The 269610-nt window shown below is 41.3% G+C and overlaps 2 protein-coding genes, 1 long non-coding RNA gene and 1 pseudogene across 11 annotated transcripts; 1 reads left to right on the top strand and 3 right to left on the bottom strand.

Annotated features, from left to right (window-relative positions):
• Window positions 1–27257: 27257 nt before the first annotated feature.
• LOC148025478 (uncharacterized) lies at window positions 27258–183086 on the bottom strand. 4 transcript variants are annotated; one of them, XM_087692630.1, is made up of 16 exons: window positions 182870–183086; window positions 181762–182741; window positions 167329–167379; window positions 136045–136101; window positions 135736–135840; window positions 118192–118293; window positions 95843–95968; window positions 95637–95738; window positions 94880–94963; window positions 94655–94792; window positions 94226–94411; window positions 75789–75881; window positions 69676–69759; window positions 31113–31187; window positions 27673–27885; window positions 27258–27395 (listed from the first exon to the last, which is right to left on the bottom strand). In XM_087692630.1, exons 1-16 carry the CDS (start codon window positions 182967–182969, stop codon window positions 27297–27299), a joined length of 2595 nt encoding a protein of 864 aa, XP_087548756.1. In that variant the 5' UTR covers window positions 182970–183086; the 3' UTR covers window positions 27258–27296. The 4 variants fall into 4 exon arrangements, with proteins under 4 accessions (XP_087548756.1, XP_087548755.1, XP_087548757.1 ...); XM_087692629.1 differs by having other exon boundaries at window positions 31113–31211; window positions 118192–118290; XM_087692631.1 differs by having other exon boundaries at window positions 94226–94405; window positions 118192–118290.
• Window positions 27287–117810, top strand: LOC148025479 (uncharacterized). 4 transcript variants are annotated; one of them, XR_015693101.1, is made up of 6 exons: window positions 27822–29143; window positions 29388–32037; window positions 32128–32250; window positions 69681–70053; window positions 70176–70298; window positions 116418–117810. It is a non-coding gene; the product is annotated as an uncharacterized LOC148025479 (long non-coding RNA). The 4 variants fall into 4 exon arrangements; XR_015693102.1 differs by having other exon boundaries at window positions 29388–29535; window positions 69681–70298; XR_015693103.1 differs by having other exon boundaries at window positions 69955–70298.
• Window positions 85022–86502, bottom strand: LOC148025480 (uncharacterized; annotated as a pseudogene).
• Window positions 183087–222462: 39376 nt separating the features above from the next.
• SQN (peptidyl-prolyl cis-trans isomerase / cyclophilin-40 (CYP40) / rotamase) lies at window positions 222463–240927 on the bottom strand. 3 transcript variants are annotated; one of them, XM_087692628.1, is made up of 10 exons: window positions 240770–240927; window positions 239972–240162; window positions 239169–239669; window positions 238989–239076; window positions 238828–238880; window positions 238628–238732; window positions 223673–223748; window positions 223543–223580; window positions 223400–223452; window positions 222463–223272 (listed from the first exon to the last, which is right to left on the bottom strand). In XM_087692628.1, coding segments are annotated over exons 2-10 (1086 nt in total). In that variant the 5' UTR covers window positions 240143–240162; window positions 240770–240927; the 3' UTR covers window positions 222463–223271. The 3 variants fall into 3 exon arrangements, with proteins under 3 accessions (XP_087548754.1, XP_087548753.1, XP_087548752.1); XM_087692627.1 differs by lacking the exons at window positions 222463–223272; window positions 223400–223452; window positions 223543–223580; window positions 223673–223748 and adding an exon at window positions 223771–224285 and having other exon boundaries at window positions 240719–240922; XM_087692626.1 differs by lacking the exons at window positions 222463–223272; window positions 223400–223452; window positions 223543–223580; window positions 223673–223748 and adding an exon at window positions 223773–224285.
• Between the last annotated feature and the right edge of the window lie 28683 nt (window positions 240928–269610).

Genomic DNA, 269610 nt, shown 5'->3' with positions numbered 1-269610 from the left:
TTAAAAAAGGGAGGGGGAAAGAGGGAGAGATTACACATAATAGAGAGTTTAATTAAAAAAGGGGAGATTTAGGAAAGGACGTAGCTTCGAGAAGCCCTCTAAAAGTTCAACTTACAATAAAAAAATATAGTGGGATGTGTGGATGTGTGTGTGTGTATGATTATATGCAATAGATAACATGATACTTATATTACGTAGCACAAGATTTGGAAAAATAGTAATATAAGCAAGATTTAGAAAAATAAAAAAACATAAATAAGTGTCATATAAATACTAACATGTATACAAAAGTCTATATACATATATGTGCATCTATAGATTTATTTATATATAGATGTATATGCACAAATAAAATAAAATGTAACATGTGTGCATGTTGCTTTGTTACCATATATAAAATAGCATATAACAAAATCATATAAGTGTACAAGTATATAGCAAAACCATAGATAAAAAAACAAGCAATATGAACATAGAATTACACATTGATATATAAAAGAGCTTATACAAAACAAAAAAGAAGAAGTAAATATATATTTGTATGTGCAAGTAAGCATAGCGAGAGGATAACTAACACAATATAGATATTATATAGAGTACCCATTCTCATCTTCACTTTAGTGTATAGCAAAGATCGAGATAATATAATCATTGGCCATATCAAATAATTTTTTTTAAAGTGATAAATAATCTAAAAATCTTAATTTCTTTAAAGAGATCAAGACATACATGGATATAAGTTGAGTATACAAAAAAAATTTAAAACGAAAAAGGTAATGTCTACTCTTGTCAATGGCTTAATGCTTATCCCATATCATTCAACCTACATTCATATTTCAAAAAACATTAAGAAAACTTATTTAGATTACAAATATATATATCAAAGAAATAAGTTGAAAACATATTTTACCTTATAATATCTCCAAAAATATGTCTACTCGTCTTTGCACCTTATCTCCACATCTCTATTGTGTCTAAGAAATCAAAATCTCCCACCAAAGGATGTTCTATAAACATTCTCAAATAGTCCTTACATTCAAGTAACTTCGTAGCTTTGATTCGATCAAATTTCATAGCAAAGGACCTTCTATAAATATTCTCAAACAATCCTTACATTCAAGTAATTTAGTAGCTTTGATTTGATCAAACTTTGTTTGCTAAAACCTCTCTCACAAGAGGTTGTACTACAACATTGTAATAATGCAATGTTAGCCAATCTCAACAACATAGGATATTTCTCTCTCATTGCGATATACGGTTGTAACATCCACAAAATCACTTTGACAAACTCTACTTCACATGCCTAATCTATCAAAGACATCGGATAGAAAATATAAATTATACATGAACTCTAAGTTTGCTTATATATAATTTTCTAATTTAGTATATGCTAATATTGCCTCATAGGAATCACACACTTTTTTTATAAAAACAATTTGTTTGCTAAGCCATCTTACCTTGTGAATATGACTTAAATATAAAACCACACAATTGAACTTTTCTTGTAAATTCTCTAATGCTTTAGTTCTACAAACACTTTTTGAGAAAATAGAAGCAATTGAATTCATGCACGAATCAATGCTTTGTGCAATTTCAAAAATTTTGACTATATCATATTAAAAACATAAGCTCGTTCTATAGGCAATACAATGAATATTTATCATGAATGGATTATCCCTTTTCAACCTAGTAGATAACCTGGTTTGGCAAACTATCATTACAAAGGCACCATCAGAGCCAAAACAAACCATTTTCGAAATATCTAGCCACATTTTGACATGAAATCAATACATGTATCATATAAACAAGATGCAGTGCCATTTTCTAGTTATATTAACACTAGAAACATGGTGGCAAGTTCATAATTATCTGAAAAAGAAACATATACAATCATATTTTGCCTATTTCCTATATTTATAGATTCATCTAACATTAAACTAAAAAAAGGAGACAATTTAATCTTAGCAATTTGAGCCTTGAATATAGATTCACTAATATAGTGTATAAACATGACACATGCCTTAACATTTCTATACATCTTAGTAGGAATGCATTCACAATCAAGGACCTCAAGTAATTTTAAACAATGTTCATAAGTGCAAAAGGATAAGTCATGCTTTGCTAGTTGACATTCAGCTATCAAATAGAACTTCACATGTATGATCTGTTTTTTCTTTTCTTTTCTTTAATGTATTAGTTATTAATATTTTTTTGGCATCACAGAGAATTAGTTTTCGCATGATCAGTTAATGCACTATTTTGTATATTTGTTGAACCACATTTGCCAAATTTGTTTTTGCATTTTGGATCTTGTTTACAAAATGTGTACAATATTCTAGCTAATTCATGATCAAAGTATGCCTGATTGAAAGTTCTAGTCCATACTTCATTCCAATCTGCCTTGGCCTTTTGATGAAGCTAATCTTTTTCTTTAAATTCATCATTTATTGAATCAACTACTTCATTATTACAAACAGTAGATATATGGTTCTTGGTTACCTTTCTATGCTTAGATCCATATACCTCATTTTCCTTTGATTGCACTTTAATAAAGCCACAGGTACCAAGCAATGAAGATTATGCAAAGTTTGACATAGTGAATTTTGTTTTCCAATAACACAAAAAAAAAAATAGAAGCCTAATGTAAAATTAGCAAATGTGTAGTACAATGAATTATAGAAAATTAGGATTTTGAAGAGTTGTTGCTTAGAAACAATCAATATACAAGACATCACAATACACTATAAAGTAGCACGTAGACACATGAATATTACAAGTTCATAAATGCTATCTTATTTGTAAAATTTTAAACTTTAATATATTTTTAAATTTATCTCTCTATTCTTTTTACCCTCCCCTTCTCTCTCTTTCCCCTCCTTTTTTTCTCTCCCTCACTCTCAAAAATCATCTATTTTTATAAAAACAACACCATTCACGCACGCACGCACACATGCACACACACACACACACACACACACACACTCTCTCTCTCTCTCTCTCTCTCTCTCTCTCTCTCTCTCTCTCTCTCTCTCTCTCTCTCTCTCTCTCTCTCTCTCTCTCTCTCTCTCTCTCTCTCTCTTTGTGGAGTTTGGAGTCTATTGCTATTTATGCATTAATTCATTTGCAATGTATGATGGATTGCTCATATCAGCTATAGGAGCTATAGGTACCTACCTCTCAAGCCTCTAAAGTCCATGTTGATTCATTGCTTGAGCTACATTCTCCTGCCACCCCCTCTCTCTCTGCACTGTAAATGAGCAAATATGATTAATTAGTGGAGCATATGCAACAACACAACACATCTCTCTCTCTCTCTCTCTCTCTCTCTCTCTCTCTCTCTCTCTCTCTCTATGCGTTCACCATTCACGCACACACACACACACACTCTCTCTCTCTATGTGCACTGTGAATCAGCTGAGCTGGCTTAAGCTGTTGCATACACATCTACTACAAGCACCTCTCTCTCTCTCTCTCTCTCTCTCTCTCTCTCTCTCTCTCTCTCTCTCTCTCTCTCTCTCTCTCTCTCTCTCCCCCCCAACTAGTCGTGGAAGATTGCAATCTACTCTTATTTAGAATTTCAACTGGGAAGAATGGATAGAATGAGTATGACATACCTGGAGGTTTCGAGTTGAGGCTTGACTCTCCAAGATTGCAGCTTGTTGATTCAGTCTCCCATCTTGCTATTGTGAGTCCCAAAAGCTTGATTCAATCTCTTAGAGTGCCTACATGAGTCCAAAAAGCTTAAAGGTTGCTGAATGAATAGCATTCGAAGAACTTGAGTTGGATGAAGGTCAACCCAAGAAGCTTGAAGGTTTTGTATTTTTGAAGATAACGATTTAGAAGTTTAAACTTTCAAACTTAAGGAACTCAATTCTAGAAGAGTTAGAGCCATGAACATTACATATTAAATTCTCTTCCATGTCACATGTGTATTAATAGGTATATTAAGTCATATTTATGAATCTTGCCTCTTGACAAATATATATTCAAAATTTAAAGGACCCTTTCCTATGCATGCCTTGAAAATCAAGGTTTAATGACAAGTAAATCTTTAAAAAAAGGATAGATTTTGGCACAACCCTTTAATAAAGACTAGCCATCAAAATTCATCCTTTAGATAAAAGGACCAATGAAAATCCACTTCCTTTTTTTCTCATTTTAACCTTGACAAAGTACACTAAAGGGATGGTTTTTCATGGACACACTGGTTAGGACTTGGGTTACATGTCTTGTCTTGTTTGTCACTCCAAGCGAGATTTTTTGAGCAAAAGAAAAACCAAGTGAAACCCACAAAATTGTATGTGAAATGACATCATCTAATGGTTGCTATAATGAAGCGTCTGAGTAGATTACGCTTGAGCTCTAAAGGCTCTCAAGAAGATTGAGGATATTTATAATCAAATTGGACAATCCTATTGGTAAGAGCAAAAAGCTTTATGTTTACATTGTGCTTCGCAAGGAGTTGGAGGTCTTTGTCAATGACCTGTGTGTCCATTCGACCTGGATTGAACACCTAGACAAACTCCGCACGGTCTTTGAACGATGTCGCTTATATCACCTCTCCCTGAACCCCTTGAAATGTCAGTTTTGGGTGAAGCATGGATGCATCTTAGGACACATGGTGTCGAAGAACGGCATTGCCACAGACTTCTCGAAGGTCAGGGTTATCGTTGACCTTCCACCCCCAAGTAATTACAAGGGAGTTCAATGCTTCTTAGGTCACACAGGATACTATCGGCGGTTTGTACTGAACTACGCGTTGATCGCTAGGCCATTGTACGTCCAGAATAGCCCATCGGGCAATGCGATCATAGCATCAATTTGTTTTCAAGATGCCATCTTTTCTTGAATTAGAGAAGCTTAATACTCTCTAAAACACTACATTAGGGAGTTTTGGAATTTTCATATACTTTGGGAATTTATCGGATGGTCAATATTTGGTCACATGGTCAAATTGTCATCCCCTTCCTTGAAGGTGAAATTTTTTCTAGATATTATATAGATGATAGTACCAAGTTCCATCTTCAAAAAAGGGATTAAGATTTAACCACATGGTCAAATCTTTATTTCTAATTTGAGAGTGGAACTTGGGAGATTCCCCAAACTCTCTAATAATAGTATACTCATACGTTACTTATTATTGAGCATGGGCATGTTGTTTTGTCCTAGGAAGCTTGAGAATGGACATTCACACTTTTTTTAGGCAAACTAAGCATTCTAACTCTCTTGGACACATTTTTGCACAAACTTTGCAACTGGATACAGTGGCAGGCCATGAGCTCTATTTCCTCTTGGATGGATTCAGTGGATACAACCAAGTCCAAATCACAAAAGAAGACCAATCCAAAACAACCTTCACAACATTATGGGGAACCTATGTTTACATAGTGATGCCGTTTGGGCTCTATAACGCTCTTGCTACTTTTCAACGAGTGATGATGGTTGCCTTCCAAAACCATTTACATGATTTCATAGAGGTGTATCTTGATGACTTCTATGTCTATAGCCTAATCTATGAGCATTGGGGACACCTAGAATAGTTTTTCGACAGATGTCGAGAGTATGGGATTTCTCTCAACCCCAAAAAATATGTATTTGTTGTCTCATCAGGATTTCTTCTAGGTTACATTGTCTCTGCACAAGGGATAGCAATAGATCTTGTTAAGATTGAGGAGATTGCTGCCTTGATAGCACCAACTAACATTAAGCAATTGAGGGGATTCCTTAGCCATGTGGGCTATTACAGAAGATTCATTGCACACTTTGCGATGAAGGCAACTCCTTTGTATAAACTTTTGAGAAAAGATGCTGACTTTACATGGACCAATGGTTGTGATGAGGCATTTAATACCTTGAAGTAGTGTTTGATTGAAGCACCCATTCTGCAATCTCCTAATTGGACGAAGGATTTCCACGTGCACACCGATGCATCAGTTGAAGGCCTAGGTGTAGTCGTATGCCATAAGGGTCCCTTTAAGTTAGATCAACCAATCTATTATGCAAGCTGGAAAGTAACCGACAAAGAGTTTGAGTGTATAGCAATGGTGTTTGCTTTGGAGAAAATTCGACATTATCTGATGTTGACGCATTTCAAATTCTATGTGAACCATGAAGCCATGTTCTTCCTGATGAACAAGGCCGATGTGAAGGGAAGAATGATGAGATGGCTCCTTGTGTTTCAAGAGTTTGACTTTGAAGTGGTTACCAAACTTGGTCGCTCTCATGTCGTCCTGGCTGATCACCTTTCGCAAATTCCTCAAAGTGATGATGAAGAAGAGCAACATGATCCAGACCTTCCTGATGCTTCCTTATTTCTAGTCAAAACAGTTACCTCATGATACGTAGACATAGCCAACCTTCTAGCAACCCAACAATAACCCCCTTGGTATCTCAAGTCATGAGAGGAAGAGGCTTCTGTTGGAATTATCCCCCTACACCCTATTAGGAGGTGCTATGTACAAGAAAGGCAAGGATGAAGTCTTATGAAGATGTGTTGCAGGGGAAGAGATTGGCATAGTATTGAAAGCATACCATAACTAGCCCTGTGGTGGACACTTTGTAGGAGAAGCGATAGCTAGAAAGGCCGTACTTGCAGGATATTGGTGGCCAATCCTCTATAAGGATGCCTATGATTACTGCAAACGTTGTGATGCCTGTCAATGAATGGAAAAGCCTACCAAATCTAGTGCCATGCCCTTGCAACCCATTCTTCCCCTAAAGCCGTTTGAGAAGTAGGGGATTGATTTTATGGGCCCCATTGATCCACCAACCAGAAGGAGGCAGAATAAATACATCTTGGTCTCTATATAGACTACATAACAAAGTGGTGTGAAGCTAAAGCTTTGAAGCGGGACGATGGTAATAGTGTGGCCTTGTTCCTGTACGAGAACATCATCACCCATTTTGGTAGTCCCCTAGAGCTTGTCAATGATCGAGGTACCCACTTCCTTAATAAGATCATGGAAAAGGTGACCGAACTATACAAGATTCATCACCATAAGTCCACCCCCTATTACCCCAGAGCCAAATTTACCAATTGCATCCTCTGCTCAATTATAACAAGAACAATAGCGCACATCATCGTGATTGGGATGATCGACTTATAAAGGCCCTTTGGGTGTACAAAACCTCCCATAAGGCAACTATAGGACAAACTCCTTTCTAGTTGGTGTATGGAATAGAAGTCGTCTTTCCTGTTGAACTCGATCTACCCTCTCTACATGTGGCCATCAAAGAATGCTCGAGTCCCTGCAATGTTGTCTCTTGCACTTGGAGTGTCTCGATGAGATCTGCAGGATGAACCTACAGTGCATGGAAGCCACACAAGCTTGCAGAAAGGTCTATCATGACATCTTCATCAAGCAGAAAGAGATCAAGGAAGGCGACTTAGTCCTCGCTTATGATTATTGCTTTGGTAAGTTTCCATGCAAGCCTCAACAATGTTGGATGGGTCCTTATAAGGTACTTGCCGTCAATCCAAATGGCTCAGTCCAAGTCCAGATAGTCAATGCTTCAAATGATCCCTTCCTTATTAATGGCTATCACCTCAAGAAGTATTATCCCCCATGGGGATCCTAACAATCACTGTCAATAGCTTCCTCATTCTTTGCACAATGGTCAAGATGACTTTACCTAATGCTCTTGATAACCCTCTTGCTGATCATGATGATATGGTTTCGTTCTGATAGCCCCTCTCGCAGCCACCTTCCCCTCCCCCTTGGTTTCCTTTCCGTCTGATGCAATAGAGGTTGTTGGGGATAAAGGCGCCTTCGCCTAGCCACCCGTGTATTACTACACTGACAGTACCCACCACTGCACACTGCAGGTGGCGAGCGCCCGTCACAGTCACTTATTCTTTATTCTTTTAGTGGCAGTTTGAATAAAGGAAGGCTCGGCAACACATTGTGGTTGTTGGAGTTTCCACTTTTGAGTCTTTCTCTCTCTTGGCTCTTGCTCTCCATCTACCATAGCTCTCACCGCCAAGCTTCTTCCTCCTGGGTTCCACTTCCCTTTCAACTGGTATCAGAGCAAAGGCATTGGAGCTTGCCTGGCATTCTCTTCAGCCCAGATTTGAAGAGCTTCAATCTGAGCTTCAATGGTAGCCATGGCACCTTCATTTGCAGGTATGTTTTGATCTCATGCCTCCTCTCTCTAAGCTTCCGGACCTTCATCGGCTTCTTCTCGGCCTGCATTGGAGCCCCCTCGATATTGCCAAGTGCCCCCGACGACTATTGAAGACCCCCAGCCCCCATGAACAGCCAACGCAAATTTCAACGCATTTTTAGGGGGCTGGGCTGACCTGCTCCTAGCATTTCCATGCTCTTCCTCGGCTTCCAGGCACTCTTGGTAACCTTCCCTATCATTGTTTGACTCCTCGGCATTAGTGCTTGGCTCTCGGTGATCGATTCGAGTGCTTCCCCCTTCAACTCTTGCTGTATACACAGTCCTAGGGGTGTCAAAATAGGGCAGCACTTGACATTTACTATTTGATGCTTCTTGGCATTGCCCATTTGATGTGTATTGATGCTTGGTGATGCCTAGATGTTATGGGATGCTATGTCTATGCTTTGGGACTGATTTGGAGTAGATTTGAGCACCGTTTGAGCTTCATTCAATAGTAAATTGCTTGATGTAATACATTGGGCTGAAGCTAATTTACTTGGTTCATGGATATGGGGTGCTTACCGGAGGTTTGAATGATCATACCGATGTATTTGGAGGTTGTCAAATGCTTCTTCTTGGTTCCAGAATGCTTTTGAGCTTGGATTAGGCTCCGACTTGGTTGTTCTTCAATGGCATTTGGCTTCAGTTGGCATGCTTTGGACCGGTCTATGCCTATTGTCATTGCTTGACATTTAGGCTTCTTGCATTTATACTTTGGTCAGATATGGATGCCACTTGGTTTGCGCATGCTTAATAGTTACTTGGAGCTTCGTCTTTAGATGTATTTGAGCATTTTGGATCTACTAGGCATTACATCTGGTTGTTAGTTACATGCTCTTTGAATGATTTCAGGCTTATGCTTTATAGCTCTGAGATAGCTTGGGATTTATGATCCGGATATACCCTACTGGGTTTTGGCATGTCTGATGCTATGTATTCAATGTATTCGAGTGTCGCTTGCTCTCTTTTCATCTAACTTTACTTCCAGTGGGAGCCTCTTGGTATATTCGGATGTAAACAAAGTCTTATGTACACTTGAGCTTGAGCTTGTGGGACAGTTATATACATTTGCTCTCTTGAGAGATTTATGTCTACAGTTAGTCTGTAGTGGGCTGATTTGATATGCCTATTGGGGCAGGCACCTATCTCTATCACAGATTTGTCAGCTTTATATGCATCTTAGATGGTTGTGCATTGAGCTTCTTGCTTTATCAGTCGTGCTTGTGCTTGGTCTCTTCTCTTACCTCGAGACCCATTACATGCATGACTTCTAGACCTATGAGATGTCTCTTTCCTGATTGGTTTGATAGTTCTCAATACCTTCTTGCCCCTTGACACTCATTGTTGGATGTATCTTGCTACCTGGCAGTTGCAGTGACATATGTATCAATGATTGCTTCATTTTGGGACAATTTTACATACTGCTGTCGTTTATTAGAGCAATCTGAAATCTGTAAATTTTAAGCACTTCTATGAGGGTAATGCTTATTATTTGATGTTATATTGGTCATATTTGGTGGGGATAGGTGCTTCTCTTGGTGAAATCCACTCTTTCAACCAGTTTTAGCAGTGATTTTAGTGCATTTTCTACTAATTATAGCAACCTGCAATTTTGATTTTTTCCATTGATTTGGGACAGTATGGCTTGTCATCTGAAAGACACAGCTCTCTTTAACATTGCCAAGTTAGATGGTACCAACTATGGGTATTGGAAGTCCCAAATATGGAAGGTTTTGGTGCAGAAGTTGCAGATTAAACCCTTGTATTTCAAGGGTGTTGAGCCTAAGGATATGGATGATGATGTTTGGATGGAATTTGATGAGCTATGCAAGTCTACCATTATTTTGTCACTCTCAAAAGAGGTCCATCATAATGTTGTTGAAGATGAGAATCAGAGTGCATGGGATTTATGGGAGAAGATTCAAGAGCTCTATGCGCAACAGAGTCCTACATCACAGATGTATTGGCTGAAGCAATTAATGGACCTTCGCATGAAGGAGGGGACCTCCCTTTCATCTCATTTCAGTTAGTTTCATGCTATCATGAAGAGTATGTTGTCACGGGGTATTGAGTTTAAAGACAACTTGCACTTGTTATTTCTGGTTGACAACTTGCCTAAATCATGGAATGTCTTCCGTACTACCATATGCACGAACAAGCTTGATTGACTAAAAATCAAAGATGTTGAGAGTGCTTTATTGACTGAGGAAATCAACAGGAGAAACAATTATGCTTCCCGCTCTTCACATGCATTGACCGTTAGAGGTGGCAGACATGGCATGCATGATAATGATCATAAGGGCAGGGACTCTCAAAAGTCCAGGTCCAAGTCACGTGGTTGCAGTAAGTCTTGTGGATGAAAGTCTAATCTTACCTGTCATTATTGTGGGAAAGCAGGACATATTAGGCCGTAGTGCCATAAATGTGCAATGATAAGTGCAAGGAAAGGAAAAAGAAAAAGCGCAGGAAAAGTCTTTTGAGCGCAGTATTGTATCTGCAAATTCTAGTGTGAAGATAGAAGAGGTTAATGTCATGTAGGCCACCGATTTAGATGATGATTACATACTTGCTGCTTCTTCATGTGATTCCTTACAGGCTTCTGAGATACATTCTATGTATGCACAGTACTAGCTCTTGGATTCGGGTGTGTTCTTTCATGTGACACCCTGTAGAGATTGGTTTCATGCCTATTGTACCATGTCTGGTTCTCTCTATCTTGGTGATGATAGGTCTCTTGACATTGTGGGCATTGGAGATGTTAGGCTGTAGTTTCCTTCTGGCAGTTCTTTTGTTTTGCATGATGTATGCCATGTACCTGCATTGACTCACAGCCTTATGTCAACTGGACAGCTTGATGATGTAGGGTACTTTGTGTCATTTGGAGACTCTGCATGGAAGATTACTTGTAGCAGGCTTATGCTTGCAAGAGGTGCCAAGTCCGGCAGCCTCTATCCCTTGCTTGTATCTAGAGCTACATTGGATCATGTTTTTTATGTGGGTTCTATTCCCCATGTATTCCTTTGGCATGCTCGTTTGGGGCATATGTCTCTTAAAGGAAGGAAAATGCTCCGTACTTTGCAATATCTTTCGCCTTTTGACTCTTTGCATTTTGATTCTTGTGATCATTGTTTGTATGGCAGGCTGACTAGAAATACACATAAAAAGTCTGGTAAGAAACGCATGGGTGAGCCCTTGGCTCTTGTGCACTCAGATGTATGTGGGCCCATACCATGTCACTCACTTGGTGGGGCAAAGTACTTTGTTACTTTTATAGATGATTACTCATATAAGGTTTGGGCTTATCCCATAAAGAGAAAATATGATGTCTTGGACACATTTTAGCAATGGCTTGCATTGGCAGAGAACTAGTCTGGGAAAAGGCTAAAATGCCTAAGGTCAGATAATGGGGGTGAGTATATATCACGTGCTTTTGAGCAGTTTTGTGATGAGCGGGGTATTAAGAGTCAATTGACCACCCCTTACACCCCTCCCCAGAATGGTATGGCTAAACGCATGAATAGGACCATTCAAGAAAGGGTCCGTAGCATGCTTAGCCAGGCTGGCTTATTGCAACACTTTTGGGCTGAGACAGTTACTACTACAGTGCATCTCATTAACAGGTCGCCTAGCAGTGGCATTGACTTTCAGGTTGTAGAGGAGGTCTAGGCAGGCAAGCCCCCCTCTTATGATCATTTGCATGTCTTTGGATGTGAGGCATTCTGCCATGTGCCCAAGGACAAATGCAATAAGTTGGATCCTAAAAGTGTCAAATGCATTTTATGCAAGAGAGATGGGTTACTATCTATGGGATCCGCAGGCGCAAAAAGTGATCCGCAGCCATGATGTCATCTTTCGTAAGGACAAAATGCATATGCAGCTTGAGAAAGTGGTTGAGGTACACAGAGTTATCTTTCAGGAGGAGCCACTTGCTCCCATTTAGCCCACTCCATGACCAGCTAGACAACGTGCGGCATGACCTGATGCTCATGGCCCATATGCTAGACATGCTGATGTTAGACATGATGTTGATCAAGCAGCAGAGCCTGGGTTGAGGTGTTCTACTAGAGATAGACGACCTTTTGACCGTTTTGCCCCCTCTATGGATTATGTACTTGTTACAGATGCAGGAGAGCCTCTCACTTATGATGAGGCTATGCATAGGGGTGATTGTCACTCATGGGAGAGGGCTATGCAGTCTTAGCTTGACTCATTGCATAAGAATCAGACTTGGGATTTGGTTTTCTTGCCTTAGGGTAAAAAGGCTTTGCCATGCAAGTGGGTGTACAAGCTGAAAAGTACCCTGGACACCCCAAGCTGGCAAACAAGGCTCGATTGGTTGCTAAGGGTTTTAAGTAGGAGCATGGTGTTGACCTTGATGAAGTCTTTTCTGTTGTGGCCAAAATGACCATCCTACGCTTAGTCTTGGCCTTGGTTGCACAACTTGACTTGGACTTGTACCAGATAGATGTCAAGATGGCTTTTTTACATGGGGACTTGCATGATGAGATTTACATGGAGCAGCCTAAGGTAGTTACCATTGAGATTGAGAGTATCCCACTCCTTTTCTATATTCTCCCAAACTCTAAAGAGAGTGGCACCGAGATTCTTTTGGAATGAATGCTTAAGTTCTTAACCGATTGCAATGTTAACTATGTTGATAAGCACATCCATCTATAGTTAGCAAATGCATGTGTAATCACAACCTTCGGTTTCAAAGAGGTGTGATCTAAGCCTACTCAGATCACCTCCACATCCTAGTTTGATCCAACTACTAAAACCACAACGCTTCTGATCCATCTCTTAGATAACCAAGCCTACAAAAGTTACATGTCAAGTCCACTACTTAGAGGAAGTGGTTGGCAAATCAAAAGCTCCTCCCGCTACTCTTCGTAGCATAAGCTAGGAAAACAAGAGTGAAGACACACTCATTGGCATAGCCAATTCTATCGTAATGCACACATAATAACTCAATTGGTTCTAAATGCCCTTCTCAAAGAGTAGGTATATCATGATGATTGCCATATGCTTTGGTTGCTAAAATCATAGATGTGTGTACATATAGATATTCGTTGTATGCAAACCATTGCAACCACTCCAACCCCAAAACTCCAATAAACTAACCCCCTAATAACTATGCCCCATTGAACCTTCAAGCAATATTCTCACCCAAGAAAAAGGACCCCCTTGGCTACTCCTTCTCCACTTATTACTATCCCAATCAACACACCCTCTAAATCCTCCAAATTGGACATCACTATTGTTGGCACAACCTCATTTGTCATGCCAACTTACCCCCATAAGGGGATATCCTTTTTGACCTAGACCAAGTTCCCCCATATCAAGTGAGCAAATACTGACCATCTCCACTGATCAAATTGAAGAAATCCCATCAATGCCAGTCAATGTGTTAAATGGTTGAAGATTTATCCACCCAAGCAAGGAAGTTCAAATTTGAATGTTTTCTACACATCCACTCCATATTCAACACCTTTGTCAAACTGTTCACTATGATGGATGCCCAATCTATATTGGATGAGTTTCCTTATCTATGATATGCATTGGTGGGGCCAATATATCTCCAACCTTTTATTCATTTCCATACTTTGTATAGATGAAATCATAGTAGTACTTTGTTTCATCCATCCTTTCCAACCATTGTAAATTTGTTTCTATGGGCAAAAACCTTTGGGAAGGGATGGATTGTAAGAAGTTGGAAGAAGATATATTTTAGTATGGAATTATTAATAATACCTTGTCACATGGACACGAGTATAAAAGGGGTGAGGCATGCAAATGTTCAGATCTTTGGAATATTAATACATTTAATGTCTCTTATCTCGTCTTCTTGTTCATAGCTTCTATGGCTTCTCTCTCTTCTTTCCTAACTTTTAGTATTTCTCTCTCCTCTATTCTTCTCTCTCTCACCTCTCAGACATTGGGTTAGCTCATGCTGCTTTGATCATGTTCACTTCCCAGTGGCGCCTTACTTGGGAGGAGCAAGAAAATCTCTATAGGAGCCTTGGAAGGTCTTAATAAGGAGCTTTACATTCATCGAGAGGCTCCACCACCTCTATAATACAACAACTTGTTTTGTCAAAAGATGGCATGCCATTCGCTATGAAGCAGCTACTATATGGAGGAAGGAAATTGCTAAAAGTAATAAAGACTAGACTAAGAGACCAACTCTAATAGGACCCAAAAGTCAAGGCTCTCAAAAGACCTTCAAAGACCACAACCAAGTAACTATCAATTGTGAAACAAAGGTAAATGATGGGTAAGGCTCATCAATTTAGGTTGTGCAGACCCAATTCTTCAAATTTGATAAGAAATATAAAGTTGCATGATTTAAATTTTTTATTGAAAATAGCTCATGAGAAACTCCTTTCTATAGATGGTATCTATAGAAGTACCATTTCTTTTAGCCACAACATAGCCAATGCCAATTAGAGATACACAAATGAAGACATTGTTGTTCTCTACCTAGTAGAGATAGGAGCTAAGATTGGAGGCAGCCATATGGGGAGTAGGCCACCTCAAGTTTTGAGTTCTCACCAATTTGGAGAATCTGGTTAAGAAATAGTCTCAAAGGATACATTAGAGCTACTTCCACTCACATACACTTTTTAAAAAATGAGCAGATGGCTAGCTTCGACTTCACTCCAAAGCTAGTAAAAGAGACATTGGCATTAAAAGAGAATCAGGAAACTATGCCAAAACATAGAAGACTCCTCAAGTTTCTCAAAGGTAGGATGAAAGTTTAATAGTCAAAATTGATGGAACTACAATGGAAGTAGTGGCCAATGAAGGAGTCCTTCTAAGAGCTATAACATATGAAGAGTTGAGGGTGATAACATAGCTTTTCCATCACCTCTTTATCCACAATAAAACCTTGAACAACCCAACTAAGATACCTAAGTACCTCCTAGAAGACATATTGATGACAATGAACCTGGTTAAGTAAGACTTGAATACCCTATGGCTAGAGCATGCCACAAAAAGCTTACGGCATCCTAAAGATATTCAGTTTACATCTCAAACATTACAGGAATTGAAAGTTGGTGCAGAAGGGTTTCTTTTGCCTGCTGAGAGAAACTGTTTTATGCAGATGTTGGCTAGGCATGGGAAGGCATTTGCATTTCAACCAAGTGAAATAGGTTGTGTGGATCCAAATGTTGTCTCTCCTATGGTCATATTTACTGTGCCACATGTATCGTGGAACTTGAGGCCTATTCCAGTGCCTAAAGCTTACTTGCCAAAGCTGATGGATTTGCTAAATGAAAAGATTTGAATGAAGATCTTGGAGCCTTCTTCAACCCCGTACTCAAATCATTGGTTTACTGTGCCCAAAAAGAATGGGGCTTTGAGATTTATTCAAGACATGCAACCAGTCAATAAAGTGACCATAAGAAATGTGGGTGCAGGTCATGTGGTTGATGAATTTGCAGAGGCTTTTGGAGGCAGAGCAATCTATTCTTTGGGTGATCTTTACTAGGGTTATGATCAGTTTCAGCTTGCAATTGAAAGTAGGGATATCACAACATGAAGACTCATTTGGGGTTAGTACGGATGTGTACTCTCCCACAGGGTGCAACAAACTCAGTGGCACACATGACAAATGCTATGAATAGGGTACTCATGGATTTTATACCACAATTGACTATGCCCTTCTTGGATGATGTTCCAATCAAAGGGTGTGCATCAGTGGATGAAAAGAATGAAGAGATGGATGCTCATGGATGCAGACAGTTTGTTGCAGATCATATTGTGGATTGTGAGAGGATTTTGACACGTCTAGAAAATGTGCATTTAACTCTTTTTGGACAAAAGTCTGTCTTTGGAGTTGAAGAGGTTTTGATTGTTGGGCATATGTGTGGGCCTTATGGTTGAAGGCCATCACCAGCAAAAATAGATGGGATTGATAGAATGTGAGATGTATGCACGAATGTATTAGAGCTGCGTAGATTCTTGGGTGCATGTGTGTTCTATTTGATATGGATTCCTCACTTTGTACATGTAGCCGATGTTCTTTATCAGCTTCTAAGGAAAGGTCAAAAATATCATTGGGAAAGGAAGCATCAGAAAGCAATGAAGAAATTGAAGCAACTCTTAAAATCTGCTCCTACGTTGAGAAAGGCTGACTATTCACATGGAAATCCTATCATTATTACTGTTGATACAAGCCCAATCGGGATTGGATGGGCAATTGGGCAAGATGATGAGGAAGGGCAAAGATATGCAATTTGCTTTGGTGCAAAAGTATTGAGACTGAACGACATAGAAGATATCCACAGGTAAAAAGACAATTATGAGGAATTGTGACAGCCCTTAAATGTGATAAGGAGTATTTTATGGGTGCTCATGTAGTCATTGAGACTGATTGTTTGCCGGTATTGGGTATGATTACTAGTTGTGCTACCCCAGACATTGCTATGCTCCGGTGGATTGCATACATCAAATCTTTGAACCCTGAATTTCAACATATTGTAGGAAGAGATAACCCAGTGGCAGACATGTTATCTCGAGCACGCTATGAGAATGAAGATGGGATGATGGATGAGGAGGAAGAAAATGACTTTCTTATGGCTGAAAATGATGTTGCAAGAGCGAATTTAGCAATGCAAGGTGTTGCTATAGCATTAACAGAAGCTTGGACAACAAACAGAATACACTTTAGATGTTTTGCATATTGTGTAGAAGTGTTTCTGGGAGACAAATATGTAAGAGAGTGACTAAGAATTGGTCAATATCTCAGTACATTAACGAAGAGAGATGAATGGTCAGATGAGGAGTTTAAGAAGATCAAGAGGAAAGCCTATGGATTTTTCTTAAAAGATGGATACTTGTGGAAACATGCTAAAAATAAACAGGGTATGCCATTGCGAGTTTTGGGTGACAAAGCTTCACAAGTAAAAGTAATGCAAGAATTTCATGAAAGCTTGTGGGTCAGTCGTAGAGGTGTTTGAGGTACTTTTACAAAGATCAAAGAAAGATATTGGTGGCAAGGTATGTATAAGGATGTCGCTCACTTCATGGAAACATGTACGACATGTCAAATGTATTCAATTGTGAGACATCGGGATGGATTGCAACCCACATATCCATTGTCTCTTCATTTTAAGTGGGTAGTGGATTTGGTCACAATGCCTACAGGGCTTTGGCAAATGAGGTATCTTGTGCTTGCTCGTAAAGACTTGACTAATCAAGTGGAATGGAGAGCTCTACATACTAAGATGACAAATGCCGTATGTACTTTTCTCTTAGAAGAGATCTTTTGTTGATATGGCTGTGTGGAAAAATTACAGCAGATAGGGGTGAGCTGGATGTAGATGAAGCTCATGATTTCTTTATACGGTTGGGGATAAAGCTTGCTTTAACTTCAGCCTATAACCCTGAAGGAAATGGAAAAAGTGAAAGAGGTCATTCACCTATTGTGAAGGCATTGGCAAAAGCATGTGGAGAGAAGGTAAAAGAGTGGCCTCGATTGATTCCTTATGCTTTGTGGGCTGACAGAACAACTCATAGTGCTATTACAGGATATATGCATGTAGAATTGATGTATGGTCAAAAACCTATCATGCTGCTAGAAGAGATGACAGTCACATGGAGTGTGTTACGTTGGGAGGAGGAGTTGAATCGAGAGGAGTTGTTGGCCTTACGCATGAGACAGTTGGAAAGAAAGTCAGAAGGCATAGAGGCAACAACTGCAAAGTTAAGGGCAGCAAGGATACAGAACAAGAAACGGTTTGACAAAAGACATAGACTGAGACCAAGAACCATACAAGATGGGGATTGGGTATTGGTTTATGATAGCAGTTTAGATAACCAGCATAGTGCCATGCATAAAGTTTCCAAAAGATGGTTTGGGCCCTATGAGGTAAGACAGGTGTTTGATAATGCTACTTATGCATTAAATGAGATGGATGGGACAGCCATAAAACTTCCGGTAGCAGGGAAAAGAATCAAATTATTCAAAAGGCGGGAATCTACTGTCTATGAGTTGCCAGAATTGGAAGAAAATAGTGGCCATGATATAGGGGCTAGCCAGGAAGATATGGAAGATGAAGAAAATAGTGGCCAAGAAGATATGGAAGATGAAGAAGTAAAGGATATGGTTGTAGAGGATGAGGACTCAAAATCCGGTGACAACTAGGATTTTAGCACATACTGAAGGATGTGCAGGTTCAAAGGGGGTGGATGCCGTGATGTTATGAGGACATAGTGTGAAAAAGTATGGAATGTATCATCATTCGACTTCTCTATTGATCTAGAGAGTCAATGTGATCTAAGCCATTAGTACTACTGTGAGTTGCATGGATTATTCGAAAATACTAGATTTTTGGATAATTTTAGTCTGTTTTTGATATTATTTATTGTAAAAATTTGAAAAAGTTAGAAAAAGCTTCTAGATTAGGATGGCATGCAAAAAAGCTAGTTGCTTTTTTAGTCAATTAGGAGATTTTTCATAAAAAAGACAGATTGATGAAAGCGCGTGCGTCGCAATCTCTGTAAACAAGCTGAAAACTGCAAATTGAACTGAAGGAAGAAGGAGTGATCTAGGAGATTCGTGACTAGGTGTTTTGGGGTTTTACCCCCCCTTCGGAGCCAACGGAGCCATCAGATTTGGGTTTCGGATAGCAGAGAAAGAGCTGATTTTTCTGATCCACGTTTTTGGTCTACGAAGGAGCTCCAGGAGAAGTAATGCTTGGAGATTGCTTTTGAGTAGTGAAAAGATTCTAGGTTCTTTCAATACATATTGATTCAATTCATTGTGATTTATTTTTGTCGTGTTTACCACTTGGGTATTCTCTATCTTCTCTTCCATCTCCTATCTCTACTTCCTTTTACTTTTGATCCTCGGTGGATTCGACCTTTCGACAAAAACCCCTCCGACACCGCTCACATACTTGGTATGTGCATTAGACACGACAGGCATTAGGGACTCCTCTACTTGTCACAGAGGGAGTACATTCATAAAGTCCTTGAGCGCTTTCGCATGCAGGACGTAAAGCCTATTGGCTGTCCATTGCCTTCTTGTGTGAAGGTATCATAGACTGATTGTCCGCCGCAGACAGATGAGCAGAGGGTCGAGATGGCCAAGATTCCCTATGCATCCGCAGTGGGCAGTCTTATGTATGCCATGATAGCCACTCGCCAGATATTGCCTTTGCAGTTGGTGTTGTGGCACACTATATGGCTACACCTGGCAAGAAGCATTGGGATGCCGTGAAGGGTATCATGAGGTACCTGAAGGGCACTGTAGATATGTGCATATGCTATGGCAGCCAGGATACACGAGTCGTGGGGTACACTGACTCTGATTATGCAGGACATGCAGATAGTAGGAAGTCCACTTCTGCCTATGTATTCACCTATGTTGGAGGTGTTGTTTCTTGGATGTCCAGGGTGCAGAAATGCACGGCCCTTTCTACTACAGAGGCCGAGTATGTTGCAGCCCACTGAGGCTTGCAAGGAGGCCATTTAGTTGGGTTGTTTGGTTGCTGACCTTGGTATTGATGCTATCCCTTCATTGCATTCGAATTCTATGAGTGCTATTCAGTTAGCCAAGAATCCGATCTTCCATGCGAAGACAAAACACATTGAGGTGAGGTATCACTTCATATGTGGGGTTGTTGAGGACAAGTCTATTGATCTTGTCAAGATCTCGACTGACCAAAATCGTGCAAATCTGTTCACGAAAAGCCTCTCTATAGAGCGCTTTGCCATCCTCAGGAGGTTGATGGATGTGGGATGAGATGACGTCTTTCCTCATCATGTTGTACATGTGTACATGTTGTACTGTCTTTTTCTTTTTCTTTTCACTCCTCACTAGGGTAGATTCACCTTTAAGTGGGAGGTTGTTGGGGGTAAAGGCGTCTCCGCCTAGCCGCCCGTGTATTACTACACTGACAGTCATCGCCACTGCATACTGCAGGTGGAAGGCGCCCGTCACTGTCACTTTATTCTTTATTCGTTTAGTGACAGTTTGAATAAAGGAAGGCCCGGTCACACATTGTGACTATTGGAGTTCCCATTTCTTGTCTCTCTCTTTCTTGCTCTTGCTCTTGCTCTTGCTCTCCTGCCATAGCTCTCGAGTGCAAGCTTCGATCCTTCTCACCTTTTAGGAAGTAGGGGGAGGTATTTGAAATTGAGGCCTAGAAAATATGGCAAGGACTACCAAAATGGTGATACTCTCTTTTGGAAGATAATAAGGTGGAATGGAAAGTCTTCATCTATTCTCAAAAGGAGAAGTGGACATATTCACTTTTTTGTCCCTACCTAAGAAGGCATGGCCAAGATTATCAGGAAAAGGAACATGGGAGGCATAATTTCCCAAAGATCCCCAATATTAAAGCAATCCATGTTGACTGAACTTACCTATTCTAGCTTATGGATTTGATCCCCTCCTTTGCACATTTCATGATAGAGTTTGCTAAATGCCCAGACCCCTCCTTCATCACTAGTTGCAACTACCTCCGCCTTCTCATCAGGCTTCTCCATCAACTAGTAATCCATTATGAAGATGGGATACCCCCACTTTTTTTCAATATCAATGCTAGAATTGATCAAGTAGCAATGACTCGTCCTCACTTTTGTGCCCTGTTATTGCCAACCTATTATGTTCAGTTATACTAGAGGACATGAATAGCAAATTCACCATGCGTTCACACTTATTTTCATGGAGACATCATTACATATATGGGAGCATGCTAAGGAGTATCTTCTCAGCGATGGTTGTCTTGAGTGCACACTGGGATCCATACCAAGTGATCTTTTTCTCTTTGGTACCTTGTAAATTATTGTGCATTTATTTATTCAAAAGAAAAGAAAAGAAAAGTACATCCACATTCATTGCACTTAAGGAAAAACCCTATCCCCTTCCCCACGTCACAACCGTAGGGTGCATCAAGGGCGAGGACATTTCAAGCTTGCTTGGATGACCCATCACCTTGAGGAGAGCACCATGCCAAACTCTTCCACCAACTGGGTCCTCAAGTGTGGGACAACATTCCAAGTCTACTTGGATTCGACCTAGCTCCCAATTGCACATGCATGATGCACCCAGTAGATGAGTAGTTAGACACACCCTCCCAAGGAGAGCACAAGTGACAAAGAGGTACCATGAAGCTCCTAAAAAACCACCACCATCGGTGGCTCGCACCCATCATGACACTTCCATAAGCTATCATCACTTCTTCCTTCTTTTCAAGTTAACTCCAATACTCTCAATTTCTTTTACCATGCCACCCACATCTTTTTGGCCACACCACTTAATCAAGCCTTGGCATTTTCCTCATCAGACCTCTTAGAGCCTCTCACAGCAACCACACCATACAGTTATTGAAAGTACCATGAGACTAACACTCAGCTAGGAGGGGAATAGATGTTAACAAAAAGATAGAGAGCCAACAAGAAGAAAGACAAGAAGATCGGGCAATGCAAAGAAAACCAAGTCATATAAATTTTGATACAAATTTTGAAATACATTAGTTAGTTTTTACAAATTTTGGATAACATTAATTGTTTTTGTAACACTTTGTGTTGTTAATTTATGAGAGAAGGGGTCTCTCTTGTATAAATTGTACTGGAAGCTGCTATTCCATGTCAAGTTTATTCTTTTGATAAGGCAAGAGCTTACTTGCATATAAACAAGACCATGAGCGGGTGGAAAAGGCCACAAAAGGGCCAAGATGCCCAAGAAGGGATGGGTACACCCTAAGCCTAATATTTGTATATTTAAAGAATGAAAATAAATAGAAGAGGCTATTCTTGTGTGTGCCAACTTGGTGTACTTGCCTTTGAAGAAAAAGTCCTTGAGCACAAGGAGGTCTACACAACCATGATTTAGGCCCTACAAGCTCAACCAACAAAGAGTGATAGAGTATCCCATCCCCCTTGAGCTCTTACCCTAGGAAGAGGAAGAAAATCCCAAGGAGACAGTACATAAATATCATGAGAAGCAGGAGGCCAACCCTACTATGAAGTTTGGCTTCAAGAAGGTGAATGAGAAGAGCAGATTCAGGAAGCCATTTCCCTTGTGCACTATACAATTGCTCATGCAAACAACTGAAAACATTGATGCAAAGATACTTGGTCCCCTAGATGTAGAAGCTTATCAAAAGTCTTGTAGGATTTAGGGAAGTAGAGGGAGGTATTTGAAATTGAGGCCTAGAAAATATGGCAAGGACTGCCAAAATGGTGATACCCACTTTTGGAAGACAATAAGATGTCATGGGAAGTCTTCATCTATTCTCAAAAGGAGAAGTGGACATATTCACTTTTTGTCCCTATCTAAGAAGGCATGGCCATGATTATTAGGAAAAGGAACATGGGAGGCATAATTTCCCAAAGATCCCCAATATTAGAGCAATCTATGTCGATAGAACTTACCTATTCTAGCTTATGGATTTGATCCCCTCCTTTGCACATTTCATGATAGAGTTTGCTAAATGCTCAGACCCCTCCATCACTAGTTGCCACTACCTCTACCTTCTCATCAGGCTTCTCCATCAACTAGTAACCCATTATGAAGATGGGCTACCCCCACTTTTTTTCAATATCAATGCTAGAATTGATCAAGTAGCAATGACTCGTCCTCACTTTTGTGCCCTATTATTGCCAGCCTATTATGTTTAGTTATACTAGAGGACATGAATAGCAAATTCACCATGCGTTCACATTTATTTTCGTGGAGACATCATTACATCTATGGGAGCATGCCAAGGAGTATCTTCTCAACGACGGTTGTCTCGAGTGCACATTGGGATCCATACCAAGTGATATTTTTCTCTTTGGTACCTTGTCAATTATTGTGTATTTATTTATTCAAAAGAAAAGAAAAGAAAAGCACATCCACATTCATTGCACTTAGGGAAAACCCCTATCCCCTCCCCACGTCACAACCGTAGGGTGCATCAAGGGCGAGGACATTTCAAGCTTGCTTGGATGACCCATCACCTTGAGGAGAGCACCATGCCAAACTCTTCCACCAACTGGGTCCTCAAGTGTGGGACAACATTCTAAGTCTACTTGGATTCGACCTAGCTCCCAATTGCACATGCATGATGCACCCAGTAGATGAGTAGTTAGACACACCCTCCCAAGGAGAGCACAAGTGACAAAGAGGTACCATGAAGCTCCTAAAAAACCACCACCATCGGTGGCTCACACCCATCATGACACTTCCATAAGCTATCATCACTTCTTCCTTCTTTTCAAGTTAACTCCAATACTCTCAATTTCTTTTACCATGCCACCCACATCTTTTTGGCCACACCACTTAATCAAGCCTTGGCATTTTCCTCATCAGACCTCTTAGAGCCTCTCATAGCAACCACACCATATAGTTACTGAAAGTACCATGAGACTAACACTCAGCTAGGAGGGGAATAGATGTTAACAAAAAGATAGAGAGCCAACAAGAAGAAAGACAAGAAGATCGGGCAATGCAAAGAAAACCAAGTCATATAAATTTTGATACAAATTTTGAAATACATTAGTTAGTTTTTACAAATTTTGGATAACATTAATTGTTTTGGTAACACTTTGTGCAGTTATTTTATGAGAGAAGGGCTCTCGCTTGTACAAATTGTACTAGAAGCTGCTATTTCATGTTAAGTTTATTCTTTCAACAAGGCAAGAGCTTACTTGCATATAAATACGACCATGAGCGGTTGGAAAAGGCCACAAAAGGGCCAAGATGCCCAAGGGGGGTGGAAACACCCTAACCCTAATATTTGTATATTTAAAGAATGAAAATAAATAGAAGAGGCTATTCTTGTGTGTGCCAACTTGGTGTACTTGCCGTGTTATTTCCATGTGTATGAGAAAGAGAGAGAGAGTATTTTATTATCGTCCATGGAAGACCAAATTATGACCCATGGGACCTTTCCAGATATACAATGATTTTCCTCCCCCATGGTAGGAAAGGATAGCTACGGTGAAACAACGATCTATGCAGCGTGGTTCTCCTGAAAGCATAACATGCGAGTTATGAGAGCCCCTAACTTCGATATAGGAGTAGTGGTAAAAAATTGGTGAAGTGGCCCCTGTAAAGGGATATCAGAGAGAGAGAGAGAGAGAGAGAGAGAGAGAGAAAGAAAGTTATATTAACGTCTTTTAAAGACCAAAACTGGCCTATGAGACAAACTGTGATACAACTGATGAGGTCCAGCAATCCAAAATAAAAGTGCTGAATGAAAAGCTAAAAATTGGAAACTGAAAATACGGTGCTGTGAGTGTGAGATGTGTCGTGTATGTGTATGTGCCTATGTAGCTCTGGTACTCCAGATAATGGCTACAAAAGGGGAAAAAATGTCGGTTGTGATAGGGGAACAACTGTCGGCCGTGATAAAGTGGTGCGATGTGTATATGTAACAGATGCAGGGAGATATACTATCATGGGATGTAGTAGCAGTTGTCGAAGTCGCTAATAGCAGGTGATCCCTCTTGGATGCAGGATGTGGTACATCGGGGGTGGAGAAAGAGCAAACTGGAGGTCTGAGATCCAATGTGTCGAGTGTCGTCAGATCTCAGTCTGCTGTCGATGTAGATCAAGAATCCTCCGGATCTCCTGTCGGTGTGGCCGTGGGGTCCGAAACCCACCGATCCTCGTGCGGCGTCGGGTACGCTGGTCCTCAGCCTGCTGTAGTGTGAGCCCGGAGGTCTGACTGGAGGCTGGTACAGTAGCTCTCACTCTGTCTGTCTGAAAGAACTGTGTAATAGTCATCTGGGTGGGCCCCTCTCTGACTGGGACCCGCTATGTGCTCTGCTCTCTGATGTGCCATGCCTCTCCCAGAAAACGGCCAAATGGTCTCTGATCCATATCAGTCATACATCCTTGAAGTGAGCTGCTCAATGTGAGAGAGAGAGAGAGAGAGAGTGTGTGTGTGTGTGTGTGTGTGTGAGTGAGGGACCAAGCAAGTGAAGCTCTTTATCTCCTCTCCACACTCTCTCTTGCCAAATCTATGATTGTCTCATGGATGTGGAGGTAATAGAGGGTCAAGGATCAAAGAGCACTTGTGTGGATCGTGGAGTTTGCTAAGTGCGACCGTTGTGACTTGGAGTGCATTGTAAGCTCACTACAAGCGAATCATATGTTCGTAAATTGTGCAAGAGGCTAGGCGAGAGATAGTCATTGTACTTCGTGGATCGAATCTCTTGAAAAAATAAGAGATAGTCCAACATCCAATGATTGAGCTTGTGAAACACAATAGTAGATATGTCAAAAATGTTAAAAGTTGTAAAAAATCATGATGGGTGAAACATCAATCTCAACAAGGCATATAATAGAAATATGTTACGTTTGCTGAAAGTTGTAAAAAATCATTAAAATGGGTGAAACTCCAATCCTAGCAAGACATAAAAAGAGGATTATGTTGCTCAAATTTTTCTAAACTAGAACACACTAACCATGATTTTTGGATATGCAAAAGCATTGTTGTAAATGACAAAAATAATAAAGTCTTGACTAGTGAGAAATATAGTAACCGTCTTTAGACATAATTGTGCCATTCTATTCAACTTTTTTTTAGGTAAATGATCTATCTAGTGCTTTCTCTCTCTCCCTCTCTCTCTCTATGACTATACATTACATCATGCTTATGTCAGACTTACATTTCTATTGACATGACTAGATCTGACCATAGAATTTTTAGATTTCTTTCACCTTGCATCATTCCTTTGTAGAAGGATTCCATAATTTGTCTTACTTTGTCATACTTGTACTCTATGACAAGTTAACACTCCATTCCTCCTTTGTGCTTTGGTCTGAAAGGCTAAAGTGGCATATCAAAGATGCTAAGCTGTGTGTGTGTGTGTGTGTTTCTATTTGTTTATTTGTTTGTATGCTTGTCTCTCCCCTCCCCCCCGGCTCAAGGGTAATTGTATTAGTTACTGGAAAAGTACGAGTCACAAATGGACTAAATGGATTGTAGAGGAGTTGAAGAAACTATCATATGCGATGGGATGAAATCATTTACAGAAAGAATGCCTACATGTTACACAATGTCTAGCTATGAGTGAATAGGACATCTCAGACAAGCAATATGTCACACAAGCATGAGAATAAAAAATGAAGGCATTCCGAGTATTCTAGTTATGCCAAAAAACCTAGAACTACAAAAAGTGAAACACAATCTTCATATGTAGTTGCACATGATTTAAAAATTTCAGCTTGCCAAATACTCAATAATGGGGATGCATGATAGTCCAGCAGATGGTACCAAATCTCATACAAGAGGTATTTGATCTTTCTCACCATGGGGCAAGAGAGAAACCAATGGTGATGTGTCTCCACACGTAGTGTAGAAGTAACATGAACTATTAGATATGTGTCTAGAAAGCATAGAAGCAACATGTAGGCTACCCATCAACATTTGCCAATTAGTACTTTGCATTTCAAGGGAGCTTTGTTGATCCACCCCTCCATTACCATTGCTTTCCAACATATCATGCCCTTACTTGGTAGCCACTTATGATTCTTAATAAGCAAATGATAAATTTGATTAACCAAGGCATACTCCAAATGCCGTTATCCCTTAAGTCTCTAATATTGCTAGGGACTATCCAGAAGCAATTTAGAGAAGGGCTACCGATTACACAAGGGCATACTCTAAATCATCAAAGCTCTTGTCTACATGACATTGTTAACCCTTTATTTCCCTCCCTCCATGCATGTGGTGGGACCATAGTTAATATTTGGCCCTTGTTTCTTTCCCTCATCAATGGGTTTTGAAGTAAATTCCTTGGAGTATTCAATTTAAAAAGATTAGAATTAAATCACATTCTCGGATTTATGAAGAAAGCAATGTCATGCTAGCTCTTCTTAACTAGATGACTCTAAACAACATTGCCTGACCATTTGCTTTATCAAATCAAATCAAAAGTAATTTAAGGATGGATCAAGTTTGTTGTTATATTACAAGAAAGTCCCCCAACTTGGGACTTTTACAATTGGCAACGCATTTAGAACTACTCTAAAGAATAGAGATATTCAGTCTCATGTAGTAAGCCCGCTTCGGACGTTTTGATAAATATAGTGGATCGACACCAATCAAATAATAGACTCATCTGACAGTCCAGAATTCTCAATCGTTGAAAGGTTTGGATCTTCAGTATCCTTCAAAACAGCTCCCTCATGCGTATTCCTGCGACCTCCTGTGACACCTCCCTTGAGCAGTCTGCAGCACAAAAGGCCTTGGTATCGTGTATTGCCTCATAGGCAAGGAGTATGCCTGTGTACCATAATAACATATGACTTTTGAAGTAAGCTTCATGTTCTAACCCAATTTACATTTTTATGGTTATGCACTATGTTTTTCCAAAGTCACAGTCCACAAATATACCCAGCTTCCACCCGGAACTGGCAATAACAACCGAGTTTTCTGCCTGGAAGGACTTAAAATGCAAGCAAGCTGATAATTATCAATTTATTGACACTGAGACACTGCACATATATCGCCTGGATTCACTTTGCAATTGGAAATATATAGTGGTCGGTATAACACCTACATGAGAGAAAAACACTTTTCTTTCTAGCTCTTCTTGCTCCCTTTTCATCTGCTTGGCAATGCATTGGAGTTCTAGGTGCCTTTCCAGACCTTTTATGGTGGCTGAAGCAGTTTCTTTTGGTGGGGAGGGGTTTACACAGGGCTTGAAAGTGCATTCCTTTAATTCCTCCAACTCCCTTTGAGTTCGAGACTCTTGCTCATAATTGGCTTTCTCCTGCACAAAGTTTCTCATTAGTCACTACTTTTTCCCGAATAAACTGATGCTTTACAAAGTTCAAATGGCAGCTTCGCTACAATACAAAGATTCTGAGGCAGCATTCCTTTAGATTGCTTCTGCAGTATTTTAGCTTCTCATACCTCAGATGGCTTCTGTAGTACCTCAGATTCTCATGCACGCCTTCAGGCATGACAATTCACAATCGTTTTCATGCCTACTCTAGTAGCTATCATTCTTTCAGATGGCTTCTGGGACCAGTGGCTACACAGACGAGGTGGTTTAGACAAACAAAATTTCTGTTTCTAGAACAAGGTATACAAAGCAAAAATGTACTGCTAGGTCATACAAATGACATGGGTCACAAATCACTTTTCAAAAAGGAAGGCCCTAGGCTGGTGTGATGCTTATGAGAATGTTCCCTACATGTGTGTCTGTCACCAAGATGGGGTTTTCCAAGCTTAGGATTAACATCTGATGTAAATCTAGTTCTTTGAGTAGGTAAGAATTGCATAAGTTGTGCACAACATGGGCAGGTCCATCGGTGGCAGAGGGTCAATAGTTGGAGCCAAAGATGTGTTACTTACTCAGGCTGAGTTCAGACAAGCAGCAGTAGAGATATGTCAAAGGGGCGTACTTTTGACGTGGCATCCCACAAATGGTTGAGACTTCCCTCCTCTTTCGGCCGGACCCACCCTCTTTCTACTGACCCCTCCCCCCCGGAAGAGCCTTGGCACTAAGAAAAAACCTTTTTATCTTCTTGTGGCACACTGTGCCTCCGGCTTCACTGTTCACACAAAGGAGGTGGAAGGTTGGTCATGTTTTGCAGTGCTGCTGCCTCCGTCTGAACCCAGCCTCAATGTGCAAGTAGAAAGTGCACATCTAAATAATTTGGGGCTTTTCTGACCTTAGTGCCAAAAGGTTCCTACAGATTATTACATTTGGCTAGATGGCCGGAGTTTGGACCTAGGACATATATGAACCATTTTATGTGAAAAATATGCTTTTTAGGAAAAGACGTGAGTGAAAAGCTGTTATTGCAGTTTATTGCATCAGTTGGGGCAGTTGGAGGATGCAGCGAGAGCATCTGACAAGAGGGCAACTGCTTTCTGGGTAGTTGTGGCAAGGCAGCAACTGTGGCTATTTTGCACGCATGGTCAGCATCTTATCTTTCTTCTCCTGCAGTTTGTTGCACAGGACAGGCTGTGTCTCTTTTTGGTGCGCAAGGGACTACTGGACAACATTGTGCAAGGTTCAGGTGAGGTGTCTCACACCAGTGACAGCTTGAAGCTTCTCCGTTCAGTGTAGACTCTCTGTCTAGTTCTGTGTACAGGCTGTGTGCAGCACTTTCTCCGTCGGGCATGGATTTTGCTATAGCAAGTGGTCTTGGTCTGCATGCAAGTGGTTTTTGAGAAAATTATGCAGAAATTGAAGTTTTATGGCAGATTTTGGTCAGTTCTGAAGATTGGTAATACAGTTGGTGATATTGGTGTGATTTACAGAGGAGGCAAGGTTGGACTGATCTTTGAACATCAAGAACAAGTTTCTGGTTAGAGATTGCTCTTGGATGAAACTTAGGGTTGAAGGACGGAATCGGCTACTTTTTACTCAGCTTGAAAGCTCTAGTAATCATAACGAAATCTTGAAAGGGTGCCAAGCTTTACAACCGATCTGTGCCTTTTGTCTGTGGGCAGGAGCATTCTAGCTCCCCCTTGTATGAAGTGACTTATTACTGTAATTGTGGTTTAGTTAAGTGCTTTTGCAAGCTGAGTTAATTATTGCCCTTTGCAGGTGTGAAGACCAGTTTCATTGTCCCATTGTTAGAACGACACCATATTCTTTAAGGAGGTGACCTTCTGGTTGTCACTAGTGCAAGCAGTTAAATGAGATTTCAGCAAATCCGTTCAGCAATGATGTCTCAGAGCTATGATTTGTACAATGATTTGATGTCATCCAAGCAAGAGAAATCACAAGATGTTGATCATGCTTTGGATGGACAGCTATTGGATTGACATATGCATATGAATGTTTTAGAGTCTCATTAGCTAGAGAAGGTTGAAGATGAAGGGAATGCATTATTTAAAGCACAATCGGTCAATCAATATAACTGATAGGTTTTACTTAGCTCTTAGGTGTGGTTGTGGGACTTTTACTCGACTTTTGAAGAGTCTTGAAATTTTTGAATTGCTAGATCTTTCCTTGCAGACTCAAGGGAAGAGAGAGGGTTAGGGTTCACATGCAAGGGAACTGAGCATGGTTCAAGGACAACCCATAGGTCCTATGCCAAACTAATGGATAGCCACCTATTATGTATGTTAGATATGCTCAATACCCCACCCTCATAAGGTGCTACCAATGATCCATGGTGCTCAAAGTTGTGAAGCCCCTATTATGAGGAGACACAATGTGAGGGCCCGGATGTTGGTTGGATTCTAATGTATGTTAGATGAGGTGAGATCTAGGTGATCTTTGTAGGTCTAGCCTTTGAGTTAGATAGAGAAGTTAAGTTGGTAGCAACTTGAGGCACACTTCATCGAATTGCCGGATATTGATCATATCTAATAGGCATAACAGGTGGCACAAGTAAGCTTCCACATGAAAGATTTGGTTTCATTTGGATTTGCAGTGTTAAAGGAGATGCATGAGCAAGGTATGTTTGCTCACCTACTCGTAGTGATTGAAGTGAAGGAACTATAGGAAGCTTGTATGATAAGTGAGCAACAAAGAAAGGCATTCCCACAAGAAAGAAAGAATATAGTAAAGGCTCCTCTAGAATTGGTGTATGTTGACTTGTGCAGTAAGAGGCATACAAAAGCCTTGGGGGGATCTTATTATTTCATGTTGATCGTCAATGGTGTATACTTAAGGGCAAGGGATTGCCTAACCAGTTTTGGGTCGAAGTTGTTAATATTGCAGTTTACATTCTCAACCGGAGCTACACAAAGATTCTCAAGGGGAAAACACATCATGAGGCCTAAAATCACAACAAAGACATGGGTCCACATACACCAACTTATGTATATATATACTGATGTGACACGATGTGCTAGGGTGAAATATTTTTTCAGAAACAGTTCTAGTCACATTGGTTTGATATTGGAATATGGAATTTGTTTTTGTCATAGAACTTACAGCTAGGTGATGGTAATATATAAATACTAACTGATGCAATAAACTGAATTGCTTGATGTGACCATTCAGAAATCAAGTACCAACTTGGTAAGTACCTTGCGCAGTTGTCTCCGCTGTAATATTAGACTTTGAAGCTGGCTACTATTGGTCTTTCGATTAGTTGAATTCACCTGCAGTAAACAGATTTTACTGCACTTTGATGAGCGCAGTATGATATGTTTGAGCACAGTATGATATGTTTCAAGGATACATAATTGAAGTTTTTGATCAGTGTCAACATGGCCACTGATTTGGAGACTACCAATGCAGTAGTAAAAAGTAGGAAGAGAGAAAAAGATAAATGGTTGCATCTCTACCTCTATGCTCTGTGAAATGGTGAGCAGATATATAACACATTTCATGCTTCTATTTAACCTAATAAAATCCATGTCAAGATTTTCAGATAGAAGAATCTGCTAGTGTTATTCTTTGTTCCTCAATAATTGAATGCTTTAAATGCCTTAAATACACAAAAAGAAGTGCTTAGAGTGCCATCTTCTCCCATTGTCTCCTTTTGCTACTCTATACTTTCCATTTTTAACTCTATTTCCATAACTCATCCACTATATTCCACCTACTCCTTTGGCTAGTCTATATTTCTATTTTAACCGTACTTGCATAACATTCTCTATATCTCATTGGATAGTGTCATAAGAGTTCATGTTCACAGATATGTAAAGCCTACATAACCAGTGAAAGTAAATAGTATCAATGAGATAATGTTGCCCAAATATATTCAAGGACTATCTACAATGGTTTACCCACCCCTTCAAAGCCTCTGAGTAACTGTATTTACAGTCAGAATCACTAAGTAACAGTCATACTCTCTGAGTATCTGCCATTTAGGCCTGAAATCATGCTCTCACAAACTGAAATTGATATTTTTGCAAAAGAAGGCAAGAGAGATTTGTCTCCAGGGAACATAAAATATATGTTGAATAGTCAGCACATGAACAGCTATGATTAAGCTTTGATTGTTGGGTAAGTTCCAGCTTGCATGAAGACATTTCATAGAATCAACTGAAATGTCATGTTTAGAAACTCCTCAATATTGTTTTGGGATTTTTTCAGATACTGTGCATGGTGTTGAGGAATTGAATGCTTGGAAGCAGCTACCCTTTCATCTTCATTTCAGGGCCCATGGTCCAGCTCATCGAGCTTCCACTCATCAAGCTCCTGTCAGACAATGCAGAGGTAAAAAAACCAGGCTTTCCCTCTCAGATCGACCACTCTCATCCTCCTACAAGGTAAGTTTAGGAAGAGCTGACCATAGTTCTCTTTGCCAAGAACAATTTGCCATCCTCTTGTAATGTAAAGAAAGTTTTTGTGAGTGTTTGGGAAAAAACAGACCAACAAATTGAAGTGATGTGTCCACCAGCTGAGAGAGTTGTATCACCCATGACCCAACTGGTCTCCTGGGAAGCCTGCTATGGGACTCTACAAACTCCATTGAAATAGCTGTATTAACCGACCGACCAAGCCCCTCATGGCACCCATCATTTGAACAGGGAGAATGTTCTGAAATGATCTCACAAATTACATGAGACTAGGCGATTCAGAAAGGTCAAGATGACTATTTGAGCAACCATCCTGCTCGTGCTGCTAACCACTGCCATCCAGCTGGTCTGCCCCTCTTCTCAGTCCTCACCTCCCTCACCTCTTGCCAGGCCCTTTGCTGCCCCTCAACATCAAACTCCTTGCCTTAGTCTCACGTTCCCAGCCCCGCCCTACTGGTTCTTGCCACTCCTACAATTTATTCTCACTATTGGGGAGGCCAATTGTAGTTGCAAGTGTGGTCATCGATGCCTCCTCAGACACCTTTACCACACAAGAGGGTGGAAGTGAAAGGTAGAGCTCTAGTAGAAGTATACAAGCAGAAGCAAGAGCAAATGTAAAAGCTATGGTGGATAGGGCAAGCGAGCAAGAGAGAGAGATACCATATATGGGAACTCCAATGGTCACAATGTGTGACCAGCCTTCCCTTATTCAATAGTCATTTAAAGAATAAAGATTGAAGTGACAATGATAGGGGCTTGCCACCTGCAATGTATATGTGTATAAGTACAGTGTATAGTGAGTAAATGTGGATAGCTAGGCATAGACGCCTTTATCCCTAACAACTCCCATTGCAAATGCTATGTTAGGACGAGTGGCTATCACGGCATACATCAAATTGTCTATTACGAATGCATGCAAAACCTTGGCCACCTCGGCCCTCTCATCATTTCACTATAGACAATCGGCTTGACCAACCTTTACATGAGAAGGTAAAGAACAGTCCTGTATATGGAATCACTCAATGCTTGACGTAAGTGCCTTAAGTAGGGATACTTCATTTGAGATTGCCTCGAGTGGGAAGCCTTAGGAAAGAAAGTAATCCTTTTGGGACAAGTAGAAAAGTCCCTTAGAGCGATTGCGCGTAATGCACATACCAAGTATGTGTGAGGCTTGTCCCATGTCCTTTACCTCAAAGCTTTTCTTGAGTTGAGCCTTCAGAGCATTCAACTCAGCATGAGTACTCCTAGCTATAAGCATATCATCAACATAGAGTACCAAGATAATAAAGCTGACATCACGGGTCTTCTTTGTATATAAACATGGATCCATATCATTATAGAAATACCCTTGCCAATGCACAAAAGCATCAAACTTATAATATCACTCCCTAGGTGCTTGCTTAAGCCCATAAAGACTCTTTTCCAATTTGCATACTAGGTATTCCTTGCATTTCTCTGCAAAGCCCTTAGATTGTTGTATATAAATCTTATCATGCAAGTCTCCTTATAAGAAAGCTATCTTCATATCCATCTCATAAAGATCCAAATCCAACTGAGCAACCAAGGTTAATAGCAACAAGCGTAGGGTATTCATCTTGACTATAGGAAAAAAGACTTCATCGAAGTCAACACTACACTCGTGCTTAAAATTCTTTGCAACCAATCTAGCCTTATGTGCTAGCTTGTGGTGATTAGGGGTACTCTTCAACTTGTACCCCCACTTGCATGGCAATGTACGTTTCCTATTAGGCAAGGAACTATGAAACCAACCTTCCTTCTTGGAATAGGTGGTGATAACCTGATTTAAGAGTTAACTACAGTAATAAATAAATGCACATAAAATGAAATACACACTTTACCATAACATTCTTGGACAATAGACAGTCTATTGGCCCCAAAATTGGCGCCCCTTGTGGTATTTCTTTAGCTTTCATTCAATTGGAAGGAGTACAACTTAAGATTCTTAAATCTTCTCTTGCTAACCAATTGCTCTTGCTGTCATAAATGACCAGCAAGCCTTTTGGGTCATTTGCCCCTTGATTCACCCAAGACTTCTTCTCCAATTTGACCCTTGGCTGGCCAAATGCTGCCCCAAATCAATTCGGGATGGGCTAGCTCTTGAAATCCCTTGATAATCTTCAATTATTTCAGTTCCTTGAGCCTTCAATCTCTGGCACGGATCCCAAGGTGGCTGCTAAACCCTAATTTCTATAGTAAATTAGGGTTTACTGTAGAAATTATAGATCAACCCACAAAAAATGGCTGAGATCTCCTTCGAATGGCTAAGAATTGCTGAGAATGGTTGAGTATAGGCTGAAGGAGATGAGGGAATGTTGTAGAGAGAGAAAATTTTGAGACTTTTCGCGAAGGATTGATCAAAATCTGTTGCTGCCTTACTGTACCAATCCCAAATGGATGCACCAACAACAATAGGAGCATCAGAGACTATGATCTTCAGGAGAAAGTGCATTAGTAACAATTGCCAGCTTCCCAAGGTCAAGAATATGCAATCTCCATCACCAAATGGTCTCCAATGGCTAGGAAATGGCCCCAAAAGCTGGCAGCCACAGTCCAACACCTCTTTCCAACAACTCCAAAATGAAAAAACGAGATTTTCCTCTCCTTTCAGCCCTATTTAGCCTTTCCTCCACTTGCATGGGAAAGTTTTGCCAAGTGGCAGCTTTCTTAATCCATTTTCAGCAATTTTCAGCCATTTAATTAATTTTCAGAATTAATTAATTCTAAAAATTAATTTAGCCCTTAATCCCTGCCCAGAAAATTGACCTTGCCCATCCAAAAATTAATTGGCTAGGCCATTTGCAACCTAAAGTGGTCCCATGCATTAATTGACCCTTGGACAAGCATTAATCCATTAATTAATGCCTAATCCCTAGTGTCACCAACTGACACTTAATGGCCAATTAATGGTCCTAGGGACAAACTGACACCAAAGTTCACCTAGAATCTAACAAGTGTAACTTGTTACAACTTTTGCCTTTGACACCCATCTTTTTCACAGGGTCCTTCGGCCTTTAACTGTGAAAAAGTAGCTTGCATCTCACATGTGCATCTTTTCATTGCACATTTGATTAATCCTTTAATCAAATGTCAATTAAACATAAGCAAAACATAAAATTTTCACGTCCTCGTGACAAACCATCCCCTTGAAATCCTTGCAATCGTCCTCGATTGCACTGTAATGTGTCAAAGCAAACAATATTGCATTGGAATTTTCACAAGGCATCATAGTCAATACAACATTGGCCACTGTTGGCTAACTATCTCTTATGCCCACGATTTACCGAAAATTTCCAGCCAACATAAAGCTCAACAATAGTCCAGAACTGTTACAAGAAACTCATCGGATGCATCCCAAACTGTTGTTTCTCAACAGTGCTGACTACACCACCATAGTAAAGCATAAACCAAGCCGGAACCGTGGCTGAATTGTCAATGGCATTCAATACACATGCTGCTGTCCATAGAACCGGCTGAATACCATTGAAAGTAATGATCATACACTGAAAACCAGCACTCAGTAATCAGTTTCTAATGATCATAACCTGATGCAAATCTACAGTTTCAAAGCTGTAGTGAAAACCATACCCATTTATATACATACCACAATGACTAGTACACTGAATAGTGACCTCATGGCAGACATACTGTCAGCACAGTACCTTGGATGAATGCTGAATACATCCGAGATCCACTATACACGGGAGCAGCCCATTCCCGGAGGAGTGGAAGTGCTACCTCCCCCTTGAGTATCAGGTGGTACTCTGGACCCTTACCCTATTGAACCTGAAAGAGCCCGATCCAAAGTCGGCTCTAACTGAAAGGCATCACGGTAAAGCTGCAACAACTGAGGATGGTTTGCCAAGTCATCCTCTTCCATCCATTTAGCATCCATTGGTGAACAGTTGTGAAACTTCACCTAATAGCTTATGGAAGCTTTACCTTTGACCTTTTCTCTTTATGTACCAAATTTGCTCAGATACCAATATTTTATTCAGCTCCTCTTTATTCGACTGAATTTCAGCAGATACATCCTTCTGGTGCGTAGATCGGACGCTGTACGCTTGCGTAGTGAATGCAGGAAGGTCCCCAAGAACAATAGAACTCTACTTTTTGCACAAATTACAAGGTAAAAAGCATGAACGACAAGAGCAAGAGACCAATTGGGTGCAATCTCCCCCCATGCCTTGTGTGAGCGCTCCACAAAGCATGTATTTTTTTGTATTATTCATCTTCAAGCTCAAATAATAGCCCAAATTACAAAATAGCAAGCTTTTAGCTTTTGAGCTTGCTTTAACACAAAATAGGAATAAAGCTAATGGACGGTGCCCAAAGAGTCTGGCACGCCCAATACAATGTCCAAGTAGAAATAACATAATTGTGCACCCATGCGCATACAAAATAATAATAATTATCAAACGCCTCAATAAATAGGCGTGACAAAATAAAGGCGTCATGCCTAAGGTATGCGCCCATCAAAATATAATCCATAAGTCGAATACTCGCTATCCTCCAATGCTTTCCTCCACCACTGCTACTATCTCTACACATCAACTGAAGCATTTACAATCGTTAGTAAAATAATATAATTAAACCGACAAAAGTGAATACCTAGCAGTCTCCAGCTACATAAATAAATCAATTGGTTAGAAACAAATCCTAACCTTAATTTATTACGAGTGCGCACTCTAAACTCATAAATGTTTATTAATTTAATATGCATTTTGCGGAATCACCCGCAATGGAATCACACATGTACACATTAAATTAATGAAACGCCCGAAAAGGACACGCGTCCCCATCAACTTCTCGCACAAAGAATCCACTTTGTGTATGAGCCCCGGTCATCAAAGTTTACGGAATCCACCGTAAAACCTCACGGAATCCACCGTGAAATATGCCTCCTGGCATCATAGGCACATCACCATAAAAAGGCCTCAACAAGCTCACATTAAAGGCATAGTGTATTCGCTAGTGTAGAGGTAATTTCCATGATAGCCAGCATTAAACGGAGCATTTGCATGACCAACACTTATTCCTTGAGCCCCAAAAGCACGACGGGGTACCGATGCTTGCCCATATGCGTGATTTTGCACACCAAGCATCATACCAATGTCGCCATATATCGGATTATGCATTCCATGAGCCATACCGAAGTACATTGGTTTATGCAAGCTATGCATTGGTTGCTGAAAGTTATGGGGAGGTATGCCATACATTCCCACATTTGGTCGCTCATCCACCATAGCATAAAAAATTGTGCTACCACCAAAGTAAGCTGGCTGCCCTAAATTCTCATGCAAACCTTGCTGTCCAAAAACCATAGGATTAGTATTTACATCATGAACTTGCACTTGCATTTCTTGCCCAACTGGGACTAACTGCTTTTCACCATGAGCATCTTTAGGAGCATCTTGAGAAGGCTTTGGCTTGTTCTTCGGTGCATCTTGCTGTCCCGAAGTTCTAGAAGAGGATTTTATCTTCTTGCTCTTGTTGTCCTTTGTAGGAGTGTTCAAAAACTGAGTAAATTGAGGATCTTTTGCCAATTCAGCAAAGATATTGGCTGCTGCTCTCATTCGATTCTTGAATGCATCATCAAATTTCATTTCCCCTTGCTGATCATCATCGTCTTTCTGCATTGAGGGTCCAACATCTTGGCCTTCAGCCACATTTTCAGCATGTGGTTCATGATTCGTGTCTTGTCTAAGATCAGGCATTGCATTTCCTTCTTTCCCATGTGAATGTACATCATGAGAGGCATCATTATTGCTTGATTGCATCCCACTATATGAAGACATCTTGCTGTAATTTCTCAGTTGAGCACAAAGATCAACACTAGCACAAAGCTTTGGCTTGCAATCAGTTGCCTCGGGCCCACCAAATCAAAAGATTTGATATGTCCCGGCAATGGAACTATGAAACCAACCTTCCTTCTTTGAATGGGTGGTGATAACCTGATTTAAGAGTTAACTACAACAATAAATAAATGCACATAAAATGAAATACATACTTTACCATAACATTCTTGGACAGTAGACACCCTGTTGGCCCCAAAGTTGGCGCCCTTTGCGATATTTCTTTAGCTTTCATTCAATTGGAAGGAGTACAACTTGAGATTCTTCAATCTCCTCTTGCTAACCACTTGCTCTTGCTGTCATAAATGACCAACAAGCCTTTTGGGTCATTTGCCCCTTGATTCACCCAAGACTTATTTTCCAATTTGACCCTTGGTTGGCCAAATGCTGCCCCAAATCAATTCGGGATGGGCTGGCTCGTGAAACCCCTTGATAATCTTCAATTATCAGCTGCTGATTTCATTCCCTTGAGCCTTCAATCTTTGGCACGGATCCCAAGGTGACTGCTAAACCCTAATTTCTGCTGTAAATTAGAGTTTACTGTAGAAAGTACAGATCATCCCACCAAAACTGGCTGAGATATCCTCCGAATGGCTAAGAATTGCTGAGAATGGTTGAGCATAGGCTGAAGGAGATGAGAGAATGCTGTAGAGAGAGAAAAATTTGAGATTTTTCGCGAAGAACTGATCAAAATCTATTGCTGCCGTGCTGTACTAGTCCCAAACGGATACACCAACAACAATAGGAGCATCAGAGACTGTGATCTTCAGGAGAAAGTGCATCAACAGCAATTGCTAGCTTCCCAAGGTCAAGAATATGCAATCTCCATCACCAAAATGGTCTTCAATGGTGGCTGGGAAATGGCTCCAATAGCTGGCAGCCACAGTCCAACACTTCATTCCAACAACTCCAAAATGAAAAAACGAGATTTCTCTCTCCCTTCAGCCCTATTTAGCCTTTCCTCCACTTGCATGGGAAAGTTTTGCCAAGTGGCAGCTTTCTTAATCCATTTTTAGCAATTTCTAGGCATTTAATTAATTTTTAGAATTAATTAATTCTAAAAATTAATTCAAGCCTTAATCCATGCCCAGAAAATTGACATTGCCTATCCAAAATTAATTGGCTAGGCCATTTGCAACCCAAAGTGGTCCCATGCATTAATTGACCCTTGGACAAGCATTAATCCATTATTTAATGCCTAGTCCCTAGTGTCACCACTGACACTTAATGGCCAATTACTGGTCCTAGAGACAAACTAACATCAAAGTTCACCTAGAATCTGACAAGTGTAACTTGTTACAACTTTTGCCTTTGACAACCCATCTTTTTCACAGGGTCCTTCGGCCTTCAACTGTGAGAAAGTAGCTTGCACCTCACAGGTGCATGTTTTAATTGCACATTTGATTAATCCTTTAATTAAATGCCAATTAAACATAAGCAAAGCATAAAATTTTCTTGTCCTCATGACAGACCATCCCCTCGAAATCCTTGCAATCGTCCTCGATTGCACTGTAATGTGTCAAAGCAAACAATATTGCATTGGAATTTTCACAAGGCATCATAGTCAACACAACATTGGCTACTGCTGGCTAACTATCTCATATGCCCACGATTTGCTGAAAATCTCCAGCCAACATAAAGCTCAACAATAGTCCAGAACTGTTGCCAGAAACTCATCGGATGTATCCCAAACTGTTTTTTCTCAACAGTGCTGACTAGACCACCATAGTAAAGCATAAACTGAGCCGAAACCGTGGCTGAATTATCAATGGCATTCAATACACATGCTGCTGTCCATAGAACCAGCTGAATACCACTGAAACTAATGATCATACACTGAAAACCAGCACTCGGTAATCATCAGTCTCTCATGATCATAACCTGATGCAAATGTACAATTTCAGAGCTGTAGTGAAAACCATATCCATCTGCATACATACCACAGTGACTAGTACACTGAATAGTGACCTCATGGTAGACATACTGTCAGCACAGTACCTTGGATGCATGTTGAATACATCTGAGATCCACTATACACGAGAGCAGTCCATTCTTGGAGAAGTGGAAGTGCTATCTCCCCCTTGAGTATCAGGTGGTACTCTGGACCCTTGCCCTATTGAACCTGAAAGTGCCCGATCTAAAGTCGGCTCTAACTGAAAGGCATTACGGTAAAGCTGCAACAACTGAGGATGGTTTGCCAAGTCATCCTCTTCTATCCGTTTAGCATCCATTAGTGAACAGTTGTGAAACTTCACCCAATAGCTTATGGAAGCTTTGCCTTTGACCTTTTCTCTTTATGTGCCAAAATCTGCTCAGATACTAATATCTTATTCAGCTCCTTTTCATTGGACTGAATTTCAATAGATACATCCTTAGGCACATCACCATAAAAAGGCCTCAACAAGCTCACATGAAGGCATAGTGTATCTGCTAGTGTAGAGGCAATTTCCATGATAGTCAGCATTAAACGGAGCATTTGCATGACCAGCACTTATTCCTTGAGCCCCAAAAGCACGATGGGATACCGATACTTGCCCATATGTGTGATCTTGCACACCAGGCATCATACTGATGCCGCCATATATTGGATTATGCATTCCATGAGCCATACCTGAGTACATTGGGTTATGCAAGCCATGCATTGGTTACTGAAAGTTATGGGGAGGTGTGCCATACATTCCCACATTTGGTCGCTCACCCACCATAGCATGAAAAATTGTGCTACCACCAAAGTAAGCTGGCTGCTCTAAATTCTCATGCAAACCTTGCTGTCCAAAAACCATAGGATTAGCATTTACATCATGAACTTGCATTTGCATTTCTTGCCCGACTCGCACCAACTGCTTTTCACCATGAGCATCTTTAGGAGCATCTTGAGAAGGCTCTGGCTTGTTCTTCGGTGCATCTTGCTGTCCCGAAGTTCTAGAAGAGGATTTTCTCTTCTTGCCCTTGTTGTCCTTTGTAAGAGTGTTCAAAAACCAAGTAAATTGAGGATCTTTTGCCAATTCAGCAAAGATATTGGTTGCTGCTCTCATTCGATTCTTGAATGCATCATCAAATTCCATTTCCCCTTGCTGATCATCATCGTCTTTTTGCATTGAGGGTCCAACATCTTGGCCTTCAGCCTCATTTTCAGCATGTGGTCCATGATTCGTGTCTTGTCTAAGATCAGGCATTGCATTTCCTTCTTTCCCATGTGAATGTACATCATGAGAGTCATCATTATTGCTTGATTGCATTCCACTATATGAAGACATCTTGCTGTAATTTCTCAGCTTAGCAGAAAGATCAACACTAGCACAAAGCTTTGGCTTGCAATCAGTTGCCTCGGGCCCACCAAATCAAGAGATTTGATATGTCCCAGCAATGGAACCATGAAACCAGCCTTCCTTCTTCGAATGGGTGGTGATAACCTGATTTAAGAGTTAACTACAACAATAAATAAATGCACATAAAATGAAATACATACTTTACCATAACATTCTTGGACAGTAGACACCCTGTTGGCCCCAAAATTGGCGCCCTTTGCGATATTTCTTTAGCTTTCATTCAATTGGAAGGAGTACAACTTGAGATTCTTCAATCTCCTCTTGCTAACCACTTGCTCTTGCTATCATAAATGACCAACAAGCCTTTTGGGTCATTTGCCCCTTGATTCACCCAAGACTTATTTTCCAATTTGACCCTTGGTTGGCCAAATGCTACCCCGAATCAATTCGGGATGGGCTGGCTTCTCCTGAAATCCCTTGATAATCTTCAATTATTAGCTGCTGATTTCAGTCCCTTGAGCCTTCAATCTCTGGCATGGATCCCAAGGTGGCTGCTAAACCCTAATTTCTGTTGTAATTTAGGGTTTACTACAGAAAGTACAGATCAGCCCACCAAAAATGACTGAGATCTCCTCCAAATGGCTAAGAATTGCTGAGAATGGCTGAGCATAGGTTGAAGGAGATGAGAGAATGTTGTACAGAGAGAAAATTTTGAGATTTGTCGCGAAGAACTGATGAAAATCTATTGCTGCCCTGCTGTACCAGTCCCAAACGGATGCACCAACAACAATAGGAGCGTCAGAGATTGTGATATTTAGGAGAAAGTGCATCAGCAGCAATTGCCAGCTTTCCAAGGTCAAGAATATGCAATCTCCATTACCAAAATGGTCTCCAATGGCTGGGAAATGGCTCCAATAGCTGGCAGCCACAGTCCAACACCTCATTTCAACAACTCCAAAATGAAAAAACGAGATTTCCGTCTCCCTTCAGCCCTATTTAGCCTTTCCCCCACTTGCATGGGAAAGTTTTGCCAAGTGGTAGCTTTCTTAATCCGTTTTTAGCAATTTCCAGCCATTTAATTAATTTTTAGAATTAATTAATTCTGAAAATTAATTCAGGCCTTAATCCATGCCCAGAAAATTGACCTTGCCCATCCAAAAATTAATTGGCTAGGCCATTTGTAACCCGAAGTGATCCCATGCATTAATTGACCCTTGGACAAGCATTAATCCATTAATTAATGCCTAGTCCCTAGTGTCACCACTGACACTTAATGGCCAATTAATGGTCCCAGGGGCAAACTGACACCAAAGTTCATCTAGAATCTAACAAGTGTAACTTGTTACAACTTTTGCCTTTGATATCCATCTTTTTCACAGGGTCCTTTGGCCTTCAACTGTGAGAAAGTAGCTTGCACCTCACATGTGCATCTTTTTATTGCACATTTGATTAATCCTTTAATCAAATGTCAACTAAACATAAGCAAAGCATCAAATTTTCATGTCCTCGTGACAGAAACTACGTCCCATGTATGGTTCTTTTGGAGCAAATTAAACTCAGATTATATAGCTCTCTCCTAAGAATGAGAATAATCTCTATGCATAGCCTCTTCAGATAAGTGGCTCCATAGAGTCTGTCACCACCATGATATAATTTGTATAGGGCTCATAGCGATTAGGAGAGTGTAAAGCACTAATAGAGTGCCTCAAAGCGAGCTATGGGATTTGTATGCAATGTCCTCTCTATTTAATAGCATGATCTTGCACAAGTGGCGGATCCTAGGCCACTATATCATCAATTGCAGGCCTTCTAGTTGGCTATATTGTGACAAGAGGCTCCTTTTGAAAGACCACCCTGCATATCTCAACTACTTGCTCAGGCTGCTTATGCATCTTCTTCTCATGGAAAATCACATCATAGCTCTGGATAACCTTGCGAGATTGCGGATCCCAAAGGTGATAGCCCATCTCACCTATATCCCCATATCCACCAACTTATTATACTTGTCTTTGGGAATATGGTAGAAAGCCTCACATCCAAAGACCCGCAAATGAGCATATGCTGCAGGTTTCCCAAACTATACCTTCTCTGCAACCTAACAATTAAGAGCATTGCATGGGGATCTATTAATGAGATGTACGATAGTAGTAACTGTCTCAGCCCAAAAGTACTATGTTAAGCTTGCATGACTAACTATATAACGGGCTCTTTCTTAAATAGTATTGTTCATGTACTCTATAATATCATTTTGAGATGGGGTATATGGGGTGGTCACCCCCATTGTTAGACCTTAGGTATTTCAGCCTATACCCAAACTAGTTTTTAACAAGAGTAACAAAGTGCTGAAATGTAGCCAAAATATTTGATTTCTGTGTAATAGGGTAAGCCTAGACCTTACATGAACAATCATAAATAAATGTCACAAAGTACTTCGTACCACCCAATGATTGAAAAGGCATGGGACCACATATATTAGAATGCATAAGAGCCAGAGGCTCACCCATGTGCGTAGGGCCAGACTTCTTTATGTGAGTTACGAGTCTTCCGGCCATAAAAACAATGATCACATGAATGCAAATGTGAGTAATCAAGATATAGAAGTTACTGCAAACGAGTCAAGACTTTCATTTCTTTCAAAGATATCTGCCCAAGACAACAATGCCATAAAGATACATTGGTAAATCGGTCACAACCAATACATGGTTAACAGACTTGGATATAAACAAAGAATAGAGGCTGTTAGCCTTGACATCTTGAGCAAAAACAAGGCGACCATGGGTAATCTTCCATGTAGAATCACCAAAAGAGACATGATACCATGCATCATGCAACTGTCTAGTAGAGAGTAGGCTTTTGGTAAAAGCCGATACATGACGTACATTATGCAAAATAACAGAGTTGCTTGAAGTAAACTGTAGCCTAATATCCCCAATGCCAATGATATCCAATGCAGTGTCATTTCCTAGTCTCATAGAATCTCTAATTTTGCTATCAGTATGAAACCAATCACGATGCGGGGTGACATAGAAAGAAGCCCTGGAGTCAAGCAGCCAATACTGAGAGTAAGTGCATGAAGCATCGGTCAACTAAGTAGCATCAAGAGATGAAGCGACTAAGATATAGTTATCATCAGACTTAGATTGCATTACATTTATCTCGTCAATCCTTATGCTAGACTTACTAGGGATATGCTGCAATTATCAAACTTTGCATTATCCCACGATTTTTACTTACCTTTCTCATTGCCTGGCCTAACATGACCTTGCTACCCACAATAATGACATGTCAAACAAGACTTACATTCATGGAACTTGCTATGAGATTGCCCATGAGACTGAGACTTACCCCTGTTGGACTGGGAGTCTCTACTACGGTTATTATTGGCAGTGCCATCGTTTCTGCCTCTAATAGTCAATGCATGAAAAATGCAGACTGCATCAATGTTCTTCTTGTTAACCTCTTCGATTAGTAGTGAACTCTCTACATCACTACATATAAAACCATCCTCAAGGTGATGAGCATCCATAGTAGTACGAAAGATATCTCATGACTCAGGCAGTGTAAACTCATTCAAATGAGTAGTCATAGCCATACTCTCCTTCATGTAAAGATCCACAAGTTTCTTTAACCTAACTAAGATGTAGGACTTGGTCATAAAGATCACAAATCTTTTTCCATAATGCATAAGTACTACCTTAAGTGTCAATGACATTAGAATACATGCTTTGATAATGACAAAATAATAGTAGATTTGCATAGCCCATCAAGTGTTTTGCCAATCCTCTACATCATAAAGCTCTAGCTTTATGCTCTTTAACTTCAATGCCTCTTCTGCACCAAGACTTGCCATATTTGTGTCTTTCAATATTGAAAGTTATTACCATTAAGGTTTTCAATGTTGAAAATAGCACTATCTGTTGATGAGTCTGTCATAATGATTGCAAATTTTTGCAAATGTCACGGAGACATGAAAATTTGAGATGCTTTAATCTTGTTGATAACATTTGATTAAGTTACTAATCATATGTGCAAGGTGGTTTTAGCATGTGATGCACATGGTAGCTCTTTCATAGTAGCAAGTCAAGGACCTCAAGGATATAGTGGGTGTCAAAGGTAAAAGTTGTGACAAGTTATGCTAGTTGGGCTTTGGTGGTTAGTTGGTGGTAGTTTTAACTCTACAATAGTTATTTTTTTTCAGTAAGTGTTAGTGGTGATACTAGGGACTAGCATTAAGTAATTAATTAATGTCAGTCTAAGGGTCAAACGAGGTTGGGGATTACTCCAAGTTGTAAATGGCTTAGCTAATTTAATTATGGATGGGCACATTCAATTTTGGGCAAGGTCAAAATGGTTAAAATTTATTTTTAAAATTATTTACTTCTAAAAATTAATTTAATGACTGGATAATGATGAAAATTGAGTTTACAAGATTGCTAGTTGGCAAAAATACCCATGCAAACTGAGAAAAGAGAGAGAAGGTTGCCGGTCCATTTTTTGAGCAAAAAACAAGAGATTACAACAGGTGGCAACTATCTAAAGCCATCAATAGACAGGCTACAATAGGAGAAGGCCCATCAAGGACTAGTGACATCACTAGCTTATGCGCTAATTGCATCTACAACAAGGGACTTTTGGATCAGCTAAAGAGATTGTGGAGTCTCAGCTTGTACCCAATCCATTAGTCAATAAAATTAAAGAAATACTAAAAGAGGGGCCAATAGGGTGTCTATTGTCCAAGAATTTTAAGGTAAATTATACATTTTCAGCTTATGTTTATTTATTGATTGTTGTAATTAAGTGCTTGATTAGGAATTACTACTTTATCCGAGGAGGAATGCTAGTTTCATGAGTCCATTGCTAGGACACTACTCAATCTCTTGATTTGGTGGGCCTAAGGCACTTGGTTGCAAGCGAAAGCTTTCTGCTAGTTTTGTTTTTGTGCTCAACTAAGAAATTATAGCAAGATGTCTCAATATAGTGAGATGGACATTCACATGGGAAAGAAGGAAATGCAATGTCTCATCTTGGACAAGGCTCAAACTATGTACAACAAGCTATAGGTATTGCTATTGGACAATATGCACGGCCTTCAAGGCATAATGAGGCCGATGACTAGCAAAGTGAAGAGGAATTTGATAGCTAGTTTAAGAAACCGATGAGGATAGTAGCAAATCTCTTTGGTGAATTGGCAAAAGATCGTTGATTCACCTGATTTTTGAATGCTCCAAAGAAGGACAAGGGCAAAAAGACCTTCGAGATAGCAAGGTGCATTGAAAGGTAATGCCAAAGGCTTCTCTTGAAGCTCCCAAAGGTGCCAATGAAGCAAAATAGTTGGTATCTACATGGCAAGGAATGTAAATGCAAGGCCAACATGGAAGTGCTAATCCAATGGATTTTGGATAGCCAGGCATGCATACTATGATGGGGCAGTTGTAACCAGCCTTCCTTCCGTGGATAGGTGGTAAATCCCTGATTACAACTTAATATTAATACAAATCTGAAAATACAAATTTACCTACTGATCTTGGACAATGCACACCCAATTGGCCCCAAAATTGGTGTCCCTTTTGATATTTCTTTAGCTTTATTGAAGAAGAAGTTGATTACAATGGGATTCTCCCAATTCCTTTCGGTATTCCAACTCCCCTTGTTCAAAATCACCAACAAGTCTTTAATCTGATTTGCCCCTTGATTCGGGCACTTGATTGGCCTTCACCCGCTTTGATGGAGATGGAAAATGCCCCAAATTTAATTATTTGCTGGTCCCTCCACTTGAATAGGCTAAAAACAGCTTCAACCTTGTTCAATCCAAGTATTGGAGCTTCCAATTTCTGGCACGATTCTTGAGGTTGCTGCTAAACCCTAATTTCTACTGCATATTAGGGTTTACAGCAAAGAAATCTGAAATTTCTCAGCCTCCAAGGGTCCAAATGCTAAGATCTTCAGAGCAAGGTTGTGAAATGGCTGGGAGATAAGAGGGAAAGCTGTAGAGAGAGAAAATTCAGAGTTTTGTCGCGAAGAATGATTGAAAATCAGTCAAATGCAGCTGCTGCCCTGCCACAACAGCTTGTAGATGCAAAGAGCTAAAGAAAATCAATCATTTACAGCTGCTGCCCTGTAGATGCTGCCTTCTACTGTTGATTGGTCTTCTTCTGCCCTTGGCAGCCTCAAAAGATCCTCCAATGGCTGCAAATCAGACCAGCAGCCTCCCCTCTCTCTTCCTTGCAGGCTAAATTCATAGAAATGCTTCTCTTCAACCTCTAAAGACGTTTTTCAATCTTGCATGGGTATTTTTGACAAGTGGCAGTCTTCCCAAAGGGTTTTTCTAGCATTTTTCATAATTAAATATTAATTTTCAGTCTTTAAATGTTGAAAATTAATCTAATAATTATTTCGGTGCCTTGAAAAATAATTTGACTGGCCAATAATTAAATTGGCTAGGCAACTTCCATTCTTGAGTATCTCTACGCCATCTTTGACCATCAGATTAGCATTAGGTACCATTAAACGCCACTTCTCCGGTGTCACCAACAACCGACACTTATGGCCAAATTGATGACCTAGGCTAACAACTGGCACTAGATACCACCAAGTGCCTATGCGATATAACTTATAACAACTTTTGCCTTTAACATCCCGTAATTTCTTCGGGTCCTAGGCTTGTAAATCTACTTTAACCCCAGTTACATCTCACATGTGCAACATTTACTTAATCATGTGATTAAGAATTAATCCACATGTTAAGTGAGGTTTCAAAAATACATGTCCTCATGACAGCCCTTCCCCTTGAAATCCTTGCAATTGTCCTCAATTGCATTGCCAAATGCATCAAAAGCAAAGTACTACACTGGAATTTCCATAGGGCATCATAGTCAACACAACATTGCCCATTGCTGTTCAACCATTCCATATGCCCAACATATGCTGAAAATTACCAGCCAACATAACATAACATAAGACTCACAAAGATTCTCAAAAACATTGCCAGATTATCATGTGACATGTCTATTACTCATGAGCTCAACTCATCTGGCAAAACCAAGCCATAGTATAGCGAAAACCAAGCATAAACCATGGCTAAAACATCAATGGCATCATAACATATGCTGTTGTCCATGAAACTAGATGTAAACCATTGAAAACTGAGCATAATCTGATCATAACCTGATCACTTGTTGAACTGATCACAAACTGTTGCAAATGTGATCCCAAACTGATCACAAACTCATTGCAAAAACTGATTAGCAATCAGTGCAAAAATTGATGCACAATTGATCTAAAAAGTGACCATAAACGGTTCTCAAGCTGATAAAAAATTGAGCTGAAATTGATCAGAATTTTGTCTCAAAATTGAGGTAAAATTCATGCTAAATTGATCATAAGCCGATGCAAAAGTATAGTTCTAGTGCCCGGGTGAAACTCATACTCATTTGTATACATCTCACAATGACTAGTACACTAAGTAGTGATCTCATGGCATGCATGCTGAATACATCCGAGATTCACTATATACGAGAGCTGTCCATAATTGGAGGCGTGGAAGTGCTACCTCCCCCTTGAGCACCAGGCAATACTCCGGACCCTTGCTCTACTGAACTTGATTGAGCCCAAACTAAAGTCGGCTCTAACTGAAAGGCATCTAGGTAAAGCTGCAACAACTGAGGATGGTCTGCCAAGTCATCCTCTTCCATCCATTTGGCATCCATTGGTGAATAATTCTAAAATTTCACCAAGTATCTCCTGTAAACTTTACCCTTGACCTTTCTTTCCTTATGTGCCGAAATTTGCTCAGGTACCAAAATCTCATCTAGCTCCTCAACCTCAAACTGAATTTCCGTAGACATCCTTTGGCACATCACTATGAAAAGGTCTCAACAAACTGACATGAAAGGCATTGTGTATCCGCCAATGTGGAGGTAATTTCAGCCGATATACCACATCCCTGATATTCTCCAACACCTGGAAGGGCCCACAGTATCTCATAGTCAACTTCAGATACAATCTTTCTCTTCCTTTCATCTTTTTCAGCCTTGCCTTTTCAAAACACAGTAATACATAATTACCCTCTGCGAACTGCAAAGTATATCTGTGGCGATCAACTGCCCTCTTTTGCTTTTCTTGCGATCTCTGAAGTGCATATTTTATCTTTGCATAGGCTACATCCAAGTTTTCCACATAACGATGAGCCTCAAAGATCTTATCCTTAGTTTGTAGAATAGGTGGTACCTTCTTGCCACCCTCAACCATCTCAAATGGAGCTTTGCCCGTAGAACTATGCACTGTGTTGTTCTAAGCAAACTCAACCAAGGGCAAATACTGCTCCCACTGTGTCTTGTGGTCTGAAACATAGCATCTCAAAAGATCTAACACTGGAATTTGCTTCCTCAGACTGACCATCTGTCTGCGGATGGAAGGATGATGAGAATTTTAGCGTGGTATCCATATTCTCAAACAAGCCCTTCCAAAATAAACTGGTCATCCAGGGGTCTCGATCACTAATGATCGACTCTGGCATACCATAATACTTAAAGATGTGCTGCAAAAACAATCGTGCCATATGATCAGCCTTTATTTTCTTCCTCACCGGAATGAAATGGACTTGTTTGCTAAATCTACAAATGATAGTCCATATTCGATAATTCCCTGTAGGTGTCTTAGGAAGCTAAAAAATAAAGTCCATTGCAATGCTCTGCCAAGGCCTGTTTGGAATAGGAAGGGCTGCAATAAACCCGGCATCTTTTGCCTATCGTGCTTTACCTTCTGACATATGATGCATGTCTTAACTTTGCCTATCATGCTTTACCTTCTGACATATGATGCATGTCTTAACAAACTGTTCTACATCATGCCTCAAAGCTGGCCAATAAAAGAAATGCTCCACTGCCTTGACCGTGGCATCAATACCTTAGTGTTCTACATACGGAGGAATATGACTTTCAGCGATAACTCTAGGCCTTAATTGGTTTGTGACACATAGTCGTCCATGCATCATCAGAAATCCATCTCTTAGCACAAAGTGTTCATGTCTTTGGTCATTGCAAAGTTGATCATAAGTATTAGCAAAGTCCGAATCAACAACATATTGCTCTTTCATGGCATCCAACTCAGTGTGATAAACCATGCTGACGACTGAAATTTGTGGCTTACGTGACAGTGCATCAGCCACAACATTCTTTTTACCATCAATATGTACAATCCGAAAATAAAACATAGAGAGAAAATTTGCCCATCTCATATGTTTCTCTGACAACTTTGTCTGCGTCAGAAAGTACCTCAAAGTTTGATGGTCTATCTGTACTGTAAAATCAACTGCCAACAAATAATGTTTCCACGTAGATAGTGCATGAATTACAGCCAAGAGCTCTTTCTCATAGACTTGCAAATTCTTTTCTGCACCGTGGAGAATTCGGCTCTCATAAGCCACAACTCGGCCATCCTGCATAAGAACATCCCCAATGTTGTTACCACATGCATTACATTGAACTATGAATGACTTCCTTAGATCGGGCAACACAAGCACAGGATCTGAAGTTATCTTTTCCTTCAAATTTTCAAATGCTGAAATTTCCACTGCCATCCATCTAAATGGCACATCCTTCTTCTGCAAGGTATGCAATGGAGATGCAATTTCAGCAAACCCGCATACATACTTCCTGTAGTAAGAACATAAACCCAAGAAGCTGTGGATCTCATGCACATTCCTCAAAGGTAGCCATGATCGTATTGCTTCAACCTTTGCAAGGTTCATGCAAATACCATCAACCAATATAATATGCTCCAAAAAGTGGATTTCATGCAAGAAGAATTCACTTTTCTTGTCATTGATAATCAGCCTATGGTCACACAGTTCATTGAACACAATATCCAAGTGTTTTCTATGCTCCGCCTTGTTCTTTGAATAGATAATCATGTCATCAAAGAAAGCGCCCACAAATCCTCTATGTGGCTTGAAGATAGGATCCATCATCCGATTAAAAGTGACAGGAGCATTCATAAGTCCAAAAGGCATAACAAGAAACTCATACAATCCAAAAGATGTCTTAAAAGCTGTCTTAGGCACATCTTCTGGTCTAATGCGTATCTGATGATATCCACTTTTCAAATCTATACGGCTAAATATGGCTGCTCCTTGCAATCTATCCATAACATCATCGATCCGAGGAATCAGAAAGCGATTCTTTATTGTGATCTTGTTCATAGCACGATAATCAATGCACATACGCCATGAACCATTCTTTTTCTGCACCAAAAGTACTGGAGAACAAAAAGGAGATAAGCTGGGCTGAATCAACCCTTTTTCTAACAGCTCATTTGGCTAACTCAAAATCTCCTCCTGTTGGGCTGCACTGACTCTGTAGGGTGGCTTATTAGGTGGGCTACTTCTAGGGATAAGATCTATGCCATGGCCTTTTAGGCGGTAGCTGCCCTGGAAGTGACTAAGAGAAGCAATCAACATATATTTTCAAAAATGATATGAGATCCTTCTCTAACTTAGACATGTTCCCAACATTCTTACTATAATCTTTATCCTTAGTAAAAACCAAGTACGTTGAAAGATGATTTTCCATTACTTTAGAAATGGCAACTACAGATACAACAAGGATAGATTCACATTTCAACTTTACATAAGTGTGAATACCTTTCCCTTATGTTGAATAGTGATCTTTTTTGCACGAGAATCAATCATTGCATGCATACGGTGACACCATGGCATACCAAGCAATACATCACACCCTCAAGTGGAGCAATGAAGAACTCTTCGCTGTCCACATATCCTTGTATATGCAACTGAAGCTTTCCAATGATGGGCTCTGCGTGGCCTTTACATGCCATTCCAACTTCCCCTATGGATCCCATCTCATCTTCCCTGATGCCTAGATGGGCCGCCATGTCAACAGAGATGAAGTTGGCTTGTGCACCATTATCAAAGAAAATCAATGCATGTTGATCCCTAATTTTGCCCCATGCTCTGCACAACTCAATAGCATTATCATTGGGCTGATCATTAACAACATCGGGCACCAATCCCAGTGATGTTTTAGGCTTCTTTCCTTTAGAATCTCCCTAATTGTCTGATTTTCCAGCTTGCTGCCTATTGGGACAATCCCTTGCCATGTGTCCCTCCTATTCACAAATAAAACATTTATTTGCAGCCATCAATTCCCTACGTTGTGCCAATGTTTTCGAGCCCTTTCTTTGTTGTTTTGGCCTCTTTTCAACCTGATTTTCAGATCTTCCCCTTTTCTCAGCCTTAAACAACTTTTTATTCAGCTTCTTCCCACTCTCTAGGAAGCCCGAATCCTTCCTACGCAGCAAAGCATCGGCTGTAGCAACAGTCTCTATAAGCTGAGACATGCTAGACACGGTGGATTTAATACAAAAATCCTCGATTCCTTTGGGCAGCCCACAAACATATTTTTCCACTTGCTCATGAAGGGGTATGAGGCGATAAGAAGTAATAGGCAGCAATGGATCCCAAAACTTCTTATTATATTGCTCCAAATTCTTACATTCCTTAGCATCCAGCTTATTCCAAGCTGCCATGATGTCCACCTCAAAGGTACTTGTCAACCAATTTGCTGCAAACATTTGCTTGAATGTACCCACGTTGACGGTGCTCTACCTTGCATCAAAAGAGTGGACCACCACTCTAATGCATTCCCTTTCAAGAAAGTGGTTGCCTTTCGAATCTTTGAGGACTCCATGAAGTTTCCCCCTGAATAGGTTGCATCAAACTATTGAATGAAAGTCAGAGCTTTCAGCCTATCTTGTACACCGCTGAAGGACTCAAACTTCACTTCTTTTCCACCCTCATCATAGTCTTTTGCTGCCCCTTTGGGTGTCAAGTTGTCATACACTGGCTGTTGCAAAAAGGGTGCATTTGCTGAATTTACATAAAAACAACGCCAAACGGAGCATTTGCATGACCAACATTCATTCCTTGAGCCCCATAAGCATTCGGGGGTGCAAATGCAGTATCAAACATGCTACTTTGTGCCCCAGGCATCAAGTCAATGCTGCCATACATAGGGTTTTGTATATTTCCAACCATATCCAAATACATTGGGCCTTGCACTCCATGCATTGGAAACTGCATACCATAGGGATTTGTGCTTGACATCCCCGTATGCAGTCCTTGTCCAACCATAGCATGAAAAATCGTGCTTCCACCAAAATATCCTGGCTGCCCCATCATAGTGTGCACGCCTGGCTGTCCAAGATCCATTGGATTGGCACTTTCGTGAGCCTTGCATTTGCATTCCTTGCCCCGTAGAGGTACCAATTGTTTTATTTCATTAGCATCTTTGGGAGCTTCAAATGAAGGGTTTGGTATTCTCTTCGATGCATCTTGCTGTTCCGAAGGTGTAGAGGACTTCTTCTTCTTCTTGCCTTTGTTGTCCTTCTTTGGAGCATTAAAAAAATGGGTAAATTAAGGATCCTTTGCCAATTCAGTAAAGAGATTTGCTGTTATCCTCATTCGATTCTTGAACTGGTCATTAAATTCCTCCACTTTGCTGATCATTAGCCTCCTTCTGCCTTGAAGGGCGTGCATCTTGCCTAACAACAACATTTTCAGCTTGCTGTCCATGGTCTCAGCCTTGTCCAAGGTCAGTCATTGCATTTCCTTCATTCCCATGTGAATGTTCATACCCAGAGGCATCATCATTGCTCGAATCCATCTCACTGTATGAAGACATATTGCTGCAATTTCTCAGCTGAGAGTAAAAATCAGCACTAGCACAAAGCTTTGGCTTGCAATCAGGTACCTCGGACCCACCAAATCAAGGGATTGAGTGGTATCTCGGCAATGGAACCATGTAGCCAACCTTCCTTCCGTGGATGGGTGGTAAATCCCTGATTACAACTTAATTACAACAACAAACAATTAATGCAAATCTGAAAACATAAATTTACCTATTGATCTTGGACAATGCATACCCAATTGGCCCCAAAATTGGTGCCCCTTTTGGTATTTCTTTAGCTTTATTGAAGAAGAAGTTGATTACAATGGGATTCTCCCAATCCCTTTCAGTATTCCAACTCCCCTTGCTGTTCAAATTCACCAGCAAGTCTTTAATCTGATTTACCCCTTGATTCGGGCACTTGATTGGCCTTCACCCGCTTTGATGGAGATGGAAAATTTCCCAAATTCAATTATTTGTTGGTCCCTCCACTTGAATAGGCTAAAAACAGCTTCAGCCCTGTTCAATCCAAGTATTGGAGCTTCCAATTTCTGGCACGATTCTCGAGGCTACTGCTAAACCCTAATTTCTGCTACATATTAGGGTTTACAGCAAAGAAATTTGAAATTTCTCAGCATCCAAGGGTCCAAATGCCGAGATCTTCAGAGCAAGGTTGTGAAATGGCTGGGAGATGAGAGGGGAAGCTGTAGAGAGAGAAAATTCAGAGTTTTGTCGCGAAGAATGATTGAAAATTAGTCAAATGCAGCTAATGCCCTGCCACAATAGCTTGTAGATGCAAAGAACTGAAGAAAATAAATCATTTACAGCTGTTGCCCTGTCTCAACAGCCTGTAGATGCTACCTCCTGCTGTTGATTGGTCTTTTCCTGCCCTTGGCAGCCTCAGAAGGTCCTCCAATGGCTGCAAATCAGACCAGCCGCCTCCGTTCCCTCTCTCTTATAGGCTGAATTTATAAAAATGCTTCTCTTCAGCCTCTAAAAACGTTTTTCAATCTTGCATGGGTATTTTTGATAAATGATAGCCTTCCAAAAGGATTTTTTCAGCAATTTTTCATAATTAAATATTAATTTTCAGTCTTTAAATACTGAAAATTAATCTAATAATTATTTCGGTGCCCTAAAAAATAATCTGACTGGCCAATAATTAAATTGGCTAGGCAACTTCCATTCCCGAGTGTCTCTATGCTATCTTTGACCATTAGATTGGCGTTAGGTACCATTAAATGCCACTTCTCTAGTGTCACCAACTGACACTTATGGCCAAATGGATGACCTAGACCAACAACTAGCACCAGATACCACCAAGTACTTGTGTGGCATAACTTATAGCAACTTTTGCCTTTGACATCCCATGATTTCTTCGGGTCCTGGGCTTGTAAATTTACTTTAATCCTAGTTGCACCTCACATGTGTAACATTTACGTAATCATGTGATTAAGAATTAATCCACATGTTAAGTGAGATTTCAAAAATACATGTCCTCATGATAATAGCCAAGATACTTTGGTAGTAGCATGATTTTTCATGCTATGGTTGGATATGGACCGCATACAAGAATGAATGGCACAAATCCCTATTGTATGTAGTAGCCAATGCATGGTGTACAAGGCTCAATGTATTCAAGTATGGATAGAAATGTGCAAAACTCTATAAATGGCAGCGTCGGCTTGATGCCTGGACACAAAGTTGGATGTTTGGTAATGCATTTGCATCCCTCAATGTTTATGGGTCTCAAGAAATGAATGCTAGTTATGCAAATGCTCCATTTGGTATTGATTTTGATGTAAATTCAGCAAATGCACCCTTTTTGCAGTAGCCAAAGTATGACAACTTGACACCCAAAGGGGTAGTAAAAGACTATGACGAGGGTGGAAAAGCTGTGAATTTTGAGTCTTTTAGTGATGCCCAAGATAGGCTAAAAGCTTTGACTTTCATTCAACAATCTGATATAGTCTATTTAGGGGAAAACTTCATCGAATCCTCAAAGATTCGAAAGATGGCCACTTTGTTGAAGGGGAATGCATTGTAGTGGTGGTCCACACTCTTGATGCAAGGTAGAGCATCGTCAACAGGGGTACAATTCAAGAAAATATTTGCATCAAATTGGTTGACAAGTATCTTTGAGGTAGACATCATGATAACTTGGAGCAAGCTTGACAAGTACCTTTGAGGTAGATATCATGACAACTTGGAGCAAGCTTGGAGTGCATTGTTGCCCATTACTTCTTATCGCCCTGTATCCCTTCATGAGCAAGTGGAAAAACATATTTGTGGATTGCTTAAAGGAGTTAGGGAATTTTGCATAAAATCCACTATGTCTAGCATGTCTTAGCTCATAGAGACTGTTGCTACAGTAGTTACTTTGTTGCGTGGTAAGGATTCAGGTTTCTTAGAGAATGGGGAGAAGCTGAATAAAAAGTCATTTTAAGATTGAGAAAAGGGACAAATTTAAAAATCATCCTGAAAGGAGGCCAAAATAGCAAAGAAAGGGCTTGAAAACATTCGCATAGTGTACGGAATTGATAGCTGCTAATAAATGCTTCATTTATGAACTCGAGGTTCACATTGTAAGGGACTGTCCCAATACGAAGCAAGCTGGAAAATAATCACGGAGACTCTAAGGGAAAGAAGCCTAAAATATCAGTGGGATTGGTACTTGATGTTGTTAGTAATCAACCCAATGATGATGCTACTGAGTTGTGCAGAGCATGGGGCAAAATTAGGGGATCAATGTGCTTTGATATTCTTTGATAATGGTGCATGAGCCTAGTTCATCTCTGCAAACATAGCAATACGTTCAGGCATCACAGAGGATGAGATGGGATCCATGGGGAAAGTTGGAATGGCATGTAAAGGTCATGTAGAGCCCGTCACACCGCTCATTGGAAAACTTCGGCTACCTGTACAAGGATATGTGGACAGTGAAGAGTTCTTCATTGCTCCACTTGAGGGTTGTTATTTATTGCTTGGTATACTATGATGTCACCGTATGCATGTAGTGATTCACGTGCACTATTTAGCATAAGAAAAAGACACTCACACTTGATGTAAAGTTGAAAGGGAAATTTGTTCCTTTTGTATCTATAGTTGCTATTTTTAAAATAATGAAAAATCATCTTTCAACGTACTTGGTTTTTACTAAGGATAAATATGATAGTGAGGATGTTGAGAATATGTCTAAGTTAGAGAAGTATTGCATGCCATTTTTGAAAATATAAACTGATTGTTTTCTCAGTCACTTCTAGGGTAGCTACGGCACACGAAAGGCCTGAAGATCATGGCAAAAATCTTATGCCCACCTAATAAGCCACCCTACGAAGTCAGTCCAGACCAATAGGAGTAGATTATGAGTCAGGTGAATGAGCTGTTAAAAAAATGGCTGATTCAACCTAGCTCATCTTCTTTTTGTTCTCTAGTGCTTTTGATACAGAAAAATGATGGTTCATGGTGTACGTGCATTGACTATCAGTCTTTGAACAAAATCATGATAAAGAATCAGCTTTCGGTCCCTTGGATTGATGATGTTATGGATAGATTATAGGGGGGCAGTCATATTCAGTTGTATAGATTTAAAAAGTGGGTATCATCAGATGTGCATAAGACCGGAGGATGTGCCTAAGATAGCTTTCAGGACATCTTTTGGGTTGTATGAGTTTCTTGTCATGCCTTTGGACTTACAGATCCTCTTGTCACTTTCAATCAGACGATGGCTTGCATTTTCAGGCTAAATGGAGCATTTGCGGATACTTTCTTTGATGACATGATTGTCTATTCAAAGAATGAGGCAGAGCATAGAAAGCATTTGGACATTGTTTTCAATGAGCTACGAAAGCATAGACTAGTCATCAATGATAGAAAAAGTGAATTCTTTTTGAGTGAATTCTTTTTGCATGAGATCCACTTCTTGGGACACAAGATCCACTTCTTGGGACACATTGTATTGGCTGATGGTATATGTATGGACCTTGCAAAGATTGAGGCCATATGCCCATGGCCACCTTTGACAAATGTTCATGGGATTCCCAACTTTTTAGGTTTGTGTTTTTACTACAAGAAGTATGTATGCAAGCTTGCTGAAATTGCATCTCCATTGCATGCTTTGCAAAAGAAAAATGTACCATTTAGATGGACAATAGTGAAAATTTCAGCACTTGAAAGTTGAAGGAAAAGATGACTTGAGATCTTGTGCTTGTGTTGGCCGCTCTAAGGAAGTCATTTGTGGTTCAGTGTGATGCACGTGGTAACAATATTGGGATTGTTTTTATGCTGCAGAATGGTAGAGTTGTGGCTTACGAGAGCCAAATTCTCCACAATGCAGAGAAGAATTTGCAGATCTATGGAAAAGAGCTCTTGGCTGTAATTCATGCATTGTCTATGTGGAAATATTACTTATTGTTGGTAGACTGATTTTGCAGTGGAGACAAACCATTAGACTTTGAGGTACTTTCTGACATAGACAGTTGTCAGAGAAACATATGAGATGGGCAAATTTTCTTTGAACATTTCATTTTCAAATTGTACATATTGATGGTACAAGAATGTTCTGGTTGATATATTGCTATGTAAGCCACAAATTTCAGTTGTCAGCATGATTTATCACATTGAGTTGGTTGCCATTAAGGAACTATATGTTGTTGATTTGGATTTTGCCAATATATATGATCCAACTTTGGAATGGCTAGAGACATGAGCACTTTGTGCTTAGAGATGGATTTTTGTTGATGGATGGATAACTATGTCTCACAAAGCAATTGGAGGTCTAGAGTTACCAGTGAAAGCCATGCTCCTCCATTTGCAAGACACAGATATTGATACCATAGTCACAATAGTGGAGCATTTTTTTTATTGGTCAGCTTTGAGGCATGATATAGAGCTGTTTGTCATTATGATATGCATTGTATGTCAGAAGATAAAGCATGATAGGCTAAAGATGTCGGGCTTGTTGCAGCCCTTGCCTATTCCAAATAGGCCCTGGTAGAGCATTGCAATGGATTTTATTTTTGAGCTTTCTAGGATGCCTATAGGGAATGATGGAATATGGACTATCATTTGTAGATTTAGCAAACAGGCCCATTTCGTTCTAGTGAGGAAGAAAATAAAGGTTGATCATAAGGCATGATTATTTTTTTGCAACACATCTTTAAGTTTTATGGTATGCGAGAGTCGATCATCAGTGATTGAGACCCTCAGATGACCGATTTGTTTCGGAAACGATTGTTTAAGAATATGGTACCATAGTAAAATTCTCATCATCCTTCCATCCATAGGTAAATGGTCAGTTTGAGGAAGCAAATTTCACAGTGTTGGATCTTTTGAGATGCTATGTTTTAGACCACAAGACACAATGGGAACAATATTTGCCATTAGTTGAGTTTGTTTATAACAACACGCTGTATAGTTACATTGGCAAAGCTCCATTTGAGGTGGTTGAGGGTTGCAAGAAGATACCACTTATCTTGTAGACTAAGGATAAGATCTTTGAGACTGATCATTACGTGGAAAACTTGGATGCAACATATGCAAAGATAAAGTATGCACTTTTGAGATCAAAAGAAAAGCAAAAGAAGGCAGCTGATCGCCATAGACGTGCTTTGCAGTTTGCAGAGGGCAATAATATATTGTTGTATTTTGAAAAGGTAAGGCAAAAAAAGATGAAAGGAAGAGAGAGCTTGTATCCAAAGTTAAGAACAAGATCCTATTGGCCCTTCCAGGTGTTGGAAAAGATTAGTGATGTGGTATATCAGCTGAAATTACCTCCACATTGGCGGATACACAATGCCTTTCATGTTAGTTTGTTGAGCCCTTTTTATGGTGATGTGCCAAAGGATGTATCTGCAAAAATTCAGCCTTAGGTTGAGGATTTGGATGAGATCTTGGTACTTGAGCAGATTTTAGCACATAAGGAAAGAAAGGTCATTAGAGGTAAAGTTCCAAGGAGAGATTTGGTAAAGTTTTAAAATTATTCACCAATGGATGCAAAATGGATGAAAGAGGATGACTTGGCAGACCATCCTCAGTTGTTGTAGCTTTACCTAGATGCCATTTAGTTAGAGCTGACTTTGGTTTGGACTCAATCAAGTTCCGTAGAGCAGGGGTCCAAAGCACTGCTTGATAGTCAAGGAGGAGGTAGCACTTCCAGTCCACCAGTTGTGGACAGCTCTTGAATGTAGTGAATCTCGGATGTATTCAACATGCATCCAAGGTATTGTGTTGATAGTATATCTACCACGGGGTCACTACACAGTGTACTGGTCACTGTGAGATGTATGCAAATGAGTATGAGTTTCACCCGAGCATTGTAACTATACTTTTGCATCAGTTTAGGATTAGTTTGACATGAGTTTTTGCCTCAATTTTGAAACAAAATTCTGGTTAGTTTTAGTTGAGTTTTGATTAGTTTTGAGGACAGTTTATGGTTACTCTTGGAATCAATTTTGCATCGCTTACAAATCAGTTTGTGCTCAGTTCTCAGATCATCAAGCGATCAGTCAATGATCAGACTTAGTTTTCAATGGTCTACAGTTGGTTTCATGGATAGTAGCATGTTAATGAATGCCATTGACAATTCCAGCCATGGTTTACGCTGAGAATATGCTTTACTATGCTTATGAAGTCAAAACAATCGAGAAACATGAGTTATGGATGCATCCAATGGGTTTATAACAACAATTTTGGACTGTTTCTTAGTTTTATTTGATGTTTATACTGGCTAAAATTTTTTAGCAGGTTTGTGGCAACAGTAACCAATGTTGTGACCGTGATTATTGATTCCTTCTATAAATTCCAATGCAATATGCTTTTCCTTTGGCACAATGCCGTGCAATTGAGGATGATTGCGGGGATTTCAAGGGGATTGTTTGTCACGGGGATGTAAAATTTTGAGATGTTTTAATCTTGCATATAAAATTTAATTAAGTCACTAATCAAATGTGCAAGTTTGTTTAGCACATGTGATGCACATGGCAGTTATTTCATGGTAATAAGTCAAGGACCTCGAGGATGCAGTGGGTGTCAAAGGCAAAAGTTGTGACAAGTTATGCTAGCTGGGTTTGGTAGTTAGTTGGTGGCAGTTTTGACCTACAATAGTTGCTTGGCCAATAAGTGTTCATGGTGACACTAGGGACCAGCATTAATAAATTAACTAATGCTAGTCGCTAAGGGTCAACAAAGGTTGGGAACTACTCCAGGTTGCAAATGGCCTTGTTAATTTAATTATGGATGGGTACATTTAATTCTGGGTAGGGTCAGAATAACTGAAATTAACTTTCAAAATTATTTAATTTTAAAAATTAATTTAGTGACCAGATAATGCTGAAAATTGGGTTTAGAAGGTTGCTACTTCGCAAAAATACCCATTCAAACTGAGAAAATATTTTTGGGGCTTGGTCTCAACTATTTAAATTAGTTTTCAGCCTAGTGAAGGAGAGAAAGAAGGTTACCAGTCCATCTTCTGAGTAGAAAACAATAGATTGCAGCATAGCAGCAGGTGACAGCCATTCAAATTGAGAAAACATTTTTTGGGCTTGGTCTCAGCTATTTAAATTAGTTTTCAGCTAGTAAAGGAGATTGGAGGGTTTCTCCATGAGAAATCTTTGAATTCTCTCTTTGTGGCATTCTCTCATCTCCTTTAGTCAATTCTTAGAATATCTCAACTTATCTCAACTATGTGGAGCAGATCTTAGCCGGATTTGGTGGACAACAAAGGAAATTCTATGAAAATGCATGGATCTTGAGCATGGCTACAACTATGGAGGTTAGAAAGTGATGGCTAGAATCATTTCAACATGGACAAATGATACTAACTGTTACTTGAGTGAATTAGGTTTCAAGATTGAATGCTTGGACTCATAAACACAATCTCAAGTAGGACATGACAATGACATAGAGTGTAGTACAAAGTACGGTAGCATTTCTTTAAAAGATGGACCAAGTACATACTTTTACAGCTTTTCAGCTTCTCCACTATCCTCACTGTGCATATGGGATTCAGGACATCTCTTCTAGGAGCATACATAATTTGTTATTTCTCAACACCCCCCCTCAAATGATGAGTCCCTACACTTGCTGGCTTTTGCCTCCCCTACGTGATAACATGGCCCGGGAGACTAGCTCATAGGCAACCTAGTCAAGTTAAAGCTTGAGACTTTACATATTTAGTAAGGGTTTTTACAAAGAAAATCCACTATGGGAACAAATTCCTTAGAACAATTTGTTAGAGTTGTTGATGGTAGTGGAAGCATCGTCTTCTTCTTCTTCATTCATGAATTGACTTTGGTGGTGGTCATTCTGCATTTGCTATACTCTTTTCTTGTGAAAACATTCATTGGCAACATGGCTAGTCTTACCACAATAATGACATGTCATCCGACTTTTGTTGTCGGTGTTGAATCCTCGACCTCTTCCTTTGGGTCCAACAACTCCTTTGGTGTATAAGAGATTTTCCCTTGATGATGTAATACCATCTTTTGCATTCTTGTTCTTCTGTTTGTTCTCTTCATCAAGAAGAGAGTGCTCAATATCTTTAAGTGAGAGACTGGGAATATTGCTTAGTGTTGAAACAAGTTTCTCATATGGTTCATGATTAACACTGGCAAGTAGCACTGCTATTGTCTCATCTTCATCAAGGTTCTTTTTCAGAGTTGCAAGCTAAGTTTTAAGGCTCTTGAACTTATTAATGTGCACAATCATAGAGGAACTTTCTTTTACATCCAATTTATAAAATTGCATGAGTAATTTTGCCTTTGAGTTCTTTGCTTGGGTGCCAAATATTATGTCAAGTTCTTCCCATGCCTTCTTTACATCCCTGATGCCAGAAATGTGGTGTAATGCATCATCTGATAGACCCCAGGCAATAATACCTAGAGCTTTGTTGTTCATCTTCTTCCATGCCTTTGTTTTCAAAAGATACTATTGATGTTGAGTCTCCTTGTTGAGCTAGATATTGTTGACTTGATTCTTTCAAATCTTCAAAAAATCGTCAAAGACTTGTTCTTCTTGTTGATTAATCAGTGGCATTGAGTAGATGAGAGTTGCAAGGGGTCCCTTGAGCCTTCCAACTAGCAAAGATAAGCAAATGAAGTGAGAAATGAAGCTTAGTTAATTTTGGCTATGGTGGACTGTGATTAGGGTTCTTAGCCTGACTGGTTTTTCCCTTCTGGCAATGCGACCTGTGGACCATCTGACCCGAGACTTTACCTAAAAGTAGCCTAGACCATGGGCTACAAAAGCCCTGACGTTGCAAGAGTAATGGCGGCGGCCTTCATCAACACGAACTGTACGACCACTATTAGGCGCAGATCAGGGCAGATTGACGAATTCCTACAATGTTGCTCAAACACAAGACCAATGTCCTCGTGTGATGCAACAAGAACTTGCGCAGGGAGTCAGGGAAGAGATCCCTAGAAGGGTGTTAGTGAAGATATGGCTTAGTTTATTCTCCCTTAGTCCTCCAACAGAGATCAGTACAGGCTAGCTATGGCAGACTAAAGGAATAGAGAGAATGAAAAAGGGAGTAAGAGATGAAGTCATGTGTTTGAACTAAGTTTGCCAGAGGTTTTGAGAGACTAAGAGAGCAGTGAGGAGAGTTAGCCTATGCTCACCATGGCTCTGATACCATGTGAAAATGCATGGATCTTAAGCATGGTTGCAGCTATGGAGGTTGGAAAGTGATGACTAGAATCATTGCAACATGGACAAATGATACTAACTGTTACTTGAGTGAATTAGGTTTCAAGATTGAATACTTGGACTCATAAACACAATCTCAAGTAGGACATGACAATGACATAGAGTGTAGTACAAAGTACGGTAGCATTTTTTTGAAAGATTAACCAAGTGCATGCTTTTATACCTTTTCAGCTTCTCCACTATCCTCACTGTGCATATGGGATTTAGGACATCTCTTCCAGGAGCATACATCATTTGTTATTTCTCAACAAATTCTACTGTACACCCTAAAATTTTGCAAAAATTAGGGTTTAGTAGCCAACTCGGGATGTGTGCCATCAATAGAAGGTATCATACACTGAAATCAACACATGTAATTTGTGGTATTGTCAAGGATTTCAGATACCAATCCATCCATTGCGAATTTGGAGCAACATTTGTCTTTTTGGTGTCCAATTAGAGCAAGTCATGGGTAAAATTCAAGGGGCAATATGCCCATTTTGTGTGGTAATCGCATCTATAGCAAGGGGCTTTTGGATCAACCAAGGAGATTGTGGAATCTCAGCTTGTAGCCAATCCATAAGTCAATAAAGTCAAAGAAATATTGAAAGGGGTGCCAATTTTGGAGTCCATGGGGTGTCTCCTACCCAATAATTTTAAGGTAAATTGTGCATTTTCAGGTTTGTATTTATTTATTGATTGTTGTAATTAAGTGCTTGATCAGGAATTACCATCCTATCCAAGAAGAAAAGCTGGTTTCAACAAATGACAAAAGTACCGGCTGCTGTAAATTCAGCAAAACAGCCTCAAAATTGATCCCAAAGGACGGGCAAAAGGGTGGAAACAAATGAGGGTATACCTATCCATAAACTGCAATCAATAGAGTGCCAAAACAAATTGTCTACTCTCTAAAAGAATGCTGAAAACTGTAATTACAGCAATGCTGAAATAAAGACAGCAGTATATGTCAATCTAACACTCGAAAAATAGCCAAGAAAGTAAGCTCCCACTGGTAGGGATATCCGAGTAGCAAATTGAGATACATAGAATGCAACTAGCAATGAAGCAACCGAGTACCAACAGCTATCAAAGCATATAGAGGTATCGGGCATTCAATGTTGAATAGCAAATCAGTCCACAAGAGGTAGTGTCTACAAGAACAATGTATGTATACATCAACTGAGCATATACATGAACCAAGAGTCACTATCTCAAAGAACCAAGCTCTGCCAAGTACACGTATCTCCCACTGGAAGTGAATCCGGATTACAAAGTGAGCAACCAATGCTCAAGACAATACGTCAAAGCATTCGAGAAGCCCAAGTGCATCACAAATACATCCGAGAGTATAAGTGTCCAATGAAGCTTCAATACCCGTAAATGAGTAAGCATGTAAGCTCAAAGCAACTGACCAAAGCCCAAGTATATCAGATGTAGCTTAAATCCAAGTGCTTAAGTATATCATAACCATATCCATGCTCATACATCAATGCTGGACATCACCATAGACAGGTAGCATATCCGAAATACCATGCAAGCATAATAAACATTCAAAGCATGAAGCTCATTGTAATATGCTTGTTGCCCAAACTGTTATTATAACAATAAACACTTCAATGATTGAGCTAATCAAGCTCTAATCAGCCCTAAAGTCTTTCTAGAGCATCAATGGATCATCCGGGCATTGCAAATATTCTCTATAAGCATTAGTAGAGCATAAACCAAACAAATGCTTGTTGTCCAAACCAAAACTGTTCTATTTTGTGTTAAATAGAGAATTGAAAACTACACAGAATCAACGCTTTTGAGTGCTCAAATCTGTAGCTCTTGTTGTGCTCTTCGTTTCTAGCTATAGGACATCTAAATTTGATATCGTTTGCAAAAGTTATGACTAAAATACGAAAGTGCTATCAAGCTGCCATAGCTATCCATGACTTCCACAACATACCTATATCCACTCAAAATGGATAGAAAGGTTGCTTCTCAGCTCAATAAGCACTCAACAAGGCTCAGCTTAGCCTTGGGAAGCTGTTGAATAAGCCAAGAGCAAGCTAGAATAAGCCGGGAAAAGGAAAGACTCAATGCATATCTCAAGAGAAAGAAATAGTGGCTGCTATGAAACCTTGAGCTAAAGGTTCTTCGTGAGCTGAAGCAAATGATCGATGAAGCTCCTCAAGTCTAAGCTCTAATACGTGTCATGAGGACATGTATTTTTGAAACCTCACTTAACATGTGGATTAATTTTTAATCACATGGTTAAGAAAATGTTGCACATGTGAGGTGTAACTAGGATTAAAGTAAATTTACGAGTCTAGGACCCGAGGAAATCACGGGATATCAAAGGAAAAAGTTGCTATAAGTTATGCCACACAGGTACTTTGTGGTATCTGGTGCGAGTTGTTGGTCTAGGTCATTCATTTGGCCATAAGTGTCAGTTGGAGACACTAGAGAAGTGGCGTTTAATGGTACATTACGCCAATCTAATGATCAAAGATGGCGCAAAGACACTCGGGAATGAAAGTTGCCTAGCCAATTTAATTATTGACCAATCAGATTATTTTTCAGGGCACCAAAATAATTATTAGATTAATTTTCACTATTTAAAGACTGAAATTTAATATTTAATTATGGATAATGTTGGAAAAACCATTTAGGAAGGTTGCCACTTGTCAAAAATGCCCATGCAAGACTGAAAAACGTCTTTAGAGGTTGGAGAGAGGCATTTTTAGCTTATTTAGCCTGCTAGAGAGAGAGAGGAGATGCTGCTGGTTTGATTTGCAGCCATTGGAGGACCTTCTAAGGTAGCCAGGGGTTGGAAAAGGCCAATCAATAGCAGGTGATAGCATCTACAGGTTGTTGAGACAGGGCAACAACAGTAAATGACTGATTTTCTTCAGTTCTTTGCATCTACAAGCTGTTGAGACAGGGCAGTAGTAGTAAATGACAGATTTTCTTCAGTTCTTCGCGAAGAAACTCTAAATTTTCTCTCTCTACAGCTTTCTCTCTCATCTCCCAGCCATTTCATAGCCTTGCTCTGAAGATCTCAGCATTTGGATCCTTGGAGGTTGAGAAATTTCAAATTTCTCTGCTCTAAACCCCAATTTACAGCAGAAATTAGGATTTAGCAGCACCCTTGGAAGCATGCCAGAAATAGAAAGCTCCAAGACTTGGATTTTTCAGGGCTGAAGGTGAATTTCAGCTAAATTCAGGTGGAGGACTAGCCAGCCATTGAATTTGGGGCATTTCCATCGTCTATGAAGTGGGTGAAGGTCAATTAAGTGCTCGAATCAAGGGGCAAAATAGATTGAAGACTTGCTGGTCACATTAGACAACAAGGGGAGTTTGGATTGCGAAGGGGATCGGGAGAATCCCATTGTTAATCAACTTTTTCTTCAATTAAGCTAAAGAAATATCCAAAGGGGCACCAATTTTGGGGCCAATTGGGTGTGCATTGTTGAGGATTAGTAGGTAAATTTGTATTTTCAGATTTGCATTAATTGTTTGCTGCTGTAATTAAGTTGTAATCAGGGATTTACCACCCATCCACAGAAGGAAGGTTGGTTACATACGAGTTGAAAGGTAGAGCTTGAGTGGAAGCACACGAGCATAGAGCAAAAGCAAAAGCTATGGCGGATGGAGCAAGAGAGTAAGAGAGAGAGACACCATATATGGAAACTCCAACGATCACAATGCATGACCGGCCTTCCTTTATTTAATAGTTATTGAAAGAATAAAGGATGAAGTGACAGTGATGGATGTCCGCCACTACAATGTACAAGTATGCGGGTATAGTGTATAGTGAGTAAATGTGGGTGGCTAGGCATAGGTGCCTTTACCCCCAACAAGGAGAATAACCATGGATAGAGGAAAGCAAGGCCTAGCTTTCCTTGACCTCCCTTAGAGGAGAATTCATCATTCGTGTCATAGAACTTGCTTGACTCATACCTCACTTGGCTACACATTTGAAAGTGGCAGCTTTGGGTTTGAGAGGATTGAGCCTCGGATAAACTAGATTGGAACCTAGGAGAGTGGAGTTAGCTTACTTCTTCAAACTCGTAGACAGTGGTGAGTTTCTTTGCTTACATAGTCTTGATCGGCAGACATTGGTGTAGGATGATATGAATTGGCCCCCACCCAAAACCAACATTGCAGAAAGCACATCATCATAAGCCTATGGAACAGCTTGGCAACCAAGGAAGGTCTTGAACTTTCTTTGGTTGGTGGCCAATGGAGGTCTAGCAGATAGTTGACTTGTTTAGATGTAAACTTGTACTTACAGTGTATTTTTTGTTCCAAGTAATATACTTAGCCACATTTTATTTTGCAAAAAAGAAGGGAAATATTCTCCACATCTTGATAAGCATCCCTTGAATTCCCTTCAGCAAATCACCTTATTAAAAGAATCCTTCAATTTTCCAAAAGCAAACCAAAGGAAGTATTAGACTAAGCAATGCAATTATGCAACACAAGAAACTGAAAAGCACCAATATAGACCAATATACAAGTTGACCAATAGGGCTTCGCTAGCCAAGAAGAGGTGGGTGGTGCTCTAGTAGGCCAACTTTTGTTGGATAAAGTCTAGTACTAGGGCAAGCAAAGTTTCCAAATCTGTGAGAAAACCAATCGAGTTGTGCAAGTTGATCTTTGCTCTTGGTGCAGTATCGAATTGCCTCAAGCTATTATTTTTGAAAATTTTGATTTTGATTTTGATTTTCAAAAATTTTGGGATTAAAATCCCCCTTGATGTCGATCTCAAGGATTATGTGGTCGATGTTGAGTGCTATTGATGGCATCACCAAGCACTGGACTCTTGGCACATCAATTTGTTTCCAAATGGCAAATGTGAGCTCTTGGTGTTGAAGGGGAGCACTCAATTGGTCTTCAATAAATTTTGTTGATGAAATTTGGTCAATTTTGATTAAAGCTTGACACATTAATAAATTAAATTTTTAACGAAAACCTTATCTTTCTTGGGAGTGTATGACAGGCCCAGGTGTGGTCAATGTGGGGAGCAAGATGGCATGACAACCGTTTCAGGGAGCTCATGTCAACAGGAGAGACATGTTAGATAAGCAATAGGTAGATTGACATATGGAATGAACCACGTGGCACTGCTCAGGTTTGGTGACAACAGAAGGATCGACGTATAGAAAAGCGACGACCTTGCGTTTCAAGAGTCGTTAGATGAAGCGGGACAAGGCTGGTGGCAAAGTGGACTGAGGCTTCTCCTCCTCCTTCATCATCACACAGGCCAAACTGCAGGCTTAAGTAGGACAGGGCTGGCAGCAAAGTGGATTGAGGGGTCTCCTCTCCTTTTTCTTCTTCTTCTTCCTCTTCTCCTCGTAGCACAAGCAGTGGTGCAAAGAGACAGGCAGTGCACAGTCGTCAATCAGCAGGGCAGTCTTGGATTCTTCGGCTCTGATACCAGCAAGCTATGGTGGATGAAACTCTATTTGAGAGAGAGAGAGAGAGAGAGAGAGAGAGAGAGAGAGGGTGGGTGTTATGACCAATCGCCATGCCCTAGGTAGAGAGAGAACTCTTACACGTACACAAACTGAAAGGAAGGGTAGATAATAAAAAGTGATATGAAAGTACAAGTGATAAGGTCTGAATATATAGGCAAAGTTGTGCAGCTAACCCTTTCACCCTTATTTAATGCTAAGTGGTATACATATACATATATGTGTATATATCTCCCTCACTATAGAAACTTTTGTTTCTCTACCTGGACCCACTTAAACGAATCTACTATCACATTTGTTAGATTTATTTTGCTTATTGATGTCGATTCTTTAAACTTGGAATTCGATGTCACAAAATTAAGATGAGATACCTCAGGTCGGAATGGACACTTCTGCTGAAATTCATTTTGTGCTGCTTGCTCAAGTGCCTCCTTCACCTTCCGACCCTTCTCATTCTAAAAGATAAGTATATAATTCAATGTTTCCATGTTATGTACATATTAGAAGAAAGAAACCACATAAACCTTCCATCTTAATATTATGGTTTTTAATTTGGAAGCACAATGACAATTGTCAGTATAAGAGCATATCATGATTGCAATCACGGGGTTATGGAGCCCCTTAAGCACAATTTGACTTGTTTATTCCAGGTATGAAATTAAATTCGCAAATGAAAGCAAGTCATAATCGGAGGAGTTTTAAGATTATGGAAGCCGTATCATGCCAAATAACTTCTTCAGTATGTGAAGGTAAAAAATCTTGTGGTCCAAGACTTGAAAAAGAGTCTCATTCCACTTGTGCTGCTTTTTCTGTGTGATCGAATGAGGATACAACTGACATCGTCCCCAATTTGTACATTTCATGCATGGAGCCCAAAAGCCACTGTTATCAAGCCTTCCAAAAGTCGCCCCTCCACCAACCCCAATCCCCTTTCCCCCCCCTTTTTTGGTTTGGGCTACAGCTCTCAATCGCAATTTGTAGACTAAAAAACAAGGCAAGTAATTCATTACGAGTTATTTACATTGGTTTTCTGAGAAGTGTTCATAGAAGCTGAGATCCTTTCTTTTAGAGACTTCCAGCATGCCTGTGTTCTGATGCACAAAAATATTCTCTCCAAAACCAAAATTACATCTATGACAAGCTGAATCTGCTTAACAGATCGATTTCCCTCAGTGTGGGTACAGTATCATGTAGAACTAACAAATTTTTTTAAATCCTGTCTTAGACTGAGGGCTACTTTCTAATTTTGCCGCCATCTGCCATCATTCTTAGAGCAAAATTATCTTAGTTTGACTGAATATTTGGACCTACGAACATTTATAAGTATAATTGTCACAGTGCAACCATGAAAATGTCAACAAGAAGACAAAGAAGAAAAGTAGTAATATTAGTAGAAGCAGTAGTAGTGGTAGCAGTCCAGTGGTAATGGTAGTAGGGTTGGTGATGGATGGTGGTGGTGATCATAGTGGTTGTGCTGGTGGTAATCATGTTGATGGTCATAATGGTGGTAATGATGGTCATGGTGGTGGTGATGGTAAGTGGTAATTGTCATCTGCAGCAGTATTAGCAACAGTAATAGTGACATCAGAAGGAGCAGTAGACTTTCAACTTCGACCAATAAAAACTTCCATCTTTTTCATCTCACTTCTTTTATGTAACTTGCAACCTTTTGATTATTTTTGAGGAATTCAATTAATGAGAAAAATCCCACCATTGGAAAGATGTTCACGTCATGTAGATTAAAGTGGCATGCCAGGAAAGCACTAGAAAGCTGTGACCGTCTGTGCATTTAATTATGCATGTATGGGGTCTAATGGAATCCTAATTTTAGTGGCTCTAATATCCCATGTCTCAATAAAGGCTTCTCTCCTCCTCATTTGCTCAAGAGTCACCCTCCAGGCTCTCCCATCTCCCTTGAAGAGTATGAACAATCATAGCCTGAGACGTCTTGGAAGTCAATGGCATGACTGGACCTTGCAGTCCAAATGTACTAGACAATGATACTAGCAATCAACTCCCAGTTGTGATGGTACCCATGAGTCCACTATGTCTGAGTAATATGGTGTGGGAATCCTGCTCAAGTTCTAGTCAATGATGAGAAATGAATGGTCCCCTGAATATCATTGTATCCACATGTTGGGCCTCTGTCTGTAATCCAAGCTACTAGTCCCCAGGCAAGTACCATAGTCTCATCTAGATCATGAAAAGCCATCCTAAGGACTTTCCTCCACACCTTTTAAGCACTAGGACATTGATGATTTGCTATGTATCATCTATAAGAGCATGATGATCTATGGTCTCTCAATCTACAGTGATAGGTATGTAGCTAGGTTGGGGTTCCAAATGGGCATGCCATACATCAAGGCTACTGTGACGAATGTGTCAAATAGCCACCTCTGTGTGCCAAGCTCATGCAAGTGTGCCTGACGGCATTGTCTCTCCAACATGGCCAATGCCACATATCCTTGTGTAAGTCAGTCTCTCGTTGCTTGTGCCATGGTAAATGTCCTAGCCCCTAGGTAGACATATGAGTCCATGACCTCCATGTGTTCGGCTTCTAGTTGAAGGACTGATCTCCTCATTAGGGCTGATGTGTGGAAACTCAGGATCTTGGTTATCCCAAGATTAATTGTTAATCCACTCACTCTGTAGAAGTCATGCAGGGCATGGAGATGTTGCTACAGGCCCTCCTGTGACTCAGAGACCAAGACAATATTGTCAGTGTAAAACATGATAGAGACTAGTGTATCTACACTGTCCATCCCATCTCCTCCTCTCCTAGTGTGATGGGGTCCTCGATCTCATCAATGTAGTGCTTGAAGAGTATAGGGGAGAGGGGGCATCCATGCTTCCCTTTGATGGTGCTAGAGATCTTGTCTCAGAATTCTCCTGGGCATCTGACTTGGCCCACCACCCTCTTGTACAGTGCATAGATACCCCAAATCATGTCTGATGGGATCCCCAACATTTGCATCCTTTGTAGTAATCAGTCTCATGGGATTGTATCAAAGAATTTATGGAAATCCACAAAGTAGCAGTAGAGTCTCTTCTCCTTGGCCTTTGCCTACTCAATCATGGTTCTCAAGGTGAAGATGTGGTCAAGTATAAAGAAATCCATTGGAATCCAGCCTGTCCCACAACTCTTCGACTCCCTCTCTCGGCATAGGCATTGAGCTCTGCCTCCATGCTACTCCATATATCTTGGCAAGCATGTGGCCCACCATGATGGTCTCATAATTCCGTGGATCTCCAAACTTGTGGATAGACACTATAGTATGCATGGTCTAGTGTCCACTCATCTTGAAAGCCTTCCGCTAGGGCCCTGTTAAACATGAAATCAAGAAGGGGAGCCAAAATATCCATTGCATGAATGAAGTGCTTACCCTGTATACCTATGTGATCCATCGATCATCCATGTTGCAAGTGCTCTATTACTCTCTTAACCATGTTATGTGAAGAAAGAGGATGTGGTGGGGTGGGGCTTTTGGGGAATGAAGGATTGGTGGTTGGTGTGGTATGTCATATAGCCTTCTTCCAAACTAGTGAAACTGCAACCCTAGCCCAATCATAGAGGAAATTCTTCAAGAACAGTGTACCCTCCATTTCTTGTTTATGTATAAACAGCATGGTATTTGGGCAAAAACTAGTATTATTACATGGTTCATATCATAGAAACATGAAACAGGAACGAGAACAATGAAGGGGACCCCAAACCTAGGGAATGGGGACGTGGGAACAGGAATGGCATTTTAAAAATTAAAATTCATGAATTTTTTTTAATATTTCACTCATAATCCATGTGGACTCTGGAGTGTTAAAATCAAGGTATATAATCCACAAGGACAAATCATTTTAAGTTTTAACTTTAAGATATCATGCATCATTCTAAAACTAATCATTAGAAATTGAATTACAACTTCCAAGGCTCAAGAAGTAAAGCTATTCAATTATAAAATGCATAATATATATGCCATAAATGATAAAACAATGAACAATGAACTAAACTTTAAAGTCTAAGCTGAAAGAACATGCCTATGGTCCCATTGCCAAAAAACTTAAAAAATTACAAACATGAAGTCTAATCTTTGAAAGAACATGCTCATTGCCCCAAAAAAGACTACAAATATAAAGTCTAATCTCTAGACTGAAGCAAAATGCGGCATGCCAAAATAGCCCAAAGGGCAACTGCAAGATTGCACATACAAATATAATGTCGGCATGGCACAACAGCCCAAGTGTCACACAGTCATCAATGGTCATAATATCATATACAATGTACATGTGTCATGTATCATGAGACTCATGATAAGCTACACCTGAAGTGCCAGCCTCATCATCATGTGTACCATGAACTGTTGCATCTCCCTCAACATCAGCATGTGTCTCCTCTTTTTGCTACATCTCCCCCTCTGTGAATGGATCGGGCTTTGTTGTCATACTGTTACATAACATCCTCAAATCAGCACTAACGAATACTAGATCGTTTGCCCTCTCCACACCAAGATGGTTCCTCTTCTTTGAAGCAATGTGAGCGTATATACTCCACAATTGCTTCAAACAAGAGGAGCTAATTCACTGACTCAAAATATGGATGGCTATTTGCTGCAACTCAGGACCATCTGAACCATAGTCCTCCCACCACAAAGCTGCCCCAATCTTCGAGTGATCCTCCTGTGCATCCCCACAAGCAAAAAAATCCCAAAAGGTCATGTAACATGAAAGATGGTCTCTGATCTTTTGTCTAGTACCATGATCAGGCACTAGACAAGACAATATAAGTCTCCATACATCCATAACCTCAGTGTCAATCTCTTGACCCTTACCCTAGAACTTACGATCCACAAAAAATGCAGCTGCATGCATGGGTGAGCTATAGGAGTTCCACCTCGTCACAACTAAATGGCATATCTTCTTATATGCCTCATATTTTGGTGCCAACTCCTGCAGCTTTTCATTCAGTCTATCCATAGCCTCATATACCTTGCCAATGCAAGGTTGCATAGTATCCATAGCCCTCAATAAATGCACAATAGGTGATACCATAGCATCTATCCGCAAAAGTGGAGTTATTTGCTTTCTCCAACCATAGGATACCTGTAGGAGTATCTGTTAATATTGATGAGGTGAACTCATCAGTAAGAAATAACTACCTCAAGGCACCACTACATTCTCTTAATCTGCCTACCATCAAGAAGTTAAAGGCAAATCTGGTATCAGAGTATTTTAAAAGTGTCTTCTTGGATTGCAAAGAGAACTACTGGCAAAGAAACTGGTGATTCAAAACAAAGCTAACCATTTGAGCTCCTTGCTCTATGACAAGTGTAATCCATGGTAGGTTACCAATATCCTTTAGTAGGTTGTTCAAGCAATGAGCCATACAATATGAAACTGTGATATGCGGATAATATCCCTGGATAATAGCACCTGCTGCCCTATTTGCGGGCTATCTATCTGCAACAAATCCCACAATATTCTCCGGGTCAATAAGCTCATTATCTATAATCCACTCTGCTGCAGGTACATCTGCTGACTTTCCTATCCCCGATGCATCATGTGAAGATATGAAATACATTTTCCCATGAGAATAAGCAACCATACCATGAATGGATCACTTGCGTGTATCACTCCAATCATCAACAATCAAGAAAACTCCATTTTTAGCCCACAGGCTCTTTCTAGTCAGTGTTGCTTGCTCATCAAGGCGCTTTTTCTTGTCGAGCAAAGTGGTGCGTAAGGTCTTTCATGATGGAGATACATACGAAGGGCCACCATACTCACCAATCTTCTTGCACATCAATTTAAAATACTTTGACATGGCTGCACGAAATTGAATGTGGTCATGATTAAAAAAAACGTAACACTGATGTATCCACCTCTTTCTTCTTCTTGGGATCCCAACTAGCATCAAGTGTGCTCTGTCTACATGCAATATGTGGCGTTGTTGATGCCATGGCCGATGCAATGCCTGCAATAGGTATGGAGGTATCACTTCTTGATATTGACCTTGCTCTAGGGCCGTTCCGGCTGTTTCCTGTTTCTATGGTTCATATGGAAGCATGATCCGGTCACGTCATTGATTTAGAGGACACATCAACAGCAAGGACCCTTGCTAGCATCTGCACAAAGATAATCCATATGCTTTGAGGGAGATGGAGAAATATGTGATGGCTTCGAACGCATGAGTAGGAGAGATGCTTCTCTCGCTTACATGAGACTCCGGTGGCATCATAGACCTTCCGACTGGCTTTTCAACAGCCATTGCATTAGTCTCTCTCTTGTAGTGTATGATATATCATTGCATTTACAGGGCTTGTACAGTATTTTACCTTGGTCCGTTTTAACTGAGGTTGTTATTAATACAATTTCTCTTTTCTTGTGGAAAACAAAAAATGCTATTGGCCAAAAACTAGTGCTTTGAAGTCTATATTGAGTGAGCTTCAAAATATACAAGCTGTGTAATATGCATAATCTTCAATGAACTTACCCTATACAGATGATCTATTGAAGTATGACCAGCTAAAATGCGTGAGAATTGATCAATCTCTGGTTGGAATTGAAATTGTGAGTAATATGCCTCCTGTAAAATTAAGACAATCCCACCACACATCATTAGCCATAATGCAAACACAAAATCACTCAAGTACAGCAAGCCAACAACAAGGTGAAGATCTGTGACTTTAAAAGAACAATGTGGCAAAACCTAACTAATGACCTTTTATTTTCCCTATGGCACGAGTAGTGATATAGGTGCAACCATGATAATGGAAGAATGAAAATTGCACACCTAGAAAATGCTGGTGATAGAACCATGCTTTACAATACTTGTGATATGATCACCCTCCCAAAGAACTCAATGTAAGGAAGAAATTTAAACTTACCAATGCTAGGAGAAAGATAATCTACAAAAATCAAAATCATGAAACTTAGGTATCAGCTATTAATTCCCTTGACCTTTAATGATACAAGTTATAAGGTAGGTTCCTTCATAGTGCATGTTAATATATTATGGAATTAAAGGTAAGCTGACACTGTGATAAATTCTCCCTGCTGTATTATCTTGGACATCAAAATCTCTGGATCAATTAGTGCAGCATATTTGACTCATCCTATGGAAGAAATAAGGAGATCATCTTGGTCAAAGTTGGGTGTCCTAGAGCATGTCCCTACTCTAAAATGCACAGGTGTGGGGCTGCTCTTTTAGATGTTAGGAAAGGCATGGTGGCTCCTCTATCAGCTTCTTGGACTGTACTTTGGGTGTTAGCACATCTGGGCAGATATTGAAAAAGCTTTTACTCAGGAGGTGGGAATTTCTCATGGCAATATGCGGCTTATGCCATCTTTGTAGCATGTTTTGAGTGCCACTTGAAGACTTAAATATCCAAATTCAGTTTCGCTATTGCTGTTGATTGCATCATGGCAGGAATTGTTGCCTTTTACTTGTTGGCTTGTTGTTCACCATATTTTTTCTTTCCCTGCACAGTTTTCTCTTTCCAATAGACTTGGCTATGGACCACCCTTCCCTCACATTCATCCATCCTCTCTCTTTCCTCTCCCATTTTCTCTCCAACAAACCTCACCTTCCTTTCTGCCCATTCATCTATTCTCTCTCCTCTCTTTTATGACATTCATCCACTCTCTCTCTCTCTCTAGAGCGACAGTGTGCACACACACAGTTCCAGGAGCCCTGTACCAAATTGTGGCTTTGACACTTTAGTTAGGCCCACACTACTCTATGGAGCAGCCATTTGGGGCCCAAGCCTTTATCATACTAGACGGATGCCTCTCATGGATTGTAATGAACCTGAAGCACAACATTATGATGGCTGGGAACATATGGAGAGACCGCTAGTCATGATGATAGCACGTATGATAAGGGCAAAAGCATCAGTACCACAAGAGATCATCTGAGCAGAGTTGGGTGCAACACCCATGGTAGTGGAGGCACTATTCCGGGCAATCACTTTTCTCTAGAGGATATGGCAGCTACCTAAAGACCGATACCCTAGGCTAGCTTTGGAGTCTTCATAACAGCTTGCAAGAGAGGGAGATGGACAGTGTTGGTATGCACATATGAGCACGTCGTTGAACTTGCATGGCATGAATATAGACAGATTGCCATCATTTGAATGTAGCCTTGATTTTCCCACTTTGAGTCTCACCCATTCAGAGTTGAATAGAGTGATCAAAGCAGACATCACTAAAATAGAGACAGAGAGGACTTGGTCCAAGCCCCCTTTCCCATTAGGCACGAAGATGGCACAATACCAGTGTCACTTCTTGCAGCTTTTCCATGATGGTCTCATAGTGAGACCGAGATATATGGATGCTCAACTCTCTCATGGGCTTCGAGTTGCTATTGGACAGATCTGCACCTCATCACATTAGCTAATGATTGAGACAGGTCGATGGAGTCATGTTGCGACAAATGAGAGGATATGCCAGCTTTGTGGATGGGAGCCAGGAATGGAGGAACACTACATTTGTAGATGTATTGTATACTATGGTATCCTAGGCTGCTACCATTGCCTATTTAAGGAGGGCTTTGGACCACCGAGACATGTGATGGACTTTGAGGACTAGAGATGTCAAGGTCTTTTCTTATTGGAGCTCCAACGGCACAGAGTAGCATTGTTACGGGATCGGAGTCAATCCCAACCACGTCCACCCCTCTAGCCGAGTAGTTACAGACTTTTTCAGTATAGCTAACCCCCCGGCCAGTGCCACCTTAGACACTACATCTCCTATTGACAGGCACCATCGAGGAACATCATCAGGTGGAATCACAGTAGACAGAGCTACAGTGTTATGCAGAGCACGATGCCTTAGGGTGTAACTACTCGACAACATAGGTATGCTCATATGCAACACATTCGCACCACCATTGCTCGCTACGGACAAAGATTACCATGCCGACTTAGTCCGAGATAGCTGGTAGAGTTTTGGTGGATTCCATAGATTGATAGGCAAATACTATATACTCTTTTCTTATTTTCATTTCTCATTTTAGATTATCATGTAGATCTAGACATAATTTTGTTTTTTCTTCTCTAATGAGAGATGATGATACTAGTTGTATTGGTTATGGTCTCATAGTCCATCTTGGTCTTCTAGAGACGTTAATAGATCTTTCTTTCTTTCTTTCTTTCTCCCCCCCAAACAACTAACTCCCAAGGATCCGCAGCCCCCTAAAGAGCAACAACAAGAACAATGCGCCTGTGACTCTCCAACCCAACTGGCTTTTGAGGCCCAACCTTTTTGCAGTGCTAAAAGACTTCTTTGACGATGGTGTACTAGAGACATTGGCAACAAAGGCCTAGGCCTATGTGGCAAAATCTCATCAACACTCTTGAGCTTCTGTGTCTGTCTAGTCCCGGGGTGCCTCTTGCACACTCATCCTTTTGTGTTTGTTGAATCCAATGTACCTAGTGCATATATGATGGCCTAGAGCCACCCTACACTTTGTAATCTTGTTATCTTGTACCTTTTTTGTAATTAATATAAATTTGTCAGATGGGAGAGGATCGAGGTGCAGCTGAAGTGCAGTAGACAGTGTGAGAGTGAGAGACAGAGTTGAGCACGATACCCAATGCAATAGTACTGAATAGAGTGTTAGCTGAAAGTACAAATGATAACCCTTATACCTTAGGGTTATAAGGGGCTGTTCACACCCGAACACAGTAAGTGCCCGTAAGTGTGTACCACAAGCACATACAAAATAGTACACATAATCTGGGGGAAAAAACCTCTCCTACCGAGAGTAAAAAGTGCCCCAGTGTCCTAGTGATCACCCGCACACTCCCATATGAGCGTAGGCGTAAGTAAGGCGTGTGAGATACCCAACAAACCCCCCTGGAGTGAAGAGTGATCAAGTGTACAAGGATCATCCGCCACCAAAGGGCGTCAAATTCAAAGCATCGCGAAATGCTTCAAATTTGTCTCGTGGAAGAGCTTTGGTGAAGATGTCTGCCACATTGCTGGTGGTAGGACAGTAGACAAGGCTGATATCACCTGCATGTAGCCTCTCTTTGACAAAGTGGTAGTGAATCTCTATGTGTTTCGTGCGAGCATGAAACACAGGGTTCCGTGCCACTGCAATGGCACTCTGACTGTCAGTATATAAAGGAGTAGGCTCCGTAACAGATACATCCAAATCAGCAAGTAAGCGTCTAAGCCATACGCACTCAACTGCAGTAGTGAAGGCTGCCTTGTACTCAGCTTCACATGACGACGTGGCAACAATGGATTGTTTCTTGCTAAGCCAAGAAATGCATGACGAGCCAAGAAAGAAACAATTGCCACTAGTGGAGTGACGAGTATCAAAATCACCAGCCCAATCAGAGTCACTGTAAGCATGTAACTGCAGTGGTCCCCCCTTGGCATAAAGCAATCCAAGAGCTCTAGTACCCTGCAAGTAACGAAACACACGCTTCACAGCTTGCCAATGCGACATACGAGGCTGATGCATGTACCTGCTCAAAACTAAAACGGCAAACTGTATGTCTGGCCGAGTGTGGCATAGATAGATGAGACATCCCACTGCTGGAGCATAAGTATGGATATCAAACAAATCACTGTCATCATGTAATGACAGTTTGAGCCCAGGTTCCATGGGTGTACAAACTGGCTTGCAATCCTGTAAGCCAAACTTCTCAAGAAGTTGCCCAATGTACCTTGACTGACATAATCCAATGCCTCTAGCATCATGTACAAACTGGATGCCCAAGTAATAGTGCAAAATACCCAAGTTAGACATGTCAAAAGTTTGCTGTAAATTATTTTTGAATGCTGAAATCTGATCAGCATGTGTTCCAGTGAGCAAAAGGTCATCTACATATAGACACAAAATCAGCATGGATCCCCCTTCTTTATGTACATAAAGGGTAGACTCAGATGGGCTGTTTACAAACCCCTGACTAAGCAAGAAAGCATCTATCTTTGCGTACCAAGCTCGTGGAGCTTGTTTCAAACCATATAGAGCTTTTTTCAACTTGCATACTAAATTTTCTGAGCCTTCAACTGCAAAACCAATGGGCTGCTGTACATACACTTCTTCCTGAAGTTCCCCATGTAAGAATGCAGTCTTTATATCCAGCTGATGCACTTTCCAACCAAAATGTGCAGCCAAGGCAATCATAGACCGAATGGTCGTCATACGGGAGGTAGGAGCAAAGGTCTCCTCATAGTCAATGCCCTTTTTCTGTGCGTAGCCTTTAGCTACCAGCCGTGCCTTGTACTTATCTATGGATCCATCTGCATTCCTTTTCAATTTGTAGACCCATTTCGTACCAATGGCACGCTTGCCAACTGGCAAAGACACCAAATCCCAAGTATGATTCTTATGAATAGAATCCAATTCAGCTTGCATGGCTGCCATCCAATGCACACTATGTCGTGCATCCTCAAAACATTCAGGCTCCTCATTATCATGAGTACATGCTGCCATAACAAACTCCATGGAATGTGCTGAATCATGCAGTCGAGTTTGCCTTCGAGTACGACCAGCCAAGGGTGTTTCCAAATGACTATCTCTCATAGTCTGCGTGTACCATCTAGGCACCTGTCTTGCTTCCTGACTGTGTACAAGTTCCTGCTGAATTTCAGTTTCAGCAATGTGCTGATTTACTGCATGTTCCATAGGAGCAGCTGGCTGAACATTAGGTTCATTTGCTGAAGTACCAGCTGAATCACCAAATGTGATGGGCAGCAGCCCTTCAAAGACATCACGGGCAGCCTGATATGTATCAAAACCAGCCAAGGATAATTCTGATTTTTCATCAAATACAACATCCCTGCTGACAAAAACCTTCTTGGTCACGGGATCATAGAGTCTGTAGCCTTTGCTTTCGCTGCTATATCCCATAAAGATGCATTTTACAGCCTTGTTGTCCAACTTCTTTCGAAGTACCTGTGGAATATGGGCATATGCAAGACACCCAAAAGTACGGAAGTGGCCAACAGAAGGTTTGCGGCTGTGCCAAGCCTCAAAAGGTGTGACGGTTTTCAAGGCCTTGGTAGGGCATCTGTTCAAAATGTGGCAAGCGCACATGACGGCTTCCATCCAAAAACTATGAGGCAAACTCTTTGCCTTCAGCATACATCTGGCCATCTCCATGAGTGACCGATTTTTCCTCTCTGCTACCCCATTCTGCTGTGGAGTATATGCAGTAGTGTACTGATGGATAATGCCCTTCTGCTGCAAATAAGAATTCAGCATAGAGGACATGTATTCCCCCCCTCGGTCCGAACGGAGAGTCTTAATCTTGCAACCAGACTGAGTTTCCACAAGTGCACTGAAAGCCAAAAATGCATCATACACTTCTGACTTCTTTTTCAAGCAGTAGACCCAGCAAAAACGTGTAAAGTCATCAATAAATGTTACAAAATAGTAACAACCACCCAATGACTGTGTCTGCATGGGCCCACAAACATCCGAATGCACAAGCTGCAATCTGACTGTTGCTCTAAAAGCAACATCACGGGGAAAAGAGAAACGATGCATTTTCCCCAAAATGCAACCCTCGCATAAATGCTCAGGAGGTCTCTCCAAGAGAGATAATCCATCCAACATCTGAGTACGCTGTAATAGCATCAAGCTGCCATAGTTTACATGCCCCAAACGAGCATGCCATAACTCTGCCTCTAACATAGCAGGAGTAAGAGTGGATGTCAAATATGCAGACTGATCTACCGAAAGAGCATCCAACTCATATAACCCATGACACAGAGAACCTGTCAAGACCAATGTCATGTGTTCCTTGTCACGGACCATGCAACGGTCATCATCAAAGGTGACTTGCAAACCACAACGTGCCATAGAAGAAATGGAAAGCAGATTCTTCTTAATGCCAGGCACATACAAAGCATCCTGTAGGCGGAGAATAGAGCCATCAATGGCTGTAAGCTGAATCTCCCCAATACCACGAACAGGGTATGATGCATTATTAGCACACTGAACAGACTTCCCAACGGGAGGTGCACCAAGAGAAGCAAACAAATCTCTACGAGATGTGATATGCCGTGAAGCACCACTGTCAAAGAACCAAGTGTCAGCATCCTCTGTAGAGCTAAATGCTCTATCAGCCCAAGAGACATCATAACTGCAAGTGTAAAAACAATAGTCCCTGGCTGCAACAAAGGACGCGGACTCGCTAGCAGTGGAAGGAGCTGCAGAAACAGACATCCCTGACTCCTTCTTCTTCTCTTTGGCGATGCGCTTCCTGCACTCAGTGATATAGTGGCCAGGCTTCTTGCAGTAATGGCATTTTCCTTTCTTGGCTTGCGTGCCCCCCTGTTTCTGACTTGTCTGTGAAGTGCTACTACTACCAGAACTCTGTGAAGCATTTTTCCCTTGGCTGTTTTTACCCTTCTGCCTTGACATAAAAGCCTGCTCAGAGGCTATACCATCCACACCACTGTTCCGTCTAGTTTGCTCCTCCTCTAGAAGCAAACTGACAAGCTGAATGAAAGTGATGGGCTCTTTCGAAATCCTCATAGTGAGGTTCAAGGCAGTATGAAAAGCCAAGTAAGAGGGAGGCAGTGAATTCAATGTCGTAGAAATCAGCTGCGCATCTGAGTAGTACTCATCCACATTCATGAGTTGCTCCCGCAAGTCCTGAATTTTGTTGAGATGATCCTGCATAGAATCACCCTCATTCATCTTTAGAGTCTCTAGCTCTTTCTTCAAGAAAGAGATGCGAGTCTCATTCTTTCCTGCAAACATCTGCTCCAATGTCAACCAAGCTTCTTGTGAAGAAGCTGCTGAACGAATATGAGGAATGATAGAACGCTGAACTGCCAATGCAATTAGCGACATAGCCTGTGCATCCCGTGTATCCCAAGCTTTCTGAGCTGCAGTTCTTGGGGGAAGTGGCTGAGCGGGCTGAGGTGGAGGGGGCTGAGGTTGCCCTCTTGCACGTCCTCCTGGAGGAGGAGTAGCGGGAGCCATAACTCCCGGTCGTGCTTCCTCTCCACTGACATAATCCCACAAATTTTTGGCCACTAATACATTCTTCATCATGAAAGACCAAAGGGAATAATTGTTCCCATCCAATCGGTCTTCCTTGGACACATAGGTGAATACATCTCCTCCCTGATTTGCCATTATTTCCCAAAAGGCAATAGAGCAATGTCAATGCAGTACGGGCTGGAAATCTGCAAATTTCCAGAAATTGCAGCAAACACAAGTCTGCAATTAATGTGCAAAGGGTACTCTGTCAAAAAAAAAAACTGTCACTGATGCACGCTTCCCAAGGTGCAATTAGTGCTCAGCAGCACTAAAACATCAAAAGCCCCAAAATTTTCTGCCCAAAATTTCTGTCACAAATGTCTGTTACAAAAGCCCCAAAATGTGCATTCAATGTGTCACAGACTGACACAGCACGTTTCCCAATGCTGAAAACTGAACCTGCTGTTCAGCACGTTTCCCAATGCTGAACCTGAACCTGTTGCACGAACTCCTGTGTAAAAGAAAAGTGCAGAATGTTACCTCTGCGTGTTGACGACGGGCACGATTCCCGAGGTAATGATTGCTGGGTACAGTCGGACTGACGCACAGGTACAGGGTACAGGATGGCGCGTCAGGACACAGGCGGCACGTCAGGGCACTGGTGGTGTGTCAGGAGACAGGTGGCGGGACAGGGTACCAGTGGCGGGACAGGGCGTCAGATGGCGGGACAGGGCGTCAGCTGGCAAGGACGTGACAGGGCGGCGTCAGGAGGCGGCGTCAGGTGGCGCGTTAGGTGGCGACGGCGTCTACAAGTACAGGAGGCGCGTCAGGTGGAGCTTCTCGCAGACAGGGCGGCGCTGGTCACGAACTGGCACACGCAGGAGCAGGGCTCGTGACAGACAAGGCGGCTTCAGCTCCAGGTCCAGGCGGCACAGGCAGCTGGTGGCGCTGTCTGACGAGCTGGCGCTAGGGCACAGAGGCGCCAATCTGGCGGGGCTCCTGGCGGCGCTGCTACAGGAAGGAGATGGGCTGACTGACGAGTCTGCACAGGGCAGATAGATGCAGGCCCAAACCTGAGCTGACTAGCGACGGCGGCTGAGTCCTCGGGAGCTGTGCAGAATCCTCGGGAGTTGTGCAGAGCTGCTGACCAGCTCTGATACCAAATGTCAGATGGGAGAGGATCGAGGTGCAGCTGAAGTGCAGTAGACAGTGTGAGAGTGAGAGACAGAGTTGAGCACGATACCCAATGCAATAGTACTGAATAGAGTGTTAGCTGAAAGTACAAATGATAACCCTTATACCTTAGGGTTATAAGGGGCTGTTCACACCCGAACACAGTAAGTGCCCGTAAGTGTGTACCGCAAGCACATACAAAATAGTACACATAATCTGGGGGAAAAAACCTCTCCTACCGAGAGTAAAAAGTGCCCCAGTGTCCTAGTGATCACCCGCACACTCCCATATGAGCGTAGGCGTAAGTAAGGCGTGTGAGATACCCAACAAAATTAGCCATTTGGGAAAGGTGGCGGGGGGGGAGAGAGAGAGAGAGAGAAAAGAAGAAGAAAGAAGAAAGTTATATTAACGTCTACAACAGGCCAAGTTGGCCTATGAGACCAAAATGTTGCATACAAAATGTCTAGGAGATTTCAAAAGTCCCAGTGAAGCTAACATTTATGCTATGTTGAACTAAATTGAGTAGGTACAAAATGATATCTAGACTAGATACAATCTAGAGGTACTCCCAATGCGGTGTGGAACTACTCCTGGAGTGTTCATCCTGGGATGTCCCGCATGGGTCGGTCTAACATGGAGAGACTAAAGCGGCGGGGCAGGGTCCTCCGATGGCGGCGTAGTATCCCTTGTATCTTCGACATGTGTCTTCTGCGGGGACGGGGGCCGGCGGGGCGTGGGAGCCGGGCTTTGCCTCTCGCTGTGGCTATTTCTAAGGTGGTCCCCCGGGGTCGGGAGGCCGGTTGGGATGGTGAGGGCTCAGTGGTGGGGAGGGTAGCTGGTATTTGGTAGAATTCGTTGAGTGTGCATTGGTTGGTGGCTCCTTGTCTTTGCTCCATGGTTCGTAGGAGGTGGTCTCTGTGGCGTCGTATTTCCAGTAGAAAGAGCCCCAGGCATCTCTGGTCTTTGAATTCCATCACCTTGGAGAGTGGTCCGAATCCTTCGCTGAATAGGCAGTGGAAGTGTCCCCGGATTTCGTAGTACACTAGGCATCTACAGATATAGTGTTCCTCTGTCTCTGGCTCGAGATGGCAGAGTTGACAGATTCGGTCTTTTGGGGGGAGGGGATTGGCCCCGTATCTGCTTGTTTCGACCCGTAGTTGGTGTAAGGACGTGCAGATCTGTCCGATGGCACTTCTGGTCCCGTGAGACAGGTGTGTGTCCATGTAGCTTGGGCGGGTGATGAAGCCATCCAGGGAGATGTGCAGGAAGTGCTCTCGGTAGAAAGCCTTCTTGGTTCCTAGTTTTGACATGGGGTCACCCATGTCCTGGCTGTGTCTGTCTGGATGATATCCATTCTGATGATGCGATTCACCTCCTCTCGGTTGAGCTCCAAGTGTGGGCAGTCTAGGCTGTATTGTAGTAGGGGGAGGTGGTCCATGTGCAGGCCATGGATCCGTAGCCAGGTCTTTGTTCGGGCATACCAGCACTCAGTATCCCCTTGTGTTGCTAGCTGTTTGGATGACTCCAGGGCGAGTCTAGGGTACCGGTGCCGGGGCAGGTCCCATATTCGGTGCAAGAAGGTCACGGTCTGGAAGAGGGCCTCAGTCACAAGGGGCGGTGCCCCCAACTCTGCGTGGATGATCTCGTGTGTTACGGAGGGCTTGCTTCGAATCATCTGTGAGATCATAAGTATTAAGGGTCTCTCCATCTGCTCCCATCCCTCATAGGTAGCCTCCTCCTTAGGCAGTGGATGATCCTGTGGGGCCCTCCGCGTGTGGTAGAGACTGGACCCCCATATGGGAGCCCTGTATAGAAGGGCTGGTGTGACCAAGGTGTCAAAAAGCCAGAGCTTTGTCCGGGGTTCCTGGAACTGTATGCGGGCACATTGGTTCTCCATTGACCCGAGGGCTGCATAGCCTCGGGTTAGTCTATCTTCTGCTGCTTTTCTCAGGGTAAATCTCGGTCCAGAGAATGTAATCCCTAGATAGACGTATCTTTGGACCACGTCCACGGTCTCTCTGCCGTATGTGAAGGGGGGTACCGACCATCGGAGCCATTGGGTTGATGCGTTGAACACCATGACCTTGGTTTTCCCTAGGTTCACAGTTAGGTCTTTGTCTTGGCAGAAGGCCTGTAGTGCGTCTATTTGGCGCTGTAGCCCTTCGGGTGTGTTGGAGATGAGGACTATGTCGTCCGCATATAGTAAGATGGGTATCAGTGTCCCGCCCAGGCTCGATCCCTCCTCGCCCAATCTATCTATGTACTCTGAGATCTCATCAATGTAGAGGCTTTGTTTGTGCCTGGGATCAAGAAGAATTTGCTATCTATTTTTTCTTTGGCACGTTGTGGTTTGCAGGTCACATTTGATGATGACCGTTGTATGGTTAGAGATAAAGAACCCATGACTTTGGTCTTGACAGGATCTTTGTGTCATGGTTTATATGAGTTGGATGCTCTTTCAGTAGATTAGTCGGCATACTTGACATCCACTCTTACTTCTGCTATGATACAGGCGGAGTTATGGCATGTTCGTTTGGGGCATGTAAACTTTGGCAGCTTGATGCTTTTGTAGCGTACTCAGATGCTGGATGGCTTACCTCTCTTGGAGAGACCTCCTGAGCACTTATGCGAGGGATGCATTTTGGGAAAAATGCATCGTTTCTCATTTCCCCGTGATGTTGCTTTCAGAGCAACAACCAGATTGCAATTGGTGCATTCAGATGTTTGTGGGTCTATGCAAACAATGTCATTGGGCGGTTGTTATTATTTTGTGATATTCATTGATGACTTTACACGTTTTTGCTCGGTCTACTGTTTGAAAAAAAAGTCAGAAGTGTATGATGCATTTTTGGCTTTCAGTGCACTTGTTGAAAATCAATCTGGATGCAAAATTAAGACTCTCCGTTCGGACGAGGGGGGGAATACATGTCCTCTATGCTGAATTTTTTTTTGAAGCAGAAAGGCATAGTCCATCAGTACACTACTGCCTATACTCCCCAGTAGAATGGGGTAGCAGAGAGGAAGAATCGGTCACTCATGGAGATGGCCAGATGTATGCTGAAGGCAAAGAGCTTGCCTCTAGTTTTTGGATGGAAGCAGTCATGTGTGCTTGCCATGTTTTGAATAGATGCCCTACCAAAGCCTTGAAGACCATCACACCTTTTGAGGCTTGGAACAGCCGTAAACCTTCTGTTGGCCACGTCCGTACCGTTGGGTGTCTTGCCTATGCCCATATTCCACGGGTACTTAGAAAAAAGTTGGACAACAAGGCTGTTAAGTGCATTTTCATGGATATAGCAGTGAGAGCAAAGGCTACAGACTCTATGATCCCGTTACAAAGAAGATTTTTGTTAGGAGGGATGTTGTTTTTGATGAAAAATCAGAATTATCCTTGGCTGGTTTGGACACATATCAGGCTGCCCGTGATGTTTTGGAAGGGCTGCTGCCCATTAGTTTTGGTGATTCAGCTGGAGCTTCAGAAAATGAACCTAATGTTCAGCCAGCTGCTCCTATGGAAAGTGCAGAAATTCAGCCATTGGCTGATCGGAATATTCAGCATAATGCTGAAACAGAAATTCAGCAAGAGCTTGCACACAGTCAGGAAGCTAGACAGTTACCTAGATGGTATTTGCAGACTATGCAAGATAGTCCTTTGGATACACCCATGGCTGGTTGTACTAGAAGGCAAACTCGTTTGCATGATTCAGCACATACCATGGAGTTTGTTATGGCAGCAAGTACTTTTGATAATGAAGAGCCTGAATGTTTTGAGGATGCACAACATAGTGTGCATTGGATGGCAGCAATGCAAGCTAAATTAGATTCTATCACTAAGAATCAAACTTGGGATTTGGTGTCTTTGCCATTTGGGAAGAAAGCCATTGGAACGAAATGGGTCTACAAACTGAAAAGGAAAGCAGATGGATCCATTGATAAATACAAGGCACGGCTTGCAGCTAAAGGCTACGCACAGAAAAATGGCATTGACTATGAGGAGACATTTGCTCCTACTTCCCGTATGACGACCATCAGGTCTATGATTGCTTTGGCTGCACATTATGGTTGGACAGTGCATCAGTTGGATATCAAGACTGCATTTTTACATGGGGAACTTCAGGAGGAAGTTTATGTACAGCAGCCCATTGGTTTTGCAGTTGAAGGCTCAGAACATTTGGTATGCAAGCTCAAAAAGGCACTATATGGTTTGAAACAAGCTCCTAGAGCTTGGTATGCAAAAATAGATGCTTTCTTGCTTGGTCAGGGGTTTCTAAACAGCTCATCTGAGTCTACCCTTTACGTATGTAAAGAAGGGGGATCTATGCTGATTATATGTCTTTATGTTGATGACCTTTGGCTCACTTGAACACATGCTGATCAGATTTCAGCATTCAAACAAAATTTGCAGCAAACTTTTGACATGTCTGACTTGGGAATTTTGCATTACTACTTGGGCATCCAGTTCATACATGATGCTCGAGGTATTGGGCTATCACAGTCAAGGTATATTGGGCAGCTTCTTGAGAAGTTTGGCTTACAGGATTGCAAGCCAATTTGTACCCCCATGGAACCTGGACTGAAACTGTCATTACATGATGACAGTGATTTGTTTGATATACATACATATGCTCCTGCAGTTGGATGTCTTATCTACCTATGCAACACTAGGCCGGACATACAGTTTGCAGTTTTAGCTTTGAGCAGGTATATGCATCAGCCACGTATGTCACATTGGCAAGCTGTCAAGTGTGTTTTTCGTTACTTGCAGGGTACTAGATCTCTTGGGTTGCTTTATGCCAAAGGGGGATCACTGCAGTTACATGCTTACAGTGGTTCTGATTGGGCTGGTGACTATGATACACGTCACTCCACAAGTGGCAATTGTTTCTTTCTTGGCTCTTCTTGCATTTCTTGGCTTAGCAAGAAACAATCCACTGTTGCCACATCGTCATGTGAAGCTGAATACAAGGCAGCTTTCACTACCACAGTTGAATGCGTATGGCTTAGACGCTTGCTAGTTGATCTAGATGTACTATTACGGAGCCTACTCCTTTGTTCACTGACAGTCAGAGTGCCATTGCAGTGGCACGGAACCTAGTGTTTCATGCCCGTACGAAACACATTGAGATCCATTATCACTTTGTCAGAGAGAGGCTACATTCAGGAGATATCAGCCTTGTCTATTGTCCTACCACCAGTAATGTGGCAGACATCTTCACCAAAGCTCTTCCTTGTGACAAATTTGAAGCATTTCACGATGCTTTAAATTTGATATCCTTTGGTGGTGGACGATCCTTGTACTCTTGATCACTCTTCACTCCAGGGGGGTTTGTTGGGTATTTGACTCACGCCTCACTTACGCCTACGCTCATATGGGAGTGTCGGTGATTAGTAGGACACTGGGGCACTTTTTACTCTCGGTAGGAGAGGTTTTTTCCCCCAGACTTATAGTCTTATTTTCATATGTGCTTATGTGCTTTATGTTACACACTTATGGGCACTTACCGTGTTCGGGTGTGAACACTCCCTACAACCCTAAGGTTTAAGGGTTGTATTTTGTACTTTCATTCCACACTCTTTTAGTCTATTCTATTGGGTGTTGTGCTTCACTCTGTCTCTTACACTCTCACACTATCTACCGCACTCAGCTGCACCTCGATCCTCTCACCCCCTCATCCTCTCATCCCCTCACAAATCTCAAGGCTGGTCTCTTCATGTGCGGGTCAAAGTGACTCAATCTAATGATTAGTATGGCCTCATATTTTTTACCCTTGCTTCCTTGGACTAAGAAGTCTCTTTTGGAATTGGTGCAACCCATCCACTTTATGCTATGGAAAAAGAAAGACAATCATTTGGGTCAAGTGTGGATATCTCGACAGCATATTACTACTCCAAAACGGTCGGGAGGAGCTGCTCTATTGAATGTTAATCTTTATATCTCTTGCAAGACCTTTGTTTGCAAAGTCATCCTTTGGTTGATGTTGCAGAATTCTTTATCGAGGAGACTAGCATCTCCCATGGTCACATGGTTATCCCGGCATCTTGGTGGCATGTGTTCAATTCTACGTGACCTCTTAAAATGTCACAATCATTTCTCCTAACCCATTTGATTGCCTCTTGGCAAGAGATTCTTTAGTTTATAGTCTGGTGTCCTCCTAATCTCCAAAAGGAGGCTAATTCCTTACATGCAAAAGTGTTGGCCACTTCTAAGTTGCTTGATTGGCTAGACAAAGAATTCTAGAGAGAGATTTTAAATTGGATGGCCAAATTGGGGCTGTAAACAGTACAGGATGCTATCATTCCTAGGTAGTCCCGTCTCTATTCTTTCCGTCGCGTGTGCCACTACTTTCGGGTGCCTAGAGGCTATAGTCAGATTTGGTCAATCCTATAAGATTGGTTTCAGAGCTATTATCCATTGCTTGCTTTTCAATCTACTTCACCTTGGCAGGATTGGATGTTTGTGAAACTTGATTTTTTAAAAAGGTCAGCTAATCAGATCTACCATAAGATGATAGAGGACAAGGGATGGGTCAGTAAGAAAGGTAATAAAGTTTGGTATGCTTGGAAAAGCAGAAAAAAGTGGGAGATAGATTTCTTTAGTTGTGGAGTCCAAGATTCCTTATCAAGGGACAGATTTCTTCAAAAGTGGTGGGACAGATTTCTTCAATTATGGAGGTCCAAGATTCCTTACCAAGGGAAAGTTTTTGTATGGAGGTTTCTTATCAGTGGTCTTCCTACTAGGGATGTCTTGCAAGCCCACAAGATCTCACAGGGACATTGAATCTTTTGCTCTACTAGTGATGAGACATCAATTCATCTCTTCATTTCTTGCCTTTGCCCTCTGACAAAACAAATTTGGATCTTTATTTCCCATGTGTGGACCTTCATGTGACTGGGCAGCAGATGTCCATCCATTCTTGGGTATTGAGCAAGTTGCCTTCCTCGTCCACTTTGCAATCAGATCATCCATGCCTCTTCCACTTTCTTAGATGGACACCTCTTTGGCACATTTGGCATACCCATGATGCCTTTATTTTTTATTTGGCCTCAAGTATCAATGGTCATGTGGCTTGTGTTTGAGGATAATTCTTATGGGGGCAAATCTCTTCTATGATTTCAACAGACCTAGTCCTCCCTAATGTGGCTACTCCTTTGCTGGATATAGTTCACTCTACTCTGATTGTGCTATATGCATGATTTTTTTTTTTTTGCTATGTTTTGGTAGCCTTTTCGCTTGGCTTGTGATTCATAGGATTTGCATGTAGTAGGTTGTTTTGATAGCCTGATGGCTTCATTACAATTGTTTCTATTACTATTTGGTTGGCTTGAAGGCCTGATGTAAGTATTTCCATACATCAATATACACTTATTCATGAAAAAAAGAGAGATTGATTGATTGATTGCAAGTTAAGTTGAATAAGTGGTGACTAGAAGGTCTTCAATTCAACTTTTACATTCCATGTGGTCATTCAGTATAGGTATAGAAAAAGGGAGATTTGAATCCAAGTCAATGGGTTAATAAAATAAGTGGCTTACCACTAGGGTGGCTAGATGACGACTCATTTGATGCTCTCCCTATTGGATAAGTTGGCGACTAATGGTGAAATCATTTGTTTGGCTCTTCCCAATGGGGCTAAGTTTCTAGGGCACTCTCTTGTAGAGATGATTCATTTATGTTTCTCAAGGTTGAGAAGTTTAATCTATATAAATCAATGGCCATTTGGAGATTGTTCGGTCTAGCCTCAAGCCTCAATATCAATGCACAAAAGTCCATTCTCATTAGTTGTATATAGAGATACATGCACGGTTTGGGTTGGCAAGATGGGATTGTTTCTTAGGGTGAAATCACTAGACACTTGGGATATTTCATTGCAATGAATGTGGCCCCTTAGGCATTTCTCAATTGGAGGCCTCACGAACTCATGGCATGTTTATATATTGGAAATATCAAGGACTGGCCTCTATACATGTGCCTCAAAGTTGCATAGATGGTGATAATAAGTATGATTTCCTATTTCTTGCCTTCGCTTTCTTGGACACAAAAGTCATTCAAAGAATTGGTGCAGCCCATCCATTTTATGCTATGGATAAGGCATGGATATTGTTTGCGCCAGGTATGGACCTATTGGCAACATGTTACCATGCCAACGTGCTTGAGCGGTGCTGCCTTGTTGGATGTTAAGATTCATATTATAGCTTTGCAATTGGCCTTGTTATAGTCCTTATGTGACCAATAGAATTCTTGGGTTGACATTGCTATGGCTTTCATTGAGTAAATTGACATCTCATGTGGCTGCACTAAAATCAAGCCTCTTGCTGGCATGTCCTTAATTTGACCCAACAAATCAAAATGCCATGGTCTTTTCTTCTTTCGTAGGTGATTGTTCCATGATAGAAGATCCTTTGCTTCACTAAGCATCCTCCTAACTCTAGAAAGGAGACTCATTGCAAGATGAGCTCTTGTTCATGTCCAAGTTCCTTGACTGGCTTGATAAGCACCTAAAATTGAAAGTTTAATAGGATGTCATGACTACGTTTGAGGACTATATGAGATGCTATCATTCTTTGTCAGTCTCTTGGGTTTATTCTGTAGCATGTATCCACTAATACTTTTGAGTTCCTCAAGGTTAATAGGCTGATTTGATCAAGCTTGGAGGAAAAATTTTGGTGCCATTCCCCTTTGCTTGTAATACACCCTTCATCCCCATGATTGCACTGAGCTTTTGTGTGCCCAGATGATTTCTTGAAATGATTAGCCAATCACGTCTATCATAAGATGGTTAAGGATAAGAGATGGGTGATTGAGAAAGTAAATAAATTTTGGTGTTCTTGGGATAATAAAGCTAAGTGGCATGATCGGTTGCTTCGATTGTGGAGGTCTTAAGCTTCCCTACGAGGGGAAAGTTGTTATAAAGAGGCTTCTTGTTAGGGGTCTCCACATAGGGGATATCCTATGCCATTGCAACATCTCTAGTGCTAGATGTATCTTTTGTAATATGTGATGAGCCTCCAACTCATCTTTGTATTTCTTACCCAATTGCTTGACAGGGCTGAGGTTTCATTTCCCAAGTATGGACTTCAGTGACACATCGGTGTACAATCGTATGTTCTTGGGTTTCGGGCAAGATGCCGTCCACAGTCACCAGAGCATACCCATCTTCTTTCATTTTTTGTGTCGGATTGGTCCTTTGCACACCTTGCAGACACACAATGCATTTATTTTTGATTCCGACTTAGGTATCCTTGACCATGTGAGCTGTATTCGAGGATTGTTATTGTGGCAAGTTAGTTCTATGGTTTCTGCTATTGTGATCCTCAAAGAGGTGGTTGCCTCATGGTTTCTGCTGGTATGATCCTCAAAGGGGTGGGTGCTCCATGGTCAATGAGGTGGCTACTCCATGGATGGATGTCATTTGCACCACCCAGGTTGTGCCCACTTCATGATCCCCTCCTATTATTGTAGCCTTGTATCTTTTGTAGCCTTTTGACTCCATGTGCTGTTTCTACTTGTCTTTGAGTCTGCTTGGTTGGCCTGAAGGCCCTTTGTAAATATTTCAATTCATTATTTAAAACTTTTTCACAAACCAAAAAAAACGTAAAACGTGGTGTTCTTTCACTCAGCCAAGACAAAAGCTGAAAAGAAAAATTAAAATACATCTTTGGAATAACCAAAACAGCAGTTAAAAGAATAATCAAAAGATACACAACGACAACTAGAGAAAATCTACAAGCAGATTCAATGATTCTTGTGATGATAAAATAGACAAGAGTCCAGAAGCAACTAGTTTGTCACAACAATATGTTACCGCAATTCTTTCTCGAGCATGCCAGAGCTGTTCTTTATCTCTGTACGCCAGCCTTTCAAATCTTTCAACAGGAGTCTCTTGCAAAAGATCGTGACTATAAGACTGCCTCAAAATTATTGCAGAATTACCGATATCAGGACGAAATGTCAAATCAGGAGTTGTTTCTTGCTTCTTTGACTTCTGCAGCTTTATCATAGGTTGAAGAAAAGACGTTTCAAAAAATCTTTACCACCAGAAAACATATCATAAATCATGACTCACAAAATAAAGAAAACGTACAGTTTCTGTTGGTTAAAATATTCAGACAGAGGTCTACACCACAGACAATAATATCACTAATAAATGCCTTATTACTTACCTATTTGGACAACTCTTGGCATTTTATAAGACTGTTCGTTCTAAGAATCAGGTACGGCAAGAGAATTTTACCTTCTTGTCCTCCATGGTTTGAAGATACTGTTTCTGCCTTTCTAAAAACCCAACAGAACAGCCTCCAAACTGTCTGGAAGATGCAATGATATAGTCCGTGTTTTTATTAATTTCTGGAGCAAAAGTGCTTTTGTTTTTCTGCACAAGCACAAATGTCATACAACAATGAGATGGTGGAAAGCATTGATATTACTAGATAGAATGCTGTTTGTCTAAGGGTTGCACCTCAGGATCAAGTTTGCAATCAGGATGAACAGAGCGTTGCATTGAAGTTAAGCGCTCAGCCACGTGAATTGTCTCTAGCCCTTTCTGTGGCAATTCATAAAAGATATGTTTGTCATCCCAGTCTTCAAATAAATTGTCTGTGCAATTACCTTATGAACAAAAGTCTAAAAATGCCAAGAATGTCTACATACGCATTGTCAGACAAAGCAAGTTGGACAACAAAACCTTTCTACATGCACATTGTCAGATAAATAAAGTTGGCAATGAATTGGCCAGAACATATTTTAACAAGGCCAGACTATGATTCAACAATGACAAAACCAAGACTAGATTTGCTAAGCTACACATTGCAAACTAGAATGTTGGAGAATTTGCCAATCATGTTATAAACTGATGGCAAAAAAAACGTGCAGACAAACACAAAAAGTTTTTTGAAACAGTTATTATTGAATGTCAGATCAGTCAGCAGAAATCTAGCAGCTATGTGCGATCGTACAAATCCAGCAGCAACCTCTCTAGGTTTCTGGATCACAGAGTTATACAGACTGAGGCAGTGAAATGCTAAACAAGCTGGTATATACTGCAACTAGAGTTTGTGGAGACTCATGCAAATAAAACAACAAAAGCTGGTTGCTACTTTATTCAGAAACTGTGACAATTTCATATCAAGGCAATTGCATGAATGTGAAAGATGAAGGTGAGAGATTAAGACCACACATAGATACTTTTAAGCCATCTCTGGCATTCTGAGGCAAACCTGTTTGCACAGTTGTATTGACTTTGGATTTATCTCAGGTTTGAAGGTTAGCCCTAGATCATTTCGTAATTGTGCATTTGCAATTTTTTCAAATTTCTGCCTCTATTAACACACAGCATGGCAAATTCTCAGAGCTATTGAAAAACAGAAAAATCATCTACAAAAAGAAATCCTGAATGTTATCATAATGCCAGTACATGTGATACCTGAAGCTCCTGAAATCTCTCTTGGATAGGTTGATAAGTAATTTTATCAAAAAATTGAGACCTCCAGTTTACCCTTGGCCAAAAGGAGCAGTTATCAACTTCTTCTTTCTCATAAGCTTTCCTAGCCTGCAAAAACAAAAAGCCACTCAAAAATAAACCAACAGAAAAAAGAAAGAAAGGAGTATGAAGAAGGTTTCTTGATTGGGGCTGCTGGTTTCTTGGTTACGTTTCAATAATCTAAAGGTGCAAAGCAGCATGGAAACTGATTGCATAATTCTATAGAGATGAATTAACAGTAAGAATCAGCTCACAATGTCAGAATCAGTTACTACCATTCAACTGATTTTAATGGGAAGGAAGCTAGTGATACATCAATGCTAGTTAAAAATTTTATTCTATGTAAGGGCAGATTGTTCTATCCACATAGTAAAGGAAAGATGCTGCTTATCCTTTAGGAGTGATGACTGCCATAGGCACCTTCTTGTATATGCATGTTAAGTATACCCCTTAGCTGGTACATTCTGTTAAGGCACACAACATGTCCTTTTGGGTCAATGTCAGACTCAAAAGATGAAGAAGACTAGAGGAAAGCAGTCCGATACTAAATGAGCACGAGATTCATTTCACCTCCCAGCCTTGCCTAGTTCATTGCTGGCCACACTCATCGTGATCCGATTGCCAGCTGTCAAACCTTGGTGAGTCCTACTATTCTTGGACTCTCTTTAATTCTAGGCTCCCCTAAACCCCGTTCGGGCGCCCAAGACCCCGGACGGTCATGCCTCGTGCATGTTTCCCTTAATTTACCTTATAAATATAACATTTCCTTCCCCTTAGGAATCGGTTTCGTCCTCGAAAACGATACTTGGAAGGTCTAACTGTAAATTGGGAAACCTTTTCTTTAAAGTACTTGCTCCCATGTTGAGCTTTCTTCTGAACAATCTTTCCACTTAACCAAACATTCTTGATAAATAGTATTTCTTGTTCGTCTATTACGAACATTTAATATTCTTTCTGGTTCATGTGGATTAGATTGGTCATTTAATAGCTCCTCAATGTTATAATTTAAGATTAGATTATCCAAATCACCCAGCTTCTTCCTTAACTTACTTACATGAAAAACTGGATGTATTTTACTACCAGCAGGTAGTTGGAGCTTGTAAGCCAGTTCTCCCACCTTTTTAAGTATTATCAAAGGACCACAATACCTCGGTGAAAGCTTTGGACATTGTCCCGTTTTCATGGTTTTGGTTTGTTCAGGCACCTTAAGATAGACCAATTCTCCTTCTTCAAAGGAGATGTCTCTTCGGTGAGGATTTGCATATGCTCTAGCTCGATTTTGAGCTTTTTTAATATTTTCTTGAGCAAATTTTAACATACTATTCATATCCTCCAAAAAATCCTTGACTGCCTGAACCTTTTCCTGTATGCAGGAGCTCTGGGCTGAAACCCGTACATTAACATAAATGGACTATATCCAGTGGAAGAGTGCTTGGCACTATTATATGCAAACTCTGCTATCGGTAGATACTCTTCCCAATTAGTTTGCCTTTTACTTACATATGCCCTAAGCATATTTTCAAGGATTTGGTTAACCCTTTCAGTTTGCCCATCAGTTTGCGGGTGATCCGCCATACTCATGCTAAGTTTAGTATCCAACTTCCTAAATACCGCATGCCAAAATTGACTATCAAATTTTCTATCCCGATCAGAAACTATATTTGCCGGAAGGCCATACAATCGGTATATGTTCTCTACGAACAATCTAGCCAATTCCGGTGTTTTAACATCAGTTGAAGTTGGAATGAACCTAGCCATTTTGGTTAACCTATCCACAATCACCCACACAGAGTCGTGCCTCCTCTGTGTTCTGGGTAAAGCAACAATAAAATCCATGGAGATACTCTCCCATTTTCCTGAAGGAATCTCTAGTGGATGGAGAAGTCCTCCCATTTTCAATCTTTCAGCTTTATTAACCTGGCATTTATTACATTTGACCACATAGTCAAGGACGTCCTTATTCATTCTAGGCCAATAGAACTGCCTTTTAATAAGACTATAAGTCTTATTAACTCCTGGATGTCCCGCGCTAGGGGTATCATGACACTCAAAGAGTATCTGGCGCCTAATTTCTGTATCTTTCGGGACACATACCCTACCCTTGTAGAGTAAATAACCATTATCAATGGTAAAATTCTTCCACTTGAATCCGGTTTGAGCAACCCCTGATGCTCCATTTCCTTGTTGAACATCCTCAGATATTCCTTCCTCAGTAGAAGCACTTTCATTTGGATCCCCATTTTTTATTGCTTCCCATATGTTGAAATATGCCAGATCAACCTGGCATTTCCCTTTTAAAGATTCAAGCAAGTTGGAAGTGAACTGAGTAAAACTCAATTCATTAATGATGGGCATTCTGCTGAGTGCATCAACTACTATATTATACTTTCCTTTTCTATATCTTATCTCATAGTCCAACTCTGGAGGAGTTCGGCCCATCTGGCTTTACGCCTATGTAAATCCGGTTGATCATTAAGCCACTTAATGCTTTCATGATCCGATAAAATCAAAAGTTTGGCACCGTACAAATAGTGCCTCCATTTCTTCATTGCATGTACTATTGCATATAGCTTCCTCTCATAAACAAAATAATTCTGTTTTGCACGGTCTAATTTCTTGCTTTCAAAAGCAACTGGTCGACCTTCTTGTAATAAGACCGCGCCTATCACCTTATCACTGGCATCAGCTTCAACCACAAATGGTTTATTGGGATCCACAATTAATAGTACTAGAGCTGTAGCAATAGCTACCTTAAGTTTTTGAAAACTTTCATTTTGGTATGTTCCCCAATTAAAACTTTTTCCTTTCCCTTTAAGTTGGTCTATCATTGGAACAGCTATTTTGGCATAATCTCGTATGAATCTACGATAAAATCCAGATAAACCTAGGAAGATCTGCAGCTCTTCCAGGTTCCTTGGAGATGGCCATTCAATAATTGCCCTTACTTTTTCTGGATCCATGTTGATTCCCTCTTTCGAGATAATATGCCCCAAATATTTGACCTCTTGTTCAAAGAATTCACATTTAGTTTTCTTCGCATAAAGGGAATGTGTTCTTAATAGTTGGTATACTAATTGTAAGTGTTCCAAATGTTATTCTCTTAATTTACTAAAGATCAAGATATCATCCAAGAAGACTACTACAAAATGTCCTAGATAGGGCCGTAAAACACTATTCATGAGCTTCATAAAGGTAGCTGGTGCATTAGTGAGGCCAAAAGGCATCACCAAAAAATCATAATGTCCGTATCTAGTACGAAATGCTGTCTTGGGAACATCTTGTGCCTTAATTCTTACTTGGTGATAGCCTGATCTTAAATCTATCTTTGTGAAGAATTTTGCCCCTTGTAATTGATCAAAAAGATCTTCCATTCTGGGCATAGGAAATTTATTCTTCACGGTTATTTTATTAAGTGCTCTATAGTCAACACAAAGTCGCATAGAAACATCTTTTTTCTTTACTAATAAAATTGGTGAAGCCCAAGGTGAATTACTGGGTTGTATAAACCCTTTATCAAGGTAATCCTTAATTTGTCTTTCAACTTCTTGGTGCTGTGTTTCACTTAACTTATATGGTGGTTTAGAAATAGGGTGTGTATCCTTATTTGTGTCAATTGGGTGATTAATATCACCCCTATCTGGTGGAAGGCCACTAGGTAAATCAGAAGGAAACACATCTTTAAATTCATCTAACAAACTACTTAATTCATTATTTACATTCAACTCACAAACATAAGAAAATTGTTGCTTTATATTACAGAAAGTAAAAGTGTTATGTACAGGAAGAGACCATAACATATATACCTCACAAGCTTCCTTCTTTATCAGCTTCTGAACCTCAGTGTAACATAACAACCTCTTTCCAGCTATCAATCCATGCACTCTAACTAAATCATGTGGCCCAAAGGTGGGCTGCCGCATAGAAGTTGACATACAACACTTGTGTTGTACATCCATGTGCAAGACCTCTAAAGATTTATACCTTTCATGCCCCTTTAATTCTAAGGTTTGCACTACATGGATTTATTTTTCTTTTCCCTTGCCCTTGTCCTTATCATTTCCTTTGTCTTCCCCCTTTTTCTTTTGAGGGCAATTCCAAGCAGCATGGTTAGGGGATAGGCAATTGAAACACAACTTTTCTTTTTTGGCCTTATCAAAGTCATCAGGACTTAACTTTGGCCTCACATATTGTTTCTTTTCAAAAGGTTATTTTTTACCCTTTAAAAACGGCATTTTCCTTTTAAATTTGCTCACAAATTTTGAGGTTTCCAATTCCTTAGACTTGGGCTCCATATTAGTGAGACTAGTGAGTGTACCTGGACGCATACTATCTTCATTGATTAATGCAAATTTAATTGCCTCTTCCAGTGTCTTAGGTGAACTCCTTTTTACTTCCTTTTTACAGGCTTTATCTAGTCCCCTAATGAATCCTCTTGTCTTTTGAAATTGATCTATTCCTTCCAATTTCAGGATTATCTCACGATATTCCTCCAGATATGTCAGCAGAGGTCTTCCCCTTTGTCTGACATAATCCCAATCTTCCCAATTTCTTTCCATTTCATTTTCAGGAAGGAATTCTTTCAAAAAGACGGATTCAAATTGAGCCCAAGTTTCAGGTATTTTATTTGCCTCCTTTAAAGTTCGCCACCATTTATATGCTTTGGGCCACAAAGTAAAACTAGCCTCCAGTGTGCTTGGAGATGTGGTGGAGTATTTTTAAGTTTATGTAAATCTTCCCATTTTTGGAGAAAATTAAAGATTGTATCTTTATTTCTATCTTTTTCCTCCCCGTGAAACTGAGGGGGTTTCATATCTTTTAGAACTGGATTATCCCTCAACTTGTGGTGGGGTTCCTTAGGATCTCGCATAGTCACATCTAAATCTTTCGATGAAGATGGGACATCCGAGGTTTCTATCTTATTTTTATCCCTTTCTAACAATAAAGTTAATTGAGATTTTATTTCAGTGAGTGTTTAAGTTAAAAATTCCATTTGAACCCCCTGAGCCTGCACACGAGCAGTAAGATCATCAAATTGTTCTCGTGTAGCAAAGAATTCTTCCCACTGTTCTTCTTTCATCTCTAATTCATGGGGATCTACCATAGGGTGGTCCCCAGAACTAGAACCTTCCATTACTCCCTCTTTCCCTTTTTCTGCCATTAATACACTGGAATTGGAAAGCAAAGATAAGAAATTTGCATACAAAGTAAAGTACTTCCCTGGTTTTAATGGCAGGGCTACTGTTGCTGGTTTTATTAATAAGCCCGAAGAGTAAGGAACAATTTTTGTCTTCCCAGACTAGACCAGTCACGTTGGAAATGAAGTTCTTCGGCAGAAAACGGGACTATCACGTGAACCACAAATATGTCTTTTATGTGTATGACGAATCTGACTGATTTCAGTCAGCTGGTGGCGATTTAAATGCTGGCCCCAGTGGGGAGGAGACGATACTACTGCAAAACTGCTCCTTGAAAACAGCTGTGTGATGTGTATGACCTGAATACTATCTGGCGCCTTTCATCACGACTACAGCAGTCGTCTCACGTTTCGCCTCACAGCTCTGATGCTTTTCGTCACGGCTACAACAGTCGACAGTCGTCTCATGCTCTGCCTCACCGCTACATGTCACACTTACGTGACGTGGCACAACCACGAGTTACAACTTTGTGTAGAGATCTTCGACGATTGACGGACGACGGGCGACAACCTTAAACGACTGACAGATGACGTGTCATGTCAGTCGAATCATGTGACCCTTGTGCCTGTAATCGCCAGAAAGAAAACTTCACAAATAACTAGCAAGATGAGAACCCAACGCTCCAACAAGATGGGATGGCGGCTCTGATACCAATGTCAGACTCAGAAGATGAAGAAGACTAGAGGAAAGCAGTCCGATACTAAATGAGCACGAGATTCGTTTCACCTCCCAGCCTTGCCTAGTTCATTGCTGGCCACACTCATCGTGATCTGATTGCCAACTGTTAAACCTTGGTGAGTCCTACTATTCTTGGACTCTCTTTAATTCTAGGCTCCCCTAAACCCCGTTCGGGTGCCCAAGACCCCGGACGGTCATGCCTCATGCATGTTTCCCTTAATTTACCTTATAAATATAACAGTCAAGCTCAGAGATTGCTAAGAACAGTATGTAAGGCACAACAAATCTTCATAGTCACTCCATCAAGAGCCAATGGCTATTCACCACCTTCGGCTCTGCCCACTGCACTGAGAGACACCGGCTGTTGCCCATCTATAGCTCAAGAGCTGCATGCTCCTTCTCCCTTGTATGGTTCTACCAATATAGATTCCACCACAAGCATCGACGAGATCATTTGTGATACCCCTCTCTCCCATCCTCTTATACTCAATATTGGAAGGCCACAGGAGACCTCTACAAAGATTACAGTGGGATCCATGAGAGTGGGTGTGGAGGGATCCATTCCTTGATAGACCTTGCGATGTGCCCTTCTTTGGCTACACTACTAGGCTGGGGAGGAGAATACAAATTAGCAAGATCAAAGAACAGCCAGCAGCGGTGCAGCCTCCCCCCATTGACACAAAAGGGGAATCACAAAGGAGTTCCTATATGACTTTTGGAGGAGGCTACATGATAGCTTCAGGCCTAGGAAGACATCTCTGTTCCTATGGCTTGTAGCTCATAGGAGCCTAGTAGTTGGCATATGGATTGGATACGTCAGTGACCCAATAGCATGTGCGAGATGTGGTGATCCACTAGGACATAGAGACATTGCCTATGGGACTGCCCTAGAGCCCATGAGGTTTGGAGGAGAGCCCTCATGATGGTATTTCACAGCATAGTTGAGACCATGGTGGCTACCTAGGCGGCTGTAGCATGGCTCACAGATAGAAGCCCAGCATGTGGCTATGAGGATGTCCAAGGGAGCTACTCTTTTCTCATCATTGGACACCATCTGAGCAGGATTCTCACTCCAGATTATTCATCTGCACAGTGGACTCAGGGACATTGCGAGAGATAGGGGTTGATTGCCAGTATCATAGCTTGGTATATTTGGACTGCAAGATGCAGCCATGCTATTGACTCCTGGATGTATCCACAGTGGAGACCTTATCAAGGATCTGGAAAGACATCATTCACACTCTGCGGGAGATGGAAGAGGATGCAGGGCAGCTCTGAGAGGATGAGGAAGAGAGGAGAGGCTTTTTTGCGGACATGGGATTTAGGCACTTTCTTCCATACTGTCCCTCATATGGTTTGGCATTAGAGTGCACTAGATTGGTTGTTCACACAATCTATTTGTGATGTACTTAGTTACTCTTCACAGAGTTCCTTCTACTTTGCATTCTAGCCATGCTCATCCCAAAAACCTCCTTCGACACTCTCGGTAGATATCCCTCTTCTTCAAACTACCCAGAGGCCTCCATTCAAGAGTTTCTAGATTCTCCCTCCTTCAAAGTGGGAGTTCAGACGGGGTCATGATTATTTGTGACTAGTCATTAGAGGAATGTTTTTCTCTAGAGGAATACTTTTCTCTCCCTACACATGTAGACATTCACATGCCATGGCGACCCTTGTCTTGTTTTAATCTATCACTTTCAGCATCAGCACCTAAGATCTACAGGTTGTATCAAGGCCAGAACCTTCGATTTTCAGCCATGCCTTGGTAGCCACACTTTCGAATCTTGTCCCCAAGGAAATAGGGATAGTGTCCTCTCTTCCAAGGCCCATGATTAGGCACTCATTTGCATTCTTACCAGCATGGAGACAGAGCTAGTGGCTTCTCTCCTAAGGTCGAGTTTCAGACACCTTCAGCTATACTCTTGGCTATTGTTTTCTTCTTTGGTGGAGCTTCACATTCTTAGGTCACAGAGGCTTCTATTTCAGTCATGCTCTCTCTCCAAATCTTAATGGGGGGATCCTCCTATCTATTAATTGCCTCACATTTTTAAAGTTATTATAAGGGAGGAGTTTGGCTCTCCATGTTGGGCACCTTTTTGGGCTTGAGGGAGGTTGTTGAGCCACCAAAATCAAGGCTTGCATTAAGATTTAGTTTTCATTCATTAATGCCTAATTTTGTTCCTTTAAAACAGCTATAGAATAAGACAAATACATAAAAATACCCTATAGAATGGCAAGTTGTGGGCATCTTAATTCTCACACTATCAACCTAGACCATTTGTAGATATTCACTCTCCCCTTCTTCAAGTGTTCACCTCTTCATCAACTGGCCTCTCTTGCATTTTGGTGTAGCAAAATGCTGCTGAGGCTGCTGCCTAGCTGCTGCCCATCTACAGGAGGTCCACCAGTGAGCAGCCCTTTTGGCATCATCGCTTTTCATGGTGCTCTGTTTCAAGCTGCTGTCCAATTGGAGGGCGTTGCCCACAGTCACCATCTCAGCACCTATGTTTTCTGCTGCCACTTGTTTTGCAGCCAATCACCCATGTCTTGGAGATGTCACCAGTCAGCCTACATCTGTGTTTTATTGCTGCTTCCCTTGGATGTCACATTTTCATCATCATCATCTATAGAGGAATGTGTTTCACTCACTTCACTACTATCCTCATGTATTTGATGCCTTCTTGGACATCCCTCCACAGTGAACGTTCCTTCCATAGGTCTTGCCACCGCTCATCAGCCAGCATAGTGCAATCATTGTGAGCCACTCTAGCATCATTGAATCAATGGCTCACCCCTCCACCCTGATCCTGGATATAGGAATGCTTGAAGGCATTGTATGTATCATTGGATCTCATTCATCATTCATTTATGCTTTGTGCTTTTGAGTTCATTCACTACTAGTGTTTGCTGTACACAATGTTGTCTCCACTACAAACCCTCCCATTTCTTTACATGGTATCATACTAGAATACCTCTCAGAGCTAAACATAATTATTCACCATTAAGAACACAAGTAGTAGGGAGCAACAATGCCACTATCAACTTAGGTTCCTTTACTCCATTCCGGTGCAACATTCAAGAGGACTATTTTTCACTCCTTCCCAACTTCCCATTACATGTCAGCCACACAGGTGATATCGCTTCTTTCTCTAAGGCTACAACACATACCATTGGGTGCACCTATTGTAGCAAGACACATCACTTTACCTTAGAAGACCCTCATTGCCCACTACTCCATACACCACTAGAGTATATGCATCTCCCCAAACACACTCCTGTGTCATCTCACCATTATGGGCAACAATTAGTTTTGCATTGACTATCAAAGTTCTATGCTCAAGGTAGTAAGATGTCTATGATGTGTAATTAAACCTTCTGAGCACATCAAGCATTGATAATCAGCCATCCTAGAGATTGCTTGCAACAAGATATGGAGGTTTCTTCCACTTTTTTGGGGGGTTCAATGACTTCCATGAACCTTGTCTTTGCTATTGTTCCATCAAGAGATGGTGGCTATCCACCACCTTTGGCTCCAAAGTCTTCTCCATCAAGAGACAATGGCTGCCACCCACCCGTGGAGCTGCACATTCCCTCTCCCTTATATGCTCCATATATAAAAATTCCATCATGAGCATCAAGGAGATGATTTTAGATACCCATCCCCCTTCTACTTAGCATTGGAGACCACCTCCAATATCTAATTGAAGGACTACATTTCGCTCCCTCCATAACTATGCATCTCCTAGATACCTCCTTAAAACTCTCTTGGTAGATATTCCATAAGTTTCTAGAAAGTTAATAAAAGGGTGGAGTTTGATGCTCTCTCCCACAAAGGGCACCTTTTTGGGCTTGAGAAGGGGTGTTGAGCCATCAAAATCAAGGCTTGCATTAACATCTAATTGACAAGTATTAATGTCTAAGTTTGTTCCTTAAAACAGCCCCAAAAAGTTGCATTTATGTTACAAGGCTATATTTGTGCAGAGTAGGACAAATGCCCAAAAATCCCTATGAAAGGGGGGGGTGTGGGCATCCCAATTCTCTGACTCTCAACTTGATTCATTCTCAGCTGTTCGCTCTCCTCTTCTCCAAGTGTTCCTCTCTTCGTAAGTGGAATTCCCTGCATTTGGGAGTGGCAGACTGCCACTAAAGTTGACATGGCTGCCCAATCAGTCTATGCTGCTGCCCATCCTTGAAGAGGTCCACCAGTCAGGCGCCAGCCATTCAATCATCATCGCTTTTCACAGATGCTGCATTTCAGGCTGCTGTCCAGCTGGAGGCTGTCACCCATCAGCTGTTGCACCATATGGAGGCTGTCACGCATCGGTAGCTGCATCTCACTAAATGATAAACATCTGCATTTTCAGCTTCTGCTCCTTTTGCAGTAAATTGCCTATCTCCTACAGGTGTCACCAATCAGCCTACATCTGCATTTTTCTGCTTCTGCCCCTAGAGGTCACCTTTTCATCATTATCAACTTTGGAGGACTGTGTTTCTCCCCTTTCACTACTGTCCACACCTATCTAGTGTCTTCTTTGACATCCCCGTGATTATAGGAATACATTTCGCTCCCTCCACAGGGCATACAGTGCTGCCACTCTTCATCAGCTAGGACAGTGCAGTCATCTCAAGCTTCTATGCCATCACTGACTCCTTGGCTCATCCCTCAGCCCCTAGAGGTCAATTTTCATCATCATCAGCTATGGAGGACTGCATTTCTCTCCCTTCACTACTGTCCATATCTATCTAGTGTCATCTTTGTCATCCCCTTAATTGGAGGACTACATTTCGCTCCCTCCACAAAGCACATTTCTTCCACATGTGCTGCCACTCTTGATCAGCTAGGATAATGCAGTCATCTTGAGCAAATATGTTGTCATATTCATCATCATCATTCATCCATTCTTTGTGTTTTTGAACTGCTAGTGTTTGTCCTATGCTCTATTGTCTCCACTATAGGCCCCACCATTTCCCTACACTTTGCCCAATGACCTCCCATGATGTCAGAGGGTTCTAGTATTTCGAGCCCTTGGGCAAGGTCTCTAGACGAATGACTACTCAAGCATTGGCCTTAAAGATGTAGATTGTATCCTACATCTCCTTTTTTTTTTTTGCAGTAAAATTTGGCTGATTATATTTCTCAAAAAAACTGATTACAACGGAGTACTCATGCTCAACAGAACAAGCTGGAGCTAACGAAAGTCATAGATACATCATATATACAAGCCTCTCAAGGCGGTCTGGGGGGGATAGGGGCAAGAAGCCATGGAGGGGGGGTGTATCACCATCTAGGGCTGCCTGCCTGCATCACGAAGAACAGGTCTTGGCCCCTCCAAGTGCGCATGAAATGACATTAGAGCTCCTGACGAGCCCTAAACTCGCCCTGCACATGATCCCATCGGCCTCAAAGGGAGTGGATGATGGAGGTCCAGAGCTCTGCCTAAGGTCGCTTGTACTGAAAGTCTCTCTCCGCTGAAAGCCACTTGACACCATGCCTTCCAGATATGCCAACCAGTAAGACTCCCTATGATTTCCCATACCTCAGAGCGGTCTGTTGTGGGCTCTAGTACTTGGCGGGTGGGTAGAGCCTCTAAACCCACCACTGTGCACGACCCTGCCTCGATAATGAATATCATATCCTGCATCCCGGCCTCATACAGAAGGTGACGGCCCTAGCTGACCGCCTGCCAACGGAAAGCTCCCCAAGAGATACATCCAAGGCTGGGTGCTATGCGGCGAAGGATGCGGCATACTCCTCTCCACACAAGCTGTGTCGCCTCACATGACCAAAGTCAGTGCTTTGGGGTTTCCATAGATTGCTGTGTGCAGCGCTTACAAACTCCCTCCTTCTGCATCTGGGCAAGCCAGCTGTGCTCCGCCCAGTGCCTGCTACATGACAGCGCCCAATCCATATCCTCTTGCATCAGTACGTGTCTGCCAATCCTGGCATTGTACTCCAGGAACCTCGGTGGCTTCTTGGCGACCACAATGGCCGGCCAAAGCTACTCTCCCGGATCCCACTCCAGCTCATCAAGTAGCCTTCCTTCCCAGATCCAGAGGCGCCACTCCCTGAGTTCCTAAAAGACCAAAGGGTCCAGCCGCCATGTCTTCCCTTGAAGGCCAACCACCCGGATCCTCTTCCATGAAAGGACAGCTATCCCCTCATCCTGTTGCCCTCTGTCAAGAGCCAGATGCCCCCCTCCTGCACTGTGAAAAAGGTCCCAGGTGGAGCGCCACCCACTCTTCCTGCCACTTGTAAGGGAATGCCTGTTGGTGAAAACCTAGTGGCCCATACCTCCCCGGGCTCTATCGGCTCTCGTATTGGGGGAGCAAGCCACTCCTGAGGTATTGCTGAGTCTATCTCCCTTCTCCTCAACTTCACTCCTCGTTGGCAACTTGATACTTGCTGCAGCACCTCCTCGTCCGCCATCCTGTACATCTTCCTCCATGTCTTGATGGTACGAGCCGGGCCAGCCTCCCAACTAGCCCACTGGATGTGGGGGCGCTCGCCATTTGTGCCTCTTTCCGGTCCCTGACCTGGGGGTTCCAAATCAGTGGCTGACGGTCTATCTCCTCCTGGCAGCCTGGGGGGCTCTGGATTAGGGCCTTATGGAGGCCCTGCCACACACGGAGCAAGTTGCGTAGGAAGGGTGATCTGGGCTGACGTGAAGATCCATCTCAGGGATGGCCTCCACTCACCGCCAAGCCTCGGTCTACAGTCATGAAAACCCTCCTGCAATAGGACCTTCCATGTCTGCCCTCCCGGTGTGAGGCCACGTACAACTAGCTTGCCCAGGAGGGCCATACTTTGATACTCTGGGTCTATGATCCCAAGCCCTCCCCTCTATGGGCTGTTCATGAGCAATGGAGGCTTCCTTCACTGGTCACGCAGTCATTTAATGCGTCTCCGGTTGCACTAGGTGGTGAAACTGCATTACATAAGAGGAGGAGAAGCACCAACACGAGGCGATGTACCAGGCCATTGCTAGGAGGACCTGGTTAACCACCTGGGCGGCTCGGCCAGCTAGTGAGAGGCGAGCTGTGCTCCAGTAGGTCAGCTTCCTCCGAATAGAATCGAGGAATGGAAGAAACTGCTGGGCGGGAGTGATGTCGAGTCCCATCTGGAACCCTAGGTACCAGACGGTTTGTCCTTTGCTCACCCATCTGAATCCCAGGTGGACGCCCCACTCCGTGCTAGAGTCTGAGTCTGTGAGGAAACCAACCAACTTTCGCTAGTTGATTTTTGCTCTTGCTACAGAACAGAACACGTCAAGAGCCAACCGCACTCTCTCCAGCATCAACTCGTCGTCCTCTATGTAGAGCATTGTATCATCTGCATATTCTAAGTCTAACAACTCAGTCTCTTCTCTTACTAGAAGTCGGAGGTCACGTAATCCGCTCACACGTGACTTGAGGAAGTGAGACATCGCCTCTGCAAAGAGAAGGAACAGGTACGGGGCTAGGGGGCAACCCTGGCGTCCCTCCTATGAGAACCCTGCTGGTGGCCGATTTGTAAAGTGCAGAGACCCCGGAAATCCAAGCCTGGGGGAAACCATACCTCACCATGGTGCCCTCTAGGAAATCCTAGTTCACCCTGTCATAGGCTTTCTCAAAATCCAAGAGTAGTACGGCCAGTCTCTGACCACTGTGCTGGGCTTTGTCGCCTCAAAGAAGGTGAATACATTGTCCAGGATGCTCCTATCCTGGACAAAGCCTGTCTGTGTGTCATTGATGATGATTGGAAGCAAGGGGCGTAGTCGCCTACCAATCATCTTTGCCAGTGCCTTATAGGCCACTCACAATAAGGTGATCGGTCTCCACTGGGAAAGCTCCAACCGGTCTCCCCCTTTGGGGAGAAGACTGATAAGGCCTGCCGAAAGACTCCCTAGCATCTGTTCTGAAGTGAAAATCTCCTGAAAGGCCATCAGTAGGCGTTCTGTGTATGGAAAGCCTCCTCTAGTTCCTTCTCTATGAAGGGGGACTAGGAGGAAGCGTCCCATCTCCTTTGTGACGAGGGACGGGATGTTATCCCAGACCTGCTGTCTACATCGTTGTCCTCTAACTGAGGTTGTCTCCTATTGGAAGAGGCGACTATAGTAGTCGGTGGCAATCTCCATTACCTTGTCTGGGCTAGAACAGGTCCTCCCATACTGATCTTGGAGGCTGCGTATCTACTCTCCTGAGGTGCGAGGATAGTGCACCTAGAAAAACTCCCTGCACATCGTATCCCCCTTCCGCGCCCAGAAAGCTGTTGGGGTGCAGAAAGAGAACTCTGAGCACTTGTCCTCTAGGCTAGTAATGGCTGCTCGCGCACGCACCTCCTATGCGTGGAGAGTGGGATCCCCTAGTACCTCCTATAATAATCTCTACGTGGCTGCAAGGTCCCGCCAAAGTGCTGTCTCCTCCTCCCAGCTCTGTTGCCTGGCCTGTATGGCTGCCTCTTGGCAGATTCTACTCGACTCAGCTAGGAACTCAGCAACCTCCTTTGCGATTTGGCCCCTCCTGCCCCACTCTTTGGTCCAAATTTGCTCTATCTATCTCGTCACCTCCTCCCTTCTATAGCTCGAGTCAGGGATCCGACAAGATCGTGTATCTAGGGTAGATGCTGGGGAATCTAGTGTTAGGAGAACCGGGCAATGATCGGACAATGTGGTGCCCGCCAATTGCCCAATCGGTCTCCCTGAGAGCCTCCCCACTCTCCCACATAAAACTTGTCCAACCACTCCAGCAGAACTCCACCTAGCCGCCTGTATCCCCAAGAGAAGTCCAATGACCTTTCCCTCCTGTGGAAGGCAAGGTCTCTCCAGGCATCGTGTGCTTCTACTGCTAGTAGAAAGACCTCCCATGCCTCTTGCTCCTCCCCGGCCATGCCCTGGTAGTTTCTCCCTCTGCCCTGCTGATCTTCCAAAGCCTTCAGGTTGTTGAAGTCTCCTCCAACAATCCAAGAGTCCACCTCTAGGAGTCCTTCCGCGATCTCCACCCAGAACCTGCTGCGTGCCCTAACCTCCATAGGGGCATAGATATTAAGGACTCCAAGGCACGAGTCCCCAATATCCGATTTGATCCATAGCACCCTCCTTGCCACTATCATCCCATGGTCTCATACACAAGCGGTAAGACTCGGACCAATAGAGGTGCATACGCCTCCACTTTTGCCGTGGGCACCTATGGCGTGCTCCCAGTAAGTGTGCAAGCTGCTTGGGAGTATCTTCCCTACCCGTTGGGTCTGCGTGGGAGTGAGCTTGTGCTCTATAGAAGTAACATGTCGATCCGTCCGGTAAGGGCAGGCTGCAACTCTTGCCGAACAATTTATTTCCTGGAACCATGTCCCCCACTGTAGTGGAGGCTATTCACATTCTAGGATGCAAGGTGTAAGCTCATGGGAAAACATGTGACTAACCAAGCATGCATCTGTTCGGTGTGGAGGCTATTGATGAAGAGGAGGAGCTATGAGGCATGCAGGTATGCTTTGCCGCCGGTCTGGATAGCGAACTCCAATCCCTCATGGTGGCCCTCGGCCGACCATAGGGGTGATAGAAGTTCGAGGTGGTACTATCAATGCATCTATTAGCCATGCTAAGAGTCAAGACTCTGTGCACTGGTAGAAACGGGCCGCTTGTGCTAGGGGCCACTCGATCACATCCCTCGAAGCTCTCCACTGTGGAGGGGCTCGAAAGATAATGCTCAGGTGAGGGACCTCGGTACCAGTCCACCAATTAATATCCATCATGCAACCAGGCCACTGCTGTGCAAACAATGCTAGTCCTTCTTCTTCCATCCTTTGGGAGGTGTGGTCCGCCACCTGACTCTTCAACTCTTCCTCTATCTGTGTCGTCGTCCACTCCCCTGAGTGAGAGGACTGAAGAAAAACGGCGAAGTTTGGTCCATCCGGTGGTGCTAGTAGATGGACCTTGCCCCTCCTTGACTTACAAACCACGAAGATCCCCATCTCTGGAGGTAGTGGGAACTCTCAAGTAGGACCATGGGCCTGCGGAAGAACTCCTGTGGCAACAGGTGTGCCTGTCTCGGGAAAGTGTGATGGGCGGTAGGGGTGGATGAGTTGGTGGCTGTATGGGAGGGGAAGGACTGGCGGTGCGAAGAGGATGTAGGCGTGTGTGACTCATCACCTCCTGTGAAAGGAGGGGGGGTGGGTCTGGGGGGGATCGCCTGAACCGGGTGTGGATCAAGGGGGGGTGCTCGATATGGGTGGTGGTGGGGGGGAGGATGATTGAGGGATGGTGGGATGGACGGAGGTACATGACGGGGGGCTAGTGGCCCTGGAAATGGGGGGTTGTGGGCCAGGGTCAGTGGGGGGAGGGGGGGGCATGGGATGTGGAGGGAGGTGGGTGTGGGGGCTGTGGGGACGTAGGAGAGGTAGTCTGTGGCGCGGGTGGTGGATGTGGGGGGCTGCAGTCCTGTCGGGTGGGGCGGGCAAGGGGGGGCTATGGAGTGCTCTGCCGAAGGGACGTCGCACGCCCACCTGCTCCCTGCTGCCGAGCTGGGTTTGAGACGCTGGCTTCGCCCCCCCTACCGTCTTTCTCTCTATCGTCTCTGGACTTGTGTGAAGCCCTCAGCGTCCACCTGCGGGCCTGTCGGCGGAGCCACCTTGGCTCCGAAAACCGTGCAACTTGTTGCCTGATGCCCAAAGTCGTGGCAGTGCAAGCACTACCGTGGCTGCCCTGTCACAATGACTTGCTGCCTAAAGGAGTGCCCACCCGCCTCAATCTCTAGGAACTGTGGGATATTCTTGACCTCTTTCACTGCCACCTGTACCTTTGGGACTCGTGCAACTGTCACTGCATCCGCGAAGGACGTGGGAAGGATAGTGCCGAAGAGCCGCCCAAAGTCTTCCACCAACTGGCGATACTCTATCGCCAGGCCGGGAAAAAGAAGGGTGACCAGGTGCCGAAGAAACCTGTTGTGGAGTGCAAATGCCTCCACAGTAAAGCCACTATACCAAGGGACCATGTATATGACTCCCTTCGTGGACGCATATGGTGAACTGGCAAGCAACTCGTGAGCTGCGTTTGTCGAACTGAGCCTGACCATGAAAATCCCTTGGCCCATTAGGATTACCTCCACGATCTGCGCTGTGCCGTTGCGCAACATGGAGTGAAGCTAGTCCCGAAGCTGGGCCCTGGCTGGGGAATGTCCTACTACCTAACCATAAATCATTGTTTGCTTTAGCTCCAGCTCCTTAGCTCGAATGGCTAAGAGCTGCTGCTCAAAGAGGACGACACACAAGGTGCTTGACTGGGGGGCACTCGCTGAGTGCGCTGGCGTCTGACCAGAGGTTTCCATCACACAACCCTTCTGAGGAAACTACCAATCACGTCGCGATGCTACCTGAGGGGGAAAGTTGCTGCAGGGGAGGGAGCAACTTGGAGGGTGGGGTGAACAATGGCGAGGGGGGTAGGGCTGCTGTTTTTGGCAGTTTGGGGGGCACTCGCTGATTGCGCCGGTGTCTAATCAGAGGTTTCCATTGCACGACCCTTCTGAGGAAACTACCAATCATGTTGCGATGCTACATGAGGGGGAAAGTTGCTGCAGGGGAGGGAGCAACTTGGAGGGTGGGGGGAACAATGGTGAGGGGGGCAGGGCTGCTGTTTTTGGCAGTTTTGGGGGGGGGGGGGGGGGGCGGGGAAATGGAATGGCTGGGAGGGTGGGGTAGGCGAAAATGGCGGCTGAAGCCATTTTGGGGGGGGGGAACTATCGGGGCGGAGGGGAAAGGGGGATTGGTGGGGCGGAGGCTATCGCGAGCCATCGAGACCAGGGGGGCAGCTACTTCAGTGCGATGAATCTTGCGGTGCGATTAGACATGGCAGGTGCGATCAGACGAAGCTTGAGGGTAATCAGACGTGGCGGGGGAGGGGCGCTTGCGACGTGACGGGCGTGAGCTAGAAACAGACCTGTGTGAGTTCTTGCTAACTTGGGCAGACTGTATCCCACATCTCTACCTCATAGAGTAGTTGCTGCTACTGTCTAACTAATTGACAAGAGAAGTCCCCTAAAGTGATTCAACCCAAGCTCAACTCCACAAGGTCCCTCTTCTTCAAAGCAATTGGGAACCCCAACCTCACAATATGAAAGGTAATGCTTTGGAGTTTCCAAGGACTATGGTGAACAATGCCAACGAATTTCATCCTACTGCCTTTGTGCCACTAAACTCCTGAAGTGGCGTGAAATGACTTACGGTAGGATCCTTCTACATCTATAAATAGACATGCTGCCCACCATTCAGCCCCATCCTTGTCTTGCAGGTTTTGGCCATATCAGCCCTCTTACACTAGCTGCCCAGCCCCCGGTGACTGCTGCTATGTGGTCTATGCTATTGGCTAGCACCCCACTATGGCCGGTGATCAGCTGCCATCATCTTTACCAAGTCTTTTTTTTTTCAACACTTCTTTTCATTAGACTCTGCTTCGACTAGTGGCTGTTGCACTCAGGATCCATCTCCGGTGGACGACATACATCGACACCTACCTCAGCCCACTCCCACGAGAGCCACCAACTATTGGATAGCTCTGCCCTTAAGCATATTATAGATTCTTTCATTCATTTACAGCACATCGTGTTCGTACATTTTGTGTTTTCTCAGTGCAAACCCTAGCATATCTTCACAAATCTTGGGTGTATGATCATGTGCTTGAGAAAGAGTCTAATTGTGCAGCTGCACTAAACCATCAGTTCATCAAATAAAGCCCATCGCAAGTCCATGTTTTAGTGTTTTGCCTTGGTTTTCCAATCAGCTGTTTGGTGTGTTTTGCTGTCCAGCAATAATGTGTGCAGTCCCACCCATCTCTATGTGCATCTTCAAGCCATCGATTCACAGTTGACGGCCTAGGGTGTCCCACCCCTCCTGCATAGTATCAAAACTGCTGCTGCATTTTCAAGGTGATTGCAGCATGCTACTGCTGTCTCTGACACATTATCCCTCTATGTGTAGGCTCAAGACAGAGAGAGGCCACACCATTGGAGAGAGGACCCTCCTATCTTGGGGGAGGTTCTCTGCACACGTAGCTTCTACAGTGGGGAGTGGTTTGCCTTTCTCATATACAAAGACAAAGACTTTGAGGTATTGGGGGGGGGCACAATCATAACAGAGAGTATGTTGAGTAATAGTTTGTGAAATTTCCATGTTGGATGTTACATGCGGGTACCCCAAGGATGTGAGGGAGGTGGTACCCCTTGAATGGAGGAATGACACAATGATAGATTAGACAAGGATAGGGCTCTTTACCAGAGGAGAGATCCTTCTTGCAGGGGTAGCACCCTATTGAGAGAGTGTGTTTATTTTTTCAATAGACATGGATGGTAGACTTAGACGAGAGAATCTGGATCAGTTAGAGCTCACAGGCTGCTCTCAACAAAGGATTAGAGTTGTGCTCATTGTGATAGGACTTGGTACTTAGACCCAAACCCTCAAACTTATATGGAAGATGGATGGAGACATTGGGCATATAGGAGGAGGCCATGACTTCAATGGGATCCTCCGGAGTGGGTATGGAGAGATACATTTGCAGAGATGCCTCACAATGTGCCCTTTTTTGCCCATACCACTCGGTTGGGGAGGAGAATACAGATGAGCAGGATCAGAGTGGTACCAGCTGTAGCTGAGCATTGGACTATGGAGGGTATATCATAGACTTTCCTTGCAGACTTCTAGAGGAGATTGGAGGACAACTTTAGACCAAGAAATATTTCACTCTTTCTTTGCACACAAGAGTTTAGCAGTTGATACATGGCTTGGCTATGGTAGAGATCCTATTCCTTGCACTAGATGTGGGGTGCATGAGGAGACTCAGAGACATTGCATATGGGATTGCCCACGCACTCAAGAGGTCTGGAGGAGAGCCCTTAGGATGGTGTGTCATGGCACTACAAATTCTATGATTGCTACATAGGGGACACTTGCATGGGTCACTGACAAAGGCCCAACTTGTGGGTATGAGGATGTACAAGGGTGTTAGGCTTATCTCATCTCGAGGCAGCTTCTGAGTAGTACTTTCATGCCAGATTTTTCACAGACAGTATGGTCTTAGGGGCATTGTCACAAGTGGAAGCTCATAACTAGCATGGATAGCTAGATGTGGCCATGCTATTGAGTTTTTGGACATATCTATTGCAAAGACTGTCTCCATGATCTGGACAAAGATTGTGCATACTCTTTGTGGAAATGGGAGATGAGGGAAGAGGAGAGATTTTTTTTTTAGGACATGGGATTCTGGCACCCTTTACCCACATGGTCTGGCATTATAGACCTCCCACCTGGCTATTCACTCAAGCCTTGTAATAGACTTTCCCATGTTATATAATTTTTGATATGGAAGCCCCTTGCAGGGATGCTTTGTATTTGGCTTTTTTCCTTGGGATATTTTGCTCCGAAGCGTGTTATAGGAATTTTTACTCTTCTCTGGTAAAAAATAAGTGGTGAGATGGACCTTTAATTCTTCACTTAACCACTTGAAATTAACATGCCACTCATAGGTTATAGCATTGCACTCTACACTTTGTTCTTCAAACTTCAAGTTGTGAGGTTCCAATTGAGGTCATAGTTTTATTGCTTGTGGTGGAGGGAGAGGGAGAGGGAGAGGCAGGATCCTTGTGTGGGTTTGGGTTCCCTAAACTTATCCCTCTTCACTCTGCAGGTTCATTAGAGAGATTTAATGCTTGCTAGGCTCCCAATGGGACATGTGAAGTACCCTACGGTTGGTCAAATAGAGGGGTTTTTTAATTTTTGACTAGAAGAGCTGAGGTTTTGCTTAAATTTATTGAGAACCATTCTCCATGCTGTTGATATACAAGGACTTCTGGAAATCACCAAGATCAGCTAAATCTTTGTCTTGAGTGCGAGGATAATCCTATCACTGACTTGCTGGCTATGAAAGTGGCCATGATAAGGGTTCTTGGATTCTAAGCAAAGGTTTTCTTGTGGTATGGGGGAGGTGTTGGAACACGAGCTGGTGAGCTGGTTGAGAGTTTCTACTGTTTGCCGTGCATATGCCATTCCTTGTGGTATGGGGGAGGTGTTGGAACATTAGCTGGTGAGCTGGTTGAGGATTTTCTACTGCTCGCCATGCATATACCATTCCCTGCAATATCTTTGAAAACAAAAACTATTTCGCCCACTTTTCCAACCATGAGTGGAGGCTTACACATGAACAAGTGTCTGCATGGCCATAGACTCGATAAAAAGGAAGACTGCAGCTTCATGAGCTGCTGGTTCATCTTAGTTACTCTCGAAGGGGCACTATGGGAGATGGTTCTTTTGGAAGCATGAGAAGAAGAATCTTGGGATGTCTCTTATGCATATGTGGAGTCATGAGTGTTCAAAATTCTCAATGTGAAGTTCCAAAGCGATAGTCTATGGTTAGATGATAGTTATGCTCTCTCAAAGGTTCTGAATTACTTGTGGGAAGATGGCAATATGTTTGGTACCTTATTCTTGAATATGCAGTTCACACAAGTTGAGAGCTAAGTATTTTCGCTTGAAGATTTCTCCCTGAATCACTTGCTTCTAAAAGATTTACTAGAATCCAACCTATTGTTGCTTTTCTGCAGCAGAGGTTACTGGTGGAGGGTAGCACATTCCAATGGTCTTGGAATTTCGAATACATATGCTGGATGGGAAACTAGGAGGCTGCACCATTTAAATGGAAGTGATGTGCAAGATGTGCACATCACCGTGGGATTAGAGGGCGGTAGCAAGCTAGCTTCATATAAGGCCTATCCACCTGAAAGAGCAGATGGCACCTTGAATTGCAAGATAAAGCAGGCTAAAGCCAGAGCTAGATATTTCTGCCAAATAGTTCTCAAATGCTGGAGATGCTAATCAGTCTTACATAGGCATTTTTCACATTTTTTACAACTTTGACAAGAAAATTTGAAGGTTAATAATATGCATAGACTGTTTTGATAAAGGATTGCGACATTGTGGAAACTTGAGAAAATGTTGTACAAAATTTCAAGGGATCTCCCGAATCTTCTCTCATAATGTATCTGTCTTTGTTAGCATTGTCTGTAAGGGCATGCTATAGTAATGTTTAGGGGTATTTAGCCTGTTCTTGCAGGGAAAATTATGACTAGTTAACCACTTGTTAGATTTCTGTTTTCTCTTTTCCTTTTTTAAGAGCTTGATTCTTTCTCTTATGTTATAACCAACAAAATTAGCACAAGAGAAACAGAAAATCTAACACAGGACAATTCTCCAGTGTACATTGTTGCTCTTGTTTATCCACACAAAAGAATACAGTACCCTGGTCCCTCACCAATGTAGGGTGACCAAACAAAAAGAGCAAGCTGTAGCTGGTAAATGTATATTAAACCAAATATCATAACATAATTTCACAGCAAACAAAATCTAACCAAAATTACCAGAAAAAATTACAGTTTCACAGATTGTTTACTTTTTCACAGCCATACTCTTTTTCTCAGTTCGAGTCGTTGCTGCATCTCCAAAATTCTCTCACATATTGGTGCAGAATGTGATGATTCAGGATCTGGCTTTCTTCCGACCAGTGGCTGCTAAAAGTTTCCAAATATTTTGCATAAGAATGAGAGCACATTCCTGTGCTGTTACCTTAAATAAAGTACAGCAGGCTTGGAGTTTCTATTGTAGATTTTACAGAAATGAAACAAAAGAACATTCAAGCTGCAAAGTATCTATTCGAGGCAGTCCAAAAGCTGTAATGGGATCTTGGGCTCCCACAAGTATATCAATCTATCCTGCCATTTTGTATGACCATCTCCACATGACCACGCCTAATTAGTCTTTTTATAACCCACTTTTTATTATCAATCATCTTACTATACATCACATATTCTGGAATCTGAAAATTTATAAATATTGAAAAAACCCCAATCTTGCCAAGGCACAAAGCCTGATCCTTACCTCCTCATAAACAACCTACATCAGCTCTCCCCCTCTGAAGCCCCTATAATACAGAGCAATAGCTTCTCTCAAGGCTCCTCACCTAGAAGGTGGCCTCTTACAATAGGGTTAACAAGTAGTGCTCTCTACCTAGCAATCTAGGTCAATGATTCCAAGTCTCTCCTCCAAAGTCAAGTGAATAATAGTTCCCCAAGAAACCTTTGCCCTAGTTGGCCTTCTATCATCACTTGACTAGATGAAAATCCCAATAGCCGAAGAAGGTAATCATTACAGAAAATGTGAGCACAACACCCTTGGCATCCTTCTCTAAGGAGAAGATCACGAGAGCCAGTGTATACTATTAGCTACTGTTTAGCCCAGATTTGAAAGGAGAAGTGGTACCATCCGATTGCATTTTCTAGTTGCAAATTGAGGATATTCGAGATTAATTATACCAACATGGAGAAACTGCGTCTATATGAAAAGATAGTATTTTATACAAAGGCAGATGGACTAATGTTATTGTTGAATAAGTTGTAACCACCTGACTGCATAGCGAAGTAGCTAATCACTTTGTAGGAGTTTGATTATGAAATAAGGAGTAAGGTGTTGAAGTTGCAAGGCATTGTTGAATGCCTTGTGGATTTCGAGGAGTTGAAGAAAGTCTTGGCTGAAGAAAGTGACCTTGAGGGTCTATTCAAAATTGATATAGCCTCTGTTCCATCCTGGTATGCTGCAATAATGCACTATCTATCTACAAGAGAGACTGGAGTTCCCTTGTCGAAAGTTGAAAAGAAAAAAATTAGAACGCAAGCCTTGAAATTTGCCTTGATTATAGGAATACTATATTGGCAAGGGATCAAGGATCTTTATCGTCGATGTGTTATGCTTGATGAGGTTCCATTTATTTTGGAAGAGTGTTATGACTCCACTTGTGGAGGACGCTTTACTAGATGGTTGACTGCATAGAAAGCTTTGAGAGTTGGATATAGGTGGTCATCCATTTTCCAAGGTACATTTACATTTATTAAGAGATGTGATACATATCAAAGACATGGTAATAGGGAGAATAGGAAGCACCCATTGAGTCTTATCATGGCTATACTACCATTTGAGAAGTGGGATATTGATTTCATTGGAACTATACATCTTTTGTCGACTACACCAAAGTGTTATATCATTGTAGCAACAAACTATTTCACAAAGTGATCGGAAGCTCGCACTACAATGAAGGATGACGCCAAGGAAACAATGTGTTTTATTTTGAAGCAAATTGTTTGCCATTTTGGCATATCTAAGAAGCTTATGTCTAATTGTGGGATACACTTTTTGAATAAAGTGATTGAGACTTTGATAGATGTTGTGAAGATTAAACATAATAAGACCACAACTTACAACTTACAAGCTAATAGGCAAGTAGAGAGTATCAATAAGCAACTTGTGAGGATTTTATCCAAGACTATATCTGAATGGAAGCGTAATTGGGATAAGAAGATGTATGTGGCTGTTTGGGGTTATAATGCGACATTCAAAAGAGCTACAGGCCATACCCCTTTTAAATTAGTATATGGAAAAGAGTGTGTTTTACCTTTGGAGATTGAGCTGCTCACAATAAGATTTCCTCTAAATCTTTCTTTGGGTGAAGAGGAAGCATTGTAAGAAAGATTCATTTTCCTTACACATCTTAATGAGATTTGATTACAAACCTTATTATATCAAGAAGTAGAGAAGAAGTAGATAAAAATGTTGCATGACCTTTGGGCTAAGAAGTATAAATTTGCTAAGGGTCAATTGGTATTATATTATGATATCCATCATGAGCTATTTAAAACCCAAATGGGATGGTCCTTATAAAATTGTTCGTATAGGAAAGAATGGCTCTACAACCCTTACACAAACTTGCAAGGAGTGGAGTTCAAAACTAAAGTAACTTTCAATAAATTGAAGCCCTATTATGTATAGGGACTGACATTGGACTTGCCTTTGCAAGTCCTTCAAGATTCATCTTAAACTCGGAGGGTACTAAGACTGTTGGATAGAAAAAGTCATTTCTTATCTTGAGCATCCATATTTAGAGCAGCGTTATCACCAAGGCAAAGTGATTTGGTGGAGTAAAGGTTATTACATTGTTGAGTGGCAAGATGGATCTTTTACGTGAGATATTAATGTCTATTGCTACCACTATCATAGGATTCTTGCTAGCATCCCTATTGAGTTCAATGAGGAAGGAGGGATTGTACCTATTCTATATCCTCTCTCTCGATTAGATCTTAATCATTATGAGTATGAGTAAGTTGATTGCCATAGCAGGTTATATCAATGAAGCCTAGGTTTATACATTATATTTTGATGGAACTTCTCGAGGATCTGCTAAGCATGCGAGTGTTGGGGTTGTTATTAAATATCCCTGTTGTCGAGTGATTTTAAAGATGGGAGTGTATTTAGGCACTCCTTTTACGAATAACATGGTAAAATACAAGGCCTTGATCATGGGGTTAAATCTAGCTAGATGTGGTGGTATTCATCGATTATTGGTAAAAGGCAACTCATAGTTAGTGATCAATCAATTGAATGGGACCTATAGTATGAGAGTGGTCTGCCCTCCCAGATTCAAAGGCGCCACTCCTTGAGCTCCTTCCATAAAACATAGGGGTCCAGTCGTCATGTCTTCCCCTGAAGGCCCACCATCCAAATCCTCCTCCACGAAAGGGCGGCTATCCCCTCATCCTGCTATCCTCTGTCAAGGGCCAAATGCCCTCCCTCCTAAACGGTGAAGAATATCCCCTGCGGGGCGCCGCCCACTCTACCTGCCACCTATAGGGGGATACCTACTGGTGAAAACCTAGCTACCCATACCTCCCCGAGCTCTATCAGCTCTCGTATCGGGGCAGCAAGCCACTCTAGAGGTATTGTTGCATCTATCTCCCTTCTCCTCAACTCCACTTCTCTCTAGGAGCCTGATACTCGCTGCAGCACCTCCTCGTCTACTATCGTATATACCTCTCGCTAAGTCCTAATGGTACGAGCCGAGCCGGCCTCCCAACCAGCCCACTAGATGTGGGGGCGCTTGCCGATCTATGCCCCTATCCGATCTTTGACCTAGGGTTCCAGATCATCGACTAACGGTGTATCTCCTCCTGGCAGCCTGGGGGGCTCTGGATTAGGGCCTTATGGAGGCCTTGCCACAACCAGAGTAAGCTGTGTAGGAAAGGTGATCTGGGGGGGTAATCTGGGATGACGTGAAGATCCATCTCAAGGATAGCCTCCACTCACCACCAAGCCTCGGTCTACAATCCTGGAGATCCTCCTGCAATAAGACCTTCCAGGTCTGTCCGCTTGGTGTGAGGCCGTGGACAACTAGCTTGCCCAAGAGGGCCATACTTTGATACTTTGGATCTATGATTCCAAGCCCTCCCTCTAACCGATGCCGTATGATGGTCGTCCACGTCAGCTTGGCCCTGGAACCCCTGGAACCATCTGACCCTAACCAAAGGAGATTCCGCACTAGGCGGCGAAGCTGCACTACGCATGATGAGGAGAAGCACCAACACGAGGCTATGTACCAAGCCGTTGCTAGGAGGACCTGGTGAACCACCAGGGCTCGGTCGGCTAGTAAGAGACGAGCCGTGCTCCAGTAGGTCAGTTTCCTCCGAATAGAATCAAGGACAGGAAGAAACTGTTGGGCAGGAGTAATGTCGAGTCCCACCTAAAACCCTAGGTACCAGACGGTCTATCCTCTGCTCACCCATCTAAATCCCAGGTGGACGCCCCACTCCGTACTAGAGTCCGGGTCTGTGAGGAAACCAACCCACTTTCGCCAGTTGATTTTCGCTCCCGCTGCAAAATAGAACACATCAAGAGCCAACCTCACTCTCTCCAACATTAACTCATCGTCCTCTATGTAGAGTGCCGTATCATCTGCATGCTCTAAGTCTAACAACTCAGTCTCCTCTCTCACTGGAAATCAAAAGCCACGTAATCTGCTCACACGTGACCTGAGGAAGTGAGACATCACCTCTGCAAAGAGTAGAAACATGTATGGGGCTAGGTAGCAACCCTATCAAACCGATCTCTCCACCCAAAACTCCTCCCCTCGCCTTCCGCCCATGAGAACCCTGGTAGTGGCCAATCTGTAAAGGGCGAAGACCCTGCGAATCCAAACTTGGGGGAATCCCAACCTCACCATGGTGCCCTCTAGGAAATCCCAATCCACCCTGTCATAAGCTTTCTCAAAATCCAAGAGTAGTACGGCCAGTCTCTGCCCACTGTGTTGAGCCCACTCTCTCACCTCAAAGAAGGTAAATACATTGCCTAGGATGCTCCGATCTTGGATAAAGCCCATCTGTGTGTCATGGATGATGTCTGGAAGCACGGGGTGTAGTCGCCTACCAATCATCTTTGCCAGTGCCTTATAGGCCACTAACAATAAGGTGATTGGTCTCCACTGGGAAAGCTCCAACCGGTCTCCCCCTTTGGGGAGAAGACTGATAAGGCATGCCGAAAGACTCCCTTGCATCTATCCTGAAGTGAAAATCTCCTGGAAGGCCATTAGTAGAGGGTCCTTTACCACTTCCCAATAGGTAGTGAAGAAGGACTTAGAGAGGCCATCCTCTCCCGAGCATTTCTTCCCATCTTGTGTATGGAAAGCCTCCTCTAGTTCCTTCTATGTGAAGGAGGCTAGAAGGGAGCGTCCCATCTCCTTTGTGATGAGGGATGGGATGTGATCCTAGACCTACTATCTACATCTCTGTTCATTAGCTGAACCTGTCTCCTGGTAGAAAAGGTGTGTGTAATTGTCGGTGTGGCAATCTCCATCACCTCGTCTAGGCTAGAACAAGTCCTCCCATACTGATCTCAAAGGCTGCGTATTTGCTTTCCTTTGCGGTGCGAGGCTGGTGCACCTAGAAAAACTCATTGCACATCGTGTCCCCCTTCCCCACCCAGAAGGCTGCTGAGGTTCGGAAAGAGAACTCCAAGCGCCTATCCTCTAGGCCAGCAATGGTGTTCGCGCACGCATCTCCTGTGCGTGGAGGGTGGGATCTCCTAGTGCCTCCTGTAATATTCTCTGTGTGGCTACAAGGTCCCGCCAGAGTGCTCTCTCCTCCTCCCAGCTCTGTTGCCTGGCCTGTATGGCTACCTCTTGGCAGATTTTGCTCGACCAGCTAGAACCTCAGAAACCTCCTCTACTATCCGGTCCCTCCTGTCCCACTCTCTAGTCCAAATATGCTCTATCTATCTCGTCACCTCCTCCCTCCTATAGATCGAGTCGCGGATCCGATAGGTTCGTGTGTCTAGGAAGGATGCTGGGGGATCAAGTGTCAGGAGAACCGGGCATGGTGGTGCCTGCCAATTGCTCAATTTAGTCTCCACAAGAGTCTTCCCACTCTCCCACATAATACCTGTCCAACCGCTCCAGCTGGACTCCACCTAGCCGCCTGTATCGCCAAGAGAAGTCCAACGACCTCTCCCTCCTGTGGAAGGCAGGGTCTCTCTAGGCATCGCGTGCTCCTACTGCTAGCAAAAAGACCTCCCATGCCTCTTGTTCCTCCCCAGCCATGCCCTAGTAGTTTCTGCCTCTGCCCTGCTCATCCTGCAAAGCCTCCAGGTTGTTGAAGTCTCCTCCAACGATCTAGGAGTCCACCTCTGGGAGTCCATCCGTGATCTCCACCCAGACCTTGCTGCATGCCCTAACCTCCATAAGGGCATAGACATTGAGGACTTCTAGGCACGAGTCCCCAATATCCAATCTGATCCATAGCACCCTCCTTGCCACTATCATCCCATGGTCTCGTACACAGGCGGTGAGACTTGGGCCAATAGAGGTGTACACGCCTCCACTCCTACCATGGGTGCCTATGGCATGCTCCCAGTAAGTGTACGAGCTGCCTGGAAGTACCTTCCCAGCCCGTTGGGCCTGGGTGGAGGTGAGCTTGTGCTCCTGTAGAAGTAAGATGTCGATCCATCCGACAAGGGCAGGCTGCAGCTCCAACGGAACAATCAACTTCCTAGAACCACGTGCCCCACTACAGTGGAGACTATTCACATTCCAGGATGCAAGGTGCAAGCTCATGGGGAAACCTGACTGATCGAATAGGCATTTGTTCGGTGTGGAGGTTGCTAATGAGAAGGAGAAGCTATGAGGCATGCAAGTACGCTTTGCCACCGATCTGGACGACGAACTCCAGTCCCCCATGGTGACCCTCGGCCGAGACCATAGGGGTGATAGATGTTCCAAGTGGTACTATCAATGCATCTATCAGCCATGTTGAGAGTCGTGACTCTGTACACTGGTAGAAACGGGCCGCCTGTGCCAGGGGCCACTCGATCACGTCTCTCGGAGCTCCCCACTATGGAGGGGTTCGAAAGATAATGCTCAAGTGTGGGACCTCAACACCAGCCCACCAATTAATGTCCATCATGCAACCAGGCCATTGCTTTGCAAACATTGCTAGTCCTTCTCTCATCCACTGGGAGATGTGGTCCGCCACCTAACTCTTCAACTCTTCCTCTATCTCTGTAGTCGTCCACTCCCCTGAGTGAGAGGATTGAAGAAAAAAGGCGTAGTTTGGTCCATTCGGTGGTGCTAGTAGATGGACCTTGCCCCTCCTTGACTTACAAACCACGAAGATCCCCACCTCTAGAGGTAGTGGAAACTCTCCGCGGTTCGCAACTCTTAGGTAGGACCATGGGCCACTGTGGAAGAACTCTTGTGGCAACAGCTGTGCCTGTCTCGGGAAAGTGTAACGGGCAACAGGAGCCGATGAGTTGGTGGCTGTATGGGAGGGGGAAGACTGTTGGTGCGAGGAGGATGTAGGCGTGCATGACTCATCACCTCTCTTGCGGGAGAAGAGGGGGTGGGTCTGGGGAGAGACACATGTATGGGGTGCGGATCAGGGGGGGTGCTCGGTAGGGGAGGTGGTGGGGGGGAGAAGGATCAAGGGATGGTGGGATGGATGGAGGTGCATGGCGGGTGTGGGGAGGGGGGGGGGGGGGACTAGTGGCCCTGGAATGGGGGGGCTATGGGCCAAGGTCAACTGGGGGAGTGGAAGGGGGGGGCATGGGATGTGGGTGTGGGGGCTGTGGGATCTCAGGTGAGGTAGTCTATGGCGTGAGTGGTGGATGTGGGGGGCTACGGTCTTGCCGGGTAGGGCAGGTAGGAGGGGGCTATGGAGTGCTCTGCTGAGGGGGCGTCGCTCGCCCACCTGCTCCGTGCTACCAAGGCTGGGTCTGAGGAGCTGGCTACGAACCTCCTGCCGTCTCCCTCTCTGTCGTCTCTGGACCCGTGTGAAGCTGTCATCATCCACCTATAGGCCTGTCGCCGAAGTTGCCTTGGCTCCGAAACTCGTACAAACTGCTGCTTGATGCCCAAAGTTGTGGCAGTGCAGGCACTGCCTTGGCTGCCCCGTCACAATGACCTGCTGCCTAAAGGAGTGCCCACTTGCCTCAATCTCTAGAAACTATGGGATATTCTTAACCTCTTTCACTCCCACCCGTACCATTGGGATGCCTGCTATTGTCACTGCATCCGCAAAAGACGCGGGAAGGACAGTGACGAAAAGCCGTCCAAAGTCTTCCACCAACTGGCGATACTCTATTACCAGGCCGGGGAAAAGAAGGGTGACCAGGTGCCGAAGAAACTTGTTGTGGAGTGCAAATGCCTCCACACTAAAGCCATTGTACCAAGGGACCATGCATACGACCCCCTTCGTGGACGCATATGGTGAACTGGCAAGTAACTTGCGAGTTGCATCTGTCGAGCATTAAATTCCTTGGACATATATTCTCCCCTCAATCAAAATGAAGAGTGTCCACCTTAGATCCTAACAAATTTTCAGATATACTAAAAAACTACTTGAAGCACAAAGACACTTTGAACCTAGCTTTTAAATCATATATCCATACATGCCTAAAGTAGTCATCAATGAAAGTCACAAGTAGTTATCAAAAAGATGATGTTTGTATAGAACCACAAACATCATTGTGTACAAGCTATAGTTTGCGAATAACTCTCACTAAATCATCTTGTGGAAATGAAGCACGTTGCATTTTACCTTATATACAACTTTCAGAAATTGTGTTTACCAAGTGCCTCAAGAATAGGTAATGAAGACACTATATTAGATTTCTACACGTGCAATAAACTAGCTAAATTCAGATGACCAAAACACACATGGCATGTCTTCCACACATTTCCCATAGTTATTGAGCTTATATAGTCCACAAGATAGTGAACCAAATGCAATAATCATATCACTACAAGAGAGATCATGGACTATACATATATCATTAACAAGCTTCACAATCAAGCCACATCTTGGCAAGTACAGAAACTAACATCAAATTCTTTTTTATCATAGGTACTTAAAACACATTTTGGAAACATGGAACGGAAACAAAATGGAGCAAGAATCGCTACTTTTTGTTTACATAAGAGGAAGCTGAAATAAAATAAGAAATGTGAATAGGAGGAGAACCAATGGGATTGGAATGGAAAGTTAGATAATGGACATTCCTTGTCACTGTCTTTTTTATCTTTAGTATATACAAACCATCCATAAGTGTGAAAGTACATCATTAGTAGTAGTTAACACAATTGTTCCAACTCCTTTGACAAGATAAGAGGAGTTATTGGCACATGTCAAAGTACTACCCAAGAGAAGTGAACGGACTATATAGAGACATAATATGCTTTGTAACACCACTATGAAAGTACCATACATCTAAATCCACAACATACGTGCAAGAACCATGTAAAGAAGGGTCATAACTACATTGCGCATTAAATATCCATTCTGTGTTCTACACAACATTTGTAAATTTAGAAGGAGAGGCATTTGGAACCACTATACTAGTCTCTTTCTTCTTAGGTTCTTTCGCAACCAATTTAGGATAGCCCTTAATGACATGATCTTTTACCTTACAATAACTGCTAAACATCTAATTCTCTTTTTTCTTCTCATCCTTATCAACCTTCTTTGTTCAAGCAGCATTTGCATATTTCTGCTTACTAGAGTAGAAGATGAAGCTTTACCTTTACCTTTTCAAATAGCTACAAAAGCTTGTCTCTACAACATACATAATGGACATGTTTTTCCTAGATTGTTCTTCTTGCAGCAAAATAGAAACCAACTCATCAGATAACAAAGCATTTGGATTGCCTTTCTTCATCAAATGAAGAGTAGATGCAAAACTTTGATAAGAATCAAAAAGACCGTTGAGAACAATCTACACAAGTGAACTATCTGGAAAAATCTCATCTATAGTAATCAATCACTCCTTAAGATCTGTGATTTGTGTCAAAAAATTATCCATAGAGTCACCTTCATCCATATGTTTGTGGAAAAAATCAAAGTTGCAACATTGGAATGTGTGCACAAGAGGGAGAAAGAGGCTCAAAGTACAAGAACAAATTCTTGTTTATTAAGTTGCTCAAGGTACAACTTGGGTATACTCTATCTCAAGTTTGATAGTGACCCATAGGCTATTTATATAGCCTCTTCCAAGCTAAGGTTAGGATTTCCCCTACCCCTAAGGCTATTCACACCCATCTGCCCTCATACACCCTTGCTTACAGTGGGTTCCTATGCCTATCTTCTAACACCCCCCCTCAATGCCAGGGTGGCATTGGATTACAAGGCATGTAAGATGTCCCCCCCTTCCCCCCGCAGGATGCCTTTATAAATCAGGCTTACAAGAGTGTTTTAGGTAGATGATTTAAAGAGTCAAAACAATCGATCTTCAAATGGATTGGAGGCATAGTTGGCCACCATTTCTTTGGGTACATCAGGAGTGTTGGGACATTTACTAGTGATATGCCCTGTTTTATTGCATTTGTTACATTTCATTTTCTCAGGATACTTCTTCCAACAGTTGTTTACAAGATGTCATTTTTTCTTACAGAAAGAACATCTAGTGAGAACTGTATGTACCAATACTTGATCACGGGAAGTTGAAGATGCCTGACTATTGTTGCTTTCTTTGTGATTTCTCTTTTCTTCATCCAAACAGGATTGGATGGTACTTGCCAATGTAGGGTCTGGAATGTTGGTAAGAGTAGTTACAAGAGTAGGAAACACCTGTTTTACAGCTTTTAGGAGAATAGCAATAGCATCTTCTTGATGTATTGGAGCTTGTACAGAGGCAAGCTGTGCCATAGGTCCCTTCATGTGAGAGATGAATTTTCCCAAATCTTCTCCTGATCTATATTCCAAGCTAAAGAATTCAATTTTAAGGAAGATTTTAGTATTTTTACCAGTAGCTCCATAGAGCTTTTCAAGCTCATCCCATTTTTCTTTAGCAGTGTTTAGTTGATCAACATGATGAATCAAGGACTTATCTAAGTGTAACATTATGATGGCTTGGGCACGTTGGTCATCCTCTACATCAACCAGATTTGCAAAGTTTACAACTCTAGTGCCTTGAATGAGAGGCCAATACCCTCTCTCCATCATTTTGTACTTTATAAGTACCTGCCATGGGTGGAAATCTTTGCCATCAAACTTTTGAATTTGAGGACAGACATTAGCATATGTTGTGGCCATTGGGAAGGTCTTACCACTTGTTAAGACAAGGGTAGTGTCTATTCCCTTACAAACTTGCCACTGAATGTAGAAGTAAATCAAACAATTGAAATCAAAGTTGTAATTAGGAGAAAGGCTGAAAATCATACAAATGTAATAGTTCAAAGTATGACTGTGGTGGTCCTTTCTTATGTGCAATCTTCTTCCGAGGTTCAACAGTCTTTTTAGGTTTTAATGAGGTAAACCTAGACTGGACTTCAGGGTCCTCCTTGTGGTATGGCTTAGTGAATGAAGCTTGTGTTGGACAAGGTCGGTCTATGATCTCAATGCTTGTTGTTGCTAATGATTCTGAGCAGAGTACAATGACACTCATCCTTTTGATTGCATTGACTAGTGTACTTGAACCAAAGTCACTCAAGATATGCAATACAAATCTAGTATATGATGGTCTATGTGTTTATAATTATACACATAACCTTACAACAATATAAGAAGAGAAAGTTGACAAAATAACACTCACTAGATTTAGTGAATACCCAGCAAGCAAATGATTAGATGATTAATGATTAGTGTTTAGAAACACTAATGTCAAGCTTAGTGAAATGCTTGAATGAAAGCAGATTGGAATTTGGCTTCCCAATGCACTTAGTGATGTCCATCGGGCATGTCCGAGAGCTTTTAGATTTCAAATAAGCTTCAGAGAAGATGCTTTAGTGATTAGAATCACTGTTTAATAAAGCTCAAAGTGAAAAATGTAAAAAATGCTAAGTTTAGAGCTTACTAGCTATGGATACCACAGGGTACACAGTTAGGGTTTATCAGAGATCTCTCTCTGTAGAGAAAATTTCAAGGAATCCTTGTATATGAGGATAGCCCACTAGGGGGGCTATCAAAGCCCCAAGGTGATTGCTGGGATTGCGTCGCCTGCTGCGTGCACAGTGGTACGAATGACACGCTTACAGAAAACTGTGCCTGTTCTGGAAAATGCATAATGTCGGGCTCAGTCATGGACAATGTTGGGGGCAAACTTGACGAGCAGCTGCGCCCCAATGTGGAGAAGGGATCTCCAAAAGAAAGCAAGAGAAAATATGGCCTCCTTTGTCCTCCCCAAGTCCTCCAAGGTTTGCAGGTATAGGCTAGCTATGGAGGTGAAGGAGATAAGTGGAAGATGATGGACAATCTTGTGCACTTAGTGAGGCTGAGGGTATAGGAAGCTGAAGAGATCAGAGGAGGCTCTGATACCATGTGGAAAAAATCCGAGTTGCAGCATTGGAATGTGTGCACAAGAGGGAGAAAGAGGCTCAAACTACAAGAACAAATTCTTGTTTATTAAGTTGCTCAAGGTACAACTTGGGTACACTCTATCTCAAGTTTGATAGTGACCCATAGGCTGTTTATATAGCCTCTGCCAAGCTAGGGTTAGGGTTTTCCCTGCCCCTAAGGCTATTCACACCCATCTGCCCTCATACACCCTTGCTTACAGTGGGTTCCTATGCCTATCTTCTAACAATGTTTACACTCTAATTGCTTACACATGTTACCAATACGGATCTCATTTCTTCTTTGATACAAATGTGCAAGAGTATTCCAATCATCCTTAGCTATCTTACACGAGCGAATACGCGAGATTATGGTACGTTTAACACAAAATGCAATCAAAGCATGAGCCTCTACATCTCTACTATCCCAACGAATTTTCTCAAAAGTAGATGGTGTTGGCACTCCAGCATTAACTTGAGCTGAACTGGAATCTGCAGCATCCTCAACTACAACTGTTTCTATTACTTCTGCTGCACTTAAGTGATGTTTTGAAACACCAATAAGACACCTTTCAATTCCATGTATAATGTCACAAAGCCACATCTTGTGATAGGATGTTTGACAAGCCAAAATTCTCAAACCCTATCAAGTTGCACATGAAAATAGTGTTCCACTTTCTACGCCTCTAGGGATATTGGCATAATTGGGGCACTCATAATGCCTTTATTTTTAACTCCTATCGAGGGATTCAAAGTCACATTGCTCAATTAAAAAGCCTTCCTCACTCGCAACTTGATATGGTGTGGTATACAGGGCTTCTTCCCCGGGAGGATTTGGTCTCATGGCATAAAGCAATTTCCTCCATCACTCTACCATCCTTTTAGCTCATATGTCACTCTTGAACTTTCAAGTAATTAATATAGTTATCCTTTATGAAAAATAAACCACATACCACACACACGATTTCACACGCACTGCGCTCCTCAAGATACTTCACCCAACCTACAATCTAAGGGTTGCTTGCAAGCCTTACACTGATGACCATCTCACTAGTGCCAAGACTAGTGATTCATCATGAGCATAAGGAAGTATTAATCGTAAATGAACATGCAATTAGTGTATCCAAATATGCACTCAATGTATCCAAACATACATCAGTTTTTACTTTTCACATATGCTTTTCCTGGCAGCTTGCTCACTCCATGTATAACCACTCCAGGAATGGCCATCTCGTAGGACCCAAAATCAGTGGTTAACAATGAGCATGGTACAATACCTAATGTATCAAACTCATATGCTGAATTTACAACAATTTGCACTTGCACTCAAGACAACCATAATCTTACCCCCTTCAAAAAGATGGTGATATGTCCTAAAATCCTTATTGAAATCAGAGTACAGCAACTAGTGTTTGCAATAACAACAATCATAAGTTCACATCTTCAAGAAGATAGTGATGTGTCTTTTGAGACAACCATGACTTCAACCCCTTGAGAAAGATGGTGGTCCCAACAATGAAACCATGAAACCAGCCTTCAGAAAACCAAAGGGCAGTAGAACATTAACTTTGCAAACACAACCACCTTTAAACAATAAACTAGCAAAGTAAATAGTCACAAACAAGGAAGCTAGAGTGCTCTCATACAAAAGAAACAACTCCGATTTGCTAGTGGCCCTTGCAGTATTTTGTACATTAATAAAGCACTCTTCAAATCAAATACAAAATCTGAGTGCTTAGCTGATTAGAGTCTATGGCTGAAAAACCATGGTTACTAAAGCACCAACTCAGTCCCTATTTTTTGATCAATTCTGTAATGCATCCTCTTCCAAATCAGTGCAGGTTTACCCTGTTCCCTTTACCAAATGTTATTCTCACCAACAACAACCGTTTGCATGAAAAAACCTAAACAATTGCATTCTAACAGGTTCTAGGGTACACACAGCTAATTTACAGCTGGTTATGGCTCCAAGCTTCCCAGAAATCCTGTATTTTTTAACCATCCATACTATGGACACTAACACTAATAACTACTATGACACTGACTCTCTAGATTAATAAGAAAGCCAGATGATGATGCACTCCAGGGTTTTTCACACTATGTCCATGTAGTGGCACGACATCCATTCCCTCTAAACCTGCACATCCTTCAGTATGCACCACTGATACACCACCCAAGTCAAGCACCCATAGTGTTAACTTGTCGCTCATCATGCACATAAGAAGGCATCCCCCTAGATCATAGACCAAAATAATTAACATTTGCACAACTCTAACACCATACCAAGCATCCACTCTAGGGTCATCAACCCTTGGGTGTGTATCATAGACTAGAGGCTGTTGAGCCACCCCAAAGAAGTCAATCTTTTAAGCATAGGTATGCAAATATGCAAATACATTCTTACCATTAAACAACATCTCACCCTCTATTGCCTATAGAGCATTCATCACTACAATTTCTATTTGAGCAAAAGCCTGCATCACCTATTATTGTTGTTATACCTGCATAAGCATGTTCATATTATGCACTAACTGTTGCAAAACATCACTAGAAATTGTGCTTGAAAGTTCTCCCATCCTGCCTTCCTTCTGACGACCTTTCACGTCAGATTTGCCAATGTCGAAGGGGTTTTAGTCGAAAGATCATTTCCACCGGGGATCAGAGAGAGAAGTAGAAAATAGAAGATAGAAGAGAAGGAAAAAAATAGGCAAGAGATTCAAATGAATTAGAGAATGCTGAAAATCTCTTCAAGATATGTCCATACATCATGAATTAATCAATAAGTCTTTTGCCAAGTCTACGAAAGCCTTTACATAATATAAAGACCAAGCTCAATGATTCAAGGTACCATGTATTGATAGAACCTAAGAAAATAAACAAAATCCTTATATAGAACCCCAAATACACTTCAGCCCTGTGTATTCCTGATCATTACAGCAATCATAAGATGATTGTTTGATGGCTAAATCCCAAGACAAATGATTCTTGGATTATCTAGACAATTGCTACTACTACTCGGAAGCAATTTCCAAGCATTAGATCCCCTAGAGCTCCCTGTGATATCCAAAACGCGCATCAAACACTAGCTTTTTCTCTACTGCTCAAACGGTAAATCTAATGGTTCCGTTGGCTCCGAAAGGGGGACACATGGCCAAAATTCTCCCGGATTGCTCCTCCTCTCCTCCCGTCCAAAGTGCTATCTGCTACCCAAAAACTGTGATCACACATGACACAAATTCGGAAATCCTTTTTTTTATGAGTTTTTTCAAAACTGGCTTAAAAGCCACTTGCTTTTTGCATGTCACCCTATTCTAGAAGTCTATTACATCTTTTGAGGATATTTACAAGAAATAATGGCCAAAATATAAAAAATAGGCTAAAATGATCCAAAATTCCTGTATTTTTTAACCATCCATACTATGGACACTAACACTAATGACTAATATGACATTGACTCTTTAGATTAATAAGAAAGCCAGATGATGCACTCTAGGGTTTTCCACACTGTATCCGTGTCGTGGCACGACAATTTGGTGGTCAGCCTTCATGACAGCTGCCATCACCTCGTCTGCTCCTCTACTGTGGTGTCCTACTACCGCATTTTACTGCGGCATTCTACTATCGCATTCTACTACAGCATTTTGCTACTTCAACCACATCATCAGGCATCATCCTTTGCAATCACCTCAATCTCCTCATGCTCCGGTGATCAGCATTTGGTGTTTCTCTCACTCTGTCACTCGCACTGGTGATCATAGCACTTGGGATCCAACATTCATTCACTTCAAAGTTTCTTCTCTGTGTTTGAGTTTTGAGTTTTGCATTTGCATTCTACAATTAGGGTTTGAGTTTTTGCTTGTCTTTGTCTAAGTTTTGGTGTTTCAGTCTTGGTCGTACATGCTGTGTTTCCTCAGTGAAAACCCTAGCATATCTTCACAAAGGGTCTTCTACTTTGGCAATTAGATCTCATTCAACATGCAAACATTCTCCCTAGGGAGGACATAGTTCCTTGGCATACAGCAATTTATTTTGCTTCTTTGCCATCACCTTTGTATTCCTCATGTGATTTGATATAATATTTGGAGGGGGGGGGGGGGGGGGGGGGGTGTGCAAACAAGAATGACCATGTGTTGTCGAGTATCCACTTATAGCCTTGGCCATGTCCTAATTTTCAAATGGCTACTCAAATTTAAATTTTCTGCCTGTCCAAACTTTATCCCTTGGCCCTGCCAAAATATGGTCCAAACTTTCACATTAAGGTAAAAAACCACTCTTTTGACCAAGGTCCTACCCATGCCCAGCATTGCCAATGCAGATGACCATCATGCTTAGAGCTCACAGTAAGTTCATATGCCCATGACAAATGCATCTCTGAGAAGCTTAAGAGGGAGGTGGTTTTCAACCACTTTGTGGGCTAGAAAAGACACCCCTAGAATCAAAACTTCATTAATCTTTGACTCTAGGAAAAACCACACATATGAAAAGGTATCGGACAACACATGGATGGAGACTGCTCTAGGGTTTCTGGCAAAAGGATGGGGACCAAATATTTACCCAACTATGGGGTCTCCCTCTACCTATTGCTATCCTTAAGACAGCCTGAATAAGAGGAGATAGACCCACAAAAGGGGGAGAGTTGGTTTGACAAACCAACTAGGGTGCAACATTCAGTGGAGGGGTTTCTGTGGAGATCGCTAAGGGACCTGGGATGGCAGAAGCTAATTGTTGCAGGTGTTCAAGCGGCATGTAAGAGAAATTAAGAGTTTGAGGCCTACTAAGGCCCAACTCAGAAAAGGCAGCAAGTCTTCAAACTTCTGCTCTAAAAAACTGTCAACACATGGAAGATTTGAGGAAGGTGGGGAGAGGAAAGGATGGTGGGAATAAGGAAGCAAGAGAGCCTGGTTGGAGAGGAGGAAGATGTGCAAACAAGGGAGGTTGGAGGACAGGTGCAGGATCGGGGCTGGCAAATGAAGATTTGAGAGGAGGTCCTAACAATTTTAACGATTCTTCTGAAAGTAAATTTTCGTATTTCTAAAGAATAGCATCCTCTAGTGTTTTATTTGTAAATGAGCAGCCTCATTTGCTTCCAATACCAGAGCTACTGTAAATATACTGCAACGGAAAAATGCTCTTCCAAAAAAAAAAAAAACTCATCCTGATTTTTTATCCTGTATTTCTAATGCACAGGCACAGAACATATGCTGACGAGTACCTTAAAATGGAACAATCACATTCATATTTAAGAAAATGTATGATTGCACTTAGAAACATCCACAGTAAAAGTCAGGACAAGTTCAAAGTTTCCATGATTGTTTACCTTGAAAGAACACTCTTGTAGTTTCTCTTTCTCTAGCATTGCCTTCAATTCTGCTAGCTTTTTGTAGACCTCCGTTCTAGGCCTTGCAAGAGTTTGGAGCCTGTCCTGAAACATTGGGATGATAATGAGGCCCTGATAATAAGAAGCATTATCCAGCTTTTGAAGATGAGGTTAAATAAACAGTTAATGCAACAACCATTGAAAAGTCGAATAAAAGGTCAATTTCTCAACCATGAAACCCACTTAACAGTCATGATTGTTCTTGCTTTGTACCACATAAATCAAGAGGCTAGAACTTTCAGGCTCTACCTCAAATCTCTCTCTTGAAACACTTTTGCTTCTGTGATGCTTTTTCACCTTATTTCCCTGTGTATCAGAAAGCAACAGTTTGAAACTCTCTGACAGTTTGTAGGTCCTCAGCCTTTTTAAGGCCTTGACATAACCTCTCATGTAAAAAAAATACTTTGTTAATCATACATATCTCTCAGACCTCCCTCCCTCACTCCATCAAAGAAATGTTTCCATTACTATATATTACAAGACATGGTCACTCAAGGTCATAGTTGTCACTATCATAAATTATGTTTAAAAGCAAAAGTAAGAAGAATCCAAAAGAAGATGTTGAAGTCTCTTACACAGATTGTCACACATTAACCAAAGGAGTGGTGCTCACTGCTTGTCAAACTAGGAAGAGTAGAAAAACAGCACATTACCATCAGTTCACACTGCCCACACAAAGCCAACTTTTTTTAACCCAAGAAAATAAATTTCTATTAATAACTCCTCAGCGAATAATCTGAGGTAAAATACAAAGTACAAGGAACTCTGTGAAGAGTAACGAAGTAAATCACAAATACCATGATTGTGTGAACAACCAATTCAGTGGGCTGCAATGCCAAACCATACAAGGGACAGTGTGGAAGGAAGTGCATGAATCCCCTATCCACAGAAAAGCTTCTCTTCTCTTCCTCATCCTCTTGGAGCTGCCCACAATCCTCTCCCATCTCCCTCAGAAAGTGTGAATGATCTCTGTCTGAATCCTTCATAGAGTCTCTACTGTGGATACATCCAAAAGGCCAATGGCATGGCTGCATCTCACAGTCCAAATATAAAAGGATATGATATTGGCAATCAACTGCCATCTATGGCAATGTCCCCAAATCCACTGTGCCTGTAAGTAATCTGGAGTGAAAATCCTGCTTAAATGCTGTCCAATAATGAGAAAAGAGTAGCTCCCTTGAAAATCCTCATAGCCACATGTTGGACCTCTATCTATGACCCATGCTACAGCCCCCCTGGTAGCCACCATGGTCTCTACTATGCCATGAATACCATGCCAAGAGCTCTCCTCCAAACCTCTTGGGCTCTAGGGCAGTCCCAAAGGCAATGTCTCTGTCTCCACTGGCTTGCCATATCTCGCACATGCTACTAGGTCCCTGCTGTATCCAAGCCAAGTGCCAACTACTAGGCCCCTGTGAGCTACAAGCAATAGGAAGAGGGAAATCTTCCTAGGCCTGAAGCTATCATATAGCCTCCTCCAAAAGTCGCATAGGAGCTCATCTATGATTCCCTCTATAAGCCACTGGGGGGAGGCTATTGGCTGGGCTCTGATCCTCCTCATCTGTATTCCCCTCCCCGACCTGGTAGTGTAGCCAAAGAAAGGCACATCACAAGGCCGATCAATGAATGGATCCCTCTACAACCACTCTCCTAGATCCCACTGTAATCTCTATAAAGGTCTCTTGTGGTAAGCCCGATATCTCCATCCATCAACTTGACAAGTGGTTCGGTTGGGGTCAATGTGCCACTTCCTCTCGAAGTGAGTGACTACTCTGATCTTGTGTCTGAAACATCGAGTGAACGCTATCAGGTCAAGGTTCTCTCATTGGAAACAGCCATCGTCCTCAACCGTAAAAGTACATGTCCTGTCTCTACTAGTCGCAAAGACTACTAGAGGAATGTCCCCTCTAGAGAAGAGACCAATCCAAGTCTAAGAGGTGCATGTATTTGTCCTCCAATCTCGTCACAGCCTCAATCATAACTCTGGCTCCCTGAAGCCCATGTAGCCTCTGTCTTTGAGTCTCTTGTGGTAGCTCCTCAAATACAAACCAATCTCCCATTGATACAACAACATATACATAGAATCTCCCCAATGATACGTATGTCCTCTCTCCAAAAGTGTGGCCAGAGTCTAATCTCAAAAGGTGATTGAAGAGCAGAGGCTACTTTCTCTTTTCTTCAGTTGTAGTGGGGCGTAGTTGGTGAAGCCCTGGTAGTACAGATCTCCAGGCTCTAATAATAGCAGCCACAAATGTAACCTCAAAGCTTCTCCCTAAGTCCCTAGTCCTAATCTCCTAAAAAATCCAATGGGTGCTAGGCTGCCATGGTCCATACACAGGTATCATAGCCTTTAGCCTCCCTATCAAAAGTTTCTTCCAAGGCTCCTCGCCTAGAAGCAAATCCACAACAATGAGCTTAGCCATCAAGGCTTTGTTCTAGTTGTTTGGGTCTATGATCCCCAACCCTCCCCTAGATCTAGGTTGTATGATGATATCCCAAGCAACCTTTTCCTTGGCTGGTAGGCTCCCGTTTCCTCTGGAAGAAATAAAGTCCCTGATAAGGTGCTTCACCACTACTCTCCCTGCTAGTAAGAGTGGTGCTAAGCTCGAGTAAAGAAGCTTCTATCTTATGCTCAAGAGGATGGGTGAGAGCTATGGTTCTGAGGTAATGTCAACCCCCACATGGCAACCAAGATCTCTTACTACAATCCCACAGGGAACCCATGTAAAATCCTCATGTGGTTGCCACTCTGGCTGCCTAGTGTCACATACCCTACATCCATAGGACTTGTGCCAATTAATTAAGGCACCTACTGCTCTACAAAATATCTCCATGGCAGTTACAAAGGCCCTAAAGTTACTCTCATCCCCGTCTAGATAGACTGTGGTGTCATCCGTAAACTCCACATCTAGAAGCTCCTCAAACTCAAGGATAGGTAACCTAATGCCTCCGATACCTGTAGATTTGTCTCTCAAGAAGGAGCTCACGGCCTTTGCTACAAACAAGAACAAGAAGGGAGCTAAAGCCCTATCTAACTAATCTCTGAATGTTGAATCTATCTCCTCATGCCCCACCTGTCATAACCTGGCTCTGTTCTAAGGAGTAAAGACCCACTATTCCTCTGATCTACTACTCTAGAAATCCCATCTTCAACATCATGCTCTCTAGGAACTCCCAATCAACACCGTCATATGTCTTCTCAAAGTCAAAAAGTAGTGCAATAAGATCCTAGTTCCTAGATCTAGCCAAAGTTGTGGACTCCTAGAAAGTGAAGATGTTGTCCAAGATGCTACGTTCTTGAACAAAACCTATCTGTGTGGGGTGAATGATATCTAGTATCACTACCTGGAAATGCATGCATTCATCACTTACACTAAGAAACTCTGTTTAATGTAATAAACATACAATTTTCCTTTTAATCTGTGCAATCATTAATGGATGTAACTGAAAGTATGGTATTTTTTGAAGCCTAGAAAACCAACAATTGTGGTTTTCTCAACAAATGAAGTGTTTTCTGGTTGTGATTAGACTTCTACAACTCTTTCCTACATTGACAAATATGGGATGTGCTTGTTAGACAACACAATTGTTACACATACATGTTCCTCTTGCAAAGCGAGAATGTACTCTAACACAGACACTTTTTCTCCTCTTGCTAGGGGGGAGTTTTTTCTTGTGTGACCACCACCCTCTGAGATGGTTGTACTTTCTGTCAAGATTGTGGGAGAGAAGGAAGGAGTCTCACTTGTAGCTTTCTCACTTACACAATGGGGGAATACACACAAAGGTGGAGGCTTAAAACAGTTTTCCTCTTCTTAGTTGTGTAAGCCAAAAAAACTCTAGTACAGAGAAATAGAAGAACCCTATATATGGGTCTCAAACCAAACTCAACTAAGGTGGCATACTAACTGAGCCACGAACTAGAGTAGATAAGGATGACTGTCATCTAGCTATTATTCATGGGCGGTGTACCAACCGCATCTGCAGCTAACAAGTCGGTGACATAAATGCACAACAGTCACCCTAGCATATTACGAGTGGAGCTCGATATCTCAACACTCCCCCTCGAGCTCAATCCCAATTCTTGCACACCAAACAAGTCTCTGAACTTGCGCAGCTTCTCTGCGCCCAATGCCTTCGTGAATATATCAGCTACCTGATCCTCCGTGCTGACATAATCTAGATCAATAAGACCTAGTAAAACCCTCTCCCGCACATAGTGATAATGCACCTCAATGTGCTTTGTTCTAGCATGATAGACTGGATTATTTGCCAAGTGTATACTGCTCATGTTGTCACAATAAATGACAACGGGCCCATCTATAGGTTGATGCATATCATAAAGTAGCTTATGCAACCAAGCTACCTCACATGCAACCATTGCTGCACCCCTGTACTCAGCCTCTGTGCTCGACAAGGCAACTGTAGGCTGTTTCTTGCTGCTCCAAGTGACTGCAGCACTCCCAAAAGAGAACACATATCCACTGGTAGATCGTCTATCAGAAATACTACCAACCCAATCAGCATCAGTGTATCCATGCAACTGTATCTGAAAACCCAATCTCATAAAATAGTCCATACTGCAATGTGGACTTCACATACCTGAGTATGCGTCTAGCCGCATCCAAATGCAGTTTCCTTGGAGCCTGCATAAACTGACTTACCAATCCAACAGCATAGCTCAAATCTGGCCTGGTAATAGTCATATAAATCAAACTTCCTACTATGCGTCTCTACATAGTAGGGTATTCCAGAAGCTCACCTGCATTTGCGCTCAGCTTCACATTCTGCTCCAAAGAAACTGAAATAGGCTTACAGCTTGTCATCCCATATTTGAACAACATGTCCAATCCATACTGCCTCTGCAAGAGCCGTATCCCACTTGGTGATCTAATGACCTCAATGCCTAAGAAATAACACAGCTCTCCCAAATCCTTCATCTCAAACTTCTGCTTCAATAGCATTTTCACATGAAGGATATCTTCATCACTATCACCTGTTATAATCAAATCATCAACATAAATGACAAGTAGCATAATACATTTCTCTATTTTTCTCACATAAAGTGAGAAATCTGCCTTGGAAATCTGAAAGCCAATAGTGACAAGATACTGTCCTATCTTGTCAAACTATGCTCTAGGTGCTTGCTTCAAGCCATACAAGGCTTTCTTCAACCTGCAAACAAACTCAGGATGAACAACATGCACATAACCTGGTAGCTGCTCCATATAGACCTCTTCTTGCAAATCACCATGCAAGAAGGCATTATTTACATCCATCTGATGTAAAGACCATCCCTTTGATGCAGCCATAGCAATGACTGCTCTTACAGTTGCCATCCTTGCAACCGGACTGAATGTTTCTTCATAATCAATGCCATATGTTTGTCCATACCCCTTGACTACTAATCTTGCCTTGTATCTATTCACAGAACCATCTGCATTATGTTTCATCTCATAAACCCACTTACAACCAATTGCATTCTTATCTTTAGGCAAAGGTACCAATTCCCATGTAGCATTTGCTTCCAAGGCATCCATTTCTTCATCCATGGCTTTCTCCCATTTTTCTTTTCCCATGGCTTGCTCAAAAGAAGTGGATTTTGGTTCCTGTATCACTTTGACTATATATGCATAGTGAATGGCTGTAAATCCATCATATTTCAGCCTATCCACAGGATACCTAGCTCTGGTAGACCTGCGCAAAGTAGGTTCACTCCCAGGTGCTCTCAAAACATCCCTGGTCTTCCTTACTCCAAGTGTAACAATAGAAGGAATACCCAACTCATCATCAATGCTCTGTTCTAAGCCACTGGATTCACCATCCACATAAGAGTGACCTGCATTCACATCAAACATGGGTTGATCTACCTTCTCTTTTCCTTTTCGTGAAACCTGCATACCACTATCTGCATTGTTTTGAGGAGATTCTCCTAATCTCAATCTGCCTGTCCATGGCGAAGAATGTGAACCACTGCTAGAGGACACTCCAGGTCCACTAATATTTTGTGACTGCTGTTGTGAATTCTGTGCAGCATTACCATTTTGTGCATCTACATCATCAATCACATTTACTGGTTTATACCAACTACTCATCTCATCAAAAACAACATCTCTGCTCACTGTAAACTTACGAGTAGAAGGGTTATAGCATCTATACCCTTTCTGCTGCAGAGAGTAACCAATAAAGATGCACTTCTCAGCTTTTGGATCCAACTTGGATCTCAACTCATCTGGCACATGAACATAGGCAATGCAACCAAAAATCTTCAAATGAGAAATATCTAGTTTCCTACCAGTATACCTCTCCTCTGGAGTCATCCCATGTATTGCTGCAGTGAGAGTCCTGTTCATTATGTAGACTGCTGTAGCAACTGCTTCAGCCCAGTAAAAATCTGGCAAGTCTCTTTCGTTGAGCATGGCACGAGATACCTCTCCAATATGCATGTTTTTCCTTTCTGCAATTCCATTTTTTTGTGGGGTATGACTGCATGAATATTGCTGCTTTATGCCATACTCCTGCAGGAATCTTATAAACTAATTTGAGAGATACTCTCCCCCTCCATCTGACCTTAGGCATTTTATTTGCAGGCCTGTTTCTTTTTCAACCATAGCTTTAAGAGTTTTAAAATGCCCAAACACTTCACTTTTCTTTTTCATAAAATACACCCAAACTTTTCTGCTATAGTCAGTAATAAAAGTGACAAAATAATGACTGCCTCCAATAGATGCAGCTTTAGTAGTCCACACATTAGAGTGGATTAATTCCAATGGCTTCTTACTCTCTTGAACATGTTTTGGAAATGGTTTCCTTGCCTGTTTTTTAAATTGACAGGCTTCACATACCTTATTCATTTCTGCAACCTTGAATTTAGGCAATCCTGCAACAATATTTTGGGCTTGCATTGATTTAAGTCGCTGTACATTAACATGACCAATGCGTTTATGCCAGATATCAATATTTGCAACTACACCGGTCCCATGTGCAAACATTGCTGCACTCAATTCAGGCATGTCTGCATCCAACATAAACATTCTGCCCTTCTTTTTTCCTTTTGCTATCAAGCGACCTTTATTTTTCATATCCTCAACAAAGCATCCATGAGAATTAAATCTGACCTGCAAGCCCTACTCAACCATTTGACCAACAGAAACCAGGTTCTTAGTGATATTCGCGACATGAAATACATTCGACAGGTATTTCTTTTTCCCATCCTGCATAGACAAAGGAATTTTTCCAATCTGCACAATAGGATGTGCAGTATCATCACCAATCTCCACAAATCCTGGTTTTTCCATTTTCCTTGCATCCTGCATCCATTATGCATGACCTGTCATGTGGTTTGATGCACCTGAGTCAACATACCACACATCGTTGCTTTCTTCTGCACTTGTCACAGAATTGGTCATGTGCTACACCATAAACAAATGCTCATTTCTGTCATCACCTTGTCTACTAGAAGATGCATAATTCCCTTGTTGCAATTTTCCATTCATGATGTCATTCTGCTTTTTATAGCAGTCTTTAGCCATATGACCCATTTTACCACAGTAGTAGCATTTAATATTGCTGTTTGCATTTTGGCCTCTTTGCCATCCACCACAACCTCTTTGGCTCCCCCTGCCTCTAGAGTTACCACATCCTCCTCCATAGGAATGGTTTTCTTGAGTTTGCTGCATATTCTGATTTCTACCACGGCCTCCACATCGGCCTCCTCTACCTCTGCCTCTACCTCTTCCAGCATTTGAGTAGAATACAGCTTCTTTTGAAGTTCCTCTTGAAGAAGATGCACCACCATTTCTCTGCTCCTCAGAAATTAGAAGAGCAATCAACTCCTCAAAATCAGGAAATCTTTCACGGGCGGAAATCGATGTTCGGAACTGTGCATAGTCCTTTCCTAGACCATTCAAGGTCACAGAAACTAAATCATCATCTTCCACTGGCGACCCAATGGAAGCAAGTGCATCTGCAATATTCTTCACCTTTATGTGGTAGTCATTGATGCTCATACTTTCTCTTTGCACATTGTGCAACTCTTGCTTGAGCTGCATTTTCCTGGCTTGCGTATTTGTACTATACATTTTTGACAAAGTATCCCATGCATCCTTTGGCGTACTTGCATCCTGAATATGCACAATCATTGAGTCTGAAATACTGATAGACAGCCAATACATAACTTTTCTGGCTCTCTCATGCCATCCTTTAAATGCCTACATTTGTTGTTGATTGGGAACATCAAGAAGAACTGGTTCTTCTTCGTTTCCTGCAACAACGAATTCCCAATATCCTTTTCCCATAAGGAAATTCGTCATTCTAAACTTCCATGCTTGGAAGTTGTTCTTGTCAAGCTTTTCAGTGACAATCAGTGAGAGAGATTTAGACGCCATTATAGAATACTGCAAAAAATTCTGTCACTGCAAAAAACACAGCTTCAGCCTCACAAGGGCAAATCTGCAAAACTGACAAAAGTGGTATTTGACCACACAGTCACTTCCTAGTGACGATTTTGCATCAACAAGCAACAAGAATGATTTTGTAACTCCCAATGTCTCTGCGCACAGGCATACAATGCAATTTCTACAGTAACTTTTCACCGACCTGTAAAACAGTGGTCGCACAGCAAAAAACAGGGCCTTTTCATGAGTGCGTGCGGAAAACTTCTGCCTCCAAAACAGGCCCCGAAATGGCCTCGAATCAAAAAAACAAGCAACCGAGGGCTAAAGGCCTCACCTGCAACATATACTGCCCTCTTGCTACACCGCGAAGGACGTCTCAATCTGAGACAATGTACTCTTGCACTTTCCGGCTGTGCTACCTGCAGAGACTTGCTCCCAAACTCGAAAAATGAAAGCAACACTGGTCCTCTTACCAAAACGCCGCGAACTTGGTTTGCTTTCTTGAGCTCCTTACCACGAACCAAGCTCTGATACCATGTCAAGATTGTGGGAGAGAAGGAAGAAGTCTCACTTGTAGCTTTCTCACTTACACAATAGGGGAATACACACAAAGGTGGAGGTTGAAAACAGTTTTCATCTTCTTAGTTGTGTAAGCCAAAAAAACTCTAGTACAGAGAAATAGAAGATTCCTATATATGGGTCTCAAACCAAACTCAACTAACTAAGGTGGCATACTAACTGAGCCACGAACTAGAGTAGATAAGGATAGTTATCATCTAGCTATTATTCATGGGCGGTGTACCAACCGCATCTGCAGCTAACAAGTCGGTGACATAAATACACAATGATCACCCTGGCATATCACGAGTGGAGCTCGATATCTCAACACTTTCTACCTTTAGAGTGCAAAATAATGTGTGGCTGATTACTTTACACAACTAAAATGTGTATATGTGGCTCAACAAAATGACTAAAGCAAAAAATGAGAACTCCCTTAGCATAGTTGGAGCTATATCAAATATATACAAAGCACCTTCCGCAAGCCAATAAAAGAAATGCTTCCTTGCTTTATCTGTAGCATCAATACCTCTATGCCCTGCATAAGGAGGAGCGTGACTCTCAATGATCACCTTAGGTCTCAACTACTTTGTGACACACAACCATCCATGCATCATTAGAAAACCATCTCTAAGCACAAAGTGATCATGCCTCTGTCATTGCAAAGCTGATCATGTGCATTCGCAAAATCCAAATCAATAGCATACTAATCTTTTATAGTGTCCAACTCAATGTGATATACATAGTAACAATTGAAATCTGAGGCTTACATGACAATGCATCAACCACCACATTCATTTTTCCATCTATTTGCACAATCTAAAAATGAAACATAGATAAAAAGTTGGCCCATCTCTCATGTGCTTTTCAGAAAACTTAGTCTAAGTCAAAAAGTAGCGCAATGTCTTAAAGTGCATGAATTATAACAAGCAACTCTTTCTCATTAACCTACAAATACCTTTCTGCACTATGGAGAACACAAATCTCATATGCCAAAACTCAGCCATTATGCATTAAAACAACCCCTATGTTGTTTCCACATGCATCACACTAAACAACAAAGGACTTTCTTAGATCATGCAACACAAGCATAGGATTTAAAGTCATCTTTTTCTTTGACTTCTCGAGTGTAGGAATTTCCACTACTGTCCACTTAAAAGACACACCCTTCTTTTGCAAAACATACAATGGAGATGCAATTTCAGCAAAGTTACGCACATACTTCCTATAATAGGAACATAGACCCAAAAACCTATGGATCTCGTGCACATTCTTCAACGCTGTCTATGAGTATATTGCCTTCACCTTTACACGATCCATACAAATGGCATCAACCAACACAATGTATCCCAAAAAGTAAATCTCGTACAAGAAAAATTCACTCTTCTTGTCATTTATAACTAACATGTGCTTATATAACTCATTGAACACAATGTCCAAATGTTGCCTATGCTCTAACTCATTCTTTAAACAGATAATTATGTCATCAAAGAAAGTGTCCACAAATCCCCTATGTAGCTTGAAGATGCAATCCATCATGCGATTAAATGTGGCAGGAGTATTCATAAGTCCAAAAGTCATGACAAGAAACTCATACAATCCAAAAGATGTCCTGAAAGCTGTCTTAGGTACATCCTTTAGTCTAATGTGAATCCAATGATACCCACTTTTCAAATCAATATGATTGAAATCACTGCTCCCTACAATTTATCCATAACATCATCGATTCGAGGAATCAAGAACTGATTCTTTAAGCATGGCAATCAATGCTCATATGCCATGATCCATCCTTTTCTTGAACCAAAAGCACTAGAGAATGGAAGGGAGATGAGCTAGGCTGAATCAGCCCTTTTTCCAATAGCTCATCCACCTAACCCATTATCTCTTCTTGTTGGGCTACACTTACCCTATAAGGTGTCTTATTAGGAGAACTACTTCCAAGGATAAAATCTATGTCATGATCTTCCAATCTTTTAGGCAGTAGCTGTCCCGGAAGTGGCCAAAAAAAGTAATCAACATACATTTTCAAAATTGACATGTGATTTTTTTCCTAACTTGGACATATTCTCAATATTTTCATTATCAGTCTTATCCTTTGTGAAAACCAAGTATATTGAAAGATAATTTTTCATTACTTTAGAAATAGCAACAGCTGAAACAACACAGACAAATTCCCCTTTCAATGGTATGAACCTTGTCCTTATGCTAAATAGTGATCACTTCAGCATGTGAATCAATCACTGCATGCACACAATGGCACCAAGGCATACCAAGCAATACATCACAACTATCAAGAGGTGTAATGAAAAACTCTTCACTGTCAACATATCCCTGAATGTGCTAGTGAAGCTTCCCAATAAGCAATGTGATAGCCTTTGCATGTCCCTTGCATACCATACCAACTTCTCCCATGAGTCCCATCTCATCCTCTTTGATGCCTAGACAGACTACCGTGTCGGTGGAGATAAAGTTGGCTTGTGCCCCATTATCAAAGAAGATTAATACATATTGATCTCTGATTTTACACCATACTCCACATAATTCAATAGCATTATCACTAGGCTAATCACTAACAACATCAAGCACGAAACCAAACGTTTTGGGCTTCTCCCCTTGGGATAGTCCTCAGCCATGTGACCCTCCTGTTCACAAACAAATCTTTTGAAGCCCTTAATTTCCTACATTTGCAACTATGTTCCAGCCCATTCCTTGTTGTTTTGATCTCTTTTTAACCTAATTTTCAGATCTTCCCCTTTTCTCAGCCCTTGGAAACTTCTTGTTTGGCTTCTCATCTATGCCTTGGAAGCCCGAATCTTTCCCATGCAACAAAGCATCAACTATACTAGCTATTTCTATGAGCTAAGACAAGGTATATATGATGGATCTAATATAAAAATCCTTGATTCCTTTACACAACCCACATACATACTTTTTCACTTGCTCATAAAGAGGAACTAGACGATAAGAAGTCACTAGCAGTAAGGCATTCCAAAACTTCCTATTATACTATTCCAAATTCTTGTATTGTGTTGCATCTAGCTTATTCCAAGTTATCATAATGTCCACCTCAATTATACTAGTCAACCAATTTGAAGCAAATATTTGCTTAAATTGTACCCATGTTGATGGTGCTCTACCTTGTATCAAGAGCATGGACCACCATTGTAATGCATTCCCCTTCAAGAAAGTGGCTGTCTTTCAAATCTTTGAGGATTTGGTAAAGTCAACTCCCAAATAGGCCGCATCAAACTACTAAATAAAAGTCAAAAGCCTTCAGACTATCTTGTGTCCCATTGAAGGCCTCAAACTTTACCGCTTTTCCACCCTCATCATAGTTCTCTTCTGCCCCTTTGGCAGTCAAATTATTATACATTGGCTACTACAAAAAGGGTACACTTGCTATATGCATTACCATCCATGCCACTCTTTGCCCCAGGTATCATATCAATCCTGCCATACATGGGGTTATGCATATTACTAGCCATACCCGCATATATTGGTCCTTGCACACCATAAGAATTTGTGACATACATTCCCATATGCAGTCCTTGACCCACCATAGCATGGAAAATAGTACTTCCACCAAAATATCCTAGTTTTCCATACTTGCATACATGCACGTCTATCCAAAACCTATTGGATTGGTACTACCAAGATGGCCTTACATTTGTGTCTCAAATCCCACTAGTACCATTTGCTTTTGCTCACCACCAATCTTTGGCACATCTTTAGGCTGCAAGGGCTCTCCTTTGGGAGCTTCTTGCTATCCAAATGCCTTTGAATATTACATTTTCTTCATACCCTTGCTGTCCCTTTTGGGAGAATTCAAAAATCTCTCAAATTGTGAATCTTTGGCCAATTGAACAAAGACATTAGCTGCTACCTTTACCGAGCCTTGAAGTCGTTATCAGATTCTTCACTTCCTTGTTGGTCTTAGCATCGTGTGGCCTAGAAGGATCCGCTTCTTGTTCAACAACCACATTTTCTCTGTTGTCCATGTTCCAAGATTAAGCATTGCATTTTTCCCTTCATTATGTCCATTTTCAGAATGAGATGCATCATCACTAGTTGATCCCATCTCACTGTAGGAAGACATTCTTGTTGTATATGCTCAGTTGAACACAATTTCAGCACTAGACCAAAGCATCTGGCCTTCAATCACGTCCCTCAAGTCCACCAAGTCAAGTTAATTGATGGCATCCCAGCAATGGAACCATGGAGAGGGTGGTAATGACCTCATTAAACAACAATAACTACAAGTAATTAAGGATATAAAACTGAAATGCACAATTTACCACTTGATCTTGGACAATGGGCAACTTGTTGGTCTCAAAACTGGCACCCCTTGCAATATTTCCTTAACTTGCATTGTAATCTGGATGGAATACACTGAGATTCCTTGAATCTTTTGCTCTTCGATTGGCTCTTGCTATCAGAAATGTCCAACAAGCCTTCAATCCGATTCGCCCATTGGTTTTCTTGGGGATTAGCCTTCAATTATTCTCCTTAAGTGACATTGTCACGAGGACGTGAAATTTTGACATGCTTTAATCTTACCAATAATATTTGATTAAGATATTAACCAAATGTGCAAGGTTGTTTAGCACATGTGATGCACATGGCAATTATGTATGGTAACAAGCCAAGGACCTCGAGGATACAGTGGATGTCAAAGGAAAAAATTATAAAAAGTTATGGGTGGCAGGTACTAGGTGGTACCTGGTGTCAGATTTCGGCCTAGACCAATTTATTGGTCACTAATGTTGGTGGTGACATTTGAGGCTAGGCATTAATTAATTAATTAATTAATTCTGATCTAAGGGTTAATAATTATTTAGAAATACTTGAAAGACAAATTGGCCTAGCTAATTTAATTATTAACTAGTGAAATCAATTTTTCGAGCACTAGATTAATTATCAGAATTAATATTCTAAAAATTAATTTAATAAGCTGGATAATGCTAGAAAATGGGATTAGAAGGCTACCACTTGGCACAACTTGCCCATGTAAGTGCTAAAAACGTTTTCAGGGGCTGGTGGAGTCTATTCCAGCCATTGAGAGGGAGAAGGAGGCTGTCACAGAGCAAAAAGAGGTTCCTTATGTAATTTGCAACCACCATGGATCAGTCCTATAGCATGTGACAACAGCTTGGAGCCCACCAAGAGCAGGTGACAGCAAACCAAGGTCCTTCTAGTAGAGATCACAACATATAGAAGAGAGCAGTAGTCTTTCTAGTGGTCCTAAGCTATACATGACAACTTCCATGGCTATTTGAGTAGAGCAGTAGTAGCTTTTCAGCGTTCCTCACGATAAAACTCTGAAATTTCTCTTTCAACAGCATTCTCTCTTATCCCCCAGCCATTTTTGAAGTTATTTCAGCATTTTCCAGCAATTTGAGCCATCGGAGAAAGAGATTTCAGTCAATCTTTGCTATATACCTTAATCTATAGCAGAAATCAGGGTTTTGATAGCCGCCTCTGGATACATGCTTAGAATTGAGGGCCTAGGACTTGAATTCCAAAAGCTGAAATTAAGGAATTTCAAGCACATTCAAGAGACCAACCAGTTAATATTAGATTTGGGGCTAAATTTGTTTGGAGGCTTGCTGGTCAATTTTGACAACAAAAGGCACTTGGATTAGCAGAGAATATCAGAGGATCTCAATTGTACTCCTTCCATTTGCAATATAAGATAAAGAAATACTACAAGGGGCGCCAATTTTGGGGCCAAGTGGATATCCAATGTCCAAGATTAAAGTGGTAAAGTGTGTATTTTCAATTTATGTGAATTTTACACCCTTTCCAAGGAGGAGGGCTGGTTTCAAACAAATAAAGCTGCAAATGTCTCTTGGCAAAATGGCCACTTGAAACTCCTAAAATTGCCCTAATTTCAATGACTGAAAGTCAAGTCTCTAGGCCTTCTATCTAAACATGCTTTCCAAGGTGGCTATCAAACTCTAATTTCTGCTATAAATTAGGGTTTACAACAAAGATTAGTCAACATCTCCACCTCCAATGGCTAATTTTGTTAGAAATCGCTAAGGAAGAATGGGGACATGCTAGAGGATGAGAGAGTGTTGAGGGGAGAGAAAATTCTGATTTTTGTCATGAGAAACTGGAGAAAATCAACTTCTACTTTGTTTAGACAACCATGGACCAAGTCCTCCCAAAACTATTGTCACCTAGAGCCAAATGCTATCGCTTATATCCATAGGGCCTTGGGCTGCAGTCACCTAGTCCAAAAGTCTCCCCTATTGGATACAAATAGTCTCCAACAGCAAGCGACCTAGTTACACAACCTCTCTTTGACTGGTGCACTATAGAATCACCCTCTCTCTTTCTCTCCTAGTCTCCAAAAACGTTTTTCCCACTTGTATGGAAAAGTTATGTCAAGTGGCAGCCTTAAGGCATTATCCAGCTTTAGTATATTATTTTTTAGAATATTAATTATGAAAATTAATTCAATAATTATTCATGGCTTAGAAAAATAATTTGACTGGCCAACAATTTAATTGGCTAGGCCAATTTATCACCCAAGTGATCCTAAGCACTTATTAGCCCAGAACGTGCATTTATTAATTAAATAATTAATGCCAATTCTCTACCATCACCATTGACAGTTAGGGATAGTTAGATGGTCTAGGCTAAATTCTGACACTAGGTACTACCTAGCACCTATCCATTGTCCAATATAGCTTGTTACAACTTTTACTTTGGCTCCCACTGATATCTTAGGGTCCTAGGTTCCACATTGAGAAATAACTAACCTACACTTCACATCACATATGTGTAAGTCACATTTGCACATTTGATTAACTTTTAATCAAATACTAAGCAAAGCATCAAAATTTCTCATCCTCATGATACTTCTCATGACTACAGATCGGATTAAGAACTTCCGTAATTTGTTTGAGCTTGACATGGGCAAGAAGTCCTTAGACACATATTCATAGAAGTTCAAGGACTCATTATAATACAAAGGCCTTGGACAATCTCCAAGGACTCCTCTACATGCGTTCTCTCTTCAGATCAATATCAAAGTACTAGAATGACGTGTTGTACAACCATCTTCGTTCATTACAAAATGCCTATTAAATATGCCGAAAACTTTTACAATACTTCGGTGATGAGCAAAGGCAAGTATTGAGCCTCCACAAGCTTAAAGACAAAGAAAAACCCCACAGAAATAGCTCCCTAATCAATCCACTTTTGACTCACAAGAGCAAAAGGTGGCAAGCACAAGAAGGCTCATAACGAGGATCATACTAAGAATTATTGTTTTGCATGTCATCGAACCATTCACTGTTGTGGACATAAAGAATATCCATAGCATAGTTACCTAGAGTCTTAGAAATGATGAAACAAAAACGCATTTCAAAGTCATGAAATGGAGTTTCAGCCTGAGGCCCAAACAACAAAACAGCAAAATGTATTTTACATCTATTTCTAGGAATATTTTAATATTAGACATATATAAAGGGATAATACCATTTATATGTTTAACCTCTACACCAAAAGTATACATGATTCTACCAAAGATTTAAGTCAATAAGAGTATAAAATCATAATCCATGAGTTTCAAAAACTTTCAAGATCAAGATTTAGAACTCAATATAATTGACTACACCCTGCCATGGCCCATGAATGATGATGATAGATGTCAAGATTGAAGACTCAATAGTGAACAGCCTATAGACTCATATTATGTCATATAGACTCTAAAAACGAGAGTGCTCAATAAATAGTGCGTGAAGAATAAATATGACTACGATGTATCATGTATCAATGTCAAGACTCAAGTGATCACAATATCTCATCCAAATGCATAACCCATGATCAACTAACAATAAGTCTACAAAGTACAAGTCTATGAATCATGATTCATCATCTAATGAGAGTCACTCAGCATCATCCAAAGGCATGTACTCTGTCTCGTCCTCCTCAAGCTACTAGCAAGAGCATTAGTACTACTGCTAGAGGGAAAGGAGGTATGATCATCCCCATGTAACACTCCCCGTACATATGACATGGCAATAGTTTCATTTCCGCTAGCTCGAGCCAGTGCTAGCTCCATAGTTGTTGATGATGCACATGTGGCTCCAAAATGTATCCTTCACCAACAACCTTTTACATTCCCTCCTTTCTACCTTACGTTGTACCTTGGTGGTCGGCGAAGTTTTCTTGGGAAGTCAAGAGTAAGTCGAGGCTTAAACGTGCACTTGGATCATTGATCCAGATTACTCAAGTAAGGCCTTGCTTGTCTAGCTCATGGTTACAGGTCTTCTTTGAGGCAAGAAGAAGTGGAAGAATCTTTTACTCTAGAGGATTTGAGGAGGAGATTAGACTTGAGTTGGGTAGGAAGCTGAGTATTCATTGGAATTTCATTAAATTAGACCTAGAGATTTCAGCATCCATCATCAAAGCATGGAGATCAATTTCAACATGCCTAATCAAAGGCCTCCCAACATTGTCAAAGAGAGGATGAGGCAACCTCTTCACTTCAATAATCATGCCAATACTTAGTCTAAACACACTATGGTAGAGGCCTCATCTATCCCTGAGGAGATTCTTTTTGGAGATTGCCAACATTTTTGGAGAGTAATTTGCCTTCATCGGACTTCCTTAAGACATCTAAAGATATATTACATCTACTTAGAGAAAGTTGATGATGTAGTCTGATTTTGAGGGGTTGTTGAGAATTGGAGGACACATTTTGACACTTTGCTAGCTTTGATGGGTTTGTTTTCCAAATAAGATGTTCTTTTACTAGAGGTAATTGCTACACATGAGAATGGGACTAAGGTGGCCAAGGCACCAATAGCACTCCTATGGAGTACCCATTGCTAGAAACTCACCTCCATGCCAAGTTGGATAATGCAATCACAAACTTCTACCAAATTGGTATAGCCAAGTAATGATTAATAAGATGTAAAAATCCTAGACTAGGATTGAGTAGAACTTAATACACTAGACCAAAAGTAAAAGGCTAGAAAGTGGTAGACAAGTATACCTAAAAACATCTAGAACCATAAAAAAAGTGACATAGAGCAAAGTTTAGCTTACAAAGACCACTAATATACAATAAGGCGAAAATTCGTTTACAAGTAGTTGAGTCCGTGAGCCTTCCTCCTCGAATAGGGTGAAAAATAACTTGATTAAGCACTATTTACAGCAATTAACAAATTCACAAAATTGAAAAGTACACTTTATCATATAATCTTAGACATTGGACACCCGGTTGAACCCAAAAATTGGTGCCCCTTTCGGTATTTATTTAGCTTAATTGAAGAAGAAGTTGATAAACAATGGGATTCTCCCAATTCCTTTCGGTATTCCAACTCCCCTTGCTATTCAAAATAACCAACAAGTCTTTAATCTGATTTTCCCCTTGATTCGGGCAATCAATTGGCCTTCACTCGCTTTGATGAAGATGCAAAATGCCCCAAATTCAATTATTTTCTAGTCCCTCCACTTGAATAGGCTAAAAACAGCTTCATTCATGTTGAATCCAAGTCTTGGAGCTTGGAATTTATGACACGCTTCTCGAGGCTGCTGCTAAACCCTAATTTCTATTGTTGCAGATTAGGACTTACAGCAAAGAAATCCGAAATTTCTCTACCTCTAGTGGTCTCAATGTTGCAATCTTTGGAGCAAGGCTATAGAAAGGCTAGAAGATGAGAGAGAATGCTGAGGAGAGAGAAAATTCAGACTTTCTTCGCGAAGAACTAAAGAAAATCTATCATTTACTGTTGCTATCTTGTCTCAACAGCTTGTAGATGCAAAGAACAAAAGAAAATCAGTCATTTGTTGCTGCTGCCCTGTCTCAATAGCTTGTAGATGCTGTCACTTACTGTTGATTGGTCTTCTCCTGCCCCTGGCTCCCTCAAAAGGTTCTCCGATGGCTACAAATTAGACCAGCAACATCTCCTCCCTCTCTCTTACAGGTTGAATACACTAAAAATGCCTCTCTCCAACCTCTAAAGACGTTTTTCAGTCTTGCATGGGCATTTTTGACAAGTGGCAACCTTCCCATTTCAGTCTTTAAATACTGAAAATTAATCTAATAATTATTTTGGTGCCCTGAAAAATAATCTAACTAGCCAATAAGTAAATTGGCTAGGCAACTTCTATTCCCGAGTGTCTCTATGCCATCTTTGACCATCAAATTGGCATTAGGTACCATTAAACGTTACTTTTCTAGTGTCACCAACTGACACTTATGACAAAATGAATGACCTAGACCAATAACTGGCACCAGATACCACCAAGTACCTGTGCAGCATAACTTAAAGTAACTTTTGTCTTTGACATCCCACGATTTCCTCAGGTCCCGGGCTCGTAAATTTACTCTAACCCAAGTCACACCTCAAATGTGCAACATTTACTTAACCATGTGATTAAAATTAATCCACATGTTAAGTGAGGTTTCAAAAATACATGTCCTCATGACAGCCCTCCCTCTTAAAATCCTTGCAATCGTTCGCAATTGCACTGCCAAATGCATCAAAAGAAAAATAGTAGATTGGAATTTTCACAAGGCATCATAGTTAACATAACATTGTGCACTGTTTCTCAATCATTCCATATACCCAACACACGCTGAAATTTACCAGTCAATCATAACATACCATAAGACACAAAGAATCCTATAAAAAACCATTGCTAGATTATCATGTGACATGTCTATTTCTCATGAGCTCAACTCATTTGGCAAAACCAAACCATAGTATAGCCTAACCAAGCATAAACTATGGCTAAAACATCAATGGCATCATAACATATGCTCTTGTCCATGGAACTAGATGTAAACCATTGAAAACTGAGCATAATTTGATCATAAACTGATCACTTGCTGATCTGAGAGCTGATCACAATTTGCTGCAAATGTGACCCCAAACTAATCACAAACTCATTGCAAAAACTGATCAGCAAAATCGATGCAAAAACTGATGCAAAATTCATCCAAAAAGTAACCATAAACTATTCTCAAGGTGATCAAAAACTGAGCTGAAACTAATCATAATTTTTGTGTCAAAATTGAGGCAAATTTCATACCAAATTGATTATAAACTGATGCAAAAAGTATAGTTCTAGTGCCCGAGTGAAACTCATACTCAACTCCATACATCTCACAGTGACTAGTACACTAAGTAGTGACCTCATGGTAAACATATTGTCAGTGCAGTACCTTGGATGCATGCTGAATACATCCAAGATCCACTACATACGAGATTGTCCATAACTGGAGGAGTAGAAGTGCTACCTCCCCCTTGAGCATTAGGCAATACTCCGGACCCTTGCTCTACTGAGCCTAATGGAGCCCAACTAAAGTTGACTCTAACTGAAAGGCATCTGGGTAAAGCTGCAACAACTGAGGATGGTCTACCAAGTCATCATCTTCCATCCATTTGGCATCCATTGGTGAATAATTCTTAAATTTCACCAAGTTTCTCTAGGAAACTTTTGTTGAGTAGAAGCGAAAGCGGAGAGAGCATGCACATCAATCGAGGTGTTGAACAGTGTTGAACAGTGAGAGTATGTGAGAGTTGAGTCGACAAATAGGTGTGTACTAGTGTGGTACACATAAAGAATAAAAGAGTGTATTTATACTTAGGGAACGGTACACTTACACCCGCTAGGGTGAGTTCACGTGTATGAAGTAATATATACACGGGAGAGCATAAAGGTCCTTTACACCCAACAACCTCCCACTTAAAGGTCCTAAGTGAACCTTTAACCAACTCCCACAAGTCTAATGCAATGCTCATGTTAAGCCTTTGCAATACTTTTAGTGAGAACATCTACAGGGTTATCCTGTGATTTGATCTTAGTCAAGGTGACTTGACTATCATCCGAAACCTGTCTAATAAAATGATACCAAACACCAATATGTGTTACGTGCATGGAACATGGCATTCTTAGCCAGGCATACAGTGCTCTGGCTATGACATCCAAGTACATGTGTTTTAGTGGGCAGTCCAAAATCCTTGAACAATGACCAAGCCAAACAACTTCTTTTGAAGCTTCAATGGCTGAAATATATTCAGCCTTATTGGTAGAGAGCGCTACTATATTTTCAATCTAGAGCACCAAGTAACCGCCCTACTAGTCAAGGTAAAGATGTACCCGCTAGTAAACTTGCGAGTATCCAAGTCACCTACCATGTCTGCATCACAATATTCCTCCAGATCAACGTACTCTTGAGTCTTGCATAGCAAATACATTTTCTTTGTGTACCCTTAAGGTACCGTAAGATACATTTCAATGCTTCCCAATGTGCTTTGCCAGGATTTGACAGAAACCTGCTTACAACTCCCACTGCATAAGCAATGTCAAGTCTAGTAGCAACCATAGCATACATGAGTGAACCACAAGCTGAAGCATAAGGAACACCCTTCATAGAGCTGGTTGTCTTATCATCTTTTGGGCAATCTGCCTTGCTAAGCTTAAGATAAGGTAGAAAAGTTATACCAAGAGGCTTAGCATTAGCCATAGAAAAACAATCAAGTAATTTGCTAATGTACTTTTCTTGTGAGAGAAATAAGAGCTATTGCTCTCTATCTCGTGTCACACGCATGCCTAAAATATGTGCACCTACACCCAAATCCTTCATGGAAAAGGTTGAATTCAGTTGTCTTTTCAATGCATTAATCTAGCTTTTATGCTTACCAGCAATAAGCATATCATCCACATAAAGCACAAGTATAATAAGGCTTCCATCATCGGCCTTCTTAATATACAAGCAGTGATCTGCACTACTTTTTTTAAATCCATGTGAGAGCATGAAGGCATCAAACTCTTATACCATTGTGTAGGAGCATGTTTCAAACCATACAAGCTTCTCTTAAGCTTACATACCAAATGCTCCTTTCCTTGTATAACAAAGCCTTCGGGTTGTTTCATGTACAGCTCTTCTTCTAGAGCACCATACAAGAATGTAGTTCTAACATCCATCTGATCAAGTTCAAGATCCATAGATGCTACAATAGCAAATAACACTCGAAGAGTGGTTATTTTGACAATAGGAGAAAACACTTCCTGAAAATCAATGCCCTCCTTTTGTGTATAGCCCTTAGCCACAAGTCTGCCTTTGTATTTGGGTTTGCCATCCACACATTTGATTTTATAGACCCAATTGTTAGGAATGGCTTTCCTATCCTTGGGCAATGTAACCAAATCCCAAGTATCATTCTAATACAATGACTTCATTTCTTCCTGCATAGCTAGCTTCCACTTTTGTTTTAATTCACATGCTAAGGCCTCTTCATACGTAAGAGGCTCACCTTCATCTGTGAGAAAAATGCAGTCCAAAGAAGGATCAAATCTTTGTATAGGTCTTCTGACACGTGTAGACCTTCTTGCCCAATGATCTGTGTTATCAGGTAATGGATCCATATCCAAGAGAATGTCAATGACTTCATTGTTTGGCTGCTGAATTGTATGTTTAGGTTGCTGTAATATAATTTCAGGCTTCTGTAATTCATTTTCAGCATGCTGATTTTGGTGCTCAAGCTGATGTTCAGCATCCTCTTGCTGCCCATTTTCATCTGGCTCAATAATGATACATTGATTGTCATAATCAGCATCCAAAGGAGCTGAATTTTCAGTAGTAGCTGATGGCTGCTCAAGTGATTGATCATGCTGAAAATAACTTTCTTTTTGTCTGAGTCATCAGATGTGACATTTTTCAGCAGCTTTGACTCATTAAATACCACATCCCGGCTGCTTAGCACCTTTTTCATGCTCAGAACCCAAACTCTATAGCCCATTTCACTTTCATCTCCATAACCCATGAAGATGCCTCTATGAGATTTCATGTGAAGTTTGGTTCTCCTATCAACAGGTACATGTACATAGCATTCGCAGCCAAAGACCCTTAAGTGGTCATATGAAGCAGGTTTGCGAAACCTAACCTCTTCAGGGATGCCGCTTTCAAGTGTACGATGTGGAAATCGGTTGTAAATATGCACCGCAGTTTTAAGTGCCTCTCCCCAAAATGATTGCAAGAGATTAGTTGTGGATGGCATGCACCGAATCTTCTCACATAACGTGCAATTCATTCGCTCAGCCACATCATTAGATGACAGATTATAAGGAGCTGTTAGCTCCCGTTCAATCCCATTGACATCACAAAACTTATTGAATTCTTTAGATACATACTCTCCCTCGTTATCTATTCTTATACATTTTAATTTTAAACCCTTTTGAGTACTAACCAATGCATAAAACTTTTTAAAGGTGACCAATGCCTCACTTTTCTGCTTAAGCAATAAACCCGTAGCTTTCTAGAATGGTCATCAATAAAAGACACAAAATAACGAAAACCACTATGAGTTTTTATTGGCATGGTGCATACATCAGAGTGGACTAAATCCAAGATACATGTCTTCTTAGAGGCTCCATGAGAGTATGGACTCTTCACATATTTATCCAGAACACAGTCATCACAAAAGTCAAGCTTTGAGTTTTTCACATCAACTCTTCCAAGTAAAAAAAGTACATGTAAACCCTTTTGGCTCATGTGTCCAAGACGCTTATGCCATAACTCCATATGTGACTGCACTTCAGCAACTGCAACAAACTTTCCAAGAAGTGCCTTGCAGTAGAGATAATATAGAGTCCCCTTTTTACTACCTCTAGTGACTAGCATAGACGCTTTCTGCATTTTTCACATTCCACCACCAAAAGTAGTGAAGTAACCTTTGTTGTCTAGCTCTTCTTGATGCCAGGTACATACCTAACATCATGAAGAATCAACTCCTGACCATTTTCAAGGGCCAGGTGTATGGTGTTCATTCCTTCAATATCACATGCATGATTGTTGCCAAGGTAGACTTTTCCAAGATTACCTTCTGCATAAGAAGAAAAACACTCCAAAGATGGAGTTACATGAAATGAAGCACCGCTGTCAACAATCCATGATTGTGACAAACCATCATGAGCCAACAACAAAGCATCTATCACATCCGTTTTAGTGATATACATGTCCTCCACTGTCATAGCATGTGGACCTAAAAATGCAACCAGCAAATTAGCATCTTTATCCTCTTCTATTTCCCCAATAACAACACTAGATACTACATTTGCTTTTTCTGTCTCTTTAGGGATAGAGCTACCACCCTTGTCATTCTTTTTGTCTTTTGCATTAGTCTGCTTCTTACGTTCTTATTCCTTTTTAAAGTACCTGCAATTGGGCTTTTTATACCCTTTGCGACCACATTGATAACAAGTTACATCTTGTTGTTTTTCCTTGCTTTTGCATTGATTTTTGTTCTTATTTGCAGCATTAAATCTTTTTTCAGTTCTTCCTCTTACATTGTAGGCTAATCCACTATTTTTCCCACTTGCCTTGCATCTAATCTCTTCATTGAGAATAGAACTATGCACATCATCAAATGTCAAGTTGGGGTTATTGCTCAATGACACAACCAATGCTTCCCATGAATCGGGCAAGGTCATGTGCAAGAAAATAGCCCTCAATTTAGGATCAAAAGCTGGCATACCTGCATCCTATAACTGACTCAAAATACCAGTGAAAACATTCAAATGCTCTGAGGTAGACTTAGACTCATCAAGCTTCAAGTTAACCAACTTTCGCATGAGATGTACCCGATTGATAGGACTTGTATTCTCATAAGTAGCCTTGAGTTTCTCCCAAACTACGTAGGCAGTATCAACCCCCTTTATATCAACCAAGATATCATCTGTGACGGCCATTTTAATGTAAGTAATGGCCTTTTTATTCATTTTAGCCCAATCCTCATTTGACAAAGCAACAGGCTTATGTTCTACTAAAGCATCATCACAATCCTTTAGAAAGAGTATACCCTGCATACGATCTTTCCAAATATCAAAACCATTGCCATCGAATTTACAAATCTCAAAGAGATTCTTTGTGTCAGATGATATAGATGCACTACGAGCCATCTTCAGCAATACACAACTGCAATAAAGGGCCGAATGCTTTCAGCCAATAGCAAGGTTGCTGAATTGTAACAGCAAGCACACACTCTTGTACTTCCAAGGTATCCAAGAAGCAGATGTTTAACTGCAATTTCAATCTTACGTACTGATTACAGCATATACATGAATCAAATCTAATACATTTGCATTAAAGGCAGCTCCCACTTCAATAATACAACACCATAATACCCAAATGCAATGATCCAAATGCTGTATTTACCACCGTTTCACTGCATAGTGAGTATTCAGCAATACATATACTAAGAGAAGCTGTCCTTTTTCAACATTTGAAGCATCCAAAGCTCAAAAAACTCCCACTCGGCAGTGAATCTGCTGCAAATTTCAATATCCAGTCTCAAATCAACTCAAAATACATCACCAATGTGAAAAGCCCCAAAAAATTTTGCAATGAATCTGCCCCAACTACATCAATACATCTTCCCAAGCATCAAGTACGGGCAAATGCTGCAGAAATTTCATGAATTCTGCAAAAGCCCCAAATTTTGGGGTCCAAGAGTGCACAAATTTCAAAGAAATTGGCCCAACCGAGCAAAAACTTCACTTGCATCTCAAAATCTCCAAAATTTCAAAGACCTGTGTACTCAATGTCTGCAAGTTATGGATCAAGGGTCACTGAGACATGTGTCTGGCACCAGGAAAAGCCCCAAATTTTCAGGATAGATTTGCACAGATTTGTATTCTGTGCTTGTACGTGCGAACATCCGATAGATAAGGGAGAGGAAACTTTTTTTAAAAAATTAGATTTTAAAGAAAAAAAACGTTGACTGCCTGTTCTGCGTCTATCGCCCGACACGCAATTCCCAGCGACTGTTGATCTATCGCCACGTGCAAATCTCGTTCGCCTGGCCACTGTGGACTGGTCGTGTGTTAGTCCTGGTGGGATGACCTGGCCACCGTGGACTGGTCACGTGCTCGTCCTGGTGGGATGACCTGGAGTCCGCCTATCTGAACGGTCGCTTGTTCACTACTGCGCCTGTCGTCGAGTTGTCGACTGAGCTTGTCCCTTGCACCTGTCGCAAAGCTGTCGCCTATCACCTGTGACTGCTTCCTGCCTACGGCTATTGCCTACACCTGTCGACTGTGAATGTTGTCTGTCGTGACTACCAGCTTGGGCCGTTGTACTCTTATACCAGTTTGTTGAGTACAAGCGGAAGCAGAGAGAACATGCACATCAATCACGGTGTTGAACAGTGCTAAACGGTGGGAGAGTGTGAGTGAGTCGACTGATAGGTGTGTACCAGTGTGGTATATACAAAGAATAAAAGAATGTATTTATACTTAGGATACGGCATACTTACACCTGCTAGGGTAAGTTCACGTGTGTGAAGTAATATATACACGGGAGATACACGGGAGAGCGTAAAGGGCCTTTATACACACCCAACAACTTTATCTTTGACCTTTCTTTCTTTATGTACCAAAATTTTCTCAAGTACCAAAATCTCATCCAACTCCTCAATCTCATATTGAATTTCAATAGACATATCCTCTGGCACATCACCATGAAAAGGCCTCAACAAATTGACATGAAAGGCTTTGTGTATCCGCCAATGTGGAGGTAATTTCAGCTGATATACCACATCGCTGATCCTCTCCAACACTTGGAAGGGCCCATAGTATCTCATACTCAACTTCGGATACAGTCTTTCTCTTCCTTTCATCTTTTTCAGCCTTTCCTTTTCAAAACGCAGCAATACATAATCACCCTCTGCAAACTGCAAAGCACGTCTGTGGCGATCAGCTGCCCTCTTTTGCTCTTCTTGCGATCTCTGAAGTGCATATTTTATCTTTGCATAGGCTACATTCAAGTTTTCCATATAACAATCAGCCTCAAAGATCTTATCCCTAGTTTGCAGAATAGGCGGTACTTTCTTGCCACCCTCAACCACCTCAAATGGAGCTTTGCCCGTAGAACTATGCATTGTGTTGTAAGTAAACTCAACCAAGGGTAAATACTGCTCCCACTGTGTCTTGTGGTTTGAAACATAGCACCTCAAAAGATCTAACACTGGAATTTGCTTCCTCAGACTGACCATCTGTCTACGGATGGGAGGATGATGAGAATTTCAGTGTGGTACCCATATTCTCAAACAAGCCCTTCCAAAATAAACTCGTCATCCGGGGGTCTCGATCACTAATGATCAACTCTGGCATACCATGATACTTAAAGATGTGCTGCAAAAATAATCGTGTCATATAATCAGCCTTTATTTTCTTCCTCACTGGAATGAAATGTGCTTGTTTGCTAAACCGACAAATGATAGCCCATTTCCCATCATTCCTTGTAGGTGTCTTAGGAAGCTCAAAAATAAAGTCCATTGCAATGCTTTACCAAGGCCTATCTAGAATAGACAAGAGCTGCAACAAACCCGGCATCTTTTGCCTATCATGCTTTACCTTCTAGCATACGATACATATCTTAACAAATTGTTCTACATCATACCTCAAAGCTGGCCAATAAAAGAAATGCTCCACTGCCTTGACCATGGCATCAATACCTCTGTATCCTGCATACGAAGGAGCATGACTTTCAATGATAACTCTAGGCCTTAACTGCTTTGTGACACACAGTCATCCATGCATCATCAAAAATCCATCTCTTAGCACAAAGTGTCCATGCCTTTGGCCATTGCAAAGCTTATCATAAACATTAGCAAAGTTCGAAACAGCAACATATTGCTCTTTCATGGAATCCAACTCAGTACGATAAACCATACTGATGGCTGAAATTTGTGGCTTACTTGATAGTGCATCAGTCATAACATTCTTTTTACCATCAATATGTACAATCTGAAAATGAAACATAGAGAGAAAATTTGCCCATCTCATATGCTTCTCTAACAACTTTGTCTACCTCAGAAAGTACCTCAAAGTTTAATGGTCTGTTTGTACTGTAAAATCAACCCCCAACAAATCATATTTCCACATAGACAGTGCATGAATTACAGCCAATAGCTCTTTCACATAGACTTGCAAATTCTTTTCTGCACCGTGGAGAATTCGGCTCTCATAAGCCACAACTTGGCCATCCTGCATAAGAACAGCCCCAATGCTATTACCGCATGCATCACATTGAAGTATGAATGACTTCCTTAGATCGGGCAATACAAGCACAGGATCTGAAGTCATTTTTTCCTTCAAATTTTCAAATGCTGAAATTTCCACTACTGTCCATCTAAATGGCACATCCTTCTTTTGCAAGGCATGCAATGGAGATGTAACTTCAGCAAACCCCCGTACATCATTCCTATAGTAATAACATAAACCCAAGAAGCTGTGGATCTCATGCACATTCCTTAGCATCAAGCTTATTCCAAGCTATCATGATGTTCACTTTAAAGGTACTTGTTAATCAATTCGATGCAACCATTTGCTTGAATTATACCCACGTTGACGGTGCTCTACTTTGCATCAAAAGAGTGGACCACCACTATAATGCATTCCCTTTCAAGAAAGTGACTACCTTTCAAATCTTTGAGGACTCCGTGAAGTTTCCCCTTGAATAGGCTGCATCAAACTCTTGAATGAAAGTCAAAGCTTTTAGCCTATCTTGTACACCGCTGAAGGACTCAAACTTCACAGCTTTTCCACCCTCATCATAGTCTTTTGCTGCCCCTTTGGGTGTCAAGTTGTTATACACTGGCTGCTGCAAAAAGGGTGCATTTGTTGAATTTACATCAAAACCAACGCCAAATGGAGCATTTGCATGACCAACATTCATTTCTTGAGCCCCATAAGCATTCGGGGGTGCAAATGCAGTTCTAAACATGCTACTTTGTTCCCCACGCATCAAGCCAATGCTGCCATGCATAGGGTTTTGCATATTCCCAACCATACCCGAATACATTGGGCCTTGCACACCATGCATTGGTTGCTGCATACCATAGGGATTTGTGCCATACATTCCCGTATGCAATCCTTGTCCAACCATAGTATGAAAAATCATGCTTCCACCAAGATATCCTGGATGCCCCATCATAGCATGCATGCCCCACTGTCCAAAATCCATTGGATTGGCACTTTCGTGATGGCCTTGCATTTGCATTCCTTGCCCTGCAGGTACCAATTGTTTTATTTCATTAGCATCTTTGGGAGCTTAAAATGAAGGGTTTGGCATTATCTTTGGTATATCTTGTGTAGAAGACATCTTCTTCTTCTTGCCTTAGCTGTCCTTCTTTGGAGCATTAAAAAATCAAGTAAATTGAGGATCCTTTGCCAATTCAACAAAGAGACTTGCTGCTATCCTCATCCGATTCTTGAACTAGTCATCAAATTCCTCTTCACTTTGTTGGTCATTAGTCTTCTTATGCCTTGAAGGCCGTGCATCTTGCTCAACAACAACGTTTTCAGCTTGTTGTCCATGGTCTAAGCCTTGTCCAAGGTCAAGCATTGCATTTCCTTCATTCCCATGTGAACATTCATACTGAGAGGCATTATCATTACTTGAGTCCATCTCACTGTATGAAGACATATTGCTGTAATTTCTTAGCTGAGAGTAAAAATCAGCACTAGCACAAAGCTTTGGCTTGCAATCAGGTGTCTCAGGCCCACCAAATCAAGGGCTTGAGTGATATCCCGGCAATGGAACCATGTAACCAAACTTCCTCCTCAAATAGGATGGTAAATAACTTGATTAAGCACTATTTACAGCAATTAACAAATTCACAAAACTGAAAAGTACACTTAACCATATAATCTTGGACATTGGACGCCCTGTTGGCCCCAAAAAGTGGCACCCCTTTCGGTATTTATTTAACTTAATTGAAGAAGAAGTTGATGTACAATGGGATTCTCCCAATCCCTTTCGGTATTCAACTCCCCTTGCTATTCGAAATGACCAGCAAGTCTTTAATCTGATTAGCCCCTTGATTCGAGCACTCAATTGGCCTTCACCCGCTTTGATGAAGATGCAAAATGCCCCAAATTCAATTATTTGATGGTCCCTCCACTTGAATAGGCTAAAAACAGCTTCAGCCTTGTTGAATCCAAGTCTTGGAGCTTTGAATTTCTGGCACGCTTCTCGAGGTTACTGCTAAACCCTTATTTTTGCTACAAATTAGGATTTACATTAGAGAAATTTGAAATTTCTCAACCTCTGGTGATCTCAATGCTGCAATCTTTGGAGCAAGGCTGTAGAAAGGCTGGGAGATGAGAAAAAATGCTGAGGAGAGAGAAAATTCAAACTTTATTCACAAAGAATTGAAAAAAATCCGTCATTTACTACTATTGCCTTATCTCAACAGCTTGTAGATGCAAAGAACTGAAGAAAATCAGTCATTTGCTGTTGTTGCTATGTCTTAATAGCCTGTAGATGTTGTCACCTGTTGTCGATTGGTCTTCTCCTGCCCCTGGTTGCCTCAGAAGGTCCTCCAATGGCTGCAAATCAGACCAGCAACATCTCCTCTCTCTCTCTTGCAGGATAAATACACTAAAAATGCCTCTCTCCAACCTCTAAAGACGTTTTTTAGTCTTACATGGGCATTTTTGACAAGTGGCAGCCTTCCCAAATGTTTTTTCTGGCATTATCCATAATTAAATATTAATTTTCAATCTTTAAATACTGAAAATTAATCTAATAATTATTTCGGTATCCTAAAAAATAATTTGATTGGCCAATAATTAAATTGGCTAGGTACCTTCCATTCCCGAGTGTCTCTGCGCCATGTTTGACCATCAAATCGGCATTAGGTACCATTAAATGTCACTTCTGTAGTGTCACCAACAAACACTTATGGCCAAATCAATGACCTAGGCCAACAACTGACACCAGATACCACCAAGTACCTGTGCAGCATAACTTAAAGCAACTTTTACCTTTGATATCCCGTGATTTCCTTGGGTCCCGGGCTCGTAAATTTACTCTAACCCCAGTTACACCTCACATGTGCAACATTTACTTAACCATGTGATTAAAATTTAATCCACATGTCAAGTGAGGTTTCAAAAATACATGTCCTCATGACACATGCCTTCTCCATATTGACTAATTAGAGGCAATGTTATTGCTAGTTACACACTCCTGAGAAAACTGTACAGGCTGAAATTGATTGCTTGAGATTTCCAAGCATGCAAGGGACATTAAAGTATACTTGAGACCTTTCATCTGAACTTGCTACTAAATAGTGAGCTCATATATTTTAACTTCACTTCTTTCCTTTGTCGTTGTGGACTCGTGGATTCCTGTAGATATTCAAACATTCAAACTTGCTTCTACACTATAGGAGGCTTTTTTAATGAATTTATAACCCTTCATTGCCTTGCCATAATCAAAAGGTTCATATCTGGGATGGTCTCACATTCAGGAGTCAGCTGTTTAATTTTAAGAAATTGAGATCTCCATTAGATGCTTAGAAGTCAATCCCAATTTTTATGAGACATTATGCATTAGATTCACATTTGTAATCAAGAACAGGCAACTGCATTTAAAATTGAGTTTATTATACAAATTACAAGTAGAAAAAACAAACAGTCGCATGTAAAAAAGCTCTTGCTCTTCTGTTTATCCTCCAGTGTTACATCATTAAATGATTGACTCAAAATGATACATGAACATGCTTGCATATTTCAATCTCATTTTATACATTAGAATACCTACCCGAGAAATATCTCTAGGAGTGCTTTTGCTTCTTGGTTTCTCCTTGAAGTCCTAATTTTCCAAAATACACAGTTCTGTTAGTTCAACCTGCATGTGGGCAGATTTAATGCTGCAGCACCACCACTGGCAGTAACTTCCAAGGAAAATTAGATAGAGAGGGTGCTAGCATTGATGTAGTGTATGCTAATGCATCAGATGTACAATTTTTCTATGCAACTTACTGTTGTGTGTTTTTCTTTTTCCAGAGAAAATAAAAATTCTATTAATAACACCTCAGAAGAAATCCCCCCGAGGTAAACTACAAAGTACAAAGCTAAGAACATCATAAATACAATGGTTGTGTGAACAATCAATCTGGTGAGCTATAATGCCAGACCATCTGAGGGTCTAGGTGAAAGAAGGTACAGGAGTCCCAAGTCTGCAAGAGGGCATCTTTCCCCCTTCATCTTCTGAATGCCACTTGACAACCTCTCACATTTCACATACAGAGTATGGATGATCTCTGCCCAAATCCTCAAGAGAACCTCTATAGTGAATAAGTCTTGGAAGTCTATAGCATGGCTACACCTTGCCATCCAAATGTACCAAGCAATAATGCTATCAATTAGCTCCCATCTATCCACATGCTAGGCCTTTGTCTGGTGACCCAAGCTATGGGCCCCCCAAGTCACAACCATGGTCTTTGTTGTGCCCTTAAAGACTATCCTAAGGGCTCTCCATATCTCCTAAGCTTTGTGATAGCCCCATAGGCAGTGTCTATGCATTGCCTCTAGCTCACCACATCTCCCACATGCCACATAGGTAGTGTGTCTACATCTCCTCGTGCTCACCATATCTCACACATGCTAGAAAAACCTTGCCATACCCACACATGAAACACAAACCTTGTCATACTTGAGCCATGTACCAAGTGCTAAGCTCCTGTGAGCTAATAGCCATAGGAAAAGGGATGTCTTCCTAGGCCTGAAGTTATCATCCAACCTACTCAAAAGTCTAAAAGAAAATGAGATGTGGTTGTTGGCTGTGCTATGATCCTACTCATCTAAATCCTCCTCACCAACTTGGTATTGTAGACCTACTCTCTTGGATCCCACTATAATCTCTGAAGGGGTCGCCTCTAATAAGCAAAATGTCTCCATCAAATACATGGCTGGGTGGGAGTTGATGTGCCACTACTCTAAATCTATGTGCAATCCAAGTCCTCTCTTTGCAGTCGACCATCCCAAGGGTGTATTAGCTTTTGATTGGAAATATTACAGAGCCTCTATCGTATCTTTTGCACTCCTAAGGCCCTCTATCATAGCTCTAGCACCCCTGAGGCCCTCTAGCATAGCTTCTTATTCAAGTGCATACATGAGTTATTGTGAAGGTTGAAAGGTGAAACCTGAATTAAAGGGTCTTGACAAAAAAAGAACAACCTTGATTAGTGAAGGTAACATAAGTAACCTACTTGTTTAGTATAGCCAGATCCTGAGATGTACAACTCTTAGGTGACGAAGGATTTAAGTCCAAAGTCCCTTTAGCACCAGTTGGTAACCATCCAGAGTTGTGCTTGGTCAAGGTCCTCCATCCATCAACATCTTCCCTACTTTTTGAGAAGAGATTTGAGCAGCATACAAGAGGGTATGTTATACATGCTCTAAAAGCTAGGTTTTTGTTAGATTGAACCAATTTTGCACTACAGTTTTAATGTTAAACATGCCATTAAAAAATCACTTTAGTGCATCTTGCAACTCTCATCTTTCACTGAACACCTTCTTGATGCATCAGAGAGTTGCATCATCAGCACTCACACAACTGCGCAGTTGTTCAGTACAGACTCTTGCTGTATGGCATGGTACCCTTGGGTAAGAACCCTTCTCAATCACTCCCCCACAAGAACATCCCAACTGTGCACTCACACAACATACAGTTGTTCAGCTACTGCCTCTTGCTGTATGGCGTGGTATCCTTGGGTAAGAACCCTTTTCGATCACTCCCCCACAAGAAAATCCCAACTGTGCATTGGTCCAGCAATTGCAAAACAAGGAGAAAGTGATATCACAAAACAATGTATGTCACTGCATGTGCAGGACAAGGCAGCAGCACACAGACTCAAAGGAGGAGAAGGTCTAAGATAGGCAGAAGATGTGATACACGCACAAAAATAAAATGTGAACATCAAGTATTCCTTCATTTCTAAAGAAGCCCCCTTTAAGAGTGGCCTGCAGCTGGCTAGTCCAACTAATGACCTGTCAAACTGGCTGGACTGCTGCAGCTCCAGCAGCCGTGTGCAGGGCCGATCAATGGCATGTCATTTAGTCTACCCCTACCATTGTCAATTGGATTTGTTCCTGAAACGAGTCTTCCTTCTCAAACAGGGTGGTAATGACGTGATGAATCAACAATTACAACAAGCATAAAATTCACATAAATTGAAATGCACACTTTAGCACTTTAATCCTGGACAATGGACAGCCTATTGGCCCCAAAACTGATGCCCCTTGCGGTATTGTTTAGCTTTTATTGCAAATGAATGGAGTACAACTAAGATTCTTTGATCTCCTCCACTGATCTAAGTGCCTCTTGCTATCAAAACTGACCAGCAAGCCTTCAAACCAATTTGCTCCTTAGTTTGCTTGGGGATTGGCCTTCACCCAATTCCTTGCAAGACAAGTTGAGCCCCAAATTTGATATTGTCTAGTTAGCCTCTTGAATCTCCCTGAAATTCTTTAATTTCAGCTGCTAGAATTCAAGTCCTAGGCCCTTAATTCTAAGCACACATCCCTAAGAGGCTATCAAACCCTAATTTCTACTATAAATTAGGGCTTACAGCAAAGATTGATTGGCATCTCTTCCCTTCCAATAACTCAAACTGCTAGAAAATGCTAACGGGAGTTAAGGAATGGCTGGAGAATGGGAAAGAATGATGAAGAGAGAGAAATTTCAAGGTTTCATTGTGAAAAAGCCTGAGAAATTGCTACTGCCCTACTCAAACAGCCATGGAAACTATCAACTACAACTTAGGACCACTAGAATGAAAAAGAATGAAGAGAGAGAAATTTCAAAGTTTCATTGTGAAAAACGCTAAGAAACTGCTATTGCCCCACTCAAACAGCCATGGAAACTGTAACCTATGGCTTAGAACCACTAGAAGGGTTGTTGCCCCCTCCTATTTGATGTCACCTGTACTAGGAGAACCTTGGGTTGTTGTTACTTGCTGCTAGAGGGCTCCAACCTACTGTCACTTGTTGTAGAATTAGTCCCCGATGGCTACTGCAAATCACATCAACAACATCTCCTTGCTCTCTAACAACCTCCTTCTCTCTCACAATGGCTGGAATAGACTTCCACCATTCCCAAAAATGATTTTTTCACTTGCACGGAAAGTTTTGCCAAGTGGCAGCCTTCTAATCCCATTTTTCAATATAATCTAGCTTATTAAATAATTTTTAAAATATTAATTCTGAACATTAATTTAATCATTATTCTAGTGTCCAAAAAAAATTTTCACTGGCCAATAATTAAATTAGCTAGACCAATTTGTCTCCCAAGTATCCCTAAGCAATTATTGACCCCTAGATTGGCAATTAATTAATGTCTAGTCTCTAATGTCACTACCAACATTAGTGGCCAATAAATTGGTCTATACCCAAATCTAATATCGAGTACCACCTAGTACCTGTTAGGCATAACTTATTGCAACTTTTGCCTTTGGCACCAACTAATATCTTGGCATCCTAGGTTCCACATTATGAAATAATTAACTTACATCTCACATATGCAAGTCACATTAGCACATTTGATTAATTTTTAATCAAATGCTAAGCAAAGCAATAAAATTTACGTCCTCATGGCAGTTCCATCTGGCTCCACCCAATTTTATTAAGCTTTATCTTTGCCCACTACATGGGTCTCAACCAATCTTTGGATGCTTATACATGCTTCCTCACTCACATATCTCTAAATGTATCCAGATCTTGGTGAGTCACATTCCTCATTATAATTACAAGTGCCACAAAGCACACAAACTATCATAAAGCATCCCTCCAACCATGTGTCATTCAATCCACACTAGAAGTATCCATGACCTTAGGGGAAATTTGTTACTACCACATGAATATTCATAGCCAGTCTAGCCTCCATTCAAGTAAATTTATCTTTGATAGTTAAAAGAAACTATTGGCAAGCTAAGTGACACCATCAAAGGTGAACTCGTCTCATTTGCGATCATTTTCAGCAATAGAATCTGAGAAAACTGAAACTTACTACCAACAAAGCCAACATGGCAAGAATAACTTCCAAGCTCAAATCACCATAAGGGATGAATTCATGTTATAGCACTCATCCACTTGCTATGTTAATACTCTAAACATTAGCCATCATCACCAAGATGGCAAGATGGCCAAGAAAACAATCTGAAATACCGATACCTCTTGAACACTTTATATGTGCTGCTAAGAACCATTAGAAAACCACCACCTGATGATGTTGCTAAGAACCAATGAAAAACAACTAACAACTAGCATTCAAGTATGTTTGTGTGTCTTATCCCAAAAGAAAAAAGGGGGAAGAAAAAAACTAATAAGAAATGTTGCACTTTTTGAGATCTACCCTAGCTAGATGCTTGCACCTCATGACAAAGCAGACAAGGAAATCTGACACAAAAACCAATAGGAACACACCCTTGCTACTAGAACCAACTCATGGTCATTCCCAACTAGGGATAGATGCACCCTCTAAAATCTAGTTAACAACCTACATAGCACAAGGATTAAAATAGCCTCTAACTATTCTATTAGAAATAGAAACTCCTAGGTCATCTCCCATTGTGAGCCAACCCAAAGTCTAGGTAAACATCGGAGTGATTTAAGTGGTGTGTCAATGCTATTCAAGAGAGCTTCAATCAAGAATTGGATACTGAGAAAAGATCTAGAGGCCTACTACGTTGATAGAGACTAAGAAAACATATATTGTTGTATTCTACTTCCCACATCCTTAATTTGCATCTACTGCTTATCCTTTGGCTACTCAAACAATACCCATGTCATTGTCAAGTCAGCCCTACTACTCCAACAATATCATTGCACATCCTATCCCTATTCCTGCTCATGGATCTAATAGGCAAGGAATCCCTCATTTGCTTGGTGGTCATATCCAAGTGTATGCCATTTCTCAAACCAAGAAACCCACCTACATAATGTCCCTAAAAAGAACGGATTCTGCACCCATTGTCAACGGTTCAACCACATTGATAACCAATGTCATACAAAGTTCAGCACTCCAAGGGTAAACCAAATCCATTACCAACCGCCTTGAACACACCAAGGGGCAGCCATGCTGATCCTCTCCTTCTTGAAAGCTAAGAGGAGATTTTGATCCTACACTTTAGCCCACTCTACCTCCACCTACTATTTCCCACAACTATCGATGGAGGCCCAGTGGTAATGTGGTATATGGTCAATCCCATCAACTGGCACCTTTTGGCATTACATAGGCTTGACTAACTAGTTTTCTAGACTTTCCATGGAGGCCCAATGGTAATGTGGTATATGGTCAATCCCATCAACTAGCACCTTTTTGCATTACACAGGCTTGACTAACTAGTTTGTTGGAATTTCTATGGACGTTGGCCTCAAGCCCATCTTGTCTTTGGCTAGAATCCAAGAAATCTTCCTCTTCCCGGTGATGACCTATCAGAGTCCGGTGGTCATCCTCCCCTTAGACTATTCATCCAATAGGATCTAGCTATTTAGGTTAGTCATCCATTAGGATCCTTATTCTAGCCAAGCTAGGATCTTTAGGCTACTCATCTAGTTGTGCCCTTAGGATAGGCTAAGTAGAAATATTAGCTAGTGCCCTTTATCTTTTACCTTTCTTGCTGCAAAATCTTTAGGTTTAGCTTCATATGTAGACTTGCACCAAAAGCATCTCAATATGAAGCACAGGTATTGTGGGTTGTCAAGCATTCCTCTAGTACTTACATGTGAGGCTTGTATTTAAGTTAACGACTAACTTTGCAAGGAACTATTGATTTCAGCTATGCAGGAGACAGATTTTCGGCCCTCCCATGGTGGTATCATATTCTGTTTTGGTTGAGCCCTACTTTCTTGGGCCAGTATGGAATTGGAAACCATTCAATTCCTTTATCAAGGCCAAGTTTCAGGTATTTTTTGATGCCATCAATAATCAATTTCTTCTCATAAGTTTCCAATTGAGACATTTCTTTGATCCTCAGTCAAGTCCTCAGCACCTTTATCAGCAAAGCTAGCACCCATGCTCCTCCTTTCACATCAACTTGATGATGAGAGGGAGTGCTAGCTCCTCTTTCACCTTCTTCATTGACTTGATTGGTAAGAAGGGTTGATTTCCCTCTTATACATCCTAGGATTGGTTCCTTTTTCTGGTCTTCAGAATCAACACCTTTTCCCACGTGTACACATTATGTGAGGAAAGGCTAGGGCAAACATAGAGAACCACGAAAGTATGAGATTCAATAAACACAATCTAATGAATGCTCAAATGAAGATGAGCATGTATAGAGATGAAGATGATACAAGGATCGTCAAAAGTTTTGTGAGAGATGGAGAGGGTCGAAGCTCAACTGAGAGTGGAGTAGACAATCTGGAGAGTGAAGCATGACACCCAATGCAATAGACTGAAAAGTGTAGAATGAAAGAACAAGGTACAATCCTTAAACCTTAGGGTCGTAAGAGGGTGTTCACACCCAAAGTGTGTGCAACACGACAAGTGCCAAAAAATGTGTAACATAGGCACATAAAATAAAGAGAATAAATCTGGGTGAAAAAACCTCTCGTATAGAGAGTAAAAAGTGCCCCAGTGTCCTAGTGATCACCGACACTCCTCTGTGAGCGTAGGTGTGAGTGAAACCCAACAAACCCCCGTAGAGTGAAGAGTGATCAAAATACAAGAGTCATCCTCCACCAAAGGAGATCAATTTTAAAGCACTGCAAAATGCTTCAAATTTATCACAAGGAAGAGCTTTGATGAAGATGTCTGCCACATTACTAGTGGTAGAATAATAGACAAGGCTGATATCTCCTACATGTAGCTTCTCTCTGGCAAAGTGATAATAGAGCTCAATGTGTTTCGTGTGTGCATGAAACACTGGGTTCCATGCCACTGCATTGACACTCTAACTGTCAGTGAACAAAGGAGTAGGCTCCGTGATAGATACATTTAAATCAGCTAGCAAGCGTCTAAGCCATACACATTCAATTGTGATAGTGAAAGTTGCCTTGTACTCAGCTTCACATGATGATGTGGCAACAATGGACTATTTGTTGCTAAGCCAAGATATGCAAGATGAGCCAAGAAAGAAACAATTGCCACTAGTGGAGTGACGTGAATCATAATCACCAATCCAATCAGAATCACTATAAGCATGTAAGTGCAATGGTCCCCCCTTGGCATAAAGCAATCAAAGAGATCTAGTACCCTACAAGTAACGGAAAACACGCTTGACAGCTTGCTAATGTGACATGCGTGGCTAATGCATATATCTGCTCACGGCTGAAACTGCAAATTGTATATCCGGCCTAGTGTAGCATAGGTAGATAAGGCATCCAACTACTAGAGCATATGTGTCTATATCAAACAAACCACTGTCATCATGCAATGACAACTTCAATCCAAGTTCCATTGGTATACAAACTGGCTTGTAATCCTGCAAGCCAAACCTCTCAAGGAGTTTACCAATGTATCTTGACTATGATAAACCGATATCTCTAACATCATGTATGAACTCAATGCCAAAGTAATAATGCAAAGACCCCAAGTCTGACATCTCAAAAGTGCAAATTCTGTTTAAATGCTGAAATCTAATCAGCATGTGTCCCTGTAAGCAAAAGGTCATCAACATATAGACAAATGATCAGCATGGATCCCCCCTCTTTACATATGTAAAGGTAGACTTTGATAAGCTGTTTATAAACCCTTGGCTGAGTCAAAAGGCATCAATTTTTGCGTACCAAGCTCTAGGAGCTTGTTTTAAGCCATATAGCACACATAATGGCTTCCATCCAAAAACTGTGTGGCAAGCTCTTTGCTTTTAGTAAACATCTAGCCATCTCCATGAGTGACCGATTATTCCTCTCTGCAACGCCATTCTGCTGTGGAGTATAAGTAGTAGTGAACTAATGAGCAATGCCCTTCTGCTTTAAAAAGGAATTCAGCATAGAGGACATATATTCCCCCCTCCCCTCAGTCCAAACGGAGAGTCTTCGCCCTACAACCAGATTGATTCTCAACAAGTGCTACAAAAGCCAAAAATACATCATACACCTCTGACTTTTTCACTAAAGAATAGATCCCGTAGAAGTGAGTAAAGTCATCAATAAAAGTCACAAAATAGTAGCATCCACCCAATGACTGTCTGCATAGGGCCACATACATCTGAGTGCACTAACTGTAACCTGGCTGTGGCTCTAAAAGCAACATCATGGGAAAATGAAAACTGATGCATTTTTTCCAAAATGCATCCCTCGCATAAGTGCTCAGGAGGTCTCTCCAAGAGAGGTAATTCATCTAGCATCTGGGTGTGTTGTAATAGCATCAAGCTAAAATAGTTTACATACCCCATGCAAGCATGCCATAAATCCACTTGTAACATAGCAAGAGTAAGAGTGGACGCTAAATATGCTGACTGAACAACTGAAAAGCATCCAACTCGTATAACCCATGACATAGAGTGCCAGTCAAGACCAAAGTCATGTGTTTCTTATCTCGCACCATGCATCTATCATCATCAAAGGTGACCTACAAACCACACCATGCCAAAGAAGAAATAGATAACAAATTCTTCTTTATACCTTGCACAAACAAAGCATCCTGTAGGTAAAGAATAGAGCCATCAATGGCTGTGAGCACAATCTCCCCAATACATCTAACAAGGTATAATGCATTGTTGGCACACTGTACAGACTTGCCAATTGGGGCTGCACCAACAGAAGCAAACAAATCTCTGCGAGATGTGATGTGCCTAGAAGCACCACTGTCAAAAAACCATGTGCCAGCATCCTCAGTAGAGCTCAATGCTCTATCAGCCCAAGAAGAGTCATAATTGCATGTATAAAAACAATAGTCCCTGTCTGCAACAACAAAGAGCGTTGACTCGATAGCAATGGAAGGAGCATCAGAAACAGACATCCCTGACTCTTTTTTCTTCTCCTTGGCTATGCGCTTTCTACACTCAGTGATGTAGTGGCCTCACTTCTTGCAATAATGGTATTTTCCCTTCTTGGCTTGCGTTCTCCCTTGTTTCTTATTACCGTATGAAGTGTCTAAATTTCCAGAGCTTTACGGAGCATTCTTTGCTTGGCTGCCCTTACCCTTTTGTCGTGCCATAAAAGCCTGCTTAAAGGCTATAACATCCACACCACTGTTTCTTCTTGTCTGCTGCTCCTCTAAGAGCAAATTGACCAGCTGAAGAAAAGTAATCGGCTGTGGGGCAATCTTCATGGTGTGGTTCAAGGCCGTATGAAAGGCCAAGTACGAGGGTGGCAATGAATTCAATGTAGTAGATATCAGCTGTGCATCTGAGTAATACTCGTCAACATTTATAACCTGCTCACGCAAGTCCTGAATTTTGTTTAGGTGATCCTGCATAGAATCACCCCCATCCATCTTCAGTGTCTCAAGCTCTTTCTTTAAGAAAGAGATGCAGGTCTCATTCTTACCAGCAAACATTTGCTCCAAAGTCAGCCAGGCTTCTCGTGAAGAAGTTGCAGACCGAATGTGAGGGATAATAGACCGTTGAACTGCCAATGCAATCAGCAACAAAGCCTGTGCATCCTGTGTATCCCATGCCTTTTGAATTGTTGATCTTTAGGGAAGTGGTTGAAGTGAAGCAGGCTGAACAGGCTGAGTTGCACGGTGTCCACTTCTTGCTGGAGGAGTAGCAGGAGCCACAACTCCGGGCCTAGTTTCTTCTCCACTTGTGCAATTAGCACATTCTTCATCATGAAGGACCAGAGTGAATAGTTGTTACTATACAACCTATCCTCCTTGGATACATAGATAAATACATCACCTCCCTGATTTGCCATGATAAACAATGCCAAAAAAGAGCAAAAGAGCAATGTCCTAGTTGGATCAACCCGGAAATCTCAAAATTTCCAGAAATTACAGCAAATAGCTTGCTGCAATTAGCAAACTGAAGTACACTTTGTCAAAACTGTCTGTAATGCACACAGTCCAAGGTGCATTCAATGCTCAGCAACATTGTAGAAGCAAAAGCCCCAAAATTTCTTGCCCCAAAATGCTCAAAAACAGTCTATTTCAGACTGCAACTGCTCTACATGTACCAATGTCTTCACAAAACCCAGTAGAGCTGAGTTGGTGGCAGACTGGCGGCACTGGGCACAGGAGCACAAGCAGGCAGCAGTCAGACATGGTGGCGTAGGCTGGTGGCGCTGGCCACAGGTGGGCTGGAGGTGACTAGTGGCGCAGGGCAGATGCGGGCAACAGAGGGCCCAAGCAGGTGACGCAGGGGCAGCGCTGCTGGAGCCAAGGCAGGGGCGGCGCAGACTAGGAGCGGCGCAGATCAGCGGCAGTGCTGCTGGAACCAGACCAGGGGCTGCACAGACTAGGGGTGGTGCTGACCAGGGGCTGCACAGACCAGGGGCAGTGCAGACCAGGGGTGGTGCTGCTGGAACCAGACCAGGGGCGCAGGGAGACGCAGGCAGTGTGGCGCAGGTAGCAGGCCTGCTTGGAGGTGACATTGAAGCCTGGTGGCGAACTGGCGGCGCTACTAGCGCTGTGGAGTCCTGGCTGACGATCCTGCCATTGCTGGACAAAGGGTAGCGCTCTGACTAGCTGGGGGCTCTGCTGGAGATGGTGGAGCTATTGACAACAGCAAAGAAGCTGGCAACAATAGCTCTCGGATCAGCTGAGCTGAGGTTGAGCTCTAATACCAAATGTGAGAGATGGAGAGGATCGAAGCTCAGCTAAGAGTGGACTAGACAATGTGGAGAGTGAAGCACGACACCCAATGCAATAGACTGAAAAGTGTAGAATGAAAGTACAAGGTACAACCCTTAAACCTTAGGGTTGTAAGAGGGTGTTCAAACCTGGAGTGTGTGCAACACGATAAGTGCCCAAAAATGTGTAACATAGGCACATAAAATAAAGAGAATAAATTTGGGGGAAAAAACCTCTCGTCAGAGAATAAAAAGTGCCCCAATGTCCTACTAATCACTAACACTCCTTTGTGAGTGTAGGCGTGAGTGAAACCCAACAAGTTTCAAACCTTTGTCTCTCGAGGATCAGGGCAAAGATGAGCTGAAACCAGCCTTCCTTCTGTGGATTGGTGGTAAATTCCTGATTACAACTAAATTACAGCAACAAACAATAAATGCAAATGTGAAAATACAAATTTACCTATTGATCTTGGACAATGCACACCCCATTAGCCCCAAAGTTGGCGCCCCTTTTGGTATTTCTTTAGCTTTATTGAAGAAAAAGTTGATTTACAATGGGATTCTCCCAATCCCCTTCGCAATCCAAACTCCCTTTGCTATCCAAAGTGACCAACAATCTGATTTGCCCCTTGATTCGGGTACTTAATTTGCCTTCACCCACTTCATAGACGATGGAAATGCCCCAAATTCAATGGTTGGCTAGTCCTCCACCTGAATTTAGCTGAAATTCAGCTGAAATTCACCTTCAGTCCTGAAAAATCCAAGTCTTGGAGCTTCCAATTTCTAGTATGCTTCTTGAGGCTACTGCTAAACCCTAATTTTTGCTGTAAATTAGAGTTTACAGCAGAGAAATCTGCAATTTCTCAGCCTCCAAGGGTCCAAATGCTGAGATCCTCAGAGCAAGGCTATGAAACGGCTGGGAGATGAGAGAGAAAGCTATAGAGAGAGAAAATTCAGAGTTTTGTCGTGAAGAATGACTGAAAATCAGTCAAATGCAGTTGCTGCCCTGCCACAACAGCTTGTAGATGCAAAGAACTGAAGAAAATTAGTCATTTACTACTACTCCCCTGTCTCAACAGCCTGTAGATGCTGTCATCTATTGTTGATTGGTCTTCTCCTATCCCTGGCTACCTCAGAAGGTCCTCCAATGACTGCAAATCAGACCAACAGCATCTCCTCCCTCTCTCTTGCAGACTGAATACACTAAAAATGCCTCTCTCCAATCTCCAAAGACGTTTTTCAATCTTGCATGGGCATTTTTGACAAGTGGTAACCTTCCCAAATGGTTTTTCTAGCATTATCCATAATTAATATTAATTCTCAGTCTTTAAATACTGAAAATTAATCTATTAATTATTTCGGTGTCTTGAAAAATAATATGGTTGGCCAATAATTAAATTGGCTAGGCAACTTCCATTCCCAATGTCTCTGCGCAATCTTTGACCGTCGGATTGGAGTTAGATACCATTAAACATCACTTCTCTAGTGTCACCAACTGACACTTCTGGCCAAATGAATGACCTAGGCCAATAACTGGCACCAGATACCACCAAGTACCTGTGCGGCATAACTTATAGCAACTTTTGCCTTTGACATCCCGTGATTTCCTCGGGTCTCGGGCTCGTAAATTTACTTTAACCCCAGTTGCACCTCACATGTGCAACATTTACTTAATCATGTGATTAAAAATTAATCCACATGTTAAGTGAGGTTTCAAAAATACATGTCCTCATGACATGAGCTGAGAATGGTGTTGGAGATGGTGAGAACAGCTCCAAGAGAGTGTCATACTCACCATAGATCCAAAAATGCAGCAGCAAAAATACACCATGTAGGTTAATGATGCAGGCAACAAAGAGGAAGCAAAACGCAAACCTTTAGGCAGCACGATGTTGATGTAGCCTGTGGCCAGCAAATGCAATGTCTGCTGGATGAAACATAATCTCACAAAAAGGAGGAGAAGATGATTATGCCAACTGGCAGCCCTCAGGAGCAGAAAAACGCAGGCTACACTATTCTGAAACTGATGGTAACATCGTAGATCAGCAAGGTGGCAGCTAGATGGTCGGGCTGAACGATGACCTCCAAGGGTTGGCAACAGATATAATAGACAGCAAAAAGGCTGGGCAGCACATCCAACAGTATGTGTGGATCTCTTGAAGATGGTGAATCCACCAAATGAAGGACATGGCTGCTGTCTGCAAAAGCAAGAATCAGGGATGAGGATGGATGCCCAAAAAATGTCCTCTGAAGGGGATTTTTGAACTTGTCCAATCAAATAAAATAAATTCCATTTTCATACATGCTTTTGTGGAGTAAAATTAGGACAAAATGCATGATAATTCTGTGTTAATGCAGGACAAAACACCCCCTCTCAAGCATGGCACTGCAGACTCTATGATTGTTCCATAGGGGACAATTACTTGGGTCACACATAGAGGCCCAACCTGTGGATATGAGGATGTACAAGGGTATCTTGCTTGCCTTATCTTGGGCAGCTTGTGAGCAGTATTGCCATGCTATTCGATAATTTGAACCTACAGGCACTTGGCTCATGATATCCCATTCCTGATTCATCTGCTACTCTTGTCTGAGAGAATTCTGAATGGCTATGAAGGCCATGGAGTCAATAGAAATGCTGATGGCACATAGCGTATCACAGACAGACAGTTGATATCATCCACTCTTGAAGAGTCCACTCAAGGATGTTCTGGAAGGATGAGAGGAAACTTGGCACTTTCACAGGTTTGGAAGCTAGGCCCTCTTTGTGATGGGGAAGGAGGGATGTAGTTGTAATAAATCGTTAATAAGGCTCTCACATCTTTTATACAAGGATCCTGCTAATTGGAGCAGCCAGCTTGGGCTTTGACCTTTGTTAGTGCATCTGTATTGGGAAGTTCAGTTTACATTTTCCTTTATAGCCTGCTGGGGTTAAAAATGAGCGGGTGATGGTCTGCATTAGCAGACTCAGATGGCGAACACACCATGACATTTCTACTTGTTAGACACAAAAGAAAATTGTCCAACAGTCACGATCATTTAAGGAAAGAACTGACCAGGTGGCATCTTCAAGAATCAACAATTTTCCACCACCATTGAACAGGCATTTTATTAAATATATGTCTGTATTCCAAAGCCCATGACTCCTCAATAAATGTATATGAACTAGGAGTACCTTTACATTTTAAATATTTGTCACTTGCAAGGGCATGCAGCATGGTTGCATTCTACAATTTACAGATTCTCATAGATTGCATAGCATATCTAAAAGCGGTGCCAATGGGTACAGTGTTTGCCTCACACCAGTTCTTGAAATTCAATCTGGTTTAATGGCCACACATCTCCCTCTTTTGACAACTTGAACTGACTCAGCATATGAACATGAATATGCCTTTCCCTTACATTACGAAGTTTTTAATAACCTTGATGAATAAAGCAGAAAAGTCACAATTGATTTATCAATGTGATAAAGATTGACATTAAGTTTGAGGCAACTAAGGAAAAAAGCTATTACAGGGCTGTGGAAGGAATTATGATGTGCATCTTGTCCTGAGCTTAAAGAAATTGCTGTATCTGTTTTCTGCCCTGATCCCGAAGATGTAGGCCTATCTGATGTGTCCCAAACTGAGTCATCTGTACCTTGAGAAGGTTCTGACACATCTGAGGCACTAGCTTGCAAAGCTGATGTGCTCTCTCCTTGAGAACTAGCATTCTGAGACTGTCCTGGCAGACTGTTCTCGTCCAACCCCAATTGTATGCAATGCAAACATTGAGGTTGCTGACTGCTCATCTCTTCTTTTGAACTTGTCTCAGTCTTGTATTCTCCAAAGCAGGGGCAATTTCTGTCATGGACGTCACAATCTGTAAGCTCACTAGGATTTGGAATTTCCCTGGCATCAGCATCCCTTGTGCCAGTATTGGCCTTTGTGCTTGCAGAGGTTTCTATTTCTTTTGGCTCGATGTTTTCGCTTTCCTGGCCTGATGGAGAGACTGCTTCTAACGAAGTGACAGGCCTACTCAATGTGCTAGTGAAACTAGTGAGCATGCTCTTGTCCGAGAAAGTACTGAAACTGTCAACCTGACATCCAGACCCCTGGTTGGGGGAGTTATGCCCTCGACACATCCTATCTAAAGTCCACTCTGACGATGTGCCAGACCATTCGCTATCCCAGTCAGATCTCCCTTCACAAGGACTCCGTCGTTTTGATGAACCATCCACAGAGCTTTTCGTGGCTGAGCATGGCCTTTGACAAGAGGTGGATTGAGGCCGCTCGCTCGAGGCCGCCTCATCTGTCTTGTTCCTGCCAGAACCTGGTTCAACATTAGGGTTCAAGTTCTCATTTGACCTCAATGCACCGCCACTAAGCAGGTCCATGTTCCTTTTCCAGACTTTCTCAGCAGAGGCATCCATCTTCGGACCAGCAGCACATGCTTTATTGGCTGCAACGTGAGGTTCATTAGGACCAGGGCCTCTTCTGGAGGTAGAAATGGAACCTGGAATGAGAATAGGGCAGGTTCAGGTAAGGATTAAGAACAATCGGAGGGACTTATGACCTAACTGTAAAATCTGCTTGTTTAGGCACGGTTACTTGTAAACTGTCAGGGTTTTCTGGTGGAGATACCTTCAGCAGGCACGAAGGCCAGGGGCGTCAGCGCTAAAAGCTCCTCGCATCGCCGAATGCTGTCCTCGATCCCTTCTCTGTAGCCCGCAGAGTGATCCATTTTCTGTGCGACGATGTCAGGGAAACGGGTTCGATCTCCTTGTTTCTAAAAACAGGAAAGAACTGGCTTTAACTAACATTGCTTGAACTCATCCATTGCCCCGGATATGAAAGTACCTGTTCACCCGCGCCAGTTCGTATGCTCGGCTTAGTGATTCTATGTTCTTTCCGGTAGGGTAAAGGGTCCAGTAAAAACACACTAGGTACTATTATGATTACATCGCTCCCAATCTCCAACGTGCATAGAGTGAATTTTGTGGCATCGGGAACCTATTCACTCATGCCACTTTGTATCCTCGGCTTAGTGATTCTATGTTCTTTCCAGTAGGGTAAAGGGTCCAGTAAAACAGGCTTGGTAGTATTATGCTTACGTAGCTCCCTATCTCCAATGTGCATAGAGTGAATTTTGTGGCACCTTAAAGCATGCTTTAAATGGAGAATTTCCTTGGGATTTTAGAGTACTTGAGAATGTGTGTTGTTACTCATCCTCTCCTACCAAATCATTTTGACCTATTCTTGCCTAATAGTTACTCCATTTGGTCTATGCATGTATGGCTGTAGTGCAATTATCGCACCAGAACTGCTTTGGTATGGTCTCAACATCACATTCCTTATTTAAAACTTTGATGCAATCTACTAAGACATGAAATCAAAAGGGGCTAGTTTAAGTTGCCATAACATTGGCCCCTTTAGCCTAGTGACCAAAATGATGATTTGCATGAACTTTGTAAGCTTCATTTCTATGAATAATAGCAATGGAAATACCTTCCCCGAGGTAAAATACAATGTATAACCCTATAAAGGACTCCCATGTACATAGACGTAAGGGCCAAGTAAATAGCCAATCCGATGGGATGTACTACCAAACAATAGTGGAAGGTGTCAAAGTTCCTAGTGTGTACAATAGGTGTATGTGGTGCAGGCAGGTTCCTCAAAACAATATGCTCACTCTTTAGTTCAACCACAAACTCTCTAGAATGCTCCAAAAAGAAGAGCTATAAAGATATCTCTAAATATGACACAAGAATGTCTCCAAATACTCAAAAGTCTTTGGAATGGTATAGATATGTCCATGGAATGCTATAGAAGAATCTAGAAAATGTTGAAAGAAAAGATAGCAAGGAGAGAGAAGGCTAACGAAAAGAGAGGAGAGAGAAGAAAGAATGTTGTAGAGAGGTGATAGAGAGAAGGATGAAGAGAAGAGAGGAGAGAGGATGTTGGAGTGAGGTGATAAAGAGAAGAGAGATATATATTGCTAGAGGAAGTAGAGAAGTGTTCCACCCAAACATCACAAAGATTACTAGAGAGGGGAGTGGTGTGAGGTGGAGTGGAGTGGAGTGGAGTGAGGTGAAGTGAAGTGGATTGAGGAGGTGGATTGGAGTGGAGTAGAGGGAGGTGGAATGGAGTGGAGAAAGGAGTACATAGAGAAGGGTGAAGAGCAAAAAGAAAACACACTTCTTTTCTTCCATGTTGCACTTTATAGTGCAATTGCCCTTTTTATGGAAGAAGAGTGCAAGATGTAAAATCTTCATGCACCTTTTCCTTTACATATATATCTAAAAATTATTTGGCAAAGATTACTCCACTCCAAAAAGTTGCCATGAGAGATATCTCCGAAGCAAAAACAATTTGTTGTGGAGAATTAATCAATCCCTAGATATATCTTCTAAACATCTCCACGAAGAATTGCTTGACTAGAAAGTCTCTCAAGTGGAATCCAAATGTCTATGGAGAAATCTCTTGAGAAATCCAAAAGACCTCTAGAAAAATAAAATCTCCTATAAAAGCCAAGTCACTTAAGGTGACTTGATTGTACAAAATTAAAGCATAACAAGTGAGTCATATACCCCAATAAGAGTCTATTATTTTGTTGTATACACAAGTGGTCTACAAGTTGCCCACCACTAGATGGATGACCATCCTTGGTGAGCCTCACAAAGTCTATCATCAAGACTATGGAGGATGAGGCCATGTGCCTATTGGAAGAGGGCCCAATCTCTAGCGTGGTCCTCCTTAAGAGCACAAAGTCTCACATCACAATTTGTCAAGGACTACTGGAGCTCTACCAACTATACATCTCTCAATATCAATAAGTGCTGCAACTCAATCAATTACTAGTCACTTGTTTGAATTTGTGATTGGTGTTCTACGAGATTAGCATGAAGATCATATCTCTCGTGAGTCAGTTGTGCTATCTGCATGGCCAAGGTGGGCATTTCATGTGGCAAGGAGTATATGATGGCTCATGCAAGCTCCATGTGTTGCAGTAAGGTGGTGAGTCATTGTGCCATGGTTTAGAAAAATGAGGCCGCTTTGATGGGTGGCCTAGGTACTGCAAGTATGGATGATGTTAAAGTCAATGTCACAATAGAGGGATAGGGCGAGCCGTTAAGAGGAGTACAACTCATGGGAAAGAAGGGGCTACTGCTAAAGAAAAAGTAACCACAAAAAGGGTGGTGGAGGAACCGGCTCTACTAGAGGGAGATCCATAGCCAAAGGAGAGGAAGAGAGGGGAATGGATGGTGTCAAAGAAGGGTTGATTGGACATGAAGAAGGGGAGAGGGGTACTAATGTAATTGATGAGGTAATCAATAGCATGGGGGGAGAGGGAGGAGATTTTCCTACATGTGTAAGTTATAACTTCGGCATGGACTTTTGTTTCTAAAGTGTGGATATAGAGGTTGTGGGTTTGGAAGAAAGTAAAGAGGGAAGACTTTGGATCAAGTAACCTAGTTGGAGGGGGTGAGTCAAGTGGGACCCATGGAGTGGGGGTGAGGTGGAACAGGGCAAGTGTGGGGGGTTAGGTTAGAGGCGAGGGTAGTTGGAAGGCAAGGGTATTGGGTGGCCAAGGTAGTTGAGAGCAGGCAAGTAAGTAGGTCAAGGGTGAGGTGACTAGCATAAGCCTATTGGGGTACATCGAGGGTGGGTCTCATAGGCACTTGAATGCTTTTCTCCCTTTTTTCCAATCTTCTTTCTTTCATTTTTCTTCTTTTTTCTATCTCTTTTATTTCTTGTTCTTTTTATGGATCTCCTTTTTTTTTCTTTTGCTTGGCACAAACATGAGAGAGAGAGAGAGAGAAGAGAGGGATAGCTAGACTGACGGAGAGAGAGAGAGAGAGAGAGAGAGAGAGAGAGAGAGAGAGATTTGTAAGAGAAAAGAGAGGGAGGGAGATTACCATTTATGGTTTTTTAAAACTCGGTAAAATTGATCAAGGATAAAGGTGTGTCATCGAGGGTTTCCAATACCACTACTCCATTGGAGAGTATATCAACAACTTTATATGGTTCTTCCCATCCTAAAGCTAGCTTGGACTTTTTTTTAGGTAATTAGCATTATATATGAGAACTAAATCTTTGACTTCGAAGCATAGCTTTCCAAGGTGTTGATCGTACCATTCCTTTCAATTTTGTTGAGTGTCATTTAGGGCTTACTCTACATGAGTACGAGTCTCCTTTAGAAGATGCATTCATAGCAAGGTCTTGGAAAATTAGGGCCATAATGTTAGAGTGTTGCAAAAGGCAAGGTGTAAGTGTGGAAAATTCAAATGGCATGACTACTTTCATGCAAAATGCCACCTAAAAAGGAGTGTGACCCATTATTGTCTTATGAATCGTGTGGTATGCCCATAAAATGTTAAGTAAAGCCTCATCACAATGTTGTGGATTTGTATGGCATGTGCAAAGGAGGAGGTGACACAATGTTTTATTGGTGCTTTCTGCTTGGCCATTGGCACAATATTGCTAGTGGAAATTTTAATTAATGGCCAAGAAGGTCATTGACGAGAGCATTATAAAAACGTGTGCCACAACTTGTCATAATGCTAAGAGGGGTCCGTAAAATGAGAGAACACATGGGAATAATGGAAGGTGGCTATTGTGCAAGCAATAAAATCCTTAAAGGGAACTACTTTAGCCCACTTGATATTGAAAGTGATGATGACCAAAATATACATGCAACTAATTTTGGTGGTTCATGAGATTGGGTTGAAAATCAAACCCCCATTTGCCAAATGTCCACCACCCACTCAAAAGTTGTAGTGGATACTGGGTTGTTTTGGTAGACTTGGGTTTGAATCATTAGTAAGCATTGTAGCTTTGGACATATTGCTTGCAAACTTGAAAGAAGTTGGGCCCTCAAAGAACAAACAATAAGAGGGTGCACACATCTTTGAAGAATCACGTCTAGGCCTTATTGATAAAGCTAGCCACCACACAAGTATGGTTGACTTTTGAGTAGAAGGTGACACTTACCTCATGCAAAAACTTGGTGCAATAGCGAGCCATGTGCAACAGTTTTGTGATATCCTCATATTAAGTAGATACTACTTTCACTTCAAAAAGCAAGCAAGTAATCTAGAAAATCTTGCTATCTAGGAAGTCAAGGTCAAGATCTTCCTACAATGGTGCCTCTCCACTTGTGGCATGGCTATGGTGGTTTGCCATACTATGTTCTTTTCCCATATGGATCAATAACTCAAATTTGAATTTATGGAAAAGAGATAGATATCTCCAAACACACCAAAAAGTTGAGATTTATAAAGCAAATATTTTGAAGTTTGGTGCTCCTATAAATAATGACAAAATGAGTATCCAAAATATAATTACAAAATTTCATACAATTATACCAATGCCTCATGTTCTATTGTGGAGTAGATGCATTTGGCATTATTAAGTAATCAAGTAGCATAATAGATAGGGCAATCAACATTGGCCACAAAACTATGTTGTGTGAGGGCCCTACTCCCTAGTATTATATAGCTAGCATCGATGTGGACATGGAAAATCTTAGTGCAATTAGCAAGTGATTAAGATTGTGTCTTAGGTGCAAGGGCACCTAAGATAGTGAAAAGCTTCATTAGCCTCAAAGAACCAATAGGGGGTGGGGGGACTAAGATGTTGGGGGAAAGAGGAAGTGCAATGTGGACATATAAGTTAATAAAGTGATAGTGGTATCCATGCGACCTTTAAAAAATAAAAATGCCTTGGTTGATGTTGGGGTGGTCATTCTAAGTATGAAGATAAATTTATCAAGATTGGGGGGTGAGGCTATTTGTTGAAACAATATATGAGCCTTTGGCTATTGTGCATTTAGATGTATGTGGACCCATGCCTTGTCAGTCATTAGGGGATTCTCTTCTGTCATCGTCCTTTGGCTCCAACGTTTGTTGATCCTCTCATTCCTTGATGCTCCAGGCAGACTTTCCTCCCTTGATTCATCGTAGATTGCTTAGGCTGACTACTCTTCTCTCGCTTGATCTCAAATGTGATGGAAAACTTCATGTCCTACTCCAAGGAATCTGAACACTAGGCCTCTGTAAGTGACACTTACCTAGATTAGTAGCCTAGTTTCCCTACATCTTTCAAATACCTTTTCTATTGTTAAAGATGCAACTCTAGGGTTCTAATTGAGTTGTTCCTTTGCCACCTCAAAAGACAAAAATTCATCCAAAATATACATAAAGAAAATCATTAAGGAATGGTTGGCAAATAAACATCATGTCGTACTAGAATATGCTTCGAGTTGTCTTCAAACCAAAAGCGAACTTGACATGTTGTGATGTACCCCATTCTATGACAAAGGCAATATTTTCTCAAACATATGGTTGTATGTCCATTTATTTGTAGCTGCTAAAGCTATCCATGAAGCTATAAAGAGTGTGGCCTACCATATCCTCTTGTACTCTATCAATGTAGGGCAAAGGAAGCCTTTGTTGGTAATGGCCTTGTTTAGTGCACAAAACAATACATATTCATATTTTCTCATTCTTATTGGACACATGCAAGCTACTCTGAGTTAGATATGGACACAATGATTTGTATGTCAATAATTTTATCCAATTCTTTCTTCTAATGCATGCTTTGGGTCAAGTTTATATGATTGTCTACATATCACGCAAGCATCATTGTGTAGTAGAATGTGTTGGTGGCTATATTTGAGGGTGAATTCTTAGAGAATCTTTAAAGCCTTATGAAAAAATAGTTGAGAAAAGGAGCAAAAGAAGAATGCCATATTTTAGATATGGGAAGTAACTTTCCATAGCTATACTAATAGAGTTATGGGTCTTAGTGCTTTCAGAATGCCAATGTTGAATGCACGCAATGTATCATGGGAGCACTTAGGTTCTAATGGACAACCTTCTTCTACTATATCAACGAGAATTATAGGATCATAGATGGGGGTGTCATGAATCTTTTGGATTCCATTATGTTACTAAGCTTCTACATGTATGTCCGGTGCTCTAGGTTCTTGATTGATAAACATAGAAAATTTAGATGGAACGTTAGCAATTTTGTCTTGGGATGGTAGTTTTCAATACCCTTGATATATTTCAAGAAAAGGATGGCGTCCCTTGCCACTACAATGATTGAAATGAAGAGTGTTTAGTTCCTAAAGATCAACACTTTAGGATTTCTAAGCTTTTAGGGGACTTATGTATAGGGATCCTTTATTCAAAGTTAGTCTTTAGGCATACACCGCTATTAGAGTTTCCAAAGAATTATGCATTTCCAATGAGACCCATGTTTCCAACATTCATATGGACTTGAAAGGTACTTTCTAAGTGCATGCAGAAATTTTGGAAGTCTTTAGAGAAGTTTTATGAGTGTTTGGGGTCTTCTTTATATGCCCATAGAGTGCTAGAGACATCTAGTAGTTTTAAATGTGTAGTGGAGAACTTTGCTTTTTGGGAGCATCTCAACAATTTTGAAAACTTAGGATGTTTCATAAATAAGGATTTTCCTTGGCTATCTTGGCCACAATCTTGAGTTTCTTGATTTTATTGGTTGGTATAATTTTGGCGGGGGGGGGGGGGGGGGGTGCGCCATCACTTATTTATAGCATATTGCACAAGAAAGCCCTTGGCCAATCTAAAAGACATGAGTCATCCAAGCATTGGGAGTTAGTGGGTGTGATGACCTTAACTACATGTAGTATGACAGAGGAAGAGTCTAGACCTTTCTCTAGATGTAGTGGCATTGGCCCATTAGCATACTTGACAATGTCTCAATCTTGACATACCTTAAGTATGCACAATACCACTAAATATCAATTAGAAACTAATAGAATCCATCCATTACAAGAATTTCTATCACAAGGAAGAATACATAGATGTAGGCCTTGTGTTTGTACCATGACCCCTTCAATCAATCTGTCGGTTGCACCTCCCTTGTATCCACTCCCCTAATGGAAAATGGAGCAAGTTGAGTAATCCTAATTCCGAATGTAAACAATGTAGTTTTGGGCATTATGTTTACTTCTATCCAACCATCCACTATAGCACCCTTAACAATGTGCCCTTATAGTTTTACAGAGAGTCAAGGGCTACAAGAGTTGGCAATGAGAAGGATGTCTAATATCAAACATCATTTGACACTACTGAATTCTAGTTGTTTATTATGCAAAGATGGGAATATACTTGATTTTGGACTTTTAGCTTTATCTACGATATGTTAAATGTAACCTTAAGTGAAAGGACTAAGAACATAAGCTTAAGGAACAAAAAGAGCCACTTATCGTTGCAGATTTCATTGATTAAAGCTTTAGTTGGTGGCCAATCATCAATAGCTTCCATTGGTGGCCAATCCTAAATAGCTTTGGCTAGCATTGTTGTAGAGGGATGGATGAAATAATTGCTCATGGGTTTGCTAGAAAGCTTACTCTATTCTATCATATTGCATCCATCCCTAAGACTTCACATCAAATTGGCACACTCTTTGAAACTGTCATTAGGAACTAGTGGGGATCTTTGTACAAAAGATAAAGACCATTTTTCCCTAGTTGAAAACTTATTCATAGAACTTGGGACTTGAGGGTTTCCAAGAGCAGCCTCATAATTTCAAACACAATGTCTTATGGGAAAAAACTTTAAGGGAACTTTTTTTTGTAGATACAATGGAAGAATTAATAGAGAAATTTACTCTACAAATAAAAGAATTTCTAAGGGCTTAAGCTTGGGATTATGCTTGTATAAGCACAACCACTAGGGGGAGACTAGATTAATGGTGGGTGAAGTGATAACAATTCAAGTTTGTGGTGTGAGGACAGTGAGTATGTTTATTATTGGGGTAGTATTGAGAAGAATGGTCTTGAGGATTTCTACAAAACTGACATGGAGGAGAGCATTCCTAAATAGTGCACCTATTTTGATAATGCCTATACTCACTACACCTACAACACAACTTGGGATGGTTAGGGAGATTGCAAGGGGCTTTTGGTCTTTTGGAAGGGGGTGTAGGGGAGAATACATATGCATGTGGGAATGGATTGTACATTAAGGGGGAATTAGTACAATAATGGAGCAGATACTAAGGAGGATTGGTACAAGAGGATGAGAAAGCCAGATGGGTTGACAAATAGTAGGTGCCACAATTTTGAGGAATTTGGGAAACTTGAGAGGGAGTTGGATGAGTTACGAGGTGTAAGGGAACTTATGGGAATGGTTTGAGATCCTTGAGATAGTAACACTCATGGTCCTCATATCCCACCCAATATTAGAAACTAAAATGGTTACACTAACAAGTCGCAAAGGTGGAGGTACATGCAATTGCACTCTTGAGTTCCTAGATTCCCTTCCTTAAGACACCTATTGTACATCACACGTTGATTTGAGTTGTTTTCATTTTTAAAGCCTAAAATTCCTTGCTAATTGTGCAATAATATCATTGGAAGTATTAGGAGATGTAGGCAAAAAGGTACTTGGTTGTTTGCAAGGAAAGCTTATGGGTGTTCTCGATCTTCATCTCTTAGTTGTTGGAATGCATTGAGATTGATTGATGTGTCCAAACTCTTCAAATATTTTGTTGTCTTCTCAATGGAAGTTGTACCATAAAGTCTCTTGGGTAGGTAGGAAGGGGAGCCCCTAATACTTTGGCCTAGGTGAGGAGATTAAGGACCACATATTCATCAATGTACTTGAGAGAGTTAAACTCTTGGATGATGTGATCCTCGTGATGTCCTAGGCAATAGGCCTTGAGAAACTCATCCTTGAAAAAGGTCCAAATAAGGATGTGATTTTTTGAAAATTGACCTATGACATCTTCCAAGCTAGATGGGAAGAGTATGAGGAAGGCATCTTCCCTATCTACCCCTTTACTTTGACATTGACTTCAAAATCATTGAATGTGATCTTTACGATCCTTTTTAGCATCCTTTGAAGATAGGTAACTTAATGTTATCCTTCCAAGTGCCTTATGGATAGGCCAATGCCTTGACTTCATGCAATAAAGCCACTACCAGCTCTAAAGCTAGTGCTTGACATCTCTTCCTTACTTGTAGTTTGGTTATGAATAGAACTTCTTGGAACTTGGAGCCTATTAACAAAGGTAAGTGACAAGAGTGGGAGTAAGAGTTCTCTCTAAGGATTTGTTGGAGCAGGTTGTAGGCATAGAGTTAATGAATTCTTGTCACAATGAAGTACCTTGCAAAGCCTTAGTGTCCTATCGTGGTTGCCAAATTATAGAATAGGTATGCATGGTCAAGAATATTATTGCCCTATTGTACATCCATGTAGTTTGTGGAATGCTTCACAATTGTCTTAGGTAGAGCTATAAAAATACCTTATACCACAATCTTGATGAATTGCACACATATCTAATTAATGCTATAGAAAAGTCTAGGCAGAAGTCTCAACAAAATGTAGAATTCTAGAGAAAATGTGAGAGAAGGTCTAGAGGGACAAGGGAAGTCTTGAAAAAATGGAGAGATTTGGAGAAAATACAAAGAGAGGAAGTTTGAAGAAAAGTATGTATTACTAGACAAAATAGAGAAGAGGTAGAGGGAAAAAAATGTTGGAGACAAGAGACAAATGGAAGAGAAAAGAACGTTAAAAAGAAGAAAGAAGCAACATAAGAGAGAATGACGGAGAGAGGTGATACAGAAAAGGCTAAAGAAAAGATAGAAGAGGGAAGAGATAAAATGCGAGTGAGGTGATAGAGAGCAAAGAGAGAAATATTATTTGAGAAAAGGAAGAAGGATTTCGCATGAAATAATATCATAGAGATTGAGTCAATCAGAGGGAGGAGCGGTGGGAGATGAGTTGAGTATGATGGAGTGGGAGGTGGAGTGGGGTGGAGTAGTATCAGGTAGAGTGGAGTGGAGAGCAATGAGGAGTACATAGAAGAGGGTGAAGACAAAAAAAATAAAGCACACTTCTACTATTCCATGATGCTCTCTACAACGATTATTTCCCTTCATACATCTCATCTCTTTTTCTTTATATAATGCTCTGGAAATTCTATTCAAAGCTTCATCCACCTCCAAAAAGTTGCCAAGGATATCAATGAAGCAAAAACTATCTTTGTGGAGAACCGTCACTAAACATATCTCCCAAAAATCTCTATGGATAACTTCTAGACTAGAAAGTCTCTGGAGTTGAGTTTAAAAGTTTGCGGAGAAATCTCTAAAGAAATCTTCAAGGTCTTTAGAAAGCTAAAATCTCCCTAGAAAGGTTAAGTCACTTAAAGTGATGTGAGTATACAAAAGTAAAGTAGTAAAACATAAAAAGTTACTATTATACACTAATAAAAGCCGCTTTTTATGCTATATACACGAATGATGTACAAAGTGTGCATAAAGCATCTCTTCTTCTTCTTCTTCTTCTTCTTCTCGTGTGCTCAAAAGTTGCTATGTAGTCTATCCCATCTCTCATGGAGTGTGTGGATATATATGCCATGTGAATGTATTCTCAGCATGCTACCATAATTAAGTGTATACTTGCATAATGTAGAATTAAATATAGACTTTGTCGTTGGGTGAGCAAGAATGTGTGTAGAGATATGATAGACATTCTATATTCAACTTTGTGGCCTTAAACTAGCCTATTGTAAATGATATTGTGAGTATGGATTGGTAAGCATTTAGATTTTTAATCATTACCCTTTAGGGGGAACAAGATGCACTTCTCTCCTTTTGTGGATATAATTAAGAGAGGGAAACTTTTTGGATATCTTTTTAGAGAGCCACTAATACCTTTTGCGTTAATGCTTTGTATGGTATGAACAAACCTATACATATCCTCTTTCACTAATTCTTGAAATTTATCAAATATACACACTACAAAGGACATATTGTGATAGGACAAGATTTTGGATATATATTCTCATTTATTTACATATCATATTATATATTATGAATACTCATATCATAAATGATAACTCATTTAATCAATAATGTTAAGCCAAAGCAACCATATGTAGTAACTCATTACATCAATCATATCAATTCAAAGAAACCACTTAAAAATATTAATTATAATATAAAATCTGTAGTCTTTTACAATCTAATATAAAAATTACACAGCGCAGCGAACAGAATCTGAGAAAGAGATAGAGATAGAGAGTACACAACAGATAAGAGGAGAATTAGAAAATTTCTTTAGCTCCAAACAACTGATACAGAGATGGCTCTGGCCACCCATGCGCTTCCATAGTGAAGCTTAGATGGTGATCTAGACAGAAGATAGGTGAAGAGCTTAAGGCTAGCTGGAACAACTCTGACTGGGTGAAAGATAGATGACCGATTGTGAAGGGGTTAAGCTTTTATAGCCCATGAAGGCGGTTAGGTCGGCATGACCGACCTACCATATGAGCCTCCACTAGTCGGCTAGGAAATATTCTAGGGAATATTCCCTTTACCGTCAGGTCGCTGGCCTCCTTGGGACCCCCTAGCCAGGGGTTGCTTCTGTGGCCCTCGGACCCCAAAATAGGGGCCCCTTTTAACTCCCTTACCCCGCAACTCGATGCAATGTGCCTCGAGTTGCTACCAACTTAACTATTCAGTCCAACCCAAAGATTAGACCCACAATTGTCACCTTTTTGCCATTCGGTCACATAGACCTCATCTGATATACAAGTCAGGACTCAACCAATGTCCGGGCTCACATTTGGCTTCTCCTCATAATGGGGGACCTTACAACTTTGAGCACCATGGATCATTAGTGGCACCTTATGAGGGTGGGGCATTGAGCATATCTAACATCTAATAGCCAACAAATAAATAGCATCTATCAAATGGATTCTTCTTATAATTCCATGTGATATGAGAGAGGTTTAACACATATTACTACTTTGTAACTCGTGTATCCGAGTAACGAGTGCACCATTAAGCAAAGCCTTTTGAAGGTCTCTTCAAGATAATTCAAGTGTATGAAACTAAATATCTGTTTTATTTATGTATCATGTTGTGGCTTTGGAAGTTGCAAGTGCAACAAAAACATGTGATTTTGAGGATGTCACAGGTTTGAGTTCCACTATAATTACTGCCAAAGCACAAGTGCTTTCTATTGAGTAGATTCATTATGGAATGACACAGATATGGAAGCTCATGCCTTGATTCTAGTATCTATTGAATGTATCATGATCCTAGACATTCACTCATGTAAGACACCTAAAGAAGCTTGGGACAAACTTGCATGTTTGTATCAAGGAAGAAATGAGGTTCATGTTGCTTACTTACATAGACAATTAGTGAGTGGACACATGGATGAAAGTGACTCTATGGACAAATTTTTACAAGGATCAAAGATCTTAAGGAACAGTTAATTGCTGCATATGAGATTTTGCTAGACCATTCACTTGTATATACTATTCTCAATGGTTTTTCGAATTTTTATGAGAGTTTTTTGTCTAGTGTTTCTTTGACATGAAAGGAAATCCAAATGCCTTCTCATTTGAGGATTTGGTTTTTATTTTGCCATAGGAAGGCTAGCTTTGGGAAAATAGGTCCATTATGCATGTTATTGATGAAGCTTTTATGGATAGTTAGAAAAGTAAGGTAAAAGCTACATTTTCTAATGGAAAGCTAGAAATACTATTTAGACAAAGAAGGCTAATAAATATGAGAAAAAAATAAAAGTAAAATCTTTTGCAAGTATTGCAAAGTAAGAGATCATGTCATAATATTGTCCTAAACTAGCTATTAAAAAGGCTAATAAGAAAGATGCTAGTATGGATCTTTATAATTCAAAATCTACTAAGGTTGTGTAGGATGTAGAATGGGCACATAATGTAGTTATGAAACTTTGCTACATGATTCTTGTTTGTCTATTGTGGGTTAAGATGTATGGCACTTTGCTAATGGTGCCACTAGCACATTACTTATTAGCAACACTATTTGTTCACTCCTCTTAAGTCTACCCTTAATAATATTGTCTTATCCTATTAAAGGAGTGGATAAATTTGTGTTGACTATTGCTAATGGCGGTACTTTCAAACTTTTAGATACTTTTTATGTGCTACAAATTAAAAAAGAGTTTGGTGTCAATTTCTACACTTATTGAGATAAAATTAATTGCTAAATTTGTGGATAACAAATGTATTTTTATGATGTTTCATGTGGTAATAATATAAATGTTGTACTCGCTTCATTATATCTTGGGTTGTGCAATCTTGGCAATTATGGGAAACATGTGGAAGTTATGATGTTTGTAGTTGCAGAAATCACAAAATTTTCACATGCAAATATTTGGTATACATATTTTGGCCATCTTAAATTTGTTGGTATCTTCATTGAAAAAAACTTGTGACAAAGTCATTAAATGTATCTTTGTTGGTTATAGTTTGGAAGGTAAATGTTACATGTTATATGATCTACAAACTAAGCATATTTTGGTCATTATTGATGACATCTTTGGTGAAGATATTGTGTAGTCTTTAGTTACATGTACCAAGGAGACAAATGTATTCTAACAAGACATAAATGGCACTCTATTGACTCTTTTCATTGGTGGGTAGTCAAATGTAGCACCAATGAGGCACTTTTCAACATGTGCAAGTTTCTAATGAATCCATGGATCAATCTATTTTTTATGTACATGTGAATGATGTATTACTTAATGAGAGATCAAATATTGAGAAGTCTAAGACTATACCAAAATGTGTAGGGCAAACATTATGTGACAATAATTTGGATGTACTCTTGTCTACTTGTATTCCAATTGACTCTCATAGTGCATCTTCTACATGAGATTGTTATGCACTAGTTGTTTCCAATATGTGTGCTAAGGATAAACCTTTTTTAATGCAATTTAGAAATTTGGCCGCTTGTTATGCAATTTGGGTATGATTCTAATGTCAAAAATGGCACTTGGTTACTATGTGACTTATCTCTTATAAAAAATACCATTGGTACTAAGTGACTGTACAAGTTAAAATGTGAGCCAAATGGTAGTGTCAATTGCTCTAAGGCTAGACTTGTGGTAAAGGGTTAGATGAAAGTGCATCGACTTTGATGAGGTCTTTACTCCCATATGCTACATGATGGCAATTCATAGTATTTGTGCATTAGTAGTTCATAATGGTTGGAACCTATATTCCTTGGGCATATAGACTACATTTTGGATTGTAATTTGCATGAGGAAATAAATGTATTTTAGTCTTGTGGTTTCATTCAAAAAGGATAAGAAAAAAAATTGTGTAGATTGAAGAAGGCATTGTATGATCTATACAAGCACCTTAGGCTTGGCATGGGAAAATACATTCATACTTCATTGCAATGGTTTTCATAATAGTCAGTTAAGAGCAATCCTTGTATATGAGAAATGAGAGTGATACATCCAATGATATTTGTGATTTATGTGGATGACATCTACTCATTGTTCCCACACACACACACACACACACACACACACACACACACACACACATTACAACTAATTTAAAATTGGCTTTTGACACATCATATATGGGCCTATTGCATCATTATTTAGGCTTTCAATTTAAGTAGTTCGTGTTAACTCATTTGAAGACATGAAAACAAGAACAAAGAGAAGAACATGGAAGCCACAAAATTTTTAAATTATTATGAAAAATAATACATTTGTTGTAATTGAGAGCGGGCGGGCTCCTTCCATAAAAGTTATAATTAAAATTGGCAACACATAGCATAGGAATATGGATCTAAGTGCATGCAAGGGAAGAAAGACCAATCTTTAGTCCAAATGATAAGCAAGATGCCCAAAGGTATTGGGGAAATCCTATTCCTACTTTTTTGTATAAAAAGGTTGAAAAAGAATGGAAAAGGCTATTGTTGTGTGTACCAACTTTTGGTTCTTGCCTCCTTGCTTTTGCATTGAGAGAGAGAGGTAAGTTTGAGAGCAAGAGAGTGAGAGTGAGGGTGATAGACCAAGAGGGTGAATCCTCCATCTCTTCTCACGATCTCTCGTGCCTTACCATTCTCTCTTCTAAATATGCTTTGCGCATTCACTACAAATGAATATTGTGTTTGTGCGCAAGAGGTTATATGAGGATAAGTCGCTTGCCGAATAAGTGGTTGAAGTTTCTGAAGTAATAGAAGTGTGTTTAAATGTCCCAAATACATTGAGTGCATGTTGCCCAACATTTTGGTTCCATTGTGAGGACCAGAGATATATTGAGGCGAAATCGTTTAAATAGTTTAGAGTTGTGAAATAGGAGGGGACACTTGTGCCAACTCTGAAATGCTTCCAAGTAGGTAGGTTTGTGTTTTGTGTTCTAACGTACACTTGGGTTGAGGAAAAAAGCAACATTTGCTTTCAGCAGAGTCTTCTCTATCTCCAGCCTCGTGCTCGGCTTCATCGTCATCTTTATTTTCTCATGTTGCTCATGATAGCTTGCTTCCCTCCTACTTTAATCTAACGCCATATGCCCAATCATGGCCAGCAAAATTTGTACCTCCTGCTGTTGTTTGTGGGCAGCATGATCAACAACTTCTCTTGCTTTAGTTTCATCATCATCTACTGTGTGTGATCATCATCATTTGTTGCAGGCGCTTACCATCTTGGAAGATCATCGGCAGCGCAGTCATCTTTGTCTGCGGCTGATCGTGGGCATCCTGGGTTGGCATATTCGTCGTGATCGTCATCTTCATCAAATTGCACTTTCTATTGTGCTGGTTGTAGGCTACATAATCACATTGATCTGCTGCAGCTAATTGTGGGCAGCACTGATCATCTTCATCGTCAGCATATTTTTCATCATCATCTTCACTAGATTGTCCCTTATGTTGCTCATAATCATGGACAGCATCATCGTCACCATCCCTGTTAGATTGCGCCTCCTTTTTGCCAGTTGTGGGTAGCCTGATCATCTGCATCATCTTTGTCTTCATCATTAGCATCAAGTTCGTCTTCATCCTCTTCATGTTCCTAAACTCCATGAGAGTATTCTTCATCGATCTGAGTGCCATCAACAAGATTATCATCTTCTTCATATTCATTGTTGCCCCTTCTTTTATCCTATCATCTTCACCCTCCGATGGTCCCTCTTTATCATTGCCATCACCTCCATCTCTGATATCACCATCGTCCTCTTCCTCTCCAACCCTGTGTTGAATCCACCATACATTGATGCATGCCACCACCAAGTAAGGAAGATTTGCCCGCAGAAGATGAGGAACCAGTTGGTAGAGTACTTCATGGAATGTGAAAGCTAAGTAGCATTCTTCAGCTTCTCCATCCAAAATGTGTCGCATAAGGTTGTCTATAAGATCAGCAATGTTCATCGAGATGTTTTTTCTCCTCCCACATTAGTGACCATGGAAGGTATCTTGTGTTCCTTTGGTAATGTCTCCATGTCAACATGGACATAGATGAGGCGAATAGTCTCAACCAAGCATTCAATTTTATAAGACACTTTGTGATATTTCTATTTTCATAGCGAGCTTTCTCCATTGCTACTTCTTTTAGAGTTCTAATCGTTGATTTGGGCTTTAATTTGGCTGCAAGTTTGGGTTGAGATAAGCACAATTGGTTGGGTTACAATGTTGCTTGTATCTTTGAGGTTCTCATGTTTATCTTGATACATTGTAGTTATCGTGGCTTATTTCTCGTTGGGTGTGATAGGTATACTCATAACTAATGATTATGACTATTTTGATTCCACTCTTGATTGGGAACTATAGGCTTTATTGTTTGCCAATGAACAGGAAAAGGTTTGGTTCTCAAAAATCAAGATGAACTCTACTATGGTTAAGAAGGATGGGTCTATGCAGGCTATGACAAGTTTTCATGAGGGGAGAAATCCATTTACTTCTTCTACTATGCCTTGCAGTTTTAGTGCATCATGTTCTTAGGCTAAGGGTCTTCATAAATTTCTTGTGGATTTGCATATTAGTGGTGCAATCAAGCTTGATGTAGTGCAAATATTATAGCAGCAGTAGTTCAAGGAGGAAAAATATAAGAATGATGTATTGGTTTTGGTTATGCAAAAAATGAAAGAGGTTCATGTCCATGTAGGCGATCTAAAAGTTCATCTATCCTGGGTATGGGATACTTGTTTTTTACTGTAACCTGATCTGAAGTCAATGCAGAGTCTAAGCGTTCCATCTTTCTTTTTCTAGAAGAGGATAGGCGCTCCCCAAGGTGAGTTACTTGGGCGGATAAATCCTTGCTCTATCAGTTGCCTCGGTTGTTCCTTAAGCTCAATAGCTTCAGAAATAGACATTTTGTATAGTCGCTTTGGCTCCATGAATCATTTTAATTTCATGATCAACCTTATGATTTAGAGGCAATTGAGTCAATTCTTCTGGAAAGACATCCTCGAAGCCGTTGATCCAGGAAGATAGAATGCCTTCATTAGTCTTTTTGACCTTATTCAATCGGATCATGTAGATTGATTGACCTTTCTTCAATCCCTTCCTTATTTGACTTGCCTTGGCTAGTTGGACTCTAGTTCTTCCAGCTTTCCCATATGCCTTTACGATTTCTCTTTCCACGTCTCGAAAGATTATTTCCTCTTCAGCACATAGAATCTAGGCTTTGTTCTTCTTGAGAGCCAACCCATTCCCAGAATGCAATCATAGCATCCTAGTGGTAGGATTCAAAATTCTGCTTCAGTTATATGGCTATCTAACTCAAATTAAAGTTTCCCTGCAGTTTTGGTTGAGGCGATTTCCTTCCCACTAGCTGTCATTTTCCTTGTCCCCCTGGATTCTAGATGCAATCTTTTAACTATCTTGGGTGCAAGAAAGGAATGTGTGCTACCGCAATCAATTAAGATTATAAACGATGTACCCTTGTAAGTAGCAGGAGATTGAATTACAAAACATTGGCGGTCTGCTCCTTTCCTTTCCACGGTAGCATGAATGGATCCTCTTTCAATTTCTTCACCTAGCGTGCATTCCTCGGGTTGTCCAATCATGGTATTTACCCGGGCACCAACTATTCTTCCACGTCCACGACTAGGTTGTTGTTGATGTTCCCTCAGCCTCTTCCACCTACCTGGTTTGGGCTAGGATTTTGAGGACGGATAGGACAATTTGCCCTTAGGTGTCCAATTCTTCTGCACTAGTAGCAGTGTCTGATTCTTATCCCATTTGGTCCTTGGGTGATTACATTAGCTCTACCATTCCCTTTTGCATTGGCCATGTCAACACCACGGTTTGGGTAGCCCCTTCCATAGTTCTTTATTGAACGATTTCTTTGGCCAATTTGAGCAATTTCCTTGGCCATAGGTTTTGCTCGCATAAGAACATATTCGAGAGTTGTTGGTCTCATTGATTCAAGGTGAGTGTCCAAAGGTGGACTTATTCCTTGGTAGAACCTTGCAATCTGTTGAGACATTGTCATTGGGAGTGTATATTTGTGCAGACTCACAAACTTAGAATAGTATCCTTCCAAGGTTAGGCTTAATTGTCGTAAGTTGTAGAATTCATTCATCTTGATTGATTCAAAAGATGGGGGAAGATAACGTCATTTGACAGCTTCTTTAATCTCCTCGCAAATTTGGGAAGCTTCTATTGCCCCTTTATCTCGACAAAACTATTTCCACCAAAGCTTAGCTTCGCTAGTAAGACGAAGATGAGCAATCATGGACTAATTTGCAGTAGTAGTTTCACTGGCTAGGAAATAGTCATCCAAAGCCTCAATCCATGCTTCTACATCTTGCTCCACCTTGGGTCCTTCACTGCTAAACCTAGGTGTTGGTGTCTGCTTGAGAAGAAATTCTTCTCTTAGAGTTCCTTATATGTTTCATCAATTTGCACTAGTTGGCAATTCTGATTATTTCTGTAACTTCTCAGTTACAAAATGAGGTGGTTTGGCCTTCGTCTCTAGGAATCAATAAGATTTTAGGAGATTGGGATACTCTAGAAGCTCATAATTTTTTTTTACTTTGCACTCTTGATATAAGGGTTATTCTATCGGGAGAGATAACCTTTGTATATTAATCATACACCCAACAATGTAGGGTCATTGGCTCCCCATTAATTGTCATAGTATAAGAACATCGATTATTTTTAGTTCTTCAAGCCATTTCAATAACTTGAGATGGACTTTCACATCTTCGTATAGAGTTGAGTCTAAGTACAGGTAAGGGTCATTTCTTCCCCAAATTTAGGCTCCAATTTTAGCCCCTTCATAAGCTTAAACAATTCCATAGATGAGTCTTCTCTAAGATAGCCGTTACGCTTTCTCTTAATTCCAACATGTTTGACTGGCACAAAAGCAGTGGAGTACATGATCTCAAAAATAAATCGCATAAAGTGTACTTCATCATTAACTTGTCAAAGCAACTCAATTATCATCATAAGCTCATAACTCACACTCTTCAAAAACAATAATGAGACTTTTATATTTATGAAAAGTACTTACAAAGATGTATTTGATCATACTATGATCTACCGATACATCATCACATGGATCCTTTCCTCATGAAAAGGATCAAGGTCTATATTCTCATATCTTGGGGTATTCTCATGTACATGGAAAATTACATAATATGGTGGTTCCTCGGGATAACCAAAACATCCTATACCAAAATAAGGCCTTCTTGGTACTACAACAATCTCTCGAGTTGTACTATTCGTAACACTTTTCAATATACCCACAAGATTTTAGATGCAGGCTCATCCCCAATGTCTAGTAACCATTCAACAAAAGCACTGAACAAAAGGTATATCTTAACTATCCTTAGTTGTTCAACCCATTGAACCCTCCATAGTTCATAAAGAAGAAGAATGTTATGCTCACAATATATCTCCATATGTGACCCATTCCTTGGCCATAAATCTCCCATGTACCATGAGTTAGGATGAGGTTGCAATACAATTGGAGGAATAAAGACCATCTCCATTATCTCAAACATAGCCTCGCGGTATGAGAAATTATTTGACCCTAAGGCTACTTGATACATGATGGGAAAAATATCCTACAAATGTGTAGCTTCATCATCACTAAGTTCCTGATGAGCACAATGTGTATGCTAGTGTTAGTGCAAGATAACCAACAACAATTTTCTTCAAACAAGTGTGGTTAATTTTTTAATTCATTTTATACGTTGACTACTTAACCTTACACTAAAAGCTCTTTTGAAACCTAGGCTCTAATACGAAGTGTGAGCTACCTTCTCCAATAGACCCGGAGAAGTCCTCTAGTAGTCGACTGAAATTCATATCCATGCACATCACCATCTCGTCTCCCCATGGGAAACCTTGGACTTAGTTGAACATGGGAATCTCAGTTCTACTTCACAAGGGAAGTGTGGACAAGTCACCCCTAACAGCAATCTAACGCCCACCTAAGAAAGACCACTTTGTAATCAATCAAAGGCAGGAGTGAGGTTAACACCGCACTTGGTTCAAAGAGAGTGAGAGACAAGGGAGAGTGTAACTTGATTCCCCTACCCATAAGGTAAAATCTCACCTCCATCCCCTTAAAATAGTATTAAATCTGGTAACTAATCCTACTGCTATTGGGAGGGTCACGATTTAATCAACTCTATCTAGTGTTGGAAACTTACTCGAAAATTTAGGTCTACCAAGCCACAGGTGTCCAATCGTCAGGATTGAAGCCTCCCACTTTCCTCGATGGGTTTGCTTAGTTTTTTAATTAGCAAAGCATACTACCACATTGTTTGGACATATAAAATCGGCTTCCTTTTATTACTCTATTAAACTGGGTTCGTTAAACTTGATCTTTAGCACATAACAAACAATTCAAAAATCAAATACTTTATTTCACCATCACTCCGTAGAGTGATACAAAATCGTCTTTCCACAGGAAGACACTGTCCAGCCTAGAATAGGACCTTCCAATCCCTCGAGATTGGGCTGTATGTGATCGCACTCCATCCGTGGTTAATAGGGAATTTACTGGCTCAGAGCCCCTCTAAGCTTCCCTGAGCCTCCGAGGCCGTCCTACATAACAAGGGCACTTTACCACTCGGTTCTTTGCCCTCTCAGATGCTCGAGTGATCAAAAACCAAAAACACCTACCTCCCTTGGGAGCATAGGACCCCCACTCACACCTGAGTTTTTCCACACTCCGCAGAGTGTAAGGGAGCATTGGGTTGGGGACCCCAATGTCCCGAACCACCACAATCCACAACTCATCTGGTTGTGCAAGCCCGGAATCATAAGAGCCATAACTCATCATTCACAAATCCAAAAGTAATCATAACCATAAGACATGTTAACACAGTTCTCAATGCGATGCATAGAATCTATCCCCTTCATCAATTTATGTGTTACTTCCTAAAAAGCATTTGATAATACTAACATGCTTTTACAAGTCTAAGTAAGTTCTAACTAATTGTGATCATTTTCTTATGTAGTAACCTGATTATCTTTTTTTGGCCATTCATTGTGATTACGGTTTATAGCCGCGACCTTGATTTGTTGTGGGATGGCTAGTTCTTCGGTTTGAATGGTTTGGGGTTTAACTTCCACTTGTGCTTTAGCATCATGTTGAGTTCCCTCAGCAGCAGCGTTGACCACTACCTCGTATTGGGGAGCTCTTTGAACATGCCCTTGCTCAGCATCTTGACATCTCTTGGGAGCCATGGAAGAAGCTTGATGGGTTCGGCTAGTGCTTCCACATAGGGATGGAGAGAGAGAGAGAAAGAAAGAGAGGCTCGACTGATTGCAGCAGAGCTTTATCACGTCAATAGAAGTAGAGAGACATCTGCATGGATCATTGTGTGTATGTGTGTGTTCCTGACGTGACGCTCTACCGCTATTTATATAGTAATCGAGGAGGAGGGTATAAAGAGAGGACGTTTGTTTTTTAGTGAAGAGAAAACACTTTCTTTTAGCACTTAACTTTAAAGCTTATGATTTTTTTTTCACTATTTTCATATTTTTTTTACCCCTGCAACTTGTTTGGATCATAACTTCGTCATATGAACTCCAAATATAGTCATCAAGTACTCAAAACAATTGGATTGTATCTAGTCGACAAGCCAACGTGGGCAGAATTGCAAAAATCCATCAAAAATAGGCGAAAATGATAACTTTTGTAAATTGCATTAGTTTTATCCATCTTTTGTCTTGGAGGACTTATTTCCTTCAAAATAAGTTACAGTATATATTTGGATCCATCTAAAGTGGGAATTAAGTCATCTAAACATGATACTAGAGATTTTAAACTATTCTAGTAAACTAGTCCTGCTTCCTATAAATCTTGTAGATATTCTGCAGGTTTTTTTTTGAATGTGTGAATGTGCAACATAAATCAATTTTCTTTGGAATATATACACACATTTTTTATTAAAATCAACTAATTAATGGGAACATTACAAAAAAGGTGGATGCTAGAGGAGGTAGTAAAACAATAGAGGGGTGGCCCTCCCCCACTATTAAAGATCTCGAAGGGGTGTAACCAACCAACCCAGAGGGGACTTTGTCCACCTCCCAATGATTCAAAGCCCATGTAGGGAGCCTATATTTCCGTTTTATCCCTCAGATAGATATGCCAAGTGGAGAATTGAAGAATCAAGCACTCTCAAAGATTTAAGTTTCTTGATGATAAAAACAGGGTGAAACATGGTTATTATAGGATACTCTAGGGCATAAATAGGCCATTACAAGTATCATGTTGGTTATTGGGATATAGGTGCGGATATTACAAGTTTTATATAGGTTCTATCTAGCTCCCCATAGGGTTTGAAAGCCCTTAGGTACAACCACCTTGCTCTCACACATGGGAATAGGGTACTTACAGGTTAAAATAGGATGTAAGCCTGGACAGTTCAGCCTTAGAGATTGGGTTACATGATTATCTTCTCTAGACTTGTTATAATGTGCTAGAGCTCATCACAAAGAGAGCATTATTGGTTATATTTTGAATGATTTTTTTTTTAAATTGGGGTTTTTTAGCTCAAGTTATAGCCAATTTATTGACAGGGAGTCCTGCAGTACCACACTACTATGGGAGATCATGAAGGGAAGAGTAAGGCCCAAGATGAATATGCCCAACAAATTAGAGATAATTTTTTGGAAAATATAGCTCAAGAGAGCCTTGAAGAGCCTCAAATTAAGGAAAACTTAGTGCTCTTAATCATACCATGTGCCATGAGAATAGACATGCTCAAATGCATGTAGAGCTATTATCCAAAGTTGAGCAAATGATATTGTCAAATCATCAAATAAAGTCTTCTATTGAGAAGTTGATGGATTCCAATACCCAAACAAATGCTTCAATTGACAAATTGGTATAATCCAATGCACAACTTATGGCTCAATTCTCTCAATGGATATAAATGTAAATAGAAATCAAGGATGCTATAGGGTGAAAGCTCAATCAAATAGTGACATCAATCCCATTGTAGTCACTTAATCAAAATAGTCAAAGTCAAGGAATTATTAGATGAAGGGACATTCCAAATAAGCAATATGAAGTAGGAGAGACTTCACAAATGCATGAAGCCTATTTCAACAACATGAACGTTGCTAATCCCCAAGCTTATATGCAAAATCCTCAAGTTTCTAGAGGTCCTCTACCAGCGGGAAGGCTCTATACTAATTCTTAGTCACCTTTTGGAAGAATACCATCTCATTTTGGAGGTCCAATGCCTACTAATCTTGATCATCCTATTTTGAAATAGCAATCTTTTCATCAAAGGGAATTGAAAGACAAAATAATTTTGGCAAAGTACAATGGGCAATCATCTTCACCATCCATCCTAGAGGAATGGATTTCAAAATTAGAGTCCTATTTTGATATATTCCTTAGAAATGATGATATGAAAGTTCATTTTGTCTCATTACATTTGGAAGGATTTGAACATACTTAGTGGAGATATATTAAGAGAGAGAACATAGTAGTAGAGAGTTGGGATACATTCAAGACACTTATGGTTGAGGTCTTTGCTTCTCCTCTTGAAAAAGAGAAATTGGCACAAAGATGGTATGGACTAGAGCAAATAGGGTCAAGTGTCTAGGATTATACAAACCAATTACTCAACCTCACCATGTATGTAGAGATCATAAGCAATAATGCTAAACTCCACAAGTACATGTATGGTTTAGAACATTCTTTATCACCTAATGTTATGGCACAAAACCCCACTACTCTTTTCAAAGCCATTGAGCTTGAGAACATTATGGAAGGAAGTATAAAAGAGAGTCCACATTTCAGGCTACTTTTCGATAATCGAAGACTATTTTAAAAGAGGGACAAAGTAACAATGTTTATGGCAACAATCATATACCAAGTGGGAGCTTTAGAGTGCCAACTTATCCATCATTCAATATCCCAAGACCTCAAGAAAAATTTCAAGACAACAAATAGTTCAAGATTGGATTTTAATTAAGGGAACAACAAGTTTAGAACTACTTTAGTCAATATTAATCCAAAGTTTATTTCTATGGACCAATACAAAAAAAGGGGGAAAAAAGGCTTATGTGTCAAATGTGAAGAAGTATACAGGTCACTATGCAACAAAGTGTATACACAAGAATGCAAAAGCCAAGGTCTATAGTATCTTAGTCTTTAAAGACTCACATGATGATAATGATGAGGCAAATGCATTTATGACTACCACTAAAAATGAGGATGTTGAAGAGGAAGTTGCGCAAGAACAATCTTATTATCCTGCTATGACACTTTTCCTTTTGTCCAAGTGGTAGTATTCCTTTTGATCTAGGAGAGATTATTGATGAGATACATGTTGCCACCATTTGTTCCATTTCCATGGATGCTTGGACAGGTTCAAAAAAACTAATATACTTTGTATGAAGGATACCATTCATAGAAAGAATGTATTTATCTTAATAGATAGTGGTAGTGTACACAATTTTCTAAATAAGTTAGTTGTGGATAGATTGAATTGTCTTTCAACTAATTTACATCAACCCATAAGAGTTCAAGTAGCAAATGGTGAAGAAAAATCCAGCACTCAAAATATGTCCACAAGTTTTCTTACAATTGTCTGAAAATTATGAAGCAAAGATAAACCTAATTACCTTGGAAATGGGACCCATAGATGTTGTACTCGGATATGATTGGTTGATGACCTTAGGAAACATTACTATGGACTTCTCATAGTTATATATGGAGTTTGTGTTTGATGGGTAGCCTATCCATTTATAAGGAATCTCTAGTAAATTTGATTTTCAACTTATCCCCATTCAACAACTCAAGAAGGAGTACAAGAGGTGCTCTCAGACTTTTGCCTTACACTTAAATAAAGAGATTCAAGATCAGTCCAAGAATTCAACAAATCATCTAGCTTTGAAAGCTCTTCTTGAGGAGTATAGGGATTTATTTGAAGTACTTACTTCATTATCTTCTAAGAGAACAGTAGATTACCCTATAGATTTAGAGCCAAATTTAAAGCCAACCAATAAGCCACCCTACAGATTATAAAAAATGTACATGTAAAGAAGCATCCAAGCAAATCAAGGAGCTTTTAGAGATGGGGTTCATTGAGCCTAGCTCTTCACCATATGCTTCTCTGATCTTGTTAGTGAAGAAGAAAGATGGATCCTTTAGGATGTGCATTGATTACAATGATCTAAACAATATCACAATGAAGAAAAAGTATCGAATCCCTAGAATAAAATATTTTCTTGTTGATGAGCTCAAGGAGGCTAGGTTCTTTACAAAAATTTACTTGAGATCAGGTTATCATCAGATATCCGAATACGAGAGGATGATGAAGTTAAAATCGCTTTTAGAATTGATCGTGGTTATACCATTTCCTAGTGATGCCATTCAAGATTACTAATGCTCTAACAACCTTCCAAAGTCTACTGAATAAGATTTTTTAGCCTACCACTGAAGAAGAGGAGATGGAAACCTAACACTATTGCCCTTTGGGAAATAAGGAGAATCCAGTGCGGATACAAGCTTCACATCCCGAAAAGATCTTTTCATAAGGTTGTTCGAGAAGTCATGCAGGACTTGGAGTTGAAAAGGATGGAAAGATTTTGGGCACGAGTGTGGGATGGCCCACCAATAGGAAGGTGGAATGCTGCAACTATGAAAGCCTTGCAAATGGCTATAGAGGGGTTTCTCATTGACTTGTTCGATGATACACAGCTCGCGGTCATCCATGCAAAGTGCGTCACAATCATAGATAAATACATGAACTTTATCGTTCGGCACTTGCAAATAGTAGCTTCAACTAGTTAAAGAAACTCCTTACTTCTACTTCTATTCTTATATGCCCGAATTTTTGGAAGAATGAGTTTAACATATATTATGATGCCAGTAGCCGTAGCATAGGGGATGTTTTGTTACATGATCATGGAGTTATTGCCTTTGAAAGTTGCAAGCTTACAAATAAGGAAAAGGTTGTAAATGTCTATGGCCAAGAGATATTGCCTATTTTATATGCAATTAAAAGATGGTACCATTACTTGTATAGTAGTGAGTTTAGAGTTCAAAGTGATCATAGGGTCTTGAAGTTTTTCCTCACTTAGTCTAATCTCACTCCTTAAGTAGTGTACATAGGTAGCTACTATATAGCATTATGATTTTGAGTTAGCTACATAGCAATTGGATTGAAGAATTCTAGAAGACCTATCTTTTAGATGATGAGCTTAGCCATATATTTCAAAAATTACAACAAGGTCTCATGGAGGAAAACTCACATTATCAGTTTAAAAGTAGCCTAATCTCGCTTGAGGCAAGATTGTTATTCCCCCTACTTCTTCTTTCACAAAGAAAATTACAGAGATCTGGCATTCATCGCCTTTAGTTGGATATTTGGAGTTTTTAAAACCTATGATAAGATTAGCAAAAGCTTTTATTGGAAGGACTATGGAGAGATATTAAGGATTTTGTTATGAACTATAGTTAAGTCTTCCAAAAGTGATCCTAATTCACTGTTTGAGTGTATTACCCTATATAAAACCTATAATGCCATTATGGGAATGGCGATGCACGTACGCTAAGTACCAAGCACAATGAGTAGTTAATCGTATGGAAGGATTAGTAGATTGATGATAGATCTAGGCAAACTGCAAATAATTTAATAAGCTTGTATAGGAGTCTCCCAATCTCCTGGAATCATAGGCCAATTAATCTAAGGATCTATCAATGAATCAATTTGACTCCACTCTCTGCATCTAGGTATCTACAAATCAAAACCTAAGTGGCTACAAACCAACTAAGGGGGACTAGAAATAAAATATGTGGATGGAGGAAGAGAAACAAGCACCAATGAATGAAGTGATGGATAGGCAAAATCGTAAAAAGAAGAAAGGGTTAAATATGGAGACTTAGGTAATTTAAATGAATCGGATAAATGGTGTTGTGAGTCTAATTGTCCCAAGATATGGTGCAGAGTGGGTGCCCATTAGTGTGCATAGTGCACGGGTGCAAGTTACTACTACGAGTGTGCACTAACACGTGTCTACATGCGCTTATTACACTACGCTCTCCTGTCCTACTATGCAATTGTGCAAGAGGGTATGACTAGTGTTCTGTTGTGTAAGTATGGAGATGCACAAGGATAAGAGCACTACTAAAAAGGTTTGTGTGGATTTACTAGTGCACATTTGCACTAGGCATAATACACAAGTGCAATGTGTGCCTAGGATTTTGTTATGAACTTGTATGTGTGTTCAGTTGGATGTCATACATGACGATGGTCTAATGTGACCTAGGCATCATCCTATAGGTGAGTACGGATACAACTAGAAAGGTTTGGAATGCAAGGCTCAAGTGCATGTGTGTGAGTTCATGTGCACTAGTGCAATGCACTGGTAAACATGTGGAGTGCATTATGTATACCTAAGTGCAAGTGAATTGTGTACTAAGCTAGTGCACAAGGACAGATATGGGAGGTGCAAGGCTAACATGCTAGTGCATGGTGAGTGCACCAAGCTAGAATAGTCAAGTGCATTAGTGCGTGTATGCACTTGTGTGCATGTGCACGTGCATGTGTGCGTGTGTGTGCGTGCACACTATGCACATGTGTGGTAGGTTATGCACTTATGTGCTATGCTTAGGGTGGAAGGTGAGGCGTTAATGTGTTGTCTTGCTAACTGTAAGGATAGTGCATTAAGGTGGGACTATGTATCAATGCAAGTGCATGTGCACTCAAGCACACACAAGAGCATATAAGTACATATGTATGCATGTGTGTGCATCTAGGCATACAAGTGCTACAGACTAGCCACTCTAGTGCACTGCAAGGTGTCACCTTCTTATCTCCTCCTTCCCTTCAAACCTCCTTTGCAAATAGGGTGTGCATGTGTTGGTTTTAAGACTAAAGAAACTCTTGCAAGTGCAAGTGGAGCAACTTAGTGTTATGCACTTTCTTGTGCACTTGGCACATTTAGTGAATTCAAGTTAACAATGAGTGCATGAGGTGTGTATGTGTAGTTGGTGCAAGTACTTATGCAAGGTGCTAAATAGAAGTGAGGCAGTTTGCATGAGTGCACATGAGTGTGAACATGCCTAAGTGTGGATGTGGCTAAGTGTAAGTGCACCTAAGTTTGAGTGAAGGTGCTTCTAGGTTAGAATAAAAGTGTTTCTTAGTGCACATACACCTAAGTGCATTCAAGAGATCTCAAGTGCACACAAGCGCACACAATTACTTTCAAGCATGTTTAAGTGTACACATGTACACTGGATTAGGGTTTCTAGGGTTATAAGCATGTGTATCGTATGTGCATGTGTCCATATCAGTCTGTGTCAATGTATATCAATGCCAGTATGTGTCAATGCTAGTGTGTAAATGCACCTAAATGTACATAGTACACCTAGTTCAACTAAGTGAGGTAGGATGCAAGGTTTGCTGCAAGGACCTATAGTGGGTTAGGATGTGGGTGCATAGTGTGCTCAAGGATACTCGAGTTCACATGCATGTGCATGTGCTAGTGCCCACATGTGCATACTAGTGCATGGTAGTGCGCTCTAGTACACTACAAGAGGTCACCTTCTTCCCTCTTCTTACCCTCCAAACCTCCCTTGTAAACAAGGTGGGCAGGCTTGGTTTTAGAACAAAAGAGACATGATACTACAAGCAACACACATAGTTTTGTAAATACCAATTCTCTTAATGGTCTGAAGTTGAATCCACAAGAAAGGAACTTTTCATTGAAGGTACAAGTGGCTAATGGTACATGTGAGATCAACAAGGAAGTTGGCCCATACATTCTAGTTGTTTTATCTTCGACATGGATTAGTACAATGGATCTCATTACTTTAGAGATAGGCCCTATTAACATATAGTACTTGGCTCTGATTGGCTAATAAGGATCAAAAAGTTTTCTATGGACTTAGAGCTCAATTTTGGCAGGGTCTATGGCTATTCCTTATGCAAAGACAATGTGACCCAGCAGAATGCCTAAAGAGGCTCCAAATATACATTTTTCAAGATTGAGAGAGATTTCATACTCCCGGCATCAATCAAAGCACTAGTCTAGGTGTCCCTAACGCTTGATACATTTTTCAGGATTGAGAGAGATCTCATACTCTCGACATCAATCAAAGCACTAGTCTAGGTGTCCCTAATGCTTACAGAGCGGACATTGAAGACACAAAAATCATCTAGATATACCTCAATGAAATATGTAAGTGATTTTGGAATGTGGCCACCATAACTCTTTGAAAGGTAGCAAGGGTGTTACAGAGCCTAAACGGCATCACTCTATAGGCATAAGTATCCCATTCTATTGTGAAGGTTAGTCGTCTTTTACAATCTACACTTAATTGTACTCACTAAATCCCTCGAGAACATTGTTGCTAAGCTAGCCCGTTAAAACAATACTTCTATTTAGCGGAAACTATTAGCGACATCCCAACGAACAATATTCATATCAAAAAACTAAGATTTGACATGGATATCGTAAACATTTGAAGCATAATTGTACACTCACATGAACTTTGATAAAGGATAAGAGCATATATATATATATATATATATATATCCATTCTTCATGGGCACTACCACAATGGGTGAGACCCATTCAACGGCCACTAGATAGATGAACTCAGCTTCTAGGAGCTTCAATAACCGTACTTTTACCAAGGCAGAGTAATTTGGATTCATGTGCCTCTGTCTTTTCCTTACCAGCTTAGTATCAGGCTCGAGGTCAATATGGTACTGACATACAGTGGGATCAATCCCCTTCAGATCTTTACATGATCATACAAACACATCTAAATTCTCCTTCAATATGTCACATAGTACCAATAGCTTCTCTGCTAGAAGGTTGCTATCCACCTTTAGGTGACGTTCAATGCCATTTGCATCCACAAAAGTTAATTGCCTTTCACTTTCCACTTCGTAAATGAAGGTCTTACTACATATTGCTTTCAAGTATGGATTTGACTCCTTCAAGGGAATCGCATCCTCATCTAATGCTTTGCTAGAATTAACTTCTTCCCTTCATGGGGGCGCGACTAGCTCTTTGGGATATTAAAATGGTATGATGGCTATTTTTTATTTTGTTTGAGAGTTAGTTGCCTCCTGACCTGAGGACTCATCTTCTGAAGACGCCTCCAAAAATGTCACATAACAAGAACCACCTGAGTACTATTCAGGCTATAGAACTAGTGCTTGTTGACAAGAAGAGTAGTACATCTATCCTTCTATCTCACTATCAGCACAGGTAATTTCAGAAGTCATTTCTGGTTCCGGCAGAAGATATTCATCCATTGACAAGGACTTTGCTTCTTTTGGGAGTTGGTCTACATTGCCCACTATCAGGGACTGTGCCTCTGTTTTCAAAAGAGGTGATTCCATATTCTCCATATTGACTTTTTGAATGTTTGAAGGTTCGAACATGGTAAAATAAATCCCATGCACAAAAATAGCCCTTTGATCCTTTGGAAAACTTGTAGAAATATTTTCGTACGTGTGAATAGAGTTGTGGTTGTAAAAATAATGATCGCACTTCTCTATATAGGAACAAAAACTTTGGAAAGTTGTTCCGAGTAACAAAGAATAAAATCTAAAATCTTGTGCAAGAATAGTACTTTGTAGGGATAAGAAGAGAATATAAAGAGCACAATGGGAAAGGAGTTTAGTCATTAGTAATGGTCCCAAAAAAAAAAAAAAGACCACTAGAATAAGCCAAGTTTGGCCTTATAAAACCTATAAGATTTATTGTTAAGATCTATCGTCAAAGCTTTAGGCTTTAAAGCATGTCTGCTTCAAATGAAATGGGTGATGTCTATAATTAAGCTTTAGCTTTTTAAAGCGAAAAGCTTCATGGTAATTAACAGCTCAACGTGGACAGTGACAACCCGTAGATTTTTTTGTGATTGTAGACAAGAACATGAAATAGTGACAATTTTGAAGGATAAGTAGTGACGCCATCAACTCAATGATAGAGTAGCAATGGTGCATATAATAGGGATTAAGGGTGCTTTGGAACTGTCATCCTCTCCTCTTCTCATCGACAAAAGTTGATGCAACTCTAATGTCAAAATTAGAAGAACTGCTATGATATGATCAAAACCACTAGAAGAGTAGTTTTGGAGAATATGTGGATGTTTGATAAGAAAAAGAGAATCAAAATAGAAGGCTCCTTCTTCAAAGATTGGAAACAAAAACCAATTAAAGTTGAAGATGACCCTTGTGAAATCATAATTCATACTTGGATATCTTCATCCAACTGATATTAGAGTGCTACATGATGTTGAAGATGATGAAGATATCCAAGCATGAATTATGATTTCTTCCTTGATGTTGACAAGCAAGCCAATTACCTTGCTTTCCCCTCATGCATGTATTTATAATATTAAATTAAGTTGTTGTGCTCAAAATACATTGAATGTATATTTTTGAGTTCTTGCTTTTGCTTTTCTCGCATGACTTGCTTTTGTACAAATAAATCAAACACACCCTATTCTAAATAACTTCAAAATAAATAATAATAATTTATATCTTCTAATAAATATATCCAAAATAAATTGATTATATGTGTGTGCATGCAAAGTCTTTACGCTTATGTGCACATACAAATTACAATATTTTCAATAATATTTTTTCACTTTATAAAGTGTATAAATTTCATGTATTAAAATGCACACTCCAAAATACTAATTAAGACGAAGTCAAGGTGTGTGTGTGTGTGTGTGTGTGTGTGTGTGTGTGTGGAGAGAGAGAGAGAGAGAGAGAGAGAGAAACATGTGTCTAAAGGGTGAAAGAAACTCACACAAAGTGAGAACTAGATGGCCGCCTAAAAGAAGCCATGGAAGACGAAGTCTAAGGTATTGAGAAGAGAAATTAAATTGTAATGGAGTAAATATAATGCAAAAGGGAGTTTGGAGGAGATGGAGGTATCAAAATAATGAGAGCTACAAGATGAATACATAGAAAAAGGGTGTAAACTACAAAAACTTTTTAAATATCCCTTAAAGCAAGACTAAAATTTAAATTATTTTGATTTTTTAATTGAGGCAACGTTAAATAAGGTTTCTTTCCAAAAAGTCACATCAAGGTCCCAAAAGCAAGAGAAGGGAGTTGAAAAAATATTATTATCGAGGATAAGTCCTTTGGCTAGACTATACAAACTACTAGATCCCTAAGCCAAAAAAGTAAGAGGCCCCCCTGAATCACCAACAAAGCTACCCCATTGGCATCTCCAAATATTATGGCTAGAATATTTTGTGATGCTATGCTCTATTCAATGTCTACTGTGTGAGGGGGCCCAATCCATATCATCCCACATCAAAATGTCTCTATTGATCTGTGCCACATAGGCAAAGAAGCTCACCCCCTTTCGTGAAACTAACAAGGTAGACCAGGTTCACTTTCCTTGATCCTGTTGCAACTCATCTAGGGTCAGCCCTCCCAAATTTGTAGTTTCACTCTTGGACAATTGACCAGGCAATGTATAACTAAAGCTAGCATGACTTTCCTTGGAGCCTTATGACTTTGGATCCTCCTCCAAGGAAGGTCAAGAAAAGTAAGCCATGTTCCCTTTATCCATGGCTAGCTAACCATCCTCCTACACAGAGAAGAAAGTCTTTGGAAGGCACCTTTGACTCTACCTATGACCTACACTACAATTCCCAATCTAAAGAACTTGCTTTCCCACCCATGACTCATTGTGTACAAGCTCATGATTGGGAGAGGAAAACCACTCTAGTAGCATCGTTACATCAATCTCCAATTTTCTAGCCTCTACTCCCCTCCTACACCATAGCAAGGAATAAAGGATCTCCAAGTTTACATCCCTAATCTTTAGACCCTAATAGAGCATGCAAATCTAGTGTACCCCATTGAATGTGTATGTGCTCCCTAACCTCACCTTGTCTCAATTCCAAACTTCCAAATTCCAAATGAGTAGTCTTCTAACACTCTCCTATTGATAACATGGGTGCTTCTCCCCTAAATCCTTCTAAAGGATTTGCCAAAATTGGCATGCATTGCAAATGAAAGATGATCTAGAGAGGATGGCTGATGCAATGGTAAAGACTCGCCTCAAAGATGGTCTCCAATTACCTCCAAATGAGGGAGAACGCTCTTCAAAACTCTCCTAGGGGAGGAGCTTCCAAGTCTATTCACCCACATGAGAACTAGGACCACTCATTGTATACCTTGTGTTAATAAGCCCCAAGTCACCTAAGCAGTATTGTATTGTGGATTGTCCAATGGCCACCTTAGCTCAAGAGTTCATAAACCTATCCAAAGCACACTCGAGAAAGGTTTAGGCTAGGCATGTAAATGAAAAAATGAAGTAGGTGGGAAAACACTAAGGGTAGCATTGGTACGATGAACAATGAGCAAGAAGAATACCAACACTTACTAGTGAATCATGAATAAGAAATAAAGTCCATAAATGAAAGCATGATAAGTACAATACAATATTGCCAAGCTACCAACACGCAATGTGAGCAGCACTATCTTTAGCCCCCATCTTCCCACATGATGCGACACAATGATTATGAGGATATATATAGACAACAATGGGATAGATGTGATAGGTTCAAGCACCCAATAATGAGTAGCTTGACCATAAATGCAACCACCAAGCTCACTAATGTGATGCCCAATGTGCCTATTAAGAATAATGCCTAAACCATAATATGTACACTCTACTGACACGTTCTCTCAACTCATTGATGATCAATACAATGAAATATACAATGATAACACATTTAAATCCCTAGGAACCACTACCATGTCCCATACCACAACCATAAGTCTACCACAAATATGTATCATAGTATATATGACAATGACACCATAAGCACTATGGATACTCCAACATTGGTTGAATGCTAGATGCACCTTGATAAATGCATCAATGTCGAGGTTAATCATACTTGAACCATGATTATTGAAAGTGAAATAGTCAAATCCTGTTGCATGTCATGAACTATAGAAGCTCATCATGACCATTAATTCCTACCAATGGGATCCCCCATGTGAGAACCAACTAGGAGAAAAATCATCTTGTGATCACATCTTCCATTATGAACCTAAATGCACACCAACTTTGGAGTTTCAAAACTTCCAACTGAACCAATACCTATACAAAGCCACATTAGGGAACCATAAAACCAAAAATATGAGCAAGGTTGTGGTGTCCCAGTAACACCATCCTCTCATACTCCCTCTCTAGCCCGAGACTTCATGAGGAATTATGGCATCACAAGGGCTAGAAAATAGATTCCATGGTCATAATAGTCTTAGCCACTTGGATTCAAAGTTAGATGAGGAAAGAGAGAGACAAAGAGAAAGAGAAATCATTCTTATAATTGGCCTCCTTTTTCTTATTTTTGCTTGCTACTTTCTTCTAGTTTTTGTGACCCTTTCTTTCCATAGAAATGACTTTTTCTTCTTCTTCTTCTTCTTGTCCCTCTCTCCACTCCCAAATCTTGTCATATAGCCACTTCCAAATGAAGAAGGCAACCTCCAAATAGCTTCAAAGAAAACTCATGTTCAATCAACATGGAGACCATGTGGTGAAAGCTTACTAGTCTTACTGATGTGTTAGAAGCTTGAACCCATACTATGTTGGCCACACCATCATAACGAAGCTTATGAAGCATATTCCCCACCGCGTGTGCTTCCAATAAAGACATGAACATTTTCGAAGCCAATCTTGAATGGTGTTGACTCAAAAAACAAGTGTTTAGATGGAGTCTCAATTCTCAAAATTAAGCCTCTAAAGCTAACCATAAAGAGTAACAACCTCCATGGTGATGGTGCCTCTCCTACATAAGTTAGAGCTTGGTGCATACCTCTAGGGATGTCCCACAAGAGGTAACAATCAATAGGACCTCCTTGGAGATGCAACAAAGATGTGTCGCATATACCATAGCATCAATCAAGTTCCAATCAAGGAGTGCTTCTTCAAAGTCGTAACCAAAAGGTAGCAATGGAGGTCAAAGGTTGGGGATTGGATCCAAACATGGTCAACCTTTTTTTTCGCTTAAAGCAAGCCTTCATGACACCACTTTAAGTGTGATAATTAGGACCATGGACCTTGACACCAAAGCAAGAACATTGATAATACATAACAAATTGAAGGTAGAAATGAGGAATATAGAAAGATGCCTAGAGCACTTGTGGTCAAATAGCCAAAACAAGCAAGAGTTTAATCGTTTCCATACAATTCAAACACAGACAAGCAGACAAGGAAGGCAAAGAACGGAACAAAAACCAACATGTGAGTTCAATTACTAGACACCAAAACCAACATGTGAGTACCTTTTTTAGGCTGTCATGATATAAACAAAGGAATCAAAGACCAAAACACAAGATTACTAGCTTAGACCAAAAAATGCAACAACATAGACATGTACTCGATGAAACAATAGCAAACAAGATACCTAGATCAATAGACCTAGATGTTTGATATCACGGGAGAATCCACAAATGAAGAAAAGCAAGAAAACACAAAGCGCAACACTAAGACAATAAACAATTGGAAAAAAAAGAACATAAGAACTCAATAGTGAATCGTGAATGAGCAATAGAATCCATAAACAAAAGTATGAGAAAAAAAAGCAGGATATTATGAAGGCACTGAAACATAGTGAGCCTCAATTCTCCCTCTCCAGTTGTAGTAAAATGAGGAGAGTGAAAACCTACACAATGTCCCCCTTGTACACCTAGAAGGTCGTTGAAGTGCAAAAATAAAACTCTATTCTCTTGTCGTCTAAGCTAGATAACATGGTTCATGCACACAGCTCCTAGGTTTTAAGGGTATGGTCTCTAAGGGTGCCCTCTAAGAATGTTAAAATGTTGCCAGTGTCCTTGCAAGGCCTATCCCTCCCAACACTATCACCTCACATGAAGAGCCTCCTCCAACAAATCATACTTGACTCTGCTAGGGTGTGCACCACCTCCTCTGTGATTTCTTCATCCTATGCTAAGTCTCTAGCCTAAATCTCCCTAATATATATGTGCACCTACTCATACTCATAGGTTGATTCGAGGATCTAACACAAGCATGGGCCAAAAGCCATACTCCCTATCAGCTACTCAATCTGCCCCCTTGAGGATTGCCCTAGTCACCTACATAGAATCTACCTAGCCTCTTTAGAAGTGTACCTCCTAATCATATGTAGCCCCAATGGTCCATCACACTTGGAGAATGTCTATCCCCTCCAAACATCTCTACCATGTAGTAGCCACTACAAATATGGATGCCTCACATGTCTCCTCCTCATCATCTACCATTCCTTGGAAATCCATTCCTCTACCATGGTGATCCTATAAGGCATTGAGATTGTTGGAGTCACCTTTAATAATTCGAGAGTCCACCTCGAGCAAACTAGCTACCACCTTGTACAAAAAGCAACCCATCCTCTAATCTTTTATTAGCGCATAGACCTTGAGAATTCCAATGCAAGAGCCCCAAACATCAAACTTAACCTACAATGCCCATCTAGCGACAATGGTAGCATGATCCCACTCGCAAAGAAAATGACTCAAGCCAATCAAAGTGCAAAATCTCCCCCTCCACCCAAGGGGACCAATGGAGCACTCCCAATGGAGAAAGCAACCTCATGGGAGCACCTTTCTAGCACTGCTAACTTAGAGGAAGATAGCTTCTACTCCTAAATTAACAAAATGTCAATGCATTCAATAAAGGTTGGCTCTAACTCTTGTGGACCAAAGAACTCCCTAGGACCTTGCACTCTAATAAAGTGAAAGCTAGTCATCATGATCAATAATGCTAGATGTCTACTCATGAGGAACTCTATGGTTTGTTGAAAACATTTGTGTCAAGTATGATCGATGATAAGGAAGGAAGAGATTGGGTGCTACATAATGACCTTGGTGGATGCTTTTAGAAGGCAAGCACCATTCATCCCTACTTGCCTATGGGCATAGGAGGGGGGTAATGTTCACCCCTTAAACCACAATGCCTCTCCATCTCCATCTCCAAGCTATCAATCAAGCCTTCATTAATGCATAGAAACAAGAAAGATGTTTGGGTGAGTGGAAACTCAAGCATGCCTAAAAGGAGGCATCACTATTGTGTGGCATGAAGAATGTTGAAGTGAGGGAACTCTTCTCTAGACCTCGAGTCGATGTTCATCATGGACCTAGGCCACTACTCTAAAAGAAGCTCAATCCTACACCTTCCAGCCACTAGCACACATACTCTGTCAGTTAGTCACGCGTGGGAAGCAGCAGTTTGGTCGGTGTGTGGAAAGGAAGGCGGAGGCAGCAACAACGGTAAAGAAGGTGAAGGGTAATAACGCTCCCACTAATCGATCGCTCTCTCTCTCTCGCTCGCTCTCTCTGTGTCTGTGGTGGGGGGGAGGGGCCCACAAATGGATTGTAGATCCGCTTGAGGTGTCTTCGATTATCGAAGACCCAGTTGGCCGCTGCTACAACAATGTTGTGAACTCCAGTGAGCATCTTTTTCTCCACTGAGGGATGTGACTCCTATTGGGTTATCTCTCTCTCTCTCTCTCTCGAGCAAGCTTTACACCCAGACCCTTTCAAGTGTGATGAAAGCATGGTAGCTGAGACATTGCCCAAGCTACCCTGCAATGATGATCTACTGGCCAACCGAAAAATGGCTATGATCTACAACACCTTAGGCAGCATCGTAACTCATCTTCCGTTGCCCAGTCCTCTCTCAAACCCACCGTCACGCTTCACCGCCAGAACTGTCTACAAGTTATGCAGCTTCAAGCCAATTTCCAATCTCAGAGTTCGCAACCAGCTCTCCTCGCACCTGCACTTCCCTTCACGCTACGCAGATCAAACCCACGCTTGCCCACGTTAAAGAAAAAGTATGTTAAAAAAGTAATTGCAGCTAATTAAAAGATAGAAGATCCAATCGTGGAGATGATAGGAAATCAAAATAAAACTAGGGCATGATCACCACCAAGAATGTGGAGTTATCTAGACTAGAGACCCAGCTAAAACAAATATGCAAAAACAAGAGCCCATAATGGCACATCATCAAGCAAGGGAATAATCAAGCAACTTTGGAATTTGGAGTCACTCACCATGCATTTGAGGCAATAAAACCATCAAAATTCAAAGAAAACCAAAACGCGGATTGTGGATGAGCTCATACCAACACAACCCAAAATACAGCTGAGTGATCACCGAGATGAAGGCAACTAAGACAAAACACAAACAGGTATTTTATCAAGGTAGCAAAGTCACCATAGAGTAATGGCTGGGCTACAAAGTCATTGATTCGCACAGTAATTTGTCTAGCTTTAAGAAGCGGATTTCTTATGTGCTCATGGCACCCTGGAGTAGGAGTAACTAAAAACGTCAACATTTTGCCTCGTTACCTTCATATCTCAACGTTCCTGAACGTTCCCCTATGGAGATTTACTTCAACAAGTAGTGCCAAGTCGAGCTAGGGAGACCTATGCATGCCTGCTTTTCATTCTCCAGATCCCACTGTCTAGAAATGAGAACAGATATCAATAAACGGCAACATACGACTAGTTAAAAACTTCCTCAGCTATTTCCTATTATACCTAAAATCAATTTCCCACTCGCCAATTGTAAATACCAATTTATGAACATGTTCATTTTTATGTTACGGCTTTAGCAAACCAAACGCCTTCCGGCTTTCTCTCTCTCTGTCTCTCTGGTTGCTGCTTGGAGGCCTTCACAGAAATCTATTAGGTCAAATTCACATGTGTTAAGTTGAGAACAGGATGTGCCATTACTGTCTTGGACATGAACATTTCAAGAAAAAAAATATATAACAAGAAATTTAGAATAAATCGGACGATCTTAGCAAGACACGGTGAGGTTGCACCTGCAACATCCACATGATATCCTGAACAGTTAAACATAAGAAACAAGTGGCCACAGGCATAAGGCTAACAGAATCCCGTCACACATGAACAGAAAGTACATATACCACTTGCAATTAGCTGCCGTTAAATTCACCATTAACATTATAAGATCAAGCAAGCAGCTTAAAAATGATTGGTTAAGATTTTGATTAGCTATACTGTTTGTGGCACTGAAGTTCAGATAGAGATGTCAAACCTCTGCAAAGGAGATCGTGTTCTCGCAATACAACTCCCCAACACATGAAGCCTACCATTTACTTCCTACAATCAAGATCTGGAAAATGGAATGTAGCCTGTACCCTGTGTTATGCCAGCAGAGCATGTCACTTAATTGGGCAAGCTCTAAAAGTTTCAACACACTCGCCTAACATTTGCTTCTGGACTTCAGCTATGAAGCTAAACTTCTTTAACATTGAGACCTCGTCAGCAGTGCCTTAGAAGTAATGGCATATACACATTATTGATAGTTTGGAGATGCCCACCTCAAGTTGCAGTGTTTACTGAGCACAATGAGATTTCCCTTTGAAAGGTAAACTCCAAAATGCTGCATACAAAATCTTTCTTCAGTAACCACTCTTCAGGGTTTCCTATGATTCCACACACTATCAGTGGTGACTCTTTTCAAAGACCACTGGTTCAAGTTCTTGGACTACAACCTGTACTCTTGCAATTGAATCTGACGAATGTAAACTTTTCCCCCACTGCTCTGTAGATATATAACAGTCTTCGCTCCTGCTGATGTGACAGGTACCTAGCCTAAACTAACTCTTGAAAATTCCACTTCAAGGGTAGATATCAGCAGAATTAGCTGGAACCTGGCTACAAAAATGTTGGGCCTTCGCAAGTTGACTTCAGACATTCGAAGGCTCCATCTAAACAGGTCAAAATGTCATTATGCTGTATCAGAATCTGCAAGAAATAGCCAAGGACAACATTACACGAGACCAGGTATATCCCCTGCTTCAACACCAAAACAAAAAATGTTGTCATAAAAACTTGGCACTCTTGACATTCAAAATATCATGTAGAAACGTGCCATTGAAACATTTTTGCATAAGCTTTCCTCTCCTTGTCCCGTCTGTCTGCAATCTGCATATTAATCAAGTTGAATGAAGTTCAATATCTATGTGTCACTTTCCAGGTCATAGACTGGATGAAATTGATTATTCACATAGATACCTTCTTTTTAGCAATAGCAAGTTCTCTCTTTATCCCGCCTGCGGGTCATAAGGCACCTTATTATCAGGTCCGGTGTGAAAGAACCACAAACAAACAGGAAAGAGCAACAAGAGTGGAAAATGCTTCTCACCATCATTTGGCTCTAGCTCCAGCGCTTTTGAAAAACTTGTAACTGCAGCATCCACATCATTTAATGCCATGTGCGCCTGTCAAATCAAACTCGGGTAATCAGGTCAAACACTTGGTTTACAAATTAAACTTCTGAAAATACAGATGAACAAGTTTAAGTAAAACTTCAAAATGGGCCAAACACTCCCGAGAGCTTTGTACACTCCATCCATCATTTCTGGTCAAACCCATGTTTTAAGGTTTTGAAACATTGAAAGGTGAAAGTTGTGAGAGTGCACAATGGACAAAAATCAAGATACGGAGAGAAATAAATAGAGATAGTGAACACAGAAAGGAGCAAAACTGCACTGATCAGAAAATGAATAAATACAAGGCTTCATCAAACAGCCCCTGTGCGCTGCTGATCTGCGACAGAGAGGACGCTGGAATGAGGCAAAGGATTTGCTGAGAAGCAGCCGATGATATGAGAATGCAGGTGCTGAAGGTCTGGTAATATCAGACAGCCCAGTGGCAGCAGCACAATAAATAGGGTGTGTAAAGTAAACTGGTCGAACTGCTCCTGTAGAAGGTGAAAATGCTGCCAACCAAAATGTAATGCTAAAACCTGATCCGACCTGCAATAAATGAAGCCAACTGCCGCTGTAAATGCTGCCACACGTCAAAACTGCAATGCAGCCATCAATTAGACAGCCACAAACAACATGAACAAGGCTGTACTAAATGCAATCAGGCTAGGAACAAATGCGCACAGGCTGGAACACTGAAATGCAATGCAAAGACAATCAGAACTCCTCCATCTCTATCAAACTCTAATAGAACTCACAACCAAGAGATGACATCAATGAAAACATGGAATACTAACACCCCCTATCATATCCTGGAGCAGATAAAGGCCGAGGAGATGCATATGATGAAGCATGGAAGATTGTGGTAAAGGCTTGTGAGGATATCTGCTCCATCGTCTGTTGTAGGACAATAGGCGATTTCCTGCTTGAAATCCAAGATAGGCTTTTGAATAAAGAGAAAGGAAACGAGATTATTTAAAGCATTCATTTTCTTATTTTTCTGACATTGAGAGACGAAAGCTAGGGGAGCGAATGGGATTAGATACCCCAGTAGTCCTAGTCGTAAAGTGGCACTAAACATCAATCTGCTTCGTGGGAGCATCCAACGCAAGGTTCTTGATGAGACTCCAGAGCAATAGCACTCTGATCGTCAACCCGAAGTAAAGTAGGTCCTACCTAAGAGAATCCAAACTCCACAAGCATGTTGCAGATCCATACCATCTCCTAAGAAGCAGAACACAATGCCCTGTACACAGTCCCCCTTTGAAGAAAGAGCAATGGTAGGCTGTTTCTTGCTGCTCCAAGAAACTACACAAAATCCACTGGGGAAGAGTGTAAATGTTGCCAATGCAATCAAAAACACTCCAATCTATAAGAGTGGCTACCTCTCCATACAAGATCTTGTACGATCAAGTCCCTTGAAGATACCACAATACATGGAGAGCAACTCGCAAGTGAACCTAAAGGGGAGTCTTTGTGAAAGAACACAACAAAGCTACCACAAAAGAAATGTCAAGCCAAGTATAGATGAGCCAAATGAGTGAGGTAGCAAGGCTCCGGTAATAGTAGCATCTACCAAAGTATCACTTGCAATAGAAAGTTGAGACTTGAGGGCCATGGGGCAAGAGATAGGCTTGCATGAAGCTATGTCAAAACTCTATCAACAGCTCAGAGGTATAAGTGTGCTGAGATATAAAATGCCTTTAAGTAACCAATAAACCAAGGTCAATCGTATCAAACTCCTAGCTCAATATCTCCCACATATAATCCCCCTCCTATGAATGGCTATCTATCAACATGAGATCATCCATATAAGGGATAATAGGCACAAAATCTTGAGCCTAAAGTTTAGGGGGCTCAGATTGGCCTAAGAATGTTGGTCCTAAAAAATAGGGATGATATTCTAAAACAAGTAAGCTTTGTGTTTTGGCAGTGCTTACTACAATTAGATGTTTATATTCATGACAATACTTAACCCAAAAAGGAAGGCCATAGAGTCTAAAGAAAAGACAAATGTCAAGATACTTGACACACAAGATTCCAAGTGTTTTACCACTTGTCATACCTCATGACATGTGGTTGTGCACACTTGTCTTGTGTTATTCTAATTCTCCTTTTTCACTAGCTCTCCCCTTTCTCCTATAAAGAGAGCTCATTTTTTCTCATTTTACATTAGTTCTATTAGCTGTTAACTCTAGTATAGCTAAAGATGACCTAAAGTTAGCCCTCATCCATCTTTATCATCATCATCCACTCCATCATTGAATACCTCTATATTCCAAGTTCCCTCTTCTTTTGTTGTTCTTTTAAAGAATACTTGATCTTGCTCAATGGCTGTAATTTTCTGAGTAATTGTCATATTCAACTTTAAGCATTCGTTTTTCTCAATTTTCTTGAAATAGTAAGTCTCAAAAACAAGTGAATATTATAACTGTTCAGCATACTACATTGTTCGAGGCATTTACAATTGTATCAAAGCTTTGGCTCAATCCTCACCCCAACACTCGTAACTAAGCTAAGCACTAGATTGAGCAAAAATGCATTCCTTCCTTGCACACAATCCCCATGGATTTGGTGGGTAGGGACAGAGGGTTGATCAAAAAGCCCAACTACTTCCAAGAGATGTAGTGAAACAAGTGGAAGGTGCCATTCTGCTTCAAGACAAAGAAAGAGATCGTGTCAAAGGTCATTCTCTTCTTCAAAGTCATCAAGTGCCTTTCTTTATGGATCCTCATCAACAATGAAGAGAGACATCCTTCTCGTAAAAGATATCACATGGACAAAGGTGTCCACATTCTTCACTCTCGTCTCCATCTTCATCCCCATCAACCACTTCATCATCTTCAACGTCAAGTCATAGTCATGGATAAAGGAATAAGAAGAGAAAAACTGAGTCATCATCTCAACCTTAAAAGAAGATTAAACTCAATATCTATGTATGATGGTTTTCAAAACCCTAACCTTCTTCTTAAGCTTAGTCGTTACTTTCAAATCTTATACGGTCTTGACAACTATATAGAAAAAGAAAAGATTTAGTTTACAACCTACATTTGATCGACCTAGCCCACACTTGGTGGACGAGGTTGAAATATAGTGATGTACCCCAAAATCCTAGAGACCCTTTGATCATATGATACAAAGTCAAGTCCTTTGTTTTCACTTCAAACGAGAAGATCTAGTGAGACCACTCTTCAGATTAATCTGGTTAAGATCATTTGAGCATCCTAGACAATCCAAAATGTCATCAAATTTAGCAATAAGAACTCGATTCTTCATATGATTTTGTTAAGGGCTCGATAATCAATGCACATCCTCAATGTGTCATCCCTTTTTAACAAGTAAAACTAGTGAGCAAAATGATTAGCTACTTGGCTTAATCAATCTACAACTAAGTAGGACTTCGATTTACTTTCTGATTTCTTCTTGTTGAGGACAACTCACATAGTATGGTGCTACGTTAGAAGGAGAATCGCCTGTAATAATATGAATATGGTGGTCTTTTGGTCTTTCGAGGGAAACTTTGATAAGAAAGATCTTCAGAAAAAAATTCTCTATTTTATTATGAGTCTAAGTCACTCTTGATTTTTAGTATTTATATTATCTTTCACATCATTGACATAAAGCAACTGTTGGGAATAAAGGCCCTCGTGCCTTTAAATGTGCTCGGATGTGAACACACCCTTAGCACTTGTACTTACACATATATATCTATCTAAAAGCCTAAAGGTACACACTCATCATTGTACCAAAAATCGTGCACACTCTCTGCTCTGCTCTCTCTCTCTGTGTCTCTCCGCGCCTAAGGAACGACGACTGTCTTGATCTTTGTGCCCGACTCATCACTACAAACTAGTATCAAAGCTGCGGTTGAGGCATTCGTACCTCTTGAAGTTCGAACAGATCATGAGGCGACTAACCGAAGCTATAGATTGAATCAGGCAGCATTTTGCCACAGGCGACAGGTCGTGAGCTGTAGAAGGCTCCAACGTGGAGAGTGCGTGCCTTGCCCCAACATGGAAAGTCGAGAGCTGTAGCGTGGCAATGTGGCAGCGCTGACGACAGACGCTACACGGCTCAAAGAAGCAATTGGCGGGAGCTGCACACAACGATTGCAGGTGACGAGTGAGCTATACGACGGAATCGCTGACGGGCCTCCACACGTGATGCGACAACAAGTACCAAGCGACGACCTGCACGGCAAGTCCGTTAACCCGTCGTCTAGTTTTCTTTTTCCTTCAAAATTCCTTTTTCTTGAAGTTACCCTACGAAGGGTTCATGCGTGGAGGCACAACACAAATTTTCGTGCAATTCAAGCCCAAAAATTTGGGGCTTTTCCCAAATTTGGGAATCTTAATACAGAACTGGACAATCTGACTCAAGAATTGCAAAGTCGATGCACATTTGCTCGGGAATTTTGGAGGTTTTTCACATTTTCACGAAATTCTTTCAATTTCACTAAAATTAGTGTACGCAAGACTTGGAAAATTTGGGGATTTGTCCAGATTTGATGCGAGCAAGATGCAACAGTGATATCTGTCTCAAAAATTGCAAGAATTTGTGACATTTTGCCTCCGACATCTAGGGCTTTTCATGTACATGCACAAATTGGGCTGAAATTTACCCAATTTCTTGACATTGATGCACATTGAACCCCGTGCAATTTGGGGCTTTTACAGTTTGGGTAAAATTTGTGCACCATTTGGTCATTTTATGTACATGCAAGGTCAATTCCATGTAACTTGGACATCCAACACTTGGAAAATTTGGGGGTTTTGCTGAAATTGCTCTATTTTGGCAAAATTGGCCTACTCTATGCATGACAGAGAAATTGCAGATGTGTGGTTGATGCTTTGAGCACAAACATTTTGGGGCTTTTGATCGTGCATGTCAAATTTTATGCCCGTGGGTACATGTACAACAGAAATTGCAGCTAAAATTTGGGATTTCTCATGTAATGTGATGCATATGCCCTTGGAACAACTGTAATCAGTTGTGGAATGCTGTAGCACATGGTTTGGTGCTTCTGAAAATTTAATTACAGATCTGAAATCTATGCTCCTATGTGGTCATTTATTGCTGGTTAATACTTGTTTGTACCTTGGTCACTTGGGTGACAGTCTGGGCCTGCATTTGCTGATTTTTTTGTCACATTTGGGCTGAAAATCATGGCTGGCAGCAATGACAGCAGTAATCTCGTGCACATAAAGAAGCTTGAAGGAGCACATAACTTTGCAGTTTGGCAAAAACAGTGCTACAATATCCTGTTGCAAAAGCAGAAGGCAAAGCCGATTAAAACCAAAGGGGCAAAGCCCGTGGACATGGAACAAGAAGATTGGGATGAGTTAAATGAGCTTGCACGCTCAACCATCGAGCTATCGATTTCTGATGCCTTGTTGTTTATAATTGAATGTTTGGATTCTGCAAATGCTATATGGACTCGACTGGAAGAACTATATGCACTGAAGAGTGTTGCAAGCAAAGTGTATTGGCTGAAAAAGCTTATGGATTTGCGTATGAAAGAGGGTACATCAATGTCTACTCACTTGAGTGAGTTTAACTCTATTTTCAGCTAGTTGGGTGCCTTGAAGTTTTTGATTAATGAAGAATTTAAGGCTACGTTCTTGCTCTGCACTCTTCCAGAGAGTTGGGATACATTCAGGATTGCTATGAGCAATTCGAATGCAATTCTTTTGTATGTTGATGTAGAGAGTGCTCTGCTCATGGAAGAAATGAATCGACAAAACAATGCATCTAGTAAGTCTTCTAATGCTTTGCATACTAGGGGCAGATCACAGCAGAAAGGCAAATCTCATAGCAAGGGACGCAGTAAATCATGTGGCAAAGATGTTGAATGCCATCATTGTGGTAAGAAAGGTCACTTTAAACGTGATTGCTACAAATGGAATAAATAGAAAGGAAAGGGCAAGAAGACAAATGATAGCAAGGAAGAGAAGAAAGAGGGACAACCCAAGAAGAGCAGTGTTAAAATTGAAGAGGTGAATGTAATCACTCATGACAGTGAGAACAGTGGGAATGACGTACTTTTGGTCTCTTCACACTTTGGTACACATGCTTTACTTGCAAATACAAATGAGGACATGCATACCTGGATTCTCAATTCAGGTGCTTCCTTTCATGTCATCCCTCATCGAGAGTGGTTCCCTACCTATACAGGGGGTCGACATGGTGTTGTCCATCTTGGGGACAACTATGCATGTGACATTGTAGGTATTGGCAATGTGCAGTTACAGTTTCAGCATGGCTCTGTCTTTACACTTCAACATGTACAACATGTACCTCAGCTCAAGAAGAGCTTGATTAGCACAAGGCAATGAGATGATGATGGTTTTCATGCCACCTTTGGTGATGGAAAATGGAAGATCTGTAAGGGATCTAGAGTGATTACCAAAGGTTGTAAAAGTGATACTTTGTATTCTCTCCATGTATCTAGTAAGAGTGATCATATTGTTGTTGTGACTAAGCAGCCAAGCGTTTCTTTGTGGCATGGCCGGTTGGGACACATGAGTCAAACAAGAATGAAAGTACTTTATCGTTTGGGTTACTTGCCTTGTCTTCGGTATGCTGATTTTGAGCATTGTGGTCATTGTATTTATGGTAAACATGCACAGACATCTCATAAACAGACTCTTTCTTTAAAAAATCCTCCTCTAGAATTAGTACATTCAGATGTATGTCAGATGCCAAGATTATCTTTAGGGAAAAATAAATATTTTGTCACTTTTGTCGATGATACTACACGAAAGGTATGGGTTTATCCTATTCGTAGTGAAGATGAAGTGATTGACAAGTTCAAAAAATTATTGGCATTGGTTGAAAATCAAATTGATAAGACACTCAAGTGTCTTCGCTCTGATAATGGTGGAGAATATGTGTCCAAGGCCTTTCAGGCATTTTGTGATAGCAAAGGGATAAAGCGGGAGCTCACTGCCCCTCATAATCCACCTCAAAATGGAGTTGCATAGCGTATGAATCGAACCATACAGGATAAGATCTGTACGATGTTGTCTCATGCTGCATTACCACATGGTTTTTGGGCAGAGACTGTTATGACAGCCGTACACTTAATTAATCGGTCACCAAACAGGTCTTTGGGGGGGGAGTGCCCCAAGAAGCATGGTCGAGCAAGCCACCTTCATATGCTCACCTAAAAGTATTTGGCTATGAGGCTTTTGTGCACATTTGTAAAGAAAAACGAAGCAAACTCAAGCCAAAGTCATATAAATGCATTTTCCTAGGATATGGTGACGAGGGTGAAATAAGATAGACTGTGGAATCCCGAGAAAAGGAAAGTAGTACACAGCAATGATGTTATCTTTTGAGAAGATGGCATGCATAAACAGCCAGAAAAGGCTGAGTAGGTCCGTAGGGTTGTATTCCAAGAAGAAATACCTTTTAGACAGCAAAATGTGCCCGTTGTACAGCAGCAAACACCTGCTGTAAATGAACCTATAAATGTAAAAAATAATGTTGGAAATGATCAGCCAGCTATTGCCCATGATAACGAGCCACTACATGTGCAAGAACAGCCAAGACAGCAAGCTGTTAATGCTGATTTGCAGGCTGAAATGCCAAGACAGCAAGCTGAAAATGCTCAACAACCAACAAACAATGATCATTGGGTTAGGAAATCATCTAGGGCTACTAGGCAACCTGATAGATTCATTCTTGATGCAAATAATGTGGCTGATTATGTCATGTTGACAGACTGTGGTAAACCGTCTTGCTTCAAGGAAGCAATGGACAAACACAACAACAAGAAATGGTATAAAGCCATATTGTCAGAAATGGAATCTCTTGAGAAAAATGGCACTTGGAACTTGGTGCAATTGCCTAAACGGCAAAAAACACTTCCATACAAATAGGTTTACAAGATGAAGGTCACTTCTGGTTCCTCACCAAAGTACAAAGCAAGATTGGTTGCAAAGGGGTACAAGCAGGAGCATGGAATCGACTTTGATGAGATTTTCTCTCCTGTAGTCAAGATGACTACATTGAGAACCATTTTGGGCTTGGTTGCAGCTGAAAATATGGAGCTCATACAAATGGATGTAAAGATTGCATTCTTACATGGTGATCTGCATGAGGACATATATATGCAGCAGCCTAAAGGTTTTGTTGAAAAAGGGAAAGAAAAGATGGTATGTAAGCTCAAAAGGAGTTTGTATGGGCTGAAGCAAGCACCCAGAAAATGGTATCATAAGTTTGATACATTTATGTAGTCTCAAGGTTTCCATAAAAGTCAAGTGAATCACTGCTTGTACACCAAGAAGGCAGCAAATGGCAACCTGATTATCTTGGTTTTGTATATTGATGACATGCTGATTGCTGGTAGGGATACTCATGCCTTGGATTCACTGAAGCAAAGTCTTCATGGCAGCTTTGACATGAAGGATCTTGGTGATGTAAATTGCATTCTTGGTATGCAAATACGCATAGATAAGTCAAAAGGATTGCTCTATCTATCTTAGCAGGAGTATATCTCCAAAGTTTTGCAACGTTTTAATATGGAGGGGGGAAAAACAATTGAAGTTCCATTGCCTCCATATGTGAAACTCAGTGCAAAGGACAGCCCTATATCTAATGATGAGAAGGCTGAAATGACCAAGATACAATATGCTTCAGCTATTGGCAGTTTTATGTATCCTATGGTTGCTACACGTCCTGACATTGCCTTTGCAATGGGAGTGGTTAGCAGATACATGGCAAACCCTGGCAATAAGCATTAGAATGCAATGAAAGGTATTATAAGATACCTCAAAGGCACAAAGGAGTTGTGCATCTGCTTTCGAAAGCACAAGGCATCGGTTCTTGGCTTTACGGATACAGACTATTCTTGTCATGCGGATTGCAGAAAATCCACTTTCGAGTATGTGTTTACTTTCACAAGAGGAGCAGTCTCTTGGATCTCCAAGCTACAAAAGTGTGTTGCATTGCCTACTACAGAGGCAAAGTATGTGGCTGCCACTGAGGTATGCAAGGACGCTTTATGGCTTTCACGTCTAGTGGGAGAGCTTAGCATCACAAAGTTACCTATTCTTCATTGTGATAGTCAAAGTGTTATCATGCTAGCACAGAATCATGTCTTTCATGCAAAAACAAAGCACACACTTCATTAGAGATGTGCTTGATAACAAGAGCATTGAGCTTGTCAAAGTGCAAACAGATGATAATCCTGCAGACCTCACGAAGGGTCTTCCAACAAAGCGCTTTGCTCATTGCCGACAGATGATGGGAGTTGGATAGATATATGTATTTCAACTTTGTACTGTCAGAAGTGGAGCAGCGGTGGAAGCATAAACATGTGCTGAAATAAACTGCTGAAACACGAGACAAAAAGAAAAGAAAGAAAGAACACGATACAGATGAGAACTCAGATGTATGCACGGGCAATGGAATCCATATATCTGAACACGAGACAGTCGCATACAACAGTGAGTCACTGGCTGCGTGGGCACTGGCACTGGCACTGGCTCCTCTCTCCACAGAGTCTGCAGATGGTGAAGATGATGATGATGACTGAGGAGGAGCACTGAGTATAAATAGGCTGAAAAAGTGGAGAGCAATAATGCTGGTCGGACAGCATTAATGCTGGCTGACTGGTGCATAAAAATGCTCCACTGGCATAAAATGCCACACCAGAAAATACCTAAAGTACCTAATAAAAATGCCTAGCCCAGATCAAGCTCAAACTCACACGAGCTGACAAATACTCTGCTAACATGTACATACCTAGACTTAGCTGATTTTTTTCTCCTCTTAAGGCACATTGCCTGAGGTTGTTGGAAATAAAGGCCCTCGTGCCTTTAAATGTGCTCGGGTATGAGCACACCCTTAGCACTTGTACTTACACATATATATCTATCTAAAAACCTAAAGGTACACACTCGTCATTGTACCAAAAATCATGCACACTCTCTGCTCTCCTCTCTCTCACTCTCTCGGTCTCTCTGCACCTTAGGAACAATGATTGTCTCAATCTTCGTGCCTGACCCGTCACTACAGCAAACCCTAGAGACTTCCATATGGCTTTCCATAGGATGGTATCTCCAATTATTCCAGCTTGGATCCGATTCCTATTACTTTTGTTGATGAGTTCTACCTTCTTCTTTTTAGAGAAAATAGCTAAGTCTATCTTATGATTCCATGGTATACTAAGAATCACATCACAACCATCAATATCTACAATACAAAAAGTATCTTTGACTTTATAGCCTTAGATTTGAAATTTGAGCTTGCCAATGTAGGGCATTATGGCCTTCACACTGTCACCTTCATTAGCATTTGAGCTTGCCAATATAGGGTATTACGGCCTTCACTATGTCACCTTCATTAGCATTTAAAGCCTAGCAAACTTCAATTGAGGTCTCAATCTCTTCATTTTTTAATCCAAGCTCTTTAGCCAACTCTAATGAAATGAAATTTTCATTCACTCCAAGGTCTATTAGAAATAGTGCTTGCTTACTTGTAGTTGTCCCCAAGCTTTTAATAGTTTGCGCATCTTTGGTGTGATTTTTAAAACTGCATCGCTAACAGCATTGATTGTCATTAGCGACTTGGACTTGTTATCAAAAACTTTCCTTTATCCTTTATTTGGACATTGCTTTGCTATATGCCCTATATGTCCACATTTAAAATACTTGCCTTCTTTCATAAAGAAATGCTTTTCTTCTTGAAAAAGTTACTAGACTTAAGAATAGATTCCTTGGAACTTCCTAAGCTTTTTAAAGCTGCTGATTTTCTTGAAATCAATGTGTGGACACCTACAAGATCTGTCATGCAAAGTCCCACTTGTAAACAATCCAAAAGGTAAGAAAATCCTTGTACACAATCAACAAGGTGACCAAGGGGCAGTCGGCCTCCTGGCATTTACAAAAGACCACATCCTAATATAAAAACGAACGTGGACAAAAAGAGGGTTTGCCATTTAGAACCTTCAAAAGTAGCTCCCAAAATCTCCTTGAGCAGTAATCAAGAGACTCTTTTTTTTCCTTATCAAAGCCGATCTTACTCTATTTTTACAAGAAAATCCCACAAGATGTACACCAAAAAAAAAATCACACTTCATTTGATCTTTATGACTTCTTGGTAGCTCCTTTTGGATTAAACTAATGTACCAATCACCTTCAATCGAAACGATGAAGCACATTTTTAGAGATCATCAACAATAAATCAGTACTTTCTTTGATGATATTCTTGTTTTTAGAAAGAATAAAGGAAAGCACTGTCGACACTTAGAGATTACTTTACAACTACTTCAATAAAATCATCTCTTGATAAATGGTCAAAAGAAAATTTTTCATGCATAAAATAAATTATCTTCAACATATTATCTCTTTTTAAGGGATTCGAATGCATCTTGAAAAGATCCAGATAATTCAAGAATGGCATGATCTTTGTGATATACATTAGGTGAGATTTTTTCTTAGCTTATGCTTCTATTACTGCCGCTTTATCTAACATTTTGTACATATAGCTTCTTCTCTTCATGACCTTACAAAGAAAAAGTGCTCTTCCAAATGGAGAGAGAAAGGAAAGGCAACCTTAACAATACTGAAAATAGTCCTTACTTTTACACTTGTTCTTATCATTCCAAATTTGATAAGACCATTTGTACTGCTCGCATATGCTTATAGTAATTGTATTGATACAATGATAAATCAAGAAGTCCATGTCGTAGCCTTTAAAATCCATCATCTAAGTGATGTGCAAAAAAGTTTTGCCAAACTCCTAGTAAGAAGGTTCTCATCCAAATCATTTCATCAAAGACTGTTACCTCTCATGAATAATCACTTTTAGGGTCACCTTAATCAAATGTGCAAGGTTGTTTAGCACATGTGATGCACATGGCAATTATTTCATGGTAATAAGCCAAGGATCCCAAGGATGCAATGGGTGTTAAATTTGGGCCTAGATCAATTTATTGGCTACTAATGTCAATCATAGCAACCAGAAACGTTAGAAACGTTTAGAAACGAAATGTCAGAAACATGTTTCGTAAGTTTCTTTCATGAGGGGATAAAATAAGAAATGCGAGTTTGTTTATATAGGGATTTTTAATAGTTTTTACTGGGAAAAGAGATTCTAAACTTCTATGAAATTCTCTCTTAAACAAAGAATGTCTAATTGAGCTTGAGTGATAATAGAGTCAGTAGAAAATAATACATTATACATTACATAAAGTTCTCTTTCTTTTATGTTTGTGTTTTTTTTTTGTATTTCACATCTGTATTTTGCATTTATATATACTATCTAAGTTATTGTGTTTTAGTCATGTTCCTATCTTTTATGTTTTCTCAATGAAAACCCTAGCATATCTTTATATGTGACCAAAACTCTAGCATATCAAGTTACACTTTTACATTAAAAAAATTAATGCCTTGAAGTTTGGGCTAGATCCACCAAAACAAGCACTTACAATCAACAAGATGGTATAATCATGAGATGTTTGTACAATGTCCATACATAGGCTGAAAGCTTAAAATGGACAATGTTTGCATACAAAACTCATATGAAGATTTCAATACTATCTTTATAATATACTCATAATAAAGAGCTTTCATACAACACCCATATAAGAGAGTCATTTAGAAGCATCAAATTAGCCTAAAAGTGCTAGATTTGAAAAATATATGAATGACATTTTAAAACAAGTCACTTTTGTATTCTTGCAATGCTTACTAAATTTCATTATTTCTATCTTTGACAATACTCAATCCAAAAAGAAAGGCCATAAACTCTAGAGAACAGCCAAGTGTCAAAATACTTGACACACAAGATTCCTAGTGTTCTACCACTTGTGACACATCATGACATGTGGTTGAACACTTATCTTATGCTACTCCACTTTTTCTTTTTGCACTAGCTTCTCTCTCCTATAAAGAGAGCTTGTTTTTCCCATTCTACATCAATTTTCTTAGCTATAAACTCTTGTACAACTAAAGATGGCCTAAAGTTAGCCCCATTTATCTCTATCATCATCCTCCATTCCTTCAACATCAAATACTTTCATATTCACTTTTTTTTCACCACTTCTACGGAATGATAGACTTGTAAAATCATTACAATACCTTCTCAAGTTATTTTATCATTTCTAAAATAAAAATAAAGCCATATCCACATATTGTTGTTCTTCAACAAAGAAAGGTTAATGAAATTGTATTAGACAAAATGTCAAACTTGCATCATGAAACTAAACATGAGAAAAAAAAAATTATGAAATGCTTACATAAAATAAGCATTTCTTCAAAATGTCACGTACTTACCTTGACTCATTCTCCTCCTCTATGTTTCATGCTCTTGCTTATCTACGATCAACAATGAGAGGGAATGAAATGCAATCCTTGCAATCTTCCAAGCAGTAAGATGTCACTCCAAGGCAGTCCGACACATTTCTAGACTGAATACAACCCAATCTCCATTAGACAATAAAGATGAGGATAACATTAATGGTCCTCGTAGCCAAAACTGAAATCTTTTGTGTAGAAAAAGTAGACGACATGTCTACCAAATGACAATGGCATAGCAGACAATAAGCAAGCACAACAGGTAGCAAACTCGCGATGGCTCCTCCACACAAGGAAGATGGCAACTTGAGCAAGCTGGCCACAACCTTTAGCATACAGGTTGGCATCTTTAAGCAATGGGCAGTAGCCACCAAGGCAGCGCAACAACCACTAAAAGAGAGAGAGATGATGAAGATGGAGAAAACAAGAATGCTCATATTGTATTGTGAATGCCCACATGTACTAGTATAGGAGATGCTTAGGCATTTATCCTAACCACCAAATAAAATATATTTTTCTCTTATTAATTCTTTTTAGGCCTAGTTTTATGGAGTTACATTAGGACAAAATGCAAAATAATTTATCTAAAACTAAGGCCTTTAATTTTACTTGCCCAACAAACACACAATGCCAAAGTGTCCTTGCCAAACTCTAGCAAAGGCTCATAACCAAGAGATGGATACAAAGAAAGACAAGAAAAGACATGTCTAATATAACAATTCAATCCAGAATATTCGAATAATTTCACTCTTTTTTTTAAAGGACCTCAAATAGATCATTTTTGTGTCAATTTGCCACAATGCAAATTTTCCCCAGGTTCAAAAGGGTGGAGTTTATATTTCTAAAATATGACCCACAAACTATCAAGCTTGATGAGACATGATATTCAAGAATAGAGTAAATAGATTTAATATTCTTGCTTTCATGTGTAAGAATTCAAGTTTAGGAACCCAATCTCTAATATTAAGGAAAGACTCAATTATATATGTCTCCCAATGTCGTTTCTTCTTTGGTTATTATTTATTGCAAGCTTCTTACAAAACCTATCAATATAACCAACATACCCATGATGTTGCTAAATTAGATTGACATAGCACCAATTAAAGTTATGTACACTTCTAACACAAGCTAACTAGTCCATAGAAATACACAAACATTAAAGAGAGGGAGGACCGATTCAAGTGGCCTTCTAAATTTGGTTTCTCACATAGCTTTCTACTTGGCTACATTAAGTTTTGTAGTAGGCATCATAATGCATTAGCGCAGCTAAAAACTGACAAGATTACATGATAATTGGATCAAGCTGTTTCCCAATATTTTATATGAAGGGGTCTAGTCAAAGAGCATGCCAACTATCATGTACACACAAGTTCTGCACTTTCAAGTAGTAGTACTTTCAAGGCTAACGCTCTTTCACAAAGCTCTTCTTTCTAACCCACCAGCCCTGGAAGCCCATTCAGCATTCGGTTCACTTTTGTATTCTTTGTTAGGATGTACTATTAGAGAATAAAGTACAGCTAACATACAAATCATTAATAGGAGCAAATATATTGAAGTAAAAATGAGAATCAAGCTGCATAAACTAACCTGACCCTGCCTAAACAGAGCCTTCACATTATCCTCTCCATTACGCATTGCAAATTCTGTATCTAGTAAAGCACCTTTTGCATCTCCAAGTTTAAGCTTGCTTGCCTGTTGAGCAGTATCCAAGATGCCTTGAGACAGTGCTCAGTATAAAGTTAAAAGAAAAATTCCTTGCAAGAATGCATAAGCATACAGACACCTACAGAACTGTTTGTTAAGATCTGAGACTTGACAGTCCTCAAATGTTCACTTGTGTCTGCCAACATCCAGAATCACTAAATCAGTAGCTCACAAGCACCCAATTAGTAACGTTGCTGTAATTACCAATATAGCAAGTAGAATAAGCTGTGGCAGCAATCCGAACCTTCATCCAACCCATCTTTTTCCCAGCATATGTCAAGATATCGCAAGGCCTTTCTGTATTTCCGGAGAGCCATCTTGTAGTCACCTTTCTGAGACAAACATCCATGAGTTAGCTACCCTGTTATCACAATAGTACCTCATAGAAATTTCCAACTGCAAAACAAAATGCATTCCAGAAAACCTTGTAGCTAGCATTTCCAAAACTTTTGGCAGAGTCAACTGCCGATGTCCACCATGCACAATCTGAAGGTTGTTCATCCAGATCAGCTGGCCAATCTGGGTAAATATCACCATCTTTGAAAAAATCAGCAACACCATCATCCACGCCTTCTGGGACCTCACCACAATCCATAATCATGACTTCATTGATTGGTCTGTCTTCTTCGTCCGTGGGATTGTGCTCTATGCTGCGCACAACTCCCATCCCTTTGATGACCTTTCCAAACACAACATGCTTCCCATCTAAGTGAGAGGTTCTAGTGGTTGTTATAAAGAATTGGGACCCGTTTGTGTTTGGTCCTGCATTTGCCATTGAGAGCATCCCCTTGCGTTCATGCTTTAGCTGAAAATTTTCATCAGCAAACTTCAGCCCATATATTGACTCGCCCCCTGTCCCATTGCGAGCTGAAAAGTCACCACCTTGTATCATGAAACCCTTTATCACTCGGTGGAATGGCACTCCCTGCAAAGTTGCCATGACAAAAATGTTTTCTTTAGTTCCTCCCAACATAGGCATAATGATGTAACCACAAAATGTCAACTTAAACAGGCGCATGCCACAGCAACTGACACCAATCACAAACATTTGTTTTGATCCAACAATTTTATTTAAGGAAAACCTCAATGAGAAATCATCTTCATCAACATTTTTGTATCACACTGTAGTAACAATTATTTCAGGTTGGCCTAACAGTCCCATTGCAAGAAAACGGAACACAAAACAAAGCATAAGCAACAGCAAGGTCCAAAAGGCACTAGATATACTTTAAAATGCAGAGGACAGCCTGTTTCAGGACCGATTCCTTTCTCGCCAGTACAAAGTGCCCTGAAATTTTCAGCCGTTCGAGGTACCACATCAGCATAGAGTTCGACAACTATCCTGCCTTCCAGCTCACCTCCAATGCCGATATCCAGAAAGCACCGAGGATTGACCATTTCCTTGAGATTGCACGTGACTGTCATAATACAGAAAGAGAATCAAAGCAGTGGTACACCAACAGCACCACTTTACTCGAAGCAAGTCAAAGAAACACCCAAAATCAGAAGGAACGTGCACATAAATGGATTCGCCAGTAGAAGCACAGATCATTCCGACTCCACAAAAGCAATGACTTTGTAAAGAAACTGGGGGCTACTCAAACGTATGCTAGAAAACAAATTCAATGAACAAAATCATGCCAGCTCATTCGCTTGGCAAGGCATCAACCAGAAGCCAGGCTGTCAAAGTTTTTGCAAGCAGCAGATTGAAGACATTGCTAAGGCCCAAAATGCCAAAAATGTAGACATTCGAGACACAAAATTCAAGAGGGAAACGAGAAGGCCCTGCGGTAGCTGCGAGACTTCGAGAGGAATAAGTAATGCAACTCTGAGAGAGAAAGAGAAGGACAGACGGCATGCGGCCGCTTGCACGAGCTTGAGGAAGTGGTAAAAGCAGAAATGCAAGCCTCGAAAGAGAGAGAGAGAGAGAGAGAGAGAGAGAGAGAGAGTGTGTGTGTGTGTGTGTGTGTATACCTGCGATACGCTTGCGAAGAGGAAACAGATGCAGGCAAGGACCAGTACTACCTTGCTTCTACGTCGTCTGCTGCCTCCTCCGTCGTCCTTTTTTAATTCTGCGTCGTCGTCTTCGTCGTTCAAACGAGCCTGTGTCCGCACATAACCAAAAACTCGAAAAATACGCAGAAGAGAGCAAACCGTGTGCCAAACCTTTTTCATGTTATAGGGCGTCCTAGTGAGAGTACCCTAGTGGGCCTCGGGATTCCCACTCCCTTGTCCTCCCCCCCAACCCCCCTTTTCCCCCATGATTTCACTTAGCTTTAATTAATTCTTTAATTATTATACTTCACGAGCACCGCTACATACGATGATGATGATGATTCATGTTACTATAGATATATATATTTTTACAATTACAATTCATAATGTCCTTTTTCTTATCCATATATATCCATATCAATCACAATGCGGACCGTCATACGCTTCCTTTAAAATGCAGACAATAATATGCTTATTAATATAGATATTTTAATATGCCTCCAGGAATGCGGTGCACACGGTTCGAACTATGCCACGACCCCATTGGCAAATACGGACAATAATATTACACTAGCTGGCCACACCGTTGGCTTCATTGCGAAGCTTGCGCCGCTATGCCTCGCTCGCTTCGCATTTCGGTGAGCAAATCGCTTGGTTGCTTCCCTTCGCTCACCAAAACATTTCCTGAACGGCGCACTACGCACGCTCAAAGGGAACAAATGTCAATGAAATGTTGTAATATTTAAATGTTATAAAACACACTATAGAGAACACAAGCATTAAATGTGCCAATAAGATGGGTCGTGATCATATAAATCTAAATGTGTACTAAAACACTACAGCCTTAAGCAAGCTCCTACACAACATCAAGAAAGTCTAAAAATAAAGACATGAAACAACAAAAATTTTCAAAATAGGCTTTTTTTGTCCAAAAATGGGCATTGTTCAATACCATTGGAGCATCTACGACATTACATGTTGGCAAGCCAACACCGTTTTTTTACGTGAATGGGCATAAACCCTTCCCAACTTAAGTTTTCTTTTACCTAAGATGAACACATAAAGCACTTATGAGCAGGAAACTTGCATAAAAGAAGATTTGAAATTAAAGATAAAATAGTCATAGTCACCTAAAAGTGTAGTCATAGTCATTTATCCTCGTACACATTAGTCTCCACAAAGTAGTAAAGTATTCGCTCGCAACCAATCACTAGAGCTCATATAATTTAATCCCTATTGAAGTCTTTATAATTTACTTCCATAAGTTTAACCAAAACTCAAATGAATTGTTACCATTATCATTGAGACAAATTCTTTCCATAAGTTCGCATGCACATTGCGGGCTACATTGTACAGATGTATTGAGTTGACATAATGAAAACAAATATGGCAACAAAGTTCTCATGCACATTGCAAGCTACATTGTATAGATGTATTGAGTTGACATATATGGCAACAAAGTTATTCGAAACAACACTCAGAAGCATAACATTTACTAAGACCAATTCAAAAAAGTTTTATGTTTTGTAGATGAGCATTGTTAGAAAGCAAAGGAGCATCTATGGCATTGTGCAATGGTGAAACATGTATGTTTCTCTTGCATGAAGGGTCACCAATGCTGCTGGTCTTCAAGTGCTTTCTTTTACCTAGAAAAAAACATTTATTTCACTTATCAATAGGAGACATGCATTAAACAAAAAAAAATTAAAAGAAAATAAAAATCTAGCTAAAATCACATGAATTGGAGATAGGTGCGCAAATCTTTGTTTATTTAGTCACAAATACATCAAGGTGCAATTGGTGCACCCTATTTAAGCACGAAAGATCCACGAACTCGGGATGCTCCCAATATCGAGGAATGCGCAAAGAATGGGTTTTTAAAATCACGAATGAATCCAAAGGGGCAATCACATGGAAGCATTGGAAATAGAGTGCATGCAAGAAGCGAGCTTTTCTAGGCAACCTCCATTTCTTGTTCCACATAGTCCAATTATTCCTCCTCTTCTCTTAGGCATATATCAAGAACCACTATTGTCCCCCATTGCCACTACCATCTCCACTACCACCACCACTACCTCCACCACCACCACCTCTACCGTCGCCTCCATTGTCACTGTCACTACCACCTCCATTTGGTTCCACCACTAGCGTCCCCACACATGTTTCTCCCCCCATGTTAATTACCTCGAGTACAGGTCTCTCTCTCTCTCTATCTCTCTCTATCCTCCATCTTCCACCAATTATTCTCTCTATATTTTCCCTCCTCCCCATCTCTCTCTCTATCTATCTATCTCTCCCAATCCCACGTAGCAATCTCTCTCTCTCTCTCTCTCTCTCTCTCTCTCTCTCTCTCTCTCTCTCTCTCTCTCTCTCTCTCTCTCTCTCTCTCTCTCAACCTCTCTCAAATAGCAACTCCTCTCTTTCTCCCCCTCTTACACACATGTACTCTCTCTCTCTCTCAATTAGCAACTTTTATCTTTCTCCCTCTCTTACACACACACACACACTCTCTCTCTCTCTCTCTCCTTGTGTCACAAAACACACTCACACACACACACACACTCTCTCTCTCTCTCTCTCTCAAATAGCAACTCCTCTCTTTCTCCCCCTCTTACACACACATGTACTCTCTCTCTCTCTCAATTAGCAACTTTTATCTTTCTCCCTCTCTTACACACACACACACACTCTCTCTCTCTCTCTCTCTCTCTCTCTCTCCTTGTGTCACTCACAAAGACATACACACATACACAAACACACACACACACACACACACTCTCTCTCTCTCTCTCTCTCTCTCTCTCTCTCTCTCTCTCTCTCTCTCTCTCTCTCTCTCAAATAGCAACTTCTCTCTTTCTCCCTCTCTTATACACACATACACACACATTCTCTTAAAGTTAATATCCAAACTAAAAGAATATCACGTTGTTACTCCCATATGAATAGATACAATCATGTATCCCTCACTTTTATGTGCATGATTTGATGTTACATCCATTGTGCACACATAAGCGAAACTACATCACACATATTTTTGCTACTTTCAATTGAGCATTATTGTGTGGACTTACTATAAGAGGAATTGATATCAAATAGTTTGTTACACTTACTGCAATAATGTGTGATATCTATTTTTTCTCACATTGTTTGAATAGTTAATATTGGGACAATAATATTGCCTCATTGTTACTCAATCCACTGTGCACATATACATTCACATGCATGAATGTATCTACACTCCACTCTTCCCTACATATTTTGCACATGCTTTATTTACACATCTTATAGTATGCAATTGAGTGAATACCTATACACAATCTCCTTCACTTACACATTCCTCTCTCTTTCTCCTCTTCCCTCTCATCCTCATTTCATAGTGCTTGTTAATAAACATAATCAAATAAATTTGAAAATATGTATTTATCATGCACATCAAATATCAATTAAGTTCCATTGTTAGAGGGTGGAATTGGTGATCCCTAACAAAGTCTAGGACTAAACCATGGAAGTACGCTAGCTCAGTCAAGTAGGGAAGCATATGCTCTAGGTGTGTCCATGGGGTTTCCCTCAAATGGGGGTGGGCATGTAAAGGCATTGAGTGGGTTCATCTACATCTTCTCCATGATATCATCCACAAATAGTTTCGTTGTTGGATTGAAGTGCGACTAATCAATGTCATCAAAACATTTTAGGAAAAGGAGCTTTATGTAACTCCTTTCGGAATAAGTGCTTGTGGGAGTTGCTATGCACTTGCCTTGTCCATCTTGAAATACAAAGGTTGGTGCTTATTTTGATGACTTCGCACATTCACTTTTAACTAGTTGGAGTAGCTCACTTAAGTTATCTTCTTTCATGGAGCTCTGGCTGCCTATGTAGAAGCACCCCATTCATATCAAACACGATTAATTTTTGGGGTATGGGAGGTAGATATACATGCGTGCGTGGAAGAGTGAACACCTATGTATTGGTATGATGAAAAAAAACACAACATTATAGTCAAATATTGTGCAAGTTTATGTAAACATGTTACCATTGCTCTTAGATATCTTTGGCAAAGCAATACATACATGCAATCTATCTATTGGAATTAAGCGCTATTGATGCAAAGTCACCACATCCTGCATTGCAATCTAAAATGGTGTCCCCTTCTTTTCTGTACATTTGCAAGAACGAGCTCCAAAAAGCCCTACCACATTACATGCCACCTCCAGTATGTGGTATTCATATAACGGATTAGGAATCTACTAAATGTCTACAAAACATATTTGCAATACTTTAACAACATTGAATCTCATTCTAACCTCTCAACGGGGATCCTGATGTATCTCACATCCACTCATTTGTAGAAATGTTGTCTTTTGTGAACTTCGAAGGGATGATTTCATTGTGAGAGATATTTGAACGCATGCATGCTAGAATATATATCACATAGACATGCATTTAAGGCTTGAAATACTAATTTTAGTAACCACACTAACGGAGCCAACAAGTGTGATACATAAACAATATTCAGCATGACTATATCATGACTTTAAAACTCTCCCCTCTCTACCTCCAATGACATAAACAAGCATCTCCCAATGAGCAGCATGTGCCATGCTTGCATAAGGCCCAACACTTCTACCTTGACTCCATTCGTTGGTGTCGATCATCCACAACCTGCTCGACAAGCTCTACCATGGAGTGTGTTGTGGCAAGGAAAAGTAACATCCTTGTGTCCTTGAGAACACGATGAGCCAGATACATGTTCCGAATCATAAAAAATACATGTGGCATAGTCCAAATACATCATGACATCATACTGAATAACCCAACCTTGTATCCCCCTTTGCAAAAAGACAGATCATTCTTATCGGCATTGTATTGTGGGAAAAAAAAAACCCACGAGTCACGCTTGATTAGTGGTAGCAGCCACGTCCCTTGGCATGGCTAATCTGTGTTCTTGCATTCTTTCATTTCCTATACATGGATATACATCACTATTAACATTGTATAATGATAGAATGTTTTAAAGCTCTGACGTAATCCAATCACAACATGTGTGAAATTCATGACCATTGTTTCTTTACGTCTCTGCGCACGAGCCATGTCCGCTGTCACCTCAAATCCAAGACCTTCAGTTTTTCCATGCTCTACATGGTAAAAAATATTATTGTTGTTACTTTGGTGATGAACAAGATTTACATACATTCACATCATGAGTTTTGTGCATGAGTAAGCTTACCATCTCGGTGCTCTATAATACGTGTGCCAATTCGATGTGATGCCGTGTCCTCGGTTATTGCCTCACTGCTTCTCGTCGTTCTCATGCATCTCTCTAAAGTAGTGTGTAAGGTAACACTCTCCATTGCAAGATCTGGAAGAACTTGCTATATCCTTCTAGCCATGCCAATGACACGGACCTCCTCAATGGCGCCTTCCACTACAAAATCAAGTCCATTGAAAATATGTCAAGGGATGAAACAATACAAATCCTTTGGAATAATATGGATAAACATGTTATAAATGGAAAACTTGCAACTTTCAGTTGTCTTACATCTATTGCTTGAGTGCATTGTTTATTGCATTGTTGGGATTATGATATGCTCTTCACTAGTATTAACCAAGGGGGCTACATGGTGGTTATGATTCATATTCAGTGAAATATTTTCACTATAGGGACACAATAGATGTCTTGGCTATAGTACTTCAAAACATCAAACCTTTTAGGTGTGGAGAAACCAAATTAATTAGTGATGAGGGTTGATCTTTGCTTGGCGCTTCTTCAACTATATTAGATGTGTGCTTGCTCTTTTGTTTTCTTTTTTCAACAACTGCACTACTAGTATGAGTTTCCTGTAAACCCATCATAGTCTCTTTATTAGGAGATAACAAAGTGCAATGTACTCCTAAGAATGCAACTCATTTTACTTACCATGCCTTTGGAACCTTGTGTCTCTTGTGTTTGTTTTTCCCTTAAGTATTTTTGGTATAAACCTTTCTCATTGGAGGAGTATTCACCTTCTGGATACCAATTGTGATATACATAAACACAATGGTTGGGTAGAAACAAATCCAAGTATAGACTCTCCTACTACAAAGACAACAAACACAGAGAGAGAGAGAGAGAGAGAGAGAGAGAGAGAGAGAGAGAGAGAGAGAGAGAGAGAGAGAGAGAGGACTCCCCACTAAGTTAATTAGTTTAAAAATTAATAATTAATTTAAAATTAATTCACAATTGATAATTTGTTACTTAATTGATAATTAATAATTGTTTAGTTAATTAACAATAATAATTAGCCATAGGTCCAAGAATAGAGAGCATGGGGGAGAGAGAGTAAGAGTGATGAGAGAGGGGAGGAGAGAGAGAGCATGCAATATGTACTGTTTTTTATTGCTAAGAAGGTGCCGTCCGACAGTCCCTTCATGGGTAAAAGGCGTCGCCAGCAATCCCTTCATGGTTAAAAAATAGCATATGGTAGATTTGTAGCTTTCTTTATTTACCCATGAAGGGATTGTCTCGCGGCACCTTCTTGGTGAGAAAAAATAGTATATATTGTACACACACACACACACACACACACACACACACACACACACACACACACACACACACACACACACACACACACACACACACACACACACATAGAGCTCTCTTACTCTCTCTTTCCCCCATGCTCTATTCTCGGACTCATGGGTTTGTTTTTTTTCGTCGAAGGGGTCATCGCGACACAACAGCCCCTTCTTAGGTGAAAAAAACCCATAAGTGGATGTGACTTTTTCTTCACTTGAGAGAGGATTGTTGGCGATCACTAGTCAAGCAAAAAATTTACTCTTGTTAAAAATGGGTCGTCGGAGCCTCTTATAGGGGAGGGGGCCTAAGACCCTTGCGATTTTTTTTTTCACCAAAAAGGGGTTGTCGGCCACCCTTTCTTAGGCGGAAAAAAAAAAACCCCAAGTTCCCTTCACCCCCTTTTATTTACATTGGTATTAACCAATTAAGTAATTATCTTAGGCGGAAAAAAAAAAACCCCAAGTTCCCTTCACCCCCTTTTATTTACATTGGTATTAACCAATTAAGTAATTATTGGTATTAAGAACTAATTCAACTAATTAGTTTAACTAATTTAAATAATTAACTAATAATTTTTATTAACTAGATAACTAATTAGTAAACCTAATTAACTAAGTAAGTAGTAATTATTAGTTAGTAACTATTTTTTTCTAATTAACAAATTATTAAGTAAGTAATTATTAGTTATTAACTAAGTAAATAATTAATAATTATAAAATTAAATAACTAATTATTAGTTGTTAAGTAATTTTAAATTAATAAATATTTTTTTCTAATTAGGTAATTATTATTAACTAATAAATAATTTAATTTAAGTAGTAACATAAATAATTTTATTTCATTGGTGGAAAGTTCCATGGTACAGGACCTACGAGTGTAGAGAAGCTTTTGAGTCAACTACAACAAGGAGTTAGCCCCACACCTTGAGCAAGTGCAAGGATGGTTGAGGATGTGGCGAGAGGAACTGAATTGCATCAATGTCGTCCTAATTTTCAAGGGGACAATGTGACTGTAGCTAGAAAACATAAGGTTGATGGGAAAGTGGGGTCAGATGAAGCCAATGCCTCCCATAGGCCTGAGTATGTGACCGCACCAAGGTTCAAGTTTCTCAACAATATCACATGAACATTTTTTTCAACACCAAACAACAAGGAGGAAAACCACCATCGAGATCGATAGAGTTAAGATACTCAGTGGACTAAAGAAATGAATTTTCATCACACTCAACTATGGAGTTAGCACTAAAGCAAAAATGAGAATCACAAAGCATTGCATGCAAAGCAGTAATATTCAAGGAATCAACATCCTTGTTTCATGAGGCCAAATTTGCATGACCATTGAAAAATGGCGCATAGTTGTGCACTGAGTGGATATCCATACTAAACTTGCAAGATAAGATCATCCATGGTAGAACCATCCAAAATCATGTTCGAAGGAATTGCAACATGACTAGTACCATTCCCAAGAGACATAATCCAACTAACAAAATTTAGATTCTCAGAATCCTCTCCCTACATAGACACACACACATATTTTGAGACAATCGCAATATGTGCATATGATTCCATAGGGTCTCCTCCAAAAAGTATCACATTTCCTCCAAATGGCATACTATACCCCATGATGTCTTGCAAAGTTCTATGCAATGCCACAAAAGCATAGCGATGCATCATTGGCAACTCATCCCAAATTATAAGGTAAGCAACCCTTAACAACTTCACCAGTTGGCTTTATATAGGAATATTATGCAAGGAAGTGTTTTTAGTTCTAGTGGAATATTAAATCTTGAGTGTGTTGTTCATGCCTTAAGCAACAACAATGCACCAATACCCAACAATGTTGTTGCTAGCACAACTTTTTCCTCCCCTCAAATTCAAGCCAATAAGCAATTGTACAACTATGTTTTTCCTAACCCCACTAGACCATCCAAGAAGAATATGACACTATGTGATGAGTTCACACCATCAAGCACATCCAAGAAGGCTCTCTTTTGACATTCATTCAAACTAGACTCCACTGAGTAGGCAATATTTTGTTGATATTGAACATTAGCATTCAACTTCGTGAATCAAAGGATTACCAAAAGTTGAAACCAATGACCTTTCCATTCTTGGCATTCCCTAAAATTGTTTGATCATATTGCTATAATGTGTTTTCCAAATGTAACCCAATTTGAAAGTAACCTAATGGTGGAGTGTTCAGGACCACTACAAGAAACCAATCAATATAGAATATCATCTATTAAATGAACTTTAAAATAGTGCCACAAATGGCTTGGTCTCATTAGATCACAAATGACCAACAAAGTTGCAAAAAGTGCATGCAATTGTCTACCTATTTGAGACATGTTTGCCCCACCACAACTTTTTCCATGTGTTTGTATAACTCATGGTCACTCTCAAGTAAGCCCTTTGCAATGCAAGTTTCTTTGAAGGTCGCAAACAACATTGTGACAACTATTCGAAGCTCCTCAAAAGACTTGCAACCCTTGCATACCATTATAGCATTCTTAGGTAATAAAGCTCATCCACAAACGGCGGCGCTTAAAAAATATGGCCACAAACATCCCCCTTCTTTCACGTAATCCAAATTTTCCTTGTAGAATTCCAAACCGATTGCAAAGGAAACTCTTAATAAAGCAACAAATTTTGCGCTAAATACCTCTGATTGCACACAAATGATTTTGTTAAGGTTGTCCGACGAATGTTATCATCCACAACCACTTGTTTGATCTTGTCATTATCATGAAACATTACCATAAGGCAAGTGTATATGCAAATGAATGGCATCTAGCTTTTCGTTGTGCAACAAATAATCGAAGATCCTCCAATATGTCTCCAAAGCACAAACATATCATGCATCAAGGTACATTTCTATCTCATCAACATTGCCACCAATGTTATGATCACTATTTGCATTTGTCAAATTATTTCCAATGGTTTGGAAGCTAACAATCACACGATCATGCCCTTTATAAGCATATGTATGAAGACATTTTACAGTTGCTATGGTGGAGCAAACAGGGAGAGGTAAGGATTATATGGCACAACCCAATAATTGTTGAGATATGCACCTCTAAACAAAACAAGTCTATCATAATTTATCCTCATATAAACAACATAAACATGTTCATTTCCACTATTGCATTAGTGAATTTTCATGGATAATGTTTGTAACATTTACCATTTACCATTTACCATACATGGACTATTTGTGCCAAGACAACCACATGGTCCGTGCAAATTGCAAGCAACAATTGTCTTGAACAACTATGGAAACTTGTCTCGATTTGGAAGCTCGACACAAATGAATCTATCATAGTGTTTAGTGTCCTTGGGTTTGAATGCGCATGATCAACATAGTAAATGAATGCAGCAAGCCATGCTTTTGAAACTCCATAGCAGTGACATAGATTGCAACTTTTCCAAACAAATTCTTTTTCACAAGAGTATCCACCAAATCCTTATGTTTCTAGAAGAAAACTCTAGTAGTCAAGTTTAGTTAATCATGCACGATCTATCCTTGTAGCAATGCTTCCTTTATCTCCACCCATCTTGGATTGCACTTGAATCTAATTAAAAGTTCTCGCTTGCCCTTGCTACAGATGATTGCCATAATATCTTTGTATAGATGGTACATGTGTTAAGGCCCCTCAATAAAGGATGGTGAAAGAACAATGCACTTTCCTACCAATCTCCCAATAATAACATTTTGATAATCATTAGCTATAACCATGTCTATAAGGCCCGAATATATAAACTTCAAAATGCAAACATGGATTGATTCAAACTGCACTAGGTTAATCTACATTGCTCTCTATTGCAATATGCATTCGCCATGAACTATTGGAGAATCCTTCCACCTCATAGCAAGCATGCAATAGTGTCATCCCACACTTGAAAACAAATTGCATAGTACTCCATTTGTGTAATGAAATCTTTGTTGTGTACATGCTCTATAGGTATATCCCCGTCCACAATAGTGTAAAGGATCTTCAAATGCAAACCATCTTCTCCACTAGGAAACAAAAGAACATATAGTAAAGGCATATAGCTTCAATGCAAGAAGAAACACAAACACCTATCCATGTATATATATTTATGTCATGGTGTCACATGGAGCTATCATCTCCTTGGCCAAACATAATGGTTGCAACCTCATTACCAATAGGCACAAAGTATTGGTTGGATGTCCCACAACCCTCCTCAATAGTCATCCATATCTTTGTTGCATGACTCTCAACCATTTGCTTAACAATTGTTCGAAAGACATGAGCATACACATTATAACTATGCATCATCACTTGCAAGGAACCCAATATCTCAATATTAAGATTCAACATGGCATGTATCCTATTTTTTAAGTTCATGATCAATATCGTACATGGACAACTGTGTGAAATGTGATCATGTGCTACCTTGAGTATTTGGGAACATGGACTTAATACAATGATATATGGAACCATGAACTCAAAAGATGTAACCATTTCAAGCAACAAGCAACAAGCCACGATTTGTCAATCTTAGCACCTAATGATACAAAAGCAAGGGTAGCATTGTATGCACATATATTTTTCCTAAACTCTTTAGTACCATACAACTCATGTTACAGAATTACGTTTATCACAATGTCATGGGATGTTTGGCATACATCGTGAAAGCGGGAGATGTGTTGTCATGTGGATGAATTCATGCTTTGGCTATAGACTAGTAAGTGATAGGTTTCTTGCTTAATGCACTTCTCAAGTTTGCTCCTTGTCATGGTAATATGAGATGGTCAATGATAGTCAATGAAGTTGTGGAAGGTCATGATCATGTGGCTTGGTATAGTGGCTTTCTAGTCACTTAAGTGACTTGTTCTAGAGGCTACTGGCATGGAGTGAATTATGAAGATCAAGAAGACCATTCAATGTAGATTTAGGGGTGCCAATAGGATTGATTGGGTGGTTGTTGTCCAACGTCGCCACAAAGGTGAAGGAGATGGTATGCTAACTGGGAGAGAGCACAAGGGAAAGGCGAGGGTAAGAGCTAAAGAAAGTAAATGGTCTTGTTGCTCGTGCATTAGAGATGAGAGAGGAGACTATTGGGACTATTTTAAATAGAAAAGAAGAGGGAAAGCGAGGGCAGCAAGCTATTCTTGCTCAACATCATCTTCTATTGAGCTTTTCTCAGGGTCTATCAGTTGATTCTTGGTCTCTATCATTGAGAAGCCTTAATTGAACATCAAAAGAGTACTCTACATGGATTGAGCACTACATGTGGATTTTTTTTTGACTGTGTATAGAAGTGAGAAATAGGGAAACAAGCTGTCCTTTAACTTATTCACATCTAACATGATCTTGGATGCGATCGTTCACTTAATTCATGGTTCACTTAATTCATGGTCCCAAACTTTAGGAAAACCTTCCTTTATCATCAAAGAGGAGTTTTGATGTTTATGATGTTTACATGGACTGTTTTGGGATATGAATAATAATCAAGAACACAGCTACATGCTGTAATTGGAGTTTCTATGTTCTAACAGGGTCTCTTTCATAATCTACTGATTGGATTATGCTCTCTAACAATGATAGACATAGTCTAGACAAATAAAGCTTGGATTTTTCTTAGATTTGGGGAGACATTAGTACCATGTTTTGCTATTGTAATAAAATTGTAATTACAAGGTTGAAGTGCTTTTGAAGGCCCATATACGGTATTAGCGTGGATTTATACATTCCTATTCATATGTCTTGTCTACGGTGGATGCTATCTACACTACAAGATATAGGCCTTATACCGATATTTAAATCGACGAAAATGCAAATAACAAAATTTGACCCCGTCGTCGCAAAAAGCGTCGTTATTGGCGATGCCATAGAACAGTCGGTATCACCGTCGCTATCAGCGTCGCAAATGGCGTTTGCGACACTGATACCGACGCCAATATCGACGCTGATAGCGACGGTTAGCGATGTAAATAACGACGCCAATAACGACGCGAGCAATAAAATTTGCGACGCTAATAGTGACGTAACAAGGGGAAAAAAAAATGTGACTCACTACAACATATACATGCTATAACGACGTTTTCTTTATATATGAAAAATATCCCCGTCGTCGCTATTAGCATCACTACAAAACCGTCACTATTTGCCTCGCTAATTTCACGACGCTAATACCGACGAAAATAGCGACGCTAATACCGACGAAATTAGCGACGATTTACAGAGAAATTTTCGACGCTAATACCGATGATTGCAGAATTATTTTGCGACGCTAATACCGACGGTTGTAGAAAAAAAAATTGTGGTAGGGCTGCAGATGCAGCCCTGCCACAGTTAGAGCCACACAGGGCTAAGAGACAATTCCTGCTCTATCAAAGAAGTTAGACAATCGATCCCAAATAATGACAAGACTTTGCAAACAAGTACTTTCATGACATTAATTAACACAAATGTGGACTGCATTGATAAAGAAAATAACATAACTTAAATTGAGAAGTGCTACTGCGACAAAGCAAATATGTATACACCTGTACATCAATATGTGGTGAATAACATGAAGATGTGTATATGGAGTCATGCTACAACATAGAAGTCCGAATCATATACACTTAGCTATTACATATGGAGGATAGAGGCCATAAGGCCTTACATAATACAAGATGGGGAGTAATCCTATGTAGCCTAATCTGCTCTCTATGACTCATCTGCATCAGAAAACTCCTCTCGCTGTAGTGGCATACCGAAGGGAGCCTGCAACAGTAAATACGTATATAATTGTGAGTACCAAATACAAACTGACATATAATGACAGATTTCTCAAATTAGGAATGATATTTATTACTACTTACCGGTCCGCCACGAGCATAGAGCTTCTCGATCAGGGCACTCAAGCCATGCTTCTCCCCGTATGTCACCTCTAGTGCAGTCGAGTCGTGATTCATAAAACCTTGCTGTGGTACACAAACATTGAAAAACAACGTACTTGAGATTCATGTTCGAAATACATACATCAACATGGATGTCATTAAATTAGAGTACTCTACCTTATTAATACTTACGAAATTTGCCAGGAATGTTGCATGGCCGCCGCTATCAAGGTGATGCACCAATCCTGCGTCCAAGCGCGCCTTTGCTGCGTCCTTCTGCTACTTCCACTTGTCTGGAGTGGATGTCGCCTCATCTTGGAGATTACTCCAGTCCTCTTATCCAGCCACTCCGGCTTCGATTTGCCTTGCTTGACTGCTTCACGTGCATCAGACTGCCTATGCGACTGATAGTCACACATACGCATCATCATCCACCCTCTCGAAAATCTATCATTGCTAGAGGGCTGAGGGAACTCTCGATACAATGTATCGATTATGTACTCCTTGCTGGCATCTGGGATCTTCTTCCACTTGTCTGTAATGTTCTGCCGAAATACTTGTTGGCACAACTCATGCATCCTAGAGATGACAACTTTTTCCTCATCATTCATGTATAAATGGCCAGTGGCCTTATCTATGAGATACGAGTAATTTGCAAGATTTTGCAAAGGGTACTTTCATGACATTAATACAAATGTGTCAAACACAACTTGAATTGATAAGTGCTATTGCGAAAAAGGATGCAAAAATACATACCTGGAGGAGTGGGTTTCATGTACTTCTTGTCGGCCCTAGGAGTGATCGGTGGGGTGCGTGAAGGAGTGGGAGCAGTAGATGTTTGCCCGCCACCGGCAGTGAAAGACAGTGTCGACTCCTTGGTGGCAGTGCGAGTGGGAGAGACTGCATCTGTATCCCCACAACAGGAGTTGCCTCCTCCTCGACTATGTGACTCTGAAGCAAAGCGAGACCTGCGACTGCGTCTATTGGAGACCAAAGCATCGGACCGTCTAGAGTCTGCCGATCGTGCTAAGGTGGAACGGGAAAGCTATGCATCGGCTCTATCTCTGACCCGTGCTAGCTGCTTCAGTGAGAAATGCGCTAGCATCGCGTCAATGTCGTCATCTGTAAAATCGCGACTCATCCTGCCGTCCGTGCCCAAATCCTAAACCTGCACATACAAGGAAAAATAATAATATTAGATAATGAATTGCAAGACATAATAAAACTAAGACTTAATTTGCAAGACTTTATTTTAAAATAATAAAAAATTTAGATAATACAAAACACCATACTCCAAAAACATACAAACTGTCCTAACCAATTTGCAAAAAGTGGCATTGCTGTAGTGGGAGGAATGTTTTGATCGAGTCACTTTTGTTTAGGGTTCCACAATCTCATCTTGACATAGCTCAGTATACACCGGGAGATCTATACAAAATTCTTGTTTACCGCATCACAGAGGAGCGGGAAATGGAAAAAAGAAAAGAAGAAAAAGGCGCCTTAACTGGCAACTAGACCCTGGAAAAAATTAAACGCACGGGCATGATCCTCAAGAAGTCTTAGAGTCGCCCAAGGAGAGTAAAAGAATAAAAAGCGCACCATTAAGTGCGAAAACGCTTCCAAAACCTTGTAAGAGAGCGCCATGCTCACTCCTGTGCAAATTGTATGCATTAGTTGGGGATAGGATAGACTAGAATGGTGGGAAATGAGAAATGGGCCTAGGCTAATGGCCGGCCATGTAAAAAAGGGGGATGACCGCCCATGAAAAGTAGGGCATGTATATAAAGTTGAAAAGTGAATGGAAAGCTCATTCTTGTGTGTGGCCAAAGCTTCTTCTTCTTCTTCTCTTGTTTCTTGCCTTCTTGCTTGTGCTTGAGAGAGGGATTGAGAGAGAGTGAGGGAGTGATTGTGTGGGAGTGAGGGATCTTGGAGAAGAAGCTCTCCATCTCCTCTCTTCATCTTCCCCTCCTCTCTTCTCTTCTCTTGTCTCGTGTGTGGCTATGGAGGATGAAGCTCATGGGAGAGGGATTAAGGTTGCTTGAGCTTGCCTCAAGGATCGTGGAGCTACCGGTGTGCAAGAAAGAGGAGGGTACCCGATCGAGCAACAAGGTAAGCTCACTACACCCGTAAGGTAGGCATTGCATGTCGGTTATGTGAGAGGTAGCCATGGCCGCTCGGTTCGAAACACTTGAGCAATAAGTGGACCGTAGGTCTCGGGGTAGAGCTTGAAGCTCCCCTCCATTTTGGTTTCGTTGCCGGGACATGACGGAATCGAGCCTTGAGCGCCGCGCGCATCAAATCGAGCATAGAAGTAGGGTTTGCAGCCTGAACCGGTGCTCGAGATAACTAGGAGATTTAGGAGGGTTTAATCCGTGAGTTTGGTGTTTTTCAATAGTGCCCTAATCGGATATGGGAAGTCTGTAGTGATTGTGTGCAGCAGACATTAAGAGGGATCCAAACGTGTCAGAATCGCGCCCACCGTAGACGCAGTCGGACCAACTCGCAGTGGTCCGATTCCCTCGAGTCCTGGGGTCGGACCTTCCGATTCCCAGAATCGGACCACTTGAGTCCTGGGGTCGGACCTTCCGATTCCCAGAATCGGACCACTTGAGTCCTGGGGTCGGACCTTCCGATTCCCAGAATCGGACCACTTGAGTCCTGGGGTCGGACCTTCCGATTCCCAGAATCGGACCACTTGAGTCCTGGGGTCGGACCTTCCGATTCCCAGAATCGGACCACTTGAGTCCTGGGGTCGGACCTTCCGATTCCCAGAATCGAACTGTCCGATTGAGGGAGTCGGACTATCCCTGTCCGATTCCCAGAATCGGACACCCCGATTGGGCGTGCCACGTGGCACTCGGACTGCCCATTAGAGTCGGACCATTATAGTCAGACCATCGTAGCCGGACTCGGACCAGTCCATAGTTGGACCACTTTGAAAATAGGACCACCCTCCTGGTCCGACTCCCAGAATGGGACCACCAGGGTCGGACGAGTCCCAGAATCGGACCAACCCCGTCCGACTATTAGAGTCGGACCAGACCTGTCCGATTGCAAGAATCGGACCGTCCGACTCCTAGAGTCAAACCAGTTCTGTTCGATTCCCAGAATCGGACCATCTTGCTAGAAGGAAAAGATAAGGATCTTTTGCTGGCCTTGCCATAGACCTGACCCCAGGACGCAACCCTGAACACCCCCAAGACCCAGTTTGACCATTAGAACCTCAGAGACCAATCGAACTTAGGGCAGAACAGAGAACACAGCATAGACCTGCAGAAAGACTATAGAATAGCCGGCAACCGAGTTGAGAACTCAAATTAGGCTCGGAATGTGGGTGGAAACAAGGTGGAGTTTGCATTAAACGCTTTCTGCATCGGCAATTCACTCTTGTGCCCCACTAAGTCTGCACAGCAAGAAAAGAGAAAAGCCTGTTTTCGTACCAAGCACCATGAAAGCACTAAGCACAACGTGTGAATAAGGATCGCAGCTGCTTTCGAATAACAAGGAACACACCAGGATATCTAATAACATTAAGGAACCCACTAGTAGGAGAAGACCCCAAGACTTAGACAGGTGCCTGAGTGCCCTACTAGCAGTACTTGGAGAAGACAGGAAGACACGGGAAGCAACAAGATAGAGGAGTGGAAGCTGCCGGAGCTGATTGGATTCATTGACAACCTCGTGGAGCTGGAAGCAGAAACAATGTCGGGATCAAGAGGTGAACACGGGGAAGATCAATTAGACTTAGGAGAATTTCCAACCTCGGTTCATGAACTGGTCCACGACTACGATCTACTCACCAGGACCGTGATCCAAGGCAGACCTGTAGAGGAAGTGGTAGCTAACCTGGAAGAAGAGAGAAGAGCTATCAAGAGAGCGCTGGAAGGCATAATTGCCTACAACTATGAGGAAAGGGCTAGAAGGCTGTAGCAAGACGTGGATATGTACGAGGCTAGACGAGTACTAGACCTAGCTAGGGCGGCCAAGTCCGGACCGAACGTAGAGAGGAAATGGACAGCAGAGGCTGGCATGACATTGAGTGAACTGGTGGCAAAGCGACTCATGGACAATACATCCACGGAACAGAGTGCTACTGCCCTAGCCACCGCGCTACTGTCAGGATTGGGAGTCACACAAGGGGCTAAAGGGCAGGCTAGAATCCCCATAGTAGCAAAACAACTAGCTCGATACGAACCTAGCAGTGACCCGTACAGCTTCATGGAGCAGTTCGAGCAAGTATATGAGGCGAACGGTCTTACTGACCCTGTGTAGTGAGCTCAAGCCTTCGGCCTGTGCTTGGGCGACAAGGGGAGGACCTGGTATTCTAGTCTGGATGATGCAGAACGTACAAACTTTGCTCGCCTTAAGGGCCTCTTCATCAAGAGGTTTTCGGAGGCGGGGTATTCAGATAACCTCATTGTTAGGTTGATGAATATCAGTCAAAGAGAGAAGGAGGACGTTAGGGATTACGTCACTCAGGTGCGCAGCCTCTACAAGAGAATCCCTGCCAATGAGCGACCTACCGAGAGGGCAGTGTCTATAGTGTTCATGAACGGGATTCGGAGTGAGGAGCTCTACAAGGCTTTGGCCAGTAACTCCACCTTACAACGAGACGTGCTAGCTCGAGTCTTCGAGGAGGCAATACGCATAGATGATCAACTCAGGGAACGTAGCATGAGGACTACCAACCGAGATAGTGCAAGCCAGAGGGACCCCGAGAGATCAACCACTTTAGGGGAAAAAGCAACTGCTAGCGTGCAGGATAAGGGAAAGAGTGTAGACCACGACCAAGGGATGGCAGAGATGAGAATGGAGATTGCACGGTTGCAAGAGCTCGTGAGGAATCCTATGAGATCGCATGTACAATGTGTGTACTGCGGCGGCAATCACCTCCCAGTTGAGTGCCAAGATCCTAGATCTCGGTGTTGGGGGTAAAGGCGCCTCCGCCGTGCCGCCCCGTGTATTACTACACTGACAGTACCCACCACTGCACACTGCAGGTGGCGGGCGCCCGTCACGTCACTTTATTCTTTATTCTTTTAGTGACAGTTTGAATAAAGGAAGGCCCGGTCACACATTGTGACTGTTGGAGTTCCCATTTCTTGTCTCTCTCTTTCTTGCTCTTGCTCTCCCCGCCATAGCTCGCGTGCAAGCTTCGATCCTTCTCACCTTTCAACTGGTATCAGAGCTTGGCATTCTCTTGCTCGAGCTCGACTCGGTGCTTCCCGACCTTCGCATCGACTCGCTTCATGCATTGGGTCTCCATCCCGGCAGCCATAGCCGACCTCTTGAGCTCCCGACTCTCCCCGGCTTCCCGAGCTCCATCCTGGCCTTCTTAAGCTTCATCAGGGCCTTGCCCTTGAGGTATTGCTTCAGCATTTGCAGGCATTTGAGTGTATTCTCAGATTGAAACAGGGCAGGAACAAAGGGCAGCCACTCTTCTTGAGCTCCATAGCTCATATCTTCCCTCCCCTTTGCATTGGGCCTTCATGGCTTGGTATGTGCCTACCTTGGGCCATCATTGAGCCCCCCATTACCCCCTTTTCAGCCCATGTGGAGCAGTAGCAAGTTCAGCACCAACAGGGCAGATTGCCTCATTTTTTCCAGGCTGTGAGCACTCATCTACTTCAGCTCCACACTTGGCCATTGCTTCTTGCTCTCTACCTTGATCAAGAGGGCTATAGACTTCATGTTTGATGTCATTCAAGCTTTGGGCATTGGTCTTGATCTTTCGGGGCTGATTTCTTCAGATTTGGGACTGTCATAAACTGTCATAACAGGCTGAAAACAGGGCAGCACCATTGGCATTAGCATTTGTTGCTTATACTCCATTCCGGTTGTGCTATTTGATGCCCGTATGCGGTCTACATGATGCCTAGTGCCTTGGGAATGTATGCACATGATTATGCCATGATTTTGGCTTGAAATATTGGCTGATTTGGGACTGTTATTTACTGTTATACAGTGCTGGAAACAGGGCAGCCACACTTGGCATTGGCATTTAATGCTTATACTCTACTCCGGTTACCTTGTTTGATGCCCGTATGCGGTCTACTTCCTACCCGGATGTATTGGGGATGTATGCATTTGGTTTGACCATGATTTTGGCTTGAATTTGGGGCTGAAATCTACTGTTTAGAACAGTAAATACATGCTGGAATAACAGTGGGCTGAAGGTACTTTACATGCTTTGGCACTTACCTACCGATACCGGATGTATACTTTGAGCTTTGGCATGATATCTCTGACATTTGGGGACGACTTGGAGCATATGTATGAGATTATGGGATGCTTTTGAGCTTCGCATTAGCTCCGTCTTCACTGGCATTTGGACCGACTCGGCATGCTCGTGGACCGCCTATGCCTCATGTCTCTGCTTGACAGTTAGGCTTTTGCATTACATGCTTTGGTTCGTGACATATGCTATTTGGTTCGTGTATGCCATACCGACATTTGGAGCTTGGATTTGGATGTATTTGAGCATTCCCGGCTTACTTGATCACTGATCTTGGTTGCTATTTGGATGTCATTGAGTTGACCGAGAGCTTATTTGGGCCTATGTATTGCTTCATGGTTAATACGACCGGTGCTTCATGTATGTCATGCTCTCTCGGATGCGCTTGATGCATTGACAGGGTCACTTATCACTGGTGCTTTCTCTTGGGTTGTTTGAGCTTCTGAGCTCGCTTTGTATGCCTTTTGTGCCAGTGGGAGCATTTTACATGCTTTCTTGACCTTTGACAGTTGCATGCTATTGGAGCACTTACATGTATTTGAAGCAGTTTATGTCTTGAGCAGCTACATACACATTGAGACTTTGGGATCATACTCCGATCTTTATGGATATGCATTGATGTACTCTTGGTTCACAGGATGCTTATGAGCTGAGTCTCATATTTGGATCTTTCTCTTTGAGCAGATACCTATTTGTGTCAGGTTTTGGCAGTTACAGGAACACTTTGCCTAGAGTGTCTGGGGGTGTGCCTTTCACTGGCAGATGTTATTTTGACATGCTTGGTGTTGAGCTCATGTTCTTTTCACTGTCATTGGCCTTGCTTATGTCCGTTTCATGCCGGCTTTGGACCTAGCATTGTTTGCTTGACATTGGATCCTATTTTGGGACAGTTTGCTCTCTAGACTGCATACCTGCAATTTATTACAGCAAGCAGTTATTGGTGGACTGAGGTGTACTTTTCATGCTGAAATATCCTGATTTGGTGTACCGCACCTAGTACTAAGTGGGCAGCAACTTTTGGCACACTTTGCTCACCCTTTGGACCCCGTTTTGGTCATTTTTTGGGCAGTTTCTGCAGTAAAACAGCAAGCAGTTTTGGACTGTTTGGGCATTTTCAGCCTGCATAATGGCGTCATCTTCGCATGATAGTGCCATCTTTAACATTACAAAGTTGGATGGTACCAACTACTCTTACTGGAAGAGTCAAATATGGCAGGTTTTGGTGCAGAAATCTCAGATTAAGCCACTTCAGTTGAGTGGGGAGCAGCCTGAAACTATGGACATTGACGACTGGCTTGAACTTGATGAGCTATGCAAGTCCACGATTGTATTGTCTCTCACTGAACAGGTACATTATAATGTATTTGAGGAAGCACAGAGTGCATGGGATCTATGGAATAAGATCAAGAATCTTTATGATAAGAAAAGTCCAGCGAGTCAGATGTACTGGTTGAAGCAGCTTATGGATCTGCGCATGAAGGATAATGCGACTATGTCTGCTCACTTGAGCCAGTTCCATGCTATACTGAAGAACCTGACTTCGCAGGATATCACCTTTGGAGAGGAAGTAACTCCTCTTTTCTTGCTTGGAACTCTGAATGAGTCATGGGATGTATTCCGCACTGCTCTTTGTGCCTCTAGTGCTACTCTAAAATTGGCAGATGTTGAGAGTGCTCTTCTTCAGGAAGAGGTGAATCGCAAAAACTTGGATGCCTCTCGTGGTAGTCATGCTTTGACAGTTAGAGGCAGGAATGACAGGTATGACCGTGGTAATGGCCGAGGCCGTGACTCGCAGAAGGGTCGGTCTAAATCTCGTGGTGGCAAGTCGCGTAGTAAGTCGCGTGGACGCAATGCAAATGTCACTTGTCATCATTGTGGGAAAAAGGGCCATATTAGACCACAGTGTCATGAGTTGCGCAATGAGAAGCGCAAGGATAAGGGGAAAGATAAAGTGCAGGAGAAGTCCTCTGATCGCAGCATAGTACCTGCGAAGTCCAACGTCAAGATTGAGGAAATTAATGTCACGCAGACTGAAGAGTCCGATGGTGGTGATGAGTTTATACTTGCAGCTAGTTCTTCTGATGCTTCACACTTGACTGAGACACCTAGTATGTATGCACAGTGCTGGTTATTGGATTCAGGTGCGTCCTTCCATGTGACGCCTTACCGTGAGTGGTTTCACTCTTACCGTACTGTATCTGGATCAGTCAGACTTGGAGATGACAGGTCTCTTGATATTGTGGGCTGTGGAGATATTCAGTTGCAGTTTTCCACTGGCAGTTCCTTTTTGCTCAGGGATGTACGTCATGTACCTGCGCTTACGCGTAGTCTTATGTCTGCAGGACAGTTGGATGATGCAGGATTTCATGTCTGTTTTGGGGATTCTGCCTGGAAGATTACCAAAGGCAGACTTGTGCTTGCTAGAGGCGCCAAGGCTGGCAGCCTCTATCCTCTTGTTGTATCTGGGTCTTCTATAGACCATGTTTTGGCAGTGGGCTCTATCCCACATGTATCACTTTGGCATGCCCGTTTGGGGCATATGTCTTTGAAAGGAATGAAAATGTTATCTGGTTTGCAGTATCTTCCGCCTTTGGATTATGCATGTTTTGACTCGTGTGATCATTGTCTTTATGGTAAGCAGAATAGGTCTACGCATAAGAAATCGGGTAGGCCACGCATGAGTGAGCCCTTAGCATTGGTGCATTCCGATGTTTGTGGGCCTATGCCTTGCATGTCTATGGGTGGCGCGAAGTACTTCGTTACCTTCATTGATGATTTTTCTAGGAAAGTGTGGGCTTATCCCATAAAGCAGAAGTCCGATGTCTTGGCAGTTTTTCAGAGATGGCTTGCTCTTGTTGAGAACCAGACTGGGTATAGGCTGAAATGCCTTAGGACAGATAATGGGGGAGAATATGTCTCGCATGCTTTTGAGCAGTTTTGTGATGACAGGGGTATTAAGCGTCAGTTGACCGCCCCTTACACCCCACCCCAGAATGGTTTGGCTGAGCGCATGAACAGGACTATTCAGGAGCGTGTGCGCTCTATGCTTAGCCATGCAGGCCTACCCCCGAGTTTTTGGGCTGAGGCAGTTAGTACGTCAGTGCATGTCATAAACCGATCGCCTTCCAGTGGATTGGATTTCCAGGTTGCAGAGGAAGTTTGGGCTGGTAAGCCACCCTCTTATGCGCATCTCCGTGTCTTTGGATGTGAGGCATTCTGCCATGTGCCCAAGGACAAGAGGAGTAAATTGGATCCAAAGAGCATTAAATGCATATTCCTTGGCTATGGTGAGTCAGGAGAGATGGGCTATCGCCTATGGGATCCGCAGGCGCGGAAAATAGTACGCAGCCATGATGTCGTCTTCCATGAAGACAAGATGCACAGGCAGCCTGAGAAGGTGGTTGAGATCCGTAGAGTGATCTTTCAGGAGGAGCCTAAAGCTCCAGCACAGCCAGTAGTACAGCCTGCAGCAGTTCCTCCACAGGGCCAGGATGTTGGACAGGTAGTTAGACAGGCAGCAGAGCCTGCGGTGAGACGGTCTGCTAGAGATAGACGTCCACCTGACAGATTTCAGCCCTCTATGCATTATGTTTTGGTTACAGATGCAGGAGAGCCTTTCACTTATGATGAGGCTCTGCGCAGGGGTGACAGTCACTCCTGGGAGAGGGCTATGCAGTCTGAGATAGACTCCCTGCATAAGAATGAGACTTGGGATTTGGTTGCCTTGCCTAAGGGCAAGAAGGCTTTGCCATGCAAGTGGGTGTACAAGCTGAAAAGTACCCCTGGACACCCCAAGCCGGCATACAAGGCTAGATTGGTAGCAAAGGGTTTTAAGCAGGAACATGGTGTGGACTTTGATGAGGTCTTCTCTCCTGTGGTTAAGATGACCACCCTGCGCTTAGTCTTGGCTTTGGTTGCACAGCTTGACTTAGATCTATATCAGATGGATGTCAAGACGGCTTTTCTACATGGGGACTTGCATGATGAGATCTATATGGATCAGCCTAAGGGCTTTGCAGAACCTGGCAGGGAGCACCTAGTGTGCAAGTTGAAGAAGAGCTTGTATGGCTTGAAGCAGGCACCTAGGGAATGGTATCATAAGTTTGATGCCTTTATGCAGTCACAGGGCTACAGCAGGAGTGCTATGGATCCGTGTCTTTACACGAAGAAAGCCCGTGATGGCAGTTTGCTTATCTTGGTACTCTATGTTGATGATATGCTGATAGTAGGGAAAGCTCATGATGAGCTAGATGGTCTTAAATCTCAGCTGAAGAAGAGCTTTGAGATGAAGGATTTGGGACAGGCCTCACATATACTTGGGATGCGCATTAAGCGCGATAGGCATCAGAGACTTTTGTATCTCTCACAGCGGGAGTACATTCATAAAGTCCTTGAGCGCTTCCGCATGCAGGACGTAAAGCCTATTGGCTGTACGGAACCTTCTTATGTGAAGGTATCACAGGCCGATTGTCCGCAGACAGATGAGCAGAGGGCCGAGATGGCCAAGATCCCTTATGCATCAGCCGTGGGCAGTTTGATGTATGCCATGATAGCCACTCGTCCAGATATTGCACATGCAGTTGGTGTTGTGGCACGCTATATGGCTACACCTGGCAGCAGACATTGGGATGCCGTGAAGGGTATCATGAGGTACCTGAAGGGCACAACAGATATGTGTATTTGCTATGGCAGCCAGGATACAGGGGTCGTGGGGTACACTGACTCCGATTATGCAGGACATGCAGATAGTAGGAAGTCCACTTCTGGCTATGTATTCACCTATGCTGGAGGGGCTATCTCTTGGATGTCCAGGGTTCAGAAGTGTACGGCTTTGTCTACCACTGAGGCCGAGTATGTTGCAGCCACTGAGGCTTGCAAGGAGGCCATATGGTTAGGCCGTCTAGTTGCTGACCTTGGGATTGATGCTACACCTACACTGCATTCGGATTCTATGAGTGCCATTCAGTTGGCTAAGAATCCGGTCTTCCATGCGAAGACGAAACACATTGAGGTGAGGTATCACTTCATACGTGGTGTCGTGGAGGACAGGTCTGTTGACCTTGTCAAGATCTCCACTGACGAGAATCCTGCAGATTTGCTCACGAAGAGCCTCACTACTGAGCGCTTTGCCTTCCTCAGGAGGTTGATGGGCGTTGGATAAGATGTCACCTTTCCTCATCCCTTGTACCTATGTACATTTGTACTGTCTTTTCTTTTTCTTTTCTCTCTCACTAGGGCAGATTCGCCTTTAAGTGGGAGGTTGTTGGGGGTAAAGGCGCCTCCGCCGTGCCGCCCCGTGTATTACTACACTGACAGTACCCACCACTGCACACTGCAGGTGGCGGGCGCCCGTCACGTCACTTTATTCTTTATTCTTTTAGTGACAGTTTGAATAAAGGAAGGCCCGGTCACACATTGTGACTGTTGGAGTTCCCATTTCTTGTCTCTCTCTTTCTTGCTCTTGCTCTCCCCGCCATAGCTCGCGTGCAAGCTTCGATCCTTCTCACCTTTCACTCGGCTGTGCTCAAATTGTGGTAGATTCGGGCATGATGCAGTGCATTGCAGAATGCTGAGGAGATTCCCATACATGCAGCAGTACAACCCTCCATACGTAGGTAATAGGCCACCTAATTTCTTTGGCAGGGGAGCCCAATTAGCTCTTCCAGCACCGACTGACTCAAGACCTGCCGTGCCTAGGCTGGAGATGAACCCAACTGGTATACCCAGGCCACCAGGGCCTTTTGTGACTCACCCATCTAGCGATGCTCCTGTTCACTTTGTGGAGAAGCCTAATGAGGAAGAGACGTATGTCAATCCATACATATCCTATGACGAGGAGGGCAACCAATCCTGATGGACTATCGGCCAGTGTTGGTGATGGCTTTAGGAAGAGGAAGAGGCAAAGGCTTTGGAGGGCCCAGCTAGGACTGGACTTGCAGCCACCCAGGCCACATTTCATCACGCTGCCCAGAGCGAGAACAAGCTAACAAGGACAAAGCAGATCTCCGATTCGCAGAGTGTGGAATCACACATCTGTTTCCTGACTGTCCTAGGCAGAAGCCATCAACCAGCTCTGCCAACATGCCATCGGTGCCTTTGGGGCTCTTTGGAGTGGAAACTTTTGGTAGTGAGGATACGCCCATCCCACTACATGCTATGACGCGAGCTCAAATGAAACAAGCAGGCATCTCCTTGCCAAGGCCAAGTAACCTTGATGCAACCTCAATGGGGAAGAAAAGCCGGAGGAGATGGAAAAAGAGAACCGATGCAAAGACAACCCTTAAAACCGAGGAAACGACTACGCTAGTAACGGGAAAGAAGGTCACAGACGCAGAGGCAGAGACCTCGGCTCCTAAGACAACTGAGCTAGGGAGTGCCAAGGTAGGGGAATATCCCCACCCCAAACGACAACTCGAGGCTATAGCCAAGGTCAAGGAGTGGGTCAAGGACGCCCAAAAGCACCTCGAGGATGCTGAACCCATATTGGAAGATCCTATGGACGACTTCTCTAGTGTGAGCACACCAGTCTCACCCTCAAAACCACAGGCTGGGAGTATACCTGCACCACTGGGAGCGACTCAGCAGTAAGGCTGGGGGAAAACTTACCAGGGTAGACAGAACTCATGGCCTAGAACTGCTAGCCTCAGAGGAAGACAAGGGTCCAGTAACCTCCTCACAACCTTGTTGTCCACTCCAGTAACTCTAAGCTTGGAGGATCTGCTTAGGCAAAATCATTCCTTGTGGCAGGAGTTAAAAGACTTGATCGAGGGACACACAGGACTTGCGGGTGCTGATCCGTAAGATCATGATGCAGTTACACGGATCCCAAGTCTAACTCTACACTCAAATCCTAAGTCTTTGCACATCAATGCTTTTTGGGAAGGCACTGAAATGCACGCAGTTTTGCGCGTCCTAGCCTTAGGAGACATGACTCGAAAAGGAATTGTAGACACAGGTGCCGGTGTTAGTGTGCTAAACCATGCAGTCCTAGAGGCATGGGGAAACCCTCCTGTAGAGACTGCTAGATTTAATGTCACATTAGCAAACGGAATGAGGGTAAGACCATTTGGGGTCTTAAAGAATTGGCCGATAAAGATTGCCGGTGTGCAATTTTTGGTAAACTTCATTGTCATGAAGGGAGTAGATTACGACATACTATTAGGCTGACCTTGGATGAGGAATGCACGTGTCATAGAGGACTGGGGCAATGGGTTGATTTTCCTAGGGAATAGAACTAGTGCAGTGAGGGTAGAGATGGACACTTGGACGACGACACCTGTTGACCTAGCTGCCATCTCGGCTATGCTAAAAGGCGATACTCGAACGACCAAACCCTATGGATCGCTCACTAGATATATTCCTTTCCCTGAGGATGAGAGGGATTGAATGTATGTTTTGGCAACCATTGACCTACCATTCTCGGATAAGGAAGAACCACATCAGAAGGCTGCTAAAGCTGCAACCATGCCAATTGAGGAGCCAGTTGTGCCACTTTGCATGATGGCAGGAAGCTCACTCAACCCGGGAAAACCGGCCTCGTCCCACATCCCCAACAACAAATTAGGGCTTCAGGAAATCGTAAAGTATCTGACCAATAAATTGGACGGCAATTTGGCTGCTAACTTAAAACCTCTACATGACCTTTTAGCTAAACCAGAATGGAAATGGACCAAGGTCTACGACCTGAACTTGTTATATAACTAGGCTTTAGTTACTGATGACAAGGAGATTGAAGAGGGAAGCTTAGGGGATGATGAGCAGTCAGAAGGACATGACTCGGATGATGAGGAGTATGAGACTGTCACTTTACAGGAGAAGAGAGTGAATAAGAGATAGACACAATAGAGTACGACACGGAGGGAAAAGCGATAGAACAAATCAGGGCAGACTCGAGGCCTAGGAAAGAAGGGACCAGTCGGAACGGAAAAGGAGTCATGCGAATGGAGTGTGACAGATCTTGGCTAGAACACATAGGAGCCGTGGATTACGAGCAAGCCGGAGTAGCACAACCATGGGTAATCCCAGTGCTCAAGACAGATGCACCTACGGAACTACGACCCCTAGGGAAACACCTTCCTCAAGTGAGGGATGCGAGTTTAACTCAGAGTTGGAAGTTAGCACTGAGAGTGATCCCGAGATACCGCAACCCTCTAAGGTCAAATGCACCAAGGGAGACTTGCCAGTCCACTTGAGGCACAGGAGGCTAAAAGAGGAGGCCAGAAAGCAAGCAAGGGACTCAGAAGCAGAAAGGCAGAAGAAACCACAGGATCTGCCCAAACGGTTTACAAAATTTAAAAAGGGTGACAGAGTGGTGATTCTGTTAGGTGCAAAAAGACAAGGTCAGACTAGTGAACCGATCGAGGGACCTGCCAAAGTCAAAGAGGTTAACTTGGCTGGGGAAGGTGAAAAACCAAGACTGGTGTTCATTGCAGATGACTTGGCGGAGGATGAAGAGACCAAACTCGTTGCGTTCCTGCAAGAGTACATTGACGTATTCGCCTGGACATTGGACGAACTTAAGGGAGTCGACCCTAGGGTCGTGACTCATAATATCCCAATGGTCCCAGATGCAGTGCCAACGAAACAACGACCTTACCCCATGAATCCCAAGCACGCCCATGCAGTAAAAGAGGAGATTGATAAACTTATGAGGGCAGGATTCATATATGAGATCGAGCACATGGACTGGGTATCACCTATCGTGATTGTCATGAAAAAAAATGAAAAAATCCGAGTGTGCGTGAACTACAAAAAAGTGAATGCCGCTACAAAGAGGGATAACTATCCTTTACCTTACACCGAGCACATGCTTGAGAGGATAGCAAAAAAGGAAGCCTACAGTTTTCTGGATGGTTTCTCGGGCTACAATCAAGTGCAAGTGCACCCCGACGACAAGCACAAGACTGCCTTTGCCACGGAATGGGGCATGTTCGCCTACATTGTCATGCCTTTTGGGCTAATGAACGCACCTGCAACTTTCCAATGCCTAATGTGCACTATCTTTAAGGACATGCTTAGGCACGAACTGGAAGTGTTTGTAGACGACTTATGTTTACACTCTAGTTGGGCCGAACACTTGGAGAAATTGAGAGCTGTCTTTGAAAGGTGTAGGCTGTACCACCTCTCATTGAACCCCTTAAAGTGCCAGTTCTGGGTAAAACACGGATGCATCTTAGGGCATGTAGTGTCAAGGAACGGCATTGCTACTGACTTTTCCAAAGTCAGAGT

Source organism: Lygodium microphyllum, chromosome 14 (assembly GCF_053477565.2).
Source record: "Lygodium microphyllum isolate KBCC chromosome 14, Lygodium_microphyllum_v1.1.10, whole genome shotgun sequence".
NCBI classification, from domain to species: Eukaryota; Viridiplantae; Streptophyta; class Polypodiopsida; order Schizaeales; family Lygodiaceae; genus Lygodium; species Lygodium microphyllum.
This window is presented reverse-complemented; position numbering and strand designations above follow the sequence as displayed.

Excerpts from the sequence above, each read along its gene's own strand:
- LOC148025478 (XM_087692629.1), bottom strand. The coding sequence starts at position 182,969 with ATGGATCACTCTGCGGGCTACAGAGAAGGGATCGAGGACAGCATTCGG. Across the intron at positions 167,380-181,761 it reads ATAATTCCTTCCACAGCCCT|GACTTCAAGGAGAAACCAAG; the intron begins GTAATAGCTTTT and ends TTGGAAAATTAG. Across the intron at positions 27,886-31,112 it reads AGCGGAGACAACTGCGCAAG|GAGAAAGCCAATTATGAGCA; the intron begins GTACTTACCAAG and ends AACTTTGTGCAG.
- SQN (XM_087692626.1), bottom strand. The coding sequence starts at position 240,142 with ATGGTCAATCCTCGGTGCTTTCTGGATATCGGCATTGGAGGTGAGCTG. Across the intron at positions 239,077-239,168 it reads TTGGAAATGCTAGCTACAAG|AAAGGTGACTACAAGATGGC; the intron begins GTTTTCTGGAAT and ends TGTTTGTCTCAG. Across the intron at positions 238,881-238,988 it reads AAAAGATGGGTTGGATGAAG|ACACAAGTGAACATTTGAGG; the intron begins GTTCGGATTGCT and ends GGATGTTGGCAG.